The sequence below is a fragment of the Aythya marila genome, assembly GCF_965140915.1.
Source record: "Aythya marila genome assembly, chromosome: 3".
Taxonomy (NCBI): Eukaryota; Metazoa; Chordata; class Aves; order Anseriformes; family Anatidae; genus Aythya; species Aythya marila.
In genome coordinates this window covers 22,320,368-22,554,528 of record NC_139044.1, presented here as the reverse complement: position 1 = coordinate 22,554,528, position 234,161 = coordinate 22,320,368, and the positions used below count along the sequence as shown (strand labels likewise).

At 40.2% G+C, this 234,161-nt stretch overlaps 6 protein-coding genes across 21 annotated transcripts; 3 read left to right on the top strand and 3 right to left on the bottom strand.

Moving 5' to 3' along the window:
* Positions 1-1,019: 1,019 nt before the first annotated feature.
* Positions 1,020-15,914, top strand: TLR5 (toll like receptor 5). Of its 4 annotated transcripts, XR_014317237.1 has the most exons (4): positions 2,109-2,256; positions 6,062-6,161; positions 9,386-12,845; positions 15,899-15,914. XR_014317237.1 is itself a non-coding variant. In XM_082757304.1 (3 exons), exons 2-3 carry the CDS (start codon positions 6,109-6,111, stop codon positions 11,970-11,972), a joined length of 2,640 nt encoding a protein of 879 aa, XP_082613430.1. In that variant the 5' UTR covers positions 1,020-1,129; positions 6,062-6,108; the 3' UTR covers positions 11,973-15,061. The 4 variants fall into 4 exon arrangements, 3 of the variants coding, with proteins under 3 accessions (XP_082613430.1, XP_082613429.1, XP_082613431.1); XM_082757304.1 differs by lacking the exons at positions 2,109-2,256; positions 15,899-15,914 and adding an exon at positions 1,020-1,129 and having other exon boundaries at positions 9,386-15,061; XM_082757303.1 differs by lacking the exon at positions 15,899-15,914 and having other exon boundaries at positions 9,386-15,061.
* Positions 15,915-42,745: 26,831 nt separating this feature from the next.
* Positions 42,746-130,358, bottom strand: DISP1 (dispatched RND transporter family member 1; the record flags this gene model as incomplete). 9 transcript variants are annotated; one of them, XM_082755537.1, is made up of 11 exons in its annotated part: positions 130,276-130,355; positions 116,995-117,138; positions 97,547-97,575; positions 96,685-96,760; positions 77,330-77,866; positions 59,068-59,097; positions 55,210-55,333; positions 53,848-53,975; positions 53,400-53,497; positions 51,335-51,432; positions 42,746-46,393 (listed from the first exon to the last, which is right to left on the bottom strand). In XM_082755537.1, exons 4-11 carry the CDS (start codon positions 96,693-96,695, stop codon positions 42,746-42,748), a joined length of 4,674 nt encoding a protein of 1,557 aa, XP_082611663.1. In that variant the 5' UTR covers positions 96,696-96,760; positions 97,547-97,575; positions 116,995-117,138; positions 130,276-130,355. The 9 variants fall into 9 exon arrangements, with proteins under 9 accessions (XP_082611663.1, XP_082611664.1, XP_082611666.1 ...); XM_082755538.1 differs by lacking the exon at positions 130,276-130,355 and adding an exon at positions 130,139-130,264; XM_082755540.1 differs by lacking the exon at positions 130,276-130,355 and adding an exon at positions 126,402-126,492 and having other exon boundaries at positions 96,679-96,760.
* A 17,467-nt stretch (positions 130,359-147,825) lies between these two features.
* Positions 147,826-162,734, bottom strand: BROX (BRO1 domain and CAAX motif containing). Its single transcript, XM_082756032.1, has 13 exons — positions 162,593-162,734; positions 161,513-161,668; positions 160,627-160,733; positions 158,963-159,059; positions 157,498-157,593; positions 156,750-156,822; positions 156,292-156,397; positions 155,650-155,739; positions 154,900-154,985; positions 153,486-153,567; positions 152,127-152,277; positions 150,837-150,996; positions 147,826-150,359 (listed from the first exon to the last, which is right to left on the bottom strand). Exons 2-13 carry the CDS (start codon positions 161,611-161,613, stop codon positions 150,273-150,275), a joined length of 1,236 nt encoding a protein of 411 aa, XP_082612158.1. The 5' UTR covers positions 161,614-161,668; positions 162,593-162,734; the 3' UTR covers positions 147,826-150,272.
* A 23-nt stretch (positions 162,735-162,757) lies between these two features.
* Positions 162,758-189,342, top strand: AIDA (axin interactor, dorsalization associated). Of its 3 annotated transcripts, XM_082756033.1 has the most exons (11): positions 162,758-163,020; positions 166,175-166,244; positions 172,663-172,716; positions 173,518-173,572; positions 178,502-178,565; positions 179,005-179,111; positions 180,843-180,854; positions 183,601-183,723; positions 187,323-187,445; positions 187,922-188,039; positions 188,873-189,342. In XM_082756033.1, the coding sequence occupies exons 1-11, from the start codon at positions 162,911-162,913 to the stop codon at positions 188,967-188,969; spliced, it is 933 nt and encodes a 310-aa protein (XP_082612159.1). In that variant the 5' UTR covers positions 162,758-162,910; the 3' UTR covers positions 188,970-189,342. The 3 variants fall into 3 exon arrangements, with proteins under 3 accessions (XP_082612159.1, XP_082612160.1, XP_082612161.1); XM_082756034.1 differs by lacking the exon at positions 180,843-180,854; XM_082756035.1 differs by lacking the exons at positions 180,843-180,854; positions 183,601-183,723.
* A 131-nt stretch (positions 189,343-189,473) lies between these two features.
* On the bottom strand, positions 189,474-219,153 carry MIA3 (MIA SH3 domain ER export factor 3). Of its 3 annotated transcripts, none has more exons than XM_082756029.1 (29): positions 218,821-219,153; positions 218,142-218,275; positions 212,966-213,052; positions 209,106-212,028; positions 207,810-208,094; positions 206,616-206,701; positions 205,819-205,950; positions 204,546-204,567; positions 202,363-202,451; positions 202,133-202,210; positions 201,924-202,034; positions 201,045-201,116; positions 200,378-200,482; positions 199,500-199,622; positions 199,270-199,393; positions 198,374-198,429; positions 198,194-198,284; positions 197,918-198,056; positions 196,205-196,306; positions 196,058-196,118; positions 195,903-195,938; positions 195,740-195,807; positions 195,353-195,450; positions 195,090-195,221; positions 194,848-194,916; positions 194,644-194,720; positions 194,402-194,473; positions 193,599-193,755; positions 189,474-193,211 (listed from the first exon to the last, which is right to left on the bottom strand). In XM_082756029.1, exons 1-29 carry the CDS (start codon positions 219,080-219,082, stop codon positions 192,883-192,885), a joined length of 6,120 nt encoding a protein of 2,039 aa, XP_082612155.1. In that variant the 5' UTR covers positions 219,083-219,153; the 3' UTR covers positions 189,474-192,882. The 3 variants fall into 3 exon arrangements, with proteins under 3 accessions (XP_082612155.1, XP_082612156.1, XP_082612157.1); XM_082756030.1 differs by having other exon boundaries at positions 194,402-194,470; XM_082756031.1 differs by lacking the exon at positions 194,402-194,473 and having other exon boundaries at positions 218,821-219,152.
* A 2,861-nt stretch (positions 219,154-222,014) lies between these two features.
* Positions 222,015-233,145, top strand: TAF1A (TATA-box binding protein associated factor, RNA polymerase I subunit A). The gene is made up of 10 exons (XM_082758074.1): positions 222,015-222,381; positions 223,384-223,553; positions 224,363-224,476; positions 225,733-225,931; positions 226,727-226,857; positions 227,727-227,885; positions 228,759-228,825; positions 230,072-230,192; positions 231,558-231,718; positions 232,850-233,145. The coding sequence occupies exons 1-10, from the start codon at positions 222,297-222,299 to the stop codon at positions 232,969-232,971; spliced, it is 1,329 nt and encodes a 442-aa protein (XP_082614200.1). The 5' UTR covers positions 222,015-222,296; the 3' UTR covers positions 232,972-233,145.
* Positions 233,146-234,161: the final 1,016 nt, after the last annotated feature.

The following is a 234,161-nucleotide window of genomic DNA, read 5'->3' as shown; positions in this document are numbered from 1 at the left end:
GTCTGATTCCCTGTGTTTCATTTAAATTATTCCAAGTTTAGCAAAATTACTTATCTCCAGATACACAAGTCCTGTTTTCAGTGGCCTTTGAGCTGTTGCTTCAGTGCCTGGGTGTGTTGCAGTCTCTCACCTGATTTAACAAGTAGAATAGATCACAGGCAACCAAAGAGCTGCACTGATTAAATTAAAATATGTATATGTATTATTACTTATAAGTACCCAATACAAAAGTGACATAAATATTAGAAATAATGAGTAAAAACAAAGAAACAAAAAAGAGCAGCAAGAAGACAGGCACTTTGGTATCATTTCTGGCCCAATCAATTCCACATAAAGCAGAACAGCTTCGTCTGTACAGAGGGAGAACTTCCTATCTAGATATCCTATGATCTGATGGGACATCATGGCACATCAGGGACAGAAGCAGCATTCAGATCCTAGTAGAAGAGAGGCTCTGGAAGGAGTGAGGTAGCCATGGAGTGTAGGTGTAGGCGAGGAGTACTACAACTTGCTGGAAGCTGTGTGTGTAGGCTGTTTTAGACATTCATCTCTAAAACAGGTTTAGAGTTGTGCAAACCCCAACAGAGGTGAGACTCGTTTAATTTAACAGGTGAATCTTAAGACATGACCCTTGGTTCCACACTTCTAACTATCGAGATTAGGTCATGCTTTGGTTAACGTGATGTAATGTGTATAACCACTGTTTTAGGAACCTATTTCTCCCATGCAATGCAACTAAATCCCCAGCTCACAGCTGCGGGTATGGCCAGGCAGCAGTGTGCTAAAAAGTTAGTTGGCTGGGCCAGTGAAAAACTTAAGAAACAAGCACTTTTACAACGAGCATCAATTTCCAGATGTCTTTAAGTGAAAAATAAAAGCTTAAATTACTGCGTATCTAAATACGTAATAAAAACGTCATTTCTTTTTTAGACCTCTTTTCATTCCTGTTGTTTACATTCCTCTTCAAGAATTACCGTAACAGGCACATAAATCAGCTTCGTGTAAGGCAATGAAGGAGGCAGAACAGGCTGACCGTCGGAAACGGGCTAAGCCTGCGAGCAGAGGGTCAGCGGCTTGCAGCAGGCTTTGCTTGGAGGCAGCGCACATCCCAGGGCAAGCAGTGCTGGAGGTAAGAGACGGGGGTGTGGGGGTCTTTCTACTGGCAGATCAGCTGGAACAGCTCAGGCACCAAGCAGCTTGCGCTGTGTGGACTGAGGTGAGGCGGTGGGATCGCCTTTTATGCATTAAACTGCTTCTTCGGAAGAAGCCGGGCGAAGCCAGATCCCCTTCCCGACACCTAGCGGCCGCCCGCAGGAAGCCAGTCGGGACTCCCACCCTTGGAGCTAATTCACCTGCCGGTGCTTAATTCCTCCCGGCTTCTCCTGGATGTCTTTCTCCTCTCTTTTGGGTTTCGTTGCCGCGCCGCCGACACCCCCGGCCCCCGCTGCTGCTTCCTTGCCAGTGCTGGGCACGGCCGGCGCTGGGCTCCCGGCTCAGCCCCTGCCCGCAGCCCCCGCCGTGCCCGGGACGGGATGGGACGGGACGGAGGAGGTGGAGGTGGAGGTGAGTGGGGGCAGCTGGGGGCCGCGGGGGTCCTCTCTAGTGGAGGCTCAGCCGCAGGCAGGGGGGCGCCGAGCAGAGCCGAGCCGGGCGCCCAGCTCGGAGCCCCCTTCTGCAGTGCTTTGATGCGTACCTCTAGCTGTGGCTGTCCAAAATGAGGCAGTGGCTGCCGATTTGGTTTAAAATGAGATCGATGCTCAGCTGTCACCGCACACTGTGTGTACACTCCACTCCATGCCTTATTGCTGGGAGCATTCAGCCAGGGCATGGGAGAGTTAACGCAGCTGTGTCCTCCGCCTGAGGACATCTGCCTTCCTTCCTCCTGACTGGCAACAGGTTTCTTGCCATTCTTCGGCTTCTTTTTGAAGCTATGTCATTGTGCAAGAACTTCCAGAAGCTGATTGAGACAGCAAGAAGCAGGAACCAGCTTACATGTAACAGGAAGGGCAAGAAAAGTCTCCAGGCTGTTCTGTAGGGAGGCCTTCTGGGTGAGCATTTGTGTCATCAGGCTGTGCAAAATGTGCTGAGGTCGGATCTCTTCCCCCCTTCCTTCGGCCTCTGTGCAGAGCATCCCCCCCATTAGACAGAAACACGTCTTCAATGAATCTTGGATGTTATTCACTGAGGTGTAAGAGCAGCAACAGAAGAGGAGGAGAGTGCCTCCGGATGAAAATAACCAGTGCTCACAGTTAATAGGTAGGTATTTGTACTACAGAAAGGGTTGGTGGTGCGGCATACTGGAGAATTCCTCAATGCAGTAACTGTTTCAGGTAGTCTCCTGGCTTTTCTGCCTTGTCTGCTTGCTATGTCTCCTTCGCACAGCAGGTTCTGCAGCATAAACTTATGTCACCTGCACTCGTGAGCGCAATTTCCACGTTTTTTGCTCCTCCACCGATGAGGTGGAGCTAACTCAAACCTATTCTAATCTAAGACCTATTGCAAAGAAATTCAGAGGTATCATTTCAACATCCCAATTCCAGGAAAGAGGGGAGGAGGTTTTTAACTTAACTGAAATGCTGGGCAGACCAGTTGTCTGCCTTGCAAGACGTTTGTGGTTCTTTTGTCACTGGCCATTTGCAGCTTGTTATCTATCGGTTGCTTTTTTTAAACATACTTGCAAAAGCAAACATCTTTGTTATCTGTTATCAACACCTGTCTCCACACTCTTCTAAAACTTCTTTAATAAATACTCTGCCCAGATTGGGTCCCAGGAGTGACAGAGTGGCTACTGTGCCATTTCCCTTCCAAGTGGCCATTTAGTCATGTTTGCTGACTTCAGCTACTTACTGCTGTTTTATGCTTGGCCACAATTTCATTGGCATGACAGTGCTGCTTGGCTTTATAAAAAGATTAGTTTTGTAGATAAGGCTATACCAAATTCTGCTTGTGATCCTAGGAGTTAGTCTGAATGCTGCTTCTCTATTCACTGCCCCTTCCCCAAGGTTTTCTGTCAATTCTCTGAAAGCTGGCCTCCTGTAAGTTTAAAATTGCAACCTCCAACTCAGCTGTCATTCCTGATAGTTACTTCCTATGATCTCTTTGACGTTTTCCAGGAGACAGTTTTAAATTTGGCTGCTTCTAATTATCCTGCAAGCGCGCACACACACACACACACACACACAAAAAAAAAAAAAAAAAAAAAAAAAGGCCCTTTTGTCCCTGAGCTAAATCCTCTGTGTGAGAAACACAGCCCAAAACAATAGCTATGTTTCTTGGTTTCTCAAGGGAAATGCTGCTTCACTGGAGTGGTTTCTAGTCTAGACTAGGCAGCTATCACATGTTAACTTTCAAAGAAAAAGAAGTCAAGATGGACTCAGGGTATGAGACAAGAATTCTTGAGCACAAGCACTTTGTGCAAGTGAGCAAGTGTCCCTGCTGGGAAGCAACCATAGCAGTTAGTTGAAAAAAACGGAATCTTCACTGTCCTCATTGAAGCCTTGAGAAGTTCATTTCTCTACAACCTGGAAGAGAGTAAGAAACCTTGCTGGTCCTCTTCTCGAGGCTATTTGAGGCTCTCTCTGCCTTCGTCATCCCCTATCAGACACAGTGACAGAGCAGCCTGGGCTGCCTGGGGTTGACAGATGGGCCAGTGCCCAGCAGTGGGTCCCTTCGCTGCAATAACCACCCAGCTGGCTGCTCAAGCACAGAAAAGCAGGCTGCCTCTGTTCAGGAGGGAGACACTCAAAACAGTTCCAGGAGCTGGAGTCTGGGGCTGCAGCACTCCCTCTTCTGTCTATCTGGTTTACTCCTGTCCCCCAGAGAAATGGACCAGAGCATGCTTTAGTCTGTATGTTCAATTTTTTCCCCTGTCCTTCTGGAGACCACATTGTTTTAAAGAACTGTAATAGCAGAAGAAGAATAGAGGAATCACGCTCTCTGAAGTGTGCATGCCTGCATCTCATCTTATAATCTGAGGGGATATCAAAATGAATCTAAATGATGAATAGGATCTAGATAATTACATCCAATATGTAGCTTCTGATTACCCAAACCAGTGGCTGGTTTTTATGGCCCTTCTGCTCTGTCAGATCACATAATAACTTCTTGACTTAGGTCCCCCACCTGTGAAAAGAACTGTCTCAGTACTCACTTGCCTTATAATATGCTCTCTGATTTTAAGTCGGAAAATGCTGTATTTGAGTTTAGTGTTCTAGCAGCTTAAGGGAGAGGCTCAGGGGCTTCAAAGGTGCACATTCATTAATCATCTAATTAATATTTTTTTTTTATGGTGTAATTGACTAGACAGGTCCCATATGTTCAGTTTGTTTACATTGCAAGTTTTTATGAGCACAAATGCATATATTGGGATGGCTTAGAGCCTGGACAAAAGCTTGGAGATTTATTTATTTATTTTTGTTTCAGTGGGTAGATTTGATCTAATTGGATAACAGCAACAATACGTATTTTCACAGTACCAGTTGTCCTTTATCTGGTCAATCTAAGAACAAAGTCTTACTGGTTGTGATTTATTTTTTAAGATCTCTATTATGGCCTAGGTAAGTATTGTACACAAACTCCTTTTCAGCAGGCTTACCATGAGATTAAAAGAAAGAGGGTGCTCATTGAAGGTCTTTTGAAGGTTCTGAGAAATTTTACCAATTAAAAAATACAGATAGTCCTTTACAGTTAGTGTGTATAACTAGTCTCTTAGGAAGATGTCCATAAGTGTCGCCATGAGTGAAGAAAATCATGTAAGAATATTAGATAAGGATATTTAACTTGTTCTGCACTTCTCTGAGAAGTAGAAATGACTCTCTTCTCTGTGGAATTGTGGCATGACTGGATATAGAAGTATAACAGAACAGAGAGGCTCTTTCATTTGTATGGCAGGAAGGGACCCAGGAATTGAAGAATGAGATTGGGAAAAGCAAATTTTTCTGTTCATGTGAACTTAGTAGCATATAGGCAGCCAAGTCCCCCAAAATCTGATCCAAAAGGCCCTTCCTTCAGCTAGTCAACCTGCACAGCACCACCATGTCCTTCTACTACTCCTGGTACGTGCAGCCATTGCACTGGTGCACCTCAGGTTAAGGAGCCTTGCACAGCAGTTACAAACCCTCTGGAGACTGATGTGAAAAGACAACAGCTTTATATCCTTGGGGGAGCCTTCATGGAGCACTTTTTTGGTACCTTTATTATATATACACAACACTCACCTGTCATCCAGTGGCCTACAGAAAATGGCCTAGATGTTTTTGTGAAAGTTAGCATGAGCAAACTATTTGCAACCTTCTTGTGTGTGTGTGTGCGTGCAGTTAAATAAAAATTTACCAGCTTTACCTCTGTCTAGTCTTTATCTGCTGACCACATCCCACAGACCTAAGTTATGAGTATTCTTGATCACAAGACTTCATCTGTATAGAATTACTTCAGACAGTCTGTTCTTGTGGTGGGTAACACAACTCCTCTCACTGACTGAGTCGTCATCTAGGGAAATCCTCCATAGGAGGATATCAGGGTCACTGCAATGAGTTACTGAAAAAAATCTTAAACTCTTTAAAGCTTGTTGTTAATTGTATCAAACCGTTCTTCTCTAGAGCCTGTCCAGTTAGCCAGCACTTCTGATGTTTTGTTCCCCAAAAGCTCTGGCTGAAAATTCAGAACTATTTAGGTCAGCTGATTATTTTCATGGGTACACGAGTGCCTATCAGTTGAGCCGGCTTGTGCTGGTTCCTATTTGACCTAGGTTATGTGGCAGAAACAGGAGGTGCTGCTGAGGAGAGTAAGCATGCTACTAAAAGCTGTGCAAAACCACTTCTGAGACTGAAATTTTCCTTTCGTATCACTTTTTAAATAGCAAGTGAACATTCTCAGCCATCAACAAGGAGAAAAATAGGGTACGTAACCCATTCTTTATTTATGTGGACTCAGTGCATTTTTGCTGGGGACAGGGAAGGGGAAATGGCAAGTGCTTTGCAACTCTCCATGGAGTAGCTGTTATTCTAACTTCTTCCTGAGTTGTGTACATGAAAAAGTTGACAGTCTTAGTTCCTCTTTTCAGCTACACTGCAGGCCTTGCTCACTGACCGCTTCTGTCAATGTCCTAAGATGTACACAGCTGTGCTGAGAAGGACAGGCAGCACTACAACATCCACTCTCAGGTACTGTCAATTCCCTTCCTTTTTTGCTGTGCTAGTGAAGGTTTCTAGGTGATTTAAAACCATGGTAACAAAAATTAGTTTTTTTTTTTAAAAGGTAGTGCAATGTTATAGGTCAGTTCCAGACTACTCTAAGCAGCTGAATCTGCCTTCACTGATCCAGATGCATACTTCCTAGGGAGTCCAAGACACAAACTACAATATTTGCATTCTGTGTGCATTTGCTTGCTGCTTTTAGATCTAGATTCACCTTGTATTGTAAAAGTTCTTTCCATTGCTTAGAAACTTACCTGCTAATGACTTTCCACCCCCAAAGCATTTGCTGTGTTTTTTCTTCCTCTTCCTCCTGCTACTTTTCTCGTTCCCTTTGCTGCTTACCCCTTCTGACATCACTGAAGAAGAAAGAAACAAAACGCCACATGCAGAGCTCTCGTTCTCTAAACTTCATTGCTCCATTTTTCAATAACAAATTAAGCATTTATACAATCCTTCATCTCCAGGAACATGCATGTAACTGAATGGGATGATGGTCATTTTGTAGGAAAAATACTCTTCCCAAAAGGTTGTAGGTACTAATGTACCTATATTATTGCTATTAAAGTACCTAATGGTGAAGGGTTGTACAAAGTACTAGATAGGGAGATTCTATTAAATTAAAAATTGTTGCTGTCTTCACAAGCACAGTAACAGGCATTATGCTGCTAGCATCTTGCTCTTGCTCATGAAGAGCCCAGATCTGTGGGGAAAAAGTAGTAGCTTTTGCAGAAAACATTGAGGGAGCAAACAGTTTACAAATGAAACCTTCCTTGTCACCAAACCTGAGCTGAGGTGAAGTATTAGGACTGTTAAGAGATTGATAGAGATTTTTAACTTACAATAACATAGAGAAGCAGATAAAATGTAAAAGCAGAGGTGGTTAAAAATATTTTACCTTTTTTTATAATTATTTTCTGATAGTAAAAATCATTTTAGTAAAAATCATTAAATTTTTTAATTTAAAAATAATAAACAATGTTTTCTCATAGCTCCACTCTAAACTTTTTGAGCTTTTTCTTGTGGTAAGTTGGTATACATTTATATTAAATGTTGACTTCCAAAGTACTTTCTATCTGTCATCAGTTTTGCTAATGTTATGACTTTGCCAAAACTCAAACAAAACAAAACAAACCAACCAACCAAACAAACAAACAAAAAAACACAAAAACAAACAAACAAAAACAAACAAACAAACAAAAACAACAGCTATAGCATTTGAGCAGATACCTGGAATGGAATCTAAACATCTGTAAAATAATGATCTGCTTGCTATATGTTTAGCTGTGTCTTCTTTTACTAACCTACAATATCTTGTAGGAACTTAAATATTATAGAGCTGGCTATTTAAAATGTCCCCTTAACAGTGTATGTTAAGTCAAAAAAGAGGATAAAAAGTATAATTTTTTTGTAGTATTATGGATAATTTCCTGTAGATGCAGTTAAAATCTCTTAAAAGAATTTTGATACTTATTGCCTGCAATTTGCTTTTATTTGGAGCAAATCCTAAATATTTGCTGAGACAAAATGAGAATTAAATTTGAATGCCAGAACTTTTGAATTTAACACTCTATCCTCACCATCTATCATCATCTCTTTCACATTCAAGAACAAGGTCTTGACTCAAACCACAAAACTGTCTTAAATACTGACAAGATAAAAACATGAAATACAAAGTTGTAGGGTGTGTATTTCCCACTTGAAATTTGAGCCCTTAAGGTGGAAATTTACAGACTCATCTTAGTCATCGTAATGGTTAGATGCTTGCGAGTTCAAATTTCAGTATAACTTGATGACTTTGAAACCATCAACAAAAAATGTTAGGTTCCGTGAGATTGTGTCAAAGTTAATGAGATTTAACTGTACTATTATAACCTTGTAATTCTTACTTGTGGCGTCTATAAAAATGGCTAGGTCTTTCCTTTGGTATTTGAAATGTGAATATCAGACTGGTTTCTACTGACATACTTCCTCATTTCCTAGAAGTCTGTGCACTTGGTATGACAGCAACAAGCATAAGATGTTTTTAGTTCAAGTTCTAAATTCTGCACAGCGTTCTGTACTTGTGCTTTAAAGAATCAGTGTGCTTAAATCATAATAATAATTAATGGGATTTACCTCTTTTCAATTACTGGGTCAAAGCCCAACTCTCTTTCCCCATCTTACATTGGATTGCCAGTCAGTAAATCAGTTCAAATAATGGTGTTTAAAAAGGAGAGGCAGATGGTTGCAACCTTAGCTAACATTGTTTTGTTTTGTTTTTTAACTACAGTACACAAACAACTACTTTAGTGATAATAATTTGCTTTATTTTGTAACATGCTCAACGAAAAAGACTTTCCTTTCTTTGAAGAGATTTATGTCTGAGACAGGCCGACAGATGGTATAACGCATGGAAAATCCAGTGTGTGAATAAATTAATAAATATATTCACCATCGGGTTGCATAAATTATGTTATGTACCTTTTTGCAATAACTTAGCAATTTACAGTTCAGCAAATGTATTTTTTCACATCTTGCAGCACTGTTTTCAGGCTGCCACATTTTTCTTTTCCTTCACTGTTAGCCTTGCACCTGCCTATTCTAAAACTATTTTACCACTCTTTCAAGAACAATTTCACATTGCAGGGTTAATCTCAGAGTTACAGAGCCCCATATGAAGTTCCCCTTTTAGGAACTTCATGGCTGTTAGGCACTACTGTGTTAGAGCAACCTACACTCCAGATAGCATCATTGTCCTCACAAGTAGAGAGCTGAGGGAGAGGGCAGCACTGGCCTGCCCTGTTCTGATGACTGGATGAGGCATTTATACTTTAGTAATCCAAACTGTTTAAACCTGTTTGGATCACCAATTAAGGAATTAAGCTAATATACCAGTGTTGTCACTTTCATGATGCAAATTAAATTGCTAGACTAAGACATTGTTACTTAACTATTGGGGTTTTGGTGCTGACCTTAAGATGTAGATCAGGAGAATTACTTTTCGTATCAGAGGTGCTCGTGTCTCTTTAGGATCCATTTTCTGAGACTATCAGATGATGCTTATTAGACTTCAAAGAAAGGATAAATCCAAATCACTAGTAATTTTTAACATGACATTAGTCTTCTATTCTACAACTATTAAAAACCTGCTATACCACTTATTGCAGATAGTAGCAGAATTAATGCTTACTATTTTCACTTCTTTCATACAGATTCATGATGTTACATCAACAGCTAGTACTTGTTTTTGGAATATCACTAGCTAAAAATACATTTGCATCTAGAAGGTGTTATTCAGAAGCCCTAGTTGCCATGTATCGTTCGTGCAACCTCACAGCTATTCCACCTGTGCCAAAGAACACCGTGAAGCTTTTGCTATGTTTGAACTATATCAGAGAAGTGAATTCATCTTCATTTCCACTACTGGAGCATTTGTTGTACTTGGAAATTGGAACACAATATGTCTCACCTGTTATCGTAGGAAAAGAAGCTTTCAGGAACCTGCCAAACCTCCGTGTTTTAGACTTAGGACGAAATGAGATTCTTCAGCTGGATCTTGATGTTTTTGTGGGCTTGACAAGTTTGACTGAACTCCGGCTGTTTCGCAACAACCTTGGAGCTTCCATCCTTGAGGAGCGCTACTTTCAAGATTTGATCTCATTAGAAAAATTGGATCTTTCAGGAAACCAAATAACAAAACTTCAGCCTCATTCCTTGTTTTATAATCTAACAGTCTTGAAAAGTGTGAACCTGAAATTCAATGACATATCCAAACTGTGTGAAAGCAATCTTACCAGCTTCCAAGGAAAACACTTTTCATTTTTTAGCCTCAGTGATACTTATTTGTATAAGATTATTGAAACCATCTGGGCCAAATGCCCAAATCCTTTCAGAAATATTACCTTTAACTTACTGGACGTTAGTCAGAATGGCTGGAGCACAAAGAAAGTCCAGCATTTCTGTACAGCCATTAAAGGGACTCCAATCAATACTTTAAGTTTTAGCTTTCATACAATGGGCTCAGGATTTGGATACAATAACTTAAAAAATCCAGATAGTGATACATTTACAGGGCTAGCAAAAAGTGATCTTCGTGTGCTTGATATTTCCAATGGTTACATTTTCTCTCTCAATTCATTAATCTTTAAAAGCCTTGGTAATCTGGAATCACTAAACCTTTTCAAAAACAAGGTGAATCAGATCCAAAAGCAAGCATTTTTTGGCTTGGGAAAACTAATAACTCTCAATCTCTCAAGTAATCTTTTAGGTGAGCTGTATGATTATACTTTTGAGGGGTTACATAGTGTAATGTACATTGATTTGCAGCAAAACCATATTGGCATGATTGGTCAAAAATCATTCAGTAAATTAGTAAATCTGAAAATAATCAATCTGAGAGACAATGCCATTAAAAAACTCCCTTCCTTTCCACGTCTGATGTATGCCTCTTTAGGTGAAAATAAGTTAATGTCTATATCTAACACAGCAATAGCTGCCACGTATCTTGTATTAGAGAGAAATTGGTTGGCAGATCTGGGTGACCTGTATGTTATTTTCCAAGTTCCAGGTGTGCAGTATATCTTCTTAAAACAGAATCGCTTCTCTTATTGTGAGAAAAGCGTTACTGTTACAGAAAACAATCAGTTAATTTTTATGGATCTAGGAGAAAACATGTTACAGCTTGTGTGGGAGAGAGGTTCATGTCTGGATGTGTTCAGGCCACTGTCCAAACTTCAGGTTCTACTTCTTAACAACAACTACCTTAATGCTCTTCCACAGGGAATTTTTAGTGGCCTAATATCTCTAGAAGGACTTGATCTGGCTTCCAACCTCTTGTCTCATCTCTCTCCTGGGATTTTTCCAAAAAGCCTAAGACACCTAAACTTGTCTGGAAACCATCTTTTTTCCCCTGAGCCTGAAGTCTTTATGTCTTTGAGTACTCTGGATATAACACATAACAGCTATGTCTGTGATTGTACTTTAAAGAGCCTACTAGTGTGGCTAAATGAAACCAATGTAACTCTAGCTGGCTCACAGTTTGACAGGTACTGTGTGTACCCACCTGTGTTGGCAGGGGAACCACTATCATTTCTGACACATGATTGCGATGAAGATGAACTCCAGCAGACACTCAGATTCTCGGTATTCATCTTCACGTCCACCACCCTTCTAATGTTTTTAATGGCAGTCATCATTTTTACTCGCTGTCGGGGGATTTGTTTTGTCTGGTATAAAACTATCACAAAACAATTGATAGACAGCCATCCACCAGCAGCAGGTACAAGTGAATACAAGTATGATGCATATTTGTGCTACAGCAAAAATGATTTTGAATGGGTCCAGAATTCTTTGCTAAAGCACCTGGATTCACAGTATTTTGATAAAAACAGATTTACCTTGTGCTTTGAGGAACGAGATTTCATGCCTGGGGAAGAACATATCAACAATATTCGTGATGCCATTTGGAACAGCAGAAAAACAATTTGCATTGTGACCAGACAGTTTCTCAAAGATGGGTGGTGTGTGGAAGCCTTTAATTTTGCCCAGAGCAGGTACTTTAGTGATCTGAAAGATGTCCTCATTATGGTAGTAGTTGGGTCACTTTCTCAGTATCAACTGATGAAGCACAAACCAATTCGAATCTATTTACAAAGGAGTCAATATCTGCGATGGCCTGAAGATTATCAAGATATAGAATGGTTTTTAAATAACCTTTCTTACCAAATTCTGAAGGAAAAAAAAGTGCAAAGGAATGTCGATGGTATAGAGCTGCAGACTGTAGCGACACTCTCACATTGACAGTGTATGGGTTGTGGCTTTCCAGATGTCCTCTTTCTAGCTGTGCCTGGGCAGGAAGAAACAGAAGCTTTGCTTCGTTCTTCCATGAAGAAGCAGGTAGAAACAAAACTGTTTCAGTTTTAATCCTACTAAATGTAGAAACAACTTGAAAGCAACCAGCAAATACAAGGAAGTGCAATTATTTTATGGACTATGGCACCCATTTTCAGACAAATTAATGAATCACAAATGCCTCACGTTTCTCACATTTTGGATGCTTAGTTTCAAACAACTTAATACTATTTACAGACTGCTACATACTTACAGGTCTCTGTTTCAGTGAGAGGAGGAAGCCCATTTTTTTTTCCCCCTAAAATAGAGTCCATTATACTGTACATGACCCACATATGTTTTCATGTATAGCCTAATGTGATCATTGGTTTATTGATTACTTGCTCCTGTGCTTTCTCAACTCAGTAAGTTTTCATGCCCTATTTCAAAGTAGCATTAGTGTTTTACACCTTTATGCTTTAAATTGGTGTTGCACGGATCTTATTTATTTGTTCTCTATTAAATTATCCACAGCTTCTCAACTGCAATGTACAACTTATGAATTTCATTCATCCCCTTCCCCTCCACAACTTCTGTTTGGTGGTAAAACTACAGTCATTGAGCTACTTCATTTGCTGCTGTTTCAGTCTGGCACTTTCTCAGTTGAGCTGCCTCCAGCCCTACAGAGAGAAATGAGCATCACCCACAGACCTGAAGCAAGCCTGGAAAACCTAACAAACCATCTCGAAAACCTCAGCAGCCACAGGGGCTGTACACCAGTGATATGGCCAATAGTACAGTATCCACTAGGCAGTTTTCACATTCTGTGGGTGGAAAATGAAGGTAACTTTTGTGTGTCATTTGGGTTTTTCTCTGTACATCCTGTGTCCTGATCAACTCTAAGGTTTTTTTTTTTTTTCTGGTTCTATTGAAATATTTTTTCTGGAATCATAATTGTCTATTTACCCTCTCAATATTTTATCACTGTTTTGCTCAGGTGTATATCTTCAGGAGGTTGCTCAGGGTCATTTTAATAAAAGTCTGAGCTGTCACTAATGTGGTGTAACCTCAGCAAGCAGCTGAAGTTCCCCACAGCCACTCGCTAACTCTCCCCAGGTGGGTTGGGGATGAGAATTGGAAAGGTACAAGTGTGAGACTCATGGGTTGAAACAAAGCCCCCTGAAAAAAAAAAAGCCACATACACAAGCAAAATAAAACAAAACAAGAATTCATTTGCTACTTCCTATCAGTAGGCAGGTGTTCAGCCACTCCCAGGAAGTGGGCTCATCATGCCTGACAGTTTCTGGGGAAAACAAATGCCATCACTCCAAATGTCCCGTTCTTACTCCTTTACCCCAGCTTTTGTTGCTGAACATAATATGGTGAGCTTCACCTCTGTGCCTGGCAAGATCATGGCACAGATCCTCCTGGAAGCAGTGTCAAGGCACATGCAAGACAAAGAGGTGATCCGAGACAGCCAGCATGGCTTCACCAAGGGCAAATCGTGCCTGACCAATCTGGTGGCTTTCTACAACGGAGTGACTGCATCAGTTGTCAAGGGAAGACCGACTGATGTCATCTACCAGGACTTCTCTAAAGCCTTTGGCACAGTCCCACCTGACATCCTGGTCTCCAAATTGGAGAGAGAAGGATTTGATGAGTGGACCATTCAGTGGACAAGGAGTTGGCTTGAGGGTCACACCCAGAAGTGTTGGTCAATGGCTCTGTGTCCAGGTGGAGGTTGGTGACAAGTGATGTCCCTCAGGGGTCTGTCTGGGGACTGGTACTGTTCAAGAGACGGTGCAGCAAATTTGTAGATGACACCAAGCTGAGTGGTGCAATTGATACCAAAGAAGGAAGGGATGTGATCCAAAGAGACCTGGACAAGCTTGAGGTTTGGGCCCATGTGAACCAAGTTAAACAAGTCCAAGTGCAAAGGTGCTGCACCTGGGTTGGGGCAATCCCAGGCATGAGCAAAGACTGGGAGAAGAAGTCACTGAGAGCAGCCCTGCAGAGAAGGACTTGGGGGTTCTGGTGGATGAAAAGCTCAACATGAGCCAGCAGTGTGTGCTTGCAGCCCAGGGATTCATGCCAGCTGTATCCTGGGCTGCATCAACAGAGGAGTGGCCAGAAGGTTGAGGGAGGTGATTGTGCCCCTCTGCTCTGCCCTTGCGAGGCCCCACCTGGAGTGCTGCATCCAGGTCTGGGGCCTGCAATGCAAGAAGGATGCGGGGCTGTTAGAGGAGGATCCAGAGGAGGGCCACAAAGATGGTCAGAGGGCTAGAGCACCTCTCCTATGAAGAAAGGCTGAGAGAGCTGGGGGTGTTCAGCCTACAGAAGAGAAGGCTCTGGGGTGACTTCATTGTAACCTTTCAGTACTTAAAGGGGGCTTATAAAAAAGATGGAGAGTGATTCTTAGCTCAAACAGATAATGAGAGGACAAGGGAGAATAATTCCAAACTAAAAGAGGAGAGATTTAGATTAGATATTAGGAAGAAATTCTATACTCAGAGGGTGGTGAGGCCCTGGCACAGGTTGCCCAGAGGAGCTGTGGATGCCCCATCCCTGGAGGTGCTCGAGGCCAGGCTGGATGGGGCTTTGGTCAACCTGGTCTAGTGGGAGGTGTCCCTGCACATGGCAGGATGGGTTGGAACTGGATAATCTTTGAGGTCCCTTCCTGCCCGAGCCATTCTGTGATTCTGTGATCATATTGAATGGGATATGTCTTTGGCCAGTTTGGGCCAGCTGTCCTGGCTGCATGCCCTCCTGTCTCCTTGTGCACCCGCAGCCTCCTCACTGGCAGGGCAGCAGGAGAAGTAGAAAAGTTCTCGGCTCTGTGCAAGCACTGCTCTGCAACAACTAAAAACATCAGTGTGTTATCACCGCTATTTTCATTGAAAATCAAAAGCACAGCATCATACAATCCTCTTCAAAGAAAATTAACTCTATCCAAGCCAAAACAATGACAATTGTGCACTGTTATAAAACCTGCACCCAGTTTTTTTGATTGTGACACAGTCTTTGAAGGTATTGTTCGTCTGATTTTATACATGTGTTCAATAAAGGCTTACCAAAACAAGTTCAGTATGGGTTGGGTGAATTTTTCACTGTAGCGAAGAAGCAGGAATGGACAGGTTTATAAACTGGCTGTCTTGACCTTAGCTGCAAACAAATAGTACCACCTTAACTATCTTCACAGAAGCAATAAAGTACAATATGCTTCATGAGAACGCAGCTCTTCAACTAACGAAGTGCCTGTGACTGATATAATTTACTCTCAATGTAATAATATGCATGATTTCTATTGATACAACTGCTACAGCAAAATATTACTTTTTTCTCAATAGGTGTAGTCATTCAGGAACAGAAAAGGGCTAAACTTTGGGAAAATTTCCTGTCTGCATGGGGCAGGAGGATTAAGAAAAGGGACGGGACTGTGCTCTTGAAGCCCTGGGTGTCGCTGTTGGCTTGGGTAACAGCTAAGGCTGTCCTAAACTCCTCCTGCCTCCGGTCCTCTGCAGCTGCTGACATTATTAGGGACGAAATGCTGCTGCACAGTCAGAAAAAGAACTGGCAGCCCCGGCTTCCCAGAGACCCCGTGGGCTGTAACTAAAGCCACCACTCCGTGCATTTCTTACAGGTCTCTGAAAGCATCCAACTTTTTCTATTTTCCCCAGCCAGTGCAAATATTTGAAGACATTCTCTTCAGTCAGAGGTTATATATATATATTCAATAAAAGCTTACCAAGCTACTGACAGCCAAAGCAGGAATCAATCTGTACAATGAAGATCACATGCAGGTCTAGGTGATGGATCTGTATGCAGTGTAAGAGATGGGAATTTTAAAAGCATGTTTAAGAAATTATATTTGAATGACTGTCACAAAACTTTTTTAGGTCAAGTGTTAACTGAGAGCCCTCTCCAGTAAGGACCTTATTGTGTACTTACCAGACACTCCTATCACTTCAGGTACTTAAAATTTATTTCAGCTAACCTATGTATGCAGGAACTAAAGCCAAGATGGTTTTAACAAAGTCTTTGCTTTTTTTTTGTTTGAAATGCTTCTCCCTACTGCTTATGGCACTGGTGGAAGGTGGCTAGATCAAACTCACATTTACTTCAGTCTTCTGACTTTTTACATAAAGGTAATGAAACCTTCGGATGAAATTTCATTGTCTGTCCCATACCTCCATATGATAGATATATATACCATTTTGGAAGCATAAAGAAAGTAAAACTGTTAGGAGCAGCTGGGAAAACATCCTTATACCACAAAGGCATCTTAGAAACATGAGTAGCACAGCCTCCATCTGCTCCTTGCAAATTCTAGTGCAACGGATTGGCAAAAGGAAGTAAAGAGATTTTTGGAGAACATGCTACTGAACCGTTCCTGATTGTGGAATGGTGGATAGGCATATGAATAATTCCAGTGTGAAATTTTCAAGAAATCTGAAATAACTTCATTTTTTACTCACTGTGAAACCACCCCAAGCCTGAGACACTCAGAACAAATGCAGTTGTCTCAGCTGGTACAGTCTGTCCTATCCAATGAAAAAAATGACTTCAAATAGATCATAGGACTTCAATCACCACTACTGTGGAATCACCTCCTCTTAAATGACAAAGCCAGGGGAATTGTCAAGAAAGGGCTTGTGCAGACTTTGTACTGCTCTGCTCAGCAGGAATCACAAAGGTATCCTGTACAAAAATGGAGAATGACTATGTTTGATGAATTAATGTCATGCATTGAGCCTCAACCTCATAGCTATTGCTCAGATTCCCTTAAGGCTCACCGGGAACATTACTGCTCTATTAGAATTTTATGGCTCTTTAGTTAAGGATACTCTCATTGGTTTTATTCACCTTCCCCAGTGAAAGACATTAACTTGTTGTTGGAGAGTGTCCAGAATAGAGTGTGAAGTGTGACACTGGCTCTAAAATAAGCTATTAGGATGGAAGCTGGTGAATTTATTCGCAGTAGGAACACATGGAATATTCAGACAGTGACTTAGTGCCACATGCTATCAGCTGAGATATTTGATAGTAAGACCCTGCTTCAACCGTTGCAACATATATTATAAACATTAACTGGGGAAGCAGTCAATGCAGTGGTTCAAGAGTTATAGCTAGCAAACTTGTCAGAGTCCAGTGAAGCCAGGCTTCTGCTTCCCTTCCCATCCAATATGCACACTAGGCTTACCAAAGTATTGTCCAGTTATATTTACTAATCCCACTTGCAAATCCCTCCTCAGACACTGTTCAGCATGCTGCTGGAGCTATCACCTTGTTCATTTACAGTTAGCATCCATTGTTGCTCCCACTCCAATAGCTGTACAGTAGCTGTGGAGAATGCTACCACAGATAAGACTATAGAGAATTCATTCTCTTGAGTGGGACACTCATCCATACATTGCTCAGAATCACACTGCCTTTCTTTTTCTTGTGCAATATCATTAACTCAGCTCATTTTTTGACTTCTGAGTCTCTCTGAGCATTACAGCTCTCCTACTTCCCACTGCCAGAGACCATCTGGGTTTCAGATTATTGTACACCACTTTCTCAATTTCATGTGGTACTGATTATTTTACAATGGCTTTAACATGTTCTCTTCTCACTGGAACTGTGAATTTCAGCAGTCCAGTTAAATCACAAAGCAAGACCCATACATGGCAAAATACTTAGAGATGAGGAGCAATACACAAGTGAGTGGCAGGAGTGGGAGGAGAAAACACTGCAAGTGGAGCAGAAGCAGCACATGTGAATCTGGCAGATCACCAAAGTTAGGAAGAGCACATATAACAGTCTAAGCATCTTGCCATTAAAAAGGTACTTCCATTCCATGAAAAGTGGAAACTTGAAGCAAGCACAGATAAGACAAGGAACAAAATCTCTTTATCATGAAACTTTGTATCAGGAAGTGTATTGATAGAACAAGGAATAATGATTTTAAACTAAAAGAGGGTAGGTTTTAGATTAGACATTAGGAAGAAATTCTTTATTCATAGAGTGGTGAGGTACTGGAACAGTTTGCCCAGAGAAGCTGTTTGTGCCGCATCCTTGAGGAACTCAAGGTCAGGTTGGATGTGGCTGTGGGCAACCTGACCTACTAGATGGTGTCCCTGCCTATGGCAGAGGGATTGGAACTAGATGATCTTTGAAGTCTCTTCTAACCCAAACCATTCTATGATTCTATGATAAGACCCATCTTTAGGGTATGGGAATCCAAACCTGATTAACCAGAATTCTCGTACAACAAGCAGATTGAGTGGAATTAGCACTAGCACTAGCTATATTTGCAAGGTTTCTTTGCACTATATATTGCTGCCAACAACAAGCATGCAGTTATATGAAATAAGGCTTCCAAAATAAAGAGTCTGATATTCAAAACAAAAGAAAACAAAACACCACAGATTAGAAAACAATTATAAATGTCTGGTATTTGACCCTACAAGACCACATTTTAACACTTTTTCTATGATAATGAGGTGGAAATTCATGTAGTCATGAATACAAGAACTAATGCTTTTAGAAATTACTCAAGTACTTCAGGACCTCCATTTAAATGGTAAGTGTGAGAAAATTAATCAGACTTTGATTAATGAACAGCTTAAGGAAGGTGGTGAAGATGACACAGGCTGGGCTTTCCAGATCTCTCTTGGCCTTGACTGCAACTAAAAGATCTGAAAAAGTGACAATATGAAAGCTTCAGAGACAAACTTACAACAGTAGTTCTCACAAGGCCTCTGATGGTGGCTATTTCATTAGGCTGTTTGTCGGTCTCCAAGAAGGTAGCTGTGGGATGACAAAGAGTTTGTTCTGCTTCTGGGTACAAGCAGTTTTGCACATGCATCTTTTAGTTACTTGTTTTCTGTTTTGTCCCTTGTAAAGATAAGCTGAGCATCTTGGTCTTTAGTTTCACTGTGCTGCTCCTGGCAGCCATCTGGATTCCGCACAGAGGAGCAGAACTGCAGATGCTGTTCAACCAGCATCTCTTTCAACAAAACGAAGTTGCAAAAGCAAAGTTTAGGAGCTGAGATTTACCCAGAAGGCCACTGTGAGCACAGACACAAACCACAGAGAACACTCAATGCCAAGCAAGTACCAGAAATATTAAATTTAGCCTTGTTAGTCAACCATGTATTGTATCTGTAGGCATTACTGTTGGGCCAATACGACTCCTCACTGATTCTCTCTTGCTGTTTGCACAGAGATTGACAGGAGGATTCACTTCCCTTTCTAACTTTGCCTTTGCTTTCTGAATTGTGTACATACAGATGCCAAAAATAAGTCTACATTTCCTTTCCTGATATGCAAAAGTCAGTATATAGGTGTGACATGAATTATTTTGCAACACAAAGACTATCAACTGTCTATTCATAGCAGACGATGTTTGTTTCAGACATGCGGTTTTCCTTCCTTTAAGATAGCCTATTGTTTGTCTTTTCCATTTGTATTAAAAATAAAATCTTTGAAAGCTGCAAGTAAGAGAGAAAAATGTATTCCTTTTGAAACTAACAATTCTCCAAACAGGAAGGTTAGTTTTTCCTGTTTAGACATGATGTTCAAAGAAAGGAAATCAGGATATTCAATGATAATAATAATTACATGGTATGTAAATATCAGTAAGTACCAAAAGAGGTTTCACTCTATTTAGTGTTTCAAATGCTACAGTGCTGTTCAGAGTATCTTAATCTTTACCAATTCACCAGCTTCTTGAAAACAAACAAACAAACAAACAAACAAAACAAAAAACAAGAGCAATGAGCAGTCATTGCACTGGGTTGATCACCTATATTTTTGCTTTTTGCAAGCTTCCAGAATATAAGAACAGCATTATCAGGCTGTACCAAGCCTGCATGGAGTGCAGTGGAGCAAACAGAATCCTCATATAACACAACAAACTGCAAAGAGAGCACATTCCAACTCGTGATGAAAACATCTTGCAGTTCTCAGTGTCGGCTTCTTTAATTTAAAACTTCAACTGCTCTGCAACTCCTTTTTGTCTCCTCTCTAGTTCCATACTGTGGAGCATCTTTTATTGTAAATGGATTTGCACCCACCCAACAAAGGACTACCCTGTTCTGCGAGCCACTTATCCTGCATGGCAGGAACATGTGTATGGTGATTACGAGCTAGGAAAGATCTACAAGCCATTTACCTGGGTATGTCTACCACACTAATTACCCAGATTTCTGAGAAAGCTCACGGATTCATCATAACTCTTCCTCATGTCTCAGCTAGGAAGTTTCTGAAGTCTGGACTATGCCTTTCCTGCCAGAGGCCTGATTTTTAAGGTGTCAGCACAACCTTCAACTGTAGCAGCCAGTGTTGTCCCTGGCAGAACTCCTGCCAGGAGGAAAAATACAAGATCCTGCGAATAAAGAGAAATCTAAAATGATACTTTTACCAAGACCCTTCTGTACTCTACAAGGACATATCCAGCAAGAGCAGGGAGTTGGTGGTAGATGCGTATAAAGCTAGTTGAATTTCACTCACATTTATACAGTTCTTTGTCAGGAGTAGTTTGGAATCTGACTTGATGGAAAGCAGACTCTAGCTGAGAATGACAGAGTTTAAATAATGAAGGAATTTCTTCTTTTTTGCTCCTAAAACTGGAAGCAGGCTTTAGAAAAGCCCAGTAAGATTTCTGCCCTGTTTCACATTTTTATGCAACTCTCCTAGCCTAAGTCCTGGCTGAAGAGGGAAACAAATCACTTAATGCAAGGAAAGACAGCTTGCATAAGATCTGCAGTCTGATCTGAGAGATGAAGAACCAAGATAAGGAAAAGCAAGCAAGAAAATTGTATCTGAAGCTAGTGGAAGTTTCCAGTGTGAAGGAAGAGGGGAGCTGCATTACTACAGAGGGCACAGTCCCTAGCGACTCACTATCCTTTCATACTATAGATGCAAGGACTAAATGGAAGGTAGAGAATGGTATGAGAAGCCAATAACCTGAAACGCGGGTGACAAATTCAACTTTGAATGCATCCTGGGCAAGTCACCATCTTTATTGCCTTGTTTCTTCGTCTTTTTCATGGGGAAACTAGCACATCCATCTATCCTGAGGGTGCTGGAGTGGTAAATAAATTAAAAATTGTGAAGCTTCTAAGTATCATAATGATGGAGCAATGTAAATAAAGATGACAGACAAAAGCTTAACTTTAAAAAAATTATTCCCCTGTTAAGGGAGTTCTGCTTGTCCTGCTGTCATGGAATTACATTTCTGCGGTACTTATCTTCACACCCAGAAGAACTTTAACTGAGGGCAGGCTTTATTTCAGGTGAGTTTTTTTTGGTTTGGTTTGGTTTGGGTTTTTGCTAAAACTGGAAAATCTTTCCTATTTAGAATGACTTACGAAAATAAAATAATGTAGTTCTCTAGAAAGTGGGAACCCGCTCCCCCTGGGTGTTCTTCCTTTCGAGTATTTGCTCATACTTCTGTGGTTGTTCTCGCCAACAGTGTCCTTTTCATCAGTGTTCTACTCTGAAGAGATTCATTCATAATATTCTCATTTGGGTATATACACATTCACCCCCTTGACACTTGAGCAATCCGCAGTTCCATTCATACCCCAACACACACATCAGAAGGCTGTTTAAAAACAACAACAACAACAACAACAACAACAACAACAACAACAAAAAAAAAAAAAAAGAACAGGAAGTTTGCTCAGACATGTGCTATTTTAAGAGTCTTGGACTGGGTCTTGGAATTTTACAATATTTAGAGGATTTGGCAGTTTCCACACTAGGACATGTGTGCAGTCAGAATACGTACCATACACTTAGTGGGAGAGGAATAAGCTACCTGCAACTAAGAGATAAAAAGGAAGGCCTATAAAATGCTTGAGAGCAGCTGTAGTAAATCATTTTGGGAAGACTGATCCAGTCATCTGCTAGCTTGTCCCTGCAGAGAGAGGCAGGCCAGGTTGCAGCTGGCTGACCACAAGGTGCACACTGCCCATACTGTGTCTTGTGGAGGAAGGGCCCACATATACAGAGAGGGTTAGCGTTCACATTACAGCATTATAAAATACACAGATACAAACCCTGTCTGACACTTCCTCTGCATGACTCCACTATGCCAGCATATGTGACACAGTCCTAACATTATCAGAAGAGAAAAGGGCTGCCCAGTCACAAGAAACCTGAGGAAGAAAAACGTATAAGAGGCTGCAGTCCTTACGCAGCTCCAGCATACTTACTGGTAGCTGCCAAGGGCACCTTTTTAGCACAGATAGCCAGGGTCAGCTTTTCATGCTGATACTGTAGTTGCTAGACATAAGAAGCTACTTAAATAAGAATTTTAAAAAACTTAACTAGGAGGTGAGAGTGGCCACTCTGCCAGCTTTATCCTTCTCACTCAGCATGACACTTGCTCAGACACTGCCGACTGACTTCATGTAGCACCGGGGACACTGTCCTTAGGAAACCGCAATTCCTGCTATTCAGTTACCCTCCACAGGCTCCTTGCAGAGTCCAAAGTTTAGGAAAGATCCCGGGACTCACCTCAGGTTTCCATGTACTCATTTATTTGCAAGCTTATGAAAGTGACTTGGCACTAAAACTTAGGGATATACCAGGAATAGCTACAGAAACAATATTTTAGAAAGTAGATAGTTGCACCTAACCACACTGGCTGGGTTGTTCTCCCTTCTCATTTTCCAGAGGAAGGTGGTATTTCTCATATGTCTGTTCTCCACCCTGGGAGTGGGCCATTTATCAAAAACATGGCCCATACTTCACATGCATGAGGTAAAACAACAAGTGATGAAATCCACAAAAAAGCCCTACATTTTGCAGAAACACAGCAGTAATTCTTCTGGACAAAGCCTCACCCTTCCTTCTGCCATTCTAAAGGCTCTGTTGCTTCTCAGATGACCGCAGAACACTGAATTTCTTAACTTAATAACACACTGCTCTTTGACCTTGGCTTTACCCCTTTGCCTAAGATTCAAGGAAGAAGCTGAGGAGGAGCCCCTCTGGAGGGATAAAATCTACACTTCATGTATAGAAGAAATTTCCAGTGACCCTTTGGTAGCCCTTAAACTCAGGTTGGAGTATTTTCCATATCCTGTTGACTATATTTCATTGGCATGACAAAACAGCATATCCTGCCTGAACCTCTGAACCTTCGGCCAGACCCTCATCTGCAAGGCTCCGGGATACGCCCATTGATAATGCTTGATGAGCTATCACAAAATATCATTCTGTTCTCTCAAGCCATGTATCTGAAGCCAGAATCTTCACTGAATGCTGCTACACCACCAAAACACAATCCACAGCAAAAAGAGCAGGCATTTTAGACATCAGTTTTCAAAGTAGGATCTGGGATCAATGCAAACTTTTGTCACACGTGGCAAGACTTAGGCTTGCCTCCCACAGAAACCCAGCAGTTGCATAGATTTTTGTGAGGCTGGTAAATATATTTGCAGTAGCAAATGTTTCCATATTCAATCTATTCACATATTAACTTCACTTATTCAGAAATTAAATATACATATTTGTATGTGTGTATATATATCAAAAAAGAGACTAAGCAGGCTACATGATTCTGTGTGTTTCTTCACAGTTTGATAGAGAAAACATGACCTAGGAGATTAAGAGTCTGAGAAGTGAGATGTAATGGCTTTTGCAGGAAGGTTATCAAAATAAAATTCCCAAATCCTAAAATTCCTAAAAGGACAAATCCCTCCTGTCTAGCTCCCACTTGTCTTTTGCCACTACTCTCTTTGTTTTGAACTACCCACTGAGTAGTGGCTGCAGGGGATAATGGTTGCAGCCCACCTCCACTATATCTACTGATTTTGAGGATGGGAAGAGTATGTTGGAACAACTTTTCTTCAGTACTAATACATGTACCAGAAACAAACCTAATCAACATGGTGACTGTTTAATAAGTGCTTTGGCTTTGATGAGTCACCTGTGATGAGATCCAGAGAAAAATCTTGATGGATATAACCTGGATGAACTGGAGAAGTCTTATACAATTTTGTGGTGGTAAAATAAGAACCAGAGACCACAAAGCAGAAAAAAAGAAAAGGAAAAAGGAAAAAGGAAAGGAAAAAGGAAAGGGAAAGGAAAGGGAAAGGAAAGGGAAAGGAAAGGGAAAGGAAAAGGAAAGGAAAAGGAAAGGAAAAGGAAAGGAAAAGGAAAGGAAAGGAAAGGAAAGGAAAGGAAAGGAAAGGAAAGGAAAGGAAAGGAAAGGAAAGGAAAGGAAAGGAAAGGAAAGGAAAGGAAAGGAAAGGAAAGGAAAGGAAAGGAAAGGAAAGGAAAGGAAAGGAAAGGAAAGGAAAGGAAAAACCACTTCAGAATCAGAGAAAACTTGAGAAAAATGCAGAGAAAAAAGATTTTGTTATTTATTTATTTTTTTTAGTGATCCAAGATCTGACCCAGTTTCATTAATAGAAAAATAACCCAGAAATTCCATAAATCTTTTAGTTTTAGAAACAGGCATTTTTTCTACATCTTAAGTAAATTAATCCCACAGCAAGCTATGAATTAGTATAAACTTTATTTTCCAAAATCTCAGCCCTGAGAATGTGATGATCTCAGCCCTAGACCAGCTTCTGATTTACAATATCCAAAATGATAAGGATGACTCTCCTGCCAGTGTGGCTTTAAGCATTTTTAAAATATGCAGCTGTCTATGGATTCCATATCTGAAAAGAAGAATTTACCAGAAAGAAACCACCATGGTGAGTCACCGCCCTCAAAACTCCCTTGCAAAAAAGATGTCTCTGTGCCTTCCCAAAATATGAATCACAATTTTTCTGATGTGGGCCAGAAACCTGCCTTCCAATTCTCAGAAAACAGTCTTTATAGCATTGCGCTATGATTCAGGAATTACAAGGACTCTTTGAGAAAGACAAATTGCTGCTACACCCAGGTTACAAGCAAATATCATGACCCCTGGAGAGAGAACATCTTTGTCAATGACTGTGTGGATGAGAAAACAAGGATCCAAGGATTGCTCTTGATAAGCCACTGTCTCTGTGTTTTCCCTGTAGCAACCACACACTTCCACATTCATAACTGGAATTCATATGGTCACAGAAGATTATCACTATGTATTTTTTTTTTGTATGCCTCCAAGAACTTCTTCAAAAGGTGCCTTAGCAAATAGCTCTGTTTGTCAGTAAATCAGAGTATCAAGCACACAGGAAAATTGACTACCCAGGAACTGCTCTCAGCAGGAGTTATGAGCAACATCTGCCCTTGTTCACTACCTTCTCCATTAGCCTTTTGAAACTAGATTTGACTTTGCAAAAAGGAGTATGCAGGTACCCTTGTCAGCTACAGAGGGATGAGACAGGAATGGCACTTTAATGACCCACTTAAAAGTAATGAAACAGCCATTTCTTCTAATTGGAGGAAGACTAATTATGTTAGAAAGTGGCACATTCATATATGGCAAAGCATAAATGCTATCTAATCAAACTTAATGAACAGGTGAAGTATCCCGACAGAGCATCTGTGCATCACCCATGCATTCCCGCAAACAGAAGAATTAGTCTGTAGGGAGCTGATCTGGAAACTGAGATTTTAGAATGGAAGGTTAATTATGGCGGCTGAATATATGTGCTTTATCTAAAAACAGGTTTGCACCATGAGCCTCAGGGGAAGTTTTCCTTTCAAAGTAGATGAATGTGGCTGACAAGTGGCTGGAACACAGGGGAACACCTGGCGTGGAAGGGCCTGGGTACTGAGAAGACAAGAGGGACTCCCACTCTTCATTCATGTAGCAGGAGAAGGTTCAAGGCAGCATGTGAATAAAGCTTCCACTGATACCACTGCTGCTAAGTCACAGGGGTAAATCTGATGCTAAAATGTCTTTGTTTTCTCTCAAATTGGCTCCCAGCTAGCTCTGGCACTGCTTCTGGGATGGAAAATCTCATTGCCAGTATCTTCCCTGCCAGACAGTCAAGAGTGCAGCAGGAGCAGTGTTCAGCCCTGGGCTAACACCAAGGGCTTCACATTGTTCAGCACCAGCCCTTAAGGACAACAGAGGGGCTGCTTACGCCAGGCTCAGAATGGGATCCCATTTGCTCTGAATTAGCCAGGAGAAAGGTGTTCAAAATGCAAGGACTGAGGAGGGATATGAAGCAGGGTTCTCCAAACACGTCCTGGAAAGCACATTGGTGCCCAGCACCCCTGGAAGAGGAGATTATTATTACAGCAGGAGCGTGGAGGTTCAGCAATCACATGAATATGCTAATGTATTTGTAGGAGACCAAGCTGGGCATTCTATAAACTGTTCACTGACAGGATCTTAACACCTATGGAAAAAAAAAAAAAAAAAAAAAGATTAAAAACGTTGCCACTTATTTAGAAACATCTTAATGAGGAATAGCAGTGAACTGACAAAACTGAGACTTCTGCCAATGAAACAACAACAAAAAAATCAAAACTCATTCCTGCAAGGTAGAATGTTAAAGTCAGAAAATATTTATTCTCAAGCTGCATTAGTCAGAGCCTTAAAATATTAGCAGAACTGGCTACATGGAACCCATGTGAACAGCACTAGTTTTATATTCTGAAGATGCCAAGTAAACACACAAGCCCTGACCAAACAACTACTGCACTGACAGCACAGCTAAAAAAAAAAAAAAGGCCATGAGGGATGTAATAAAACTCCAAGCAAAATGTGTTCCCAACCAAAAAACAACAACAAAACAAACCCCAACAACTCAGGATAAAAAGACATTCGCAGACACTGAATGCTTACTGAGATTAGACATAAAAGCCTCTTCAACTTATCTTGAGTTGTACTTCCCTCTTAATGTCAAAGGGTACCCTGCTGCATAGGAAGATGTTTATACCCTTTCATGGGAAGCCAGAGGCTTCAGATAAGGGAGTGTCTTCAGAAGAACAGAGCTTTAAAGTCTTGGGAAGATAGCCTTTATTATCAGTCAACCCTCTATTAGGTTGGTGAGATTCCTGTTTGATTTGGCTGCAGTCTCTAGCCTCAAGTTCCTGCCCTAGCTTTTAAAATAGTACACGATCTCCCTGCAGCTGAAAAAGGGCAAAGGGAAGAATGTGCAAATAGCAATTAAAACAAAAATAATAAAAAAAAAAAAAAAAAAAAAAGAAGATACCCTGTGGTCTTCCCTAGTGGCCGAAGTTGGCAGGCTGACAAAACCAAACATGACACACAAGACAGTTGAAGTTATCTGCAACTTGACCAGCTATCTCCGACTGTGGGCAACAACTCAGTTGTGACATCACCCTTCCTTGCTCTCACAGTTAGGTACCATTCAGCCCAAAGGACTGACCTCTGGGATGGAGCTCATGGTGCTGCAGGCTGTCCCAGCTCCCCTGCAGACCTGCTAGTTTGGTTATATTTGGGCTTCTCTGTTGATTTACCTTTTTGAAGTACTTTTGAGACCTATAAGTAAGAAATTCTGGGTGAGGTATTATTATATATTCTTACTATTGGTAGTTTTCGCTCCATATATGCTGGTAAGACTACACAGAAAAATAAAACAGCTATGCAAACTAGACTTGATTTGTGGAACAAGAACTCGTGTCCTCCCTTACCACACACCATATGATCACAGAGCAGCCCTGTCAGGCCTGTGCTTCGCAGGAGCTGAGCATGCTGAGCTCCCATTCACTGATCACATTTTGTGGCCTCACCTCATCTGTTTCTTAGTTTTCCACTGTCCTGCTATAAATCATGAATTTCTTGCCTCTCAGAGTTTCAATCAATATATAAAATATCAGATCAGACAACTGGTACTCTCTCAATGAACACTAATGTAATTTCATTATGTGACTTCATTTTTCAGAGAAAGAATCAGAGAAGCTATTATTGGAACAGGAAGAATCAGGCAATCAATCAAGGACACTTTAAAGGCAAAATTCTTTGAGTTTTGAGTACCATATTTGGCTTTGGATTATACATTAATAGCTTCTGTGACTCCATTTGTACATACTACAAAACTGTTTCTAACAGCTAAACACATAGGTATAGGAAAAGGTGGATTCACAGGATAATTAAGTGCCAGTACCTGGAGAGAACAGTTATGTCCTGGAAGTGTTTCAGCACCTATAATTTCTTTTTATATAGCATTAGTATCGTATAGAAGAAGTCAGACTCCAGCCCAGTGGTTTCTGTCTCGTTTCCAAGCATTATCTGACATATGGGATGAACCTAAGATAACACATATCTCCAAGTATGACAACACTGGATAGAGCTCTTTAAGAACTTTGAGGAGTTGTGAGGTACTAGGTGTGAAATGGAATTAACTGCAGAATTTTGGGGAACAATTAAAGAATCCATACAGGAAAGAAAAGGGGAGAGGGAGAGGGAGAGGGAGAGGGAGAGGGAGAGGGAGAGGGAGAGGGAGAGGGAGAGGGAGAGGGAGAGGGAGAGGGAGAGGGAGAGGGAGAGGGAGAGGGAGAGGGAGCGAAGCGAAGCGAAGCGAAGCGAAGCGAAGCGAAGCGAAGCGAAGCGAAGCGAAGAGAAGAGAAGAGAAGAGAAGAGAAGAGAAGAGAAGAGAAGAGAAGAGAAGAGAAGAGAAGAGAAGAGAAGAGAAGAGAAGAGAAGAAGACAAACCTCTTCAACCCCCATGATATTGGTTTGAATGCTCAAATGGAAGTCAAATGCAAAGATGTAGTCAAAACCAAGCTTAGTCCTGCTGACTCTGGGACCAAAACTATGCAATGACAAGATGAAATTCTGCTCACATCTCTATACATTTCTTCTCCATTCCTTCATAGCCACATCATTCCATTTGTGTGATAAGATTTTGGAACTTTTCAGCCTGAGATTTTTGGTAGGTTGCCTTCAGTAACTAGGGAGTGTCTGGATGATTTCTGGATGAAACTATCAATGATTTGTGCTGTATAACAACCTACAGTTCCAGACTACTTTTTAAACTTTCCTCATTTCTCTGAATTGTCAACATTGTCTTTCCCACTGCTCAAACTTGAGAGGTAAGGCACAGAGAAATTAAATAGCGCAAATCTCTGGAGAAGCCAGGACCCAGGCCAGAATCACAGGCCTTCTGATTCTTGCTTTAACCACCCCTTGGACCATCCAAACAAAAAGAATTTGGAAGAATAATCCAATAATTTACTTTTTGCATCACTTAGTCATTGAACTCAGTTTTTGCCAAGGACTGGGTGGACACACAAAACACATCAGTGGGGAATATAATTTTCTCTGATAGCAGTTTCACTGTATGGTCTTCATGACCTGTCTTTTCTCAGTTCTAAAAGCTTTTGCTTCACAGGGAAGGAGGCTTTGTTTAGAGAAGAAAAAAAAAAAGAAAAGAAAAGAAAAAAAAAAAGGCCAAAAAAAAAAGCAATTGCACTGCAGTTATTCTTATAATGTCTCAAATTTTAAAGTGCTTTTGCTAAGCAAAATATCATAAACAATTTTTGTGTGAAAAATGGAAATTAGCTAAGTAGCAGAACTACTGCTACCACAGGGATGGTCTAATTTTAGATTAGAAAAGATGGTAATTGAAAATAAAAATGCAGGTATAGGAAAAACAAGAATACAAGGAAAATAAGAATACAAGAAATACAAGGGAAATTGGCACCATGTTCTGAACATCTTGATGAGAATAAAAAATGCCCAAATAACCTCACTAAAACTGCATAGTGATCTCTGATTTTTTGATAGGCTGTGGGGATGCCATAACCTAAAAGAAGATGCAACTTTTCCTGAGGAAAAAAAGAAGAAAAGAACGTAAAGGATTCTGGAGATTGTCGTCTCCACGTACAAAGTTCATCAGTATGGTAGAAAGATATTGTTCTTCAAATCCTACAGTGCTAAAGTTGACATGAATTCAGACCTCACCGGAGCTGTATTTCACCTGTGGTCTTGGTTTGTGGGGACTCATGTTGCCACACACACAGCAGAGCAGAGCAGTCTGGGCAGATACTGATTTTAATCAAGTTAGCTGAAAAAAATCATCTTAGAAGGTGACTTTACACTTAGAAGAGACAGAGCTAAAACAGATACCTTAGGCTTTGTTACACAGAGGCAACTTAGTGCCAGTGTGAGCCTTAAAGCTGCGAAGGTTATGTGGACAATTTGACACAGGCATACCTGACATTCTTCTCAAATTGGAGTGAAAAGACCAGGCTGTGATTTATACAAAGGGGAGACAAAGCTGCACAAAGGCCAGGGGCAGAAAAGAGATCAAAGTTCTCAGACAGAACAAGCTAACCTTATCAGATTGAAGGTTTTATTCATTTCAGAAAATGTGTAAAATATTACTTTCTACAGCAACAATCTGATCGTTATAATCATCTTTCTATAAAACTAAACATGTTTCAGCCTTATAATCCTTTTTTGTTCAGCTGTGTTTTCTTAATCACTTTTATTTTCTTTCACTTTTTCTGAGGAAAAATGGAAGATTCAGGAAAAGAGACAAAAAGAGAAAATGACACACAGCCACACAGAAACCTGGGTATTTTCTGTGAAAATGTTGTTCAGATATTTTGAATTATTAAGGTGCTTGTGCTATACACAAAGGTCTTCAAAATTAAAACATTTTTTAAAAACCATTTTTCACCTATCATTACTTTTCTACTTCATAAGCACTAAAGTAACACTCTGAGTTTTACAGAGCATTTCAAGATTTTCCAAGCTGTATTTGAACAAAATCATGGTAATAACAGCTTAAATATTAATTCTGGAGGTCCAAGTATCTGAATTTGAGTATCACTCAGCATTAGTTTAAAAACCAAGTGGGTAACAAGACTTGTATTTTATTCTCTCTCCAGCTTCTCTTTTTAAAGGCAACATTTACAGGAGCACAGGGCTTATTGTATTTCTTATTAGTGCCCAGTATCCCATGCTGAATGGCAACCAGACTAAAACTAGCACTTGCTACTGCCAATCTGTGGCCAGTTACACTGAACTCAGTAATTTCTAGGGCTGATGTACAGAGTTAATTTCTCTGTCATCAAAATTTCAGTGTTGAAATTTCTTTTATTTGTGCTTTCCTTAAGTTTTTTACTTCAGCCATTGTGCTGGGGTTTTCACTTAAAGCTCAGACCTCCCAAATACTGAGATTTCTGACAACTCCATGCACATTCCAGAACTTTGACTCTGTTAATTCTCTGCAGGCTGATAGAAAGACAAGGTAGAACAGCAGTCAGTCAGCAAGACACACTTATTTTCATCTCTCATGCAGCTGGTATCTGAGAGCATCTCAGTGAGGCCCTAAGGGCAGCAAGGATTTTGATTTACTCCAGAAACTGCTTTATTAGACAAGTGGCTTTCTTGGCAAAATTTAGAACAATCTCTTAAGCTATAAAGGCTCAGGGAAGGTTTTGACTTCCTGTGTCACTCTGGCAAATATTGCTTGCACTGTATTTTGTATAACCTCCCACAGTGACAGCACTTAAAATTTCCTGATGGAATGTCAGTACCTTGTGTGTTTAAAACCTTCATTGTTCATAATATCAATAATTATTACACAAACACAGTAATGACTAATTATTTCAAATCTTCATTAACTTCAGTACCAACAGGAAGGGGAAACCAGGGCAGGAAAAACCTGCAAGAGCTGTTACACATTGCCCATAACATCAGTCACATCGCATCAGTACACTGTCTTCCTTGTTCTTCATTTCTCTCCAGCTCGGATATCCTCTGGCAGAACCAGCTCAGAGAACAAAAGCTGGGTTAGACATTTGTATGAATAAGAATAGTATCTAATATTATACTAGCTAATGAAAAATGACCAAAGATAGCAGCTGTCATGCTTCAAGGGGATAAACTGATCGCCAGCTGGGGTCAAGAAAAAATAGCTTCCCCACCCTCACCCCCACAACACTTCAATGCAATTACAACGGGAGCAAAATGAGAATTTAAACCTTTTCTGAGGTAGCCACAACTGGAAGCACTGGAATGGAAAACATTTTCTCCTTTGCCTTGAAAATTCTTATAGCAGTACAAAGAGTAGAGATGGTGGCAATTAAGATAAAGAAGATTAAGGTAAAAGAAGGAATTTTCTCTTTCCTCTTTAAGTGCTGGCAGATGAGCCACACATGGTGGTTTAATGCAATTCTTGCCAACATATTCATGAGTGACTGTTAATGAACTACAGGTAATTCCCAGTGTATTGTCTGCTTATCCACCAAGAACCCATAATGCAGTTCCAATAATTTTCTGCACACACTGTTTAATTCTAACTGTTCTAACTGCAGGTCTTGCAAGGCACCTTTGTGAAGTCTGGCTTCCTAACTCAACTCTAAAGCACTGAAGCCCACTACTCAACAAGGTAGTAATAGACACTCCCAGAGGCACATGCACAACTCATGCTCAGCTCATCTGCCTCTGCATACACCCATTTTATTCCTGTTCAATTAAACACTCCTCTAAGCAGCTAGTTCTGTCTCTACTTTATTGACTGGGCAGAAGAAAGATCCTCCTCTCTGCCAGTGCTGTAGATTTAACCCATCATCTGAGAATTAGGCTCGTCTTTCAATTTCTTACATAATTTTTAATAAAAGTAGTCATGCGATCACAGTTAAGATGCAATTTAACTCCAAGCCTTCTCTTGGAGCCATGTAACTTCTGAAACAGGAGTAGTAAATATGTATATTATTTACCTGGCTCTCCTTACTGCATGTATTTATGCCTCTCTGGTAATATCCTTGCCTTCCATAGTTGATCTTATATTTATGTTTAAAGTCTAGAACTACCACAAAGAGACGTAGAAACAATGCAGAACAAAAATGTTGGACAAACAAACTACCAGCCTTATTTTGGCACTCTTTTTATTGTTGTTCTATCCATAATAACGCAGAAATCAAGCAAATACCATTTAGTGCCTTGCAGTTTTTCCTCTTGAGGGACAGCACTCTTCCGTGCTTGAGGCGAACATTTTAGTAGAGGAAAGGTGGTTTGGAGATTTAGAAGTACTAGGAAGAAGTTCACAGTTTAAGTACCCAAGTATGAAAAAGCTTTCTAAGGAAGCTCTGAAACCTATCCTCAAGGAGTTCTGATTCTGGATTCATCTGATATCTTTTGAGAGGTTTTTCCTCTTCAATCATCAACAAAATGTATACACCTGGGCTGTGTGCTTGGTGTGGTCCTAGAAGAGTACAGCAGTTGCTGTGCTCAGAAATAGATTAATGTTCACTTTCTAATGTTGCTGAAGCTTGAACCATTTATTCATTTAAAAACTAGACCAATACCGTATATTGGTATTGAAATTAAATGGGAAGAGACCAAGAGCAGGCTTTAGGTGTCCACTGTGGCTTGAAGCCTAGAGAAGAGGGACAGGCAAGCACATGGTTTCTCCACTGAAATCTGTGCATCATCCTCGAATTCAGCTTTAGATAAAACAAAATAGCATAGCACAAACTGGAGGTAATGAATGAATTGACATACTGTGGCCAGATCCGCATAAGGGAAGAAAGGACAAACTTTCTTAGAAAGCTGGAAGTAAAAGATGACATTTTTAGAAACTGATGTAAACCTAAGCTTCCTCAAGGAAAGTATGCTGATGTCTTTCAAAGCTTGATCTGCATAAGCACTTTAAGTAAACACCATAAGAAAAGGATTTTTTTTTTTAACAGCTTCACCTTTATGACTATATCTAACTTTTAAAACAAGCTGAGTTTATGCCTGCTTATTTATTTTCTATTTTTATGCAGACATTCACATCTACATATATGATGCTAGAACTTTACAAGAACTGTTTTTGACTTGAAATTGCTCACTTTTCTTCATCCCTTGTTACAAGAAAAGATGACTGTAAATTCTGTGCTCAGAGAAGGTTTGTTCAAAACCTAATTTATTAATCTTGTCTTGTGGTGACAAGAGGAACAGGGTGAGTATCCCAAGTGAGAATGGCAACCCTTTCCGTTGCCTGGTCAAATAAAAAATTTCACAGAAATGAAGTAATTACCTTTGCCAAACTTGGTACCTCAGAGAGGAAAGAAAATACTTCACCTGTTCTTCAGCTTGTTCAACTTTCCCATGTTATCCCAAATCGGGGTTCAACCCACTGATACATTAGTTAACAGGACAGAAAAAGACTATGTTGCACGGTTAGTCAGAAAGACGCTGCAAGCTTCTGGGGACATTCCAAGGGAGATGTTCCACATTAGGTACAATTCACTGCTCCTAAATTAGGATTCTGGGCTCCCTGGATAGTCTCTGGGAAGAGACACAAGTGTTTCCAGAAGGTTGCACCTGGACTGGATGTCTGAAGAAGACAGTGCGAGTACCTCTCAGATTGTTATGACATAGTCAGTAGCTTCTGTTCCACCTTTAATTTATGTGTTTTCTACAGTGAGAACAGGGGGGTTTCAGGCAGGACATCACAGCCCAGGATGCACACCCACATAGCAGCAGCAATCAGCTCTAGGTGCTGCCATTCTTTTTGTCTGTACATCTTATTTCATTTTACTGAACTATTTCAGCATATAGCAAAAATTCCTACCAGGGAGCCAGATCTGAGCTCAAATCACCAATTACAGAACAGCAACTATCGTACAGAAAAGGAATATCAGAGGCTGAGAACAAGAGTGTTTTGGCACAGTTCCAGTTTGGGTTCCCCATTTCCCCTCAACTGTAGGAGAGGTTACAAATGAGGTTTGTCTAGTTAGATCCTCTGGAAACAAGACTTCAGACCTTCTAAAGAAAAAATAAAAAAAAAAAAAAAAGGAAAAAGAAAAAAGAAAAAATGAAAAAGAAAACATAATTCTGAGGGTTGTGATAGCTTTAAGGAAATCCAAATTCAGTTAGGCACATCTAAATGTAAAAACACAAAGAGGCTGTGGCTTCCTTGCTGTCTGGGTCTCCTAAGGAAGGGTGGACCCATTTCCAGATAGCATGAACTTGGGTGGAAGGAAGGGGGAAGACACTGGCAGTGACATCCGACATGGATCTTTGCTCTCCTTATCTTAAAATACAACAATGTGAAACAAGAGCAAGTGTGAAAGCTGAAGACTCCAGCAGGGTTTCACATCAGTCAGGCTTTTCAGGCTAAAGTGTATCAAAAAATGGGAACGAGACAACAAATGTTAGATGTCAGGACGATTTCTGAGCTCTTGCATAGTGAGAAGGCAAAACAGATTTAAATCTGCAGCCTTTTAGATTTACAGTCTCTCCCAGAAGCTCATGCTGCCCCTGCTCCATTCCCAGTCCCCAGGTGGCAGAGGAGGTTACAATACAAACAATAGCCATCACTGGGGCAAGGACACTTAAATAAATGAGTCCTGCCAGCTCTCCTCCACTGACAAGGGGCTCCAACAAGGCTGTACACAAGTAGAGGGGGAGGCTTCTCCTGCAGCAAGGCCTTTTTGCATGCAGCACGACTGCAAGGATTTGAGGAACACACGCACCAGGAGGGAGCCGCTCTTGGATGCCCAAAGGAGGGGGAGTAACACACAGAGCAGCACAATGACAGTGGACAAAAGGCAAATTTAGACCTAATATCAGAAAGATAAATTGCTGAGAGTTCTCAGGACTGGAGACTAATCCTCAAGGGGGCACAGTGCCCTCCCTCCCCACACACACGGCCCCATTGCATAGGCTTATCACACCTGCTCTGCTGCTTGAGATCAATCACTCTCTCATGGTCAGAGAACCAGGAGAGAGATAATAGTGCCGTATTCAAGGTCTGTGTCTGGGAACGTATATTTAAAAACCAGGCACACAAAGGCATAATTGCAGCCCCTTCGAATGAGTTGGCCCCTTGTGGTGTGATAACCAGCTCGTGGCCTTGGGGCTGCGTGGTCAGGCACTGCAAGGGAAGCTGAGCTGGGCCGGGAAGGAGAACAAAGGTGGAGGTGGTCCTGACGGGAGGGCTGTGAAAAGGGCAAGTTAGACATGAGGCACGCGTGTAGACACTCACTAGCAATGAAGTATATCGTGCTTTTGTTTTACTGCTATGGGTCAAGTTGTTATTTTTTCTGCCAGTTGTTTCGGGGAGTTTTAAATCTAAATGTAGATACTTTGAATCATCTGTGTGTGCAGACCTGGCATTTACACTTTTTTATTTTAAAGGCATCATGAAATATAATCATGAAGCAATAAAAATGGTAAATGCAAATAGAGTTTATAAGTCTCTGCAGTGCTGGACTATATATAAAAATACTGAAGTAATGATAACAACTTTAAACATCAGTTTATAATAATAGGAGTTTTAGACCGGGGAATATTATTTTAGATTTTATATATTCATAGTAAATATGAATTTAAACATAAGAGCATAGTATTTCTCTTAGCACACCAAAATAGAAACAGATCAGGACACTTTTTACATGTAACCTGGGTGAAGTGAAAAAATTGGACAATCAGTTTAAAAGCCAGGAACTTACCTATGAACATCCAAGTGTGTATTTGGACCACCAAGATATCCAAGCACTTAGACACAGTTTCAGCTACATCTACATAGCATCACGAGGCCTTTTGACTTTTGAATCATCTGTGCTAGTCAAAGTTATCAGCTTCTTTCTTCAGGGGATAAACACAAACACAGATTTCATCTGCCCTCCTACTCTGCCCATAACAAGTTATCATTGTTATCATGCTATTATTAGCTACTGTGTTTAATGCTTATTACTCTGAGGTCATAAGAGTTCTTGTAGTCTTAAATATTATGGCTTATACACATTTTCAAGTTATTTAGTCCTTCTGTATTATGTACAAGAACATTTCAATGCAAACAAAGATTTGGGGTACCTCTCTCTGCGTCTCCCACTCCATCTTAGCTAGAATAATTGAAGGCTATAAATCTAAGCAATTCAGTGCACCTATGGAGCTGTCTCAGATTCTTGTGTACAGGCTTGAGCACCTTGCAGTTAAAACATATTAGTTCAAGTCCCATATTGCTTTTCAGCTGCAAAAAAGGGAAATGCCAGGCAGAACTACAGTTGAATTATAGTCTTCATTAGGACACCTTTTGGTAAGGTATCTTTCTCCAGTGATGTTAAAATTATTTCACATATTCTTCTCTGGAAAGTGATACCATCAAGAGGTGTCAGAGGAGAATTTCTTGAATTCTTCTTCTACAGCAGTATGCTGCTCATCTGGGACATATTAAGCAAGGTCTTTGTAGAATTGAGAAAGCAGCAGAGCTTATCTCCTGGCAAGCCACTGTAATCCTAGCATTTTTCAATTTTATGATGTTTTGTTTAATACTTCTTGAATTACTTTTTTTTTTTTTAACTTTCTTTGTGTGAAAATAAGGTTACACAAAAGTATATGAGAGTAAGTCATTATCTGTCATTTATGTTACAATTCATAATGCTTTAGAACAGGGACTCATCTCTTTTTGAGGATTCTACTATTTCAGTGCTATGCCAAATAAAACACCTCCTAATCATGCAACTATGACTGCTGTAAGTATTCAAACTAGTGTCAATGTAACACTGCACTGTTTAGTGGTGAAATACTGTTATGAAAAAAAAGCTGAAATTTTGTAATCCCCAAATGTAAATAAGTTTCTCTAGTGAAAAAGAAGCTTATGATACACAAACTGTATTTCAAAAACTTCAGAAAAAAAAAAAAAGGGGGGAATCAACAAAAGGAGAGGAAGGCCTGCTACATGCAGTTTTATCAGTACAAGAAATAGAGAAAAAATAGTTGCCATCAGTGTATAGTAATGTGAAAACAAACTACATTTGTCACTTAACAGATTCAGTACTATGTCATGAAAGAAACGAAGCTACTAATGCATGTAAGAAAAGGCAAAAATTTTAGTCAGATGAGACAGATCTATGAGTAAAAACACAGAATAGAAGAAAGGGTGAATAAGGACATTGGACAGCCTTGCTTCTATGACAGCCATGAATTTAATTTTTGTCAGATTGGAAGGAACATATAGTAGGAAATGGATTGATATTCAACCATGCCATATCAGATCACTTGGAAAAGATCTGGGGCAAAGCTCGAATGTATTATAAAATAGATACTTGAAATAAGCAAAGCATTGAAAACATAAATAAAGTACGTATATGAGCATACATTATTCCTGTAAGAAAAAGTGAAGGAGAGTATCTAACATTGTATTGCAGGATGGCACTGACAGAACTCCCCACTGAAAGCACTGCTACACCCATTCTTTCTGTATCATGAATCTTTTCAGCACTGAGTTAATATGACGATTTCTGTTCATTTTTGCATAGCACAAAAACATCTCCCTTAGAAAGTGGGTTTAGGCCCAAACATTAAAGTGTACTACTAAGTTTTATGAGAGCCAAAACCTCAGCATAATCATATGCAGAAAACACTGTTTATGAGTTTGCTTAAAACATAATGTGTTCTGAGGATCAGGGCACTGTAAAATAGTATTATTATAATTAAGAGTCAGGAATGAATGATTTGCTCCTTTCCTAAACCATAGAGAAATATGCTACAAATGATACTAAGATGAATCTAGGAACAATTCTTAGTTAAGTGTTTACAAGGGTTTAAGAAAATTTGTTTAATCCCCAAAGAAAAACCATCTATCTGCTCTGAAGACCCATTGCTGGAAGAGTTCATCTTATAACACTACAGTCATTGTGGCCAGCCCACAGCAAGAGAACAAATGCTATCCCTGTTGTTTTTAATACAAATCAGCACAAGTTTTAATTAACAGTAAAGGTTTGGGAACTAGAATCAACACACATTATCAAACAGCACAATTTCAATAAAAGCAACCACCATCTGCTGCTCTGAAATGTGTTTACCTATTTGCAGGTAAATTGACATCTATCAATACCTTAAAAAATCAAATCCGAATACAAGTTGGGCATATTATCTTTAATACACTTCAGGAATCAGATGAAAATTTCGTGTCTTCAGGAAGTACTTGAGTCTACAAAACTTTCTGAAGTGGAGACCTTAGGAAAAAAAACCCTCAGAACACAAGCTGCCAAATAAAGGGAGACAGCAGAGTCCTCAGTCTGTGAGACTACTTGGTGCTCAGTAGTTGTGGCACACTGGTACCTAAAAACTGCAGTCAACACCAGGGCCCGTCTGAGCTCTGCATCATCTATTTTATGGGCTCTCCAGGCTTCAGAGACCTTATTCTGATAACATAAGTGAGAAGGTGAGATATAGGAGGAGAGTGGAATGACTGATGCCAGGCTGATACTACCTATGAAGTAAGCAGCCAAAGGATAATGACATTACGTGAGGGTGGTTTTGTGATAGTGACACTGGATCCAAATTCAGAAGTCTGAGCAGGTATATTACGCACTCAGAAAAGCTATCGTCTTTCTTGCTGTCTCTCTTACTTATTTAGACTGATCTTTTTTGTAAAGGCAAGCATGATTTAACACTCCGGGAGTACTCAATACTTAGAGAGGTACAGCATCCCAGCTGACCACTGTAAATCAACCGCTAGATGTACAGGCACTTCAGATATTACTGGCAGAAGTAAAATTTAATATAGTTTGCCAGCATGTGGAAAAAATTTAAGGTCTGATTCAATGAAGTCAGTGTGAGTTTGGCTTGAATCAGCCATCTGCTACCTATATTAAGTAGTATAACATTGTCTGTATAAAGAAACTCAATTCTGATCACATTTGACATTTCTTACAGTGCTAAAATTTTGTCATTTGTCAACTTGTATTTTTAGACCTCTCTTGGACTGACTGCCAGGGCTCCATATGGCAAAATTAGAAGTGTTCCTAATCCAAAGCATTTTAAAGGAACACTACCACATTAGTTAATAAAGAACAAATTAAAGCGATTGCAGATGATTGTAAATTGATGGATTTTTTTTTTCTTAAAAAACACGATGGAATAATAACATAATAATTCTAAAAATCCTTTATGTTAGTATACTACCTACTGACCCATCTACAAACACTTTGTATGAAGTTGCTGCGTTCAGAGTGATTTTGACTATGGTGTAATATTTTAAAGGGCTTACTTTAAATTACCATATCTTTTGTTGTTGTTGTTGTTAAACTAATCAGCCTATCACCCATACTATAAATGTTATTGTAACCTGAAACACAGACACTAAGGTCAACAAAAACAACTATTGTGTCTAATATGTTAAGTAGCTTCATGGAGGATATGCTAGGTAGTGACCTGGCAGCACCCTTACCCCAAGTGAGCAGGCTGCAAGAGAAGCATGACCACACTTGGGCCACACCGCATGCACATCCAGATGCACTGTGAAATCCCAGCAACAGCAAATCAAATCCTGGAAATTATAGTGCCCAAAGCTCATTAGCTTCACTTGGGACTTGGCAATCTTTGGCAACTCTTAAAAAGGCATGTTGTAGCAGGATACAGTGCTCTTTGCTAAGCTTGCATGCAGTGGAACAGGATCCCACCTATCCTTGCTTGCTCATAAAACCTATAAAAACTTAATTATTTTTTTTCTCTCATGAGTTTCCGGGTATAGGGTAATACATAACATCACTAGCCTTCACTGGAACCAGCTTCTCTTCTCTTCTATACCATTCTCCAAGAGTCTTGTGCTGGCTTGAATTTTGAGTCTGTGCATGAATGGACAGAGATGACACGTGCACACACACACACAAACAATTATTCAACTTGCTCTACTTCATTGGTTGCTTCTTGTCCAGCTATGTGATTTCGAAAGATAAAGAGGTTAGTAGGGAGGCAATGGCAATGTAAAAGAAGACAAATACAACAGTGATAATGTTCATTAGCCAAGTACACTAGCTCATTTTAAGCTCTTCTAAGAGTACATCACAACTCCTTATCTGCCCCTATTATTTTTTAACTATATCAACTTTTAAGAACCTATAAATTATAATGAAAATACAACATTAACCTTCATTGCTTACCTCACCATTATAAAAGCATTTATTAATATAAGCCATAGGAAGGGATCTCCTTATGCAGAACGCTGTTATGGAGAGCTCACCCAGAATAAATCTCAACTTTGAGCTCCCTAGCTCAAACTGTCCCATGTTCTGTAGAGGTATTAGCTGGGATGTCCCTAAGGCCCATGTCTCAAAGGCACAGCTGTGAGTAACAGCTGATGTGACAGGCACTACGTGAGTGTTACACACTGCTTTGGAAAGGTCTGACTGAAGGTCAATTAAACTATCAAAACACTGGTTTATTTGGGGCTTACTGTTGTCTAACGGATTTATTGCCCAGCATGTTACATACACCCCTCACAGCAATTGCACTTGGTCAGGTGCAATGGTTAAAGAGAAAGTTGGATAATAATGCATGGCAGCAGCACAGTTTATTTCTTAACCTCTTCATTTTCTTTAGATTACTAGCACTGCAAGTCTTAGCTCTTGATAATTAAAGGCCTCTGAGGTGCACAGAAATCCTCAACTTGCTCTCGTTACAAGCATTTAGAAGGAATCTGGCTCTAAATTCAGTTAGGAGTTTTAAAAGACCTAAAAAATATTTCATTATATACCTAGGAAAGAATGCTACTCTACTTAAACCACGTAAAATCAGTTTAGCTTTTTCTGTAGAGTTCAAGCTTTTACCCTCTTCCAGTCACTGAGATATACATGTAGAAGCAGTAACATCACTACCCTCAGACAAACCGAAGTGGTTTGATAGTCATCTTCTATGTCCCTTCACTATGAACATCAGAACAGAAAAAGCCAGGCTTTTCCTCCAGTGATTCGTAACACACCAAGTATATGATATCACAACACTCTATGAAATCTATCTTCTGATATCTATGTCACATAAATTAACACAATCAGCATAACCGAACCATTACACAGTTTCGGCACGAGGGTACATACCAATTATGATATACTATACAGTTCCACCTCTCAAATTCAGTTTCTCTGAATGATGATGTAGACCAGCTAGCATCTCCATGACCAAATGGGATCTAACTACAGTGTTTACTCAAATGACAGATACAGTGTCTGAAATCTATTTTCTTAGTAACAGGGTTTAGACCAATATTTCTAACTACATCTTGGAACTTCTCTGGGTAAGCAAAACTCAGAGCTTGATGTTTTACTTTATGCATTTGAGCCTTCTAAACTGACTTTGTCTGATACTACTGAGAGTAAGCCTGGAACACATGCTTTAACTATGCCTTTCTCTACAGTATTACTTCTCATTTATATGCTTTGTGGGAATAAGCACGGTATTACAAGGCACTTTATGCCCATTTTTATAACTCCTGATGTTACATATGTCATATACATGAATTATTCATCTCTCGTCATCATTGAGATGTAAATAACTTTCACTTACTGTTGTTTCCACCCGTATTCTCTAGTATTTAATAGTAGGTCTAGAGAGTAACTGGCAGAAAGGGCGGTTTAAAATGTTTTACTGCACTATATACATAGATTCATAACAATGGCAGTGAGAGCACAGCTGACCTCCACAAGAGTTTATTTTTGTTAGGATTTGGATAGGATTAATAGTTAAAAATATTCCCAAAACACGCTTCACTGCTCCAATCCTGAATGAACAGTTACAGCCCTGCCGTTGTTCAAGGTTCGCACAATGGTCTGAACAAAAGCCTGTAAGACAACAACAGAATAAGGGAAATGCACTTAAAAAAAGCGGCAACCATGCTTGATCCCAAATGTTATTGACCTCTTCAGCAAAGGAAGAGTTTATTTGCAATACTTTATATTCTGGAGATGGTTTATATGGAGAAAAAATCTAGACAACATCAGGCTTTACGACATGTAATGCCTTTATGAAATATATAAAGGTTACTCTTCTATAAAATATATATTTTTCATTCCAAGATTCAAATTTTAATTCATATTTACTCAGGACTTTCTTGTTTAATGTTTTAAAATTACTTCTATAAGAAGGATACAGTGGCCAAATTAAAGATTTATTATAGTGTTTTTATTAACAAACTTTCATTGGAAAGTTCTGGGCGCATTAACATAGGAGGCACATTGGCTTCGATGTTTGGCATTTGACAATCAACAGAATTGCACTTCACTGTCACAGCCTTGCTACAACAGTGTGAATTTTCATGGCAACCTTCACAGTGAGCCTCTCCCACTGACCTATTCAGCACGTGGTTTTCATCATTTTGGTCAGCATTCAAAACCTGGTCATTCTGCAAAGAATGCTGATCTATCATCTTGCTCTCAGCTTTCTTTTTCTGCTTTGACATAGAGGCTTTCTTGCTTTCAACCCCGTTTGCTTCTGTGCCGCCCTTTTCATCACACTTGTCTGTCTTCTGGCAGAACCCCTTGTGGTTGTTGGATACACTGTTCTCACATTCAGAGCAATGCACAAAGAGGGGACCTACACTGCGGCAGAGAAATTGCGAGGAACTCATTACCTTTGGAACTGTTCTCATGTTTTCCTCGGGGTTTTGGTGAGCGTGTGAATCTGTCCCGTTTATTCTCTGTTGTGCCTGAAGCTGTTGCACTGACTGGAGGAAAAAATTTTTAGGCAGCGAGTTCTGCGTCATCGTCCTTTTGAGCCTTCCTTGGAGGCAATTGCAGTGGAGGACATGCTGGACTGGGTGCACATAACCTTCAGCAGCCTGCTGTAAAGCATTTATGGGACCCACAGGGTTTGGGAGCTGTACAGTTCCAGGTGAAGAAGAGCACTGGTAACAGAAGGGATCACTTAGCTGTTGACAGGAGTGTGGACTCCACTTGACTGCTACTTGTTGATACGGATCTGGACAGCTGCACTGCCTGTTTTGAGAGAAAATTGGGCATAGAGCATGTTGGTCGATAGATGACTGTAACACAGCTGAACCAGCAACGTTTTTTATGCTTTTGCTCACTTCACTATTATATACCGAATGCATAGGCATACAGGTGTTTGGGGGCATGCTACCGAAGAGTTCTGAGCAAATATGAGTTTCCTCATATGTCACTTTCTCTGCAGGGTTACAGATACCCGCTTGTGATGCCAGCGGCTCAAGCTCATAGTGTTCATGCTCCATTTCTGGTTTTTGACTTCTGGAGTCCAGCTGATACTTGCTAATGGGATGCGATTTATTTTGACCTCTGCCTCCTTGAGCTCCTGAAAGGGTCTGAGAGAAGGCATTACACCGCAGTTTTTTTGGTAGCGGGATTTGGCCACAAGTGCCCTGAGGTCCAAGGCATCGGCACATACACTGGAAGAAGAACGTTGCAAAAGCCCAACTAATGCACATTATAAGCATCATGAAAGTGCCAAGCTGCGTGTATGCCAACACTGTGGAGGGCATCATCATTGCTCCAGCTACAAATGTTGTCAATGCAGCCATTGCAATAGCAGAACCCATACGGCTTAAAGAAAAAATCACTTTTCCCTCTCGGTCAGGGTCAGGAGCAAGGCGATAAGCCACTCCATAATGAACAGCAAAGTCTACTGATAAGCCAACAGCCACTGAAATAGTGACAGATTCTAGCACATTCAGCTCCCATCCAAGAAGAACCAGAGAACCTACAGTGACAAAAATAGTTCCAGCTATTGAAACTATTGCATAAAGGCTTATAATTATATTCCAAGTTGTAAGAAGCATTACACTAAATGCAACAGCAACTGAAAGACCCATGGCGATAAGAGTACCATCAGAAAGACTGTCCTGAAGATCATAAAATTCTAAATTGCTCACAAACCAACCATTGCTAAGGCCTTCAGGAGCAGAACTAAGCTCATTTGAAATCCATGAGTCAACCTCTTTGTAGAACTGATGCATTTTCTCATAAGCCAGGGTGAAGAGGTAGGTGCTTTGGAACTCCAGCACCACTGCCCTGATGGTGTCATTAAGGTCGAAGCGAGGCCCCGGGGTTTTGCTATCTAAATGGTACCCTGTGCTTCTTTCTAGCTCCATTATAGCTCTCTTGATGCATAACTCAAAAACTTCTTGTTTGTATGGAAAGCTCCAGTGGCTGCAGCAAGGGTAAAGAGATGGCTCATCACAGTCCTGATTTTCCATCCACTGCTTAAATGTTTCAATAAAACAGCTTGTGAAGTCTTGTTCTTCAGTCTGATAAAAGAATGTTTGATTTCTTAACTTCTGACAGAAGCGCAAAATCCAAACCTGTGAAGCGGGGCTAGCAATATTAAAACTGCTATCTAGCTGCAGCTTTCCTTTACTTTTAGGATTTAAAGGGTCACCATTATCTTCAGGAATGACACCCCAGATTACTGTAATAGGCATGTGGAGCTCCTCTCCGTGGTGGACACGTTCAAACATAAAAAGTTTTTTGTATTCTGCATCATATCGTTCAAATGGGTGAGAAGACCTAAATACCTGAAACTCAGAGAGCTCCAATGACGGCAGTTTCATCTTTGGATTTACACACACAATATATGCTCCACCGATTGTTAAGGCAAGGAACCAAAAAAGCCAAATGTAACGGAATTTGATAACAATGCATGGCAAAACTTTTTCAAAAAATATCCTGGATGCTTCTGAGACTGCAAAAATAATCTTGTGGAACATTTGGCACAACACTGTCCAGCAGTTTTTGTTGTTGTACACCCTCTGCTGAGGTTTTTTAAAGCAACTGAAAATATTGAGAAGATACCGTTCATGTAATACAACTACAGCAGGTAGCCAGGTAACCATCAGAACATAATTTACCAATATGGCAGTGCCGGCATAAACACCAAAACATCTGATTGCTGTGATATTGCTGACATAATTAGCATAGAAGGCAGCAGCGGTAGTAAAACTGGTGACAAACATGGAAAGAGCAGCGTGCTGCAATGTGATGCTCACTGTCTCAGAAGTTCCAGCATGAGGTTTATCAAATTTTGTGTAGTTCCAAACATCACATAATACAAAAGCATCATCCGCTCCGATCCCAACAAGAATAATTAATGCTGTGAGATTCATGAATGGAAAGAACTCAAAATTAAATACTACCCGATAGAGAAAATAAGAAACAATCAAGGAACTAATTATTGCAAACATAGTCATTAGCGTGATAAACATGGACTTTGTGTATACACACATAACTAATAAAACAATTACAATGGCTATGGCAGGATACACAGTATCCATCAATAGGTAATCTTGAAACAAACTATGTTTTATTCCAAACTCAATCCCTGTGACAGTTGTTACACCATCAGAAGAGTTCCAGTTCTCGAAGTTGTCTAGGTAAATACTCATCATGCTTTCTCCTTTCTCAGTTGGAGAGAAGAGCATGCTATATTTTAAAGCTGGTAAGACATAGTCAGCTGTCTTTGGGCTTAGGAAATCCTTGTCCACTAGATAGTGAAGGATCTGGTAAACAGCATTGTACTTGGTACATTTGCGAGGCACGTTTGTACACTTGAGTTGGTCCTTCCTTTTGGCATTCATATCCCAGCAGTCCGGCCCCAGGGTCCCATTGTAGTAGTATTTGGCACATGTGCGAAGCAGCTTTAGGGTGTGAGAGACATCTCGTTCTACAATTTTTTGACACGATGACCTGTTGTTTAGAATGGCAATATAGTTGCCCAGAGTCCAGCTGGGACAGCACGAAGCAGCAGTGGCTCTCTGGCAGAGATCGCCAAACTGGGAATGGGATCTGATCTGTATAAAAACAGGCAGAGACAAAAATTCATTTTAAAGTAACAATCTGAATTTTTAGAAACACTCAGACACACAAAAAAATCCTTAAGTGATAAAAATTCAGTTTACAGTCCTTTCCTGTTAACATTTTAAATTCCTATTTCTGCATGCATTGGTTTTGATCAGCGTCCTCCTATATACACCAGACTGAACCAGCAGTAATTCAGTGTTCTGACTTGCTGACGCAGCACAGATTTGGCAGAAGAGTTAAGAATACTGTATTTCTATTGTTTGAAGATGTCTTTTTTCCAGACTGAGGACAGTTAATTCTCTTCTATTTTCTCATACTATAGTCCTGAAAAGAGACCATCAGCTATACCTTAACAAAGCTTCATTCTGCTTTCAATCACACACTGATGTTCCTAGCAGAAGCAGGGATTTATGATCCAGAAGAAAAGACATGACAGCTTTTACAATGACTACCATTGCCTGACCTATCTTCTACAATCCTCACTTTTGAGTTTTTTCTTGCTCTCATAGAGCCGACAGACATTTCTCCCAAACAGGTCAGCATGCTGCTGCTTAAGCATCGCTTGTCCAAGTCATGCAGGGATTTCCAAGGCGCAACATAATTCATCTGTGGCATGAAGCCCCATAAAATAAGCGCTGTTGCACAGAGATGGCAGTCGTGCCTCTAAACATTGCACCCACCATGGGAAGAAGTCCCATGGGTCAGCACAAGAGTGAAGGAACAGAGAAAGATGCAGCAGGAAGGCCAGAGAAGTTACAGGAACAACCAGGCAGCAGTGGCAAATGCAGACAAGGCATAGAGCTAGGTCACAGTGAGGGGAACCTCTGTTGTCAGCTCAAGTAAATGCCCCATGCCATGGAACTTCTACCAGAGCTTTATGAAAACAATAGCAATTTTAACATTTTGGTTAAGGAATCTCCTTAGCTAATAGCTAAATGAGTGTTAATCTGGTATGTGGATAGCCTTCTTTCACTTTAAGAATATGCCAGATTTAGTTGAAACTACTAAGTGCAGGACTTAACTAAACTGCCATACGACGCTTTTGGCAAAATTAAAGCATCTTTAAGTAAAATTGAAACTGCTAAGTAACAATGTTAGATCATGGAAATTTTTTCAAGTTGGTAAAACTCATTCTTTATCCAGCAGAGGGAATTTAAGTCTTAAAATTTTCATGTCTGTTGCTACACAAAACTTTCTGGCTTGTTGTATGTGCTAAATTAGAATTAATCCTTCAAATACTTAGATATATGTAAAATTTCAGTCTTAATCAAGTTGCCTATAATGAACACATTTTAATAAAGTTACTAAAGCTATTTGCTAAAGAGTTTACAGGACTGGGACCAGAAATAATTAACCATGTATATTTTAGATCACCTCAATTCAAAACATACTACTTTGCTTTTCTAACAAAATTGCATGGGTTTATTATTAGCCATCATTTATAATGCAGACAAAACCTTGCACTTGGGGATTCTCATGACAGTTATAAAAGCTCTAATATGGACTTAATTTTGTCAACCAATTTCTGAACAATAACAAACTGGCATTCCAAAAAACCAGGATAATTCACATTTGATTGTTTCCAGATAAAAACACTCACACATGCAAACACAGGAAAAACTGAACAACCTATTAAATAAAAGGAAGCACTGGAATAGCCTATCTGTGTTTTTCATGGCACACCTCCAGGTTTATCTTATGAGGATATAATAGGCAAACCCTTGGGTCAGGCAGGCAAATTGGTAGGAAAGGATTGTATTGTCTTCTCTGCATACTCGAGTTCAAAACAGGACAATGAGGGTTATATGCTGTTCTTCAACACTTGCTGCAGGCCATAAACATTCACCGGTAAAGTAACTGCTGCCAAAGATAAAGTAACATGAGCTGGCAGCTGGAAATGAGAAATTAAAATGCAAAATTTAGCTTGGGATAGCTTATTAAAACACTATGTAAAATGTTAATATATTGTAGCACTGGGCTTTGTTAGCGATCCAAAGGTATCGCGAAGGCCATTTTGCTGTTGCCAAACTTGGTCTGCCACTGGCAAGACTTCCATTTATTTTGGAACAACTAAAGAAACCAAGCAGTGCAACCTGCGCACATGCTGCGTCTGTAGGCAGATCTGCCCAAATGGATATATGCAGTGACGGAAATCGCAAATACATGTTTTGGGGGAAGCAGTCTGAGGAGATAATTTATAGTCTTTGAAGTTTATAAAATAACTGTTTATGGTTTATAGGAAAAACATCCTGCAATTACCAGGTGAAAGAAAGGGCTCTTCTCATTCAAGTAGTTACGTTTCTTACAGCTATTTTGTATATAGTATTTCCATGAAGATTATATGCTGAGCAGCTGTACAATGAAGCCCCTGACTGTCAGTAAAATATACAGTTAAAGTAGATACAAGCAGATGGGAATACAATTATCACATGGGATATATTGTTAGCTCATATTAAAAGCAAATACTATGTGGTGCTGAAATCCCACTTATCATTCAAAAATTACATAAACACTAAGGTTCACATTTCCAGAAACCACTGTCCAATATTGGAATACAGAAAATTTTGCCACTAATTTGAACAGAAACAGAATTTTGACCCTCAACAGTGATGAATTCAATAGCAAAACTGACTACAGCCAGAGGAGATTTGGTAAGACTGGAAGGCCATGGGAAGTGTCAATTTCTTCTGATAGCTACAGTGCAAGTCAGCCTCCTCTCTAGAGACTGGTTGTTAGCTGAACTTCACATTTAGAAGTGGGACTTATGTCAGCACTTCATTTGAGTTCTAAAAAGTGTTAGAAATGCTCAGAAGTTGCTAGAATTGTTTAGAAATGTTACTTGTAAGTAGCAAGCATTAAAAAAAAATAAAAAAGCTTCAGGCTTTTCTCAATCCCAAGTCTCTTATTTTTATTACACATTTACATATATAGACCAGCAATAATTAAAACACCTAACCATATCAGTTTATTTTATCAACTACCTAGCTAAAAGACCATGCCACTATCATGCTGCACTACTACTGTCCTCAGATGATGTGCCTGATTATTCTCAAGTAAATACATAAATTACAACAAAGATCCATAGAAACATTATCTGCAAAAAATACTCGTTACAAAATTTACATCATTCTGGATGTGGCTGGAGCAGACAATATTTTATTTTCTCAGGTGTTCTTATTCTGAAGGATGAGCTACTTTCATGGAGTCAAGATGTGTGGTGCTTGGTTTTTTACTTTCATGCTTCCTTCAGAATGTAAAGCCATACTTGAAATAACATTTTACTATAGAAGTATGTGTATAGGGAGGCAAAAAGTCATCAGAAGTAATGAGAGCATTAAAACAGTATTTTTCAGAGGTAATTAACTGTCTTTATTTTCTTACACAGATATATTATTTTTTATTCAGACAGCAGTGTTTTGCAATGATCTCTATCATCTGCAATTTGCCTGCATCAGCTGTGACTGAACTTCTACAGTGAAACACAAAGATTAGCATCTCCTCCCTAACTCTCAATTTTCACCCTTGCAGAAGGTTATTCTCAACTATAACTCCTGACTGAACCAGCCATCTGATTACTCCCTAGCTCAAATTATTCAAAAATGGAGCTGGACTAATTTAAGTATTACACTTTCTTCTCCTGGCTCATTCCGACCAAAAGAGATAATGGCTAATCACACGAACCATCCTGGTAGTGCAATGATCTCTGATGGGGAAATAAAGAATATTTCACAAGCATGTGAGGACAAAAACCGCTTACGATAACAGAGGCCAACCAGAACAAAATGCATGTCAGCAGACTTGTAGGGAGGTTCATTATACAACATTTCACTACAGCTCTACATTTTAAGCAGACAAATGCTAGCTATTAGTGAAAACAGTTTGGGAAATTTGCTGAATTAAGACAGTTGTCTGAGGTGCAATCATAAATTAATAATAAGTATTAATAAGTATTCCTCATTGAAGAAATCTGGTATATTAATTGTTATTATTTTTGTTCTGGAGGAAAAAAAAATAGTATCTTACCAGGAAATCAATGCATTATTATTAACAGAAGAAAAACTTATTGCTTAATTTCCATATGAAATCACCAAAATTTATAGTTACTCAGCAGTTCAAAGAAAAAAATGTACTCATATCCAGCAATGACACTTACATTTTACAAATATATCACCTGAATGCTTACTTTATTTCAGCCTGTGTCAGTTAACTTCTATCAGTTGAAACCAGACATTAATTTAAATCAGCATGCTAAATTATTTTCTAACACATGTTAACAGAAGCTATGGTAGCCTCTGAACTTGGTTGTTACAATAGTTATTTTGGCTATGCAAGGCACTAAGTACAAGAAAAGCCGTACTTATACTGCCCAAGAAAAATTACAATGGAGCCAGACAGACAAGTCCAAAATATCTTTGTCCTCTTTCTAAATTTAAAGAGAAAACTATTATTACAGTATCAGTATCAAGAGGTAATTAACTGGGCTATATTTCTAGCTACTGTATCCATGTTCTTTGATGTCCAGATGCCGATGTCTTTTCTTTTGACCCCATAAATCTGAGTGACCCACTGGCTGCATATACTATAAGGATTTGAGGAATAATTTATGGGAAAGAAGAACGAAAATCCATGGAATAATACTCTAAGAGGAAACACAGAAAAGGTTATGATAGTCCTTCCTGCACAGAAACTTCTAAAGTAATCTTCCTCCACCCCATTCTGGATGGCATTAGTAGCAAAACCAAATTCCTCTGTATAATCTAATTGTAGAGATCGTTTGATAGCTTCCTCTGTACACAAACTGACAATTTTACAAAGATGTGAACAATGTCAAATGCTCTCATATACTGCTGGATGACAATCAGCAGCAAAATAAAGCTCAAATAAACACTTTCTATCTGCATATTAAATAATGGTACAACATCTCTACTTACCCTCAAGTTATCTACATTGCACATTGACTTAATTGCATTCAAATTCCATAAATTCTCTCCTTCTGTTGATGTAAACACCACTCGTGAATAGCGATCACCTGAAATTACAGAAGGATGGTTTATGGACTATTTGGTTGTGTCTGACATCAAATACTGATGTAAAATCCCACCATTCCAATGATGCCAATGAATTCTTTTTCAGGTTATGGGAATCCACCTCCTTTTCAAGATAATATATTTATCTGTAAGACTTAATCCACATGAAAGTTTCAGTTTCCTTAAAGTGCTGATAATAAATATGGCATCTTAAATATTATATACCACTTAGAAGCTCTACACACTACTATTCGAGCAAGCTATCTTCTGAACTATGACAAACAAACAAACAAAATCCAACAACAGAAGATCTAATCAGCAAACTATGAAATTCTTGGCACAGCATAATGGCAGTGCATAGATAACAGAAATCAAAGGCTGATTTAGTAAGACATTCGGGAATATAAATAATAATTATAAAGATGTTTCTATAAGACTTTTTGCTTTAGAAGCAAATGACTGCAGTGGAAATTGTGTTATCTGTAAGGCCATTTTAAATAATTCTACAGTTTAGATACATACCGCTTAAAATAAAAATTAAATTGTATTTATTAGAAGACAGCTTTTAGGAAAAGAAATCATTACTTAGTGGCAGAAGTCCTTTATGCATAGATGACAAGGGAAACGTATATACATGGACATATATATGGTGCTGAGGAACAATATATGGTACCTTCGGTTAAGAAACCTTATCACTTAATTATAGTATTTCCAAAAACAAAAGGCTGATTTTTTCCCACTGCTGAGAATATGCAGAGTTGTTGCCCTTCACAGAACTGCAATGAAAAGACTCAGTGGTAGTGCCTTATGATCTCTGGCTGTGCTTTAGGATCAAGGATCTGCTGATCCTTGAGCAGACATAGAAGGATACCAACGACCAATATGGGTCAAGAGGAAAACAACTGTTTTCTTTACATAAAAAACTGGAAACTCCCATAGAAGCACAATTCCTTCACGACTGACACAACTGAGACTATGCAGGAACAGTAATGGAAAGAATGAGACTATACAGAAATAGCTGGCAGGAGTTAATTCTGCTTCAAGCTGTAGTTAATGCTCAGTAGTGTTTCTAATACATTTCCTCTTCCTTATGAAATAACTTTTCAGTCTAATTTGGTTCTGCTCACAATGATGACATTGTTCATATTGTCTCACTTTACATGTAAAACCTCAGTGTAATTGAAAAATAAATAAATCTGGTTTTCACCCATTTTTACTGCTCATTGCTCTCTCTCTCTCAGGTCAATAATATAAACAAATAATTTCATAACTATATTTTTGTGCTCTGTTGTCAATCCTGACATATACAAGTAACAGCAACAGAGCCCAAGTAGGCATTCTTTGAATAAAGGTGAGATCTAGATGACAATGTTTTGTCATATGCTTTGTAAAAAGTTCAATAAAGACTTCTTTGTCCTCCAGTTTAATTTAAATGTTTTCAAAAGCCTTTACTACTTTAAGAATTTGTGTGATTTTTGATTGGTTTTGTGATCTTTTGGTTTTGTTTTGTTTCTACAAACAGCCTAAATTCTGGGCAGGATATGACCTGTGGATGTCTTTTAGGAAAGAGTCTCATATAAACATCTAGAGGAAAAGTAATTTGTTTTAGGTGTTTTTTTAGAGTTGATGGCACAGACAAAACACAACTTCTTCCCCAATGTGAGTTAAGTGCTATGTCTATAGGCATACATAAAACACTGCTCTTACAGTGATTACAGCATTATCAACAACAGGATATCTTTACAGGAAATGGGACCACTTTAAGGATGTAATTGCTTCCTAGGAAGAACCAATAGAATATAAAATTTTAGCCCAATAACTTCAAAGGCTTCTGCACACATAAAGAAGGTATTTATCATGAATACGATAAGCAAACATATTTTCCTAATCAGGTATACAATAGACAGAAGAGCTCAGAAATGATTCAACTGTCAGAAGCTTATTCTCCTTACATCATTTCTCCACTTACTTGGAATATCACAGAAAAAGGTATCCTTGTGAAAGTTCCATTCTGCTTGCCTCTTTTCTCTTTCGTAGTGATCATCCGACCATCTGTCATCTTGATGACTGAAATGGAATAAATGTCTTTAACTTACTTTCCCAAAGAAACTGTTAAAAGACGTATCCAAACAAGTTGCACATCTCAGTAGCTCTTCTATTACAGTGTGACCTCTTTATTCAGGAACTGAAACATTCACTGCATTTTTTGTTATTAGAGACTTCAAAGGTTGACACAATATTTCAAAAATCTTACCATGGGAATTATCTAGGTCCTTGAAAATTGTAGATGACTAGATCCAATATGTATTGAAACCACTGACACTATATACAGTAAATTCAGTGGGTATTAGAGCAAGTGCTATGTACACACAAAAAAACATAATAGAATAAAATGAATCTTTAATACAAATTCTTACCTTTTAGCTTGCTCATCTGCATATTTAAAAGGATAATTTGCAAGCGTTGCTTTGTACCCTGTGTTTTTCACCATATTGTTCCATGTAACCAGTCTCTGTCCTATTGCTGTCCCTCTTGGTTCAAAACCCTAAGAAAGAGTATTATAAAATTCCATTAATACTTTTCATTGTTTAGCTCAAACAGGAAAGTGGAAACATGACCAAAGTGATGCATAATTTTCATTATGAAGCATAGTTACTCTGGGAATCTGCTCTAAATGTAAAATGCTTTATGACAGGCCAGTTTGACACAATAATGACCAACTATATAAACTGACAAGGGATTACAAATTCTTGCACATATTACTTACCTCCCCAAGAAATGGTGATTATTTAGTCTACTAAATGTTCAACTTACTTTTCAGAGTAAGGGTATTCTGTAATGTCCTCTTCTGTATCTTAATTACAACTCTTTACTGATTTTTATGATCTTTATCATCTTGTTTTTAGATGGTATTTACGATTAAAAACTTTCAAATATACATATTTCCCTAAAAACTACGCAGGTCTTCCATTTCAAAAGTGACTTTGAAATATAATTAGAATAACTTGACTGTTTTCAGAAAACAGCCATTCCATATGGATATGTACAGATACATGCTACTAAAATACAACTAACAATAAATTACAGGAGTAGTATAATCATATTTGAGGATGGAAAAAAATGTATTTTTTCCATAAAGCTACTCATGGGTAAAATAGCTGAAGAAAAATAAGAAATGAGCACAGTATTTAACAGAATCTGATATAGATTACTTTCAGTCTTTCAATATGGATATCATTTCATCCCCAGAAGGCACTTAGAATACCCTTTCCTTTAATGGATTCTGGCCCTCGCTCCTTGAAACTTGATTTAGAACGTATGGTCTGTGTTGTACTGTGCTGTACATCTAAAACTGGGATGAATTTACATTATTCAATGTACAGCAGTTCTGTTGTGAGGCACATGAGATTCAAATGACAACATGCAGAACTAACTGAAACTCATGGATAACACACACTGATGGCAACTGCATCTTTGTTATCACTCTTTGTTACCAATGTCAAAATCTAATACTTTTAATATTATTTAGGCTCTTTAACATTTAATTTCTTTCAGGGATCTATTAGACAAAGCTTGATTTTGCAAGCTTACTGCTGATGGAAACTCAATGGAAATTGGTTCCCAACAAGATTCAAAGTACAGGGAATCTTTTCAGGCACATTAAGTGTCAGGGGAATATATCAGTTGCTGTACTTGCATCCACTGTTTACCGCTAATATTGAAATAACATCAAGCCAAAAATACTTACTGGACAGTACAAGTGACTACTATTCGCTTACCAGCAACGGATCAGAGAAATCTGGAAGATCTGGAACTAATATTCCAACCAGTGCACACACCACTATTAACACAGTACACATGCCCAGGACCACCACGGGCCAGTCAGCTATCAGCGCAGCATAGCTATATGGAGAGAAGCAGAGAAAAATATGTTACATAAAAGAAAGTCATGCACAAACAAACCTCCTCCCTCCTGAAGCACTCTACTCATATATAAAAAAGCTCTTCACATCAGACCCAGGAAATGCAGTCTTTATCTTAGATTTTATTTATACTGCTACAGAGGTGATTAATTATGGGCTACTGAAATAGATATTTCTGTTGTTCAGTACCCGTTAGGAATTTAAACTGCCATAGGAATCATTTATGTAACATTTTTATATTAAAAATGAAAACCAAACATATGTGAAATGAAACCTCTAAGTCTAAATACAAATTTTTGAGATTAGTATTTCTTCCTTAGCATTACACTTAATTTCTGGCATGGATATTATCCTTGTTCGGGACCACTAGAAAATGAATGTTTTGTTTAAAAACTCAGGATAGAAAACATCAATTTCTTCTTTGAAAGTTTAAGCTTTTTTAAGAAAAAATATCAGAGGAAAAACAGATTTTTAAGCAGAATGCAAAAGAAAACATTTCCTCTATATTTAAAACTACCATTTAAAAAACTATACTCAAAACCTATATTCTAACTATCCATGAAATCTGTTTTAAATTCAAAGATGAAAGGGAGTTGCAACATGACACAAGCTAATCAGCATTAATGTTTTAGTCTTCTAGAATAACATGTACCCTTGGACTTTAACTCCCAGTACGTTCTCAACTTTGAGAGTGCAACGGTTTTACAACCAAATCTAATTTTCATTATTTTTGGAAGATATTTTTATTTCTGTTAAGTTGACAAAAGGTATCAGGAAAGAAAACAAAACCCAGAAACCTTAATTCCTTAACATTTTTTCTTCAAGTGAAGAGTTGAACTCATACAGCTTATATTTCAAGAGTAACATTGTCTAATCTGGGGATCAAAGCGTACTGAGAGTCCCACAAAGTTTAAAAGGCATTTAAAAAAAGAATTGTAGGCTATGAATCATTCTGCACTGATTGTCTCTGTACACACTAAATATTGATCAAGAAGATTTATACCCCATTTCCTCCTCAACTTGGCTGCAATGTAACATGAAAGCAAGTTTATAGCACAGCTAGATTATTCTACCACCTACTATTATTACATTACTATCTTAAAAGATTGTTTCTTTTTCAGTTTTAGGCCAACCCTAATCACAATTTGATCATCTGCTCTAGAGAAATTTTCCATCCCACTCCTAAGATGGGATGTAATGGCCAGCTCCTCACTCCAGCAAAAGCTTCCCATTTTTCTAAGTGTATCAACAGCAGCGAGCAAGCTCATTGCTGACTTTCTGTAGCATGTGGAAGTCAGTATGCTGCAGGGGTCTAAAGCACAGCTTTAAGGAGCAAGGGAGTCCAAAGCACTGGGTGTATCCCAATATCCCATTTGGTAAATGTGAAATAATTCTTACATTCTCACACAAGAGGTTAATTAGCAAAAGCTTGAAAAGCAATCCGAAGCATTAGTTTTTATTAAAGTGAATCACAAGGGGGCAGCTTGCCAAATGAGCAATTGTACAAAGTAGGAGTGAAGGGAAGTAAATGACCTAATAGAATTTTCCTATTTATAGGATTAAATGTTTTCATAAACACCAAGTGCTAGACTGACTAGTTATTACAGACATTTGTTCTGAAGTCATAAAATTCTACCTAATTTATTTCTATTTTCCTGTTCACCGGAGCCAGATACCCCTCTGTCATGTTGTTTCTGTGCTTTCACTGTCACCTGAGCAGCCCTTCAGACACTAGCAAAAGAAAATGTGTCCTAGGTGAATTGTTTAGCAAGTTAATAAGTCACATACAGAAGACAGCAAGTGTTTGCTTACGCTTGTACAACTGTCCTGCTTCTGACAACATGCACTGAAATTCAGATAAACTAAGCTGACCTGAGATGGAACATTAAAAAAGTCCTAACCATGCTACATTTTAATTTTATCTGAACATAATTCGATGCCACTGAGGGCTCTGGTTCTAACCAAGATGCCTACAGGCAGCCCAGATGTTGTCTCCCTCTGAGTGGCTAAACACATGGCAGTTCCTTTAGCTTTCACCCATTAAAAAGCCAGAAAATTAGTCTAATTACAGCAAAGCCAATGCCCTGAATTAGATTCTGTGTCTGATAATTTTCAAATCCAAGAGAAAAATCTCTTCCAAATCTATTCCTCAGTTAAGGCATCACTCCTATTCAGAAGGCACATCCTTAGTGCCACGCATGTACCTTAGCACTTTGCCATATCGCGGTAACGCCTCATGCTTTTTGATGCCTAATTAAAAATACTCTTGCAAAATGAACCAGGCATATTATGACATTACTACACTAGATTTTTTTTTTTCTCCTCCAAAGTATTCAAGCACTACATGATGAATTCTTTGTATCTATGATGTTGACTGAAATCTTTCAGACCACTCATTCACTGCTTTCCATCTAGTTGTTAGAATGGTTGTAAATATGTGCAGTTTCCACTAATTTCTTTCCTCCTGATATTTCACACACATGACAAAGTATTTCTTCTTCATGTTTTAAACAAATACAAATGCTCAGGAGATTCAATACGTAATTCAGTCTAGGCTAATTTCACCATTTTGGCACCACTAAAGACTAGTTTCAAGCACTCTACCCCAAGGTGATCTAGACTCCTGGCATTTTCTTAGAAAGTAGGAAAAAAATAAAAAGCATTTTGCTTTCCCTTCCATTTTAAGCAAAAGCATAAAACTTGGATAGTGTCAAGCTTTTCTGTTCAGCACTTATATGCAGACATACTCAGTTTAAACCACTGCTCAGTCTCACATAGAGAGACAGAAACATATCACATACAAATTCAATACAAATAATCACGAGCAATGGCTGTTTGTGTGACTGCACTCGTATTACCACAGATTTATGCAACTCACACTAGATAGTCAGTGAACAAGCCTGTTTTTTACTGAAGATAAATTCTACAGGTGGATTATGTTTTTAACGTATGTTCACTTGCAATGATTTCTTGTTGCTATTACTGATACATGAACAGTTTAGGTGAGTTGCTCTACTATTTTCTAAGATCCCGCCATTCCTCAGAGAACATGCTGTCCAAACCCAGCATTCTTGATCGTGTGGGTTTTCTGCTTTGGTTTTAGGAAGCAGTGAAGATCACTACGATGAAATTATCTGAACTCTTCTGTCAGGTTATCATTCTCGCTGACACAACCAAGCTACTTCTCAGAATAACCCTTCATCGGAACAGTAATAAGCCACAGGGTTTTTAAGCTTCTGCTGACAGTGTACATGTATAGAACAAGAATGGCATTGACTGTAGTAAAAATTACAATAAGATATTTGCCAGAAAAGCAGTCTGCATAATTTTCAAATTCTGGCCTGGCATATTGTCTCTAAAAGCCTCTCCCAAAGAAGCTATTTATGGAAAGCCTACTTAGGCCACTTTCTGTGGTCTATTCTCTTCCTGCTCCAACCGGATCCACAGCTGTTTGATTACAGATGTCAAGGGGCATGTCCCTGGCTACACCTTTCCATGTTTATGTAGGGACCCGTTGAAGACCAGTTCTCCTAAATGCTTCAGAAATCCACTACCCACTGTGTGAAGAAATACTTTCAATATAAATGTTTTTAATTTGATGGCCTACTATTTTTCTCAAATGTACCTCATTCTTGCATGGGGAACAACAACTTTATGATCACTTTCTGTCTTTATGATTCTGTAAATGTCTCAAGTGATGGTATTATACCTTACCTTTTTGGTAACTTGAATGGTCTGGCTGGCCTGGAAAAGGAGGAAAAAAGAGTAATTGAAAATATATGAAATATATGTGCAAATGCCAATTTGGTTAATTTTTCTCATACATGGATAAGCAACTAAATGATAAAAATCAGCTGTTTCAGAATATGAATTATTTTAGAAGGCATACAATCATACTCAATTGAGCCTTTGCAAACATGTAATTCAGAGAATAATTATAGCTACAAAGACAGCTGGGTTTTCAAAAGTGGAATTTTATGCAGCTGATTTTTGGGATTACTATTTAAGAGGCTGTTCCAGTTTTCAACAAAAGACCAAATAAATGAGATAAAAATTCAGTACCATTAAAAATCATGAGAAAGTTTGCATATGATGGGAAAGGACAACCAAAACACCATGTTCTGACACTGCAATTCATGGACCTTCTTAATTGTCCTTCATAATTCCATTACAGAAAATGATTTTGGCCAGAATTTTTGTCTTACCATAATACAGAGAATAGCATGACAAAAAGTACCTATATAAGATAACTTTTCTATGCATGTTTCTGTTTTTATTAAAAATGTAATATAAACAACTTGATGAGGAGACTGCAAACCCAAATGCAAATTATTCATACTCGCACCTATTCAGTGAACACTTCATTTTGTCAGCTATTGATCAGCAAGTCCAGCACATGTTTCACTTTTAAAAATTCCCATGAAGTCCTTTCAAGATTTTCCTGTCTATGAACATGACATACAATCACTCTGAAAATGTAACCATGCTATAGCCTGATTTAGTTATGAACTTGCTTTATCGTCATGACCATATTTAATACTATTTCTTTAAAAAGTATAGAGAACAATTTAAGAAACAGCTGCTTGCATAAAATAGGGCACTTGGTACTTCTGCACTGTGGTCTCCAAAAGAGTGAAGATTTGCATATTTTCATACCACTGGATTAATAGCTCAAACTTTGGATCCTCCAAAGGTTTTCACACAAGTTTAAAGCTGAATTCAGTGCTCAAAATTTGCCATCATGTGAGGAATAAGATTTGTCACATTGGGTTGAAATTGTAGTCCAGGGGAATAAACATTCTGACATAAGCACTCTGAGGTAGCTACTACCATGCCTGTGCTAGGTGACAGTACTGCTTAGGCTATTTCTAATTCAGAGCAACTATAAGGGTCAAGGGGAAATAATTCATATAAAACTGAGCCTCCAACTCTACACTCTGTTACAGCAAATAAGAAGTATATGATCATGCAAAACAGCTCCTAACACAGCAGGAGGTCACTTCAGACATACATTCAAAGTGTTGCAAAATAACATGATAGCAAAAGGTATGATGAAAATATAATTGAAAAAGTAATATAAATTCTGCAATTCATGTTATCCTTTTCTTCAGCAGAGACGATGGAAGAAAAAGTTAAACTAGCAAAGGTAACACTGATGTTAAGCCCTCTTTTATTCTATATCCTCATTCATTGTATATCTCAGGCAATATAGCACAAATACAACTGTGATGTAACATTTCATCAAGATCCTGGCCTGTATCAGGAATGGTGCAGCCAGCAGGAGCAGGGAGGTGATCGTCCCCCTGCACTCTGCTCTGGTGAGGCTGCACCTCGAGCACTGTGTTCAGTTTTGGGCCCCTCACTACAAGAAGGACATCGAGGCCCTGGAGCGTGTCCAGAGCAGGGCTATGAAGCTGGTGAAGGGCCTGGAACACAAGGCCTGTGAGGAGTGGCTGGGGGAACTGGGGGTGTTTGCTCTGGAGAAGAGGAGGCTCAGGGGAGATCTCATTGCTCTCTGCAACTGCCTGAAAGGAAGCTGTGGGGAACTGGGGGCAGGCCTCTTCTCACAGGTAACTAACGGTAGGACTTGAGGCCATTCGCTCTAGTTGTGCCAGGGGAGGTTCAGGTTGGCAATGAGGAGACATTTCTCCTCAGAAAGAGCAGTCAGGCACTGGGACGGGTTGCCCAGGGAGGTGGTGGAGTCACTGCCCCTGGAGGTCTTCAAGGAAAGGTTGGACGTGGTGCTTAGGGACATGGTTTAGTGGGTGATAGAGGTGGTAGGAGGATGGTTGGACCAGATGGTCTTGAAGGTCTTTTCCAACCTTAATGATTCTATGATTACATATATATATATGTAATATATATGATTATATATATATATACACTACATATATATGTAGTATATATGATTACATATATATATACACACACACATATATATATGTATGTATACACATATATATATGTATGACATATATATATACATATATATATATATGTATTTCCTCGAGAAAATTTAACTTTGATAAGAAATAAGAATTAAAACAACAACAACAGATTTCTACCAGTTCTAACCCACTGCTGTCTGGAATTGCTCCAACCTGCCAAGTAGTGGAGATGCTAAATGGAACACGAACGTAGGGAGCAGAGTAATACAAATTGCTCCTAGCAGCCACGAGGAAGCTGGAGAAAGGGATAAGGAAAGCAGAATACACAATTTGCAGTTATAGTAACTCAGTTTGAGGAAGTGTATGGACAAGAATTTTCTCTTAAGTTTAGCCACAGAAATTAAGGCTAAATTTATGAAGTATCACCAACCCTTAGTTTGTAGTCCGACATGCACTAATCTGTATTTCAGAGATACTGAACACACTAATTCTAACAACTAATACCAAAAAATTTTCTGGTTCTCCTGGTGCCAGGAGAAGAACAGCTTACTTGTCAGAAACCAAAATTCACAGAAGCCCAAACAAACTGATTTCTGAAATGATTTTGCAACAGTAAGTTGCCTGAGGCTGAAAGAGAAGCTGTGGCAGGCTTAGGAGGCTTCTCATCATCCTAACTAAACCTTTAACCACAAAACAAACTTTTTTCAACAGAAGCTAGACCGGACAAAAAGAAAGTAGGTATTGGGGTTGGAAACCACTAAACCTGAACCTTGAGGGAGTTGTAATGGGACTCTATATGAAGAGAAATGCTTAAACAGGGAAACCTTTCACGGACAAATTCAGCACCAATGAAGAACATTAACTGAGTCTGTGCTTCCACGCCTGCACGGAAAGGGATAAAACGACAGAGTCAGAAAACAGATTTTTGTAATTACAAGATATGCTTTTTGGGTTTCCAGATTAGAGGGGAACATATCCACACATTTACTGTTAATACAGTGACCCAAAGATGAATTTCTACATTTTATTTTTTAAGATCTGCATTTCCACATATGCTCAGTTACTTGTGAAAGCAAGTCTCTTTCTCATCTGTGCCGTAATGGAGTTCACCACAAGCAACAATACCATGCAATTATTTAGCACAAAAAACAGTCAAGCAAGGACCACAACTACAGCACTAGTGGCCATAATTCAGGTCTCTACTGACGTGTATAGAAGTGCGTATAGCAATTCCAGTTTATATGGACAGATAAAATTGCCTTCTGTATGCTTGGACTCTGTCAATTTTAGTGCCGCTTTTCCAACAAAGTTAATCTACAAGGCTGAAAAAAACAGCAGGTTCTTTAGTTGATTATTAACTCCCACAGAGGGAATGTTTTCCTCTGCACAGGCTGTAACACCGCTCTCCACATCACCTCACACTATGCTGTATGATTGTTCAGTGGTCTGCATGAGCCTGTAAAGGGTTATCTGGTTCATCCAGAGAGCTGTGTCCACATCACGACACAATCCCCCAGATCTGAGGGTTTGCTCAGACTGGGAGGTACAGAACAGCCACAGAACCATCTGAGCTCCTAAAAAAGCTGGTGAGATAAAATTTAGTTGGGAAGGACCAACATGTTTAGTTGGGAAGGATCCTGCTGTGGGGATGATGCAGGCACCTTCTCAACGTATCTTTGTGTGTATTCTCTTTTTCCACTGTTCTCCCAGTATCCCTTCTGCATGCAAAATCTTAGTAAACATGCACATCTTAAATCTTCATCCAACTTTATCCCCCATTTTAATTATGTCTCTGTAACTATACGGCAAAACAAGTTTTCTCAACAGAATCTAAAATTTGTTTTAGATAGGACTTCCAAAATTAACTTTGGCTGATTTGATTTACATAAAAAGAGTAAAAACACCAACATAACTGTTTCCTATCCTCTCTTTTTCCCATCAAAACTAAACTACATTTCCCTCTGTTTCCTCCACCTGCAAAATGTATTCAGTGCTGAACAAACGATGATGATTAAGTTCTTCAAAGTTAGGGAGGGTTAAAGGTCACACCTGCTATCAAACTGTTTTGTTTCGAAAAGCGTGCATTAAAAAAACCTGTGTGTACCGGAGTGAATTCCAGCAGTGTAACCAATCCCTTGCAGCTGTTGTGATGACTCTATTGTATCAGTCAATAAGAAAAGTTATCCCTGAAAACTATGCACAAAAATTCTTTAGTTATGCTCTAAAATACAGAAATGCATGGTAAAACCAGATCTTTCCCACTTAATTAAAGCTGCTGTGTCTAATTTTTGAAGTATTATACTTCCACTTAGTTTAAATAACACCCCCAAGCTCTAAAAAAAGTCTAGACAAAAAAAAATAATAAAATAAACAAGAACAGCAACAAAAAAATCAGTTTTCATGAGAAAGAAATGGTGAATTCCATAACTGTATTGGGACAAAAGCCAAGCTGATGTTTGTATTGAATTACCCTTGTAGTTCTCACAAGTTTGGTACCAGAAAGTGACAATTGCATTGGTTTATGACATGACTAGCAGAACAAAGGTATTACATAAATTACACTCACTGATTAAAATCCAGTATAAGCTATGCCAAGGGGAAATAAAAGGATGAGCGATATTCTACTACCATTACTGCAAACCTCATCTCTACTCAACTGACGCTTTGCTTTAAGCTTTTCTTTTCTAATGGCTAGTTTAGCTTGAGCATCACACAACTAGGAAGTACAAAATGAAAAGATAAATAGATTCGCTAAAAAGCTCCTAAGTTCTTCAACATGAAACTGATTTGGTTGACCAGCATCCTTCTGTGCGAGATGGTGAAAAGGAGTGGTGTTTTTAAAAAGTGTTGCTATAATATTAGACTGCTTATTAGGCAAGCATTACTGTCTAAAAGCAATGTGTCATGAGTGTGTTCCTTCAGCATGGAACTTCTCCAAATGAATTTAACACTTAATAAAATTGTGGATGCCTTATTGTTTACGTAGTGCATTTGTTTTGCTTGTCTAGTAAGATTCAGAGGAATACAAACCTGGATGTAACAGATGACAGTACAATTACCTAGATATTCCAAGTCATTCTTTTTGCAGCCTTCCCTCAACAAATCTCAATTGTGAAAAAACTATCAATTAAAGTAACCACTTTCACCTCACACCAAAAAGAAGCAATGCCAGCTGCTTCACGAGTGGATGCAAGAAAAGCTGCAGGAAGTAGCTATGACAGAAAATTACAAAAACAGACTATGTTTTGAAGCATACTTTGATGAGAGCTTTTTACCTACTGTGGAGTAAGCAACATGTAAAAATGCATTGGTGGCTATCAGTAAACTAAAAGGTAGAAAAAGATACAATTTTTGACCACAAGCATTCCTGCCTACTTGTTTTAAGTGTATTAACTTGTTTATATAGTAACTTGTTTTATCAAGTCAGTTAAAGAGGGTCGATACATTTCAAAACATGCTTTTGTACTAACTTGGCTAAACAGGGTACTCCTAAATCACATTAAATCCCTATTATAATTCTGGATAAAGCCCTGGTTAAATATTTGGCTTCTGAGTTATTTCATGACACTTACACACAATTAATTTCTGTTACACTGTGTGCAGATAGAAACTGAAGCTCAGATGTAGAGGGACTTTTCCCCTTTGTTCCTTGGAGGAACCACGAATGAGTCAGACTAAGCTGAAATGAATGCCTGTCGGGCTACCACCCCAGATACGAAGCAGCACAAAGGCACCGACTGGGACTGTTGCACCCTGTTCTAAGGTATAAGGCAACAACTACAAGAACCATAGATACACCTAAAAGAACCATAGATAAACCTGAAACTGCCAGGGCAGCTGCTTCCTGTGTAAGAGAAGCAGGAGAACTTCCAGCCTTGGCTAAAAGGCGCTGTTGTACAGAACCACACAACAGCTGAAGCTGGAAGGAGCCTCTGGAGGTCCAACCCTCCCTGCCCAAGCAGGGACACCCAGAGCAGGTTGCCCAAGACCACGTCCAGGTGGCATTTGACTATCTCCAGGAAGACTCCGCAGTCTCTCTGGGCAACCTGTGCCAGTGCTCCATCACCTGCACTGCAAAGAAGTGATTCCTGATGTTTATGTGGTTGCTGCTGGTACAGGCATTTCTTGATGACACACTGCTCTTCTTCATCCTGTTACCTGCCATCAAGCAGTTCATTGCTGACTTTCAGATGGATGGGCAATAAGCATCTCAAAAAGATAAACACCGGTATTTGCAGCCACTTTTCCTACTTCCCTGCGGAAACTGGTCTCAGATGAAAAAGTACCAACTGCTGAAAAATGCAGCGCATCCAGCAGAGATCCACACTCAGCTGCTTTTAAATTACAAACAGCAACAGTGGACCATAATTTCAGGGCTCAAATGTGTGTCCAAGTGTAGCACACAAATGGTCTCTGACAGAAACTTGGCAGATGAGGAAAAGCCCAGTTTTCTAAATGAGAAAACTAACAGGTCAGATTGCCAGCCTTTGTCATTTTGGCTCTGAGCTCCATAAAGTATTGAAAATAAAAGCTTAGCTTGCAGCTATTTATCATAGAAGCGACTGAAGAAATTGTCACAGGGATGCAAAGTGATCCCCAATGGTACTGCAGAGAGCAGAGCCGCAGGGGCAATCACAACTGCTCTAGTAAAATGGGATCCGGAGCAAATGCAGCAGATCTGTAAGAACTTACCTTCTGGCAGCATGGACGAACACCGAAAGTTTGCTTAGTCTTAATTCTGCTTTCCTCATGCAGCTATTCTTAAAAGGCTTGCATTGTTTTTCTCAGTACAAATAACATCATGTCCATAAAAACACATAGCGTATTTGTGAAGTAGTGTACAGGACACGAATCGGACCTTCGTTTTGAAGCACCATGTATATACCACAGGTGTCTAAACACAGTGTAACAAAAAAATCATTAAAAAATAATTTCATCTTGTATTTCATTTAAAGAGGAGTCCAAAATGTTAAATTAACTGTGCTTACTGAAAAAAAAAATAGTATCAAGAAATTATCTGTGGAAAAAAAAATATGAATTTCAGTTAAATAGAAAAAAAAAAATAGAGCGGAGAAATTAGACTTTTCTTCTAGCAAGCAACTCAAGAAGTTGAAGAAGCTTTAGTTTACTGAACTTAAATCATTCCTGGCTGATCTGGAAGAAACTGAAGATTTCAGGCATTTCATCTAAGCACAAAACATACTTTTCAACAACAAAAACAAATCATTTGCGTAGGGGCCAAGAATTATGAGGTGTTTAACCTCAATGCTTTGCTTTGCTGGAGGGACACTATTCCATTTGTTTGTAGCTCTGGTTACAAGAAGTGATAAAACAGCCTTTTGTCATTATTACACTCAAGAATAAGCTAAATCCCTGCAGGACAGAACGAGATACGCATCATGGTGTACAAGCTCCATTAGAACATACAATACAAAGCAAATTCCTACAAAGGAAGAAAATCCTACAGTTTTTAAGATGCTCTTGACCCATGAGAACAATTTCAATTGCTCTAAAGTATTGAGCTAGCTTTCGCCACTTTGTGAGGTAACAACACCTACCTGCTTTATCATTTTGTCAGTCAGTGCAACCACTTAAACAACAAATGCAACTGCTTAAGTTGCCAAAAAACTTTCTGTAAGCCTCCAAATTAAGTTTTTTACTATGATGTGCAGTTTTCCCCAACTTTAATCATGAACTTTCTCTAGATATTCTTTAAACACGTAGTATTTATTGTCTTTGCATGTAGTTAGCTTTACTTATTTACATCTGTAAAGGAAACAGGACAAGCCACAGCAGAGGGATGCTGTTAAGATGGAACTCTTTTTTTTGATGGACTATTGGTTTTCACATCTTATCGAAAGTGAGAAAAATGCAAAGAATTTTCTTGTTCTTTCCCACATAAACTATCAATAAAAACCCATAAGGATTTAATTTTATCTCTAGATTATCAGGGAGAGATGATCAGAAACTAACTGCTATTTCATCCCATCAAAAAGCGTAAACTCCCAGTGTTGCATCTTTGCTTAACCTTATACTTACGAATTATGTCTGCTAAAACTTTATTCTTATAAATTATTATAAATTATATAAATTATAAGTTTTTATTCTTATAATTTTACTTTAAATAAATAAATTTAAAATGTAAAATTATTTAAAATAAATATAAATTTAAAATTTATTTTTATAAATTCTTATGAAATATTCTTATGCATAAATTTAAGCAAAATGGAAGACGTAGAAGAAACCAAAAATCCATAAGCTGTCAATTCACATTTTTATAGTTGAGGTATCAAATTTTGTAAAGGTTTTGTCTCATCTTCTTGTATTCTTACATACCTCTTCAGTCCCAAATGAGGATATGTTCTATGTTTACAGAAGTATGAGCAAATAACGTTGCCTTTCTGAAAGGAAAACAACTATGAAGGAAGGTGTTACCAATAATAAAATCATTGTCCACATGATTCTTAAACTGAATCATAAAATGGTTTGTGTTGGAAGGGACCTTAAAGATCATCTAGTTCCAATTTGCCTGCCATGGACAGGGATACCTAACACTAGATCAGTTTGCTCAAAGCCCCATCCAACCTGGCCTTGAGCACCTCCAGGGATGGGGATTCCACAACTTCTCTAGGCAACTTGTTCCAGTGCCTCACCACCCTCCGAGTGAAGAGTTTCTTCCTAATATCTAATCTAAGTCTAACCTCTTTTAGTTTAAAACCATTACTCCTTGTCCTATCACTTCACTCCCTGAACAAAGGGACCTCTTCAGCTTTCTGGCAGGCCCCCTTTAAGTACTGTAAAGTTGGGATTACCCTGAAACACGTGCAGGACCTTCTGGAATTTCATGAGGTTCACACATGCCCACCTCTCCAGCCTGTGTACGTCCCCCAGGATGGCATCCCTTCCCTCCACCATGTTGACCGCATCACACAGCTTGGTGTCATCCACAAACTTGCTGAGGTTGCACTTGATCCCACTGCCCAGGTCACTGACAAAGATGTTAACGTATGTCCAAACACAGACCCCTGAGGAACACCACTCGTCACTGGTCTCCACTCGGACGTTGAGCTGTTGACTGCAACCCTTTGAGTGCGACCATCCAGCCAATTCCTTACCCACCAAGTAGTTCATCCATCAGATCCACATCTCTCCAATTTAGTGATAAGGATATCACGCAGGGCAATGTCAAATGCTTTGTACAAAATCCAGGTAGATGATGTCAGTTGCTGTTCCCCTATCCACCAATGCTGTAACCCCAGTGTAACCCCAGGCCAAGACACTTGTCCTCCTACGGTAGAGGTACTGATTTAAATTTACCACAAAAGTGCCTGCTCTGCTGGCCTAGAGCATGCACACTGTGCAAAACCAGACTCTTTTAACATCAGTGGCAAAACCCTACATAACTGAGATGGATTTTGCCCACTTTCTGCTTTGAAAACATTATTTAACTTTACGAACCTACTTTCCAGAAGTAAAAGGTAGTTTTGGCATCTCCCAATCACAAGTTTCCAGCTAATGGCAGCATACAACAGATTGCTTTAGTGGGAAAATGCGCTTCTATCAAGTCAATGTACGGAGGAGGTCAATGCAATATTAACATCCTATCTGTATGCGCTTTAATTTGGAAGTTACTTCTTGAGTTAAATATCCCAGTATGATTTATTCTATGCTAAAATTATAATACAATTTTTTAAACATAGAGATGACTTAAAATTGAAATGCTCCTACAAATGTCTTCAAGTTTTGGGGTTCCTGGCTATTTTTTTTCCTTTTCTTTTGGTGCTCCATAGGGACTGAATACATTGCAGGAGCCTGCGTTAACTGAAAACCTATGTCTAAAGGTTCTACAGAACCTCATTTTTGCAATACTGACTTCTGATTGCTTCCCTCTTTCATCTTGAAGAACTGACTAAATATTATCAACTGCAAAGAAAGCTGGCTCTGTTCTTTAATAGAGTCGAGCTTGTTCGCTTGTCTTCAACAGGACGTAAATCATCTTCTCTGTAAGAAAATCTGACAGTCTATGAGGGACCTAAATAACATACACTCTAAAATAATTTTTCTTATACTTTCCTTTCCCTCAAACTCTTCTCCAATGAGTGCAGCCACTTTTGAAGAGTTCTCAGACTACCAAAAAGAAAATTGCCAAACATACTTAAAATAGATTGTCCCAATTCTAAATGGCACTGTTTATATACAATTTAAAGTATATTCTTCTTCAAAACGTTTACTTGAAGCTATATATACATAAATATATATTCCTTTAATTTCTGAAGCACTGAAGGCACGTATAGTACTGCTTGGCAAGTTAAACAAAAGTTCTGAACTATTCAAGACAATAAAAAAGCATAGTAAAATACCACCATGAATCATTATCTGAAAACAAGCCAGCAGCTAATTTGGTGCAGACTAATATTATTTCAAGATCCTTCGCAAGTCTAAAACCATTAGTCTTTTTTCTTTTCTTTGAAATCACAGTGAAATTAATAGATATGTTCAGGGATTTAACTGATGACTAGAGTAGTTTTCAGCAGTTTAACTGGCAAAAATTTCCTTCCTGAGAAATATTCTATTTCAAAGCTGTTTATATTACACTCCCAAGTTGAATGGAGCAGTGCAAGGTCATGGTCACATCTTATATTTCTCTGACAGATGGGAAACTAACGTGACCCAACAAATCACAACATACATACACAAGAGGCTCCATCAGATGATATCAAAGACAATGAGAGAGGTGTACAAGAGCACCTATTTTCATAAAGGTATTTCTCTGCAAAGGCTGAAGCCTGTGTTTTTATAGGCATTAATGATGTTAAGTATATATAAGTTTGACTCTGGAACAGGGAGACTTCAGACTGCTGTATACCGTGCTTCAACTGGTACATGCTTCAGTCTTCCTTCCTGGGCAGCTACAAGAATTTGTGAATCTGTGTGTGTTTTTTTTTGTCTTTTGTTTTGTTGTTTTTACTGCTCAAGAACAACTGATTACTTAAAAGCATGTACATCGATTATTACTTCCTAGGAGATGAAGAACACATTGAAATATCATCAGAGAGGAAGGACAAGTGATTTTAGAATGACCTACAGACAATTACGGAAGCTTACAAAAAGCTTTGAAAAAGTCCACTCCTCATGCAGCACATTTCCTCCCATTCAGGAAAACTGAAAGCTTTCAAGAAACAGGAATACTCAAGTATTTCGTTTCTTTAATGATGTGAAAAATGAGGTAACTGGCTATGTTTAGTTTAGACTTCTGTTCTTCATTGACTATTATCTTGTTTCACACGTGAACCTTATCACAACCCAGTATTAAGTTAACGGTGCATGAGAACAACTACACATGGGCAAAGCACTTCAATGAACTGCCACTGATTTAGCTGTTCTGCTATATTTTTTTCTAAATATAATGTGTACATAAATGGTCAGTTTTAAAAGTTGTCTCAACACACAGACTAGTCCTTTTCAAGAGGAAACACAGCTGATGCTGTTTTTCCAGTCAATTTAATTCAAAAGGAAGGCCTTTTTTTTTTTTTTTGTATGTTTCTCTCACATTATCAGCTAATTACACCTTCTGAAGACTACAGTTCAAAGGCCCAGCAGATTGCTAGTTAAGTACTAGCTACCCTATTGTTCAAGGAAAGGTGAGGGATGCAGGGCACGGGAAATTCATTTTTCAAGCACACCGAACCTGGAGTCGGTAAGTGGCAGGGACTAAAGGTCACAACACTGCCCAGCTGGTACTCAGCTGCACTCGGGGCATAGCACAAGCTTTAGGCATCCTTTTTTGCTGTTGCATTAATGCTTGATTCAAAGCAATGCTTGGTAGACAATTACTAACGCTTAATTAATACTATTAAAAGCCTACAAGAATCCCTTAAACTGCCTAATGAATTTGATTTTAAGTGCACTTATTTTTTTCCCTACAGATGTTATTATTAATGTGGTCTGCCAGTAGATTATAAATTACATTTTTTATTCTCTGCATGTTGTTTTTTGCTTTCAGCTCTGTGCAATACTAACCAAGTTATTTTATGTTTGCAGAACTGACAATGAACAGTAATCATCATGGGAACAGTAAATGAATTAACAAAACCACCATAAACTTCTTAAGTCATTGGTGAACACGGTAACTTAAGGCTAAGGAAAATTGAATAAACTAAGTCAAAATGAGAAAGCACAGCTCGAACTGAAAGCAAAATCCAGATAAAGAATGTATTTGGTCACAGGCAGAGCTCTTCCTGCACATCTGCACAACAGAGAACCTGCAGTCGGACTCAGATTCAGAAAGATGCACCAAATTGCTATACATTCCCTTTCCGTTCATCAACTGTAATAAAATCCAGGTATGCCACTGGGCTGTTAATACTGAGACACAAAAGGGAGCACCTCATTTGTGGTTCACATTTGCCTCCATCCTCTTCATTCTGGGAAACCATGGGATAAAGAATTCCTATTTTACCATGGAATAAAGGAGAACAAAGTCAGAATTGGAGTGTTTCCATGCAACTTACTAACATGCAGGTATTCCCGATCTACAGCATGAATCACGATATTTGTAACATCATGTACCTTGAATGAAACAACAGGAACAGCTTCTGCCTTTCAGCTAAAGAAGGTTGATAAAATGGTTCAGAAACAACCTTCAAAAATCTCACCTAAAAGATTTTTTGTTTTAATATACATATTTAATCTTCCTATGGGAAGGAAGTTAAGCTTTTAATTAATCTACAACACAGTACATGCACACTTATTATACAGAAGACATTAATGCACATTATGCGTATATATAAACATACACATATACATTATGCGTAATGCATAAAAATTAAAACAAAAGAATCCTTGAATGTGTTGAATATAGTAGAAGCTAAGAATTTTCAAAACGGAAAATATTTATCTAGGTGAAAAACATTTTGTTTCAAAATCTCTATGTAGGAGTTCTCATGAACAGTTAATGTTGCTGAAATGAGAGACTATATTCAAAGCTATTATATACGCATGTATACGCATAATCAGCTCTGCGAGCCCTGCAGAATGTACCAGATAACAATTATCCTTTTCCTGGAATCAAGCAGGGAGCTGTTTCATAACAAAGTCTTGTTACTACGATTGGTATTTGGCAAATATTCCCTTGCTTTTTGAGGAAAAAAAGAAAAGAGCTTTTTATTTCTTTCTGGTTCTAATATTTGTGCCAAGTAACTAGAAGCAAAATAGAAAATGGGTAATTCTACCTTCACTTCACAGCCTTTTCATTTTCATAGTGTCCCTTTTTAAATTATCAAAATAAAAGTACTGAAGTGTAGCTGCAGTAATGTTTAAACAGTGTGTGGCACACAACCCTCTGAGATACAGCAGAACTCAGAATCCCAGAGCCTAACATAAATCCGCAATGTCAAAACAGTTCAAAAGAAGGCTTAAATCTAACTGGAAGGAAGACGCGCAAGAAATCTTAAGATACCAACACTTTACCATTTTCCTGACTCTGCAGTACCATGTTTTTGCCTTGCTTGGTCTCGCAAGTGAAATTTTGGAATCCAGCAATTCAGATGTGAATTGCAGCCTGGTTACTTGTGCTGTTCTGCTCACCTCACAGGATTTTGGGTGCTCAAAGAATTTTAGTTCATGAAGACAGGAAATAACATGAGCAGCTCCACTTCTCTCATTCTTTGATGATTCTCCTCATTCTCTGATGGAGGATGAGGAGCAATTCCCAAATATCCCAGTTTTCAATTTTAGCCAAACTAATGATTCTGTAAGGCTTCAAACTGATTTTATTTTCATGTTCTAGCTTGATATGACTATATGGTCAGGGAGAGACCATTCCATGTGTCCTTTCATCCTGGTCTTTTTAAAAGAGATTATTCAGATGTTTCACAGAGCAGTTTTCTTTACTTATCTGCTTTAGTCAAAAGCATTAACATTATAGTCCTGAAATATAAATAATGGTAGATGATATAAAGCAGGTCTACTCTAAGAAAAGAGAACTTGTGTGAATTTATGGGTCCAATACTGCAGAACTGCAAGCAGTACATGCCCTGGCAGACTGGAGCCATTTCCTTATCACCACTTCTTGCAGCTCCGTGACCTCTTCTCCCTTACCTTTTGTCTCTGAGTTCATAGATTCAAGTTTTCTAAATTGTATCGCAAAACACAATTCCAAAAGAGTTATCATCAAGATTAGTAAGGATACAGTTACTTTTTAATTAGTGTTTTCCCATCAAAAAGTGCACATACAAATCTGAAAGAAGCAATTTAATTGGGTAGCAGACACAACAGCTATAGACAGCATTGTTACCACATGCTTTCCACAAATCTGCGACAACTTACTGAACCATTTCTGCACGTTCTTCCTCTTCTGCCCCTATTTACATGTATACATTCATATATAAATAACAGATTTTGAAAAAGACCAGGAATGCTCAAGAGTTTTCTGGTTATACATTTCTGCAGTGTTTAGATCTGCTGGAATATGGAATTGTTCGTTATTTATTTTATCCTTCTTTCATCCCAATAAACATGCTACTAGGCTGCATGGTTTCACTCTTCCCTAGTGACTCCTAACTCGGTCCTTCCAGTTGTCAAACATCAGTCTTCATGATTTTTCCACTTCTTATGGGTAACAACAGATTAACAGCCTTGCTTGGATCCTCTTTCTTATTTCTACTGCCTACCCGGTGAAGGTTGCTGATAATTACAGAAGCAGATGGAAGCAAAGGAGGGGCAATAACCACCCACCTTCCAGGGCTACACATTTGTTGATACATAAGCACTTTCAGACATAAAGGATTACTTCAACACGAGCCTTTTTAAGGGACATGGTGGAAAAGTCTTCCAGTAGTACCTGAACAGAAGAACTAATCATACCATGTTCCAAACTGGTAAGTTGAGAAACCATTTGTTAGAAAGCAAACCGAGCCCCTTCGACCATTACATTCTGATATGAACAGACAGCTGGAATTTCACAGGGCGTGTTTGTGCTGTCAAGATATTGTGCCTACTAGAAAAGAGGTATGAACATGTTTAAATGCATAGCATCTTAAAAATGTACACAAAATAGCACAAAACTTTGTTCAGTATCTTTCAACCTCAAAAATATCTAAAAATCAGAATCATTATGGCCAACAGTTACCTACTTTACCTGCTTTCATAATAGACTTAGAGTTGTTTGCCACCTTTACATTGTATACCACCAACCACTACAAATGTTTTGTTTAATTTATGTTACAAGCCTTTTTCACCCATCTGAAAAACTACCAGTTGCCTAGACCTTCAAGTTATGGTGCACAGTTGACATTTCTATGTAATTTAGTTTACTCTTCAAAGCTGAACACTACAAAATTCCACATCTAGTCACCTTTAAGAGTGGCATTATTTCAATTTGTCTTCTTTATATACTACAATCCCCAATGATACACCAGACCCACATTCCTTTAACATTAGGTCACTAGCAAATGTTAAGCCTTGGGCTTAAAAACCTGACAAAACCTGTCGTGCTGAAATAATTGGTTACCTGCCCGGAGCTGTAAGCATTAGTGATATAGTTTGCAGAAAGCATTCACCCCCCTCTATCAAATCACACCCCCCAAACCTAAAACTTTAACAATACTTGAATGCATATTTTTAAATTATGAAGGACCAAAATGAAAGCTAGTTTGACTGCATTCTGAATTTAGTTAATGTATCATATGAGAACCTGCATTTTAAATAACCATGTTAAAACATGCACATATTATAGAACTGGATGATTTCCAGTTAGCCTAGAAAAATTAGGAAAAATGTCTAGAGAAGGAGATGTTGTGCAGATTATAGGCTCAAAATATAATAATATCAGAGTGTGGAACAAATCATTTAAAAATATCTCATGTCCAGTGTTAATCTTCTCTTTAGCACTGCAAAGTAACTACTGATGAACAAGACTGCTGCTTCTTGAGCATAGAGCCATTCCTCTGCAAGGCTGCATCCAGTTGCAATGCCCCCCCCCCCCCTTTTTTTTTTTTTTTTTTAACATCTACCAACATATTTTCATCGACAATGGTCTTATAGCATGATAAACTGGATTCACAATGCAACAGAAGGCTGTAATATTCAGACACACTTTGTAGGCTGTTCAGAGAAAAAAAGTGGTTGGTTCCATGCTAATAACTGATGCATGCATTTTCCATCAGTGTAGATACTGCCAGTTTAAGGCGGTAAAATGTATGTGAAAGTCCAGCTTTCCCAGCATGGCAAGAGACTTGAGTCCAATTTACCATGTTTAGAGCTAAAAACAGGTGACAGCAACTATAGGCTGGGTGGCATTTAGAAGACTGATGAAAATATTTAATTTGCATCTTGCAAGCATCTTCTTGATGACAAGATTCAGTTCTAGAAGGAATTCCAGAAAATAAACAAACTTTTGATAGCGATATGTAGAGTATGCTAGTGCAGATACCTAATAACTACTAACTACAGGTGCTTTAAAGGCCAGATTCTATCCTTATTTTGACTGTTTGACTGCTAACATTAAGACGAACATTTATCAAATGATAAATAACTTATGTACATTTATGTACTAATGTATGTCATGGTAAGGTACTGCAAGATTAAAAAAGCATCTTGGTTCAAGATCCTAATCAGAATAGCTCAAACAAAAACATAGTATTTCTGAAATACTATGGAAATCATTATTCTACCATATCTTAAATAACTTTTCAGTGCTCTTATCTGGAGTAAAAACAGAAACACAGATTCTGCATCAAATTTGTTCCCTTCCTCAAGACCATGGAATACAGATGAAGTTTAACAGACCTGTTTCAGAATGAGAAAAACAGCAAAGTTAGTGCTGCCATTTTGACACTGGAAAGTACAACTGACCGATTCAATAATAGTTCAACTTCCCTCCATACCTTTGCATACAGAATTATATGCAAGTTTTCAACTTTTCTTAACAGTTAAACACATATGGAATGGGGGATTGAAGCAGTTCCAACAATAAAGATTTTTTTCCTTTTGTAAGAGGAACGACTGGCAGGGGAAAGCTGATTTATACTTTGTATTATCCTTATTTTCATCTGCTTTTACCTTAAGGAAAAAAGCTTTATTCACTTTGACATTTTCCACATTGGATATCTGGATGTCCCAGTCTGTCCCACTATTCTCAGAAGTTTAAAATTAGTCCATACATTCCATTGAGGCAAAATGCATATAACTGTCTGAGAATAACTTGTAGCTCCAAGTTTTAGAGCAAGGATGCAAATATTGGATGACAGGGAGACGGGCAGCTTTTATTGCTCCAGTGAAAAACCATCCAATCTGGCTTAAGTGCAACTCAGGAAAAAATAACCTTGCATAAAAAGCTTAGAGGTGTCTTACTGCAACGGGGAATTTGATTTTTACAAACTGCCTCTTGGACTGACAGTGATCTCCCCCAGAACTAGCAGGCCGTAGCAGATTTTCCTTGTGATTGTTGCTCCCCCTAGCTAGGATTACTGTCACTGGATCTCCAAAACTAACAGATAGAGGCAAGTTTCTCTAAAGTGGAGGACAGAAAGGTTCAAAACATGGAACAATACAAAGTTTCTCAGTCCTAGCGCAACTTTAGAGTTTAGCAGATAAGCTGAAAACACATGGAGGCAACTCACTGAGAAAGCTGATTTGACAAAGAGAAAAAAAACAGCCAATACTTTTATGAATGGCAATGTTGAAAATAGTTTCTAAAGCACCTTTTGAGGTAAATATAGGTTTTGCTTAGACAATGTAGATATGCCAGTTCTTTCCGTGCTGTCTTAGCTATCTCTGCATTAGTTCATTTCACATAATGCCCCAAGAATTAAAAACAGCTTTTTTTTTTCCAGAAAGAACTCATTCATTTCAGTAATATCCATGTAGCAAAACAAAATTATTTTCCTGACTTGGATACTTCCAAAAAAAATCATGCTGTTAACAAATAAAAGATTAACTTGTAAAAACACTAGAGAAAAAGGTTTGTTTATCTTCCTTTTCTGATGTGTTTTTTCTTTTTTGTTTTTGTTTTAAGAAAATGACATATTTATGGAAACAACTACCCACCCAAAGAACTAAAAACAACCACAAACCTGCAATCTGCTTACCTTATCCTGGCTATGTGTTGCTGCACAGGCTGATGCTGAAAATGGTCAGGCCACTGATGGTGAAGGCAGAAGGATGGGGAGGGCTGAAGACAGCAGGCAGGTTGATATATGGGTGGGTGTTTTTGGCAAATAGATGCTGAGTACTCAGTGTGTGGCTGCATGCAGCATGAAGTCATAGGAGATGATGCTGAGCTGCCAACCACCGAATGACATTCTTGCTTGTTATTATGGCTACTTAAAGAGTGATGGTACGGGCAGGGGTGGCAGCATTGCGACAACATCTGCTGAGTTCTTTGGTTGTCTAAAGGCAGAAAGGAGGGTTTGATTGTACCGTTGAGTTGCAGGCAGCCGTTTGGACTTGCTTTTGTTCTTGGTGTTTCCTTGGAAGTGAGCTGTTGGACAGCAACGTCTCCATCATTAGCTGCAATGATGCCTGGGCCAGAAGCATTTGACAAGATGCTGCCATTGCTCAGAATCACCGACTCGCTGACATCACTCATTGCCATGCTCCAAGTTCTTGATGGATAGAAGATGTTCCTGAAGAAACAAAAATAAAGCTTACAGAGCTGCAGTGTTTTCAGATGCTCAGAAATAGCTTTAGCTTTAAATTAGTAACGCTCTTCTCATCTCTCTTAACACAGGGCAATGGTCACATGTCATCAGGAAGGTTTTGAAGGACATTCTTGTTCAACTAAAAGTTACATTAAGTAATTAAAGCAAAATGCAAGTCAAATGACAGTCTCTGGGTCATAGCCAACAAGTAATGGCTGAGAAGCAGGGGAACAAGATCATTTTGTGTAAGACTAAGTAATGGCCACTATTTATGAAAGCAGACTTCCGTATAAACTGCCTAACGATCCACAACTTCGCACTGCAGCTTTGCCTGTGTGCTTTGAAAGCCAGCAGGAGAGAGGACCACACAGTATAAACTGTTTAATCACCACTAATGTGTGGCTTTGGTAGCTTTCCTTCTTATCCTCCCATTTCTGCCGAAAACCGGGCACATTCATATCTTTGAAGATGTTCTTTGAAAAATCCTTATTTAAATAAATCAAGCATCTGTCAAAGTTGCTGGGTGGTAGACTAGCTCTTTAGCAAAAGTTCAAAATGAACTATTACAAATAACAGAAATATATAGTATGACAACACGCTTTTCCTAAGCTTAAAAAATAAAAATCCTAGCATTCAATTATGGCAGATTGAGAAGCTGATCCTTACAAGTGACGTATTCCATAAGCAATTAAGAAATGCAATGTGCTGAAAATAAAGGGTATTAAAGATTTTGTTCTAAAGTTGTTTGTTTGTTTGTTGAGGAAAACATAAATAAGTGAAAACTATTAATTTTGGAGAAGGAAACTATTGATTTTGAAGGAGCTTGTCTCAAACTCAAAACTGACAACAGATAATTCCCCATGTTATCTCCAGTTGTATTTTACTAAGATTTCGAAATAAGCTAGAGATGATTTTGATAAATAACAAGAAAGGTCAAACATCACACTTATCTAGGGTAAGAATTTGTTTCCCAAGTTACATGGCTTTTTTGGAGGGGGAAGATGGAGGAGTAAGGAGAAAGAAGAATGAAGGACAAACTAATTATATGCTATTTACACTAACAACCCAACATTTGCTTAAAAATTAGGATCAGCTCATTATAACTATTTTGGCTAGTCACATTAACCTTCCAGTACCGAATTCAAACAGCAACATTCCAAGTTGAAATTGCAAGGCTTGCATTACAGACACTGAACTTTGCAGAGACACAACACAAAGGTTAAGACAGATAAGCGAGAAAGTTTCTAACTCATTTTCTTCTCTGTTACCTTTGCCGAGCGCTCAGAGCTAAGCCTTCCCAGCCAGCTGAGCTATTTAATTGCCTGAATGCTAATTCTGAGCAGAAAGCGCTCTGCACAGAGGAATGCTGCCCCCAGCAGCCCCCCTGCGCAGGATCTCCCCGAGACATAACTAAATCCTTCGCTGCTGAAACAAAAATTAATCCCGCGCTATTTGTTCTAGATCATGTGCGGAATCAGATTCCCTGGGAAGTCACTTTCATTTAGATAAGCAGTCAGAGCAGGAGAATATGCTGCTAAACAAGGTGATTTTTCCCGAGTCCAATTCCACACATTCCTGCCCGATACCCCCTCCCGGGGCCAGGCAAGTCAAGCCCATTGAAGACTTTTCACAGAGCACAGAGAGTAAATTCAAGTGCTTGGCTAAAGTTTGGTTCAGCCTGAAGAGATGCATTAGTCATGTGAAATGGCGCTGTGTTTGAACAGTCAAGTTTTGTCGCAAACTGGAGGCAGCTTCAAAGGCTGCTGGAGTGGACGAGAGCAAGACAGAGGGACAGCGAGGCAGAGAAAGCTCCCATTGAGTCGGCTGGCAGCATTTTAGGAATTTCTGCCTGATTGTTTTCATTCGCTCGTGTAACAGATTCATTGCATGGTGGTGTTGTCGCATTTCTTTTTCTATGTTAGTTGGCCTAAATATCATTATTTGAGACTGCTGGAAACTGCTGAAAGTTACAGCTCTGCAGGCTATTATTGTAATTGAAAATCAGGTATAGAGATCCTGCAGATACCAAGTCCTTGGAAATGAAAGACCACATTCTTTTTGCTTTAAACCCAGGACATCTGTGCACGCAGCAATTGAGATAACACTGCGTAATTTTTAGTGGCTGTTTCGAATCACTTCATGAAGGAATCACTTTACGAGGTGTGCCTGCAGCACGGAGATGCAAGTGTTACAACTCACACCCTTGGGAGCTGGTGCTCTCCGTGCAGAGACATTCACAGTGTCTGTGCTGCTGAACACCAGCGCAGGGATTATGACTTCAGTTTCAGACAGCACCACAGCCTGCATTTAATGCGATGAAAAATAAAATGCCTTATTTTCAATGGACGTAATATCTCCCTGCATCTTTTTCAGTTTAAACTCAATTTTCAGTAAATAGAACTACAGACACTAGTAAATTCCAAGAAACGCCAGAGATCACCATCAGCAGTACAACACGAGCGATGTAACTCTGCCTTTGTTCCCCTGGTGAACAGATCATCCATGAACTATTTCAAGCTATAAAAAACAATAACGGGTTAAACTGATTCTTCCTTCATAAGCAGTGAGAAACACTTGAGCTCTACTCATTTTCATCGAGTCTGATCAAGACGTAGAAGTATCTGCTCACCCTGAGCCTCTTTCCATGCTCTATTGAAGTCAGCAGAACTACTTTGTATGCTTAAGGCAGCCACATAATTAGGTGTTTTATTCCAACAGACCTTAGAATTGTTGCTCAAACTAATTCCCAAAAATTGGTTGAACTGCTTGTTTTCATTTGCTTTGGTAACTTTGTGTTCTGCTTTTTTTTAACGAAATGTAAGATGGCTGATGTTACTTGACAAGTCCAGTGTTACCTCAATTCGTCTTGCCCGTTTGAAGGTACTATAAATTATGTCCTGTGATATTCCCCATGTCACGCTTCATACAAGTGTGCTGCACCACTGGCACCAAAATTTCACCAGCAGTTGTTGTATCTCTGCTGTGTTTTGTCTCAGCTACCCCAACTGCAATGACTGGGAACTTACTGTGAAACGGAATGGCCCAAGGAAACAGTTAACTGAGAATCTCTCCTTTAGAGGATGCACAGATAGGGAAGTTAAATGCACTATGTAAAACCAAAATAAGAATTTATTAACATGTAGACTTGGGAAAACAAAACTCTGCATCCAGGGAGGAAAAAAAATGGAGCAAGAGTACTTTAGAACAGTCTCTGAGAATAAGGGTTGTAGATACATTGTGGATATAACATCAGTTTTAATATATACAGCCCTACTTAACAGAAGAATACATTCAATTAGAAAAAAGCATAAACCTTGATGTTTAATATACTATACTTGGTTATCCATCCTTCTCTTCACCCCTCCAGCTGGAGGCACATTATTTTAAACACAAATGTGTATTTAGAAATTATACCAGCTGGACTGCTAGGGAAAGAAAAGCAGGATTACCCACTACTACTGGATGCCTGATAACAGTAACTGCTAAGAAAGCATTTCAGCAGTAAGTTTGGAAGAGTGTCATATCTGGAAAGTACCACCGTCTGCAGAGGCAATGTGACGTAGTGACAGTTTTATGGAGTAATCCCTCTATTATTTGTAGAGCTAACAACGAACACAGCCTACATCTGCCATCTGTATTGTGAGCCCTTCAGGAAATAAAGTAATGCTGTACCATGCGGGAACTATGTAGGATTTGGTGTTCCCTAACTAGCGTGTTCATTTGAGACGTGGATTAAGTTCACCTGTTCCTTTGGCTTCAAGTGAAAGATTTTTTCTTCACTTTAAAGACTTAAAAAAACATTGGTTCAACAAATCCCATCTGGACTCATAATGCCTGCAATTGAGAATGACAGAAGTGCAAGTTCAAGAGGGAATGATGTAGTGGAAATTTAGTATAGCCTAGCATATTAGTATAGATAATGTATAGATTGTTAGAAGATGAAAAAAGTTCACCGTTGTATTTTTGGTATTTTTAACCACTTAAGATACGTAATCTAAAACTCTGCATCTTGCACCAAAATAAAACCAAAGAGTTTTATAAAACTATTTTCTTTTCATTTAGGGTAAGACAACTGAAGGCTGTTTTTAAAGCTATCAAAAGCCTTGCAGCTCTACCCAGCAGCATGCCACCCAGCCCACCAAACTGGTCTGGGTTTTCTGGCCCTTCCAGCCCTGTCAGCCACAAAGCACAACGGTTCTGACGTGAGCTTATGTCTGGAGGGAAGCCGGGGGGGGGGCAGGAGTCTTTTCATGTCAAAAGTTCATCTGAAGCAGTTTCACTCCAGAAGCAGTGCGTTCTCGAAATAAGCAACGTTTAACAATCCCACTGCTACCCATTAAGTCTCCTTCCAGATGAAATATTATAACGGGCTTGCAGTCCCTTAAGCAGCTACAAGTTTTTTCATGTGGCAAATGGGTTGTGCAGTCCCAGTGTAAACCCTCTCCAGCCTGGGTTCTGTGCCAGTCAGTGCACAGCCACCCGAAGGAGGGCTTTCTCCTCCTTCACTTCACCAGCATTCCTTGCAGCTTTGCTTTTTCTCAGTGTTCCCAGAAGTAACAGGTGGTGCCTGGTGTTTGATATTGGTTTTTATGGGAGACGTCTAGTTATCTATCACCGCAGTGTTCTTTAGCAAGACAAACAGCTTTTTAATGTTTTATGGTTGTTGATCTCCAGTTTGGCACTCGGCTAGACATTTTTCAAATTCTCCAGCTCTTACTCCTATGCATTCGTATGTGGTGCTTGGTTTCTCTCAATACCCTGCCTCCTGCTTTTCTATTTCAGCTGTTAACCACTGTGTCTTCCTGAAAAGCTGTCGCTATACAAAATACAGCAACTTACTAGAAAACAAGCACTCTCTGTCCTTTCCACTTCGTTTTCAGGAATTTAAAGCATATTTTATATATACACACATATGTAAGTGTTTTTATCTTCTGGAACAATCTCTAAACCTCACCACGCAAGTTTATGTAATATACTTACTAACAAACCTACTTCACTTTGAGGATCGATACAATGCACTTCCCATTTTTGAGAAATGCAACTACGGTCAGTTTATTTGCAGAGCAGTCTATAAATATAGATTTTCTCAATGTCTCCCTGGTAAGCAGATTTTCAACCACCTAAGCATTTTTGCCATGCAGCAGTAGTTAGAATACAGTTGTGAAAAAGAAGAGATTTGCAGAATGGAAATTTCTCCTCCTCCATTTTCATTTTGACTAGGTTTTGAAACCCAGTGATTCAAAAAAAAAAGTTAATTCTTCCATTCCTCCCGACAGCTTGACCTGCTAAGAAGCCGTCCCGTCTTGAACCTGAGACACCAAGATTTCATTTCCTGCATCGCAGGCTGGCTCAGGAATTGCAATTCCCGTGACAGGGAGTTTCCAGATGTCCCCATGCCAGCACCACAGCTCACGCTGCAGATGGGCACTGGTGAATCAGTGTTGCCGAGCTGGCACACAGCATGACCTCCCCCACCAGCTGTGGGGGAAGGAGCTGGAAAAGGCTGCCGACGGTGGGAAAGATTTTGCAAGGACTTCAGAAATACACTTTGCTTTTAAGCTGAAGTTACTTTTCCTGGCACAAACAGTAAAACAATATTTACAGAAACCATTTGCCAAGCTGTGTGTAAAAAAAAAAAAAAAAAAAAAAATCAATTGCAGCGCTTTAACTACAAAGTTGCTCTAAAGTCAGAGTTCATCATGAAGATAATTCAGCTATCGGTAGAAGTAACAACAAGGAGCCCTGAAAATTCTCTTCCACAAGTTTTGAGCAACCTTTAAGTTTCATTAAATATATATGCACGGGGAAAAAGGAAAAAGATATTAAGAAAATGAAAAAAAGAAAGCTCCGCATACGTAATCAGAGTTTTGGAAAGGGAAAGAGAGAGCTACAGACAGACATGCTTAGAGAAAAACACCATAAGAAAGGAATGCACAGCTCTGGAAAGCAGGTATACCTCAGCATGGTTTAAGAGCGTGGAAATCTGTTAAAAAAACCCAAGCATTGGTTACAACTGGTAGGCTCTCATCACACTAAATCTTTCTTACTTGATTTACTGACTCGCCATTACCATGTGAAAGATATTTAAGTTTTTGTAGCTGCAAATATTCCGAACCAAAATAGTTCTGATTCAGTTTACAAAGAGAGGGGAGCAATATGCATCCTTCTGTATGTAGAAGGTATCGGTTGTATTGAAAACCTTTTTTTTTTTTTATCTGTAGTTGCTCTTGCTATGGGATTACCATTCAGAATGCTATAGGATAGCATAGCAGAGACAGCAAGAAATGCTCTTCGGGCACAGCCGGGGCTGCTCGCTGTCACCCCCTGGGCACGCTGTGACATTCCGCACTAGGTTAGGAAAACTCCTGGCCGTCTATTTAGAAACAGGTCTTTTGTTCTCCTGGTTGCAGGAACACCCGTCAGGGCTGCCACCGGCGCTTCCCCACACCTGACGGCAGCACGGAGGGGCTCCCATGCGCTCACCGGAGCCGAGGCCCAGGGCCGGCGGCACACCTGGCCGAACAACACGGCTCGGCGGCCCCGCAAGCCCAGCCCGGCCGCGGTTTGCTTCGCACGGCTGCCTCGGTTTTACTTCAGCGCAGGCAGCGCCCGGCACGGGTCCCTGCATGTCCCCAATAGCGCAGGGGGCTGTGAGGGACAGAGCAGCGGCTCTGCGCACACAATGGCGAGCTGCACCCGCGCCCTCCCGCTCCCCGCTCCCCGCCCGGCCCCTCACGCCCGCACTTACCGCCGGGGAGGCTGAGGCGGCCGGGCGGCGAGCGGAGCGGAGCTGAGGGCGGCCCGGGGCGGGCAGCGAGCAGCCGGCGGCCGCCGCGGCGCTGAGGGGCCGGGCCGGGGCGGAGCCGGGGCCGGGCCCCCCGCGGGGCGAGGCCTCCCCGCGGCCGCCGGCTCCCCCGTGCCCGCCCCGGGAGGCGGCGTTGGGCCCGGCGGGGCCTGCCCGGAGCCGCGGCCTCCGCCCCGCCCGGCCCTCGGCAGGGGAGCGGGAGCTGCGCCCGCTGTAACTTTAATTAAAGAGGTTTCTGGGCTGGCCTCGGCCCCTCCGCGACCTCCTCAGATAGGTTTGGTGGTGATTTGGAGCCCCTACTGCCATGCCCCTATGTAGGAAGCACCGTGTGGCGTTTGGAAAGGGCTCAGCGTGTCACTGGATGCACAGGGCTGTAGCACCGGGAGCTTTAAAAACAGTGCTAGGGGAAATGCCAGAGGCAGGCTGCAACCTGCTCTACCAGGGTACGCTCCTAGCGGCTGCAAAGCCTCAGATGTTGCCAGGCAGCTCCCATTTTTTCCTCAGCTCTGGGCATCTCTGAAGCAAACCTTACAGCTGGCATCCTCCTGATGCAGATCTTACAACCCAGCCGCCCATCACTCTGAAGCAGGTCTCAATCCACTCAGGGCTGGCTTTGTTGAAGTGCCCTCATTTCCCTCCACTTAAATACAGGAGCCCTGATTTCAGGGTCAGGCTGAGCTGGTAGAGCAAAGAACACAGGTGTAGGAAAAGCCATTTCACATTCACAAGCATCTAAGCATCTTTAACCTTTGTAAAGCATGCAAGCTGTAAAGCAAAAAAAAAAAAAAAAAAAAAAAAGTGTTACTGAAAGAAAGACTGGGGCTCAGTTTACCTCACAGTGACCTCAGGAGCCCTGGTCCAATTCTGACACAAGACAGGTCCCTCCAGCTCATTGGATCCAGTCTTAAACAGGTGGTGAAAGACTGCTCTGCTTCCCCACTGTTTTGTTTTTTCCCCCTAAAAAAAAATTGCCTTCAATGTTGCTTGCCTTTCTTGCCTTCAAAAATAATTTTACTGGCATCAGCTGACCTTTCTCCATCCCTCACGCCCCATGGGGATTGTATATAGAACATTTTTTCTGATGTTAATGGATTCTCCCATAGAAAACTTTCCACCAACACAGAGTAACTCAGTGCTAATGATGCAAGACTGTCTGTACAAGGAATTCATATTTATTAAACAAAACACCAACACTGAAAGACATAGCTTGAAATCAGAGATCAAAATGGAAGTAGGACTGCAGGACGGTATTTACTTTCTGAATATCCGAAATACATAATAATTGCTTAGAAGTATCACAAGAATAATCTACTGGACAAAACTACTTCTCCAAAGTCAAACTTCTACAGTTTTTTCAAATCTATATTAATGAAGTTCGTAATTATGCAAATATTACTGTATATCAGTTCACTGCTGATACTGTATCATGCCTAATTGCTAACTACCTCGAAGAAGTTACAAAAGGGTCATTAACGTTTTCTCACTGCCTCAATATCTGGGAGGGAGAGTACTCCAGAAATCCAAAGGATCACGATCTATTAAAGTTCTAAATATTTTATGTACTACACAAAATAGCATTAGTATATCTTGGCTCATCAACTTTCTGCAAGCACTTTGTTCCCCAGGATGATAGTAAAGTGAAAATATGATGTATGTTCATAGGTTATGCTTAATAAAATGTTTCCTGTATGAACTGGATTTGAATACTTTATCATATATTTGAGTTACAGACCTAGTCAATTATTGGCTTTACAGCATCTGAAAGGCAAACTCAACACTGTGAAGAAATCTTTTCTCCATATACTACACTGTGCCCCTAGAACCTTGTTTAATGCCCACCAGCACACTCCCAATTTTTGGCATCTTCATACACCCTTCATCATCCACTTCTGTGCTACGTTAATGTTGCTGCGTGTCCCTCTATGCATCTCCAGTGACATCATGTACTTACTTCATCACTTGCCAATGAATGATCAGGAAATAAAACCAAGCTCTGCACCATGTGGAACACAGGCAGAGGAAAAAAACAGGGGAGGTGGAAAGGATGGAAGAACTTAGGATGATTAAAGACAGATTGAGGATGTCAGATTTGATCTGAGGAGGCCCAGAGAAGATAAATGAGTAACACTGTGCCATCCACCATCTGGAAATGCATAGATGCATAGAATCTACACAACGCCTGCAATACTAATTCAGTCTTGCTTTAAGTCAACATAATGCTCCTCAACCCACCAGGAAGTTCTTACCTATCTAGGTATCTGTCAAGACATTTTACAAGCAACAACTTCTATCAAATACAACAAATTCTCAATTCCTTACCATGCACGAATAAGAAAATGAACAAGAAGTTTGACTGAATTAATCTTCAAAATGGTATAAGTCTTATAATTATATAATCTCTTATAATGTTATCATTCCAATCTCTTATCAATCTAATCATCTCTTATAATGTGCCATAAGGATCAGTTAAAAAAAATGTGATTTTAAAGTAATGTTTTTCATTGTATGCTTAACTTCAGTATAAAATCAAATACTAATGAAAATAGTAATGTAGATCCCAGAATGTACATCCTTCAAAAATTAAATTACTGTTATGAGGATATCCACATTAGTGTCAACTGAATTATAGTATAATATATAAATATATATATAAATATAATATATTGTATAATATATAAAAAGATAAGCCTAAAGTGAATTCTAGCTTAGACTTGTATTTACAAAGCATGGCTGAGCCTGTGTTGCAGGGTAGGAAGTCTGATCACTCTTCTATTCAAACAAGCTACAAGGAGCTGGCAGTCTTGATCACACAATTCTTTCCTGAAGACATCGGGCAAGGCCAACAGGCACCATCCCCTCCTGCTAGCTTGGGCTGCCCACAAGCAAGAGCTGCTACTGAGCTACCACTTTTCCAACACTGAAGCCTCAGCTGTTCTCTGTACCTTCTCTTGGCTGGATACCTTCACATGCCTCCGAGCTTAACATGACATTAATCACAGATGTGTATTGTCACAGCAGGCTCTTTTAGAGAGATTCAGAAGAGGCTGAAGGACTTCGACAATGTTAAACTTTAATAGGAGAGCTGGTGGCTTTTTCTGGGTGCTCTGGGGACAAACTGATGCTGGATTATGCAAGCGCTCAGGGAAAAATCTTAGAGGCTTTTGAAATCCTTGAAGGCCAGACAGGGCACCACAGGTGCTGCAGAAATTCTGCTGAATTGCTAATAAATTGGAGGGAATAATGGAATAGAAGAGCTAATTAGAGGTTAAAATGACAGCACTAGTTCTGTATGTGGTACATGCACTCCACAAGCATTTTATTACAGCTACAATGATTTTTTTATTACAATTCTTATCCATTTACAGAATTTCCTGACTAGTGATTTTTCTTGGACAAAATATTCACTATTGCACCTCAGCTGCTATGGTCTGGCACTGCAGGCAGCAGCTTACCAAACAGCATTTAAAACAATCAACACCTTTGGGAAAGACATTATGGAGCCAACCCTATACTTTTCATAGTAAAACCCTATTCTTTTCACACTAAAGTATGTTTTTGTGCAACATTTGAGGTAATACTGAAACGGCATCAGCTACCTTAATTATTCAGAGGCACACATTGGGAACTTCCAGATTACAGCACTACCTAGGGGACATGCCGGGAGCACAGGAAAATAATCAGTCTGAGGCAGCTTGACCCATCAGAGATTACTAGATCAGCTCTGGCCCCGTCATACCATACAATTTTGCAGAGATATCCGACTGCCTACACAGTGCTCCCAAGTGCTCTTAGGTCAACCAATTATGTGGCAAAGAAACTGACTTGTAGGGCTGCAGTCTCAGACAAGTGTGATCGCTTCTAGACCTAAACTGAGCCTAAAAACAAACAAACAAAATAAATAACTGTGTTCAGACAGTATTCCTGCGATGGAGACTCAAAACTGGCATTGTGAACAGACAGCGGAGCTAACTCACCATCTGTGCTACCCATCCACAGACAGAACAAGTATTTTAAAGAGAAGAAGCAGACAAGTGAAAAAAGTACTTAGATCTGTGGGTTTCTTTGTTTGAGATACAGGATGAAGGGGATGAAATTCAAAGTACTAAGTATAAGAGCTCACTTCCTCTTATGCTGGCATTGTTCTATACATTTTATTTTTCCTCAGGGGGCAGAGGAGATAAGCTTTGATATAAATATAGGTTGCAACATAAGCAAAGTGGATTCAGTATCATCATATCCCTACAGCTGAAGCTTTAAGTACTGAGCCTTCCCTTCTGACTGGTAATTCCACGAGGATGAAATACTGTCTGATCAATAGATGACGTGAAGTAAATTGTCCGTCCTTCTCCAGTTTCCACTCATCCCTGAGTTCATCACTCTTTCATAATTGATATGCTTAAGAAAGGCTGAGGAGGAAGTGAGTGTAGACAGCGAAAAGCTTTAAACCCAAAGGGGACAAGGGGAGATGTCAGATGCTGTTGCTGGAGTATGGGGGGTGGTTCTTGGGTGTTTTTAAGCTTTCAAGATAAACAAAGAACTTCTGACTTGTAACTGTGTGTGTGTGTACGTGTTCGTTCTTGGATGTTTTTACACTTTCAAGATATCAAAACTTCTGACTTGTAATTGGGAGATTTGAACTCAGACTACATTCTATGAGAAAGATACCAACACATCCTTTCAATATTCTGAAAACTGGATGCTTAAGGTCACATCATCTCAAATAACACTGAAAGTCAAAGCACAGAAGTAAATTTCTGGGGGCAAAGAGTGAGTTTCATTGTCCATAAAGCGCCTAGGACAATATCATCTCAGTCCCTTGTGTAATTAAAACGTCAGTCCAATATGATATTGTAAACAAAGTGGGATTCTAAAGTATTTTTTATTGATTTTTTTAAAATGTTCTTAAAGTAGAATGGTGACATTTTCCAGGCTTCCCTCCCCCCACTAAAAAAAAAAAAAAAATGACTCACTAGCAATAATTCTTAAAACTCAGTATCTAAATGAAAAAAGGTATTCACAATGTCATGTTACAGCTGAAGTTTATGAGATGTAAAACCGTCTAGTTCTGTCTACTTACAGACTAGAAATACTAACATGAATTAAGTTATTTTTTATTAATTAAGTCTTTTACTTTGCATGTTTCCAAATCACCACACTTGCTCTGAATTGAAATATGTATCTGAGGCTCCAAAATAACTTAAGTCCCATATAAACTTACTAGCTTCTGAAGATTGTGCGATAAGTCCCCTACACTGACATGAGCATTTAAGCCACTTATTTACACCACTAAGAGTTGTGTATTAATCATGACAGATTTAATACTCTCAAAATGCTTTAATATGGAAAGTTCACAAGCTAATTGTACTACCATCTGAAAGTTTCCAGATAGTACTATGAAGACATCTTGTTCAAGAAGTACAACCACATCTGGAAGCAGAATTGGAGATGCATATTTTCTGATTTATCTAAAAACTTACAATGTTTCCGAGAAATTTTTAATAGCTTGTCTTCAGTTGTACAGTTTTATCCCATAAAGAGAGCTCTAATAAGTTGCACTAAAATGCAGCTGCATAAACATGTTTACACAGTTCCATTTTCTCATCCACATTCCTTTCCCACAGGTGTACCTTTTCCACTACGAACTGCACTGAAGCGTACCTTACGTAAGTGCACACATGCAGAATGTCACTTGTAAAATAGGCCAGGCTGACCACGGAGGGAAAAACTAACAGGATACTTTATCTGAACATAAAATACACATGTGACATAAGAAGTAGTACTAATTCCATCACTCTCACAACAGCAGTATTTAAATTACAAGCACCATCTTGGCATTGCAGTGAAAGTCACTATCACAATATAAATTTTCCCAAGTGACAGAAGAAATGCACTTTGCCAATGTTGTTACAGTAATTACTACATTAACTTGTCTGTAATCAAATAACGAAGCACTGCATTTTTCCCATCGTTTGGGAGAATCCATACAGCTGTAGTCCATAAAATGTTTCTCCAGTTAAAATAGAAATAGCAGCAGTAACAACAGAAAGGTTGCTTTTTCAGATTCATGTTCTTAGTTCAGGGAACAGCAAGGTATTGAAATTAAAAGGATTTTTTTTTAAGAGGTAGCAATTGCTTTTAACATAAAGACCATGGTTTTGCAGTCGTCTCACGGAAACTAAAAGTGTAACGTTAGTATTTATCACAACTGCAAAAGTATTGCTAATTCATAAACACCAAGATAGCAGAAAGTTACTCAGCCAATGAAAATAGAAAGGTACTTACTAATTTAAGAGCAAATTTGGTTATTGCAGTTCTGAAGTATTTCTCCCACCTATTGAAATTTTAACCTAGTGTGCTGTTCCTTTGCTTAGTAAAAGGAGAGAAACATCTACAAATATATTGATTTTTTTCCAAAGGATTTTCAAAAGGAATTGCCTAAACCTTTAAATAACATAAAAAAGCTCCCTCTCCTTTTGTACACAACCTCTATCACACCTTCACCTTTCCTCATTAGGAAAGTGAAATAAGCGCCGAAGTTTTCTCCTTCACAAAAAAAAGATCCAAGTGTTTTGAGTAAATGAATATTGCTGGAGCCCATAGAGAAGGTTTTATTTGATGTGAGCTTTTCTGACACGCTAATGAAGGCCTGACAGACAAGGCAAGAGAAAATGTTATTTGAGCACAAACTCAATGTTTGCTCACTAGACCGCTTGCCTTTCAGAAGGTTACCCAAACACAACTCATGCAATGTGAAGTCAATCTTTTCTTGCTGTCTTTTGGCAAACAGATGTGAGCCTGGGAATTTCTCATACATTCAGATAAATCGAGAACCAGACCTTTCACTGCACCACCTTCATACCTTTAGAAGATGTCAGATTTCTCTGGGACTCTCTGATTTCACACTGTTTAGACTAAACCCCAATTACTGCCTATCATACACAAGTCACATCAGTTCCAAAGCTGCTCACTAAAGTTTGAGACATGTTTGAGACATTTTTAATCTGCTTTTCAACGTTGGAAACCTTGAGACAAGTCTAAACTATGAAACATCCATGTAACGTTTTTCTACATGCTTTTTCTAATGCTATCTATTCCTCTTAATATTACAACGAAGGATGTTGGAATGTATCTTAAAAACCTGATTTGGTGTTTTCTGTAGCAGACAGATTCCCTGGAGCCAAACAGTCCTGAGCTACATTCTTGTCAGTACAGAACTGCACTTGTACACCCTCCAGATCAATTCTCTACTCAAAAAAAATACTTTGGAAAAGTGCAGGGTATACGAGAAATTGCATTCCAATTGTATTACAAACCAATAAATCTTATTTTTCCATATGATGCCATTTGACAAACTCCATTTTTATATTGAAGATGTCCAGTTTTGACTGGGTATCAACAATGATGTACTTGCAGACTTTTCAAACCCAATGACACCTCTTGGGATTTACATTCAAGTGAGTATGGTTAGATAGCTATTTTAAGATTGAATTCAAGATCAGGCTTCAATTTGATTACTTCTCCTACAGTGTCTATGATGTAAGTGAATTGGTGACATACAATACATTGCTTTTTCCTGTGACTACAGACTACCCATTTAAAATGCATTATACATGCTCTGTTTCTAGGAGATTTGTCAAAACAGTATTTGGCTCTAATGATTAGACAAAATTGTCATATCACATTAACTCTCTTCACATAAAAAATAAGGAATCAGAAGGGGATTAGTTGCTGAAATATATTTATGAGTATTGTTTCTTTCCATAGCTAGGGTTTGAGGAACATGAAATGCTCCAGGACTCTGAAGCAACAGGGCTGAGCCTGGCCTTCTGCACAGGAAACAGGGGTATGGGAACTAAGAGACGACTAATAACTTTTGGTCATTACAGAGTAAAACTGTGGAGAGCTTTTTACACTCTGGCAAGCCAGAATGGCTGGGTATATGCCAGCTGGGTATACGCCACAGCTGCACAAAGTCACCACCAGTAACCCACCTCCAAATCCAGACAGACAGGCATACAGCAGCTGCTGAAGACTTCTGGCAGCCTCGTGGTGCAGCAACAGCTGCAAAGCAGCTCAGCAGCTAGGAGAGGTTTGGTCCCTCTGCAACTCTCTCCCTTTCAGCCCACTTAATTGGGCTGCGTACCAGTCCCAGGGCATGGGCACTGCTCATTTTAATAAAGCTAACAAAGCTGTTTATTACTCTGTCATTGAACCTATATATAGCAGTGTTTTAAGTATTAAAACCTGAATAATTTTTTTTACAATTTTAAATCTTATTTAACAGAACAGACTTGTTTAGTCTACAGTATTTAACAGTCACCAGTCAGATCCTACTTTAATCTGAGCAACATCACATCAGGTAACTCACCTTCCCTGCAAGAACTGAGGGCCCAACCAGGTACTGAAAGCTGACGAGCAGCAAGAGGAAGATCACCCTGCTTGTCAGAAGATACTTATCTTTGTATACTCTGCCCTTTCCAAAACAACTTCTGTATAAATGTACCAGGGATTTCTATAAACTGAGAAAAGTGAACCAAAGTTTGGACTAGTTGATCCAAGTGCAGAGCAAATTGTTATTCAAAAAGCAAGAAAATATCTGTCCCAAAGAGTCTGCTTTGGAGACTAAGATAGAAAACAACCTTGAGGAAAGCATCTTAATCATTTTTGGATGATTTGTTCTTCATATTTGTTTCATACATACTTATAGTTTCTTCATACTTGTATGGCATATCCACTACACTTTTTCTCACCACGAATAAAAGGCATCACGTGGATCTGGTAATAGAAGAGCCTGCAATACCCACCAGTGTTCTTCCTGGTTTTCCGATACAGCTAAGAGACATAGGGCAGGACCAGCACCAATACGTATGGGAAATGGAAACAGGCTCCTCAGTTACTGGCATATAAACAAGGAGTGAGAGCAAACCACGCTTTTCATGGGGGTATGGCACAGGGAAGGAGGGAGAGAACGGAACCAGAATGCTCATGCTAAGTTAGAGCAAGAAATTGTAAAGCTAGGAGATAATTTGAAAGGCAAGAGCCTGCCTATCATGCTAACATGCTAAAACACTCACCCTTCCCTCCTCACAGATTATTTTTAATCCCAAATTCAACTCGCCGCATACCTGCACAAGCACGTTTGCTGGTGTAAGGACAGTGACCATTAGGCAAGAATGACCAGCAAGGGGGGTTAATTTTTTCAGTGGCACCTGCTCAGTGGCTTTGGTGACTGAGGTCCACTTAAAAGCATACACGCACACAGTGTGTACACTATGCATACAGTAAGAGCAATAGCTTTAGAGTTGATATTTTTCACTTAAACTTTACATGCACTTTTGAGCAAGTTTTTAGTAAACAATGCAACTATAATGTGACTGCAAATGGAAAGGATAAAGATAAGCAAGAATCACAACTACTGGCTTTAATTTTTCAGTAAAACAAGTTACTGCTGAGCTAGCTTTGAATTCTCACAAAGTAACAAACCAAGCCCAAAGGGCTGTGTTTCAAATGCTAACAAACTGAAGGTCCAGTCCCCTACATGCAGGGATTTCTTTCCTTAGGACAAAATGGAGAAGAACTAAACTGTTCACAATCCAAGTCAATACTAAAAATAGTTGGGGCACAATTTGTAAGGCCACTGAAAGGATTTTACACCTCATTGCTTCCTTGTTGAGTGATTGCACTTTCCCTTTCAAAGCTCAGCATTGCAACAGCTCAACAACAGCTCTCTTACATGACTTTTCTTCACAAGTGTGGCATTACCATCCCCTGGCACAGCTACCACGAACACCAACCAGAAGCATCAGTACTCTTCAGACCACCAGTCAGAGCGTGATAAACATGGTCAGGATTCTTGTTCACATGACACATTGAAAAGATACCAGCCATCATGAGCCAGTTTGCAAGGCCGAGTGAACATGTGAAAACAAGTGGTATGGGTAAAAATCACAGCACTACAAGGACCTCCATCTGAAGTCATACAAGAGACGTGTGCTGTGTGTTACTGAGTTCTGTACAGTACCTAAGAAGCTCCCCACACTTCAAAAATAAAAGAAAAGCTACCTCCTGTTACAGTTACTACATTCAACCCCCTTATATTTTAAGATGGAAAGAAATATTCCCCTCAGGGAAAGGGGCCCAGCTCATAATTTCTGGATTAAAGCCGTTGCTATTAGCTGCAGGATGAAATTATTAGTGACAGGTTCACTGAATTACCTCTTTACAGAGGTCACTAGAGCTTCCTAGAAACCTAAAACTGCCATTGTAAATTTAGCTAATAACAAGTAAGCTTTTTGAACTATCAAAATTAGAAGTAAATATAACAAAGACCCTGTTTTAACACCCAAATTTAGTCATGCACTGAAGTAAAATACTTTCTCATTTCTGTTCAAAGTTACAAACTGGAAAATACGTGAGTGTTGGCATGTGTCACTAGTAACTCGACATTTTACATCTACAGATGTGGACACAGAATGCATATTGGTTTTCAATATGCTCATTTCTCTCTTAAAATGATAAAACAGATCAAGAATAATTTCTGACAAGAACTGCAGCTTGATCGGCACATATAGAGTAAGATTAAACAGAAGTTACTTTTTCGTAACTAAGAATTTTGCCTGATGAAATAAAACAAATATATCAAGAACTTGGAGGGGAAAAACATCTACAACATCTTACTTCCATTCTGCATTCATTAGTGCCTTTCTAAATCTTTACACAATTATTTACAAAGCACCTTGGACAGAAATTGTTCAGCCCATCATTTTGCAGGCTTTACTTAGTTCTGTTTATGCTTGCAAGACTGCTAATAAACTCTGCACTGTTTCATGTAAAATACATACACAGTCCTCCAAGTACAGCCTGTGTTTCCTCCCTCACAGGTAAGTGACCTCATTATTGGATTACAAAGTCCTGTTTCTTTTGCTTGTGCTCTCCCTCACCCTGGTCCTACAAATTTTGCTCTCCTAATTGTACAAAGGATGCCCCTGATCCCAATCCAGTGAACAGCTGAATAGTCAAGTCTCTGCTACTTGGTGAGAAACCTGAGCTAGAAGTCCTTCAGGTGGAATTGGGCATAAAATCCAAGTCTCCCTTGTTTTGGAGGTATATATGGTTGTTTATAAGGTCATATGGAAGTGTTAAAAGGCATTCAGAGGCACTACTGTTGCAACGGGACTTGGACACTGGAGCACTGGTAGGAAAACCACCAAGCACAGCCTCTGCTCTACAACACGACAGTATACCTGGCTGCTGACACTTCAAGGGGATTGAGTGATATATCTCCTTACCGCAAGCTCTCCACTCCTCCCCAAAACCCCCACGTGATGAGCACCTTTGTCCCTGTTGGTCCCCCTTAATTCTGACATACCCTGTTGGATGCAACCAAGAATCTTTAGAGACGATGTTCTATCCTAGATAAAAGCATTTTGGAGTCCCCACTTTTAAAATAACCACTTTTAATTCCACTGTTTGATAAGACTGGCTGGTAAAATGTTGTTGCAGCTGAATTACTGGGGAAGAAATGCAACCCCCCCCAAAATGGTCACGGTAAATCCCACCTTACAATGAACATCCCCTTTGCTGTCACAACTGTCCCATGTTCATTACCACTGAACAGGAACCTATTGAAGTTCTGATAGTTCCACATGCCTTATGTAAATCTAAAGTGTGCTCTTACTCATCAGTGAAAAGGTAATGTGCAAAGATACACAAATCCCACTGACCTTGGTCACAAGATCTCTGAAGTACAACCAAAATTCAACTGTTGTTGTACAGATCCTGTCTGTAGAGTAAACTTTGCAGTCAAGGCTGAACTACCACAGTGTGCAGAACTCAAAGTCTAAATTCAGTTCCTTTTCTAATTGCCCTTTTTTCTGCTTAATATTTTAAGGGACATTGTTTAAACAATTAATACATCTCATGCAGTAACTAAAGATACCCCGTAAGGGAAAGTGTCTGGAAAAATGCTTTATTAATCAACTGTGAGACTCACCATCACCTTTTGTGCATGGCACATTTGTTTCTGAACAAATCAGGCAAACAACCTCTTCCCTGCTGTGCCAGTTTCCATATCGCTGTAGCAAAGAAAACCACATTGTTAGTTTACCTCTTAGCACCAGGTTTAGCTCTTCAGATCTCTAGGTTGAGCAAACGACCTTACTGAAATAAGAATGAGTTGTTCCACTGTGGAGAATTTAAGAGTAAATTCAGTAAGATTCAGGCAAAATGGGACAGACACTTAAATACCAAAGTGTGTTACTGCCACAAAAAAGCAACAAACTTACAGATAAAAAATAATCATAGAAGTAGGTATCTAAGATACTGAGAAACTCAATCTCTGAGCTTCCTTATGAAGTCCTGGAGTGGTCTAAATTACTCTGTTACCGGTATTTCACTATAGTTGCATTCTGCGGGTCTAGCTCCCCTTGCAGCAACTGTCACCTAAATCTCTGCTAGCCTTCAAGACATTAGGTGATCTGCAATTCAACAAACTCTGTCAGGGGCTGCATTGAATTACCTACCATCTGGAAACTGTAAAAATCAAAATTATATTAAGGGTAATGAAAAAATATTAAAGCACAATGGTAAAGTTTGACAGCCTTCCAAGAGAATTAACTAGAAACCTGCCTCTTCTGATGCCCCACACTGCTCGCTGCGATACAAATGAGAGCTATGAGCCCTGAGGCATCAGAAGACTGAGTAGGGTCTCCTACATGCAGACAGTTGTCAACCAAGCACCTTGAAGATAAACTATTCCTTTATGGAAAGGAATCCACAATTTTTTTAATTTTAACTTCTAAATCAGAACACCTTAAAAAATGAAGTTTCAAAACATATAAATTCTTTGCAAAAGTAGTTACCTTTCTCCAGCCAACTTTATGGTCTTTTTCTGAAAAGAAAAAAAGTGTAGTTCAAAATGAAGTTAAAGGATTATTTGGAGTTGTCTTGCATAAACACAAGCCAAATATCAGCTTAAGTTATTATAATGGTTTTTATACGGGCTCATAAGTCACACAGCAGATTTTGGCAGAAACAGAGCTCAAGTCTTTACAACATGCATGTTCAGTTATTTGAACACAGTGCCAGAAGTTTCCCAAAGATAAGTTAAATATACCAGGAAAAATGTTTTTAATATCTGAAGAGTTACTCAACCTGAACCGAATGCATCAAGATAAAGAAAACATTTTTCTCTCTATTCTGAGGACAGACGAATCTTGCTGCTCAATATCTAACAGCTGCTGCAAACAACAGATGCTGGAAGTTCTCTAGGACTTAGAAATCTTTTAGAGTATAAAAGACTTCACAATCTTAAAAAGAGTTTCTGTAACAAACTTACAGTTTCTGTGCTGTAGTTCTGATTTTGCTCTGCTTCATTTATTCGTTCATGCTACAGCCTCTGAACCTGATGCCCAAGAAGTACTCATATCAACAATAGCTGTCCATAAAACTTGTTCACTTAACAGTACTGGCCTTAACTCCATGAAATACCAGCTCCCGTGGCTTGTCACAGAGTAACTGAACAACAACATGCTCTACACTGGCAGAATCAAAAGAAAAAAAAGATGAAGAATTAGAAATGCTTCCCTTTCAAAACATACTTCTTGCCTGGGAAACTGCACTTGATTCTACATAGCACAGTTCTGCTTATTCCTTAATCCAAAAATGAAAATCATAACCTTTAACCAATTTACTGAAAAGCTTTTTTTCCTACCCACAATTTAAGCCAAATGCATCTCAGCACTGGATCCCAAACTTTAATTTCCTTCTACTTCTGCTATTGTTATGCCAGCACTTTAAATATTTACCCTTCCCAGATTCCTAAAATGGAAGGAGACATGGCCCTTTTGTAGTGCAGATGATTTGCACAGACCACAAGTAGTGGAGAAATTCTCACGCTTTCGTGGGAGGGAACTGGATTTAGAGGACACTTTGTTCATGACAGGGTAAACTAATCTTTAATAAATTTCAATTGAAGGCTCTTTCTAACAGAGGGATTATGTATACCTTCCTTCCTCACATACAATGACAAGCATTGAAGGTATTAATAAACATTCCTTAGAGAACTGAAGAGCCACATTTTTCATAAAGCGTAGATGCGAGTCAATTGCATTTGTATCTGGAAACACTTAGCACGAAGCTGGTGAAAAGTTATTTTACCATATATGCCATTTCAGTTTATCTTCAAAAACACTAAACTTATTATAAATAAGGACTCGGTAGAAGTAAAAGCTGTACAAAAAATAAGAAACTAAATTCAAGCATTAAATAACAAGAAAGAGGAAAAATAAGTTCCCGTTTCATGGCTAATGAATGTTTTGGAATCTGCAGAGGCAGCTTAGCTACTGCTACCAAGGTGGAAAAACAGCTAGGTCTCTGCTGACACTGCAAGCATTCAAAGCTATCTACAGGAGAAATGCTCCATATCCCATTTATTAAATCAAATCTAGCATCTAACAACAGTAAAGCTACAGTAAAATCCAAAGGAGATGTAAACAAAGGATGCTGTGGAGTAATACGAGACAAAAACAAAGTCAGTCTTCCTTTTCTTCTTTTGTAAGCACTGAATTACCTTCTACTTCACAGAAGTCTGTTGCTAAGGCGTTTATTCCCCCTGCTGCAATGTAACAGAACATACAGAAGACTAATTAAAGCCTGCTAAAGCCATTGCTCATGACATCTTAACTGAAACTGAATACAATTTTAAAACAAAGAATGCTATAAAATATTGATAAATGTCAGGTTGTGCTTTAACTAAGAAGAAATCCCTCCAGAAAAAAATTTTTATCGCTGAGCCTCTTCATTATCCAAGTAAACATTTCTTTGCATCTCTATTCCATAGAATGGAGTTGGATTTTTCTTCCCTCCGTTAAGGCTGCAGAGAACTTGGGGGATCAGAAAATCAATGAGATCATGACCATAGATCCCAGAATTCCCCAAGGACCTATACAAATGGAAGCAGTAATTGACATGGGGAAATAATAAAACAAACAGCAGTTTTCTGCAGCGGGTGGACATACCATTCCTTACTACCCAAATCTGAGCACTACTGGTGTCGGAGTGCTCTGTGCTGGAAGGAATCTGCATGGCCAATTCAGGACAGAGAAAAGAAAGTAGACTATCAAAACCTGCTCTTCCATTTAATGGAGCAAAACAACTATGGAAAAAGTTAATTTCTGTGAAATCTGCAACAAAAAAAATCAGAGATGGTTGCCGCCACCTAGCCTATTTCACACAGCTCTGACACCCTACACACCTCTCTCCGTACTCTCCAGGTAGGGCACCATTTCTTTCATTTACACATTCCTTTGTGTTTTTTTTTTTTTTTTTTTCTGAACTCCACCTGTCATTTCTGTGTTTAAGCCCTTTGTTATTAGGAAAAATAAGCAACAAAGTCTTCAACTTGGCAGTACCAGAAACTCAGAAGATTAACTTCTAAGCAGCAGCCTTTAGATAAGGAAAGAAAAATCTTTGCATCTGACCTGGAGGCAGTCTTACTCTCTGCACAAACACCATTTGTCATTGCAAAAAGCTTACATATGCAGGACGGTTTAAACCTGTAACCAAGAACATCCTGTGTACGCCCAGGTCCTCTGGATTCCAGTGACCAGTCTCACCCCCTAATCATCACAGTGAACTGCACTGCATTTGCATCTTCCACAACAATGAAGTGTCAGTCACCATAAATCTCACTTACGAGGCACGTCCTGAGTTTGGAAATAGCTTTAACCTAAATTGGCAAACTCTGTATCCTCCTAAGTGAAACAACTAGCAGATGAAATCAAATTTTGTTAGTGAGATTGGGGAGAAACTAACATTCTAAGTAGTCATTAAGTCTCCCATCCTCCCCCCCAACTGACTTCACCATAAAAATATTCTAGAAAATTGTTTCTAAATTATTCTCATTCAATTGGTTACAATACCATTACCTTTCACCAATTCCAGTCAGCTACTTTAAACTGTCAAAAGACCACTGCTATTCATCACTGAAGCCCCTATCTTTTTGAAAGAAAACAGGGAAAAACCAGTGCTAGAGCTTTAAGCCCATGAAAAAAGAACTTTAAAATAGCAGTGAATACTGTGAAATTGGAGGTAAAGTTCTTTCTCAAATCTTTTTTATATACTTAAAAAAAAAATATATGTGTTGGAAGATGAATAAAAAAGGAGCAGAACAATTCTTTCCACCATTTAAAATACAGAGCTTGACAGAATCCTGTATTTTAAGCTTACTGAAGGGGTAAAGGCCTAATTGCCCAACCCACCTGTGATAGGATTTATGGCCAACTGTTAGTACCAGAATTCAAACTGTCTGGTAATCATGAAAGATTTCAGATTTTGCATTTCTTTTAATTATCTCAACCCCGCAGCCACCTCAAACCCTGTTCACAACACACCATGGTTCACAGAGTCACAGAACAGCTGAGGTTGGCAGGGACCTCTGAGGATCATCTGGTCCAACACCTCCCCGCCAAGCAGGGTCACTTAGAGCAAGCACGTTGCACAGGATGGCATCCAGACAAGTTTTGAGTATCTCCAGAGAAGGAGACTCCACAACCTCTCTGGGCAACCCGTGCTCTGACACCCTCACAGCAAAAAGTGCCCTCCCATATTCAGCCAGAACCTCCTGTGCTTCAGTTTGTGCCCGGTGCCTCCTGTCCTGTCACTGGGCATCACTGAAAAGAGTCTGGCCCCATCCTCTTGACACACTCCCCATAGATATTTAGACAAATGGGTAAGATCCCCTCTCAGTCTTCTCTCCAAGCTGAACAGGCCCCCTCAGCCTCTCCTGGTATGATAGATGCTCCTGTCTTCTACTCAGCTTAGAGAATGCCAGGAACTGTACGATTTGGAAATAACTCACGTGCATTCACATGTTCCCTAATAGCACTTAAGAAGCCTTTTTTAAACCAGGTTGACCTTGTATTCTTCTAGCTTGAGATCAGAAGCGGAAAGGAGAACAAGCCTAGACATTGCCGATAGCCATCCTCTAAGCAACAACAAAAAGTGATGTTTACTATGACTTGGTCCTAGGACGTAAGCATAAAACACTGGTCGACTCTCACTTGCCTTTGCTTGAAATCAGAAACAAAGACATCACTTGTCTTTCAGTCTCTGAAAGACCATGAGGGACAAACAAAGGGAAGGTAGTAGAAAAATCACATATCCGCTCTCAATTTATCTCAATTCATGAACAAGCTACAGAAGGTAGGCTCTTATCTCAGCTATCTAGAAGAAAAAAAAAATAATGCTTCTTAATAGCATTCATGATTGTGATTTTTCTAAGCAATCACTAGGATGGAAACAGTAGTTACTAAAGGTTATACGGAACAAATTTTTAAAACATTTGTTGTATTAAATGATGTGCTTTCCCATTTACTTGGTGTAAAGGGGTATACTTCAACCACGTCTGCCTTAAATGCAGACAGATTAAGGCAGCTAGCAATACTGGAAAACTGTAATAGCATCAGTTACGTGGATACGTGACAAAGAAATATGCTTCTAACACTGAATGGCAAGCTAAACAAATATGTCTTGTCTAAGCTGAAAAGCAGTTTTCAAGAGCAGCACAGAAGAGCCAAGGTTAATTTGCATGGTAACAATCAGCCTTAAAATGGTAGATGTTTAGATATAGTTAACAATTCTGTATATATTGTAAGTAGTAACATCCCCAAACCAGGCCACATGATTTGCTTTGAAAGGCTTGTATGTCTGATATTCTCTGGAACCTTGCCCTCTCCTAAGTGGACTGAAGGATGTCAGCTCCAGAGAGCAGACTCGAAATGGGACAGGAGAAAAGACATCTGGAAAGAGGTATCCTAGTCCTCGGCAGGGTGATGCCCTTCTGAGAGGGGCTGCATCAGCAGAAAAGCTATTTGAAATAGCTCTGTGTTACACTTGAAGTTTAGATTTTGGTGATACTGAAAATTTTCAGTATTTAGTATATTAAAAAAAGCAAGCTTCAAGATCCATATAAAAAAAAAAAAAGCGTTCACAAGAAAAGGTGCAAATACTGCACTGTTATTCCACACATTACTACAACACAACACTATGCTCAGATTTCCTGTAGTCTAACTTCTGTGGATACTAGGATTGTCCTTACTGCCTAGAAAAGATGGCACTCTGGCCCTGGATTAGTCACCTTAAGCACAAGTGAGCTGACAACAGTAACAGAAGCCTTCCGACACAGATGAATGTGAATTAGCAACTTCCCAAAGGCTGCACAAAGCAGTTTTCACCTTCCTTGTCCAGCTCAGAGCGTGACTCAGGAGAAACAGCTGACTGGGTGCATAATGAAGTCTCCATTGGAAACCACATTCATGTGTTACATTTGATGTACTTCGGGCAAGTGAAAAACTTCATTAGAGCATTTCAAACAGGTTTCCAGAAACAGGGGCACACCGAATTAGGGGCTAAAGGAAGAGGAGCTGTCAGTTGTAACTGCATCAGAAAGAAAAACAGGAACACGTTTCCTGGGTTTTTTTAAATTACACTTCAAGAGCTATTGTTACTAATAGCTGCCCCAAGCTGTAAAAACTGCAACCATGGAGGGCAAAAGTCAAAGAAACCCTACTGATTTTCCCCCGACTTCTCACAGAATTAATAAGATCATTTGTGAGCCAGCCTTGAGGTTATCAGAAATCTCTTCATACACCCACAGTATACTTTTGCAGCATTTCTGTTTACAACTCCTTAATGAACTGCAGCACTGAAGCGGAAATCCTCTTGCCTGCTGGTAGACAGTGCTGGAATGCAACTTTGATATCTACATATTTTGTAGTTCCAGTAGCAGTCTGCAAGAAAAATGAAGCAATTGGTCTTTTTAGTATATAGTTCTAAAGTATCTTTATAAAAAATATAATCCCCACAACTATAAAAACTTGCATATTAATGATTGATAATATAAATTGTCATAATCGTTCATGATATAAGACAATGCTCCATTTCAGAGTGCCATAGAAAGTTTTCTTTCTAAAAAATATTTTAAAAAGAATTAAGTCTCAGGCAGATAGAAACAATGCAAACAAGAATTACATAGTTTAATTGAGCATCGTTGTTTTGACACAGGCTGAGAAAACCGAAATAGCATGGAAATTGGATAAAGGTTCAAACACGTTCTTGTCAAGAAGGAACCATAGTTTACTACAGGTATGCCTTCACTACACTGAATTTAGTTACTTACAGGGTTTTACCCCAACCACCACCATGATTCAAGCACAAGTACCCTACCTCATATACAAGCACTTGGTTCCCCACATTCCTACTTACTCAAACCAAGACAGACACTGATTTGAGTATCACCTTTCAGCATCAAAACACGATTTGCCAGCCAGGAGCTCAGACATCCACTGCAAATTCATGATGGGAAGTCAGCAGGGTTCACAACCAGAATCTGTATGCCAGAAGTCACCAACTACAGGATAGCCTCTCAATAAGGTGAGAGGAATGAGCCAGAACAGAGCAGAGAGTAATAAATCCATGACAAAGCAAGACCTCACCATGCCCTTAATGTCAAGGGCTCAAATATTCAGCACTGCCAGACGTGTTGCACATCTGATAGTGTTACGCATTTGGAGAAGAAGTTCCCAGAAGAGAACAAAAGGACTTGAAGAGACTTAACTGACATAGGAAGCAGAGTAAGGTTACAGAACCGCAGAGAGACTCAACATCATCATCATCAGGTTGGAACGCAAGATCTGGCCAAGACATGGGCCAGGGAATAACAATGATAATAAAAACCTTTGCTCCTTAAAAGAGGGAAACATAACCAAGGCAGTCAATTACAGGTAAGAAGTTGGCTTTCTGTTATTAACTCGAAAGAAGTTACAGTATTTGTGGAAGGCTTCTGTTTGTTCAATCAGGGCAATAATCATCACAGAGCATTAAGATAAGGCATTCACAGTCACAGCTTGAAAAAACATTTTGGAACATTTGATTTGACTTCTCTTCCTTCCTATATATCAGACAATCCAAAATGGATTCCAAGCAAGCAGAGAAATTAATGCTTTTCAGTCAGCTATGCCTGTTTTACTTGAAACAAGTTGAACAGAACAAAGCCAGCACATCAAGAGAGGAAACGCAGATGTACGCAAACTCACGTACATTTAGTGTCTGAAACGAAAAGTTCAGCCTGATCATGGGCTGGGGTGGGGGGTGCACACTGGAACTAGCCTTAAAGCACAGAGACATCCGATGTCATAAATCTTACTGCATGACATGCAGTTTTAAGAATTCCCAAGATATTGCTGCCAGTTGTTATCTAGGCACTGCTGATTCACCGTTTGCTTGCATGTGTTGAAAAGACCGGTGTCATGTGCAGCATTCTGCATCCAAACTCAGCATCTTGTTTGCATTAGCGTGAACTTTCACCCAGTCCCGACTGATTGTGCTTTTTGCACAGGAAAAGCTTCAGATGGGTTTTAGAAATTCCTTTGTCGGCAGATTCTCCCTCCCCTTCCCCTGATGCGTACATATGCACACAATCCATTGTACTTGGGGGGGTGGGGGACGAGAAGAACAAAGCGTTCAACTGATTCTCAGGACAACAGATAAACACGGCTGCATGGAGTTTTGATAACTACCAGTTATCTACACGTTTCATCCCCAGGACTGGAAGAACAAAGGGTATCTGTTATTTCCCCTGTGCTTCAACATCACTCAGCTGGTAGAACTGCTCCTTCTGCCTTGAAATCAGCTCATCTATTTGAGTCCACCCCAAACAGCAACTTCTGGATCCCTTCTACTGTGAACTTGACTTGCCATCTGAACAGCAGGGCAGCAGCACAGTTTGGCTGCCAGACATCATTACCTTCAGCTGGCCCTACATATTTTTTACAACTGTTCAGTCCATAGAGTATTTGGGTATTGTTTTGTGATTTAGAACAGCAACGTGACAGCCAAAGCCCCTAAGTAACGGGACATACACACACTGGATAGAGCTACCTATGACTGTAGGGATGACACAGACAAGTTGTTGGTTATACCTCATGTAGATTACAAACAAAGTCCACCAGCTCGGAGAGGAGTTGCCTCAAGTGGGAAGATGAGAGGATAATTTCCATCACCTGGTAATGACATGTAACTTTTCTCATCTGCCAATCCTGACAAACAGATAAGAAGTTCTTAGGGTATGGAAATCAGGCATCTGTCCTGGAGCTAATGGGACTGACATCACAGAAACGTACGGTAAGAAGGGACATTTTCACTGCCTGGAAGCCTTATGGCTGGTAGCATCTGGAGGAATCTATCAGCTTTCTACATAGTTTTTGTAGACTTTGCTTAGGAGTGGTGACCACCTTGGCCCCAAGAAACAGCAATTTTTCTGTGAAAGGAGAAGAGTTTGGGGTTGTAGTCGTTCTCTTCACATACTTCCAAGTGAACCAGTTATATCCAGAGTGTTTCAACAGAAAAGTCCCATATTCTTTGTATATTTTTTAACCAACTGTACAGCTACAAGTAATTTCACCCTGTTATCCAGAGTCCAACTACTACAAGTTCAAGAACTTTGAGTCCTTGAAATCTTCCTGCAAACACCTCTATCAAACAGGTAACACTGGCTTCTTCCTTTTGTGCTGATTCACCAGTAACCTCTTCTTTCAGTTTGCCTAAAACATTTTAGATCTCACTTCTACTTTCTTTGTTTGATGGCTTCTTGTCAGAACTGTTTTAGTTAAGACTAAAGTTATGCTAAGGTGAAACTTCTACATGGCAGGTTTAGTAGGCAAAATATTACAGCTTCCTTCTAATAGGGAACTAGCAGAGATTTTTTATTTCACCTACCATAACTTCAAGCAAAAAAAAATTTCACCAGATCTCCCAAAAAACTATAGAGGACCACATCTACTCTGTATTGTTTTGACAATACTGACAAAACAGCAATTATCAACAAGCAGTTATTTAAATACTAAATATTGTGGATAACAAGAATTTTAAATGTGTTTCTAACCTGAAAACAAGTGTTGAGAATATACAAGATACCAAACCACTAAAAACCCAAACCAAGGGTCAAGAATTCCTAGGCACCCAGGAGGCCATTTCTATTGCAGTTAACCATATATGTGTGTGTGTTTGTGTGTATATGTGGTTAGAAACCAATACATAGATCAGTAACCTCATTTTTGCACAGTAAGAAGCTTGTACTCCGTAAAAACCTCAGAAGTGATGGGAAGGGAGTAGACTTGCTCTCAAGACAGCCTGAAATTACTTTAGCACACTCTGAAGATAATCCCTAGGTTAGAAGGCTCCCACGCATACTCCAGTGAGAGTCACTTGATGCATTTTGCACTGGGTATAGAAAGCCACACGAATTGGCAGTATGAGGAACCTGCAACTGCCACGCTCATCTCACCTACCGCATGAATATAAAGTTCCCTACTCAGCACCCAAACTGTAATCCAAACTGTAATTTAAATAATCAAAAGGTAAACGTTTGTGTGTAAGCCAATGACAAATTTCTAATAGTCTTAAAACTAATTTATGTCAGGAATGTATCTCTTGTTTATATGTTCTTGAGATGGAAAATCCAGTACAAACTGTTTGTGAGCATTTGTCAAGACCCCATCTCTGTAAAGGATACTTAGGGCAACAAGAGAGGTTCAGAACAAAGCTTCTCATCAGCAGTATCGGAGCATCATGCCTCCTAACATGTTGTAACTTTCTCCTACAAAATCCAATTTTTCTTAAAACTTTGGAAGAGCAGTAGTTTTTACCTGGCTTGACAATAAACAGAGCCCATTTTATCAGCCTCTCAATGGCAGGGAGGGATCCCAAGGGAGTTTCTCAGTGGAACTCTGCATGGAATTTCAGCAAGGTAATTAAGTGTAGACCACTTCAAAGGGGCATGTGTCTACACTGATCACTGTAACGTGCAGTACTGCAGAAGGGGAAGTCAGTACTTCAAACAGCATTTGAGTAAAATATGGATTTAAAAAAAAAAATGTACTCTACATGAAAAGGCACTGACAGAATATTCTAGCAGGCCTGCTTTTCATTTTTCAGTTAACATTATTTATGCCTGTGTAGAAATATTTCTACACAGACAGCAGAACTTCGCTGTTAGCTCCAAATACCTAAGCATAATTACATGTAGAATGGTTTTAAAAATTAGTTATGCCATGGCTCATAATCTTTCTGTGCAGACTGCAGGGCACAGCAAATTCAGTTTGTTTTCTCTCTAGGTTACCTTCAGTAGCCACACCTGAACTAGTCCCATTCAAATTCACAAGCATTTGTCTAGCATCTCCAGCTCACATCATACAAACTACTTCTGTTGACGCGTCATGCATGCCAACATCCTGGATCCTTTGTTTGCTAATTTTGTTTGCTAAAACCCCAAGCTTCTGCAGACAACCAAGAGAAAACACTCTTCTGTGCAGTACATATACTACCATGAATGTTGATCATTCCTAATAAAGTCCTCCTTCATGCCCACTGCCTCCCCACTAAAGATTTGTAAGTCAACTTCTCTCCACAAAAGCTAAACCATCAAGATATTAATTTTATCCAGTTTGTCTGGTGCAGAAGTTAGGCTTGCACCATTGTTTGTCCTCAATCTGATGACAAAATGACAGTATTAGAGAAGCTGAAGTTAGCTGATGCTGCAAACTATTAACCAACCTAAGGAGTAGGGCAACTGACCACTATTTTGGCAAACAGGGGTTCCAGTCCTTTACAAACGATCTGGAATTTTAGAAGGAGAAATGGAAGTTCACTTACCTTAATCCCAAAATGGATTTTTTGCTTGTTTAAACTAACATGCAGCTCTGAATTTATAGCAACTACATCCCAACATCCACTCTTACAGACTCACATGAAAATATATTTTGGGGACTGAGGTGTGAAGGCTCAGCGAATTGAGCCTTTGCCTAAGATGACATCAGCCAGTTGCAAAACAATTCTAGGTGCAATGTCAGAACTGGAAGTACAAGCCAAAAGGTCTGGCTCCATCTCAAGAGATCTAGAGAGAAGGCAATATTTCGTTTGTAGGATGGAATACATAGAAAATATACCCGTCTTCTACAACAGGAAGTCTTTGATGGATGACCAAATAGGTCATGTCTCCAATATACATCAAAAAGATTCAGGGAGGTGTTTATTTGGCTTTTTTGTTTGTTTTTAACACATTTCAGTTGTATTTTGTTCGATGAGCTTCGGACAAAGTATGCTATACTCTGCAGATTTCCAAACTTCAAACATATGCTAGCATCATGTACACCACAAAAAAAGAGAATGCTGCCTGTTCAATCGGGTATCTCTTCCTGCACTTAAGTACAGATGGAAGCAAAGCAGCTGCTGACACTAATATCACAGAGCTGAGGCACATTTGAGAAACTCTGCTCTGTTCTCTAGGCTGGATATTCTCTTACAGACTTCAGCAAAGCCAGGCAAGGTAGAAAGTAAACGCAAGTAGTGACATGTTTTGTTGCTCCCCCCAACTTTAAGAAGTTAAGATTTATGCAATTACCACTTTGTCCCATAATTGTTAAATAATGCATTATAAGTGCACGTTTTGTTTTACAGCACACAAAAAAATATGTTCCATGCAAGGAACCAATGAACAATGTAATTTGCCAACCAGGTCACTAAAAGAGTAGTTGAAAAGAGTCCTGTCTGCAGCACTGGCTAATATTGAAAGAACAAGGAGGTGGAAGGATGAGGTAATGGAAATAGGGAAAGCAGTTTATCACTCCTCTCTTTCCCCCCTTCCCTTGTAGAGGGACTTTAATCTGAGCACACAGGAACAGTAGAAGACTATGTTCCTACTCATGACCTTTCCTTGAAAAAGTGCAGTACAAAGTGTCAAGAAGCAACAGAAAAGTTGGGGGGTGGGTGGGATGAAGAAGTCTGGCATTCCAACACTCCCACTCCCAGTTTAAAACTAGGAGGCAGACCAATTGCTATTTCACAGTCTGATGATTTGCTCTACTTTCCACGAACCAAGAATGCTTCAGAAGATTTAAGCTTAATCTCTGTTTAATGTCTCAGGTTAATCATGTTAAGGAATTGTTTCTGGAATCCAATGTCATCAATGGCAGCAGTGGACCTCTTAAAGTGAACGTTCAGTAAGAAACAGAAAACTAAGAATCTCCTTCCTTCAGAAGACGAGCCAGAAGTCTTTTTTCCTTGAGGATTTGAGACGTGGTTAGCTTTGCATGTTTTATACATGCACATGTACATTCACAGAAGTTACAAATCAGGACATAGATTACATACTTCTCTCCAACATCTATCAATAATGAGAAACCATTAGCAATTGTACCAAAGCATACTTATTTATAGATTATAAAAAGTATTGCAGCTCATGAAGTAATGAAACTACAATACCATACACAGTTGGATAGACAGCCATAGGCATTTCCTTTTTTGTGACTGAAATACAGGAACGATTGTGCTGAATCAACCCACAAGATAATGGATTTCCTCAATCCTCAGCAATGAGGAAACAGATTATTCTTCAGAGAAAAGCATACAACTGCCACAGGATGGACAGTTTCACTACGGGAAATTGTTTCTCCAGCCTTTTTAAGTTATTTGAGCCATCAGCACCTAACTATGATGAAGGTTTATTTTTTGACTGTTTGAGAAAAGTTCCACATTTGGAGTCCATGATTTACTTGTATTTAAGTCCCCAGTATGGCAGGGGCCCTACTTCTGCAACATCAACTTTGCAGCCATACAGCCAAGTTTTCTGATATCCAAATAAATCACACCACTTATAATCCCATACTTCCAAAAACTGCAATTTCTGCATTATAAAGCAAGTACATTTGTAGAAATAGTTGGTGTAAGTAAAGAGGAGACATCATTAAGGGGATAACACTTCAATAACAGTCCTGAAATACTGCCCTCCTACATTTCCAAGCAAAACATGGCCATTCTGAAGCTCCACATTGCTGTGCACATCCACAGTCTGTAGGGGAAGAACTTGCTTCATAGAACTGCAGAATTAAGAAGTTGAGGGACCCCTGGCTGAATATCCAGCAGAACCACACCAGCAGGGCCAACTCAAGCAGGCTGCTCAGAGCCAACACGTGACAGGGCAGTGCCATCTCCTAGGGTGAAGACTACACGACCTCTCTGAGCAACCTATTCCAGTGTTCATTCACATGCACAGTAATAACATTTTTTCTTTCATTGAAATGGAATTTCCTGTATTTCAATTTGTGCTTGTTGCCTCTTGTCCTTTCACTGGGCTGGGATGAAAGCAGCAGGAGAGCCACAAACGGAACTGCTACACATCCAGGCAATGAAGCAAAAGGGGAAAAAAAGAAAACAAATCCATGAGTCATGTATATTAATTTGCTTTCAAGGGCAAGATCAATGTTTAAGTTAACCACTGGTGCAACCTTACCGGCACTCCCTGCCCTGTTACAGAACCTCATGAGCCACAACTCCCACTAAACTTCCATCCCATCCACCAAGGGACAAGGATATTCACTGAGTTTTCACCTCTGCAGGAGGATGCACTATATTTAAAGTTTTTATTTGTTCTATTTTGTAACTAAGTCACTACCCAATCAGGTATGGTAATAATTAAAAGCAATGGAAAGAAAAGAATCAGTAGCCCTAAAAAGTAACACTTTATTTACATAATTGCCTTTTAAATCTACTTCAACCGACTTCTCCACACTCAGTTCTTTAGATACTGAAATGTCTCATTTGAACAGCTCTTAGAGATGCAATAATTGTGCTGTAAAAAGCAACCTCTACCTGAGACCTCTTCATCTTTAACTGATTTTTCAGGTCCTTCAACTCAAAGTTCTTGGTGTTGCAACTTCGTTTTTCCAAATCTCTGCTTCTATTCTGACAATCAGCAAGCTTCTTCCAAATCACAGAATTTCCATCTAACCTCCATCCCAACCCTCCCTAGTAAAACCACACTTTTGCCTTCTGATTAAGATACTTCCCCAGAAGACAAGAAAAAGAGAAACAAATCTATATGATAAGACACTGAAGCTACAGAAAATTTACTGTGAAAAGAAATGGAACTTGCCATGACAAGAAGTAGACAAGAACAAGCGCAAGAAGAAGCTACTCAAAGTGGGGAATTTCAGTACTCATTGTCTCAAAGAGTTAAAGCTCACACATTCATGAGATCGCATGTTATATTCCCACGTTGTATCATTTCCCCCTCAGTTGCCTGCATCTCCTGTGTTTGTATACATGGCCTTTGTTTTCTTCCCTTACCTCACAATCCTATGGGCAGTTAGATGAAGCCACCAAGCTACACTCAGCATGTGGAAATCACAAAGCAGGAGAAAGAGTTCAACGCCTTATTACAGCCAGATGTCATTGCTCTTAGTGGAGCTCCATGCTCACGTGTCAATAGGAAATATTGCTCCCAGTTGCAGCCGAACAGTGGAGAGAAATCTAACAGAAGCAAAGCAAGTTGTTTGCTAAAAGCAACAGAACATTCAAAAAATCTGTATGTGGCACCTTGATACCTTTGAAATCAATCAGCTTTTAGAATTCACTGCTACACAATAATATACATGGACTACAGGAAGATTTAGTGCACTACAAATTGTTATGAAACACAAGAACATTTATCTGCTCATACTGTTAATGCCAACAGAGACTACCAGAGGAGAGAGAATCTGATGTGTAATATGTTAAGCTTTTCATGTCTCTGGCTCAACTCCTAACAAATAACTTCACCCTCTCTAAAGTGATAAGATCCCTCATGATAAGATTCCAACCTCATTCCTGCTCCACCAGTCCTAGCGGCTTCTGCCCCCGAACTGAGTTGCTTCTATTGGCAAAGATCACAGAAGATTTTGCCCTTCACATGCACATCCTAGGTTATGTTTCTTCCTGGTTGGCAAGCTTGAACTGAATCAAAGGTGGATCTGATGCATCCCAGAGCTGGTGCAGAGATGAGGCTGTCCCACATTGACTTCGCTGCAAGGTACTGCTTCGCCCCCAGAACAGTAAGAGAGAGTTTAACTGCTTGCTGAAACATCTGTCTTAACAGTCTTTGAACAGGACATTTTAAAGTTCTAAGTCCTCCATTTATTATAAAGGGTGCCTGGATGACTAGCACTAACTGTGTACTTAACCTTTCAAACAGCTAGATTTATCCAGGATGAACGCCCTCCCAAGTCATTAGGACAAAACTGCCCCAGCAAACAGATTCCCCCAAGCACCCAGCACAGAACCTCCTGCAGCAGCTGAAGCTGCTGACAACAGCCGGACAGAACAAGTTGAACTCAACACAGCCATTTCTATACCCGTTAAGTGCCTCTATTGAGGACCTATCTTATTTTCTCTCACTACTTCTCCTCAGACATCCATATACTTTGTTCTTCCTAAGCTTGCTCTTTCTTCAGCTTTTCAACTTTGCACTCTTCCAATTCATTCTGCTCCTCTGTGCTTTCAGGAGCGTTATTCCTCCTAAACATACGTGACATTTCAACAGGCCTTTCTAAAATCAGAATTTCCATTCTGCCTACCTACCACTATTAATGCTCACTCCTCTGCTAACTCCACTCAAACTACCAGAACATTAGAACAACGAAGTGAATAAAGTGGCATAGCGAAGGGGAACACCTCTTCATATCCTAGGGTAGATTTCATGTCTCTTCATGCTAGTACCAGCATCTAGTCCATATTTATTTTTACTACCCAGATTATGGTGCTGCCAAAACAGTAATAAATACCAACTAACTCTTCTCAAGAATTTAACTTCTAAATTTCATCTCTTAGAAATAATAATTCTTCAAAATTCTCTACTGACTATTAGAATGGGAGAAGCTATGAAAAATGAGATCTGGCTGATTTCAAAGTACCATATCACATACAACTTTCCTGAATTTCATAATCACAACATTAAGTTTTTTTCTCACTCTGAATTATGAAAAACTATCTAATCCTTTGGTATTCAAATTCTTCTCATGTGCTGAAAAATATACACCTAGTACTACCAAAAACAGAGCAGTACTACTACATCTACTAGATTTGCCCAGGCAAAGCATCTCTAGTTTAGCCTCAGTAGATAACCTGAGCACAAGATCATAACAGAGGTCAAGATTTTTATTACTATGTGGCCGAGCTAAATAACTGAAATAAATATTCATATGTTATCGGTTTTCTAACCTGTAGCTAGTGTTACTAAATATACGTGCATTTGCATCTGTTCCATTGTTTCCATGCACAGAATGTGAAAGCAGAGGTACATAATGTTTTTAGTGCTGCACATACAAGAAACAGACCATTCATTTAATTTAATTTCAGAATTGTGGCTATTCCTTACAAGCTTTAACAGAGCAGCTAATTCAGCTACAGCATCCCAATAGTAAAGCCACAAGACAAATACACATCCCAGAGACAGAATATGGAAGGAAAGACCAGACCGACTATCAGACCCTTGCCAGAAGAGCAGAAACTCTGCATTATTTCACATTTGTAAAGATCTTTAATTCAGGCATTCGTGACTTCCATGATGCGTTTCCAACAGTCTGCTCTAAAACTGAGGGCCACTTTACTACTTCATGTGAAGTTTGTTGTAAAATGCTATACTTCTGTTCAAAGCTTACTAGAAGTTACACTGGCTTTCTAAGGATTCTGTATACTGCATGTACACAATATACTGTATATGCATTGTATTTCTAATACTGTAAGTTGAAACAGAACAGGAAACAAAATAACAGTTGCAAGAGAGCCTACGATAAGTTGATTTAAGTTCAGCTTGGCTATACCCATTCTACATAAAAACATTAAAACTACAAGGTGAATATATAAAAATCAAGTATTAACATATTTGCAAAATCAGGAAGAAAATCCCAACTTTCAGCCCCTCTCAAATCACTGCTTGTGATAGGTGGATTTCTGTCAGCAAACTTAATTATGGCTAAATCATTTCACTAAGGTCACATTGTGTAGATGAACCCATCAGAATCTGCATCTGTTCAGACAACTCAGTAATTCTACCCAATTAATTTTTGTTGTTGCCACCAGAAGTGCTATTTACCCTAGCTATCAATTTCTCATGGTCTGCGTGAAGTCAGCTGGTCTTATTCTAATTGCCACTTAACCCCAAGTAACACAGAGGAAAAAAAATCCACAAGCAACAAAACCTGAGATTACTCCAGCAAACACCACAACTGGCACCCTGTGCCAACCACGGGGATCTCATTCCGAACTGATGAAGCAGTTCCTGGATGCCACTGACTGACTCCTGAAACACTGGGGGTTATCAACAACCCCAACAGATTTTCATAGGATATTATATCAACAGATCAACACAGAACAATCAGTTTTACAATGCTTTCAATCACCTCCAGCTTCTCCCATAAATAGAAAACTACAGATTAATATTTCACTTGTCAAGGTCCAAGTCTGTATGCTAATTTTTTAATCAGACTATTGCCATCCTGTCCCAAGACCTACTCAAATATTCTTCTCAAAAGTATTTTTGACAGAACTTAAGCCTCTTACAAGATCTAACTTCCCTTAAAATCAGGGAATCCCATTTTGTATATTTAAGATACTAAAAACCCATCCAAAAAGCACACAAGCTCATTTTTTATTAAATCTAAGCTTTGATACTTTTAATTATATATCTATTCCAAAGAACTGAGACACCTTTTTAAAAAAAAAAAAAAAAAAAAAAAAAAAAAAAGCAGCAACCTGTATTAATTACAGTACGAATAGCATCACTGCCTCCTTTTAGTAAATAGTTTCATTTCACCAGGGCAAGTTCTACTGTAGCTATTTCTCCCCTCTCCAAGTTTTCCTGTTCCATAACACTATGGAAATTCAACCTCTTGCTCTGAAAGGGCTTTGACAAACTGGCATGTGGCCAACTTGCAACTGATACTACAGTTTAAATACCTTCCCAGCAAAGTTGCACCAACTTCAAAATACTCTGGGATCAGTCATTAAAATGTTTTTGTTTCAGTTACAACGCTAATGAAAACCAAATGTCTAAATTTATTTTAGCTAGCTTAACGGTCTAGGGACTTGGCTCAAGAGAATCAATCCTCATTTACCCAACTGAATAGATTAGTCACAACATCGTACAGTGATACGGATAATACTTTTAGAAGATTTAATTATAAAGTGTTTCAGCCACAGATTTAATTAAGGAGACCCAATTAATTGTCTCAATTTGATTCTTCTCTAAAAAGTCTTCAATTACAGTGCATCTCAAACTGGGCATTTTAGCCACAGGTTTACAAGGTTCCATTTGCAAACAGATTCAAGACCCAACGCTAATGCTACACTACAGCATAGCTCTTGCCAACTGCATGGATTGATCTGTCCAAATAGGGTACACGATAACAGATTCTGCCTGAAATTTAAGCTTTTCTAAAGTCTTCGCCTGTAAAACTCAATGCAGTGAAATCTTTTGCTAAGTGTATCTGTATGTTGATATACATGACACATTGAATAAAACGGGAATATTCTGGGTGGGAAATGCAGAACGCAAAACAAAATGCTTTGTACAAACCTTTCACCTCTGAGTCATGACATTCTGCTGCTGGTTTAATCTCTACCCTCTATAGTTAGGCCAACAAGTTACATTGTTTTAATACAGGCTTCACAATTGATAACAAACTGATGCTTTGGCAACCTTTCCCCCGCAAATTCACTTTAGAATACTTTGTACAAAATTCTGTCCAAAGCAAACAATACCAAAGCTCTGTTAGAACCAAACCAACACAGGCTGACAAGTATTTTTCAAAAGGCCTGAAAAATGCAGAAAAAAAATTCAATGACAACACTATTGACCATCATCAGCATCTCAAGATATTTACATGTGCCATTGATTTACCACTCAAGCCATTCAATCACACAATTAATGACAACAGCTAAAGAGCCCAAAGCATCTGGGAAAAGAAATAAAAGTTTAACTGCAAGGTTGAATTGAGGAACGACAGTCTCTTGCTAAATATGAGGCATTACAATGCATCCTTAGAAGGAACACCCGCCTCCCGGCGCCCTACCCCAGCTTCCAGAAGGCTGTCACACCCTCTCTCCACAGACAGGAAACTTGGAACTGAAGTTTTAATCTTAGCCTATTCTTTGGGACCAACTTCTCAAAAAAAAAATGTACTGAACAGCTATCCACATTCATCCATTTCTGTAGTAAAATAATTGCATCAAAAGCAGATTACTGAGCATCAACAATATTGAAGAATGAAGTCTCAAATTCACAATTTTCACACTGAATTTTATGCCTCATAGAAAAAGCCTATTTTTCACACGAGAAATTTGTGAACACAATGTAAGAAGGGAAAAAAGGGTAACAATTAAGTCTTCCCCAGTGAAGCAAAACTCAATAGTTTCCATAGATTTGTCATTCTCCTTTTACCTCTTTTATCTCCCTCAGTAGTTGGTTTAAAGTGTCGTATCACTTGAGCTGCCCAACGGTGGTAATACGGAGAGAAGTCCAGCTTAGGAACACGGTGGCTGCTCAACCTCCTTCATATCGACACCGTCACAGGAGCTGTCACCCCTTTGCAATAAGAAACAAACACTGAGTTAGCATTTCATATTTTTTGCTTGACTGTGCATCTGAGGCTTCTCACCACACATTAAAGGAAATCTGAAAGCATTTCATAGGCTTTGCTCCATGAACATTCATAATCACAGAATCACAGAACTGTAGGGGTTGGAAGGGATCTCAAGAAATCATCGGGTCCAACCCCCCTGCCAAAGCAGGTTCCTCAGAGCAGGCTGCCCAGGTAGGCGTCCAGACAGGCCTTGAATATCTCCAGAGAAGGAGACTCCACAACCTCCCTGGGCAGCCTGTCCCAGTGCTCTGTCACCCTCACCGTGAAGAAGTTCTTTTGCATGTTGGTGCAGAACTTCCTGGGCTCCACTTTGTGGCCATTGCCCCTTGTCCTGTCCCCATAAACCACTGAAAAGAGGTTGGCCAAATCCCTCTGTCTCCCACACTTAAGGTATTTGTAAACATCAATAAGATCCCCTCTCAGTCTTCTCTTCTCAAGGCTGAAAAGGATCCTGATGGCTGGTAGCATTGGCTTTGGAAGCGAGCCAGCTGTTGGGTCTGGCCAAGAGGACTGATGCAAAATGAGGTAATCCAACAGATGTACATAGGTCTTGGGGTTTTCTTCCCCTGTCACTAGCCCAAGTGGCTTTTCTCACCATAGCACTATTTCCAAGTATCAAAGACAGACACATAGGATAATCCAAAAAAAAAAAAAAAAAAAAAAAGACACTTATCTAGAAATCTACTTGGAGAAGAGGCTTGAAATTGGACAGCGGCTTGAAATGGAACAGCCAGAGAAGCAGACCAACCCAGGAGCATTTGGTCACTGATGATTAGCAGCAGATAGTTGGTATTGCTGAGCTACAGCTTAGTATCATGAAATAAGCATGGACTGCACAAAGCAAAAATCTCCTATTTTAAAACATCTTGCTGAATTGAATGAACTTGAATGAAAATGCAAAGCCGGGAAGCTGCATTTCTCAGTAATTCCAATAATTACTATAGTACCTTCATTTAATCCTATACGTCTAATAAGGGCTCTTCCAATTCATATTCACTGTCTTCCCAAAGAAGTTGAGCTTTGTCCAAGAAAACTGGACTACATTTTGCCTCGCTGCTCTGTGAAATAAAGCTTTCCCCATGCACTAGTGACTGGATATTTGGCTAAGAGAAGAACTGCACTAGGCGTGGGAAGCAACTGGTACTCAGCACTGTGCTACGCTTGTGACACGAGATCATGCCCAAGCTTCTCCCTGTAAAGAAACTTTCCTTTGCCTACAAAGAGGGATGGGACAAAGCCATCACAACAGTGGAGTTCCAAAACAATACGTTTATCTTGACATGCACACAGGGCTCAATTTTACCAAGAAAACTGCAGTTAATTATTTGCCTCATTAACACAGTCAACTATCTTTTATGGGGCTGCTTCTTTAATATGTTTTTCCTCCTTATTCTTCTTTCACTTTTCACATGACATTCACCTTTTCACTCTTTTCCACTATGTTGCCTCTTGACTTTCGGCTTCTCTTCCAGCTTCTTCTGACAAGGAAACTAACCATGTGTCCTGTAGGAGTTGTTAGCCTTGTCCTTAAGGACTGTACAGCTTAGAATAAGACATTAGCAGTATTTAGTCTACTCGTATCTTCACTATAACAAAGATGAGGTTTATTTCCTTCAGCTTTCAAACATTTCTCCCTACGTCTCTTCCAGCGTGACCTGGGAGATGAGCGAGTTACTATTTGGCTCCTTTGTTAAACACGCACTTTTCTTGGTGGGTACGTAATAGCAGGGTCTGGCAGGCTGTGCAGGTAGTTTGCATGGGCTTGAAAGTCAGCACACCAGTCTCTGAATCAAGATCTGAGTGCTTGCATGAACACATTCGTCTTTGTCATACTTATTTTGGAAGAGGAGAAAAGTAAAGTGAGAGCTAGGAAGAAGCTAAGCAGATGGTTTAAAAGGCAAAGAATAGACCCGAAACATACTTTGAGTGTTGTGTTATGCAAGAAGGCTCTCCCAGGCATTTAATCTACGTATGCAGCAGATTTATGGTTCAATTCTCTTGTTATGCCAGCTGTTAGCCAGACAGAAGTCACCACCCCCTTTTCCCAGATCACAGGAAGACTTAGGCCTTCCCTTGCTTCATGAAGATGCATAAAGCCCTGCAGGTTTTGCAGTGGCAACGCTGCATTCCTTAGTTCCTGGGCTCTGCACGTACGTTGTCTACTTATTTAAATACTAATTGACATGCCTCCAAAGTACCACAGGACACACGACTACGCTTATTTTACTGCAGAGCAAAGAAGCAACCTAGACACACACCTGGACAACAAAAAAGCTAGTACAAAATGAAGATACACACGTGGACCTCTCTGCATTAACTCATTCCAGAGTGAACTTAATCTATTTTTCAAGTAGACAGAACTTACGTTCACCATCCAGTTAACTCCCAGTGAGAATGGCATCATTCAGACGCAGAACACTAATTTGAGAACAGCTAGCACAAACCTTCTCCCCTTCATTCCTCTGTAAACAAACATTAAGATCCTGACATATCCATGGCAACCTGTGCTGTGGAAACCAGACTTCAACATAACCTTTTAAAAAATGATGCCAGTTCTTTCACACACAATACACTGAAGGAATTATAAACCCCGTAGGGTGACACTGTAATAATAAATTTGAATGCAAATGTCAGCGGAGACCTAACTTAAAACCCACACCTGCAGAAAGAAGCCCACAGGGATTTCAGTCTGACGCTACCAGTTTTAGAAAGCTATTTCATTGCCCTAAAGACCCCCCACACCCTCTCTTTCTTCAACACTACTGGTTTGTCTAAGTAGCATTAAGTCATACCAGCACGTCCCCAAGCCTCTTAACGAAGTTCAAATTTAAAAAAAAAAAAAACATAGGAAATTTTTGTTTTTTTTTTCTTGCTACAAGTGGCATCAGTTCATACAGATACAACCAAAGAAGGCTAGGCAATATAATAGAACTGGGATTCCAATAAGACTTACATTCTGTAAGCTTTCTATACCCTTATAAATCTTGAACGAAATCAAGCCACTAACATACAGTTGAACTCTTTGAGAAAGGAGCTATCTTTAGCAGTAGTGGGGAAGAACAGAGCGAAAGGAGAAAACAGGCAGCATTTTCCATATACAAAGATTAGGGGAAATATGAACAGTAACTCTACTGTGATGGATATTTTTAAGCTACTAGAATTTTAACTAGTTCTTCTTTAACCCAAAAACACCATAACGGACGAATTCAAACAACTTAAGAATCCAAGAACGAAAAAACCTTTGAGCTTACATACTAGCTTTTAATGCAAAGAGATACGTATCTGAAGAATTTTCATACCTGTAGCTACAGAGAAAAATTAATCCTTAGAGCACTACATTCTTTGCGTGGAAAGCAGGGCCAGGAATTAAACATGCCCTTCAGCAAATCATAATTCAACGCCGTATCTAAGATGAAGATGCCGATGCTGACAGCTCTGTCTCCTATGCCCCAATTTCTGGTGCCAGGCTGCACTGCCCCTTATTTGTGCACCGTAATTGCTAATTCTAAGAAGAAGCACATGCAAGATAAAGGCTGGCATCTGCTAATGAGGGAATGTTTTTTGTTTTATATCTCGATTTTAACTGAGTAATGCAGTCTGAAATCTGAGTTTGGGATCAAACTTACTATAGGGTTTGAAGAGTGTAATTTCTGCCTTATCCCCAAAATTCTGTATGAAGTTGAAGACATTTTTCTGGAAGTCTGTAGCCACAGGTACACGCACTCAGCATATCAATTTGATATTTACAGTCATTAAGTGGAAATGAGCCAGAAGATACATAAACGTATTTTCCCCATTATGCAATATTACTTTCTTTGAAGGGTAGGGAGTAGAAATGAGGGAGTACAGATGTGCTATTTTGATAGCAAGACGCATTAGCACAAAATAAGAAAATGATTAATACAGACCCAGTGCTATTAACCGCTTGGATACCTTTTTAATTTGTATGCCCCAGCTTTCTAGAAACTAGCCAGGATTTTCTAGGGCTATAAAATAAAGGTTGGAAAAAAGTTCAATAAATCAGCTAATCCATGCTCTCAAAATGGGATTAGAAAAGCATGGTCTAGACATAGTTAATCCATGCCTTGAAAGGCACTTTACAAATGGAAATAACATAGCCTCCCGTACCAATCTGTTCCAATGATTCACTTTTTTTCTAGTATCCATTTACACATCTTTGTTGCAGTTTAAACTCATTACTGATGGTTCAAATCTTCACAATGACTATAGTGAATACTTTTTTTTTTTAATATCTCAGTTGAACACAACTTTTTCCTATAGCCTCCTGTTATAGAAAAGAAACTGTTCTAATTTTTTTAAAACAAAAAATATTTTTCAAGACTACTTCTAGAGTATAGAAGCAAGTAAAGAGAACAAACTAGCTTTTTCTGAGGTAAAATGCCTCAACTCCGAGTGAAGAACTGTCACATCATTTATAGTTACCCTGCTTACGTATTACAGTATACCTGGCTTTACTTGAAACATTTATGGTCACAGAATCACATCCAGTTTAATTGCAACATTCCCCAGACCCTTTGCATAGAACTCATTCTTCCACTGTCTAGTTGTATGGAGATCATCAATAAGGACAAGATTCAAGGTTCTCCGTTTTATCTGAAAGGCATATTCCTCCCCAGACTACTTTTCAAGCTTCTTCAAATCATTATGAACCCTAAATGTTTTCCAATACACAGGCAGAGACCCCCAGCTTGGCATCATCTGCTGCTAAAGCTATAAAAGCCTTAACTTTTCACTTAAGTCAAAATTGGTGACAGAACCCTGCAGAGGCCGTTTAGTCTAGACAACCTTCTGGGCTGACATTGATCTATGGAACTATTGAAAGTTTTCCACCAACTTCACAGTACTTAGAGAAACACCTCCCTGCTTTTTCGTGTAGGTAATATCATTAGAATAGCCTCATTAAACTAAAAACACATTAGTTTCTCCCAAAGCTACAAGATTTGATAGCATATTAGGGAAGGAGATTTGACTGCTTGACAATTTGGTTTTGAGAAAAATCCACATTTATATTCATTTACTGCCTTTGTACTCCCCATACCCCCTCAAAAAAAAAAGCTTATAAAATAGTTAATATTTATTTCAGTGTTTTCACAAATAGTCTCCCATTCCCTGGCAGTTCTTGGCCATCTCCTTCGATGCAGGTACTTTTTCTTTTTTTCTTTATCCCACCCCTCTGGAAGGAATTCCACCTGTCTATATGGAAACTAATACGTCTCTGCAGCTGAGAGCCAGGTGAAGCAAAATAACCTTGGCTGAATTTCTCTCCCTTTTCAGATAAGCACTTTTGTAAGTGTTTTTCACTATTTTCCTTATCTGAGGAAATTTCATACTTCTGTTTCTGGAGAAAGGTATAATTGCAGTTTACCCCAGTAAGCTTACAGCAGGCCGCTTCCTTATTGCTCGTGCCATGAAATAAACTGTTCTAGAAGTACACTGCCTCGTGCCCTTGAACTGCAGTACACTGAAGATGATGTCCTGGGTACCAAATACGGCAAACAGATAGAGACAGCCCATAGAAGAACACTTCCTGAAGACACAGCACACGAGTGTAAATAGCTTAGTTTGAGGTGTTGTACAGAATAATGCCTTTGTATCATGCATCTCTATAATTTAACCACAATGACCTTTTAATCTTGATTTTAAAATTAACTTGTCTTTACCTCTGTGTCAGAGCTATGACCTCAGCCAACATGTGCTCTTAATCAAGTTTATAGTGAAAAAATCTGTACTTCCATTACAGCATGAAAACATGATAAATGTATTTTTTTTGGATGAAAGAAATAGTTCACCCAAGCTAACCTTTTCCAAAAAGGTTGCAAACAAATCATTTCTTCAAATACTTGCACCACTCAGCTCTGCTATTGGTTGTCTGCTCCCTAATTTAACAGTAAACATCCAGCACCATCTTATATTCAAGTTATCAATAGTCCAGTGTGGTAAACTGGGAAAACAAAGCCTTATGTTAGACAGAAGTGATCTGACTGGTCACTAAGTAGTTCACGAACACTAAATGACATGGTTTTGCCTCTTGTTCTGGTTAAGCCGCACTGATCACTCTTGTGTACATCTGACCACGTGTAGAGTTCATTCAACTTGTGAACGATAAAGATAACCAAAGCAGGTAATTTTTTGCCATCTTAGAAAATTGTGTGGTCTTCAGCCATGAGCCTCTCAGCATCAAGAATCTGCAAAGAAGGAAGCAAGACCACACTTCTGGGATGCATGCTATTGCAGAAGTTTCTGATTTGTACTTCCCAACAAGCACTGTCATCACAACCCACAGCACTACCCGCAGTAAGAGCGCAGCTGTTGCACGTGGCAGCCGTATCTACAACTACCTGACTTTCAAATTATAGATAAGAGACCCAGCAAGCTAGTCTACACAAGTCTTAAGTTCACCGAAATACAAGATAGCAGTGAGAAAGAAGAACTTATGCAGTGGCACAAAGTGGCTGAATCAGTTCCATCACCCAACCTGTCCCGCCCCCTCTAATAAACACAGGTGCTGCCTTTTGCCCATGTTTTATCACACTAAAGAGGCAATTGCCAGAGACTATCCAGCAGCAGCTCATACATAAATGAATACTTCTTATTAAGAACTACCAACATAAATATTTACTTTGTTCAGTCTTTTTGCTTACTATTATTTGTTTTCTACTCTGCCCTGGTCTTTCTGATTAGTTAGAGCTGTAACAACGCAGAAAGTCTGTAACAAAAATACAAATACATACTCCCAGGGAAGGCAAAGGAGATAACACAGAATATTCTCTTAACAGCATTCACAAAAAAAGCTTGCTTTAAGCCTTGAAGCACAAAATGGCATATTCGCTTTGGGCTCTCATTCAGACCCACTATTTCCAGTTTGCTACATTTCAACTCAGAAGCTCTGACACTAAGGTAGTGACTGCCTATCGCTTCTCTCAAAGGGAGGGCAATACTGAAAGGTAAGGTAGACAAGCTGAAGCTCAATTTTTGGCAGGCCTCAAAAATAGGAAGAAGCCTCAGAATCTCATAATCCCACTATTACAGCTTCAAGTTATGTTCTTCACAGATTTAGCAGCCTAAGTTTGGAACACAGCAAGGAACTTAGAACAATATATTCAAATAGCCTTTGGGTGTTAGAGGAAAAGACGCCAATTCAATAAAAATAATGTTTGACGCAAGCAAACAGAAGCTGGCCTCTCCTGTGTAGATAAAGAGAAAAGTTCATTTATTTCTGAAAGTCAATAATCTCTGTATGCATACATTATCAGTGAAGCTGCGACAGAAGGTAGAGCTTCTGCAAAGTAAGAGATTTTAAAAAGTTGAGGACCAAGTCTGTACAACCATTCACCTTCTTTACACTTTGGTAATGAAAATCTGTTTCCAAAAAAATGTTTTAAAACCCCTCTGTTTCACCATAAAGCACTTAGGTTTGTACAGCTTAGCATTGAAGGCAATAACAAACAGCCACGTGACCCTCTTGTGGAAAGGCCACAGGAAAAAAAAATCTGTCTGGAGTTTGTGTTGGCTAGGCAAATCAATATACTTAGTCATAACTCGGCAGCACTACTCACAAAGCGAGTAATTGTTTTCCCACTGATGCCATCTCTACCACTTTCAGACAGAGAACAAGTTGCCAAAGTCCTGCGTTCACAGGGATCTTAAACTGGCTTTGCCTCCCAGCAGATTAAGCAGAGAAAGACAGCTCACTGATGCAGCCGGTCAGCAGTAGTCCTGGAAAGAGAGTTACAGGGCCTGGCTGACCACTACACTGCCTTCTTCACCAGCCTTTATGTATAAACATCACCCAATGATGTATTTGCTAACACTATACTGTTTCCCTTGAGGCAAACCCTCCTTTTTTCTCCCACCCACTGTACACTTTCACTGTCAAAAACTTACATGACAACTAATTCAGGTCTACAAAACTTGTATTTTTAGGGCCTCAGACTTCACTTTTACAAAAGTGACTTCTAACCTACGTTAATAATTCTACTTTTAATTGCTCTTAATTCTATTATGTTTTTATAAGGGTATCAGCATGACATACAGTTCACATGATTTAACTTCAAAGAGTTCAGATTAAGTTACTGAATTCTTGCAATACCTGCTGGAGGTTTTTTTATGGTATTAAAAGAAACTATTGACAATAAGTGAGAACACATGTTTCAGACTAGGGTAAAGTTTATTCCTAGAAGAAAAACTCCCTTCAGCTTTAAATAATTGTTTTAAACAGCATACATATTAAAATATTTTAACTTACGTATTCGAATTATGTGACACAGCACTATGAAGTTTTCTAAGCTCAAAACATCGTAACCACAAGAATCTTTAATTACTCTTAGTTCTCAAAATCACCCTCCTTCCTTCCACCCAAAGGTAACGCACTTCGCCAAGTTCTCGTTCAACTCCAAAAACTGTTGCCCAACATGGGTGTTTCGACATTAACTATTTTTACCTTCAGAAATGGCTCCCATCAGCCACATTTCTGAGCAAAGTAACTGCTTTCAGACAACAGAAATGTGAAAAAAAATCTTAGGATTTTTGGGCTCACTTTAAGTCTTCACTATCTTCGGAGTGAACTTATCTTCATTTCCATCTGTAGGCATCAAGCACCCGCAATATCTTACAGTTAACAGCAATGTGTGTAACTCAGAAGAGCACAGATGAGGCCCCACAAAAAAATGCTTCAGTTCCAGCACTCCCTGCAGCACAACTGAAATCTGAGCTGCACCATTCCACTCACATTCCAGGTAGAATAGATTTTATGTTTACAAAATACATCTTCTCTAATCTCACTACTGATGCTCCATCCTGTATATAAATATTTAATCGCAGACAGGCACTTCACAAAAGGCAGCTTGAACAACACATAACAGTGGAAAATGCATCGTCCCTAAGTTAAAAATGTAGAAAAGTGTGTATGCTACACATACAGTTTAACGCGGCACTGGTTCAGATGCCTTAAAGAGATATGCATGGAAAGAATCAATTTCTTACATTAGTCATTATTTCCAAAATATTTTTAAAGAACACTAATTGATTAAACACGTACAAGTCAGAAGATGATTATATTGTACTTGAACATTCAAACCTGAAGTCATGCTCATCAATTCTCTTCAAATGCTCAGGAAAAAAGTAAACACAACAATTTTGAAAAGCAAGGAACAAGCACAGTGTTAGTTGTAGGAATAAGACTTACTGCCTTGGAGATTCACTCCTTGCTACAGCTCCAACAGGCACGCTTTATGCTTTCATAAGGATGGCAGCAGCGCAGAGACATATCAGGAAGTCTAAAACAGAAGACTGTTTACAGCCCTTGACCAACCTTAGTCACATAAAGGTAAAAGATAAGAATCTCTGGCCCTCTAAAGCTTTAATTCTGTAACAATGCAGAAATAACAGCAGTTCAATTCCTGAACGCCAAGGCTCTGCACAAGAAGGCACTACTGCCTAGAATGCAGGCTTCATCTTGGAACGTAAACGTTTTCAGATGACAAGGAATACATTTCCTCCTATTAAAGCTAGAACCAGCTCATTACCATTTATCTGCATGTCAAGATCATTATCAAGGGGAGACTACAGAAGAATAAAGCACAGTATCCATCTGCTAATAGTTATGGCTTAATTCAGTCATTTTTATTAATTTGTGCTACAAAGCACAAGAATTATGTCGTGCCAGAGACAGCACAAAAATGGTTTTATCATGCTGTGTTCGCCTGTTTCTACAAAAACAAGTTGGTGCTATAGATTAAGATACACAGCAAGACCTTTCTTCAGAGACTTGAAAACAGAAGGCTAACATGATTTCCAGACATAGGCTGAGTCCACCAGTCTACCAGATTGCAAGTTTTTCCACCTTTACCAAAGAAAGACGTGGAGGGATGAAGGAGAAGAGGGGGCAGAAAGCATTTCATTCTCAGCTTTTGGAAGCTGAGCACACTGCAACCACCACTCCAGGCTCTGCACCACCAAGGACACCCCGCTCCAGGGGTACCCATGCAGTTCCTCTCGCCCTGGGCCACACGGTGTGTCCTGTCTATGCCACAAGGCCCCCAGATCCACACCTGGTGCTGTGTTTCCCCTCACAGCACCAGGCTCTGCATGCCCCTGCTGTCACCTCCACCACCATCCCCAAGACCGGGCACCTTACAGGCACCAATTCTGGTGCCTTCCCCTTCTTTCAGATCTATTTCTACTTAATTTCAGCCTTCCTGCCAATTGGCTTCTCCCTGTGTCTCTCCTCAATGCCATCTTCCCTCCCCACAGACCTTTATTCTTGTGACGATGATTCTGTGATTTGTGTTAATACTGCATGCTAGAGAATCTCCCACAGAGAAAGCTAAGCCACACAGATAGCAGAGGATAGCCTACAAAAAACAAACACTCCTTTTACTATTAAAAAGTTTCTTAACACATAGCTCATGCTTTCCTAACCAGGGCATCTTCTCTGTCACTCCAGTTTTCACCAAGTCAGATGGATCACACTCTTTGACACCCAGAACATTTCTCAGAAGCTCTTGATTTGTCAAATCCAGTGTTTCAAAAGTTACTTGATAGATAAACGCACACCTCTGACTACTGCAATACTCAAAAATTCAGATGGAAATTTGCTGTTCTACCAACATCAAGACATGCAACAGCAGGATCAGTGTATTAAACCTTATTAAAAAGGGATCCCCTTAGAAAGGTAAGTTACTGTAACAGAGCTTTCATTTTTACAGTACAGCTAAAAAGTATTTTGTTTATAACAAAACATCAATCCACCAGTAGCTATTTTTATTAAAAATCTCTTCATCAAGCACACAGGAGTTGAAAGTTTTTGCTATTTTAGCATTATGGTCTCACCAAGCATATAATTTAGAGGCTACAGTCCACTCTCACACCAAGCAGTTAAAGCAACCTGCTTTTTCAGGGCAGAAGAAAAATCCCTCTTTTTTTCTTAAATCAGAAAGAGAATTTTCACACCTTCCAAGAGTGTTTAATTTTTGTTGCACTTCACACCAAGGCACAGCTGACTTTGTAAAAGCTCCTCACAGGAAGCCACACTAAACTCAGAAATACCATATGGTCACTGAACAAGAAAATAGCCAGGGTTACAAAACCAAATTAATTCCATTGATCACTTTGAAGAGAGATAGCAGCATGCTTGCTAATTATCTGAGGTGCTTATTATGTATTTCAAAGTTTGAAGGTAATTCTACACTTCTATCAAAGCTAATAAATCAGTCATCTCTGTTAAAGGCTTAGAGGAAAAGTAAAGCTTACTGCTCAAATCTACGGCTAACATATGAGAAACATTACTATGAAAGCCATTCAAAAAGCCTCCTCATGGGAAAGGGTAACATTATGAGAACTAAGTGTTTTCACATGTTCTTTTTACCTTTGTTCTTTTATAGTCTTATTTTTCACCTCTTCTATGGCAAGATTTTTTTGGAGGCTACTAAGCTGAATTCCATCTCTTTCTCCTCAGGGCCCTTTGGGACTGCTCTCCCCCTATCAACATCTTTTGTTCCTGCTACAGTAATGCTCGGATCAGTCAAAGACAGCTTCACAGGGCTTTTTCCAACAAAATCAGGAATCGGTAACAGTAGCAGATTCAGAAGGAAGAGGTAAGGGAAAAAGAAAAGTCAGTTAAAGGAAAATATAACTACTTTCTCAGCAATGCTTTAAAATGAAGAACAAGCAAGCTTCCTCCTGAAGTCACGTCTCATCGACTAATTAGCCAGAAAAGGCAAAGTCACTGGTGTACCCACAGGAAAGCCCAAACCAGCACGGCGCTCCTCCAGGCTCAGTGCAGGTGAACAGCCACTGGTGGTTTATCAAATTATAACCCAGAAACAGCCTTAATTCTGCTCTAGTGAGTTTCAAAGGCAGATTAAAAAAAAGAAAAATCCAATGGCCGCGTTTTATTTCCTATGTACAGACAATAGCTCCAAAAGGGAAAAAAGCTTCCTGATTTATGCTGTAGTCTCTCAGATCCTAATGTGGTCTTCCATATTTTGCACTACAGTATCCGGCCTTAATTCCAACATCCACCCGCTTTTAACTGATGCGACACATTTAAGCTTTTAGCCCCAAAATAACAGTATTATCAAATTAGGCCATTTTATTACTCCAGGATGTTACTGTGAAGCAGGATATCTTCCTGTACGATTCAGGTTTGCCTTTTATTTAACGATTTCTAGAATATCTAATACAGCAACCATGGCATACGTTTTTCCCCCTAAACAGAATGCTTGGGGCAAAGGCTGCCGTGTTGGGTAAGCTGCCAGTTAAAGTTAATTACTAAAGCATCAAGTTTCTTTTTGTTGGTGGTGGTTGAACTTATTAATTCGTATCTCAGTTCAGGTGTACCTTCAGCAATCAGCACAGCAGCTTCTCAATACGAGCTGCAGCTGCTGGAAAACCGAAGTAACAAGTTATATTTATTGTATGTTTTCCTTTGAGTAAACATTTATAAACACTGTTTGTTACAGACAACAATTTAGTTACCGCAAACTTAAACAGGCACAGCAAAAGCCTATAAATGCTGATATTTTAAGTATTTATGCTTTCCCAATACACATTTCCCCCCTGCAAATGGGGAGTTATCCCCTCGGCTGTCTCCCACAGCTGCTTCTGGCTCCCATCCCTTGGGCCGGTTAAGGATCTTCTCTCAAGCAGATCCAGAAGTCCCAACTTTTTTCTTGCCCCCTACTTCTCCTCCAGCTCTACTAGTTGGCACATTTAGCGCCGAGCAGGTTTAACACCAAGCCCGTTGGTGCTCTGGACCCTCAGCTCCCCGTTGCCGTTCCGCAGGTCTGTAACAACGGCAGCTCTTTTGTTCGCCTGTCACAGCCCCACAGCTGCTCAACAGGCTACCGGGAGTTCTGACCGGACAGCCCTCGGTCACTTAAAACACAAACACGCCTCAAGTGACTACAGCCGGCTCCTCACCCCGCTCCTGAAGAGAATCGGCTCTACCGGCTGCCTGAGGGGGCCGGCGGAGCTGACGCGGCCATTACCGGCACGGCCCCAGCGGGCTCCCTTCCTCACCCTCCGCGCTGCGGGGAGAGGGCGGCGGCGGCGCCTACCTGCGGGCTGCCCGCGGCGGGGTCCCCGAGGCGGCCGCGGCCGCCCCGCCCGAGCCCGGTGTGGCGGCAGGAAGCTAGCGGGCTCCGCGGCGTCTCGGCCGTGGCGCAGTTACCATGGGACGGACGGAAGGCACCGCCAGCGGGGCGGGCGCGGGGCGGGGGGACGGAGAAGGGGCCGCGGGCGGAGCCATGTTGAGCGCGGCGCCTGGCGGCCGCCATCTTGAATGCGGCGCTCTCGGCCGTTTGGGGTTCGCGGCGACCCAAGGAAAAATAAATACAATTAAAAATAAAATTAAAAATAGGCCGCGAGTCGATCAGTTCATGGGCTGTCCTCAAGTACTTACCCAAAACCTATAAAAATGAAGGAACGTGGTTCTGACATGAGTTTTCCTGTCAGAGTGGAAGTGTAAAGCCCCGAATAGGAACAGTGTGCCGCAAGGTGTGCGCAAATGGTTGTTTTCTAATGTTCTCCCAAGAAAGGGTGTTTCAGTGTGATATAATATTCACAGTTTTAAGCAGAGATCTAAACAGATGGAAAGTCATACCAGGGGTTAAAAGAATGCTTTTTCAGTAAGAAAATTACCACGAGGAAAAGAATGTAATTTTACCATCTGAAAACATGGGATCTTCCTGAGGAATTTCAAGTAAAGAAATGAGATCAAGTCACCCAGACTGGGGTTGGTCTCAGAGGGACCTTCACACCATAGCGATATAGGGAACATGCCAAAGATGTCGGGAAGAGCAGGAATATAAAAGCTGTGATGAAGACCCTTGGTTAGCTTGGGCAAACCTTGGCCATGGCTCCAACAGCCAAATCCACAACCACAGGGCTGTTTCCTTCCAGATATAACTCATCTTCACAAATCCCTTCTCAGCCCACCACAGCTGGCCTGCAGTATCACACTAGGTACTCTTTCAGAAACAACAACAACAACAAAAAAAAAAAAATCACAAAAACAAAACAAGCAAACAACAAAAACACACACACAAACACCACCTAATATTGTATACGAAATTACACATAGCCAGGAACATCTGGATAAGCAAATCAAGTGCTGAAATCCCAGGAAAAGCTTGTCACAGTCATAATTGTGCTGCCTTGCACATGTGTGTTAGTTTTTAATTGCATGATCACGCCCCATTTTGTCCAAAATGATCTTTTCCTCGTTTAGCACACAGAATGGGCTGAAATACAGTTGCATTCTTACTCGCAGACATGGTATTGCCTAAGCTTTGAGGGGTTACTTTTGCAGTTTATGTAAAGCTACATATTCATGATTTTTAAGACCAGAATAAAATACTAGAAAACCTGCACTGATCCCTTGCACACAACAGGCTGCTAGGGTTTAATCCCTTTGTGAGAATAATTGGTTCTTCAAAGGTCACTCTGAAGCATGTGAAACACCCAGGGTTTGGGAGTCAGGGTTGGCAGCCTGAGTCAGAGACACCAATTCCCTCCCTCTCCCTCTTCACTCAACATGGTTTTTATTAAAGGCTCATTATAATTCTGCATTCTGGCTCAGATTTCATCCTAAATGCCAGCAACATCTGCTGTATCAGCCCAATAACTTGCGTTTGATCAGACAAAAAATGCTGTGAAAGTTGACATATTTAACTCTGTCGAGACTCGGGCTTGAAGCAGCATGCCAGGAATGCAACAGTAAATGGGAAAGAGCAAGTGAATTTAAGAAGAGATCTTCCTGTGAAGCAGCAAGAACAAGTGGAAGAGTAGAGCTCTGCCCCTCCTGCTCCAGAGGGACCCTGCTGCCAGGTCTTGTCACTTAATTCCTCATTCTGGTACTTAATCTCTAATTGTGCTGATTTCTTCTCTAGGCTCAAGTGACTACTCAGTCATCTGGTATGATTCTGTAATTCATGTGACACCTTCCTTTTTTTTTTTTTTTTTCCCCACAAAATATATCTGCAGAATATTATTTATGCCACAGTGAGCCTCCACTGAAGTATAGGAACCTCGAGAAATTTAAAGAAATAATAAAATTTACACTTCTCAGCTCCTGTCTTCCAGTGCCATCTAGTGTTCAAATTTAGAAAAGAAGTGACTAATGGGATTCCTCGTCAGATCAATTTGCCATAACTAACGTATTTTGGAAACTGAAAGATGGCTCTGATAGAAAGTATCGTTATAAATTAATAACCTATGCATATGTATCAAATGCATAGATATATCTGTTCATATATTTATTTTATAGCATTACATTCGAACACAACTTTTATATAATTTAAAATCAATAACACTCACAAATTATGTCTATGTGTATATGTATATATATAACAGTTATTTAATGCTGGTTATTCTGTTCTTGGTAACTAATTAAATCACTTCATCAAACAACGGTTGCAAAAGAGAACTTTTGCAGGAAAAGAAAAGAGAACTGAGATAACCCTACTTCATTTTCAGATCCCACCCAAAAAGGAGTAGCCATCCATCAAAATCCAGTAAAAAATTTACTCACAAAGTAAAATTGCAAAGCTTGGACTGACTGATCATTTAATGCATCTGCAAAAGGGAGTGAGCTGCTTTTTTGAAAAAGGGAGACAAAAAATGAGGGATTATCCAGAGATCATCTATCTTTATTTTCTTATCCCTCCCTTGATATTTTTCTCAATACTGACATTTGGTTCTTATCTTCAAACCCCATCCACGATCAGTAGTTAAATAGTTCATAACCATTGAAAGTACCCTTGATCCCTCTTTACTATTAAATGCATAAACTTAGGAGAAAATCACGCAGATATTAAAAAGTCTGACCATGTTTCTATGAAGTAAGTGTTTATCAGGCAGTACAGATAACTCCCCCTTGAAAACCAAAGATTCTGAAGTGAGATACAAATTCTAGGTGGAAAATACAATAAAAGGAATATGAATACATAATTTCATACAATAGTTTATTGCAGGGTTTAAGAAAACCCTACTCTCCTACCTACTGATGAAAGAATCCAAAACTAATTATTATCTGAATTAGTCTAGTTAGAAAGGAAACAAAGCAAGGTGCTTAGCTACTTTCATTCCAGTGAAAATTTAATTTAATTAGAGCAATTTCAGATCACATTCCTGGCAGCTGTGTTTATCACATTTTCTTCAAAGGATAGGAATTAGCATTGACTGACATCAGCATCAAAGCTCATTTATTCACCCGCCCACATCCTACCAGCCCTTCTGAGCTTGTCTGTTTATTTAGCACTTTAATAACACCACAGTAAATAAGATTTCATTTCAGAGTCTTCATGTCTTTTTGTCAAAGCACTTAGCATAGGCTCCTTATAACATCGCGTTAGAACCCATCTTTGTAGAAAGATGAAAGAGCAGCAAGCTGTTTCCCTGAACAGGTATTTTAAATGGTTAGCAAAAGAACAAGGACGTAGACTGGGATCCCGAAATTCTTTATTTTTTGGCAGCAACTAGAAAATCTCACTCTTTTAGCAATGTTGGGGGCTGGGGGGGGAGAATGCTAGAAATGATCTCTCACCGCTTAAGTGTAAAGCTAGCTAGGTCACTAGGGTTTTGAACATGGGGGATTGTTGGAAGCTGTGTGGTGCACGAGACTCAGCTCTCTGTTTCATGGCTGCTGTGTCCTTGCCAGCTCATCTGGAGGCATGAATGCTGCCACACCACTTACAGGGCATGACCTTTTATCATCTTCTATGAGCTACAGGTGGGTTCCTACTGGCAAACTATCTTTTATTTGATGTTTTTGCAGCACCTCACAAAACAAGACTTGATTCCCAATTAGAGCTGCCAGAACACAGGAAAGAGGTGGATGCATCATAGCTCTGCTGCCTCTTCTGGAGGCATGTACAGAATTGCCACCACATCAGACAAGACACCAGACACATCAACAACATTGATCTGCTGCCTACATTTCAACCTCAACCCCTGAGTGTTGAAAACAAGTAGTTATATTGGGGGTCCATGATTTTATTCTACAATTATCAGCAGTATGACTTGCCCATAGTCATGATTGCTCATAGATTGCCAAGAAAATACAAGAAACGATGCCACAAAAGAAGAAGCACCTTTTGATTACTTTCATAAAAGTAGTAAAGCAAACAACTCTATTTTTCAACAAGTGGAAACCAATTGAGTTGATGTCCCATTCATGGGTGTGCCTCTCTCCTAAAGATTCCCTCCAGATCTCAGCCACCAGTTTCCTCTTTCTCATCCTTACCCCTACCTTGCCAACATAGATACCATCAGATACAAACTAGAAACAGCAAAAAGAGGCAACCTGCCAAAAGCCAGAGAGGGTGGAAATGGAGCCTCCTGTGTGTATTATCCAGGCAGAAATAGCTGACTGCAATGGCTTCCTTTGTTATGCTCCCCTTACTCATGAAATAATGAGAAAGCCTTTGCTCTCCGAGCAAAGATGTGGTGTGGGCATCTTCTGCCTTACGGTGAAACATCAGAACTGATGGTGGAAATGGCTGTTCCTTCCCAAAGGTTTATTGGACTAGTCTCCCCTAGACAGTGTTATAGGCATTGGCACCAGCTGAAAGAAAAAAAAAAAAAAAGAAGAGGAAAAAAAATAATAATAATTAAAAAAGGTAACTGAACTTGAACAAGGAACAGCAGAGCTATATATTTTCTCTTTAGTGAGCATATGATTCTGAAAAGAAGTTAAATTCATTCAGTTTAGACTGAGACACAAGTATAAATTCAATTTACTGAGTATTGACTCAAATCCTTGGTGATTATCCCTTTTATCTTCAACATGGGAGTCATGCTTTGCTATATCTGCACAGAAAGCAAAGCAAAAATCCTACAGAGAGAGCCTCTAATCATTGCCAAACCATTACTACACTTCCCAAAGCTGTGCAAGGAAGCAGACATTCACCTAAGAGGAATCTCCTGTACCAGTCTGTCAATGCCTGCCTATGGTCCAGAGGGATATTCTATGATTTGTATTAAAATAAATAAATGGTGTATAGAGGAGTTACTTAAGGCACAAAGCTCTTTGCAGATGCTGAATGGGAAATGTAAATTCATAACCCACCTAATCCTTCCTCAGTTCTCCCCACAAATAGAGAGGGTACCTTTTAGCCCGTTCTGTGTTCAGTTATTCCCATATTTGTTTCACCTCTTTTCCAGAGATGTTCTGACCAGTACTGGGGACAACTCACTTATGGATGCCTGTCTGGATTTTGTCTGGCAATGTTTTATCCCACTCTTCTCTCTAAAAGTTCTACATTTGATACCAGAGGTTTTTTTCCACTGCTTTGTCACTGCTGGAACTCATGGCGTGGTGTATGCTGGTATATTTTAGTAAGGTTGGCTGTCTTTTCTGGGTAGCTTTTGTTGCTCAGCTGCTGAACCTCTGTGCAGCAAGGACAACAGCACCCGGAGGAGGGTGGACCTGCAGCTGGGGGCAGGAACCCTCCCAGCCATCCTCGTCTGTGGTCAGGCATTCCCGCAAGTCCAAGGCTAAGGCACAGGACACAGGACTGAAGGGATATCCCTTGCTCTTGTATCAGGCTCAGCAAAGCCATGGAAACAGATTAACTTCATTAGCACAATTGGCTATATCTGAAGTTTAGTAAAGAGGCAAACAAATCCTTCATGAACAGGTTTCTCTATCACTTTCAAGGCTTGCTCTATTACAAGCAAACACCTCCACCCCTCAAAAACAAAACAAAACAAAGAAACAAAACAATGGGTGAGAGAACGACTGGTGGGAATAAATTCTACTGATTTGACCTTTATATTAAAATACAATATCCTGAGATCTGATACGCAGTAAAGTTATCACAAAACAACAGAGATGTGTAATGGAAATCGTTTAGATTTCAACATTTCCTCCAGTTGCACAGACAAGCCTGCGGAGTGTGCCATTTTACCCGAGATGTTTACTGAGGCTGGTTTATAGGGCAGGAGTTGAAAGGTGAGGAATTCAACTCTCCAATTCTGAGACTGGAAAGAAACAGAAATGCCAAGGAAACAAGATACTCATCAGCCTGTGAGAAAGTGATGGAAAATTCATCGCTTTCAGTCATACACAGCACTTGTTATGCAGAAATAGGCCGAACTCTTCAGTTTTGCTCGGAGGCTGTGTCACTTCCAATCTTCCCTGTGCAACTCAAGCATGGTTTACCGTGGCAATTTGCATGCAGATGAATTAAACTTCTGCTTTCAGTGACTGTGTTTCTGATACTTAGTTTTGACTAGCTCAGAAAGAAAACAGCTTCCATGGAGGGGAATGTTATACTTGTAAAAACCTTCATGCTGTAAACCATTGTGCTCAGTCCGAGCCTTTTAAAACAAATGAGAATTAAAAGGTTGGCAGGTACAACAGAGCAGCACTGATTTTCATTTTCAACTGACAACCCTGCAACTGGTGAATTTTATATTATGTGCAGCCAGCCAGAAACCACACAGGCCCATGCAGAACCAAACTTTGTCTGAAACGCCATGAATATGTCAGGGAAAAACATAATTTAGAAATCTACTCAAAGTATTGCCCAGAAAACTCATCCTGCAGAGCGCTTTACATAATTCACTCTTCCAGATGTGCTTCTTACTTTCTTAACACATGAGAGTCATTGAAAAAGTTCAAGGCAGAGTAGCTCAGGACAATACTCCCTCCATATCTCTTAAGGAGCTGAGTGAAGCAGCACATCAGCGAGAATAAGTATATTCTTTTATTAGGTTGGTTGACCTATAAAGCCAATTCCTTATGAATACCAACTGAGGTTTTAGCTTCTAGAGAAAATACGGAAGCAAGAATTCATGAAATCGTGATCATTACTGTTTAACCACTTCCTTTACTGAATATTTTAGAAGGTAAATTTTACATGTTTTCAGTCAGCTAAAGGTTTCGTTGTTTTGTTTTGTTTTTCATTCTGTTACTCTGATGAATGAGAAAAAATCTTCAGCGGCCCAGAACCAAGCAGGATGGACTTTGCAGGCTGATTTAGGTGTACCAGAATATTGAAATGCACTGTACTGTCCCACGCAGTAAGTTTTCCATATTCACAAGTATCAACTAATGACAGGTCCAAGATCAATTAAATAGGAAGCAAATGGCCAAGGGAGGAGATGTGTTATGCCACGGCCTGCTAATGATTCATTATTAGCCTGTACATTTCTTTAATTAGAGACATGTTATAATGGCAACGTTCAGTATTTAGTAGTCAAGAAACTTCACGGGTCATGTTCTGAAACCTCATCAACATTTGCAAAAGCACTTTGAGCAAAATCCACTGTATCCTTAACTGACCCATATTCAACACCCTGCACCCAAGGTGGCTTTTTTCACCATGTCATTTCTCTCACAAGTCTCTCCACTACATCTGTGTTCCTGAAGATAAAAGAGTAAAACTTTCATTAGATAAAAGGTAATTAGCTTTGGTATCTTATATCTGGAGCACAGACTGATGCTAGCTGTCCCCATGCTTCCAGTTACCTTGAGAGCAGAGGCTCGACTACGTACATACGTATTGCAGCTGATTTAAGGCTGTAGCTCACATGGTGAAGTAACACTGAGACATGTGCAATGCCAGAAGCTGCAAAACGTATTTAAAACAAACCTTGAAAAGCAACAATATGAAAACATCAACTGCTAATCTGCTATTAGGTTTTAAAAATGGATTTATTTTTTTTTTCAGCAGCAAAAAATTGCAAGAAATCAGTGGCAGAGATGGAGTCTCCTACAGAGACCTGGATTCTCCTCTGGCTCAGGTTTCTCTCAGGCTGGAGGCTTCTGCAAAGCCTTCTCTGTTGCCTTGCTGCTCTCAGGTTACTCCCTTCCCTATCCAAGCCTGATAAAAGGTAATTTTATACGTTTGTGTATCAAATACTCAAATTTAGGACAGTCACAGAGAATTTAGAGTAGCATTTGATTAATGAGAATCAAACTCCAGCAGAAGATCACAGGAAATATTAGTGGAGCTGAGATCTCCTTTTAAAATTCAGCTATAATCACACCCAAAATTTGGAAAAGCACATTGCCTTTTTTACAGTTTCTCCTTTTCAAAGCAGACATTCATTTTAAAAGAATGAACTGGCACAACCTGGCATTTCAGGCCTCAGGGGAAGCGGTGTTGCCCCTAAAGTGCAAGAGCTCATGCCTAATTCATTTCCAAAATTAAAATCCAGCCGTCAGCAATGCAAAACAATCTTAAAATGACAAAGCCATAAGCTTCTATTCCCCCATGTTAAAACAAACCTGTCTCTTGTAGAGAATGTTACTGTTGGAAAAACTCAACTCCATCACGATTTCATCCATCCTTAGTGACAATTTTTCACCTGGATGATCAACTGCACAGCATTTCCTTAAGAAACACTGGGACAGGTCTTTGATGAACTAAATGTGCAGTAATATAACCATTATCATAGCAGTCAATAACCAGTGTCTCAGCATAACAAAGTAGGGCAGGTTATTTTGTTCCTGGCAAGAATTAGTGAAGGGATAATTAACATTGTGGTACTTTATTCAGCTGGATTATCCAAGAGCCAAAAGCACTAACAGAACCAGGAGTGTTGGAGTGTTACAACAGAGCTATCACACTCACAGAGGCTTTCTGTGAGTTGGTGACAGCAAAAGAAAAACATTTTGTAATTTACTTTTTTAGGGGAGTGTTTTTGTATCACCCACATTCCCAAGAGACCTTTCTGCTTAGACCAAGTTTTCTAAGGTGCTTCTCTATTTCTTTAGATTTTTCCTCATGAGATACTGCTAACACAATACCCTGACTCTAGTCCCAAAAATAGGGCCAATATTTTTCCCCAAAGCTCAGAGCAGTGTTGATTTCTGATTCTGCTACCAGAAAGTGACACTAAAATGAACAATGTGACTACACACCTGCATCACCTTTGCCATGCATCCCTGCCTCATCGATCTGGGGAATAAAAACCCCTAAGGCTGTGTTGACTTCTTACTCATTCAATGTCATGTATCATTTACAGTCAAAATCAAGCGTAAATACAGTAACTGCAGAGCATACCATACGAGAGGATCAGTGCATGTCATAGGACACAAACTAATAATCATGCTCAAGACTCTCCTAAAGCTTTCAAAGAGCTTTAAGTGAAAGAGTGAAAAGTTTTACACAACCAAATTTGCTCCAACAGTAAATTGTTCAGGGCTGAAACCACTTTTTAATATCTCATGTGGCATAAATCATAGGAGTAAAGTAAAGTGCATCCTCTCCATCCTCCTGAGATACAGGTCTCATTTACCTCCTTCAGGCCCTGTAGTGTTCCGCTATTGTTGCAGATTTGTATTTAGGTTCATTGAATCCAAACAGCATGGGAAGCATTCCTCCAAGCAAACCACAAGCTGAAAAGACACACAAAAGAAATAACAACTGGAACATCATCTTCATACTCAAGGGCTTTTGGCAATGGGCATTTCATCTGATGGCAGTTAATGATACGGAGTGATCATCCATGTGAGCATAAAGGATCAGCAGACAAGCTGACACAGGGCACAATTCATTTACTTAGTGGAAACCTCCTCCTTGACTGCTTGAGAGTCTCCTCACTTATCTCCTTCATAACCCAGCCCTTAAAGTTTTTTTCCAAATGGCTGGCCAGCATTTCTGGGAGAGCCATATCTCACTTACTCTGTTTGCTGTCTAAAAAATTTCTTCCACACCGTGTTTCAATTAAACTCATCTCAGTTTAATTCATTACAGGACCTTGGTACAACCTCAGAGCAATTAACCACTTCTACCTCCTTACATACATCCGCCTTCCTCTGCGGAGGGGATAAAAAATTGAACTGACATCTTTAATGTTTCTGGAAGCTGCTGATCTCCAAAGAAAATGAACTCCTTGCAACTGCTTCCAGGCCCCACCTTGTCAGGCACAGCACTGCCCTGCCTGCAGCGAGCTGACAAACACAGCCTGGAATAAACCTCTGGCAGCACTGCTTCGTTGTCCGGGTGCCAGCTCTCTGAGACAATGTTCTTGGCAGCAGTTGTTATTATGACCCATTTTCTTTTACTTTATGCCCTCGGTTCCTGGCCCTGGGCCGGTTTCTCCTGTTTCACTGCTCCTCGCACCTTTTTTGTATTTGCACCCTGTTCTCCATCCAGTTATCTCAGTCCAGTCTCAAATGCTCAGCTGCTTTTTGTAAACCTGCAGCAGAGTTATCTCAAACCCAACTGGCTCAATACCTCCTAATTAATATACCCCATAGGTCACACTGATTGCAATACAGTAATTAATGTCACGTACTTATCAGAAACTTTATTTCCAGTCGCTGATAATCTGTTGTTAGTGCTGATGTATTTTGTGCCACATGGAGAAGAAAGGGACTTCCAAATGTTTGAAAACATGGGTAGGAGTGAAATAATGGTTTTTCTCTAGTCCATGTTAAAACGATTCTTTGTTTGTTTCACTGCTATAAACCACAGAGGAACTAGAGGGTTTCAGAGCCTTGAGATTGAACAGAGAGGGTCATAGATCCAGCTTTTGCTGTTCCTGGGAATGTTTGCCCAGGATCCAAACACACAAAGCTGTAGAGAAGATTCATGTGTGGAAGGGACATAGGGCAATCCATAGAAGTACTTTTTCTTTTTCCTTTTCTTTTTTCTTCTTTTTTTTTTTTTTTTTATTTCTATTTCTATTTCTTCTTTTTTTTTCGTTTTTTTTTCTTCTTTCTTTCTCTTTTTCCTTTTTTTTATTTTCTTCTCTTCTTCTTCTTGTTTCTCCTCTTCTTTTATTTTTTCAGTATACTTAAACTATGTGAAAGTACAACCTTAGAGTGAACTTAGTTAAAAGAAAGACGAGTGGCAGAGTTCAAATTTAGGACAAGTTTCAGAGTTTCTTTTCATTGCATTTTTTCATTAAATCCCCTACTTACATTGACTAATGGAAAAGGAGCTGTGTATCCTGTGATCATGCATCATTTTCCCCCATGAGTCACGCCTCCTTATCAGTTGGAGTTAGCAGAACCTGCCTTTGGAGCGGGTCAGCACTGCGGGGTGAGTAATGATGCTGTCCATAGGAACCCCACCCTTGATCATGGAGAGCCTAGAAGACATGAATGAAACAGAAGACAGAGGAGCAAGGAGGAAGAAAAGATGTTTTTATAGCAGAGGCAGCTTGCGGGTGACACAGTGAGTCAGACACTATGGCAGCCTCCCATTTAATCCCCATGTGAACTTTGACAGTTCATAGTTTGCTTGATGTGTGCCTGCCAGGCTCTGGCTTGACATAATTGCAGTCCTTTGGCAGCAGTGTTGACCCTTCATAGCCACTACAGAAGCACACAATAGGACTATAATCCACAGTGCAAAATACTAAATGTCCCATGATATCTCTAGCTGGGTACTGAGTTAGCTGACTATGGACAATTTTGACTCTTGTGTTTGTATTGTAAAATGTACATTTGCAGAGAATTCAGTTACTTATGTGCCACTGCTCCTTGAGAACCCCAGGGGAGATGGACAGGTCCCTATTCTGTACAGCATTTCAGTGTTACACAGCAAATAAAAGAGGTCTGCACAGATGTGTAAAAGACACTTAAAATACACCACGCTCTCGAGTGAGTAACTATTATCTGCAAAAAGTCAGGCAGTGGTCCTCTGGAAAAAAAGTGGAGCGTGATCTTGTAATGAAAGCTTGTTATGTTGCATAAGGCCAGAGAACTGAATTCAGGGTCCATACAGCTATTCATACTTTTTTGCATGACTTATTTTGCCATTTTAAGCTGCTTTCTGCTGTTTAACTGTAACGTAAATCATTTTAATTTATAATTACTGCATTAAATAGTAATAAACAATAATTTATCTATGCAGCTGTCATAATGCTATATTTAGCAATGTGGTGCTTGTTTTAAAAAATCACTATAGCACAAAGTTTTAGCACAAAGTTAGAGGAAGGAACAGCCGTAAATGTTGCTTCATGTTGCTTCAAGTAAAAAGGGTCAGCCATGGGTCTGATTTTTCCTAGAAAAGTTGCTTTGCAGTGAAAGAGCATCCAGGGATTAGTTACCGATATTTCACTGCCAGCACAGAGGGACAGACAGCAAGGCTCTGACTATACTTAGTACATCCATTAGTGGATGGCTTGATGCAATGGATACATCTATGAATATATGAATATATGAATATATTTTTTGCAAACAATTGAGAGCATTGTGGAAAATAGGAATACAATTTAAAAGAATATCTGCAAAATATTCTGGAAAAAAAAAAAAAAAAAAACGCCACAGGATGTAAGGAAATTATTTCAGGGTTCTGCACTCAGACAAGATGGGAAACAGCTGCTTAGGTAGCAGTTATGTACTACTCCGTCTTGGTGAGCCCCAGCTGGAGGCTTCTGTTCTGTTTGGGGCATGACAACACTTGAAAAGCATGTGGACAAATTAGAGAAAGTCCAGAGGACAGCAGTAAGAATGAGTAAATATCTCAGGAAATAAAACCAAGGCAGAAAGATGCAAAGGCATGGTGTTGTTTAGTCTACAGATCGAAAAGGAGGCATGGTAACAGTCAAATATGGGAAAAGATCCTGAAAGACAAAAGGATAATTTGTTGATAGGGCAAGAGAGAAACTTGAAATGCAGATGGCATGGTCTACATTGCATGAGGAAAGAATTTTAGTGAAATAATTTAAAACCACTAGAATCAATTACCTAGGGAGCTGATGCAGTAACCATGACTAGAAGTCTCTGAGAATAAATTTGACAAGCCTGTCAAGAATGACTCCATCTGTTTTGGGGCGAGAGCCAGACAAAATGGCCCATCCTTAATTAGAATCAACCCATTCTGGTTCTTCTGCAAGTCCTTTCTGCCACATCGTTCTCATTGGCACAAAATTCACAGCATACTTAATGTTCTGTATTCTGGTTGTTACCTACCTGTGTGATAATCAGTTTCTGCCATTATTTTCAAATTGCTCTTTTACTTGCACTAAGGCTGCCTCTAGGTACCCCAAAACAGGGACAGCTCCTTTCTGGCTATTGTAAAATGTGTCCTTCTGAAAAGACCAATACGTTGATACCAAGCAATCTGGTCTGAATATTTCATTGTCAATAGTTTATATCATCTGACTGAAACAAAATAATTTTTAAAACCTTCAAGCATTTAAAACCCTGGTGATAATCCCTTAAGATAATACCAATAAATATTAAAAGGAGGAGAAAAAACAGCAAAGCATCAACTCTGTTGTTTGAGTAGTGACTGCATTTCGATTAATATATCATTAACGTAAGCCAAGTGAGAAGAGAAGAGAAGAGAAGAGAAGAGAAGAGAAGAGAAGAGAAGAGAAGAGAAGAGAAGAGAAGAGAAGAGAAGAGAAGAGAAGAGAAGAGAAGAGAAGAGAAGAGAAGAGAAAGAGAAGACCTTAATGTACTAAGAAGTGAAGCAGTTGCAATTCAAACTGCCCAAAACTGAAGATACAGCCCCCAGGAGAACATGGGATACAGAGCAGAAACAAGAATAAATCTTTAATTTTAAACCTAAAGACAAGCTCATCCATGAAGTTGCACTAAACATTGTCTTGTACCACTCAGATTTTAATATGAAGTAATCTGCCACTTTGCAAAGAAAGCTTGTTAATGTGATAATTGATTTGAAAAAGCCTCACAAGCCATTATCCATGGCTAGATTCAGCTAGAAAATTATTTGCTTCACAAAATTCCACCATGAAAAGTAATTTCATTAGGATAGTCGAGATATGCAACAGCTACCTGGAGAAAACAGCTACTTGGAAAGATGTGTCTCAGAGATGCATCACTTGGAGGCACTTGCAGGAGTAAAGCTGCTTGAATCACTTCCAAGACCAGGACAAAATGTGAAAGTTCTGAATATACAGATGTAGACAGATAGTTGGTGAGTCTTTGGAAAGTGTTTCATCCAAGCTGCGTTGCCTTCTTCCTGTTTTTCCTGCTGGAGCCCCAAAGAAAAATAACTGGAGCTCATCATGTCAACAGGCTTGCTGCTGCTCCTCCTCTTCCTCTTCTGTGCTGTATTCTTCCATGGTATCACCATTTGCAAAAAAAATGATCCTCCTTGGAGATTTTGCTTCTTGGAGGTCTTAATTGTCTCCATCTTCATTGTTCCATCTTCACAGTTCTAGTACAGTAGATACGGAAGGTACAAGTCTCTGTCTTCTTGATGCCACCTTCCCTAGAAATTACACAGCATCCCAGGCAAAGCAGTCTTGAAAATGAAGACTCAAAGAGCTCAAGACTAACACTAGACAGGCAGGAACAATCTTGTGTACAGCTGCTTTTGAGCAGCTCTAATGATCTACATCACCTACAGGCTCCTGTGTTGCTTGAGAGACGCAGCTTTTTTTTTTTTTTTCTTTTTCCTTCATTTAAGGTGATTCAGTCAGATGAATTTCAAAATAAGAACGTTCTAAAAAAAATCAAGACCACCAAATTCTGAATCATAGAGACAAGTCAGAATCTCAGAAAATGTAATTTCACTGCCCTTCAAAAGGGCAGAGAAAGGGTGACAAACACAGCTGACAGGCTTCAGAAGATCTTAACATTGATTTGTTTAAGAACATGCTTCTTTTGGTCTATTTGTTATATATATTTGTACTAATTTTGGTTGTTTAGAGACTTGAGCAAGGGCAATCAAGAGGGATTTCAGTGCTTTGGGACAATTAGTTAAAGGCAGAGGTAGTGTTTGCCTCTGTCCTTCCAGTAGCAGGGAACAACATTGAAAGGCACGGGCAGCCCCCGCTGATCGACACGGGGCTGCAGGGCTGGTGCCACCAGCAGAAGTTTGGGTTCTCAGTCATGGGATGATTTACACACCAGGCCTGCTGGTACCTGATAGGTTGCACCTTTCTCAGAGGGGAAAAAGGATTTTTGCATAGGAGTTCGCAAGGCTGATGGGTAGAGATTTTTTAAAGGAGGGAAGGGATAAAGCGAGGCCCACTGGTGGTCGGCTATGGGACAGCACGCGGAAATCTGAGGGATCGTGTGCCAGTGAGGTCCTTCAGTCTGCTCCATGATGTGCAACAAAGCACATTTCAAATGTTTCTACACCAGTGCATGCAGCATCAGGAACAAGCAAGAGGAGCTTGAAGCCTTGACTCAGTCCCAGAGCTGTGTCACCATTGGCATAAGCAAAACCTGGTGGGACGAGTCCTGTGGTGGTGTCACGATGGGTGGCTACGGGCTCTTCAGCAGGGTTGGGCTGCATGGAGCTGGCAGTTGGCAATGACAGAGCCGAGAGCCTCTGGGTAGGGATTAAGGGACAAGCAAATAAAGGGGATGGTGTTGTGGGAGGCCATCCAGCCAGGATGATGACACGGATGAAATATTTCAAGGGATCATCCGCCCTTATCATTAGAGGTGGCTTCAAGTTACCAGACATGAACTGGAAATTCCACACAGATGATACAAACAGCTCCAGGAGATTCCTAAAACACCTCAATGATAACTTGTTGGTACAGGTACAGGATCTCCTCTCTCCAGGGAAAGAGGCAGGACCTGAGGGAACAGCATGGAGCTGGGACAGGGGAGGGTCAGGCTGGGGGTTAGGGAAAGGTTCTGCACCCAGAGGGTGGTTGGGCACTGGGACAGGCTCCCCAGGAAGTGGTCACAGCCTGAAGCCTGCTGGAGTTCAAGAAGCCTTTGGACAACGCTCTCAGATATAGGGTCTGATTTTGGGGCAGTCCTGTGTGTGGAATCAGGAGTTGGACTCGATGATCCTTACAGGTTCTTTCCAACTGAGGATATGAACAGTCATTCTATGAACATAGGAAAGCTCACATAATATGGAACTACACATCAAAACTAGGAGATCCTTGAGAAAAGAGTATAGCATCACTGATGTTCTTGAACACGGGGGCACTCATTTTTGTGCAGTTATTATTTATTTACATTTCTCTGTCTGTAAGCCAGCTAGGGGAAAAAAATGTATTTTTCACTGTTTATACATGCAACTTGTTTACTGGAGGGAAGGTGAAGAAGGAAAAGTAAAAAATTTACAATAACAAACAAATTAGGCAATGATGTTGGTACTGCTGTGCTTTTTACAAGAGTAATGTCTCAGATCTCTTTACACTAACAATTCAGTGTTGAGTCACTTTATGAAGCTTCAAAAGCTACAAAAGGTCAAACATGCATTTTTGAAAAATACTTAGCATTAACAAATTAAAAAGGAAACTCACCTGTAAAAATTTGTGGGGACACCCCATGACATAAAAATAGATGCGGGAGAGTAGTATTTCCCAGGACAAATAAATGAGAGACGCTAGATTCAGTATATTTAGTGTTTTCACACAGAATCAACTCACTTAAAAACATGCCTTGAAGCACTAGCAGCAGTGCGGAGCCAGCGGGAAATCAGGAAACCCAACCCTAAAGCTACAGGATGCAAGAACTGCTTGTATTTGAACTGTGGGCAGGTCCTGCCTATTTGCAAACTTTGCATGAGGTTAAGAACAGGTAAAATGGAGAGCAGACCAAGGGGGTGGGTAGGAATATAAATAAATAAATAAATAAATAGAGCACAAAGGCGTATGTAAATTGCTACTCTTGAAAAAATGTGGTAAGAGTTGTACTTGCAGGTTTTCAAGTATGCCACACTCGGAAGAAATAGTTAGCATTTTACCACCTTAGGCTATGTTTTTCTTCTAGAAGCTGAGCTATTTTTGTCTTCTAGAAGCTGAGCTATTTTTTAATTCCAGAAGCTGAGCTAGATCCTCAGTGGCTAAAGGGCATTAGCATGTATTTACACCAGGAAATGAAAGAGCCAGCCCTGCCTCTGAGAATGAAAAAATGTGTTCCTTATATATTTATTTGCCACCTGCTGGCAATGTAAAGAATTGTCCAGCAATCTGCACATATGAAACTTCCTTCACATAGCATATACAATATCCTACAATATCACATACCTTTGCGAGCACTGGAACTTTGTACAGGCATACCAAATCATGCCTAATGACTTACTTAATATTTTAAGTGATGAAACAACTGACACATTCAGATTATCTTAAATGATATTCTGAAACTTGTGTTTATATACAAATTCTCCAACTATGAAGGTTAAGATTGCATGGTGGCCATTTTCATAAAACAGGACTGCTTGGGCAACCTCATCATACCTGATTCCACTGAAGTTTAGAGTACAGGCGTGCTTCAGACAGGCTGCAATCCACAAAGACACCAACACCAACGAACGGAGGACTTGATACATGAAAAGCTGATCAAGGGGCCCTCAGCTGCCATGTGACACTTGTTTGATTTGAGAGCATCGCCAGCAGAAAACGATCTGAACAAATCCAAACGTTAATGTAGAAAGGTGAACATGCTGCACACTCAAAATCTGGAGACAGATACCCACTACAGGGCCGCTTCTGTGCCAGACAAGTGGTAGTGCGTTTTATTCCTCACTCAACTGGGCTATACTTAAAAACAACAATAAAACCCACCAGCTCCTACTGCAGTAATAATTTGGCAATGACCTTTAAAAGATATTTTTTTCCTGTTTGTTTCAGGAATAAATAATAGGCACGAACAAAATTTATGTTAATGCTGAAACTTCAATTTAGATACTAGGTGCAGAGTAAAACACATCATCCCTCAGCCAATACTGAGAAACTTAACTTCTCTGAACTCACATGGAAAACAGACAAATTACTGCCTCTTCTCATGTCCTCTGAAGAGAACTGCTTCATGAGTTTATTTTATTCATAGACAATTTAAAATACATTTTAGTAATGTTTCCCATAAAAATCTTACCAATAGCACAATAATGAAATCAGTGCAACCAAACTAAAAGGACAGAAAGAAATATTTACAATCATATTGTATGAAAATTGCAGGACTGGAAATTCTCAAGTGCAAAGGAGGCTGCATCCTACACAGATACAGGTATGTTTTCTTGCTTATACTATGAACCAGTACCATCATTACAGGCACGCCACACATTCATGCTAAATAGTCAGGTGACCAAATATTATCCTTAGGCTGACAGGCAAAGCTCCTCTACCAAATCCAGTGGGAGGCAGGCATCAGCATCCAAGGGCCAAACTTAGTCCTTCAGTTCCAGGAGTGTCACGTGCTGGGTGGAGATTAACTACTGTAAACCCAGAAACATGAAACATGGAAGAAGCGTATTAAAAGTATTTAAATACAAATCTTACAAAGAACTTAATAGTTTGCTTTATAGAAGATTAAAGACTATCGGTACATTTTAAAAGCACAAAATAGAGGGCCTAGTGCTCACTATTTAGCCTGAGCACAAGTTTTTAAAGACTATTTACACCAACAATATTTGCAGATTCAGCCATGAGAGCCTCTAAAACCAGTGCCAGAAAAAACAGGCTCTTGCAGCAAAAGAATATTAAAAAGTCACCATTCAAAATACGTCATTCTTAAAAACTACAAGAAGAAATCATAATGGAAGGAACGTGGTTGTTAGGCTTCCAGATTAACCAAAACTCCCAGTCAATTCATCTATATTCTTGAGCATATTGGAAAGGCAATCTCAATAATATTTACAGTAATTCTTGCCACTACCCATCAAAACCAAAGAGAGAACTGTTCATTGACTGACAGCACTCAATGCTTCGCACACAAACAGTCTCCAGTTTCTTGGGCAAAACAATCCAGTGTTTGCCATAGGATTTTAACTACGAGTAAACAAACTTTGTCTTGAAAAGCAACACATGTTAAGTGAATTAGTTTGTTCCATTAGTCTATTTTTAAACTACTACATCATATTTACCGAAACAGCTATGGCATAAGAGGTTACACAGCTAGGCTTAAGTAATACCGCAATCTGACACAATCCACTTGGTTATGCCCTGAACTATTTACAGTGAACTTGATTCAACCAAACCGCTTGGTTCATTAAAACGTCCAAAGAATGAAGAATACAAGTCCATAAAAGAACCTTTCCTAGGAAGATTTTTTGGGAATGATTTAGTCATGGTCTGCTTAATTTAAGATATTTATATACTGAAATACACCCACAGCCAAAAGCCTCACTGGAAACAAGTCCCAGCATCTACATGTGCATTAGCAAACAAAGGTCAGCCTGTGCCTTTGGACGTAGCAGATGGAAGGGAAAGTGCGGGGAGAAGGAAAGATGGAATCTAGTTGTGTAGAAAGAAAATCAATTGAGTTGAGATTTATTGACATACGCACGCACTTCTGAAGAACAACGAGCAACTGAAAAAATCATGATTATGAAATGGAGTTAACTTTAGCTTGATCCTTAAAGGGGGCAGGCTAAGCAAATGCAGATGACTACAGCTGCAATAGGTTTTTTAAGAGAATTAAAAGTCTGTATTGGCAAAATAGCTCCACATTCCATTTTGGCAAAAACTACGCTAGAACTAAAACTTTCAAGCACTTACATATTACCTGCTGCATCACTTCCAGATACAATTTAATACTAAGGGATTTTAACTTAAGGACATACAAGATAAAGTACTTTACTCAATACAAATGCTTATACAGGGACCTTGATCTAGAAAGGAAAGAACAGAGGCTACGAGTTTCAGAAGAATATAAATTGTGTTCCATTTATGCAGAACTTAAGATTTTCCAAGTTCTGTGAAAGTGCTGTTAAATACCACAGGATTGTTAAATACCAAACCCAGATTTTCTTCACTCGCTACATTGAAGCGAATCAGAACATGACAGGATGCTAAGCCTGTATGAGAAATGTGAATAAATATAACTGTTCCTGCAAACTTTGGTTTGCAGAATGTGACATCATAAGCATATATTTTACTGGGAAATCTTTAAAAATTACAATCATGATACTTCCGTTGCTATTTGTGGGCAGAAACTAAACCCACAAAAAGAAACTCTCTAGAGGCACAATATGAACATTTAAGCCTGATCATTCTATGATATCCCACTAAACCCAAAATTAAGTCAGATATAAACTCCTAGAAATCCATCACATGCTCAAGCAAGATAGATGCATACTAACAAAAGTAAACTAAATTAGTCTTCTAAATTAACAAAGAAGAACCAGAAAAAGGGAGATCGGAACTAAAAGCCCCAGAGTCCAATTAATACAGTTTTAAAGTGAGTTCAAAGCACTTATGACACTTAAGAAATCTGGCATCCACTGTCTTTTTGAGGTTTTATATCTGGTTCCTTCAGAGGCTTTACTTCTTCATCTGGTTTTGGTTTAGCCTGTGAACAAGAAAAAAAGAAATAAATACCCCAAGTACAAACCACTGTGTCTGCACAGCATTTATGCACGGCTAACTTTACATATCCTAAACTAGCAGTCCTTTCTCTTTTCAAAGCTGTAGCCTTTGACCAAAGAGGAAGGAAAAAAGCTGAACGTTGACTATTTCAGCATCCGTAAATGAATCATTTTCTTAAAAGGATTTTTCTATAGCATTCAGTCCTGTACCATCTCAGCATCTTATACACATCAGAGAACTTTCTCCTATTCAAGATTTGGAAAAGAATTACTCCTAATTTCTAGATGCCAACAGTGTGGCAGAGATTAATTGACTTGCCTCCTTGCACAGGAGAAATGTGAGCTCAGGTGGTAGCCTTGTGTTTATGCCCTTCACTGAGGTGGGAAGCATTACAAAAGAACAAAACATTTAAAGACAGAATAAAGCTAATGGGAAAGAAAAATGTGTAAGGTTATCTTACAGTGTCATCCTTTGGCCTCTTGGTGAGATCAAATGCATTAAGTGTTTCAGGAGTCCAGTGTGCATTCAGTGCAGGAAATTCAAAAGGAACAGGCTCTACTAGGCCATAGTTTGCTTTTAGTTCCAGCTGGGGAGCCTCTGCTGGCACCTTCTGAAAATAGCTGTAATAGAATACAGCAGTATATTGAAAACACAATGAACTCTCTCTGCAAGTCTCGTTTGCAATTCTAAAGAAAAACAATCTGGGCTTTTACAGTGGCTACCATTGCTGCTCTCATTCCATTTCATTAAGGCACCATCCAGAATGCATTCTCTCAGCAAGATTTAAAACAAAAGCAATTCCTTCTTGGTATTGTTCATACCCAGTTAGGTGGGTTCTTTCCTACTTGGTAACCATTATTCCCATGGCTTCAATAAGAAGACCTCCTCTTGTCTAGAAAGATGTTTAGAGAAACAGACAAACAAACCCCAAAATAAGTCCCAAGAAAAAGGATACAGACAGTGCTTTGCTTTGTTACTGCAAGATCAATCTTAATGTGCCACACTGCGTAATAGCAATGACATTGCAACACCCACAAAGTCTTGCTCCAACACAATCCTTTGTGTTTAGTCAATTCTCCTACTACATAGGTCTTCAAATATTATACAAATGGGAAATAAACATATTATGGAATACTAAGTCATGAGGAGAAGGGAGAAGGGAATCAGCAAAGGAGTTCTAAAGTCAAACTAATCTTGCTATTTCAAACCTTTTTGAAACTCTTTTTTGGAAAGGACAATAACAGAAATCCCTACTCTTAGCATTAATTATATGTAGACTGGTAAAGCTCTTAGCACCCTAAGCATGTTATTCATGGAAAGCATGAGTTTAGATTTCTCTGGTAGCAAAGCAGAACCAGCTATCAGTCTTCTCCATTTCCCCTCCATCCTCTTTTGTCTACAACATCCCAGCAGCAGGGAAAAGGTCATTAATGCAACCCAGTAGTCTCTGCAGGACTTTCTCTTGTGTAGAAGAGAAAGTAACTGAGGAATGAGGGAAGGAAACAGCTTAAGCTCTCCAGCACATCACTCCAACCTACATAGCTGAACTGGCATAGAACAGAGGGTGATAGCACAGACCCACAGTAAATCTGATAAGAGAAAAAACAAAGCCATTTGCAATTCCAAGTTACATCTCATACCCTAAAGAAATACAAGAACTGAAGAATAATTTACCATTCCACCCTGAAATAAAAGCAAATGAGGTATTAACAGTCCACACAGAGTACTGCACCAACCCCAAATTACTTACATGAAACCATTCTCTCTCTGGCATTTTTCTAGTGTGTTCTTGATCAAAGTTCCTAGTTTCCTAAAGAAGAGATGTCCAGAAGGTTTGGCAGTAGTCCCAGGCCCTTTGGTTTCTCCATATTCTTTGCACAATGCTTCAGCCTTGGCAAAAACTTTGCAAGAAAGGAACGTAATAAAAATCAGTTACATGAGTCTGTTAAAGGACAGTTCTGATCTACAGCCTGAGCTATAAGAGACATCAGAATCCATTCAGGCTTCTTACTTCTTAGAAACAAAAATAAACTAGCTAAAAGGCAGCAGCACTTCCAGCCAAGATTTTCTGCATCCAAAAAGTAGACTAGGAACAGGAAGAAAAAAAAAAAAAAAGATCACTTTCTGAGCAGAGAGAATCACAAAAGCATTCTTACTTTGGGGGCAAAATGCAACAGTAAGCCTGAAAACTGTGCAGCACAATAGGGAACAAGAATGGGGATGAAGGTATCCATGCAGAGCTGCTGTACAAAAATAAACAGCACTTAATATGGAGTGGGAAAACAAGCACTCTTCTTTGAACAGCAGGCATAGTAAAAAACACAATATTTGTTTTACTGCAAGTAATCAAATTTACTTTGTTCCTACTTAATTCTTTTCAGATATTTTTAAAATTATAGATTTCAAATAAGATGATTTGAGCATTTTTACACGTTGTGGTAAAGTTATGCAGTGCGAGCCACCAGGGTAAAACAGAAAAAGCTGCCTGTCTTTACACAATACAGTAGGAACAATATATTTCCACATGAGCAATAGTTTTGAAGGAGAAGGCTATTCAGAAGTCCTTGAACTACTCCAAACATATACATAGCTCTGCTAATCTACCTTTCAAACTAATAGGAAGGAAATAAACTACTGAAACCTGTTAAAAAAAAAAAAGAACAAAACCAAAAAAAAACTTTGAGAAATGAGTGATAGTCCAGATTTACTGTTTAATCTAAGACAAAGCCAACTCCAAAGCAGAAAATATTGCAGTAACTTAACACACAGATCAGAAAATATGCTGACCAATCAGTTCATATTTTTTTTTATGTGTATTGTAGGCAGTTCGGAGCCAGCCTTTAACAGGCTGAGAAATGAAGAAGAAATTTTCTGCAGCCCCTTTATGAAAGGCAGCCTTTGGGATGACAGATCCTTCCTTCCCTCCTCCTCCCTCCCCCCCCAAAAAAATAAAAAAATAAAAAGTATTCTGTCTATTTAAAAGTGTACTGGATTATTACCAGGCGAGAGATAAAAATCTTCAGTTTGTAAGAGACAAATAAACACAACACAACAAAATAGAACAGGTATGTCATCATCAGATACATAATCCCATCTCAGTCACACTTACATTTCTCTGATTCTTGGAGAGATCTAATTGCTTCCCCACATTTATCACTGGCCAGCAAAGTTTGACCATGGTAACAGTACGCCTAATGAGAGAGGACAAAATCATTACCAGTATCAGTGAGTACTTCCCACGTCAACTCATTTTGCTCTTCCTTACATCAGCTGTCTTTGAAGCTGCCATTCTCTGCAGATGGCTGACAATTCGGGAATGGAAGTCAAAGCAGCACGCACTGACAACAAAAGTACATTTACTCTGAACAATGCAGTTCAACACAAACACTTGAGCTGGGTCTAAAGCAATCTGCCTCAAGTCTAGCCAAGAGTAACTTGGAGCTTCATGAAGGCTTCCGCACCAAAAGCATCAGTACATAGTCCAGTTCCAACCTCTGTCTCACTGTCTCAGTGTGCAGCATTAAACCCTATCACAGAATGACAATGAACATCTGTCAAAGCAAAGCAAAGACTAAAAACTAAACCACCTTAACACTCAAAAACTGAGCCTGCAACAAACATCAGAGAATCCAGAAGAGAGACCAGTTCTACTGCCTGAGATATCTTGCTGTGGTCTAACAACTTTTCCACTCCAAGAAGCCCCATTCCTGCACACTTATGCTCAAAGACAATACTGTATTGCAGTGAGAACTGAGGCCTTTTTGCTATTAATCAGGAGACATTGAGTTTGAATACTTAGCTACTAAATACTGTAAGTTAAGGAAGAAGGTCATGAACTAATGTATACCTTGCCTATCTTCCTCTAATATCCTATCTCACAGCATATCAAGCATCAATCTGTCATTGTCCATATTACAGAAATTAAAAAGGAAAAGACAGTCAACTACTACAGCTCTGACCATCTCTTATTCTGAAGCTTGCTAATAAGACTAGAAGCTTTTAATTACAGGTTTAAAGTAAGAGAAAGACAACTGTTTTAACTGTGTAGTTTGGGCCCTTTTTTTTCCCACCATGAAATAACCACATCACATACTGTGACAGGATACAAGAAGTAACCAGCAATCAGCAAACGGAGCAGCTGATAATCCCAAGAGTGCCATTGCACCAGAGATCAGTCATGAAAAAAGGGACAGGACTTGGAATTGCACTTAACATTTGATGCAGCTTCACTCAAGGCTTTCATAAAAAAAGATGAGCAGCTCTGAATTATGCCTAGAATCAGACTTTGATAAAGATAATGGAAAACAAGTATTACGCTCAACCTGATTGGCTTCACTTAAAGATAGGTGATCACAGTAAATTCCACACTGCAGAAATTTCACCTGGCTCAACAAAAACACCTCAAATGCCCTGATATTGCAGTGTCTTTTCATAGCATGGAAAGAAAGTCAAGGCAATACATAACTCCCTATGCAGCCTTAGATAACATTAAGAATCGTGACTGTTATTAATCAAGTACTTACGTAGGCCATATAGAAACAGGTCTTCAAGTTTAAATATTTCCTCCATTTACCTGCATAGGCTGGATCCAAACTGGATAACGTTTGATCTGTGAATACATCTAATGTTACTCTTTAAGACTTTTTGAAAAAGAAAATCCCCCCCACACACTCAAAGACTAGAATTATTAAACTTAACATTGGATCTTAACTACAAAGTAGCTAGAAACAAGTGACATAAATTACTCCTACAAATAGGTAAAGAAACTATGAGAAAACCAAAACTATGCAGCTTATTGAGCTGTTGTGCAGTTGTTCCTAGAATCCCTGAAAGAGCTGACCACTACATTTGGAAGGCTAATTTTCCTAAGTATTTTTAGGCAGCATTTCAAAGTTGGATCCTAGCTTAATTTCAAGCAGCGACTTATAAAAATACTATGCCTGTTACAATATTATCTCTCATATTTATTCACGTACTTTTGCACTTTTCCCACTTGCCTTTGCAAAGCTACAGATCAGCTTGCCCAGCTGTGAGGACACAGAGAATTAAACTACTGCACAGCTTACTTGTCTGCATCACACTGCTGCCCAAAGACAGCCAAACACACTCCACTTATACCAACCACGTTTGTTGCGGTTGCTCATTACTGTCTTGTCTTCTCTCACCAGCATTTCATACCACTAAATACCCAATGAGAAGCATCATTAATATTGCAATGAAGTATGTCTGCTGGTAATAAACAGGTCACTGAGGATAAAAAACAAGACACTTACCAGCTTTTTGGTAAAAGTTAGCTGTTTCATAAGCAAGAGCAGCTATTAGACCTGGATTGTGTTTCAGCTCAATAGCCCGAGCAATTGTCACTGAAAAACAAAACAAAACAAAACACATTCCACACCACAGTACTAAAGCTTAATTGAAAACGTCACACTAAATTAGCAGAGACATTTTAAAACCTTTACATTAGCAGAAAACAAATATGTTCTCACAAGTGAAGCAAACTGCAGAATGAAGACAGACCATTTCTTGAATAGAATAATTTCAAATTAATAGGAAAGCTGAAAGACTGTTAGTCTGAAGAGTAAGCAGTAAACAGAAGCTGCAAATATTTTAAAGGAAAGGAACTGGGAATTTACATTAGGCAAGTATGGAATATATTGATATTTACTGCATGAAAGTAAAGAAGAGGACACATATTTCTCCATAGTTAAATTTATAGTATCAGACTGATTTGGGGCATTTTTCTCCTAAAATTTTAAATTAGGTTTCATTAAAAGCAACCATCTCCACTAAGCCACAGTACTTCAGAAGAAAAAGCTGGCATTGCTGCAAAGCAGACTTCACGAGACATCACAGAAGTCACAGACAAAGACTAGCATTTCCCAGCCCCAACAAACGGGTAGATTTGAGGATACCTTCTTGAGCTTCTGCTTGGCACTGTATGATGTAAGAGTCTATAAGTCGAGCTTCCAAATCTCTTCCTTTTTCTACAGGTGTAATCAATTTTGGAATATGGCTTTCCTAAGTATAAAGCAAGTCTGAAGTCAGTTTAGGTTTAATATCACCGTCACCAATGCAAAACACATCCCTTATTCCTAAATGGATGGAACACTCAGTGAAGGTCCCAAGACAGCTGGCCACACTGTTGCAGGTACTAGTAGGTAGACAGACTGATTACTCTTCCACTGCCAGTGAGAAAAACGGATCACGTGGTTAACAACATATATATATAACAATACTCCTCTTCCCTGTATCACTCAGGTAGTCTAAAGCATTGTTTTATTCTGTAATCTCATCAGGAAAGCAAAGGCTTTTCTAAGACAAAAAGTCAAGTACTCAGAGACAAATATCAGACAGCAAAGAGTTTTTCTACCTTCAAATGCTTAAAGATCCCAGCTGCTATCTTCAGACTTCTATGAACATCTTTTGCTTCATCTTCTGTTATACTAAGGAAGGACAGAATATGGAGTGAATCACAGAAATTTTCATTGGAAAGGACCTCTAAGTGTCGTTTACTGAAACATCCAGCTTTGGAGCAGGACCAAGGCTGACAGTTGATCAGGTCAGTTATGGCTTTGTCTAGCTGAATCTTGAAATCCTTCAAGAATGGAGATACCCCTCTCTCTCTCTCTCTAAGTAATCTGTCCCAGTGCTGTGCTACCTTCATAGTAAAAACTTTCTTGTCATGTTCAATCATTAAATAATCAAATAGAACTCACTTGAAAAAAGAAACACAAGACCTTGTAATGACTTTTAAGTAAAAAGGACCCTCGATGTTAAAAGTCAAAGCTTTAGAAATCTGCAGGGCTAAGCATCAGCAGAGTTGAGATTTTAAGAATCTGAACTTTGTACTTAGATGTCTAGAGCAGGAAACAGGAAGGCTTTACTCACAACTGACACTTTCTCTGTACCATAGCCAGATGGTATCAGTACTCTTCGTTCACAAACAGAAGAGGGGACTGAAGTGCACTTGCACATTAAAAACATAAATGAAGGCCAACTGCTCCCTTGAACATCTAATGTCTCAGCTGGACAGGAACTATAGCAGTCAAAATTCAGAACCTATGATTTTTGGTGTAATATTGCTGCAATGGAATTACTAAGAAAATAAAAATACTTACTCTTCTTTTCCAGCAAGTCTTGATGCATATTTTGTGTACCACAGAGCTACATTAAAACCCATGGAAACCAGTTCAAATACTGCATCCTGCTGGGCACTAAAGAAAAACAAACAAAAAAACACCACCCTAAACAATTTAGTATTTTCAGTTTTGTTCTGACAAACTCTCTGCTGATAGTTCGGCAGCATAAGCAGGCATTTCTCTTCATAAGGCACTTTTCTTGAACAACGCAACAATTCCCAATTCAAACATTCTTCCTTGCGGAACTGACTAAAAGATTTCTGTTTTTACTTATTCCCTTTAAGAGTTCGTAATTTTAATTTCCCGCATTCAAATGCCTACCCTTCCCATTTGGGAACTTTTATTTTAAAACAGTAACTTGAGATTTGTTTAGCTTTGGGTGTGGCTGACATTTTTCCTTTTTTTTTTTTTTTTTTTTTTAAATTGCACATTTTGTGGAAAGCCTTGCTCTGGAACGTCTGCTTTAAAAGTTGTAGCTGTTAAGTTAGTAAGTCAGAGCCTATTACATCTCCCTCAAATGAATGCTATTGCAAGTATTTATGTAACTGCAGTCAAATGGCATGGGCAAATAGCAGGAAGTTTCCTAAGCTAAAAACATGCCTTTTGAAAAGACTGCAACTCATAAGCACAAGTTCAGTATAGCCTAGGAGCTAATTATCTTTAAAAAGAATGGCGTGAGAGTGAGGAGAATAATGCTGGCACCAGAACAAATGTTCACACCCATGACAAAATCAGAAGAGAGTCCTAATCAGCAGGTCATCTTCTAAGGGGAATAAAAGCTTTGAGGAAGTCAAGCCCTGCTTCTAGATTAAGTATGCTAAATGTGTAAGCATGGTTATACAGCACAGTTACCTACGATATAAAGAGACAATTGAATAATCCAGAAGGTTCCCTCCAGAGCTATACTCCTACATAAAGCAGAAGCTTTGTTTGTTTGTACTAGGAGTGCATGTAGTAGGAGTTTCAGAAGAAATCAACAAAATCAGACCTTGAGAAACATCTGGACTTCAGAAAAGAAGTCAGAAAGTAGTATTGCCAAAAGGGAAAGTTTTAAAATGCAGTAATCTATCCTTTCTTATTCAATTCACAAATGTTCTCAAGGTTCTTTTTTGCACTGTTCTAGCCAACTGTAGGTCTAGCTTGTAGATCAACTTAAAAACAATGAGTCTTCCTACCACTAACATGCATTACCACCTCTTTTTATATAAATGTGCTTCAGTATGTACGCCTTAGTACACTTCAGTACACCTAACACAGTGTGGCAACTATCAAAAACACAATGCAACAAATTTTTGAAAACTACTCCATGTGTAACATTTGCTGTATACTTTGTAGCATTTGCTACATTTTCAAGTTTTCCTTCACATGTTCTATTCCATATATGCACAGGTGACAGCACAAAAGGGAACAGCTGCACACCCTATAATCATAAAAGCATGCATACCTTGGAACATGCCCTTGTAATGTGTCTGTCCACTTAAAGTTCTGAATATATCGCAACTTGCATTCTTGGGAAGAGCCATCCAGTGAAAGGATAAAACCTACGTAACAAGGAAAAAAAAAAAAAGTACTGGCAATATCAAAGTAAGAAACAGAAAGTAGGGATCAAATGGGGATCAATGAGAATACAAATAAAGAAATGTTTCTTGTTGTACCACTCAAAAATCCACGTTACTCGCTGGGACTTTTACACCTCAATATCTTGAGAGGAAGACTTGCAAAAAGACAACCTTGCTGTGATTAAAAACAAAGTGTGATTAAAAACGAAGTGTACCACTGTGGAGTGGCAGCCCAGCAGGCTTTTCCCTGACTATGGCAGGCCCCTTCCAACCCGAGCCACTCTACGATTTTAAGTCTTGATTGCTTAAGGAAAACCTTGCAGCTGTCTCCCTGTCTCATCTGGTGACTAGCTGGGAGTTTGACAGAGTTGGGTATAGGATGGCTGTGGCTGCTCACAAGGAGTGCCTGTCCCTGCTACTGTAACGATGATAGGGAAATTCCAGGGAAAGCTGCCTGGTCAACAGGAAGAAGAAAAAAGGCTTACACGCATGGACTCAGCTAGTCGTCAGGGCTACAGGAAATTGCTTCTGCATGTCCAGCTGCCCAGAAAGCAGCAGTCAGTGGGGATGGAGCTCATGCTATGGAATGTTCAAATGTCAACGTATGCAAGGCTAAGAAAGATTTTTTCAGGGAGGAAAAAGACTGGTTTGGGCCTAGTCAGGTCTTACAGACTTCAAGATCTCGAGACTTGCAACACCATCTATTTGGGCTACAATTTTCATTTCTGACACGTTTATAAAGACAGAAAATACTTGTTTCTTTCATGTGCAAGAGATTTTAGTGACCAAACATAGTGCTTTCCTGAAGAAACTCTCCAACTCTTATCTGGAGTAACTTTGACTGTTATCTTATTTTTCTAAAATGTTTCATTAGCTTACACCCCTGCAAAGACTGAGGGAACTACATCAACTTGAGCTGCTTCACTTTCCAGACTGAAGGGTAACACATTTTTCATCAGTCATCTGATTCCTGTAAACCTGATCCTCAGTAACTTGTCTGAGCACCTGACTGCTACAGAGAGAGTCATAAAAATATCATCAGGAGGAAGATTTCAAGGGACTGCTCCATCACAGGTGACCACCTGCTGAAAATATGGATGCTACGCTAATGAGAAACTATATATACCCAAGATAAATAGCAGCAGAAGTGTAAACTTGCAGTAAGTTCTATTATCTAGTATTAGACAAACCAGGAGTTTACACTGAAGAGGGACTCCTAACAACTAAGCAACAGATTCAGTTTATACCTGAGCAATTCACCACAATGGTAAGAGACAGACATTTCCTCCTCCAGAAGGGAGAACGAGGTTAAAAGCAAGAGGACTGCCAATGCTTTCTGCTGTCAGGTCACAAAGGACACTGAAACTTGCAGAAAGGGCTTCACAAGAGCCCGTGACTGGCATCAAGCACAAAAACCATGAAGATACCTGGCTTCCTGAGAACTGCAGAGCTTCTTACATTAAGGTTAGCTCAACGGACAATCTGAGAAGTGTCATTAAAACACAAACTATATACTTCTAGTTTTATTAGCAGTTTTGTGTGTTCTTACCTTGTAAGAGTGAGAAGTACAAGTCAGTTGCGTTCTTCATCATTTCTGGATTACAACTTGAGTCTGTAAATAGCTCCAATAGTCGCGTTCGAGACAATCGCAAATCACTGTATGGGGTGGAGAAAAAGAAAAAAAATATAGAAAACCACTAAGTTTAACCTGAAAACACACCGTTAAACTCACCCATGTCTACCACCACTCTTCTGGCTAAGGAAGCTAGGCATGCAATTTAGCTACCTTAACACAAGGAAAGCTGCTTTGAAAGAAAGATGTCAATCAATACTGAAAAATCTTCCTTTCACCTCTGAATACAAAAGGTTGATTTTCTTAGTTTAAAGTGTAATCCATTGTGGACAGATACCAATGGGTAACCGGTACTTATTATTTTAGTTTGTGATAGAACTATAGATTAATAAATGTTCCCTGAATAAATCTCCATGAGGTTGGGCAAGAGAAGGAAAGAAGTAGCAAGAAGCATTCTTCAACATTAGAATAGGATAAGCATATGAAGAGATAAGAATAGATCTACGAAGACTGAGAGCTCTTCCCATTATATTCCTAGCAACAATCGAACATTCATGTCTTACTTATGGAAATTACTTCAACTAATCTTTTGCAGAAGAATGCACAGTCATCAGAAAGACAATGAAATGTTTAGTCTTTTGCCTCTGAATTATTATAATAGGTCTTGCTGCGTACTAAGAAACTTGAAAACTGGATAATTCATTCTTTGTAAATAAATGTTTGGCGTTATCAGTGTTTCATTGTCTCCCAGCCCACACATTTCCAGCTATCTTCAGAACAAAAACTGAAGAATAACCATCATTTTTCAAGAGGTCCTCCAAACTGCCAGAGACAGGCTCAAGTTAACGACAGGCACACTTACTTGCAGATCTTTGATGCAGCTGGAGTGGTGGCTACCCCGTAAAAATTGAAGGGGACGGGAGCTGTAGCCTTCAAAGGGTTGCGATGGAACCAGTGAGTCATTTTCGCTCTGTAGTGTTGTTTGCGTCAAGTCTGAAGTGTGGAAAGAAGCGAGTGCCTGTAGGAACAGAGACAATTGGGTGCTCCTCAGCTCACAAAAAAAAACCACCACCAACAAAAAAACAACAACAACAACAAAATCCAAATGTAAACAATAGGAAAAGAAATGAATGTGAGCAGTTCTATATATAATTACACTAAAGAACGTTTTCCACTTGAAACATTAAGCTTTCATGGGCCTTGTCCTCATCGTCCACATGCTTAGCTTTAGAATTTCATTCTGTTAAAATACATATTTTTTTATGAGGTAACTATTTTAGGTGGGACAAAAAGCTCTGCCTTCTTTGTTCTATGTCCCTACACACCTCCTTACTTAAAAAAAAAAAAAAAAAAAAAAAATTTCTCTCTTGTATAAGGCTGAATATTTCCTATGTCATTTACAGGCATATCTCGGTTCATTACGATCATTACGTTGTGTCTGATCGATGCGTTATTAGCCGTTACTGAGGCCTATTGATGCCGATGAAGGTAATTGTGTAATAACCATTAAAAAAAACCCTGGATGTGTTTACAACAGAGCTGGAGGTGTGGTGGAGCGCGGCCAGAAGGGCCTATCCTTCCTCTTCTCCTTCAGTTCCAGGACACCTAGCTCCGACGGGCAGCCTGACGGGGGGTTTCCACAGGCTTCCAGCAGCGATGCCCGGCGAGAGGCCGGCTTACAGCAAGCCCAGGAAGCCGTGCGGTCTGTACCGGGTCACAGCAGCAGCCTCCTCACGGCGGGGACACACAAAGGCTGCCCGGGACAAAGCCCGGAGGGGCCCGGCCCGGCCCCGGCGGCTCCGTCAGGCGGGCAGGGGCCGGCCCGGGCGCCCTCCCCCGGCCGCAGCGAGGCCGCTGCGGGACCCAGCACCGCGCCCGGCCGCAGGCAGCGCCGCTGCCCCCCTCCGCCCCTCCGAACCCCCCCACGGGCAGCGCTGCTCACCTGGGGGCCCTGCGGTGGCGGGGAGGAGCGGAGCGGTCCCCGCCCGGGCTGGGGCTGGGGCTCGGTGACGGTGGCGGCCGGGGGCGGCGCTCCCCCAGCCGCGGGCGGGCGCTGCCGCCCCGGTAGCGATGTCGCGGGCGCGGCCGGCGCAGCCGCCCTCGCTGGGCGGCGCTGGCGGGAGGCGGCCGCCGCGTTTGGTTGTCGCCGCGGCGGGGCTGGGCCGGGCCGGGCCGGGCTGGGCTGTGCCGTGCCGGCGGTGTCGGTGCCCAGTCCCGGTGCCCCGTCCCGGGGTGAGCATGGTGCCCTAGTGCTGGGGCTATGTCGGAGGCGGCCCGGAGCCTCCTGCAGCGCTGGGGCGCCAGCTTCAGGAAGGGCACCGACTTCGACTCCTGGGGGCAGCTGGTGGAGGCCATCGACGAGTACCAGATGTGAGTGCGGGCACGCAGCGCGCGGCTCCCCGCCGAGGGGCCCCGGGCCGGGCCGGGGCAGGGCGGGGCAGGTGGCCGCGGGGCCTAGGCCTTGTGCCCCCGGTCCCCCCCGCTCCGGGGCTGGCCCCGCTGCCGTTATGCAACGCGGGGGGGGCGGAGCGGGGCGCCCCGGCACCGCCGGACCCCTCCCGGGGCTGTGTGTGGGGGGAGCCCGGCCGCGGGCAGCCATGGCGCCCGGCCCGGCGGGACGCAGCCGGCAGCGCAGGGCGGCGCCGGGCGGGGACCCCCGGCGGCAGCGAGGGGCCCGGCGGGCTCGGAGCTTGTCCCGGGGGCTCCCAAGGCGGCTTGTGCGGGTGGGATTGTGCTGGAGGGGGGGCAGGGGGCTCGCACTTGTTGCCCGGAGCGTCCCGGTGCTGACGGCTGAGGTGCTGTGAGGTGCCCGCAGCCCTGAGGTGCCCCGGCCTCGTCAGCTCGTGGTTAGGATGCTGTGGGTTCAGGTATCTGCAGTCCGCAGCTGGGCTCCGGATCGGGGCCAGGCCGTTACTGCAAACCTTGCCACGGGGATCTTCTCCAGATCCGTGTCTCAGATGACAAAAACTTCCTAACGTAAAGGAAGGAAAAACATCCCTCAAAAAGTTAAATAACTGCCCTTACCTGGGCACTTGCAAGGAGCGGAGTAGGATCCTAATGCTTCAGACCACCTTGGGAGCACCAGCAGTCACTTCCATTTGACAACTTTCCCTCAGAACGGAAAACCTAAAGGCTTCTCAGTCTGAGCCTGTTTCGCTAAGAAGAAGGGTCACTAAATGTCTGCAGGCAGCCCAGTTCAGGAGATGAAGCATGGCGTATATTGCCTGCCTCCCAGCATCACTCGTGTCTGATGAGAAGTGAGGTGATCTCCATGCCCTGGCTTTATTCTGGCTTTGTAGCAGTGTGAGATCTTTGTTAGAAAGCTCCTCTTGGTAGCCACACTGTAAGTTACTCTCGCAAGCTTGATCAGTGACTTTTTTACTGAACAGAGAAGTCAGTAGATGAACTCTGCAGCTCCAGAGGAAGAAGAAAGGGAGGAGAAGATCAAAAGATTGCAGGGATTTCCTGGGAAGGAGCAGAACCTTTTCAGTGTGCGTATCCACCTCCTTTAGGTACAGCAGGTGGATTAGTGACCACTTCGATCTCTAGAGTAGAAGGTGCCAGTAAGCAGCACAGAGCAAGATACTTCCACGTAGCTCTGGAGATATAACAGCATGGTTTCGTGCTGTCGCCTTTTCAAAGGGCAACCTGAGATGGGAGTAATGAGCGTGCTGGTGGGCTGGCTGGATGCTGCTGGCGTTGCCAAGGTCGGTACAGATCAGTGTAGGAAGGCTGGGCATAAACTGGTTATGATGAGCTCGCTGACACTGAAAAAGATCTTCTTGAGTTGCAGTTAGTCTCTTTCAGGGGTTTAATGGCCGCTGACTTAGAACACAGGTGTGGAACACTTGCCTCCCGTGTCCAGGGGGACCTACATCTGCCCAGGTCGATGATCCGGGAGGTTTGTTGCAAGTATCAGCCCTTGCTCATTCGGGTGCTTAATCCCATGAGAGCCCCCTGAGCCCCCAGCAGCACCTTCTGTGTCGAACACTCCAGTCTGTGGAACTTGGTCCGATCCAGCTTTGAACAAGCTTCAAGTGGGACACCAGATGCATTGATGTGGATTAGGGTGTGTGGTGTTTTCTTTTTTTTTTTTTTTTTTCATTGGTGACAAATGGAAAGAGCATTGTGTCACTAGTGCTTGCGGAATTGTTCGTACTGTGATGCTGTCTGTTGTGGGTGGTGTATCGCTGCTATGGTGATATGTTTTTCTTAAATTGTTGGTTTTAAATGCCCTATGTAGTGCACATACACAGCTTGCTGTTTATCACCCACGTTATACCGCCAGGGCAGCACCGAGGGACTGACTGTGTGTTTGGGTTCCAGCGTGTTTGTGCTTTGTGACTTTTCTCTGCCACCGTCTTTTCCCCATTACGAACAAAGGTTATGGCATGGAGCTGTGAAGTTACATTGTCCCATTGGAACCCTGTTTTGCTACTGCTAGCTGAAAGCTGCAGGAGCTTCAATCCTTGTGTCTTTTTAATAGGGCTTATTTTAAGGAAAACAGCAAAGAAATAGTTGAGGTCTGGTGTCTGTTCCTGCCACAGGCTTTGACAGCAGCCTCTTGTTGTGTACGTATCTGTTCTAACCTTCCCTCCCCACCCCCAAACAGACTGGTGCCCACCGCACCCATGGTGAGAAGCTGAATTCCCCTAATAGTATAGCAGTACAAGGTGGAAGTACACTGGGGTGTCCCAAATGCTGCTGTTTTGCCTGAGTTTTCCCCTCAACGCCCCTCCGCACTGCCTTTAAATAAGTATCTACGTATACATACGTATATTTTTGCAGAGAATGACAACAATTGCTCAGTTTTGCTTGTTTAATTTTCCCCTTCCTCCCCAAACGGAAGCCGTGACTCTTCCCATAGATTCCCTCTCTGGCTTCCTTTTGCTTTCTCCAGCTGTTTGCTGACTGTTAGTTCCCAAACCCCTCAGTACTCCGGTCTCTGTGCTGGTAACGGGTGGAGGCTGGGCACTGCATATGATGCTGATGGGGGCAGATGGGAGCTAATGCACCCTGAGGACAGCAGCCAAGGTGCCCGGGTCTCTCATGGTGGGAGGGTGTGTGGCCAGTACCTGGGGTACCAGTTCTTTATGCCTGCAGCCGCTTCTCCTGACCATCAAATTCTCTATGAGAAACACATGGGCTTGTTTTCATAAGCAGTATACTTTATGTAAAAAAAAAAAAAAAAAACAAAACATGCAAAAAAGGGATGGAGAGAGGGAAAAAAGTCAGTGCTTATAAAAGGGGCTGTTGGTTAGATCGTTCATACCTGTTCTTTCTTCAAGACACATTATATATGTGGTCTTTCCTGCCTAATGTAGGCACTTACTGTGTCTGACTTGTGTTTTGTTTGTTTTGTTTTTCTGTATGGCCTGCCATACATGTGAAAAAGAAACCTTTTGGAGCAGCAGTCTGTGAACCTTTCTGCTGGCACACTTTCAGGAGATGGTGGTGGTGGTGGCAGCGACGGCAGGGTTCTGTGTTGTGTTCTCACTCTTCGATTTTCTCCCCCTTTCCCCAGATTAGCGAGACATCTACAAAAGGAGGCACAGTCTCAGCACAACAACTCAGAATTCACAGAAGATCAAAAGGTAAGTGTTACCGTTTGCTCAGACAAGGAACTTGACTCAGGGGTGTTGATGTGGTATATTGTTCTTTCTGTCTTGCAGACCAGAGCCTTGTGACACCTTTTTTTCCTCCCATAGTATGCAAAAACACAAGCAGAGCCCAGAGTGGCTGAAACAGTTGTTGTCATTAGATGTGACAGATGCCCTGCTGTGTAATACTGAAAGTCTCATGTGCCAGAGCCCTTCATAACCTGGGTGTTTCTTTTTGTGGGTGACCTTTTGATAACTTGCATATACAACATTAGCACAATTCATGTTGTGAAGCCTCAATACAAATTGTCTTGAGCCGCAGCCATCGAGGGTGTGTGCGGACAATCTTAGCTTAACATGTAACACCTGACTGGGAAGAGTCCTGGCAGAATACTCCCTACTAGTCTCAATGTTCCTTGTTTATAATCTTTCAAAATATTGAGCTGATTTTACTCCTTCCTCTCTCCTCTCAGATTAAAAGGCTGTTTCTTGTCTGAGCATCATATTGATGCAATTTGATGGCAGGATTTAACAAGAAAATGCTAGCTAAGGTCCAACAAACTCAAACATCTTCAGCAAAATAAAAGGAAATATTTTGGAATATGAGGTCTTGCTAAACTTTCGTACCTTGTATAAAACCATGTTTTTATTAGGAATACTGAATCAGAGAATGCCTGTATTCCCAGACTTCCAGATGGTAAGATCACTTGTTTGTGCAACGGCATTGCCTGAGCAGTGACATTTCCTAGCCCAGAATCCAATGTATGGTTAAAGGGTGCTGGAGTAGTGGGATCTGTGTTTGGAAATGTTAGTCCTGACAACAGGTCTTGGCTACAGAAATTGGAGATGAACTTGATGTGTTTAAAAAAAACAAAACACAATGCCTCATTTATCACAAAGAAATACAGCTTTACATAGAGTCTGTCAGTGGCTTATAAATGTTTCTTTGACATGTACCAACAAAAGAAAGCAAAGAACTGGCCTCCACTGTTCTCTTTACCTTCTGTGAAGAAGAGGATAAGGCTCATGATAGTTCTAAACTGAGTCACAATCTTGGAGAAGGGTTGGAAGCACCTTTCATGATCTGAAGGATCCTTGTTAACATTGGACAGATGTTTTTTCTTTGATCATTTCTGCTCTGTATCCCTTGCTGGTATCTTTTTCTAATGCTCTCAGCTATAGTTGTCTTTACTGCATGTTTCCCCTTTACTGCATGTTTCCCCTCGGTGGTTGCTTTTGAAAATATGGTTATTTCGTGCAGGAGAAGCTGTTAACACCACTTCAGAGGTACCATCTCCTGAGGGTATAGAGCCATAATGACACAGGACTTTGTTTCCAGATGTTCCCTGAGTTGTAGAGAAAGGACCTAATGGTGGAAATGAGTGAGATCAGCCACAAGGAAAGGCCTGAGAGGTTGAGGAAGCAGAGATAAACGACCTCAGATGCAAGTTGTACCACTGCAATCATGTTCTAAGGAAAGAGTCTTCCAAAAGAAGAAATTTGGAGTGGCTGTTCTGAATCCCTGCACAATGATACCTGTATTTATCTCTCTGCTTTCCTCTCTTCTCATCAGCTGATGCACTTAAATTTTGAGCCTTGTTCTCAAATTGTGATGCCTATTTCATTAGCAACATGCATGTAGCCAAGTTCTCCAACATTTTGTGTAGTCTTTCAGTAAGAATGTTCTCTTTCCCTCCTCTATCACGAGTGATGCTAGTCACAACAAATGAGACGGCTGCCTTCTGCTTTCCTTTAGGTATTTCATTGTCCTTCGGGCTCAATCATTTTAAGAATGTGTTTATTTTATTTTTAATAAAAATTTATAGTAACAATTTTTAAATAATTTTAAAGTATTTAAAAATATTTACATTTTATAATTTTTGTTTTATTTATTTATTTATTTATTTAATATTTATGCTGTTGCTTTCAGTGAAACTCTGTACAGCAAAATCTTGTAGCCTGACAGCTCCTTGCTCTCCTGGTGTTCCCTATCTCTGCAGGAGCTTTGTTGGTATAACTTTACGACTATGAGCAATTACTATCATCACTGCTACCATTCATTCAATGTCTAGGAGTAGAGTTTAGCATGCTTCTAGGCTTTCAAGCAGCTTAATTAACTAGAAGTATATCTTCTCTCTTGCCACCCCTCAAAAATGTCCATGGTTAAACGGCAAATTTTGCTGAAATGTTCCTGCTGAGGCATCCACCAGTGTGCTATTTCTTCTGGGTTTTGGAAAGTTTCTTATTCCCTAATATCTTGTCTTTTCCAGGTACTGTATGTCATGTAGGAGCCCTTCTTTATTTGAATGCATATTTGTATTCACTTCAGGGTTTATCTCTCTGATCTCACAAGCCCAGGCTGCAGATGGCATTTCATAGATTGGAGAAGGCGAGTTTGTGAATCTAGTTATGACTTCCAGTTGCTTGGTCTACCCTCATTCCAATCTTTGTGTGGATTTACAGCTAGGTGTTATTTTAAAAGACTGTAAATATTGATGAGAATTCCTGTGAGATTGTTGCTGTTTCTTGTTACACATGAAGAAGATGGATTTCAGCAGTGATTCTTCTGTACAGGGGGAAAACTACTAGCTTTGCCACTACAAGGAAAGGGCATGACTAGGTTCAAATCCTCAGTCCTGTCTGTCTGTATAAACTTTTAACATGTTTGGGTTTACTTCATGCATCACAGGTGGTGGTACAGTGCAGCTATGGCTACGTTTTAATTGATGGCGTGTTACTTGCTAACGTGGTCATTCAGCCTGGTAATCTAACAGAACTTGATAGATAGTACCAATTTCTTTCTTAGATGTAGTGTGAGCCCGTTATTATTTACTTTACAGTAAATGTAGAATTTATGATAAGGATTTAGACATTTCAAGATTTGTACAGCTTGACTTCTTGCTATCAATCCGGAATCTGTTTTGAAAGATTCCATCGTCTTGCACCTTCATTTTGTTGAGGACTATAGAGAAATACAGTAAACAACAAATCATTGTGTTTAAATCTAGTTACTCTGCAACAGTTTTAAGGAGGCTGTGCAGCAATTTCATCACCTAGAAGCTGCGAATATGGGATATTAACATACTCTTACCGATGGACTTAACCTCGGTCTTAACATCTGCATCCTGCTGTTGTTTATTTTACCTTCATTCTCTAAAATGATGTCTTCACTCATGATTAATCACTGCGTTTTGCTACATGAGTCGATGCAGTTCGGTTTGGCCGTAGCTGTCAGCTTTCCTTCAGCTATAGCTATCGTCACCCAGTTCTCTGTGCAGTAAATTTGACCTTTAAAGCCCTCTGCTAACCGCAATTGTTGTTTCTTGTGTAGCTTTTTTTTTTTTTTTTTTTCTTTTGTGCTAGGCTGGGTTTTGTGCAGTATTGGAAAATCATGCTTTTTGTGCAATGGTAACTTGCTGAAATACGAGCACTGTTGCACAGTCTTAGCATGATTCATTGAACTACTGGTCTCCTAACAGCCTAGACCTCTCTTTAAAGCCAAACTCTGCTCTGGCTCCGTATTTATGCAAACATCTTTGACTGCTTTACAGTTAGCACAGTCATTACTCACACAACTGCACTGAAGAAACCTTGACTACAAGATCAACTGACATTTTCCTTTCTAATCACCAGTTTACATTAAACTGATTCTTAACCGCTTTAATCTAGCAAAATTAATTATGACTTCAGCCTTTCTAATGAGATGCAGAATGTTTTCCCTGCTGCAAAAATGAGCTTTTGCATGGGATAGTTGCAGCTGAAAATGATAGCAGTGTTTAGCTGCATTTTTAACTTTTGGGTTGGGTGTGGTTCCTTAAAAAAATAGTTATGAATAATGCCTGCTGGGAGCTTGCCATATTTCAATAGATTCCATATAAAACCTATTCTTTACTATTTTAAGACTCCCAAACTCTCTTCAATTAATCTGTTTCTAGGGATATTATTGCCCTTCAGCCCCCAGGAGCCAGAAGACACACATTTTGTACAGCTGTTTGTCCTGTCACGAGTTACCTAGTTCAGGCAGTTCTAAGAATACTGAGTTAAGAATCTGCAGGATTGGGAATGGTGCTGTTGCAGAGCTTATCAGTGAGCTAACTAACGAGACTGGAGATGAGAAGTCTTTCTTGAGACCTAACTTATAGTGTGGGTTTCGTGCTCTGTGTACAAGATGGCGAGAAGGAGAGCAGTGTGAAAATCTGTTCACAAGTTTTGATTCCATAGTGGGGCACTGAGGCTGTGCTGGCACCCTGCAAACTTACTCAAAGCTCTCCTTCTCTGGTGCATTTGGAAGGGGGTTTGATCTAACGTGGAACTGGCATGCTCTTTGCTCAGCCATGAACACTCGAGCCATAGGAACAGCTGGGTTTTTGCAAATCATGCAGTTGCAGGCAAGCCTCAGAGATTTCCCCTCCCTTCCCCAGGGAACTTCTTTGCATTCCTTTCTTTTATCCATTACTTCACACCTTCCTCTTTGAGATTGTACCTTTGCAACCATATCTTTCCAGATGTTCTCATATAAAAAGGAATTCCTTATGTTACACTGCAGCTGATGAGAAGGATGCAGTGTGTGCTCTGCCTAGGGACTGACAATCTGCTTCTGTAGTACTGCCTGATGTCCTCGCACCAAGCCTGAATATGTATGTACATCTACAAAAACAGTGCGTGGACATTCGTATGTGCTCCTTTCCTTTTCAGAAATCTGTTTTCCTAATCTGTGCTGGAAACGCAGCTGTAAATCTCTGTTATGTGGCAGAATTGATTTCAGAGAGGTAGAAGTTTGTTGACTGAACCTAGGCTGTGGAATTAAGCTCCGCAGAAATGATGAGCCATAATATTTCTACTTTGCCATGTTGCATGCAAGCATGCAGTCAGGTTGCCCAATGTTAAAATTCCCAAACAAGACACCACTGCATATCCTAGGCAGAGGAAAGAACAATGAATGCCCCATGCTAATAATGCACGTGTCACTCACTGCTTTCCTGGAAGGTGCTCAAAAGAACTTTTAAAGATTCTGTTACAAGGGGCAGTAACATAAACTGCAAGGATGTAAAGAGCGGATTAATGCTGTGTTGTAATACAGCACTTAGAAGAGAGAACCAGCTGGGGAGGCTTTGGAAGTTTGAGCCCGTGGTGGCTGACAGAAATCAGCTATCTGAGGCTTTTACACAGTCCGTCTGTTGGCTCTGCCCGTGAGGTAGTGATGTCCGATCTGCTTACAGATCAGCTCCTTCGCTCTTTCAGCGTGGCATACAGCAAACCGACGCTGGAGCTGCTTAGCTGTCAGCCCAGGGTACTGAGCTGGTGGTGGCTTAGGAGCAGATTTAGAAGCAGCTGATATCCCCTTGCAGAAGTCAGGGCAGATGACTGGCAAAAGAAGCTGTGAAAGCATGCCCAGTATCGTACCTGCTGCTACGAGTCTCTAGTAGTCCTAAAACACATCCCTAAAACATAACCCTCCTGTAAAGGGAAGTTCTGGCTTCCGACTGATACCGTATAACTTGCCAGATGCTCCTGCCCTTGAAGTTCTTTGCTACAGCTGTACTCTAGGAAATCTTTGCCTCCCCCTTGCATCTAGCTTAAGGGGAGGGCTATTTTTTGATACTGTCTGATTTAAAAGGAGAGAACGAGTCTCTCGTGCATATTTCAAGTTTTATCTTCCTTCTGGGGGAAAACTTTGAAAATGAACTACTTTTCTTTATAGCTTCACTGTTGCTGTTTCTCTTGTCCTCTAAATGTTCCACAGACTGTTTGGAATTGTATTTTATCTCTGCATATAGACTTCGTTTTTCTTCACTAAAGTCTTTTGGTTAACGAACAAACTTGTGTGGTCAAAAACAGTAAAAATAAACCATGCAGGTGTGTCCATTTGATGCCAGTTACATTGTTTGAATTCCTCTTGATGTTTTTCATCTGCTAGTAATAGAAACAAATGTGACCGCTGCTCCTCAAGCTTCTTTTTTTTGTGAAGCATAAAAGCTTCAGTAGCACTGTCTTAAAAGTAGGACTGCTAGTGAAGGATGGTTATGAAGCTCTTTCTTTCCTTCTACATTTTAAAATAAAGATGAGAAATTACTTCACAGTTTTGCTCAGGGGTATTTTAGCTGGCAAGTTTGAATCCAAGAAAGCCTATTTCATGCTTCTGTCAGACTTTAAGTGTCTTAGCAAATTACAAAAATAAAAACTCAGAAACATACTCTACCTTTATACTTCATTTTGCACCAAAACCTGCAAAAGTGGACCATGCTTTTTCAGTGCTGAGATACTGGGCATTTGTAAACTCTGAGGGGGGCTGACTTGGTCTGTTGGGATTGTACCCTACAATTCCCTAAAAGGGAAAATTTTAACAAGAAGAATTAAAGAAGAATGTGAATATGGAAGAACACAATTTCAATATTTTCTTTCTTCTTTTCAGAAAACCATAGCTAAAATTGCAACATGCTTGGAACTGAGAAGTGCAGCTTTACAGGTATAGTTCTCTTTCCCATGTGATTTCATACTTTGGTGATAGGTAATTAATGCTGGTTTTAGACAGCTTTGTGTCTTCAGGCATAGCTAAAGCTTCTGGAAACAGAACGAACAGCTCCTTGAACATTTGGACTTTCCAGGTTGTCTACACGATGCCCCAGGTGATAAAACCTTTTCTGTTGAGTTAGTAAGTTGAATAGGCTTGCTCAGAGAAGCAGATGTGCTACTAGACAGATGAAGAAGCTTCATCATCAGGATTGGTGGAGATGAGAATCACTGTGGTGAGCTCTTAGGCTTAACAAAATACTGACATATCCTGTATACTGTAACTTCTGCTAGTGTTACAATGCTGGAGTTATGCCTTGAACAATGTGGGCTCCTGTCGGAGCATCACTTTTGCAGTCTTAGAGGTGATATTACTTCAGAACAACTTGACTGGGCTAGAGTTTAAAGTAAGTCCCTCTGTCCAAATGTTCCTGTGCATGGTAAGTATGAAAAATGAACTAGCTCATTTAAATCTTTTTATCTTGTATTAGAACTTGGAACATGGGATACGTTTTTGTTGATAAATGAGGAGTAGCTAACTTTCTGCCTCATCTGTGAACCTAGCCTCAGTCAGGGAGGTTTTGTTTGGTTGTTTCGTTTTGTTGTAGTTTGCTTTGTTTTTTTTAAGACGTAGCTTTGAAGTAACTTGGTATGCTTGAATAAAGGGAACAGCTTGCATGCTTATTATGAGATGTGATAGCTTTTTCTGAGGGGAAAGGGCATACCCAGATTTAACACTCTCTTTGTAATGTCCTAGTCCACCCAGTCGCAGGATGAATTTAAGCTTGAGGATCTGAAGAAGTTGGAACCAAGTAAGTAGTATCTTTGTATTTCAAGTAAGTGACATTCACCAGTGGAAAATATGACAGCGGGATGAATACTGACTGACCACAGTGTGGTTTGACAGTAATGTTGTTTTTAGATAGTTCTTCCAAATATCTGTTACCACATAGGCAGAATTTGATGTGTATTAAGGAATTTAATGTGGGTAACTTCAAAGTATAGTAGCCCTAATGTTTCAGATAATGTATTAGTCTTTTTGTCTCAAGTAATTCTTTGGGTACTGCTGACTTCACACAGAATCATACTTTAGGCTATCAGTTGTGCCTTATGTAATCAGATGGAAAATTTACCTGCACATAACTTACTTGAACTGAATTTCAACACTCTGTGGTCTTCCGACTTGCAGCATTGAATGTATTTGTCTTCTGAAAATATTTAATTTGTGCTCATGGTAGTCGATCACTTGCCACTTAACCACAGTAATGTTATAAGACTAACAAAATTAGGAGTCAAAGTGAGGATGAGAGTCGGTCTTTGAAGGGTTTTGTGTTGTGGCTGTTTTTTTCCAATCTGATCCTGGGTCAATTTTTGGTATGTCAATCCAGAAGTAAATTTTTCGTGTAGGAAATATCTGTTTGTCTGCTATGTTTTCCTTCCAGTAACACTGGTTGCTTTATTCGCAAAGTATCCTGATGATCAGAGCTTCCACATCTAAGCAGTATCATCCTGGATGCTGACAATTGTTGTTCTTGGGGAACGGGAGACGTGGAAGAGTTTCTTTCATGATGGGAAAAAAAGGGGGTTATTTTGCTCTTTTCACAACGGTATCATTTAGGGAGATGTTGGGGATAAAAATGATGTGCAGGCAGTGTTGCCACTTGATGAATAAGCAGTTTCTCTGTCCCCGTTCTCTAAGTAACTAACACAGCATCCTACAGAGAAGGTTGTGGAGAAGCAGGACATTGAACTGAGAGGTTCCTAAGGTCTGTACAAAAATATCGAGTCCAGATGCTTTTAAACTGTTCCCCGAAAAAGGAGAGTGGAGGTACACTACAGGACTGCTGGGTCTGTGAAGACCATAAACTCAGGAAAGTCTTAACCGTGTGTTAAAAGTATGAGTTTTTTCTCACTCTGTATATTGCATGTTTTGCCTCTGCATTGTCTGATTTGGGATTATTTTATCGGTACACATTCTGTTTACGAAGTATTTTAATTGTTGAAGTAGTTTAATGACTGTAGATCTTAGACTCCATTAGGTAAATGGCCTTTGAGTGACTGAATGATGGAAGAAGACTCATTTACAAATCCAAGGAAATGAATATTGAAGGGTAAAGCTTCCCTCGAAATGCCTCCTTTTCTTGAAAGCCAGTATTTCAGTTACAGTGCAAGAGTCCCCTTCATCAGAGAATTGATTTCTAGCTGTCAAAAAAATGTTCACCAGCGTGAAGCGCATTCAACCCGCGCTTCATGCAACAAGCGACTATATTAAAACTGAAGAAGAGTGTGTGGCCATCAGTCTTCAAAGACACTGAGTTATTTTCCTTGGAGGAGAACGGGTGCTTCTGCAACAACAATTCACCATTGATGTCCTTGATGTTGCTCTCTGGCTTGGATTGTTCTTTCCCTCTGAATTGTGCCTTTGTTTTATGGTTTATAAGTATATCTTGAACAGGGTAAATCTTAATCAGGCCAACACAAGTAATTTCAAAAAACACCCCGTGAAGTGTTTTAATTTGTCTGTTGTCAATTTTTTCTTACATTCCAGAAGAAAAAGCTTTTTTTTAAAAAAATAAAAAATAAAATAAAATAAAATAAAAATAAAAGGACTGGCAATGCAAATAAGCAATTCCTTTGTTAGGTCAAAATGTTTTGTTAGGGTGGAATGAAAACAGCTATTCACACAATTTCAGTTGATTTAATTACTTTTGTGCCTGAAGTGGTCAAAATGGCTGAGAAATTTATTTCTGGTGGTGTTCTAACAACCAGGGCCCTTAGATTTACTTTTTTTTTTTCCCTGTGTTGTCAGGTTCTAACTTTTCATAATTGTTAAGGTTGCATTTTGCACTGAAGCTGTTGGCTGGCTTTGTTTCTAGGATTTGTCACTGAATTTCTTGTGCTAGGATAATGCTACCGGAGAGTCCATACATACAAACAGTTCTTTTGAGATTATGCTGTGTGAAATCATTGCCCACACTCTGGATCTTGCAGATCTTTTTCTTGTTAAGGCTTATGCCGGTGTTATAACACACTTTAGAATTAGACAGGCTGTGTGCCAGTACTGGCATCTGTGTGTAAATGAGATGAAGTGGATCCAGAACTGCTCTAGCTGAAAACCATGTGTTTTGGTGGGTCGGTTCGGTGACCTCCTTGGGCATGAGAGTAACACCGGCAAGAAGGTGTATTTGGGAAGGCGCAGAACAGTCTTTAAAAAAGATTTCTGTTGTAAAAGCAGCATAAATACAAGGCACGTTGCTGGGGATCTGCCCTTTAGTTACACAAACTGCAAGCTTTCTGTGAATCATTTTCTAAGCAGCAGCATTACAGAGGGGAAGTCCTCTTTACTCCAGAAGACATGCACACTTAAAAATAAATACATAAATAAAAGTAGCTCTGAAGTGTCGGTGTCTTATGCAGTGTTGCGAAGGAGATTCCTACTCGTTATAACCTAATATATTTCCTGTTATCTGATAACTTTGATTTAAATCAACTGAAACTGTAGCTTGTGAGAGGTGTAAAGAGGATTTTCCTTTTCCTCGAAGGGTGGATGTTGCATTGCTTCTGTATGTTTCATCAGACTGAGAGCTGCAGATCCAGTTCTTATCCTGATGATGTGTTTAAAGGGGTGTGTTTAGTAAATCCCAGTATTGTGACTTTGCAAAATTACTTGCTATTAGTGACTAAACAGAGTTGAATGCATTCTAAAAACTTGATCCACAGTGCTCTGCTGCAAAAAGGCAAGAGATTTTGGGTGGTATTGCCAGAAGTGTTTCTGATCTGAACACTTAGCATCATTTTTGTTAATACTGTCCCTGGGAATTTGGAAAGCGCTGAACTGCCAGAAGCAGGTTTGATGCCAACACGTGTGTAGGCGCAGCTTTGCGGTAGGAGTGTGTATGCCTACCTGTGCATTGCAGGTGCTGTAAAGCTGTCCACCTATTTCTCATGGTGCTCATATTGCTGGAGTACTTTGTGCCCTCTAGTGATAACTGAGATTATTTCTGAGAAAGCTTTTTTAGGGGATGTTCATTTGTGTCGTGGGAGAAGCCGGTTACGGGAAGAGGGCAGAACCTAGTGCATACCAAACTTTGGAAGAGGGAAGGAGAACTACTGCAATTTCTGTCACTTCTGTATGCCGTGCCTCTGAGCTGTATGAGATATTACTTTACTGATGTTTTTCTATTTGGGGCAGTTTCGCTTTCTGTCTTGGTATGATAGAGCTTTCCAAGAGCAGGGGAATTCAGAGGGAGATAAAATCCCTTCTTTTCCTGAACCTGAGCTGTGCTGGGAGGCTGTTGTCTGCTGATAATCAGCCACTTTCCTGTTGGGAAGCGGCTACGATTCTTTGCCACCCTGTTGAGATCTGCCTTGCTGATCCCTCAGGGCAGAAGCCTTGAGAGAAGGAGAGACTTGGCGTCAGTTTTGTCTGTCACACATCTAACAGCAGACAACTTAAAGCTCTCTCTGTATGTATGTATTGGGTCCCCCTGGAATCAGATAGCATCCACCTTCTCAGGTCATGGTAAAGAAATCAGAAAAAAAAGATCAGTAAAGACTGGGAAGGTTTTTTGTTTGTCTATGTATAGTTTACTGAGGGGTTCTTTATTCACAGTAGCGTTTGGATGTCTGGTAGCTAATGATGGAGCCCACATGGAGTGATGTGACTATGAAGAAAGACAGAGAAGCTCTCCTGCTATACTGGCTGAGTTATAACACGCAGAGACAGAAAGGGCCTAGCAGTGGTTCTGTAAACATAGCTGGTGTGTAAGTACGTCTGGGATTTTGTGTTATGTTAGCACTGCTTTAACACAGTTTTGTTCTCCTCCAAAAGTTCCAAGGGGAGATTTCAAAAATGTGCTTTGAGAGGGCTTACTGCAAAGTGAGACCAGTGAGAGGACTTGCTCTTAATACCTCCTGCCTCCCCTGCCCAGGCCAGGATCCTCATTCTCTGATAGGGACTGCCTCTCTCTGCAAGCTTTCTTCTCTTTTTAGGCCTTTTAGCCATTGTGAAATGCTTATTTCTTTTATACACTTTTGGAAATACAACTTTTACTAGTTAATGCTTTCAGAAATAAAAGCTAAAGTTGTGATTATTAAAACTTGAGTAAGGTCCTAATGCAAATGGCAAAGCTGTGGTATTACAGTGAATGTTGGAAGGTATAGCCAACGTTTCTGGATCTAACGCTCAGATATTGCTCTGTGTCTCTTTTGAACTTTGCAAATCTACCCTCCACGTGCAGGAGGAAGTAGGAAATCTCAACTAAGTTATGTGTTACCAGCATTCTTGGACTCCCGCGGTGGCTCTCTGAATGTGCAGGGTAGGTACCTGTATGCTTAAGCATGTCAGTTCTGGAGACTTCAGACTGTTTGGAGCCGATTCCAGTAACAACATCACCCTTGCTTCAATAGCTGCCCAAGGTTGCTACCATTACCTCAGGGGCCTGTAGCTTTTCCTCATGGTGCTTTTAGTTCTTGTTACGTTTATTTTCCCTGCCTGTATAAATGTGGTGGTTAAGTACTGCAGTCACAGTTACCCAGTATGAAAGTTGTAGTGACATGACTCATCAGGTCTGTACTGATGTTTAAATTATGAGATATTTTTTTTTTTTGGCCATGATCTGATCCTTTTAAAATTGTTTTGTGAAGTTGCAATGAGAACGGACCTAGTTGTGCAAAGTGGTAGAATTAATGCTTATTTAGGAAAATAGATTCTTACTGTTGTTTTTTTTTTTTCTCTGCAGTCTTAAAGAATATCCTCACTTACAATAAGGAGTTCCCCTTTGATGTTCAGCCTGTCCCACTCAGGTAAGAGAGAGAACTGTGTCACTGTGTGTTACGCATAGGTATCTGAACGGGCATGGTCTGGGAACTGCTGCATGTGAGACCTGAGAACTTCTAGAGCCACCTACTTGCTGCATTACTTTGGGTAAACTGGTTAAAAAAGAACTTCTGAATTCAGGTTTTCTAGGTACTACTAAAACCAAAGCCCTTGCTTTTGGTAAAATCAGTATTTGGTAGGCCCTACATCTCTCTGGAATTGTCAGTATTTTCTCTTGTTTTTAGACTTTGTGCTTTATGTGTAGCAGAAAGCTTTCTACAGCAGTTAGCTAAGCTTTCTACAGTAGTAGCTAATGTGAAATGACATTAAAGTGTGTGCTCCTGTTCTATACTCAGTTGCTGATGTGCAAGTTGAAAGCGAGATGATGAGTGATCTTTGGTCTCGCTCTTTTTTCATATTTCACAGGAAGATTTTAGCACCAGGAGAAGAGGAACACTTGGAGTTTGAGGAGGATGATGAGGAAGGAGGAGCTGGAGCAGGGTCTCCAGACTCGCTTCCTGCTAGAGTTCCAGGTAGGGGCACCAGCCTTGCCATACCAACCTATACAGCATGTGTAAGTTCTGTCTCTTTCTCCACCTGTGATTTTAAAAGTTTGGATGAGGAGCACCAGGCTGTATTGGAAACTCTAGTCCTGTATTGGAAAACCACAAAAGTGACCTGTGGACTTTTTTCCTCAGCAAACTATCTCCTATTCCAAATAGTTGTACCCCTAATCTGTGAGGCAGTACCAGCTACCTCATATAATTTGTGCATTCCATGCACTTTTTTAACCATATTATGTGAAGTGTTCCAACCACATTCAGATAGAAACTGTGGCAATATTTGCTCCTTCAAGGAGCATCACATCCTGCTAGAGATGTGGGGAGTTGTTGCTGGTTAGTTTTCTGTTATGTCATCTGGTGAGACAATAGCTTGGACTAAAGTCAAGCTTGGGGAGGAGAAAGAAGAGTAGCTTTGGTTTGCTAACTTTAGTGCTTGTCCACACGAAAGCATTTTATAAGTGGATATACCTACTGATTCTGGAGGAGGTCGTCTTGGAGCCTCAACTTTTGACAATTTAATAGGTAAAGAAGTAGGAAGTCACAACAGAAGTTTTGTTGTTGTTGCTGTTTTTTGTTATTTTTTTTGTTTCATTCCTGATGTAGTTTATTTGCAGTAAAAACAAATTTCTAGTTGCAGAGCAGGCTGGCAGCCTTCTTATTTCAAGAAGGAGATAACAAATAGGGAAACTAGAACTGGAATTATGGTTGAAAGAGATAGTATAACACCTATTGGAAAATTCATTTAAGGCTTCCTCTGAGTACGTGTGTGTGTGTATGTCAAACTCTAAAGTCTTTTTGATTATGTTAATGTGCATAATTACATTTTTTTCCTGCATGGTATTAAGTATTAATTTTTTTTTTTCTTTGACAACTCTAGGTAGGTAGATAGATGTCAAGTTCAAGGAAAAGGGAGATGCATACTTCTGGTTCTTTTTCTGTACTTTTCAGCACACTGGTTATTTAAGGTGTAAGCTGGGGGAAAAGTGAGAGATATCTTGAGTAGCTCGTGATATGCCTGTGAATCAATCAGGTTGTGACTATTACCATAGTTACCTCCGTGCACCCTGTTGGCACTGTGTGCATATAACAGACGTAGAGACGGTGTCTGTGCTTAAGAAAGAATCTAAGCTGACTGTAGGCAGGTTTTGTCTATAGTTAAATTATTCTCAAAGAAGTAGAGTAACTAAATCCGAAAGAAGGGAGGTTTGAAATATATATTTTCTCACAGAATTATTCCTTGGTAAAACCATGCTTTTAAGAGGAGTTGCTCACACCTCTTCTTACTGATGTTTTACATTGTCATCTACTTCATGAACTGTCTGTCTGACTTCTCTGAACCTTTTTGCATTAAGGTAAACCTCCCTGTAGCTATGATAATCTGAACCCCTAGGGTGTTTCTGTATGAGTTGAAAACAGATCTTGTTTCCCTGATGAATGTAAATTTGTGTGGCGTTTCTGACCTTATGGGATGTTAGTTGGTTGCTCTTTCTGTGGGTGACGAGGTTTAAGCAAAAGCAACTTGCAGCCATCTGAGGTGAGCCTGGTAAATGGACTTCACATATTGATTTGAGAGAAGTGTTGCACTCTTTGCTTCAATATGCCTTTAATCCGTAGTGCATAACTATTGTCTAACTGACCATTGTCTTGTCTTCTACATGCATGGCTTCATCGTTATCACATTGCACCATTCATCTAACCCAGGAGCCAATGAAGGTATGATGATAACATTTTAGTACATACTGTTATTTCTCTGATCATGGTCATGTAGCTGTAATGTTTGTCATTCAGCTGTTGCTTTCAAAGCTCAAAATACAGCCTTCAGTAACATGGTACTAGGCATCTAGGGGTTGGTTTTATCTCCCTTCAGTAGCAGGAAAAGGGAAACTCTTATTTGGTGACATATGTTACATTGCTCTCCAGAAGTCTTAATGTGCTAATAAAGATGTGCTGACTTGTAGAGTAGCCAAAGGCAGGAATAGCTAGATTTTCTTTAGTGGAATACACATTCGATGAGCAATCTTACATTAAAAAAAAAATATATATATACACATGTAGTTACACTTCTGTGCTGTGTGAAGACGAATTGACCAGGGTCTTGCTGTCCCTGCCAGCTGAGGTTTCCCATCTGCCTTTCTCCTGGTTATATACTACTTTATTCCACTGCTGTGCTGACAAGAGATTCTTCTGTGGCCCATTTCTGTTTGTGAACCCAGCAGGAGACCCGTCACCTTTTCCCCTTTCTCTGAACTGGGGGCTGGGTCTGGAGAGACCAGGCACCTCTGTCTCAGTGGCAGTGAGCTATTAGGTTGGCTCACCTTCATGCATCTGAAACGCACTTGTAGGAGGACACTAACAATACATAATAAAATAAAATGTAGATGCTCTCTTCCCTCTCTGGCAATGAATTCCTGCAGTTGTGCTGGAAATGGCTGGTACTATCCTCATGAAAAACCTCAGAATTAGCCTGCTGAAGACTTACGGGCTCAAGCTGTGGCAGAAGACGGGCAGTGTGATGGGTGATCGTGGCTCATGTGGGACAGGTTACAGTCAGCTGCTTTAGTCCATTGCTGGTTTAGATGTGACTCCAGCTGAGGCAGCAAGGAGAACACATTCCTTAAGGACCGTCTGTCACAATGTCCCCTTACCTGTTGGAAGTGGGCTTGACTTTTTGTTCATTGCAATTCTGGAATTTCATACATTCTGGAAAGCGTTTTTCAAGAACAGAAGAATTTTTCTCAAACCAGAATTTTTATAGTAAGTACCAGAGTCTGATACATCTCATAGATGATTTTGGTGTGTCAAGTATCCCGTCACTTAGCATATTTCAGAGATGGATAGGAAAACTGGAAGTTACAGTTCGTCTCTCTTGGCAGGGCATGCTGCTTTTCGGAGACAACTGAAAGGCGGTAGACCAAAGTTTTGTGCTGAAGAGAAGGCCCTTATCTGCCTTCCATTAGATTGTAATAAAAACTTTGGCTTTTAACAGCTATTCAAGTGATATAGCAAGATGAACTAGATTGTGTATGCTTCTTGGCAGAAAGGGATGCTGTCGAATAAATTCACTTTTCAAGATATCGTATACTACGGTCAGAAGTCTGTCCCGTTACTTCAGAAGAGTGGGTCAAATTCGGCCATGACGTGTTGTAAAGTGTCCACAGAGGCGGTACCTCGGGGTCATGGCTCTGCTGGTAGCCAAGGCAGGGAGTTACAGATACGTGGTGTCTCACAGATGGGAATCCAGACCTTGATGGTGGTCCTGAACGTGGGACTGAGTGCAGAAGGGCTCATAAGATCTTGCTGAGTCTGTAGTGCTAGCACTGAGTACACTGCCCCATCTTTTAAAGCTAGTCCCTCTAATGTGATGAAAACTCCTCAGTTCTCCAGCTTTTCAAGCCTTGATCGGGGGAAAAAAAGGATCAAAGAAAACCCAGATTGGACTTGCCAAAGGAAATTATTACTTTGTTTAGATCTCAAGCCTTGGGATAACATTTTATTTTTTAATTAGAAAAACAAAACTTTAGATTAAACTTGCTCATGAGTCTGAGCATTTCTTGTCTTGGAGCTTATTCATCTAATACCAGAGACAGGCCTGAAGCCTGTCAGTTTTCTTTAAAATCCACATGAAGAAGCTGTCCCTCTACTGATTACAGAATCTCTCTTTATTTTTTATTTTTTTATGGCTTTTAGTAAGTTTGGGTAATTTTGTTTTCTTGTCATTTTCATTGTCTTCCTCAACTCTACAAGGATTCTCATGCATTGTCCACAGTGTGTGACCACAAAGATTACCTGATCCTAAATTTTCTTGATGAAGAGCTAGGAACTGCTTCCTAAATGCAGCAGGAAACTTGAGGGATTCAAACACATTTTTTTTACTCCTCCGTTTAAGTACAGATCAATACAACTTGGATAATTAAGAATGTCTCTTTTGATTCCCTTGCACCCAGTGGGATTCGCAACAATGCCATTTTCTTCCTTGTTCTCCCAGCCTAAATGTTCAGCATGAAGCCAAGTCATGTTCAGCGGGGTGGGTACTCTTGATTATGTGTCTGAACTTCCTGCAGCTGCAGATTGAATCCAGCTTCCCAAATTTAATCCTGAAAAACTATATAAATTGAATTCCATGCATGAGTTACTCTGCATGAGAGCAAGAAGGAACACTTTAAACAAAGCTTTTCTCTGTTCTTAGGACATTTTTTTTAATTTTTATTTTGTTTTGTTTTACAAATTCATTTAACCTGAGGCAGTCCTGATTTTTTTGGGGTTGCTTGTTTGCTTTTTTGATGTGGACTTAGAAATCTGTCATTTAATGCGTAGACACACACTGTGTGCTGGTGGGATAAGAAACCTTGGGCTTGGCACTTCGTTGGAAAACAGCCTCTTCCATGAGAGGTGATGGGTTGAGCAAGGCCTCTGCTGTAAAATGACTCAAAGGATTAATGATGTGTTTTACTCTTTTCAGGTACTTTATTACCCAGATTGCCATCTGAACCCGGGATGACATTACTCACCATCAACATAGAGAAAATTGGTCTGAAAGATGCTGGGCAGTGCATTGATCCTTACATCACAGTCAGTGTAAAGGGTAATGATTTCTGTTCCTGGCTCCTCATTTCTAGTTTGCAGAAAGTATTTTCTGAAAGTAGCATTTTTTATTTATTCAACCTGCAGGGAGAAGTGTTTGTTTGGGCCTGCATTTATTGTTGTGGTCTTAAGGCTTCTGCTTTTTCGAGGGTGGAAAAATCCTGTATTTGGGAGATACTGGGAGGTGAATCACTGCAGGAGAAGCGCTCAGCTGTGCCTTCCCCAAGCTGGAGGACGAGTATTAGTGACTTGGCAGACCGTACTTCTCTCTTTCACTTCCATTAGCTGACTCTTAAGTACAGATCTGTTTGGACTGCTTGTACTCCCCAGCGCATATTGGTCTCTGGGCTTCCTGGAGACAGCAAACCACAGCCCACTGGCTCCATTCTTGCCCTATCATTAGGCCAACTTTTTAGTAAAACAAAGATCTTCTTACCAAAAGGAATGGGTATGAAGTTGAGAAGCAAAGCTTTAAAGTGCCAGCCTTGGCACCGAAATATTTCAGCTCATGTGTTGGGCTAACTGTCCCCTCCTCAAGAGTCTCCGTGAGTCTGGAAGAACCTGTGTCTCTGTCAGCTGCGGATATGCGAGGTGAGGTTTTCTCACTGTTTCAGATAACAACGTGGTTGATGGCTTTTGCTTGAGGCTGAGATTTTTGGTATTCAGTCTTTCTGGCAGGAGCATCTGTCTCATCCCCGTTTCTTAGAAGGAAGCCACTGTAGTCAGAGTTGCGTACCTTTATCCATCCTGCTTGACTTGTGCTCATCTTTACAATCTTTTGAGGTGTATGATTTTTCTTTATCAGATAAAAACTTGCAGCTGAGCTCTGTTCCGTTGGTGGCAGCCTCTATTCAGTTGTGACAGCGACCTTCTCTATATCCTCTTTCGACGTGCTATTAGTCCCAAGTGTAGGGATGTGATGCCTGCGTTACCAGGCTGCTTCACCTGCTGGACAAGTTCTGTGTCAGAAGTGGGGGTCACGGCGTTGAATCCCAGCGATGTTCTCAGATGCTACCTGCCAATGTACATACACAGGGAGCCTTACCTAATCCTGCTTCCTGGGATCATTTTTCAGCAGTGAAGCTGGAACATGACTCTCGCCTTCCTCAGCTGATACAACTGCCTTTTTGTGTTCTCAGTCTTAGAAATGCGCAGTATTTGTGTTTATGGTGTTGCCTCAAGTATGCAGCATTATTTTTAGCTTATGTAACTATTTGTCAGGCTCCGTTTCTCTAGTCACTTTTGGATCTTTCTTTGCCTCCGCTATGCCAGAAAGCTGAGGGACGGGTGACTTCAGTGGTGAGGCTAGCTGGATGGATGTGGGTTTAATCAAACTTAATTCTTTCATGCTGAGTTTTTCTTGGCCAACAGGGAAATACCAGCGCTAACAGGGTTCTAACGTTGGATCCTGGAACTTACCAGAATTTGTAAAGCAAACATTCGTTGTTCCTTTCCACCAAAGTGTTTCTCAGTCCTAACTTACTGCATATTGTTAAAATTGTTGCTTGTCTTCAGAGCTAGCTTTCATTTCCTTTCTGGAGCTGAGGGAGGCTGTATTTCTAGACTTGCTTTCCCAACCACTCATTCCGTTAACGTGTGGCACTTCATTAGCAAACTCTTATAAACAGCAGCTGCCAAGTAATGATGTAGGAAACTAGTGTCAAAAGAGGTGTGTGTAGGGGGTGTATCACCTCTTCTAGTAATGGTGACCTTAAACTTTATTTTTTAAGATTTTTGTTGAGTAAAAGTGACTCAAAAAGGTCATTTTGTCCATATTATAAGGAGTCTTAGGGTGATTAGTTGTTGGTTTTCCTTGGTGTTTTTGTTTTGTTTTGGGGTGTTTTTGTTGTGTGTGGGTCTGTGTGTGTGTGTTTTTGTTCTGTTTTGTTTTTAATTAGGCTGCTGTCCTGCAGATCAGCAGAGAGATGTTCCTGCTGCCATGTTGGTGATCCCTTTCCGTTCCCTGAAAGAAGTGTGTTCAGCAGTGCTTCAGGGCCCCAGCCTCAGCAGAAAGAGTGTTGTCTCTGGTGGCTTGTGCCTGAGCAGCGCAACTGGTGCTGACAGCTGGGGTCCAACCTGTGGCCCCCTGTGCCTCTGACTGTAAAAAACAGGAGAGAGAATGCATGGTGACCCAAGGAATTGTGGTGAATGGAGTTAAATCCAGTTAATCTTGACCCAAAGATTTGTTTGTGGTGAATGGAGTTAAATCCAGCTGGAGGCTGGTCACTAGTGGTATCCCCCAGGGCTCAGTACTGGGGCTGGTCCTCTTTAATATCTTTATCGATGATCTGGATGAGGGGATAGAGCGCACCCTCAGTAAGTTCGCAGATGACACCACGTTGTGTGGGAGTGTTGATCTGCTCAAGGGTAGGAGAGGGATTTGGACAGGCTGGACCGAAGGGCTGAGGACAATGGGGTGAGGTTCAACAAGGCCAAGTGCCAGGTCCTGCACTTGGGGCACAACAACCCCAAGCAGAGCTACAGGCTGGGGGAAGAGCGGCTGGAAAGCTGCCTGGCAGAAAGGGCTCTGGGGATACTGGTCGATAGCCAGCTGAACATGAGCCAGCAGCATGCTCAGGTGGCCAAGAAGGCCAACAGCATCCTGGCTTGTATCAGGAATGGTGTGGCCAGCAGGACTAGGGAAGTGATCGTCCCCCCATACTCGGCTCTGGTGAGGCTGCACCTCGAGTGCTGTGTTCAGTTTTGGGCCCCTTGCTACAAGAAGGGTCCTGAAGATGGTGTAGGGTCTAAAGAACAAGTCATATGAGGAGCAGCTGAGGGAACTGGGGTTATTTAGCCTGGAGACAAGGAGGCTCAGGGGAGACCTTACCACTCTCTACAGTTCCGTTACTTCTCAAAGGAAGTTGTAGCAGGGTTGGGGTCAGTCTCTTCTCCCAAGCGACAAGTGATAGGACAAGAGGAAATGGCCTCAAGTTGTGCCAGGGGAGGTTTAATTTTGGTATTAGGAAAAAATTCTTCAAAAGGTTGTGAAGCACTGGAACAGGCTGCCCAAGGAAGTAATTCAGTCACCATTCCCTGGTATTCAAAAAACATGTAGAAGTGTTTCTTAGGGACAAGGTCTAGTGGTAGACTTGGCAGTGCTAGGTTAACCGTTGGACTCGATGATCCTAGAGGTCTTTTCCAACCTAAATGATTCTATGATTTTGTTGCATCGAGTCAACAAAGCAGGGGGGCCTGCAGTGATTGCAGTTTGTATGAGCTGTGCCAGCTTTGACCTGCACAGAGGGGCACCTTCGGTGCATAAAACTCTCTGCTGGTTCCGCTGGCAGTTCTGAAGCCCTGCAGACATCTTGCCTGCAGAGGGAACGGAATCATTTGTTGGCAGCAGACAGAAATGTCCCCTTAAAAATGGGAATCACTCCAAATTCTCATCTTAAACTGTCAGAACTCTACCTGCTTTCACGTTGCGGTAAAAGATAAAACTCACTGACTGTGAAGGGGTGTGATTACCCCTCTCCGTCCAGGTGGACATTAACTTTTTGTGAGAGTATGAGGATTGATTCATAAGCATCTTAAAGGAAGCAGAACCTTAAAGTCTGAGAAGCTTCTCCCAATTCTCGTGCCATTTCTTTCCTGCAGATTTGAATGGGATAGATCTGACTCCTGTGCAAGATACTCCTGTGGCTTTGAGGAAAGAGGACACGTATGTCCATTTTAATGTGGACATCGAGATTCAGAAACATGTTGAAAAACTAACAAAAGGTACGTGGTATGAAGTAGCAGAAGCAGGGCCCGGGAGCTTTGGAAGTGTGGGTAGAAGGTTGCTCCTATCTAATAAACAGGCCATGCCCGAGCTGCTGCAGGGCTCAAGATCCAGACAAGGATAAAAATAGATGTTTGTATTCTATCTTTTCCAAATTGGTCACTGTGATGACTTGCAGACAAGGGAGGAATGAATGAAAACAAATAAAAATGCAGCAGTCTGCTCTGCTGCACAGGTATAGAGTTTCTTTGTGACGCTTTTAGTTACTGGATGTGAATAATTGAGTGAAGAGTACAAGCTCTTGTGACTGTGATGACGAGCATTGTAAGAACATGGTGTATCTTTTAAGTAAATTACTAAAGCGTTGGAAATAATTTCATCCAATATATGTAGAGCATCTTAAATTGCGGATAAGTATTAGGATAACTGTTGGTCATAATTGCTAACTTCACTATTAACCCATTTTCTGTTTTAGGTGCAGCTATTTTCTTTGAATTCAAACACTACAAGCCTAAGAAAAGGTTTACTAGCACCAAGTGCTTTGCTTTCATGGAGATGGATGAAATTAAACCCGGGGCAATTGTTATAGAACTGTAAGTGACTTGCAGTTATTAGATGCCGATGACAGAGGAACTGAACTATCCTTCCGTTAGGATGTGCAGCTTGTATTGTGGAAGGTTTAATGAACTCATTAGATTAAGTTACAGGAGGACTATTCTATTTTTAATAAAGAAGGGGAGATAAAATGCTTTTAGACAAACAAAATAGCTATAGATCTTTCTAAAATATATATATATATTTCCAAATAAAATGCTGGTGTTTGTAACTGAATTTTGTATCAGTTTAACAGATTCTGTAGGGGAGATTTTCATTTTGATGTCTGCTTGAATGTCAGATCAGCTGTACTTAAAAAAAAAAATTTTTGAACTTCCATGATCTTCTGATACAGGACTTCTGTGCAGGAAATATGAATTGAGACATGGGATTCTGATTTGAAATAGACTTTTAGGAACACTTCAAAGCAGTGTTAGGTGGTTGTTGTTGGGTTTTTGTTTGCTTTTTCACTTAGGTAAAGAAATGCATCAGCCAGTTATAGTGCACATCAGTTATGATGTGCATCCTAACCTTACTGCGTGGGTGAAGGTCTGTCAAGTGAGGGTTTTGAGTGTTTGCTTTCTCTTTCCAGGAAGGAGTGAACCTTGCAGGTGGGGACAGTTGTAGGAAGAGTGCTTAACTTAATCTTTGGTAGCTGGAGTACTTCTTTGAATTTCTTCCTGTAAATCCATTTATTGTTGTTCCAGTAAATCTCATCTGATGTATTTAAAGATTATGGTAATAGGATCAGGACAGGACAGGCTTCCTAGTGTGCTTTCATCTTCCTCATAGCCATTAGGACTTGCAGTAATTTACTTTCTTGTGCTTACAGGTACAAAAAACCCACTGACTTTAAAAGGAAGAAATTACAACTGTTGACCAAGAAACCACTTTACCTTCACCTCCATCAAACGTTGCACAAGGAATGACCCTATTTGTGAGACTTCTGTGAACTGAACCACAAGTCATGGTAGCTGTGTGTAGTAGCCTTAGGCTTCAAGTGGCAGGAGAACGACTGTGTCCATGCCAGTAGGTCAAACGGGACCATCACATCCTGCACAGCACTCCTTCAGGGTCAGAGGCAAGCCTACCAGCCAAGTGCAAGTTTTTTTTCAGTACCTTCCAGATACAGGTTTTTCTGAGAGCCCTGAAATATTTTGACTGCTTTTCCTAATTTTGCTGTTCATCACTTTTTATCGTAACCATTATTATCCTTTTGCCTCAAACTCCACCGAAGGTTGGATACTGCCCCTTTGCCAAACCTGTAGCAATAAAGATGTGGCAGGCCTACTAACCTGTTTACACTCGCTGTGCTATTGTAGTTCCTCTCATCTGCATTTCAGAGTCCTCCGCAGGGGGCTGGGTGCCAGAAGATGGAGGGGAGGGACGAGGTGGGGTGGGAAGGAGCTTGAGCTACTGCAAGTGATTATAAGGTGAGGGAGGAGGATGTGGGGTCAAGTGGCCACGAAAGAGCTCCTCAGTCAGCTGTTCCGCTTTAGTCAGGCCAGGAGGAGGACGACTGCAGATGAGAAAACTGAACTATGATGTTAACAGCTGAATCTTAGTTCTTAGCTGTGCCTGATCCACTCTTACTGAGTTTTGGATACAATAGATATGGGTCAGTTCTTTAAATCACAAGTACTCCCTAACAGAACTAATTTTTGTGCATCTCCTCATAGAATGATTTGCGAAGATGGGTGGGGAAAGGAGAGAGGCTTTCTTCAGGGCTTCATCCTCACAGTGGTGGGTATTTCACCATTTCAGTGATAGGACAGGCCCCTCAGTGTTCAACAGGATCGCTTTTCCAGAGCTTTTGATACAGTAGATCTGGCTAGCAGGTTGGCCCACCTTTTACAAGAAACTGCTGTTCTTATGGAAACTGATTGTATGCAGTTTTCTGCATATTTTGTGCGAGTCTGGAAACTTACTCCAAAAATGACCTTTTTATGTAAGTTGATAGGATTATCATTTTCTGTATTTTTGAGTCAGTGTATAATAAGCTGCAGGACATGGGCTTATTATGACACTCTTGCATTTACTTTTTGACCTAATAAAGGGACAGAAGTAGAACCCAGTCAAATCTTTCATATATTTAATACAATACTTTAAGGTTTGATGTATTTCTTGCGTATCTAACTAGTGCCTAAATACTCTGCTATGCTAACAGAAGACCCAGCACCCAAACTAGTGTCAACTATTAAGTTTATTTTAAACAGTCTGGATGCAGATCTATCACTAGTCTTTTTTTTTTTTTTTTTTTCCTGTCATGTAGCCCCCCCAGATGTTGCAGTGTGCTTTAAATGGAAAGGATGTTACGTCTTCTCATGATAGTTGTCTGCCTGTAGACAGGCATTCAATATTTTTTGTTGTACCATACTGATGAGGATAAAAAGCTGTTTTGAACAGCTTTGTTTTTGTTTTGTCCTCACCTTTGAATCTTCTTTTTTGTTTGTTGTTGTCTTGTCCTAGCCTTAGCACCTTTCCTCTGTTCTGGTGTAACTAGGGATAAATTTTCCTTGCTGAGTAACTAATAGGCTAATATGATAAGAGCCAGCAATGCTTCTTCCAAATTCTACCAATAATTGGAGTTAAAAAAAAAAGTACTTGAATGTTCCTGTTTACAGGTCTTTGAAGTGCATATTCCAATGGTTTGACATGTTGACAACATTAAAATATAAAGCCCTGAAAAGATATCCCTATGAGTTACAAAAAATACCTCTGAATGAAGCATTTTGAATAACATACAAAAAGAGGATCCCTAAATTCTAAAAAAAATAAAAAAAAATAATAATAATTGTTAATCCTTCAAACTACTAAAGGATAGAGCAAAGTGTTAGTTTAACTTCTACAGCTGCAAATAAATCTAACCTAGGGCAATAGCTGTGTTGCCAACAGCCCTGGGCTAGCTCAGGTCTCTTTCTGACCTAGGAATCTGTAGCACCAAGCTTCTGTGCAACGTGTACAGGCTGTCTCACTCAGCAAATGACAGTTGTGTGGCTGTCCCCGCTCTGCCATCCTGCTGTTGCTTTTGGGAATCAGTCAATGCCTGGTGAAAGCACTGAAGTAAGTTACATGTTCTGCCTGGGACTCACAGCATGCTCGCTGCCCTCCTGTTGCTCCCAGAAGATGATTCCTTCCAACTTTAAGTTAATCCCAGCTGGGGTGGGGAAGGGAAGAGATGTTCAGCATCACAAAGCTTGGTGTTGGGGAAGGGAAGATTCTGAACTTGGAGGACCTGACTTTCAATATTCATCTGTGTATATGGAATTAGCCACCATTCAAATTGAACATTTTCTCTTGAATTACAAACCCATTGTTTCAGCTGCTTACCTTGACTCTTCCCCAGCTTGTAGATGTCTGTATGAACTCGTTATATGAAACGTCAACTTTGAAGTATTTTTGTTAAATACACAAGTAGAGCTTTGTATTTAACTAATTGTGAATTAATGTCTGTCAAGTGTGAAATACCATTTTTATGCTTCTATCCTTTACTTTTTTTTTCTGTGAACTGTCTTTCATTGAACGGACTACTACTTCCCACTCCACAAGCACTTGTATTATTTTATGCTTTAGTAATGTTCTATCTTGTCCTTCATCTTAACTCTGAAGTTTAGTACTTGTACTGTAAGACTGTAACACCTCCATGGCAAGTTTAATGGCTGCTTGTACTCTGGCAGTAAAGCTGTAATGGCCTTCATTAGATTTTTATTATTCCTAGTTTTCCCTTTATTTTTTTTTAACCTCCCTAAGTACTTATGTGCAAGCCTAGTATTTTTGTTTATTCATTTATATTTAAAAAAAAAAAAGACAATCTTATGAAGTACAGACTTAGTATTGAAGAACAATTTAGCTTCCTTGCCACTAAGATGCAAACTCACCTCTCAAACCTTGCTTAATGCTCCCAAGCCAATCTTGAATGCAGAAAGTGGTTATTCAATTCCTTAACTTCTAGAGTGCTGGAGCCCCAGCCTGTGTTTCTGTACTAACCACATGACCATGGAATTCAAGAGCTCAGGGTGTTCAGAGTTTCCAGCTCTGTTCTGCCCTTCAGCTGAGGAGGTCTGTATCCCCCACCATCTTCATGCATGAAGTGAATCAGTAATTTTCTAGGCCAGTCCAGCATAACATTCAGTTAATCATTCATCTTGCAACAGCTGCAGTTACTCAGCTTTGACTTAATTCTTCAGCTTGGTCACAGCTGGTTCAATAAGGTAGCATTCTCTGGTTACAATGTCCATTCTGAATGAAAAATGGCACTGAAACAAAGCAGTCAGGGTTTAGCAAAAGGAATTTGCTTTTTATTATAACCTTCCTTTGAATACAGTGTCATTTGTGCTTCTGATCTCTGACCAGACATCTGTTAAAAAAAAAAAAAACAAACAACCCACACCTCACAGTCCTCATGTAAACTCCTGGACTAGAACAGCTGCAGCTGAATGATGTGATGGAGAAGGCAAGTAAGATAGCATTTTACTTAAAAATTATTTCCACAGGAAATGATTTGATTTACATTTTTCATGAAATTAGTTCATTCACCAACTGGTTACAGAGGCTACATTTAATTAGAACTAGCCACACAGGTACTTCCTTTCTATTGCACGTTTAGAGTAGGTTCAAGTCCATCACAAAAAGGTTCTTGCAGCCCAAGAGGATGGATGAGTTTAAGGTGATCATAAATGCACATAAAGATGTCTGCAGCAACTGGATAAAAATTAATCCTGCAAAAGCTGAAATATACTGAAATGAGACAAATGGCTTCAAATAGAAAACCATTTCCTAAAATCCTGACCGCAGGAAGTGTGCTAGAGTCCATTCCATTGAGCTGCTGACCAGAGACTGCAGTCAGGGCTTCTGCGCTGGAGGCTGTGTATAGTCCTTGGAGCCTGCTGGTGCTGGAGGAGGGCCTGCAGGGTAGTCTCTAGGTGCTGACAGAGGCAAGTCTCTGCTAGGAGAAGGTGTATAGTCCCTTGAGCCAGGCGGGGGTAGCTGTGGGCCTTGAGGATAATCTCTCGGGCCAGGAGGACCTAGAGGTCGGAAGGAAGGGTGCCCACGTCCATACGCTCTGGGATCTGGAGGGGGTGGTAGCGGGCCAGGGGGCAGATCTCTCATTCCTAATGGTGGGCCAGGTAAGAAATCTCTTGCAGCTGGAGGTGGTAAGGGAGCGCCACGAACTAGAAGGAAAGGAAAACATGAGAGGTAAATTAAAGTGTACTTTGACATAAACTTTGATGCTCCCAATTTCTTCCTCACTTATTAATTTGCTGGAGCAGTTCTGGGGTAGGTCATTGTCACATGGCCTGTGAAGTCTGCATTAGTTATATTCTCATGCCTTTTGGCTGCTTGTTTCAATTTTAGACTAAGCAGACAAAAACACTTTGGCATTAAGGAGGCTTGGGAAAAAGAAACAGCCAACCAAACCTTCTGAGCCAGACAGCTAGACCTCATGAAGAACGGGGAGGCTGCATTCCACCAGGTGGCAGATTCCCAGCTCTATAGCAGTCTCCCTGAACTTATGCCACTGAGCTTCTCAGTTTCAGCAGAAGGTAATACAATTGTACCTAGGGGCACAGGAAGAGGCCGGGGCCCAAAGTGTCCACGCAGAGGAGCTGGCGGCGGTCCGTAACGAACAGGTGGTGGGGGCGGAGGTCCCATCACTGGAGAGGTCATGATGGGTGTCCCAGGGAAAGAAGGCGGGCCTTTGGGACTAACGTTAGCCTGCGTGAGATCAGGTTAAAAATCCAGTATGTTACTCACTGCATCAGAGAAACCTCGACACTGCCGAACACCACAACCACTCACCTGAAGGCCGAAAGGTGGAGAAAAAAAGAAAAAAAAAAAAAAGACAGCCCAAACTGCAGTAACCAAGTAGAAGATAAGGAAATACACTGCACCATCACTGTCCCTTCACCCAGAAGGCTGCGTGCACTACCTAGGAGTGAATACTTCGTGTATCTTCTGAGATGGCAAGTTTCTTGAATACAGCTTTAGCTAAAGAGAAGATCAAGCAATCTCTTTTGGCTGATAGCCCTTTGGTAAAGGACCTAGCACCATAAGGTACATGTGGAATTAAATAGGACAGGTAAGTCAGCTTCTTAAGATTACTGTAGTCACTCCAAAGTTAAGTGTTTCCCTGCAGCCCTTAACAAGAAAGGTCTCATTTCCTTAATTCCATAAAAAAAACAACAACAACAAAAAAAAAAAGACAGCAACCATTCATCATTAGAGAAACCTTTCAAGATATAAGCCCTTGGTTAGTTTTGCAGAGTATTTTGTTATTTAGCAGTTCAGAACAAGAACACCAAGCCTGTTACTCTTCTCCATCAAAGCAGCGTAACACCATATTCAGCCTCTGAATACTCACTGTAGGTGGTTCAATAGATGAAGGTGAATCAGTAGTTACACAGGGGGCCTCAGACTCTTTGGGAGAGGGCTGCTTTTTTTGGTGAGGGTGGAAGGGGACAGCAAATAAGGATAGTGACAGGATATAGACAAGACAGAACATGACACAGTTAAAGGAGCAGCAAGAAGTACAGTGAATCATGTATTAGAAATGGTTCCTGAAGGTTGTTTTTTTGTTTTTTTGTTTTTTTTTTTTCAGCTTACCGCTCTATCCATTGCTGTGGAAGGGGAGGAGGTTCTTGGCCCACTACTGATCAGGGATGCTACAGCAGGCCCAAGATCTGTAGAGAGAGCCATACATCTTTTAGTGATGCTCTGGGAAAAGGAATATTGGTCTTGAAGTTCCAATTCTGAAGTGAAAAAATAAGCAAGTACATTGCAATTGGTTGCAGAGACCACATAGCTTACCAGGCACAGACATCCTTCCAGGAATCTCTGGTGGCCTTCGTGGAACAGAGGGGCCATCTACCACTGTACCTTAAGGGAAACACCAGAGATTCTAATGAACACATGCTCAAGCTATTTCTATTAAAATAAATAAGTCTCTGCATTACTAAAGCAGGTGTCAATGTCCCTACAATCAAGATCAGACCTCCTTGGGTTTGTAGCATATAGGATACACAGGACAGGAAAGAAGCTTCACTGCTTACCAAATTCACCTCTTGAGCCTTCCCTTCGAGGAGCAGAAAGGGGCCGACCAGGAACTTCTATCATCTGTGTCGGTGATGGATTTCCTCCACTCACAGGCGATGGGCCGAAAGAGCCATCTCTACTTAAGGGCCCTACATCAAGAAATAAAAAAGTGATGTACTTTCCTACAATGTATCAAAGCCTTTTTTCTTTCTTTTTTTTTTTTTTTTTTAGAATAAAATAATTTGAAGACCAAAGTTTTGGGAGAAATGGCAGTATTTACCTCGTCGTGGTGGAACTTGACGATCGGGTCTGCCTGGAGTTGGCTTCACAATTAACGGTCTTTGAAGCATAACAATTTTTTGGTTCACTTCTATTAATCTAAATTTAAAAAATAAAGTTATTTTTAATTCAAGTAGCACATGTGAGTTGCATTCATTAGCATGAAACAGTATCACAAGCAAACTGCATTGTAAAATGTTACAGCTTTTACCAAGAAATCTTACTTCAACCATCAAAACAGTTTAATAGTTTAAACATCAGTTACCTTGTATGCACACTGCACATTTTACACAAAAAAAACTGAGCAACTGGCATAGTTTGAGCTCCTCCCCTCCTAAGAAACACAGCATGTTCACAGCGCAATAAAGACAGCCTGTACTGTACTTACTTTTGTCTCAGGTTGGCTGCTTCTCTTTTTTCTTCAGCCAGAGCTCTCTCAGCAGAGCGGGCAATAAGCTGTGAGGGAAAATTTTGCCAGCTGCATTAACTGGACCAGCCTGAAGCCAAATAAATATTTTTTTTTTGTATCAGAACGGGAAGGACATTCTTACCCAGTTGTCGTGTGCTTTTTTCTCATGAGCAGCAATCTGAGAAGAAAAGAATTGTATTAGCTTTTATTTGTCCAACAACTAACATTTCCAAGAACTCAGAGCATTAAAAGGATGCAGGAAATGGTGAAACAATAACCAGCAAGCAGGTCATTTACCTGGTTTTTGTATGATCTCTCTGTTTTTTGCAATTCTTCTTCCATATCTTGAATCCTTTGCCTGTATAAAAGGAAAGAGGCTTAAATAAGTTTTTTCCCAGCAGCTGAAGTAAAGGAAAATAACAGTCTTCAGAAAAAATAAGTTACTTGTAAACTTTCACTTCCTCAATGGCCAGCACGGCTTTTTCATCTGCAGCAGACAATTTCTGCTCCTTCTCCTGGCGCTCATATTCTTCTTGAGTTAGTTTTCTACATAGGGGAAAAAAAAACTGAACAGTGCAACACAACAAAAACAAACAAACAAAGCAGCAACACCATACAACCATACTACATCTACTACAACTCAAAATCAAGGAAGATTAAAAAAGACAAATGCCATCTTTTAAAACCAACAAACTGTGTGTAAGATCTGAAAATTGACAGGTCTTTCCAGTCAATTCTACATCGTAAGAATCTAACAGTTGTAGAATAATTCATCTCTTCAATCCCAAAATTTACTTAACAATTCCACAGATGATAATCCAGATTTAGAAAGGTACAAAGAAATACGCAGAGCTAACATCTAACTGAGGAAAGGTCTAGAGAAAAAGGGGGAATTTAGCACCCAGGTAACAAACACCAACAGTCATCAAATGTGTGGAAAGAAGCTTTTTTTCAGTATTCTCCATATCATTTTATTATGGGACCAATTTTCACACTATTTTTAACCTTATGGTTCGCTAAATAAAAATATTTCCAGAATAATATAAAAAATTAAAGAGGCTCACTGTGTGTTTCTATCTTACAAAAGCTATCCCACAAAACTGGAGCCATTAAACTCATAGTAAGTTAACTATTGCTAACAGCCAGTTCAATGTAATCCACCTCCATAGCTACATGTAGAAACAGTTTTTCAGAAATACAGGTAGTCCTGAATTCAAATCAATACGTAACAACAGAGAGTGTAACTTCCTAAAAGTTTTGGAAGGAATATAAAATCTTCAGTCAGAGATGCCAAGTTTTTTTCTTTTTCTTCTTAAAAATTGGGCTATCCTTTACCTCTCTAATACGTGATTATTACATCTGGGTCCTGAGGTTACGAGATATACAACCTCACTACTGAGGTGCTATACAGCCTAAGTTCCTTAGCCTGTTCCAACCCTGTGCTTCTCCCAGCCCACACACTTGAACCTTAGAGCTTCCGAATTCCCCCACATTTGAACCTTAGCGCTTTAAATTGCTTCTCCATTGAATTCCAGTTTTCTTACAGAATTTAACTGACAACATCCCTGAATCCTACCTAAAGTTTTCTCCACAGAACAATTTTTTTTTTTAACAGACATTTTAGTAAGTAAATAAACGAATGCATGAATGCTACATGAATAGATACGCATTCGTTCTTCACCAGTAGTGTTTCATTCACCTCAGATATCACCATGAACTCAATTTAGCCCTTTGAAAAAAGCAAAAAGCTCACAAGGCTAAAACAGTAAGTTGCTGCATTATGAAAATTAGATTCATTAAACTAAAAATCAGAATAAGTGAAACAAGTCTTTATCAACATTCTCTATCTTCTCCTTGACAATACGACATACCAACCACAGAATTCTCAGACCAAACCATGCTTGGTCTCCCCCAATTATTTTTTTTTAATCTTTGTTTTTGTAGAAGACAATACTGTGTGTGAAAAGTGACACTGTTCTCAAGTGACATTCTTGAGAATCTGTGGGTAGGCTACTAGTTTGAACTGTATTTAAATGGCAGTCATCAGTTTTCACTCTAAGTTCAACTTGAAACCATTTGACCCTACTGAACAAAGAGCATGTGGATAGTGCTTATGATCAAATATGTTATCTCGTGAAAGAGTAATGAAAGGCTTACTTCTGGAGCGCCATTTCTTTCTGCTGGTAAAGTTCACCAAGAATCTCTACTTTCTGCTGTAGTGTTTTACATTCATTTTCCAGTCGAGCTTTGGCTGATTGTAGCGAACAGGAGTCGTGTTCTAGCTTTTTTATTTGCTCTGTCAGAGAAGCAAAGATAAGCAAAAAAAGTTGAAGGGAAGTTACAAAGAACTGTTATGCCACTTAAGTGTCCTGTTTCTTTTTAAACTACAAACAGCATATTGTCCTAAGCGATTCTTTTGCTAAGCCTACCCACCTTCCAGCTCATGTCTTGCTGTTACTTCGTCACTCAGTTTGGACTGCAGAAGATTTCTATCTTCTTCAACTATGGATAACATAGTTTTTACCTAAAAAAAAATAAATAAATAAAAAATGTTTAGGTTCTTAGGCATAGCAGTAACATGGCTGCATTTATTAGGTATCTTGTGCAGCATACCCTGGAGACGTCCATCATCTGCTTAATCTGAGTCTTCATCTTTTCATTCTCATTATCTAGAAGATAAAAATAAATTTGTTTTCCTTATTTTTTAACCCCAATTCTCTGGACTCTGTAGCTGTTAAAAATAATACTCCCTGCCTTTTAACCTGGGAGAGGTCCAAAGAAAAAAAGGGGGGGAGGGGACAGGGAAAGAGGACAAAATACAGTAATTCAAACAACAAAACTGGTAGATTTATTTCAAAAGACATTCCAGAAGATTTCTCCTTGTTGCTACTTCTAGCCATGACACTAACATGAATGTGAATGCAGCATCCATTATTGGACACAGTATGTGAAAATCAAGAAGTGGGAATTTACAGCCCACTTATACTGTACAGTTAGAAAAACCACAAGAAAGGGGAAGGATTCAGAATCAGAGACACAGCAAATGTTTACAGTATTAAGCAAAACAAACTTCCTAAATAGTCTTGCAAACTTCCACTCCAGTCTTTCATATTAAAAGATGTGATTACCCGAATTAGCTATCTATCCTGAGGTAACCGTAATACTCGTATTAAAATAACCGTAGCCTAGCAACAGAACTGAGATTCTCAGCTTTCAAAACAGTCCTAACTGCTAACTTCATTACACATTTAATTGTTTATCTTCAAAACTCATTACACTTACAACACACCTAAACAGTAATCTAAAAACAACAATCTTAGCGCTTTTATCCACTTCTCCCTTCATTTGGATATTTTGTGTTGACTGGAGGTTCAACCCGTCAGTCTCGTAAACCCACAAGCAGCTACACACGTGGATTCTCCTTGTTCCCCATATGACACAAACATAACACCTTACATGTATATCCTTTAGCTACTGTGTGCAGCAGCCAGCAGGTAGGATTACTGTACCTGGCAACTCTCCATTGGCCAGATCGTCCCCTCTACTCCATTCATGCCCTTCACCATCCTTCTTGGCCTCAGATGAAGGATCTATGTCAAGCTGCTTCAGCTGCATAATGCAGTTAGTTAGAACCTAGTACAGAAATCATAGGATCACTGAAGGAAAATTGCTCTACGTTTTAAGTATTCCAAAGTATTTAACAACACGTACTGTTTAAGGCTTGTTACAAAGAACCTACCTCAATTTCATTTTCCTTATAGGCAAGTGCTTCTTCTATGTCCTTCTGAGACTTCTGATACAGTTTAATCTGCTCACTGAGCTCAGTATGTCTCTCACTCCAGCCTTCAGCTTCTTTTAGCAGCTGTACAAAACACCAAAGCAAGACGATTTCTTACATTATTTTGAGTAGAGGCTATGCGTAACAAATCTGTTTTACTACCAGCTCTGGTGATAACCGATCACCACAGGTCAGAGATCAGGTGTGAACTTAATTATCACACACATCACTAGTCTATTGGTAGAACTGGATGCTGGGAATCTTTTTGCGAATTCCACTATTAAGCAGTTTTCCAAATTTTATGTTTTCACATCTGCTATCCCAACATCAGAAACAAACTGCTCACATACTTCAGAACATGAACAACTAATTGCAGCCCAGAGGTTAACCAAACCAGATTACTTAAAACAGCATTTACTTCATGTATGAAAAAAGAAAGCACAGAGACACTTGCAAGTATCTGCAGAAGTACTGTCATGACATTTCAGGGCTAAAGGGGCTCTTCATTTAGCTTTGCTTCAGAATTGTTTTTTGGCAATTTGTGACTCTGACATCCCAAGTAGCAATCTCCTGATCACACAATGACACCATATCAGTGCAAGTTTTCTGTGAAGTTACTGACAAAAAACAAATCACTGGAACTGGCAAAGCCTGCATAACGTAGGCGTGGCTAACTTGCACAAAAAGCCTGTGCAAGAAGCATGAGGGGTTTAAATATTAAAAGTGAAAATTCTAATACATTAAGAAAACTCAGACACAGTAAAGATACACTCAAGAAAACTAGGAATAAAGCCCTGATATTTAAGTCAAAAGGGAAACAGTGTCTGGTCAGAACTTACTTGTTCCTTGCTCTTTTTCAGCCTAGCATTCTCCTCCTGCACATGCTGGAGCTCTGACTTTACCTTTTCTTCATTTAATTTAGCTTCATTAAGGGCTATCTGCACCTACAAATGAAACAAACAAACAAAAAAAATGAACAAAAAGAGTGATAAAGGTCAAAATGTAATAGAGTAAGAGCAACATATTACCGGGAAAGAGAAAAAAAAATTGTACATGCACAAAGTGAAATCTTACAAGTTAGCATTTTCTATTAGATACTAGGCATGAATTTTCCTGCACAGAACTTATACCTGTGACTGTTGAAAGAATGTAGATACCTTACTGAAGCTTTTCAATACTTAAAGGGGTCTTATAAAAAACAGATGGAGAGCAACTTTTTGCTCAGGCAGACGATGACAGGAGAAGGGGGAATGGTTTTAAAATAAAATAGGGGAGATTTAGATTAGTTGTTAGGCTGAAATTCTTCACTCAGAGGGCAGTGAGGCACTGAAATAGATTGCTCAGGGAAGTTGTGGATGCTCCATCCCTGGAGGTGCTCAAGGCCAGGCTGGATGGGGCTTTGAGGTAGGTGTCCCTGCCCATGGCAGGGGGCTTGGAACAAGATGATCTTTAAGGTCCCTTCCAACCCAAACCATTCTATGATTGTAGATGACAGGTAATCTTTACCTCTGAAAGCTCAGCAGAATGCACACTGATAGCCTCTTCAAGTTTCTCCAAGGACTTCTGGCTTTCAGAGATCTATACAAGAAGATGAGCAGTGAGTCTGTATTAGCCTAGTACATGGCATAACCTCAGTGTGTCATTATTTTAACCTGTGCATGTTGAAAAGCATAAAAAGAATTCTTAACGCCAACAAACTACCATTCACACAAGCCATTAGACTAGCAGCAACAGCGCTGCCTTATCAGCAGGGCAAGGAATAAAAACCACCCTGCACTTCAGAGTCACCTTTCGCCTTTGACTCTGCCTGTGCATGGCTGGGAAAGCTCCCTTTATACCTACGCTGCCTAGAACCAAAGTACCACGTGTTGCTGTCATTAGCAACAACCTTTGATCAAAACACTAAAGAACTTGTTGGAGCTTTCTATTATTTCAGCAAATCAGGCTTTAAAAAGGGGAAGGAAAAAAAAGAAAAAAGTATCACCTCTGGACACAAATTAGGGGCAGCTTAGAGATCTTCACATTTACTATCAAATTAGATGCTTCCTCTAATCACAAGAACAGTTCTCTTACCAGCCTGAAACCTTCAGCCCATATTGTTATGGAACTTCCCGGCTTTTGCTAGGATTTATTAGACCAGCCCACAAGTGGAATACATCTGTTTATGTATGAAAGTATAACTACAGAAGCTCACCAAATCTTAAAAAAACAACAAAAGTCAACAGAATCTCCTCCCAAACTTGGAATGAACCTGAAATTTCATTTCAGTTCTTTTTGGAGGTGGGTCATCTCATTTTCTATACCTCTCTCCGTAAATGAACAGGATGCAGCCAGTTTGTAGGGCATTTTAAGGACAATGCAAGACCTTAGTATGATTGCTCTTACTTTTTTCTGTTTCTTCTCATTCTGTTTTCTCTCAGTTTCAAGCATTGAGTGCAGACTTTTTATTTTGTCATCCAGTTTACGATTTGCTTCTTCCAGTCCTTTGACAGTGTCCTACAAAAAAAAAAAAAAAAAGGGTACAAGACCAACTAAAGCAAGTTATTTTATTAGCACATTTGTGTTTAGTACAGAGATGATTAACTATTCCTTACCTTAAGCCCTGCAGTTTCATCAGAGAGAATATTTTTTTGCTCTTGAGCTGCTTTCACTGATTCCTTTGCTTGCTTTATCTAAGCACAAGAACAACCAACAGAACTGAGGAAACTGTCAACATAATATTCAGTAAGAACAGAAAATAAGAATATACTACCTGTTACACCTACTATGACAATAAACCAATAACAAAATCAGGAAGGCAAGAGGCAAGAACCTAGAATGATACCTTTTCATCATATTCTGACATCTTGTCTAGGATTTCCGTTTTTTCTTGTAGAAGCTTTTTAATCTTTTCTGCAAGTTGCTTTTCAGTCACTAGGAAGAAAAAGAAAGCTTATAGTAACTGTACTTCATATCCTGGAGGAAAAAAAAAAAATAATCAGAGCTATCACTTTAGGGAACATTTTCAAGAAAGGAATAAAGCACAAGTCAGGACAGTTGTAAATTTCCTGGCAATTAGCCCTTTCTGCAGTAGTCTGAGCATCTCCAGCTTTCATTTAAAGCTAGGACTGAAAACAAGACCATAAAGCATTAAATACTGATGCAAAGCATAGGGCTCTTGCATCCAGTTCACAGGAGCTGGTCACTGACCACAGAGCAGAGAGAAGCGAGGTGCTGGCTAGAAAAAGAAAAGGTACATTCAAGGGAAGAATTGACAGTGAGGATGTTGGAGTGGTCTCAGACTGCTGTGTGATACTCAAGGGAGATGCAACCATTTTCCCTAACAACTACTTCTTTCTGCTGTATAGGAACTGAATGTTTGGTCAGCAAATGATGAAAAAATAGGATGAAAGCTCTAAGTTGGTGGGAACAGAAAAGAGACCGTCAGCTAGCAGATGGCATCACTGAGCCTCATGGAGCTGCACAGCTTTCTAACAGACACTGTTTCTGGACTTCAAAAAGGGCTGTGACCTTTCATCCTGAAGGTTCTAAGAACTGTTCTTTAGTCATGCATTTGCTTCTCAACCCCAACACCTCTCCAACCAACCTTTAGGATTCATTGTACATTATTAACATACTTAAATTACTTTATTGCAAATTAACGCCGATCCAATTGGAATTTGGATTTTTCAAGTCCTAAACCACCCCCGTATTTGAACATCCCAAGGCCCATTTGCCTCACAGCAAATCCTGGAGCACGAACAACAGGAAGCACCGGTTGTTCCAACTGCATCCTACACAGTGCAATTGCAACTGCTACTCCTCTGTCCTCTTTTACGTGAGGGCTCCTGACCTAGATGTCTCCCGGCCCTTCCTGCTTCCAGCAACAAGTGCTGAAGTACAAGACAGTTCTGAGCACTTTAAGGGGGAAGGAATCCCCACATGAACCCACTCTCCCAATTTTACTGTTGTGATAAACAGCAGGTAATAGATTTTATCTTCAGTATTCCAAATGTAATCTATCATTTAATGCATTTTTGTCACTGTTAATGTTCCTCTATTTTATATAAAGGCTTTTCAGTACCAACTGAATCTATCATACTTGAAGAGTATTTGTACTTAGCTTCAGTAGTTTCTATACAAGAAAACATTTAGGAGAAAAAAAAAAAAAAAGATTAGACCCACATTCCACGTTCTTTCAGGAAAGGCTTTTAAGTAATTTATATACCAGAATAACAGTGTTAGTGAAGAGAGAAAAACACATGTTTTCCAGAAAAAAATCCCCTTGCAGACTTAAGATGGATTTTTTTCGTCTTGCCAATCTGCATGAACTGTATGGAAAGAAACTGCCGTACAACTAAAACAAAACTAGAGAGAGATGACAAATAAATAGTATGGTTTGTGAGGAAACAAGCAGAAAGAATATACGAAGACGATTCTTTCATGTTTTCATTTTGTATTAAATTACAAATTGTAACAGTCACCATACTTTGAATTCTACTTCCTTTCCACTCAGTACCAATCTTACATACATCAAGCTATGAACTAGCCACAGGAATATCCACATATTTACGTCTACATTTAGAAGGTCTCTTCACAACTGTAAAGCAACTAGTTTCAGGCTCCCTTCAACACAAAATGGCAAGAGGAATTGGATACTGCTTTTTGTGAGAAGCACCAAGCAAAAGCAAATTCACTGTGTTAGAAAACAGAACAAGTTCTTCTCCACTGCCATCATACCAATTAACCAAGGATCACATTTAAGTTGAACCAAGTGGAGCTTTTCCTTGCCTTTTTTTTTTTTTTTTTTTTTAATTTGCAGGTGTGGAATGCATTGTTTCTCCCAATCAGAGCATGTTCCAAATAGTCAGATTTAAGTAAGCATCACCTACCAGCCTAGCTTATACCATAACCAGATTTAGCATTATCCTTGAAAGGAAGTGAAGATTAACACTGTCCACTGAAATGATCTTTAACATTTTTATATGCCTAACTATCAAGTACACCAAAAAGCACAGTGAAACCTACCTTGATAGATTCTACTCTTTACCTACAGAAAAAAGAAAAAAAAAAGAAAAGAAAAAAATTAGCCATAATGAAGTGAAAGTGTCCTTTTTTTTTCCCCCTATGGAAGCAAGTTACCACACATACCCAGATTAAAGAAGCATACGGAAAGTACATCCATCACTGCCAACAAGAGTGTTGAATAACACCACAAACAAGCTTAAGCTGTTTTCTAATAAAAGCTTCTAGGCTAATGCCCTGTCCTAGTGCCGAAGTAAATATCTGTTTACTTAGTCACTGAAAGGTTGCCAGTAACTGGTCACATCCCATTAAAAAAAATAAAAAATAAAAATAAAAAAATAAAAAAAATAAAAAAACCACAACAACACATGACAATTGAACTATTTTGCATCAAACAACAATCATGAACCTGCAAACATAAAAAACACTTGCACCCCCAGCCTGACCCACCATCCTAAAGCAACGCATGTTTGCATTACAGGGGCTCATTTCAAAACTAACACCATTAAAGAAATTCACAAGCTCTCCTTTTTATGCTGTTATGTATCAACAGTATTTTGCATTTGAAACTGACATAGTGCATTAAACATCAAAAGTCAAGCAGTGAAAAAAATTACCGGTGTTACTCCAGATAATATTTGGTTTTAGTTTACTTTTGTCAAGACAAGATGAAGTATTCCACAGATTTCCAGTGCATGCCATCACTGAATTGGATAGCTATAATATAAGCTGTACATAATGAGAGCTGATGATGGCATTTTTCTTGCACTGAAAGTTATCCATGCATGAAAGAAGGGGAGAAATGCAAAGTGAGAAGCAGAGTGAGGAAGAGGATCTTCGGTGAGAATTATGATCAGGTTTTTAGGTTTTGTAGTATGGCGTTATGGACAATATGAAGGGTGTGATTAACTGCTTGTTTTGGACAGCAACAGGCTCCAGCATATAGAAAGCTTTTCATTGCAAATATTCACTGACCCTTTCTCTCTTCGGCCCTCTAGATCAATATCATGTTCCCCTGCTTTGCTTTAGAAATGACCTCTTACTAAGAAATCTTCAGTTAAAAGCTTAAAAGGAATGCCTTCTTAGTTTCAAGAAAATTGCAAATTACTTTAGCTATGAACCCTAGTATTTGGTTCATATTAATGCTTTAAACGGAAAAGGTAAAAATGCCAAAGACTGCATATTGCTTTGGCGTTGGTAATGCTGGAAGTTTAGTCACAGAATACCGCTCAGCCAGTTAAGCATCAGTAGGCTCCTAAGCAGGAATTGTACTCACTGAAAGGCAGGTTCTCCAGAAGATTACAGCGAGCGTGGCAATTCCCACTAAGGCAGTGATAATAATAGGCTCCCATGGAAGTCCATGGAAATCAGGCCCAGGACGAATATCCTCAGGCAGGGTAGCAACCAACTAAAAACCAATTAACATTGAAAACTGTGAACACGCTTGCACCAAGCACACGGGTAAGACAAGCAGCCTGACAAACGCTTTCATCCCTCTCACAGACCCAGAGAACCATCTAGAGCTTTCTTGCAGGCTGTCTGTAAACCGAAAACCGAAAACACAGAAAGAAAACCACCAGGCTGCTGCGCTCAGGAGAGCGAGCGGGCGCTTGAGAGACACCTGACAACCACCCCCCGCTGGCGAAGGACGCGGCTCTCCGTGCACTTCGTGACGGGGCGCCAGCAGCCGTCGGCTCTCCCCACAGATCTCGAGGCGGCCGGAGCCTCGGGACAACGCCGCGGTGCCCCGTTCCCGAGCAGGGCTGACCCCTCACCCCCGCGGTGCCGAGCAGGCCGCCCCCACCCACCCACCCTCGGGAGCCCCGTCCCATGGCCGGTGGGTAGCCGAGCCGAGCCGAGCCCAACGTCCGTTAACGTTCGTTACCGGCCGTTAACGGCCGCCCGCGCGCGCTGCCCCTCCCTCACCTGCAGCAGGCGCCGTGCCGGGGGGGCCGCCAGGCGCGCGGGGCCGCCCGCGGGCTCCATGGCGGCGCGAGCCAACTCCAGGCACACGTCAGCCCGCGGCTCCCCCCGCCCCCCTCCGCCGCGTCATCGGCGCGCGCCGCGACTCACCTGCAGCAGCAGGCGGCGGGCAGCGGGCCCCGCCCCGCCCAGCGCTGCCCCTGAGGCGCCGCCGCCTCCCTCGCCGTCGCCGGGGGCTGCGGGAGGGAGAGGAGCGGAGCGTTAGGCACCGAGCCGCCCCGAGCTCACCCCAGGGGACAGCCCGCTGTTACACGGGGGGTCCCCACCCGGCTCGCTGACACGCTGCTTCTCCGCCTGGGCAGCGGTTCCCGCAGGAATTCCCGGCGAACAGCGTGTAACCGCAATGAAGCGCGTCGCGACGTGGAAGAGGGGTCTAAAATGCAGCTGAATCCCATTGCTCGACTCCATATAGAACCCAAGAGCCGTTTAAAATTCGTTAGCTACCTTTACATCCAAATTTTCCCCTCAGCAGTTGCTTAAAAATGCTCGGCTAAGGGTGCCGTACCTCAGGTGCACACACAGCCTGAGCAAGAAGCACCTGAATTTTGTCTACATGCTCAGCAAAGCACAATCAGAGGTGAACGCAGAACAGCAAAGCTGGGCTTAGCACAGAGAACGGTCACAGGTAATTTGATATCAAAACAGAGCTCGGGACGATGACAGTAACAGGATCCCTCCTTGGCACAAGGAGCGGTCAGCAGAGGTCAGCATGTTTGCTCCAGAGGGAGAGGGACTGAGTTTAATTTTGCTCCCCTCAGCAGAACTGAGTCAAACCTTTCTCCTCCTCCAACAAACCCTTTAGCCAGAAATGACTAGGTGGCTTAAGTGAGGCTATAGTCCTGCTGGAAAATACTTTTGGCAGGGATATAGCCCAGAGTCACAAGTTTGAAAGAACAAGATCATGATTCTACAGCCTAATGGCTGGATTGCCAGTCCACTCTGCAAGTGAGGAAACCTGGGCTTCCAGTCATTTCTGCTCTTATCTGCTACCACCCCGAGACACAGTATACCAGCCCTTGCATAGAGTTAGGATTACAGTGCTTACAAGAGAACATTATTTTTCTCATTTCTATAGCACAAAAAGGTAGTAGAAAAATCTCTGCTGAGTGGCAGCTACACAATACTACCACTAGAGGGACTGTCACAGATTATTAAAATCTGTTAGGATTACAGCAACACAGAATGGAAACGTTAGTGAAAAATCTTGCTATTTGCCTATAAGAGGAGCATGGCTGAATGGTTCTAAGAGCAACATAACAAAACAACCAGATTCGAAAAGGTTACCTGCAGCAGTATCTTCCCTGGCACTCTCTTCTGAATCAGTTGACCCAAACAAAGTATCAGCCAGTGGCAATCTTCTTTCACTATTGTACACTTCTTTGGCTTCTGTATTATCCGAAAAGCTGGCTTCTTCAAGCTCAGGTGAAACATTAACACTTTTCTCATCCTCCTCTTCAGTATGCTGAACTGGCCTCTTATCTTCAAGTTGCTGAAATTTCTGATTGCTCTCATCAACAGCATTTGGATTCCTGACAGCATCTGTGTCATATTCATCTTCTTTTGCATCACCTGTAACAGAAAGACATGAATTTAAGCATTGAACTGATGTGCATGTCTTACTCCCAGCAATCTCCAGTGAAATACTGCATTTGACAAAGCTATCTTGGCACTTTTTGACACTTCAACTTGTGTACTGCTTCAATATATTCTCGGTCAAGTTTTAGTGGCATCTAATTAAATGTTCACATGGAATTTACAGAAGGTATCAACCACTGACCATGCAATGAGACATTTCCATTGGTTGTGATGTGACTTTATCAGAAATCACATACTGAATGTTTATTACCATGAAAGAAGTCTTGCTAAGAGCATGTCTTACTACCTTACACATTAATTAGAAACCAAACCAAACCAAAACAAACAAACAAACAAAAAATAGCAAGACTGTAGCAAACTCCAGCATGGGTTCTTCCCCTGCTAAAAGATCAGTTTGTTCAGTATTTCTACTCCTTTTTATGAACATGGACCAAAATAAGACAATAGAGACATCTGAGATTTTTAGGTGCGTGGATTTAGTGCCTGAATGCTGCATTAGTCACTGCATTAGGGGCTAGCTAGTTCAGAAAAAAAGACTCCTCTAAGTATCCTAGACCATTTAGCACTTCAGTGTATGCATATCCACATTTCTTGAAAGGGGAGCTGGATGTCTCCTCCTAGCTGTATTCACCCTCTGATCCTCCTTTCTTACATAGAATCTGGCCCATAAAAACAAACATAGCGAGCACAATCTCTCGCAGGATTTCCCACCCAGCACAATGGCAAAAATATGCATTAAAAAGAAATAAAATGCCAGCAGATTCTGCAGGTTTTTTTCCAATTCTGTTCTGTCACCCTCTTCTTAAAGCTTCTCTAGGTTACATAGCATTGTCTGGAATATGGTTTTACTACATTTATTGACTGGTTTGGGGTTTAATGATTTATTGATTTTGTTTGATTTGTTTTTGCTGTGCAAGTGAAAAACACAAAGCTTTCATGAACTCTACACAGAATGGCCATCATACATGCATTTAAACGTCCTACCTTGAGCATTCAGCTGATCATCCTCCTGTTCGAGAAAAGATGCCAGTGGGACACTCTCGCTAGCGGATGAATATTTACTTCTTAAAGAATATATTAATTCCTGAATATCATCCATCAGTGCACTCTCTTCATCATACAAATCCATCTCTTTCACCACCTCCTCTTTATTTTCTGCTACCCTGGAATCCAGAACTTTCCCTACCACATCCATAATGTTTGATTCTGAAAACTCAAGTATCTGGTCCAAAGCTTTTTCTATGTCTTCGTTATTATTGCTTGCCTTCCGAGCAAGCTCCATCTCTACCTTCATGTCGTGAAACATGGCTTCTATCCTAATCACGTGTTGGAGCCCCAGATACTTGTATAGACGCATTACACGCTTTTCATCAAGGAAACCTCTAATGATTGTGAGCCGCTTCACAGACTCGCTGTATTCTGTCACGGTGTCATTTGTGGCTGCTGAAATGTCAGCAGGGCTGGGGAAACGTGCAGACTGCTGGTGGTCATTTCCTGTATCTGCTATATTTTGCTTCTCTTTTGAGCCTCTCTGTGGAATGTCCTCAGGGACATGATCTTTCCTTTGGTGAAAGTCATTGCTGTCCTCCATGTCAGAAGATTTGAAATTATATTCTTCCACAGATGACGGTTCCTCAGCTTCAGAAGACTCCTCATCATCTTCTGCGGTATGTTCCATCTCATCCAGTTCAGCATCTTCATTCGCTGGTACATCAAACTCTTTGTTTCCAGTCTTGTGTTCATCTTGCATGCTTATTATTTTTTTAGCCTTCTCAGAAAACGAGTTTGTTTCCTCTCCTGTTTCATAAGTAGGATCTGCAGTTCCTGAAAAAGCTTCACTTGGTATTTTTAATTCAGGGTTTCTTCTTTCAACATCTAGTGTATTACCCTGTACATTTGCAACCCTTGCATGCAACAGCTTTGCATTTGCAGCATTCTCATCTTCCAGTAGTTCTTCTTCCACTTGTTTCAAGTCAGCTTCATCTTCAGCATCTGTCTCTTCAGGTTGTAATTCTGGCCTTAGGGCTTTTTCTCTAGCTAAATTTGTGCCAAGATCTTTGTTTGAATCTTCATCCTCAGTATGAGCAGTTCCTTGCTGCGTAAAATTTGCTCTATTAGTATTCTGTGCAGTACTTCTTGATTTTTCTTCAGGGGAACTTTTTTCAATGCTTTTTTCAAATCCTGTCATCTTGCCAAGATTCCCTGAAAGCTCTTCTTTCACATCTGCCTCTGAATACTCAGTTTCATTTTCCCATGGCCTAGGTTGCTCAGCAGCTCCCCTATGGCTTGGGTCTCCTTCACCTGCAGGTGTTTCTTTTATGTTTCTCCCTTTTATTTCAGGTTCTTCTTTAAAAGAGGCGGGTTTTTGATTTTCATGATCAGCCTCCCCTCTTTGTTTTGAATCTTCTTCATGTCTTAGAATTTCTTTCTCCACAGCAGGCATTCCATGCTCCAGTTTGGCTTTTAAAAGCTTAGTATCTCCTGTGTCACTTTGAGATCCATTTTGTACCTCTTCCACTGGTTTGGCTGGAACATCAGCAGAAGGATGATCTCTTCCTTTCTCCTTCATTTTCTCCCATAACTTTTTGTGCTTTAAATCACTCTCGGAGATCTCTTCCAAGGTGTCATCCTCAAACTTCTTCTCCTCTTTCTCTATTTCAGCAAGTGGCACTCTTTCTGGACTTTTGGTCACATCACCAGCAGGTAGACCTAAAGCATCTTGCTTGCTTTCAACAAAGGGTTTGGTCTTCAGACCATCTCGTGGACTGGGTAAAGCATGAGGATCAGGCACGGTTGTACTTTTCAGCTCTTTAGTATGCAACACCATTTCATCAGCCATAAGCGGCTCTTCAAGCTCTTCGGTTTTGTTTGCTTTTTCTTCTGAACCTGGATCTCTTGCACCTATAGGTTCATTTCGAAGGAGCTCTTTGGAGAAATCCTCAAGTTGAGCTGCTGGTGCTTCTCTCTTGCTAATTAGCATCACCTCATCCTGTTTCTCCTTTGTTTGCTCAGATTCAAATCTGTCCACATTCATACTGTCCCCTGACTTAGTGAAGGCATCCTTAATTAATGCATCTGAATCAAGTTCTTCCTCATCATCTCTTTGGTTATTTAGCTCCATAGCACCTTCATTTTTGTCAAATTCATGATTTTTTGACTCAAAGCTGTTGTTTTCATCAGCATCTGAATCCCCTAGGGATTCCTCCTCTTCTGCCATAAATGACAGCAAAGGGATTTCTTCAGATGGATCTGCAAAGTCTGACTCCTTGTCTGAATCGTGAGCATTAATGCTCAAGTCTTCATTAAAATCATCTTCCGATGATGTAACAAGGCGAGTCACTTCGTCATCTGATACAACAGCATCAGCAGTTGAGCCAAATTTTGTTTTCAAGTTTATAGAGAGCTCTCTGTCTAAAAGTGTATAGGCATCGACTTCTTCGCTCTCTTTGTCAAGTTGACTGGTTTCACCCTGAGCAGTACTAGTGTTTTTGGTATTTTCACTTTCTAGCCCTTTTAGTCTCTCATTTAGTGTTCCTTGCAAGTGCTCATGTGCAGTTTGATCTCCCTGAGAGTTTTCTTCATGACTACTGACACTGGAGTCTACCCTAGTACCTTCAGTTCCTTCTATAAGAAAACTATCTACTTCCTCTGTCATGGTGAGGGCTTCCTTGTCTTTCTCTATGCTTAGTTCAACATTGTCTGCCTCCAAAGCATCAAGGGACTGTACTGTATCAGCCTTTTCAACCTCCTCCTCCCCTTCAGTTCCTTCAGCTGCTTTTGTCCTTGGATCGCTTGATTCAGTTTCCCTCTCATTTGCTATTGTCTCTTTCGATGACTTCAAAAGTTCATCCACATTATAATTATCAAAATCATCCCTTCCGCCATCAAAGCAAACAAAGTCTGTTTCCTGAAATGAAAAATAAGATGTAGTCAATTTCTATTTTCTACAGTGAGGAGATCCAATCCATTTGGTTGACTGCAGAGATGCAGCAGCAAAGCAAATGTTAGATGTTATTAATCATGCAGAATCCTTCATCCTCAGAATTCCTTTTCAAAGCAGTTGAAATTTTGCCCAAGGACTCGTAAAAACCTTAATAAAAAGTTCATGCCTTAACCCCGTCAAAGACCTCCTAGCGAGGAACAAAACGGAAGCCAGCAATGGACTTGACAGTATTGTAATTTACTCGTCATCCACATCCTGAATTAAAACCAATTCTATTGATGAATGCAAATAACAAGAAGAAAATGCCACTAAGCTTCTTTGTCCAAGGCTTTATTAGCTGGTAAATCCTCAGATGACTAAGCCCTCCAAGCAGGAGCTGCCTGTCACACAGTTTCTGAGAACGAAATTAAAAAGTCGTGCAAACCACTGAATACAATTTCATAAGGGTCTGAAGCTGCATCCATGCAGTTCTGGAGTTACTAGCTATTAGTACATAAGAGCCATTTGTGTAAGGGTTAAAGGATCAATTCTAAAATCAAAGGGCCAGCATTGCAAGTTTTGTTTGTTTCTGATAATACTTTAAACTTCTAAAGTTTGAAAACAATTCTGTATACCAAACAACTTATGTGTGAGCCAGTTAGCAGTGTTTCCAGAGCTCAATCCAAACAGATTTTGTTGGATCAAAAATGAACTTTTCAAGAAAAGAAAAATCAGTGCCCACATTTTGGTAATCACACATCCATCCACATACGTACCTGTGACAAACATTTTGCCACCCAACATATGCAGCTGCTTACCAACAACAGATAACTAACGATTGCCAGTATCTCCATTCTTTTTCTCACTGATAGTACTGAATGCTGAGGAAACAGTAACATCACAAAAAAAAAATAAAACTTACATCTGTTGGTAACTCTAGCTCCTCATTGGTATAATTATGATTTACTTCAAGTAGATCCTTTGGAAAATATCCAAAATCACTTCCAACCTGCCAGAAAATAAGCAAGCAAACAAAAAGCAGTAAGGAAGTTTCTGAAATCATATGACTTAAAATCCTTATTACAGACACTAGTCACAAACACATCAGACTCACTCTTGAGTATTTCTAGATGGAGTTTGACACAGTAAGTAGAAGAAAAAGATTAGCAATACCTTGTTTCTACAAGAGTTTTCATTGAGGTTGTATACCTACATTGCACAGTACCTTTGTGAAGTTGGTAAGTTTTATCATTTGTGCTTCCAAGACTGACATCGTTATTAGCAGAGTTAGGAGTAGAAGCCCGAGCACTCTGGCTCGCATGTGCCTTAACTGCTATTCTGTGCTCGCGTTACTGCCATATTTGCCTTCAGTATTTTCTCAGGCAGTAAGCAGAGGAGGGTCTTTGACTAACAAGACTTTCATTTGTGTACAACATTACGTGACTGTAAATAAATTTATATTGTAGTTCAAGGAAAATAAATAAATAAATAAATTTCTTAAAGCGGATTTTAAGAAAATGAAAAATTGTCCCTGAGGTATCATAATAATGTATTTAGAAAACTGGGTGGAAAGTATATATCCCCACCTGTCAATGCATCATTGATGTGCAGTGAGCAATATGAACAACAATTAGTTACAGATGGCTATTTGAACGAGAGGCAAGATGCTACGCCAAGGCAAACAGTGGAAGACACGAATCTCCCTTATCACTCACTGAGTAAGATACACAGTAATGCTCACTTGAGAGTTCTGACAGCTGCTGTCAAGAAGCCAATATTAACAGCATGCTATCACTACACAGATTAGATAATCCAGGCAATTAGAGCCTGGTGGACACACCCAGAAAGGTGCAGCATTCCTAGAGCACCAAAATATCTGGAAGAAAAAAAAATTTGGTCATTTCCTCAATTTTTGTTATTGAAAGAGGAAAACAATTGCCAATTTGCTTGCTAAGCAAACAAAGTAAGTACTGGTACACTATGGGTACACTTTATTAACTATTCCTCATTCTTAACCTACAGTCCATAGTTGAGACCTCTGAAGATTGTTAGAGGTTAAAAAAATCTACTACATCCCCAATCACACACACTTATTTTGTGAACACACACTAGAGAGACAACTGATTACACTCTTAAGGAAGAGAGATCATGTATGCAGGTCTTAATAGAACAAACCTATTATTGGGAATTGAAATTAAACCAAACAAGTCAAATTAAAACCTTGTCTTTGTGCTGAATACCACGGTTTTATTTTAAATTGACATATTTCTCTCTACAAACATGTATTCCAGTTTTAAATGATCTCTCTTGAAAACAAAAGCTGAAGCTTCAAAGTAGCCTCCTTACAGACTAATATCCATGACTACCATTATAATTAGGCATCACAATTGGGAACTCATTTAGTATAACCCTAGCTGTTGACCATACAAGTCCTCTGCAATGACCCAGTTTGCCACTTATGTGGTTTATGAGCAATACATGATCTGCATGCCCAAAATTTTGTTTCTTTCCCTACAAGTCCAGTCTTGTAAGAGAAAAAAAATATGCCCCACTGTGCAAATAAAGGAAACATTCCTTATTCTATACAGATATGATAGAGGAAAGGCATTATGAATGCCAAGTAAATGAGGGAGAAAAAGATGCATCCTTCACACCACTCCAAAAACAGTTTCACTCCCTTCCAAGACAAATTGCCCTGGTGGGACCAAACCATGAGGCTGTGTACACAGCATCTATCCCCACCAATGCCCACGTGCGACAGCCAGCTGTGGCAGTTTCATCAAACACTGCTGGCTAAGAAGCCAGATCCTTACACCACCTACCTCCATGAGAGAACAGACAAACACCATAGGTACCTAAAACTGCCAAAACACTGATTAAAGAAGAGAGACAATTTGGTCTGCCCTTTCTGAATGCTGGCATTGTTAAGAAAACACAGAGACAACGGGAACAGCTTTCCTGATCCTCTGGATCCTCCAGACATACTCCGCCTTCCTGTCTTATCCAAAATTTACCTTTCTTCTTTTCTATTACCCCACCATATAAGAACAGGGAGGAAGTGTGATCTGCAGCCAAATCCATTTCTTGTAACATGAGGCCAGAAATAGTTTTCTCAACCTTGAATTAAAGTAATAAACCTCAGCCCTTTGCTGTACGATTAAATAACAATCTTCTGCAGCAAGAATTTAGAGCTTCTTTGCTGAAATGTTTTGATAAAAATGAGTGATTTTAACTTGAATTATCTATGCTGTTTTGGAGCTCTGGACCCTACTAAAGACAAAGGCAGAATGCAGGCAAACTGCATAAGAGAAAAATCTACATTGCAAAACTTGACATTGTAAACAATGTGAGGTGGATGCTAAAGAAGAAGCTACTTGTACAGTAGAACATGGTGCACTGGACAATGACAGTACCAGATACGCTCCACCTTTTGGGGAAAAAAAAAAAAAAAAAAGCATTTTCTTGGAACTGAGCTACTCATGAAATTCACGACATAAAATCACTGTTAAATAATGTTCATAGAATTCTCCTAGCGTTTGGCTTTGTGGTATTAATGAGGTTTAAGCAGGTCTGCTAAAAACTGTATGCCAGGTCATGTACAGAATATGTATTACAGCTGGGTGCCAGAAGTTTTCCGTGTGCAAAATACTGAGCTCAACAGGAATTCTGCAAGCAATGAAGTATGACCCAAGTCTTGTATAAAGGCTCTGTTTTGTTATAATACAGTATGTTTACTGACACTGTGCAAAAATCAACAGTAGCTTGAAAAGGGTGGAGTGAACTCGATAAGCAAAGAAAATAAAGCCCAAACCCAACTGGTATAGATTTTTCAGCTTTGGTGAATCTTTCCTTAACAGATCATTTCCCTTCTGGTCAGAAATACTATTGCAATTTTCATGGCTCCTCAAAAATCAATTCCAGGATTAGAGCCTATATTTATAACTCTTTTGAAATAAACCCCAGGTTGCAGTAGGTCAGACTTCTCATACAGACGTTCTCCTGATCTCTGTCCCCATCTGAAGGTCAAAAAGTCAAAGCTGTCCCTTGAATTGATAGCTTATAACAGGCCCTAATAAATAATTTTCCCCAGAACTTCATCAAATGGAAGGAGTCAGTAGGGTAGACACATGGGATCAAATAACGCACATTGGCACAAAGTCATGGGACAAGATACCGAAAGGGCTGTAGCAGAAGGTAACGTGCCTTCCACTGGACTATGTTTGAACGCAGAGCTCACCAGGTAGCTTGTTTTTAATTAGCCAGCAGCACACAACAGGCATGGGTGGCCTGCATAAATCAAGCTGTCCAGCCGAACCTGGCATAGGAAGTCACAAAGCCTGAGAGAGACCGCAGCACTGCTTGCAAGTAGGGTCAATGGCCTGGTCACAAGTACCAGTCCCCTACTGAACCTGCAAGGAGAGGCACCTCTGACCACTCTGCAGCATTTACAAACTAGTTGCAGTATTACTATCTCGGCAAAAGCAGTCACTAAAACCAGGGAAATGAGGAAAAAAAGACCATGGCCACTGACTGAATTGAATTAGCCTAATATCACTGTCCTGTAAGAAACAGAAAACTATGTGACACAATAAAAAATACAACAAACAAGTCGGAGTTTCACAATTCTTTTAGATGTGCCAACTTCAGTTTTTACTTGTTAAACTCAAAGCAAAAATCCTTTTAACTTGGAGACACACCTAACTGTTGCATGAGCTTCCTATCGGTGAACACGGTTAAACTGCAAATTAACTCAGCAATTACCTTAAACGTGTTGTCTGATCTTAGAGCCTGTGCTACATCTCGTTAGTAAAAGATGCAAAATTGGCCCCATGCTACTAATACTCATCTCAAGAACTGGCAAGCCTGGAAACCTGTAACATCTAATTAACCAGATTATTTATGGTACAGTACATGTCAGAAGGGAATTAACAGCACCATACAATTATAAATCCTTCTTCTTTAACCACTGCTGCAGTTTTCTGTTCTCTCCTGTATTGTTCTAATTGGATTCAGCTCCTGCTGAGAGCCTGGCTGTCCACACCCTGCTTGAACAGGTTAGAAAAAGTGATACATCCTGCTTTCCACTAAATCACTGGGCCCACAGCAAACACCCAGCTGTGGCTTTCAACCAGTCTAGACCACTGTCACAGCCAACTGCCTTCCTTTGGTAGCAGGCCAGAGTGAGAAACGAGATTGAAATAAACACTTCGGACACACAAAGAAGGTGTGTGGGGAAGCAAGGGAACGGGACTAAACAACCGCCACAATTTTCAGGGGAAGCCCACAAAACCATCTCTTCCTTTAGGGTTTCTCAGTTCTGCTTCTGTCAGGCAAGTAAGTTGTATATCATGAAAGCCGAGATAAGTTCTGTTTTGTTGTTTTTTGTTTGTTTTTAATAAATATAACTGCAAGTTCACATCTAGAGAAGGGCTTGCTACAGGGATACTCCTTTCCTATTAACATCACTCTCTCAGATTGCCAAAAGAAATCGACGGCCTAGATACAGTCGCTATTCTGCAAGCTGCTACAATGAGTTACTAAAGCTGAAAGACATAGACATTTTAAAATACAATTTGCCTTAATTCTTTTTAGCTGTGTTACTTTTTCTTCCTTCAATTCTGCATGCAGCTTAGACAAAAAGGACAAGACAGCAGCTGAACATTAGGAAGAGAGATGTAATTAAAACATGTATGTGGAACAATCTAGCAAGATCCCACAGAGGGCAGGATGAGACCACGTCATGGGTAAGTACAAGTGCAGGTTTAAGTCTCCCTAGATGGGATGGGAAGCTTAGCTTCTAGATAGCACAGGGGTCACCACTTACAGTGCTGCAAAGTATGGTTTTCTACACAAGGGAAGCTTTCTAAAAGAAACAGTTTTATCCCACATTAGCATACCCATTTTCCCACAGATCTTAGTACCTCAAGTTGAATGCAACTCCATCCAATTTTACATTGGTCTCAAGACAAAATGGCATTCCTTATGCTATTTCTCTATGTTAAAAACCCCACTCCTTCTTGTAATTTTTTTTCTTTTTGCCTTGTACAAAAAGAAAGTGCCAAGAAGAGCAAAGAGAACAAAAGCTTTGCAGTACTTACACTTCCAGCCCAAAGCTCCGTAGATTTTCCTATTAGTTTGTAATATACATACACTGCTTCTCCTTTCTTAAAATTTACAAAGCGGCAGTCGGGACCTTTAAAATCCTTCATTGCCTTCCCTCGGCACATTAACACTGTAGGGAGAAAACGAAAAGTGGAGTTAGCATTGGCAGCGCAATCAGGCAGCCTGATGGGAACGCGCCGAAAACGAGGCCTCCCTGCATTCACGGGGGGCAACTCTCAGGTCAGGAGCTGAGGATGTGATTGAGGGAGTAAGATTGGAGGTTAGAGAGAAATAAACTCGCTGGTGGAGTGCGTGATAAAGCACTCGAGGATTACTTGAGAAGCATGCTACAGAGCTAAGCGTTAACGTTAAATAAGATGGGCTGGGACCTGCTTCACGGCAGACCAGCCCTCCTATTACCCCAAGCACAAAAAGCACCCACGGAGGGCACTTGTGACAAGAGCGGGGGAACCACGAGCCCAGCCGGGTGGGTGCCGCTGGCGAGCGCCCAGCTGCGGGCAGGGGATCGCTGGGGATCCCCTCCCCAGCACCGCTCCCCCGGCACCCTCCCGGGCCCCTCTCCCTGCCCCCCCGCCGCCCCCTTTCCCTCGTTAAGCCCCCTGCGGAGCGGAGCGGGCCGTGCTCGGAGGCCCGCGGGCGGCCGCCGCCACTCACTGCTGCACTCGGGGTCCGCGCAGCGCTTGCGCTCGGCGAAGCGGCGGCCCAGCTCGGGCCCGGCGGCGGCGCAGAGCAGCGGCGGCGGCAGGGGCTGCAGCAGCAGCAGCAGCAGGGCGAGGAGCAGCCGGGGGTCCGGCGGCGGCGGCGCTGCGGCCATGTTGGCGGTGGCCGGCGGCAGGGAGGGAGCAGACACGTCAGCAGCGCCGGCGGGAGGGCGATGTGGCGGGGGAGGGCCCGCCGCGGACCCTCCCTCCTCCATCCGCCCGCCGCGGCCGAGACGGGGCCCCGGCACCTTCCCCGCCCCTGCTGGGGGCTGCCCCGGAGCCTCTGCACGGGGCCGGGTGGCCGTGAGGGGACCCCAACGGGACCCCAACGGCCGCCGCCGCTGACGAGGAGCCGTCGCCGGGCCAGCCTGCCAGCCCCCGGCAGCTGTCCCGGCGAAGAAAGTGCATGCAAATAAAGCGGTGAGGGCGAAAGTGCCCCAAACATCGCACCCTGCACCGGCCCGGCCTTCCGCGGCCTCGGTCTCCGCTTGCTGCCCCGTTTTAGTCGTGATTGCTTGCAAGGCAAAAGTGTGCTGCTCACGCGTAGAGCTTTCTGTTAGCTCCTCGTTGCATCTATTACGTTTATATTGTTTTAGAGAGGCTTTCTGCTGCTAAAATGGCAGAGCAGCAGAAGTCACAACAGTCACGGACAGAAGGGAAATTAAGAAAGCACCTTCTCCACCTTTGTTTTCAGACCCATATCATTCATTCACCGCAGACTGGGCAAAGGGCATAAAAGACAGCCGGGAAGGGATAGGTATGATCAGAGAGTTTTATTGATGGCTTATCAAATGGCGGGGGAGAAAACAAACAAACAAAAACAAACACACGAACAGAACAAAACAACAAAAACAAAAACACTTTCCAAAAGGCAAATGCTGAAGCTGCTCCAAAAATGAACAGGTGTTTGGCACAACTGATGTCAAGGTGAAGGACTCCGCTTTTTCGTGCATGTCAAAGAGCAACTCCAGACAACTAAGTTGGCTTTCCTTGTTTTTAAGAACCTCTTCTAATGATATATCTGCAAGCACACTTAATATTAGCTACTGGGGATTTGTTCTGCAACTGCTAAAGAAGCAGTTGATTGTACTGCTGCACTTATTGCCAGCTCCCATCACAAGAGTTTGCAATCACCACTGCTAATTGTATTAGAGATACTGCTCATGTTTTTACCGTATCATCACAATTATTGATTTTTAGTTTACACACACTCATGTCTGCAGCCTCACCATACGGGATCTGAGTTGGATGATACTTAGCTACATGATGCTAGGCTTAGTTAGATGATGCTACATCATCTCTGAGAAAAACATAACCATTCTATTTTCACCCTCCATCTACAGCAATTTAGTATTTTAATCACCTTATAAAAAAGCTTTGGAATTGTGTTTGACATTTTGTTGACATTTTTGAAATTTGAATTGTGTTTGAAATTTTTATAGTTCACATTCTGTAAAAGAGATGGTACCTACTTGTCATTGCTAGTACTGCCTGATGAAAGCTCTAGGAAAGCCTAACTTGAAGCTTAGATTTCAGTTTTATCACAACTTGCAACCCGCCTGAGTTGTTAGCTGTACTTCTCTTGAAAAATACCTCATAAGAATGCTTAACTCCTAACATAACCATAGAAATACAAACATAAGCTGTACCAAAGAACAATGGAGTAAAAACATAACAAAATTACAAGATTGTAAAACGCTACTGTATATGGAATAAGTATATTCAAGTTACGTTTTATAACAGCCAGATGAATGAAAGATGAGTGATTTTTCCCTTGCTATTATTATTATTATTATTTCTTGACATAATTTCCAGCCTGGTCTTTCAGTCCACTTGCTTGTGAAGGCAGAGCTGTTGGATAATTAGGTGTCAGTAAAAGTTATCAAGCTTATCTTTAGTAAAAGACCAAGATAAAGGTAACGGTGTCTGTAGTCATAAAGACAAGGGCAAGAAAGGGAGATGTGAAAAGAAACAAGATCACATACTTCTTACATAAGTCATTGCCTTTATTGTGCAATAATTAGTAGCTTGCAGTCAGTATGTATACATGAGTCTAATCACTGCAAACATGTAGCATTTCCTACAACTTCAAGTATTTCATAGTAACAAGGTACCCACAGCTTTCCCTAATGCATGATGTAAAAGAGAAATATTTCACTTCATTTTAGGTATTTCAGGCAAAATTTGCTTCAGCCTTCAACCCCAACATTGGAAACGTGTGTATTCCAGTAAGAGTGTTCCGTTAACTATGGGGAATGTAAAGTTTTGTGCGTGTCTACATTTGCAAAGCAATTTTCCTACACAAAGGTATCTATCAAACTAATAACTAATACTTATTGACAAGATCCATTGGCAATGTTCACATAACAATTAGCAAAGATTCATGAGTGGCAAGAGAAGATAAAAATTAGCAAGCCAAACGTAAACATGCTTCTACACACAACTGAGAAATAAATTGTGGGCAAGCTGGATAGTGAAATTAGGGTAGTAGTATAAGGTGAATTAACGTAGTGTAATAGGATGTGATGCCACACTTTGATACACCAGTGATCAGTGAGACACGGATAGGAAGGGCAAATTGTGAAGGACAGACAAAGAAGATGACATTGATTAAGAAGTTGTGCTACAGAACAAAGATAGTTTATGGTCAAGTTAGCAATCAAAAAATAAAACAGAATATTTATGAACTGAAATTATTATCAAAAACAGGAAGAACACAGCTTTAAGAAAAATAGCAGTAAAGGGACACATCTGTAGCCCCCCTGATTTATTAAACGTCATATTAAGGTACGATACTGAAGTTAAATCTTTAGACACCACAGATGGCTGCTCTGCCTTGTATTTTTCCTCTTGCCATCTGTTACTGATTACAGCTGAACCAGGATGCTGGGTGAGGCGAACCTTTAACCTGAGCCAGCTTGCTATGTACTTTATTATTTACTCATCCTCACGTGGCTGAGTTTTAGGGGAGGGAAGGAGGGCGGAGGTGGGCGTGGGAGCTGGACGGACTCGCTTGTAAAACCAAACGCGGATTTAAACGCCCCATGTTTTGGGATATCCTAGGTTTAGGATACCCCCTGTGCGGGGTGCCCCAGCACACGGCCGGTTACCGGCAGCCATTTCACTACGCAGGCGCCTGGGGCGGTCTCATCATGGCGGTGACGCCGCCGCCTTCAGGGCGCACGCGGCACCTCGGAGGGTTATGCCGGTGCCCTACGCCCTTTGGGAGCCCCTCTGTCGGCCGAGAGCTACTAGCGATGGCGCGGTAGCTGTGACAACGAGCCCTGGGGGCTGTACCTCTGCAGCAGCTGGGCTTGGTTGGGCCGGCTAGGACGAGCTGGGGCCACTAGCCAGGGTCAGCGCCGCCCCTCCCCTGCCAGGGTCAAAGATGGCGGCCGCCCTGGGGCTCTGCCCGTTGTAGCCGGCGCAATGGACGGCTTGGTGGCTGAGGCGGGCAGCGCCCTGCTGCCGGCCCTGCACCTGCCCTGCCTGCCGCAGCACTTCTACCGAGCCGGTAAGGGCCGGGCCGGCCTCCGCCGCCTCCTGTTCTCCCGCTGTGTGCTGCTGCAGCCCTCCGACCTCCTTCCCTGGGGCGCTGCGGGTTTGTGCAGCCTCCGTGCTGCTGCTGGCACACCCCGCTGGCGGCCTCTGAGCCACGGGTGTTCCTTATGGGTTCTGTTTTCAAAGGATTTAAAACCCGTCAAGTTAGAAATATGCATGAAGACCACACCATACAATACTGTAGGTTAATTAGAGGTACTTCTGTAGAATGTGCTGTATTAAAAGCGCTGTGAGCCAGTATTTGAGTTATTCCTTCTCCTACAGCAATCAGGTAGGGGGTGGGTTTGATGAAGAAGGCTCCTGTGGCATGAGTTTTGGTGTGGGGGTGTGTTGGACTGTAGTGTGTAGCTATCACACAGCTGTGAGCTTTAAACAAATGTGGGAACAAGAATTCAGTGTTGTGCCGTAACAGAATTTGAAGCAGTGTCCATGTAAACAGAGTAAGTGGCCTCTTTCCATGCTCGTGCTTCAGAGAATAATTCTCTAAGTGTATTTGTGTTTATAGCGGGGATTATTTAACTGTTAGTTCTGGAATGGCCTGTTTGCGTGTGTGCGTATGAATCATCAGTGTGCTGGAGCCATAAGCTCAGCTGACAATAAATTACTGAAGAGAGAGGTCCCCAAAATATAGCAAAACATACTGTGAAGTTATCAAAGCACTGTGGCCTTCTAAGTCTGGTGGGGCAATAATATGTGATGTTGGTGCTTTGCTGTTTCAAGTGCCTTCAGTTGCATGCTGTGTGCGGAATAAATCATTTCATATTTCCAGCTGTTGCCATCTTCTCTTTCACTACTGTGGAAAATAGGTGTGTTTAACATCAAGACCGTGTAGCTTAAGATGACTCTCTGTAGTGTCTGAGAGAGATCATATAAGAGAGCTAAAATAGCAGGTATGTTGTTATCTGAGTAAAGAGTAATAATGGGTTTGGTTCACTTTGTGTTTTGATTTGTTTAGCATCTTCCCACGAACACAAATTAAGCTTCAAGAAGAGCAAGGAAGTATGTTTAAGTTACGTTCAGGATGCCATATTACAGAAGCAGTGGAAAAGAGCTGCAGAGTTTCTAACCTTCTACATTGAGTCAATAGAGAAAGACTATTCCATAGAATACATGGGTCCCTCAGAGGTAAGTCTGTGTCCCTTATCAGAGTTTTTTTGAAGTTGAAAAAAAATACTTGCAAGAAGCATCTGTCATCTTCAGACCACCATTTGTCTTAGCAAGCTAATCATAAGTTTATTAAAAAGTCGTAAGAGCTGAAAAGTTAGAAAATGTTCATAAATTAAATTAGTCCCTTATTAAACTAGTTTTCAAATGGCATGCCATCAATCAGAATCTATTTGAAAGTTAGTGGCTCATTGAGGCCTCTGCTAGCTTTTCCAGTGCTTTCAGAACTCAACCAGGTATTGGGATAGAAGCAGGAGGAAGGGGATCAAACAGAGTTGATAAATAAACTAATTTGATTTGTTTACGTTCTGTATGCAGACCTTGAAAACAAATGCATGTAGGTGGGAAAGCTACATCTGATTGGACATGATCTGTATTGATAAGTCTGAAGAGCTGTGTACCTTACATCTCTGTGGGAAAACGTTAAAGGAAAACAGAAGTTTTCAATAACTCTGAAACATACTGTTTTTAGTAAGAGGAGGGGAAGCCTTTTAACAGATACAGTTTTCATAAGCTTTACTGAAGTGCTGTATTTATAATGAGTAATTGCGAAGCACCCATGGAACGTCAGTTGAAAAAATAAATAACAGTGCTAGATTAATATGTAGGTAACAATACCAGTAGACAACACTTAGTACTCGTCTTTTATTTGCAATTCAAATGTACATTTTATGCATATGCTACAGTTGCTACAAGTTTGATAAGATTATATATATATGGTGACTGATCCCATTTTTATACTAAGGTTATTTTGAATCTTTTTTCCCCAGATTATTTGGAGAGTAGGAACAGAAATTTTATGCAACCATTCACATGGCAGCATAGGAGAGTTCAACTCTTTCATGGAACAGATGAAAACTTTAGGAGTAAAAAGGTATTTGAAGGTGAGTGTACTTAATACAATCTTGATGATTTTCCGCACGTTTATCTGAATGTTTACTTGAGTATTACTATCTCTGAAAGCGCGCTCTCAATGTTGTTGATAATAGTGCCAAAAAAGATGGTACATTTGAGTTACCAGTTGCATGATATTTCAAGGGCTATTCTATAGCTGATCACTTCTCATTTGATCTGTGTATTTGATCATAGGTACATATGTCAGTCTTTAGTAGTGCCTATATTCTGTGGTTATTCTTAATTTAAAACTGTTGAATTCATTTACATGTGTGGCCTGTTAACATCTAATTGCACATTAACACCTCTGAAATCTTGTGTCCAGTCCTTAATTTGGCCACTGTGCTCCTGACTACAGTTGTAGTTAAATTTTGCCATCAATATCTGCTCACTTTCCAAGTACCTAATCTGTGTATAAAATAGTAAGCATTATTCTGTGGCCCCTGTGTCACCCAGCTGTAGTTCTTTTCCTATGATGGTGTATTCAAACTGCTGCTGTTTTGGTTTTCTTGACTGTTTCTCATTTGTGTCAATGCTTCTCTCTTTCATTCTGTTGTATTTGTTCAAGGCCTCCAAGGAAAGTTCTGTACAAGAGTTTACTAGAGCCAACTGAAGGCTCAGACTTTGATTTAGCGCCTAATCAACATGACAGGGTGCTAGAACATCACTCTTTTAGGTATTTTGCAGTTGGGTAACAAACTGAGTAAGCTACCAAGTGTAACCCAACTGGTTTTCCTCAGGTCATTTCTAGGTCTTCTAAAACAGGTAGAGCACTTGTTAACGGCAATGTAGGTTTTTGAGACAGCTGCTTTTTGCTGCCCTGGTAAGTACTGCTGAATGTTTACCACCTGAATGATGACTTCCTGCCACGCAGATTTCAAGAGCTTAAGCCCTTTTCCCTCCCAGGGATGCATCTTTGTATGTCAGATATTCTTTTGATTAATAATCTTTCTCCAGCACCTTCTGACAGGAAAAATTACTTAGGTTCTTATTGTACCTCTCTGTCCCCCAGTGGCATCCATATTCTCCCCTTCTGGCATTTTTCTCCAAAGTTCCATGTAAAGATACCGTTTGAAAAACAATGTGTAAAATGTGCTTCTAATTAAAATGTTGTACTATGTTTACAATATTTGTACATGGGTGACAGGAATGAGTCTCTGTTCTTGCCCTGCACATCTGTGTAGATCTTTGAGGTTCTCTCCATTCTTGATGTGAAACACTGTGGTATGGACTGTTTGAATTGCAGGTTTGTTTAGAGCATGCCTTCCATCTCCTTTGTAATGGACTGGTAGATGAAGCGTACCAAAACCTGTCCCTGGCGGAAAGCTGGAGGTTTGGAGAACAAACAACTGCTCAGGATAAAGAGATGAAACTGGTTCAGGCTTACAGGGGACTGCTGGACTACTATAGCTGGTCCAAGCAGAAGAACACCCTCTTAGAGTATGGTAAGTCCTAGTACTGTTTTTGTATTGAGCTGTGAACTTCAACTTCCTTGTTCTGGTGTTTGCAGCAGCAGCATTTCCATGTGGGCTGCTCTTCTGCCTGTGTCTACATCTGAAGGCTCCCAGGTGAAATGCTAGGTTTCAGAAGTTGAGGGTGTGGATTGTAATTCTGTACCAGCAACACTGGTGGTGCCAAAACAGAACACTCGTGCACTTCTCTAGTGTCCTGAAATGCTATTCTCAAACAAAGCAATGCTTTTACCCCGAATCACAGTTCTTATATCCAGCCAACATCACCTAAAAGAAACATCAAAGGAATGTATTCACCTATAGCAGTGACTTCTTCATCCTTGCATCAGTACTTTACTGCTGCTAGAATTGAGTGCTAACAAAAGCTCCCAAAACTCGTATTTGAGTTTTCCCTTTTTCTAAAGGTAAAGATATGCTACATGTGTGTGATGCCTAACTTTGCATATACCTGCTTGGCTGTATGGCTGGATCTCTGCTTGTTTCTCTGAAACTTAAGTATTGTTGGTTTAAACTCTTTGTGCTGGTAGTGTTCATGTCTTGGAACACTGCCTGCTATGCCCCACAAATTGATTGTAATTTCAATCAATTCAACTGAAGTGAAGAGCAATGAAAAATTCTTGTTTCAATACTGGTGCAACTGAGTCCTTTTTTTCTTAAAAACTTTGACTGGAGTCCTTGCTTAGCAAAATGTTCGTCTTGTAGGTACAGCACTTCAAGAACTCTCTTGATTAGCAAAGTTAACTCTGGCATTCTTTCCTGTTTTCCTAGAGAAGGAAGGACTTGAAGACTCGTCTGTTGAACGGGAAATGCACAGTTGCTTTCGGAAGGCAGCAATGAGCTTAAAGGAGATCATTAAAATACCCGGAGTCTGGGATCTCTTCGTGAAATCCTATGTGGATGTAAGAACATGTTTTGCAGATCATCTTCCTTTTGTGTTTCCCTGTCTAATTTTCATTAAGATGTCTGTCTGCAGTTTAGTTTCATGTGTGTGGGTGAGTGACAGTGAAGTTTTTTTTTAAAAAAACACATAGTACATAGTACCTCACTAGCTTTGATTTGGAGTGTTTGCTCCTGGTAGGGCTGCAGAGCCTCCATAGAATACAAAAAGGACTTTATTTCTGCATTGCCAGGAAAAAGAAAGACAACCAGCTTGCGTGTTCTGTTTTCATGGTGCTAGCAGAGAAATAGGAGCACAGCTGCTTTGTTTAAATTCCTGAAAGCAAGTTCTCTTTTTGGCAGGGCAATGTTTTTCTTGCTATGCTAGATCTTGGACGCCGAACATGCAGTCCTGTTTTTCAAATATCTTCTTAGAAGTTGTAACTAAGAAATAAAGCTAATCTTAAAATCACTTTGAGAAGATTTACTTTTTCTAAATGCAGATAAGCTCTGAGTTCTTTGAGTATTTCTTCTGGAATTTTACTGGGTGCTGACAGCTGCCAAGCTCTGTCACTGAGTTCTCTTCAAAGACATGGCAGGCTGCTTCTATGTCTTTTTCCAGTGAACAGTGATGGTAATTCTTTTAATGATCAAAGCAGCGTTGATATAATTTTCTCCTATGTAATTTTTTTCTCCTTTTCTTTTATGTGCGATTTTTTGGTTACCTGTGATAAGAGTAACTAGTAAAATTAAAATATGCTGGTGTTACATCTAGTCTGCTGCATTATTAGACACAGACCGTGCTATCGCATAATTCTATGGCAGCCCAAAATGAGTTGTAAGAGTTTGATTGGTAACGTGGCAAACTAATGATGAACTTAACTTCTTGTAGTTGTTGGAGTTCTATGGAGACCACCAGGAAGCTCGTGAAGTATTAAGTGAATATGCCTACAACTCAAAGTTTCCATCTAATCCCAATGCTCACGTTTACTTCTATCAGTTCCTAAAGAGACACGGCGCATCAAAGAAATCACTCATATCTGCACTCAAGGTATATATTACATAGTGAATACAGCCTGTGGTCATTTGTGTTACGTGGTGGTCTGACAGTTCAGTTGTCTTCTGTTACAGTATTTACCTTACCTTCCTCTTTGTGGAAAGTAGAGGGTTAGAGGAAAGCTAGTGGGAGGGGTGCTGATGGGTGGAGCAAACAGTGTCCCTTACCATCTTTGTGTTCAGGTCTTTGTTCTACCTGTATGATTGATGCATCCTGTAACTTGGGGCAGAAATGAGCTCAGAGTGCATGTTTACATGGCTCTGAAGGGGCGTGTAGACAACATGCATTGATTTTTTTGTTGTAGTTTGATCTTTACAATATTCAAGAAGTTATTAGACGTTTGTTTTTTTCACATATTGATCCTGTCTAGCAGTTAGTTTCATTATTTTCAATTAGCCGTTCATTTAAGCTGCAGTAGAAGTTCACTTCTGGCTGGCAGATAAGGCCTTGCTGCATTAAGCTTTTGCAGAGTTGCTTTTAAATTCCCACTTTCACTGTTTTTGCTTATTGATCTTGTTAACTTCTTTCCAACAATGGTTTTCAATCTCTTCTGCCACTTGATGGCACTAAAATGCTTTTGTTAGGGCAAATACTTCAAAGAAAAGCTTCATTAAGTTTAGGCTTTTAAACTGCAGTCTGTATGTTTAAAATTCCATCTTCACAGCAGTTTTTAGCATTGTGTTATTGTTGTGTCAAAGACATGCAAAATGGCCCTTGATCATCATTCTTAGTATCAAGATACTTGGGTACCAGATCGCTTAATTTTCCTACCTAAGACACCCAAAACTCTGATGTTAGTGCTTCTCTTGATGAGGCAGTAGTCTTGAAGCTTTCACATTGAAATAACCTATCTGTTTTTTGTTTCAGATCTTGCATGATATTGTTCCCTCTCATGAACTAATGATAGACTTTAATATCATGCTTCAAAAATCAAGTAAGTCTTTAAATATATTTGTTCTTTTTGATTTTGTTAATCTAGAATGATATGAAATTGTTCTGTAGCCTTCTTTGTACTTACTAAAGTAGTTCTGTTTATTAAAAGAAAAACCCCAAACCTGACTTTCTGATCATAGGAAACTTTAATGCATATGAGTCAGCAGGCACTTACAAACTTGTGTAAGCAAATACCTTTCTAAGTCTAAAGGCTGATCAGAGCAGTATGTTGTAATGCACAGCCAGGATCTCAAAAATTATTTTTTTTTGTGGTACACTAGTCTGAATGCCAGGCTTGCCATTTCCTCCATGACATTTCTTATTTCTCTTCTGGAGGAATTGAGATGGATCTATGTCTTCTTTTATCATTACCAATCAAAGAACAAAATCTTGATCCTCCTCAAGGGAGGTTTTATTTTCAGGCTGGTAGAAACATCTTCTAATTTGGAGACTAACTTCCATTTTTTCTAATTTTCTTCTAAGTTTCTTCTAATTTCCATGCATTGATTGCATTCCAAGCTGCATATTTTCTTGCAAGCTGGTATGTTTCAGCTACTTGGCAGATTGATGAAATGTCATGGAATCAAGATTGTTCTTTTTTTTTTTTTTCTCTGGAAAGAAAAAAACCCTCTTGGCTAAACCCTCCCTTTTCCTGTTTGTGCATGACACACTTTAAGTTCTTGTAGCTCTTGTGGACAATTTGATTTCTGAAGAAGGAATTTATAATGATAAAGATAACTTTCCCTACATTTACCTGCTGTGATAGGTCATTTTTAGAACACCTCTGGTACATTAGCTGCTGATGTGAAATGCCTGTTTTATTCACATCAATCCAATTTCTTTGTTTTGGTATCTCAGGGCTTGAAGTGTTCCAGGGCACTGTGTTCTCTTCCCGTAGAAAGAACATGTTGAACACCAGCACCAGCTTGGTAGCTCTGATTACAACAGCAGAAACTGTTGTAAGCAAGGCTGTGTGGGCTAAGTGAGCAGTCTTATGTGTGCCTCTTGAGTCAGCAGTTTTTGAGCAGGATGAGAGTAGGGAGAGGGGATCTTTCTAATGAGTTATGCTCTAGACTCAGGAAGCCTTCCTTAACTTTCTCTCTTGGAAAAAGCAGAAGATAATGGGGGAGCTCTCAGTAATTGGGAAAGTGGCAACATGTGGGAAGGCTGGATGGAGAACAGTATTTCATTTGTTGCTTACTAATGAGTTCTAATCTAATTCATTAATTGGCCTAATCTCTTCCCAGAGAAACGAAAAAAACGTCGACTGGGGCTAGAAGTAATTTTTGCAGCCTTGGATTATGCTGGCACAAAGGAAAATGTAAAAGCATGGAGTTGTTTGGCAAGACAGGTGAAACAAATTGTAATGTAAGTGTGGTATCTCTGATACAATATACTAAAACCAAACGTGTGTCAGTTAGAGGTCTTCATCTCTGGGAAATTGATAAAGTCCCCCTTTGTAGCCTTCATCTTCCATGCCGGTGAATGGAAGAGTCAGTTCACCTGAATCCTGTGGCACTGCTTGGCTTCAGTATGCTTTCACTGGGAGAAAAGAAGAAACTACTAAAGGAAATTCTCAAGTTTTCAGTATTGTCATCACCTGACAAAGGTTTTTACCAGGCTATGTGCTTATGCACAAGGAACTGCTCAAACACTAAAAAGGAAAAAAAAAAAAAAAAAAAAAAAACACACTTGTTTGATTTTCTGCTCTGTTATGCATACATTATTAGAAGGTGGTTTGAGAATTGATGGGCTGCAATAGGGGCATGGTATATAGTGTACAAACTGGTGTGTTGTGTTGTCCTTTGCTGTGTGATGATGGTAACTGTTACAGAATGCAGCTAGTGTATTCTTAAAAGCTGAGCCTGGGGATTGATGTCTCATTGCTGCCAGACAGGGACTCTGATTTAAGAAGGAATCATCTCCAGGCAATCCATGCCCAGAAGGCCTCTAACATCTAGACTTTTTTCCCAACAAACAAGATTTTATTTTTAAGTCTTAAATATATTTATAGTAAATTAATTCAGTACTGCATTTGACCCATTTTTCTGATTCATTGCTGCTTCTACCTCTTAGTAAAACATCTGCTGTTAAGGTCCAGAAGTTGATGGATTAAAGCTGGGAGTGTTGTTGCATACGGTTAACAAAAATGGCGTAATACTTGAACTTTTCCTGCATTTTTTTTACTTGAAGACACAACTTCAGAGTATCTTCAAATATAGAGGACATCTTGGTCATATTAGGGGAATATCACTTTCTCATTCTAGGTTGCTTACATTTCTGAAATGCTTGGTTTAAGGTCTTTGTTATGTGAGTTACTGGGATAAGTATTCAGGATAAGTTAGTCTTTGAGTATGCCTAGGGTAACACAAACCTTTTTTAAAAAAACAAACCTATTCATACTACTAATTTGTTGACATGAATCAAATGTCTTATTACTATTGACAAACTGTCGTAGGAGTCAAACTTACTTCATTTAACACCATAATCTGCATTACTGCCAACTTTCAATAAGGCTGTTTGAGTTTACCTCCTGCCTCACTAGTGCTGCCAAGGACTTTAATTAAAAAAATAAAGGCATTTCTGTTTACAATTAATATTTCAGTCTGCAGTGTAAGGCCAGTCTGTTAGCAATTGCTGAGACTTGTAGCAAGCTGATCATAAAATTCAGTGCCTCCTTTTCATCATTTCATCCCAATTTAAGTTTTTCTATATTTTGTTTTACTTTTTTAGTTCTGAGAAGCATCTTGACTGGATCAAGGAAGAATGGAACTCCAGAAAGGACTGGTGGCCTGCCTTCCATTTTAGCCGCTATTCAGCAAAAAGGAATTGGCAGGAAAATGAAAGCCTTACATATGAAAAAGCTCTGGTGGCTGGAGTCTTATTAGGAAAAGGTAATACTAAATGTTCTTTCCTTTTTTACTACATAGGATAGAAATAATGTCTAGCTCTAGCCTGAACAAGACAGGTAACTGGACTACTCTCCGTAAGAAGTGCAGATCCATTCATTTATTGACTATGGTCTTTGAAGCTGAACATGAGAAAGTTGTTTAAAATGGTTGGGTGTTCCTCAGTAACACATACTTTGTGTAACTTGTTTTATCCTGGTTTAGGGTTCCATTTTATTTGCCTTGCTGAGCAGTCACAATACTACTTATTCTCTTGTTTATAACCTTGAAGCCACAATTTAAAAAAATATCCAACAGGCTCCTGAATGGGTATTGTGAGGACTGTGAAAAAGCTTGCTTGCTGGATTACAGTCGGTGCAGTATATCAGCAAATACTGGGGAGGAGACAGTCCTTAGGGACCAAGTGAGTGTTGTAGTGCTGGAAAGAGGAAGAAGGAGGTCTTGAGTGGAAACAGTCATGATCCTCATCTTCCTATCAGACTGACCTCTTTGGTAGCATTCTCTGAAATGCTGCTGTAACTAAGTGGTAAATCAGGCTGAGAAGCAGTAGCGAAGTTGAAAATAAGAATATGGTCTAGAGAGTAAAATATACAGACAAATTTGGGCTTCTGTTTGATTAGACATTTTGGTAGCTTATCTATAATTTATCTTCCATAATTCATAAAAACAGTTTCTTATGTTGCAGACCTTTCTTGCTTTCAGTAATATGTTATTGTCTCCCAGCTTTTATTTCCAGATGTCTAATAAATTTTTTCCAGTCCTGATTTTCTCTAATGGAGCTTCTGTGTATTGGTGCTGATGCAAGCTTCTATTTTATTTATCCAATGTGATAAGTAAATATTTCTTCACTTCTGACATCTTATTTCTTATTGTATCTGAAGAGTAATACAATTTTCTGCAAGATACAGCATACAATTATATAAATGTAGAATGTTTCCTGGGTAAGAGGAGGATAGCTTATTTAGTACTGCAGTTATGTTACTAATGTGCCTTGGGTTATTTTATTACTTTTTGTTACTGAGAACTTAGATGTTTTCATGTTGTTTAAAAAGTGGAAGGATTTTGTTTACTTGTATCATGGTATAACTGACATCACTTTTTCTTCTTTTTGCTTAGATTGTAAGTACTTTAAATACGTATCACACCAAGGCTGCAAAGCTCAGGTGAAAAGATTTCGGACACTGAAGAAATTTGTGAATAGGCACGGTCCTGTCTGCCTGAGAATATCTGGTCTTTGAGGTTCTTCTGTACAGCTGTGATTAGAAGGCGTCTTTGAGGTTCTTGCTGTGTTTTTTCCCCTCTGTGAAACTGACTTGTGTATTGGTAGTGGTCTAAAAAGGCAGACCCTATCAACTCAGTCAGTTTTTTTATATATTTGTTTTGAAAAGAAAGTGCTTTGGTTTTTACTTACTTTATAATAAAGTGAATATCAACCAACATATGGGGCTGAAGAATTTCTTTAATATTAGTCCCATGCTTTTGTGTGAAATGCAAACAACACTGATTTCAAATACACCTTGTATTTGGTAATTGTGGTATAGAACTTTTGTATCAAAAATGTTTTAGGGTTGATCCTTCTTATGTTCAGATGTATAGATGGTGATTTAAAAGGCTGCTGGAAAGTAGTTCGAAATCCAATCACAGCCAGCTGTAGCATTCATAATGGCTGGTGCCTTCACCTAGGAACAGTATGTGGTACAGTGTGAAAACAAGTCTCTCAGCCTGTAAATATTATGTTAACTTGTACTTATAACTGACTTCCTGAAATACATGGAAAACGAGAAGAGCTCTATACCTTATTTTTTTGCATTGTATATTGAGAGTTACAGGTCCTGAAGGTCTATTGCAGACTGTTCAAGTAGATGAGGCACTTCAACGTAACCAATATCAGTGTTCCTGCATGTGACATCTGTGGGTTGGGTCCAGTTCAGGGAACCTCTTCATGCTGCTGGTAGCAGTGAGGGAAAGGTTGCTACAGTTGCATGGTTACAGAGGAAAGCTCGCGTGCCAGTGCCTGAGAGAGAAAGGCACAGAACTACTGAAAACTTCACCACCTTGGAAGAGATTTGCTAGAACCTTTTTGCAGTCTAGCCTAGGAGTTGAAATACACACTGCTGCTGTGTTTAGAAAGCAAATGTTGATGTGTTGTCATAAGCTAGCATTCTGGGTCATTTAAAAACAACAACGTTTCCAAATATTACTGCTGTCTTAATGGCAGGTCTGTAGAACTCCTGTGGATGACCTGCTTGAACCACACCTGGGCATGAAATAAAGATGTCTTTAAAAGCATGGTGGTATATGGATAAGTTCATCTGTGCTTTTAATAGCCAAGTGTTTATCTGGGAGTTTGGTCTGGGTTAATATTGAGTCTTGTGATGTGCTTTGAATCTGAAACATCATGAGCTACTTGCCATAACTGCTTGCTCTA

What these genes read in the sequence shown, in the direction of transcription:
- BROX (XM_082756032.1), bottom strand. Translation starts at nt 161,613, where the DNA reads ATGACTCACTGGTTCCATCGCAACCCTTTGAAGGCTACAGCTCCCGTC. An exon ending in CAGAGAGAGAATGGTTTCAT is followed by an intron (nt 150,997 to 152,126) that starts GTAAGTAATTTG and finishes ATTCTATTACAG; the next exon opens with CTATTTTCAGAAGGTGCCAG. An exon ending in AGAGGCCAAAGGATGACACT is followed by an intron (nt 150,360 to 150,836) that starts GTAAGATAACCT and finishes TCTTGTTCACAG; the next exon opens with GCTAAACCAAAACCAGATGA.
- TAF1A (XM_082758074.1), top strand. Translation starts at nt 222,297, where the DNA reads ATGGACGGCTTGGTGGCTGAGGCGGGCAGCGCCCTGCTGCCGGCCCTG. An exon ending in TATCATGCTTCAAAAATCAA is followed by an intron (nt 228,826 to 230,071) that starts GTAAGTCTTTAA and finishes ATCTCTTCCCAG; the next exon opens with AGAAACGAAAAAAACGTCGA. An exon ending in TGGAGTCTTATTAGGAAAAG is followed by an intron (nt 231,719 to 232,849) that starts GTAATACTAAAT and finishes CTTTTTGCTTAG; the next exon opens with ATTGTAAGTACTTTAAATAC.
- AIDA (XM_082756033.1), top strand. Translation starts at nt 162,911, where the DNA reads ATGTCGGAGGCGGCCCGGAGCCTCCTGCAGCGCTGGGGCGCCAGCTTC. An exon ending in CATCACAGTCAGTGTAAAGG is followed by an intron (nt 183,724 to 187,322) that starts GTAATGATTTCT and finishes TCTTTCCTGCAG; the next exon opens with ATTTGAATGGGATAGATCTG. An exon ending in GGGGCAATTGTTATAGAACT is followed by an intron (nt 188,040 to 188,872) that starts GTAAGTGACTTG and finishes TTGTGCTTACAG; the next exon opens with GTACAAAAAACCCACTGACT.
- MIA3 (XM_082756029.1), bottom strand. Translation starts at nt 219,082, where the DNA reads ATGGAGGAGGGAGGGTCCGCGGCGGGCCCTCCCCCGCCACATCGCCCT. An exon ending in TCTGGAGAACCTGCCTTTCA is followed by an intron (nt 204,568 to 205,818) that starts GTGAGTACAATT and finishes TTTTTTCTGTAG; the next exon opens with GTAAAGAGTAGAATCTATCA. An exon ending in TCAAGTTCCACCACGACGAG is followed by an intron (nt 195,222 to 195,352) that starts GTAAATACTGCC and finishes TTCTTGATGTAG; the next exon opens with GGCCCTTAAGTAGAGATGGC.
- TLR5 (XM_082757304.1), top strand. Translation starts at nt 6,109, where the DNA reads ATGTACACAGCTGTGCTGAGAAGGACAGGCAGCACTACAACATCCACT. An exon ending in ACTACAACATCCACTCTCAG is followed by an intron (nt 6,162 to 9,385) that starts GTACTGTCAATT and finishes TCTTTCATACAG; the next exon opens with ATTCATGATGTTACATCAAC.